The 288358-nt window shown below is 42.0% G+C and overlaps 14 protein-coding genes and 5 long non-coding RNA genes across 53 annotated transcripts; 10 read left to right on the forward strand and 9 right to left on the reverse strand.

Moving 5' to 3' along the window:
• Positions 1–1470: 1470 nt before the first annotated feature.
• On the reverse strand, positions 1471–103023 carry LOC128455064 (uncharacterized). Its single transcript, XR_008341674.1, has 3 exons — positions 102868–103023; positions 1855–1914; positions 1471–1637 (listed from the first exon to the last, which is right to left on the reverse strand). It is a non-coding gene; the product is annotated as an uncharacterized LOC128455064 (long non-coding RNA).
• LOC128455065 (uncharacterized) lies at positions 60294–62370 on the forward strand. The gene is made up of 2 exons (XR_008341675.1): positions 60294–60482; positions 62026–62370. It is a non-coding gene; the product is annotated as an uncharacterized LOC128455065 (long non-coding RNA).
• Positions 83925–97703, forward strand: LOC128455062 (zonadhesin). Of its 2 annotated transcripts, XM_053438692.1 has the most exons (25): positions 83925–84215; positions 84376–84428; positions 84540–84614; positions 85296–85519; positions 85626–85698; positions 86100–86497; positions 87258–87822; positions 87957–88153; positions 88249–88638; positions 89055–89347; positions 90171–90436; positions 90830–90892; positions 91192–91329; positions 91425–91681; positions 91822–91906; positions 92060–92131; positions 92291–92425; positions 92544–92800; positions 92916–93000; positions 93083–94207; positions 94455–94663; positions 94782–94938; positions 95028–95428; positions 96157–96286; positions 97196–97703. In XM_053438692.1, the coding sequence occupies exons 1-25, from the start codon at positions 84139–84141 to the stop codon at positions 97336–97338; spliced, it is 5868 nt and encodes a 1955-aa protein (XP_053294667.1). In that variant the 5' UTR covers positions 83925–84138; the 3' UTR covers positions 97339–97703. The 2 variants fall into 2 exon arrangements, with proteins under 2 accessions (XP_053294667.1, XP_053294668.1); XM_053438693.1 differs by lacking the exon at positions 90830–90892.
• LOC128455063 (uncharacterized) lies at positions 97985–101190 on the forward strand. Its single transcript, XM_053438694.1, has 6 exons — positions 97985–98119; positions 98901–98936; positions 99097–99222; positions 99975–100583; positions 100723–100859; positions 101144–101190. The coding sequence occupies exons 1-6, from the start codon at positions 98062–98064 to the stop codon at positions 101144–101146; spliced, it is 969 nt and encodes a 322-aa protein (XP_053294669.1). The 5' UTR covers positions 97985–98061; the 3' UTR covers positions 101147–101190.
• Positions 103024–110509: 7486 nt separating the features above from the next.
• pax3a (paired box 3a) lies at positions 110510–127489 on the reverse strand. Of its 2 annotated transcripts, XM_053438085.1 has the most exons (9): positions 127405–127489; positions 126547–126782; positions 125968–126097; positions 125575–125715; positions 116091–116290; positions 115277–115442; positions 114944–115164; positions 111513–111776; positions 110510–110527 (listed from the first exon to the last, which is right to left on the reverse strand). In XM_053438085.1, exons 1-9 carry the CDS (start codon positions 127487–127489, stop codon positions 110510–110512), a joined length of 1461 nt encoding a protein of 486 aa, XP_053294060.1. The 2 variants fall into 2 exon arrangements, with proteins under 2 accessions (XP_053294060.1, XP_053294061.1); XM_053438086.1 differs by lacking the exon at positions 111513–111776.
• Positions 127490–134600: 7111 nt separating this feature from the next.
• Positions 134601–135239, forward strand: LOC128454554 (E3 ubiquitin-protein ligase RNF186-like). Its single transcript, XM_053437977.1, has one exon. The coding sequence runs from the start codon at positions 134601–134603 to the stop codon at positions 135237–135239; it is 639 nt and encodes a 212-aa protein (XP_053293952.1).
• A 5975-nt stretch (positions 135240–141214) lies between these two features.
• Positions 141215–152102, forward strand: acsl3b (acyl-CoA synthetase long chain family member 3b). The gene is made up of 15 exons (XM_053438394.1): positions 141215–141425; positions 143689–144183; positions 144786–144963; positions 145056–145165; positions 145333–145471; positions 145853–146003; positions 146220–146343; positions 146683–146754; positions 146875–147014; positions 147316–147488; positions 147584–147658; positions 147912–148103; positions 148194–148308; positions 148431–148588; positions 148714–152102. The coding sequence occupies exons 2-15, from the start codon at positions 143833–143835 to the stop codon at positions 148869–148871; spliced, it is 2136 nt and encodes a 711-aa protein (XP_053294369.1). The 5' UTR covers positions 141215–141425; positions 143689–143832; the 3' UTR covers positions 148872–152102.
• A 12094-nt stretch (positions 152103–164196) lies between these two features.
• Positions 164197–166014, forward strand: scg2b (secretogranin II b). The gene has a single exon (XM_053438702.1). The coding sequence runs from the start codon at positions 164197–164199 to the stop codon at positions 166012–166014; it is 1818 nt and encodes a 605-aa protein (XP_053294677.1).
• A 1137-nt stretch (positions 166015–167151) lies between these two features.
• ap1s3b (adaptor related protein complex 1 subunit sigma 3b) lies at positions 167152–172174 on the reverse strand. Of its 2 annotated transcripts, XM_053437315.1 has the most exons (6): positions 172009–172174; positions 170138–170316; positions 169916–170024; positions 168782–168919; positions 167933–167994; positions 167152–167777 (listed from the first exon to the last, which is right to left on the reverse strand). In XM_053437315.1, exons 1-5 carry the CDS (start codon positions 172009–172011, stop codon positions 167947–167949), a joined length of 477 nt encoding a protein of 158 aa, XP_053293290.1. In that variant the 5' UTR covers positions 172012–172174; the 3' UTR covers positions 167152–167777; positions 167933–167946. The 2 variants fall into 2 exon arrangements, with proteins under 2 accessions (XP_053293290.1, XP_053293291.1); XM_053437316.1 differs by lacking the exon at positions 167933–167994 and having other exon boundaries at positions 172009–172172.
• On the forward strand, positions 172108–176275 carry dhrs12lb (dehydrogenase/reductase (SDR family) member 12-like b). Its single transcript, XM_053437314.1, has 10 exons — positions 172108–172574; positions 172935–173068; positions 173237–173319; positions 173416–173511; positions 173612–173693; positions 173771–173832; positions 173974–174078; positions 174197–174287; positions 175157–175294; positions 175427–176275. Exons 1-10 carry the CDS (start codon positions 172519–172521, stop codon positions 175609–175611), a joined length of 1032 nt encoding a protein of 343 aa, XP_053293289.1. The 5' UTR covers positions 172108–172518; the 3' UTR covers positions 175612–176275.
• A 5-nt stretch (positions 176276–176280) lies between these two features.
• Positions 176281–184682, reverse strand: LOC128454097 (cullin-3). The gene is made up of 16 exons (XM_053437279.1): positions 184354–184682; positions 182176–182373; positions 181712–181825; positions 180156–180316; positions 179901–180015; positions 179585–179813; positions 179346–179491; positions 179078–179254; positions 178815–178985; positions 178559–178666; positions 178278–178402; positions 178098–178194; positions 177865–177999; positions 177563–177749; positions 176951–177096; positions 176281–176839 (listed from the first exon to the last, which is right to left on the reverse strand). The coding sequence occupies exons 1-16, from the start codon at positions 184411–184413 to the stop codon at positions 176708–176710; spliced, it is 2301 nt and encodes a 766-aa protein (XP_053293254.1). The 5' UTR covers positions 184414–184682; the 3' UTR covers positions 176281–176707.
• A 3574-nt stretch (positions 184683–188256) lies between these two features.
• LOC128454103 (uncharacterized) lies at positions 188257–193770 on the forward strand. The gene is made up of 7 exons (XR_008341597.1): positions 188257–188661; positions 188772–189064; positions 191130–191156; positions 191785–191910; positions 192014–192061; positions 192376–192487; positions 192832–193770. It is a non-coding gene; the product is annotated as an uncharacterized LOC128454103 (long non-coding RNA).
• Positions 193771–194401: 631 nt separating this feature from the next.
• On the forward strand, positions 194402–232540 carry mbnl1 (muscleblind-like splicing regulator 1). Of its 32 annotated transcripts, none has more exons than XM_053437282.1 (12): positions 194429–194642; positions 206083–207130; positions 221247–221459; positions 221626–221850; positions 223080–223382; positions 224344–224397; positions 225694–225847; positions 226750–226785; positions 227597–227688; positions 228155–228199; positions 228876–228947; positions 229092–232540. In XM_053437282.1, the coding sequence occupies exons 2-11, from the start codon at positions 206957–206959 to the stop codon at positions 228930–228932; spliced, it is 1353 nt and encodes a 450-aa protein (XP_053293257.1). In that variant the 5' UTR covers positions 194429–194642; positions 206083–206956; the 3' UTR covers positions 228933–228947; positions 229092–232540. The 32 variants fall into 32 exon arrangements, with proteins under 32 accessions (XP_053293269.1, XP_053293257.1, XP_053293287.1 ...); XM_053437283.1 differs by lacking the exon at positions 194429–194642 and adding an exon at positions 198623–198906; XM_053437280.1 differs by lacking the exon at positions 194429–194642 and adding an exon at positions 199573–199902.
• Positions 232541–234911: 2371 nt separating this feature from the next.
• Positions 234912–236797, forward strand: LOC128455129 (ras-related protein Rap-2b). Its single transcript, XM_053438803.1, has one exon. The coding sequence runs from the start codon at positions 235149–235151 to the stop codon at positions 235695–235697; it is 549 nt and encodes a 182-aa protein (XP_053294778.1). The 5' UTR covers positions 234912–235148; the 3' UTR covers positions 235698–236797.
• A 10616-nt stretch (positions 236798–247413) lies between these two features.
• Positions 247414–253847, reverse strand: LOC128454026 (complement C1q-like protein 2). The gene is made up of 3 exons (XM_053437170.1): positions 253466–253847; positions 253254–253376; positions 247414–247925 (listed from the first exon to the last, which is right to left on the reverse strand). Exons 1-3 carry the CDS (start codon positions 253701–253703, stop codon positions 247645–247647), a joined length of 642 nt encoding a protein of 213 aa, XP_053293145.1. The 5' UTR covers positions 253704–253847; the 3' UTR covers positions 247414–247644.
• A 1524-nt stretch (positions 253848–255371) lies between these two features.
• LOC128454027 (cerebellin-4) lies at positions 255372–256951 on the reverse strand. Its single transcript, XM_053437171.1, has 3 exons — positions 256669–256951; positions 256448–256588; positions 255372–255886 (listed from the first exon to the last, which is right to left on the reverse strand). Exons 1-3 carry the CDS (start codon positions 256931–256933, stop codon positions 255606–255608), a joined length of 687 nt encoding a protein of 228 aa, XP_053293146.1. The 5' UTR covers positions 256934–256951; the 3' UTR covers positions 255372–255605.
• A 12771-nt stretch (positions 256952–269722) lies between these two features.
• LOC128454028 (uncharacterized) lies at positions 269723–271665 on the reverse strand. The gene is made up of 3 exons (XR_008341585.1): positions 271007–271665; positions 270797–270928; positions 269723–270247 (listed from the first exon to the last, which is right to left on the reverse strand). It is a non-coding gene; the product is annotated as an uncharacterized LOC128454028 (long non-coding RNA).
• A 2223-nt stretch (positions 271666–273888) lies between these two features.
• LOC128454029 (complement C1q-like protein 2) lies at positions 273889–275490 on the reverse strand. Its single transcript, XM_053437172.1, has 3 exons — positions 275207–275490; positions 274995–275117; positions 273889–274421 (listed from the first exon to the last, which is right to left on the reverse strand). The coding sequence occupies exons 1-3, from the start codon at positions 275466–275468 to the stop codon at positions 274141–274143; spliced, it is 666 nt and encodes a 221-aa protein (XP_053293147.1). The 5' UTR covers positions 275469–275490; the 3' UTR covers positions 273889–274140.
• Positions 275491–282165: 6675 nt separating this feature from the next.
• Positions 282166–283373, reverse strand: LOC128454031 (uncharacterized). The gene is made up of 2 exons (XR_008341586.1): positions 283240–283373; positions 282166–282680 (listed from the first exon to the last, which is right to left on the reverse strand). It is a non-coding gene; the product is annotated as an uncharacterized LOC128454031 (long non-coding RNA).
• Between the last annotated feature and the right edge of the window lie 4985 nt (positions 283374–288358).

Genomic DNA, 288358 nt, shown 5'->3' on the forward strand with positions numbered 1-288358 from the left:
TTAAAAGACAAGCTATTATGTTTCTATTAACCTATGTCATTAGTAAAAAAAATGAATGCACAGTAGCAATAAATACCTACCAAGACAGAAAAAAAGATGGTATAGAAGGAAATATGAAATAACAAAAGCCTGAGCTGCAATGTGATGTGTGGTATGAAATCTTTTTTAATGTAACTCTGAATACAGACACACACACACACACACCAGATATCGCTCAATGCATGGTCATTCAGAGAACTTTGTGAATATCATTAATGTATAATCTGACTCCTATAGAAAAATGACTATAGCAGGTATTTTCCAACGATAACAATTAGACCTGCTGAATAGAAAGAATATGCAAAAAAAAAATGTAACAAAGGAAAAATAAAGCACAACTAGTTTACCACACCAGCAATCTCTATATTCAAACCTTCATTAAATGAGGCAATGTGCTCCAAACAAGAGAGGATGGAGCCTTGTTTGAAATGTCAGCCTTCTAAGATATTAATTGGAGCTGAGACCCTTGAATCAAGGGAACAAACAGGGTGCCCACAGAGGTGCGTGGTAATGAGCTGCGCTTTGTGTAAGGGGGAAGTTTGGCTGATTGAAATTACACAGCAGTGTCTGACCAGACCGTAAACATAATCGTTAACTACATAATAAGTGCAGCATCCTCCTGGTTTTCTAGACTGTGGGATTTCAGGAAAAGAGTTTAAATGTGTTGAATTTAACATTATCTCTCCTAGAACAGTATAAATATACTGTATGTGGTCATGTTTGGCTTTTCAGACACAATGCATTTGTATAACAAACGCCTTCGGTCAGGATCAAACAAGTCCAGTTACCAGAAAAGCAAAAATATTTCAAGGCTTGAGTGAGTGTAGGAGAATCTCCTAGAAATAATTGCCTTGTTAGTCCTAACTAAATAAATCCAATGTGTTCTCAATGGTAATTCAGGAAACATTCCACCATTATAACCCAGCTCCACAATCAGTGAGAAAGCCTTAATCCAATCCAGCCTGGAACAAATTCAGTGGTGGTCCTACACACAAAAAAGACGTATGTACACTTATTCCTTTATGGAGATGTAAAATTCCTTGTTTTGTAAAAGCTTGTATATTTGAAATTGTTGCTACAGAAAACGTATAAAAAAAACAATCCCTGAGCTATGCAGCTCTAGCATCCCAATAACTTCAGGACAATGTGCAAGGAAACAGAGGTGAAAAGATTTAAGTTTTGATCATTTATTGGCCAATAATAAATATAAATTTATTTTCTTTTGGGGCAGAATTCTCTCTCTTTCATTCACTACCCAAAACGCTCATGGCCGTAGCCGAGGGCTGGAACGTAGATAAACTGGAAAATGTAAAGCTCTGCCTTCAGGCTCGGCTCTCTCTTCACTTCAACAGTAATGCTGCACCAATCCAGCATTTCCTGCTCCACCCTCCACCCGTTTACCTATAAATAAGTAAATACATAACTCCTTCACTTGGGGCATCAACTAACACCCAACCTGGGAGCATCCACAGTTTTCAGCAGAAATCCATGGCCTCAGAATCTGTGCTGTTTCTCATCCTGACCACTTCTTACTCGGCCTCAAACCACCGAGCGCACACTGGAGGTCCCGGTCTGGTGAAGAAAGAGGGCCACGTCATCTGCAAAGAAGTGATATAAGATTCTGATGTTTACAAACCAATGTTTTCAATATTCCCCTAACGTGGCTGCATCTTAAAATCATGAAAGTCACCTATTGTCAACAAGAGAATCATATTTTTTAATAATTCAAATAGAGTGTAGTAGTTTCAAGTGAAAAGGCTACTTTCATAAGTAGCATACATTTGATGGGATATATACATTTGCTCACATTCCTACCTCCAGGGTGAGAATCATCAGCTGCCCATCATTAGCTTTCTCCACAGTCCTTCCTGTCTCCTGTAAACACACAGCCATGTGGGTAGTTTTTTTTATTTTTTTTATTTTGGCTCTGTGGCTTCCGACCAACGCAGACCTGTCACTGCCATCTGCTGCTGCCTGGTCCAAAGTGTCATAGTCAGCCAGCTTGGTGTCGACACTGCCTGACACCAAGGCAGAGCAGGAGCATCCTATCTGCTGCCTCTGCTCTTCCATTGGTCCAGTAAAATCAGTTGAGTATTTTCAAGAATGAATGACTGAATCTTTTAAATCATAGTTGAGACTTCTATACTATACTAGAGAATATAATATAATACATATGAAGGCCAGAGTTTTTATACCTTTTTTTTTATCTACCTGTGAAAACAAATGCATGTAGAAAACTGGACTTGCTTGACTTGAATTATTTTGTTGATCTATTTTTGTGGCTGCATATTAATAAGTATTCTAAAAACATACTGTTTCTAGACAGCCCTGCTCTGGTAGATGTGTTAAGCAGATATTATACATTAGATCCTACTGTTGAAGAATACCTGTTACAGTCTCTTGAATGGCACATTGCTGTGTTTGTACAGTTATGTGCTCAAGGTGCATATTAGGAGAAGCACCGGAGCTTTGGTAAAGGAGATCATGTGATGCTTATCTATTCGCCTTAAAGAGAAAGTTCACAGAAACACTTTAAGGCTTGAAAACATTTAAATCTGTAATGTGTAAATGATAAAGTTTCAAGTCGAATCTACATGTCAGGGCTCCTGGACACTTGGATGAAACCACAGGGGCAGGGAAGAAGCATTTCTGTAGTTGATTTTTACATTTGAAGAAGTGATCCCTCAGTGACTTCAATTGTATTGGATTTGGCTCCAACACTATTTGCCCCTAAAACACCAAAAGGGTTTTATGGACTCAAACACTTCACCCAACCCCCTAGCAGCATAGTGGTGAGTAGATAATGAGTGAATTTGAATTTTTCTGTCAAATGTCCCTCTAAGGTCTGGCTGGTCGGGAACATTGTGCATTGATGAAACGTCCATCACATGAGAAAGCAGCAGGATGGAATGAAAAAAAACACGAAATATCTCGCTTGACAATAAATGTGACTGTTCATTGCTACATTGTTTCTGCTCATTATTATACAGGAAGTTGCATGGTGTTTTACATTTGACATTCCAGGAAATGTACCATAAGCCTGAAGGGGACGCTTGTAAGAGCATTAACTCATCATGAATACAGTCCACATGCAGCTCTTCATGTCATTAACCTCTGGGAGTTAGAAACACAACCAATTCATATTCTGCAGGGATTTCAGATGCATTTTATTACTGCGCTGAGGGAAGTGGACAGAATAATTGGATTCAGAATTACTTGCTGAAATTAAGTCTGATTATTTTGATGTTCAACCTAATCTCTTCATTCATTTCCTTTTGTCCTTTTGGTTGGTACACTTTGATTGAAATTCCAATTTCTCCTGAAACAGAATTGTCCTCGAACCAGCATCCTCTTACTGCAAAACACAGTTTGTCATCTTCGTGCGCGACTCAATTACGAAGAAAGCCTGTCAAATTTACACAGCAGGGCATTAGCTTTGATGAGGGAGCCACATATTTAAACTATTTACCTCGGCTATGTTTACCCTCTCCGTTTATCCTTCAAAATACATTACCACGTCTTTTTTCCCCTTACCCTACCCATCTGTAATCATGCTTCACTAGAGCTTTACTAAGACATTTGCCACACTGGACATGTTTTCATTAGAATGATCCCTCTCTTTACAAAATACATGAATGTCTTTAATTTAAGTGAAGAGGCAGTGAAGCACTGCAAAGTTTTAATTTCTGTTTCTCATGACAACCCCCCTATTCTCTTCTCTATATCTGCACATAGTCTCTACCCCCTTGGGACAAATGGAGGGGGAGGGTGGGCATTTCAAGGCAGGACCCACGTGCACCTAGAAAAAGCTAACAAACTCCAGTTATACAGCATGAAGGAGAAAGAGAATGCTTACATTTGTATAAATTAGCATGCTGAATAAAAGGCAAGGTCAGAAAATGTTGGCATTCACATTTGGTGAGTGAAAATTCGAGGTGGGGTGATGCGAATTTTTATCAGATAGCTTCTTTTTTTTTTTCTTTCTATGACACATTGTATGACCTCTTTGGCTTCACTATCAAAATGTGTCCCATCCTATCCACTCCTGCTTTAAAAAAAATAAAACTCCACCTGCCATATATTTGTCAAATTATTTCCACTCTCTCTGTTCTGATGTCATGAATACACAGTAAAACACATGGCCTCAGGCAGAAATGCACAAAGTGCTTTCAGACAGCTTTTTATTTTAGGCATAATTTACACGGTGTCTGCTGGTTTGCATGAGACGGGTGGCCACACCAACCCATTAATCAAAGTCAGCCCTGGCGTTCTTATCTCCCTCTTTCCGATCAGCTCAGCCAAGAGGAACTAAGACCATCTCCACGGACCCTTCAATCAGGCACCTTTACATGGCTCTTTAAATTAAATCTTACAATAAATTCATGGGCATAAATTCAAAGCTGGTTCTGACCGTCTCATTTCACGAATACAGTAAACAGTAACGATTTCTTCGACATTAAAATATCCCTGGGGTGATAGAAAAAGAATGCCACAGCAGTTCAGGATCTCTCCGGAGCAGATGGTTTTCATGGCGTTTGGGAATAAGAAAATTGTCAGAAGAACATCCAGAGCGAAAATAAACAATGCCAATAAAAACAGCCTGTGGATTAGTTTGGCACCAGAGTAGAGACGTTACTGTATATCGCTGTTGAAGGGACATGTTTATGGCACTGGCAGTTGTTAGTAGGATACTGCCTTGAAGGAAAACTTAATTTGTTTGGTTCAATATTCTTTGAAGATTAAAAATATGATTTGCTGACATGGCCAAGATGAAACCATAGCTCTAGTTTTTTTAAGGTTTGTACAGATTAAACAAGGAAAATAAAATGTTTTAATTAGTGAGTTTCAGAAGTGCCGTTTGGTGGATGTTGTTATCTTTGGGCATCCATTATCGATACCGTAGCCAATCCCAGTTGACATTGAACCAGAGGTGGGTCATTCACCTAGGGTCAACGCAGAGTCTCCTGTTTACAAATCTCTGAGCCCATCAGCTATCGCCTGACAACGAATACATCTTCGGTTCAAATGCCAATATTTGGGGGCCTCTGGTGTAAAGCAGATAGCTGAGCCAAGACACGTTCGACGAGTTGATTTCATCACACAAATCAAAAGTGTCTCCCCACAAAGCTCAGGGATTCATATTTTTAGATTTTTGGGGTCTTGAAGATATTTTGGCTGATCTCTACTAAGAGCTATCATGTGCATTTGAATGAATTAACCAATAGCCGATTCATTTCTGTCAATGTGTTCCACCTCTTTTCCTTTTGCTCTCCACATCAACTGTTCACCTGCAGGCAACCAAAGCATTGTACCTTGCATTCAGATTCTGCATATCCACATGCAGAATCTGTTTAAAGAGACTGTGGACTCCGAGAGACCCAGAGAAGAACCTGGATTCGAACCAAGAACCTTCTTGCAATGAGGCCACAGTGCACCACAGTACCACCATGCTGCCCAGCCTTTGGATAGAACCATACTGTTCACCCCTTTAAGTCTTTTTCAGAAAGTAATCCTTACCAGATGCGATCTGAAGTCCCAGGGCAGATGTGAGACTGGGATCAATCATCTCATCTATCTGTTAGTATGAAAGAAAATAAGCACATTTCACAAATGTGAAAGCATTCCTTTAGGATGTGCGGCACTGTGGCAGGCAGGACTTTGAGGACTACGCCCTTGTGTTATAACTGCTTTACGTTTCTTTTCCTCTAACCTGATAAAAAAAAAAGAGGGAAAGCAGAGTGAGCATACGCTTTCTGTCACTTCAGCCTGCCAAGCACACTTAATATCAGATCATGTTTGATTCCTGTCAGCATGTGTGACCACAGCTCTGTGGCTCACTGGGAACTTGTTCCCTTTAGCACTCTTTACCAAGGATGTCCCTCACTTGACCTGTAACACTGTTTGGAAATGTGCAGTCATAACATGTTATGTCCCAATCATAACAACTGTGGACAGAAGCATATGGGAAAGCTTTTATTATGAACACTAATGACAGCTGAAGCCGGAGTGAGCTGGACGCGGGAGGACGAGCGCCTCAGAAGAGCAATAATATGCACATTGTGATTTTTATTTCTCCTCGCCGCCCGGGTCAGCTGTTGGAGTTTTAGAGCTTTGATTTGACCCACATAAATCCTTCGCCCTCAGTGGGCAGCTGTTCGGCGCGGCCGCCGTTTGCATCTGGGCAAGGTCGTGTGGGAAATAAATGGCAGGGGTGGGAGCCCAACTCTCACTTAAACGCTATGTTGGCTCCTAAAAGCCGGCATGTAGACACACAATGGAGAGGGGAGGAGAGTTTGTCCTCACAGAGTCAATGGATGAAGAAACTTTTATAGCCGCCCATTCAGCAGCTCTCCATTTCAATACAGCGCCGGGATTATGAAGCCAAGGTTCACCAGAGCTAGACTTCACACATCTTGATGGACTCTTTTGAAAATTGAAATTTCGTAAAGATTACAGATTTTGATTTTTTTGACAGCTCCTCGTGTCTCTCGTCAAAAGGAGCTGATAAAGCAGTGAATGTTGGATTCGCTTCTTTCAGTGTTGTTCAGTCTAATCAACACGTTTTGCTGCTGGATGGACACGTCCCACTGAAAATGGCCTGGGTGTATCCGGCTGGCGATGGTAGTGTTACATTTAAATACAGATTAATCATAGGAGCCCAATTCATCACCATGACAGCTGTGAAAACATCCTGCCAAGCCCCCATCCACTCCTTCCTCCTCCTCACCCTCTCCGGTCTTTTCAGATTCCCCCCTTAAAAAAAGACCACTTTTTGAAATCCATTTGCATGGCTGTAGAATATGTATGGCTATGAGGATATTCATATGCTAATAGCAGCCAAGCTGAGAGTGCAAAATTAACCAGGCTTGACAGAGGCCCATGTGACCCCCGAATAAGTCGGGAGGCCAGGGAAAACATCGATCATGTGACACCGGCACAGTTGAGGCCGGCCAGGGCTCGGTCAAGATGGATGCTCTTTCAGACAGCACATATACATCTCTGAGAGGCTCGGAAAAATATTGAAATTAGAGCTGAATTATAACAAATAACGTTGGCTGCCTCTTCTCGGGAAATGTGTAATCTATCCTCTTCCCTCTCACTATATGCTTGAGCTGTCAGAATTTGTGTGAGAGAGAGAGAGAGAGCGAGAGAGAGAGAGAGAGAGAGAGAGAAAGAGAGAGAGTAACTGAGAAACTACATCCTGTGCATGTGTCTGTTCAGTAATGCGAGTCCCAAAGGGGTCACAGTTTTCCAGTTCTCAGGATTCGATAAGTGTTTAGTGTGATGATGAAAACACGTCAGAGGAGCCTGCAACCATGAAGATACTGAGAAATCTGTGTTTGGGACAGGAACAGAGAGAGATGTGTGTCCCCACTGAAGCCAGACTGCACCTGACCTCATCCCCCCCTCTCTCTAAATGCTTCAGGTAATGGCATCTGTGTGGCGATGTGAGAGGTGAAACTACAGCCTCTCAGCCACGGAATCAGCATCAGACGAGTGCTGAACAAAAGCAGCAGCAGCAGCTACCCCCCCCCAGCCTCACTTTGGAGAGAAACGTTTCATTCCTATAAGCGCTCACATTCACACGAGGCAAATCGATTCATGAATCATTCAAATCTTTCAGCACCTCCCTGACAGCAAGGCCTGACAATAGCGTTCTTCAAGCTCGGCTCTGATGTAAAAAAAAGAAAAAGAAAAGAAAGAACGTTTCAAGGCGTTTGATGTAGAATAAAGTGAATTTCATCATCACACTCGAGCGCAGCAGCTGCAACGTTCCCGTTCTTAACTCCTTTTGGTACGAAACCAAAAGGAGACTATTTGAGAAACATTAGCACAGCATAATGGCTTTGTACTAGACCCAGGACCGCTGAGTGAAAATCATATCCTGTAGTAGCAGAGTGTAATGTCACAACAGGATATTAGTCTGTTAAGTGCTCACACAGCCTAATGACATCGCTTTCTTCTCTTAACTGATGGCAGCAGGGAGGAAGTCTAACTTTTATTCTGTGTTCCCCATTACAGCAATATTGATTTCACTTAGCCTTTACGCAGAGAGAGGGAACAACCAAAGCTGTTTTGTTTGTGTGTGGGATCTGTCGCATATTGAGAGTCTGGTTATCTCGCAGCCCATCGGCTTTCATCTGACCACAAGTTTGCCTTCGGGGACAACGGATGATATTTTGGTGCTTGCGGTGTAGACAGGGTATATCTAGGCCAAGACATCATCTTCCATCCGCCATCAAACTAGCTTCTTTTATAACACAAGTTGAACAATTCTCCCCAAAAAAACACAAATGGTGACACTCTTAAGGTATTTGAGGTCCAGGTGATATTTTGGCTAATCTCTAACATCTATCGTCTTATGAATGCAAATAATAAAAATAAAAAAAACGACAGACAATGCATTTCAATCAATGTGTTCTGCTTCATTTGCTCTCCACATGGACTCTTTAATCTAGAAACTAGAAACCAGAAAACTCCTGGCCCCATAATCTCGATCCCCGCCTTCAGATTCCACAGTCACCTGCAGAATCTGTTTATAGAGATAAAAAGTTTGAGTACCTGCACCGCTTTGAGTGTGTAGCACAAAGAGACGTGTGCATCTTTGGAAATAAGCAGCATCAGCAAAATACAGATCTCCTGCCCCCCCCCTGTGAATCCAGGTTTATCAGTGGCACAGATGCATGAGCTGCTTTCTTTACAATCAACCAGACATGCTGAGTCATAACTTTTTTAGCCATGGAGTGTGCAGGCAGTGTGTCCAAGGTCGACACGTATGTACGGTATGTACTTGCATTTAAGATTGAAGTTTCGTCCATATAAAAATGAATAAGCAATCACAACTTCCTCCAACAATCCAAAAATGAAGGTAAAATATCCAAGATGCGAACGCTGCCATCTTGTGCCAAAGACGTACTGTTATTCTGAACTATCTGCACAGTAGCAATTAGAGGATGGATGAGCCATGGTATCTAATAAGAGTGCTTGACCAAATCCACTTTTCACCCCATTTCCATAGCATTATACAGCTAATTAAACCAAGCTTTAACTACACAGTATTTGAAATAAATCTGTCTCCTTAGGAACTATGCAGGAGCCAGCCCACAGGGGGCGATTGAGATGCTTTGACTTAACTTTTGCGAAGCTGTCACGTCGTCAATCTTCATATTCGGTCTATACATTTGTCACTTCTCAAAACGAACTCTGTTTCATTCTTATGTTTGCAGCAGTCAGAGTATAATCCTGATACGGCCGCTCAGGTCCGGACTTCCTCGCTCTAATCACAGCGATGACAGCAGGGACTATTTATTTCCTGGATGTTTTTACTCAGTTGCCACCTCTAGTCTCCAGGTTCACTTACAGGAAAGGCGATCGAATGAGACCAAACCGAATATGGGGCGAGCATCTACTTCTGAATTGCGTTGACAGTGTAATGATGTTTGACCACTTGTATTACACTTGATGTTTCCGTTGGACCTCTATCAGCTCCAGCCTTGGGTGTAACCCCGGGCATCTGCAGCCTTCTCCCATAATTTAGTGATAACTTCCTCATATTCCAACACGGAATCTAATGACTGTGCAACTAACTTGGCATCTGAATAGCTCTCTCTGAAACATGTGGGGGTGGCTGTGTGGATGTGTGTGTGTGTGTTGTTGAGTGGGTGTAAGGGGGGTTGCCAAAGAGGGAAATATGCCCCATATTCGGTTGTGAGTCTGAGAGAAAGAGATGGGAGATGTTTCTGCATCTCAGCATGTTTCAAGACACCACTAGATGCAGCCTTTTTAAAAATCAATACCTTCACCTTAGGCAGGTTTTAAGCTTTTACAAGATAGCCACTTTCCCACTGGCTGCATCTTCTGCTTACTTCAAATAAGCCGTTGCACAAAGGTTTTACATTAAAGGTTATAATGTGGTGTTATGATGTCTACGGAATAGCTCAGCGATCACCCTCACCTCTCCAGATGAGCAGGTGAATGCGAAGTGGCAGATTTACGGAGTTTGCTGGCTGGCTCTAAACGGAACTAACAACAGGTCAGAGTAATCCTGACGCCAAAACCTTTCCTGTGGGCTCTTCGGACTCCGGTGTGCATGGCAGCCTCATTCCATTAGTTTGACAATCCTGTCCATACAGGGGAAGATTTGGTCCCACACTTGATTAATCTCAAAGAACAAATCATAATCGTAAACAAAGAATCAGCGGGTTGACACATTTCGCTGTTGTTTTGGTTGTGTATCCTCCACAGTGGGTTTGGAATAAAAGAAAAAAGAAAACTCTAATGTTAAAGTGCTGACCTTTAGCTGTAATTTGACAGTGTTTCCATTGATATTCGATGAACTGTGAAGAAGATTGGAGACTGTTTTTTTTTTTTCACATAGCTCCCCGACTGTGAAAATAATATGGACGTGAACCTCCTCGACCTGAGTCAAAGCTGTAAGTCAGCACTTTAACCTCCCAGTTATTGTTTCATTTGAATTTCAATGTGCTGGAGAAAAACATTGGAAAGCAAATAAATGCTCCGCTACTTTGACTTTGCTCCATGTTTGGTTGTGAAGAGAAAACAACAAAAAAAAGATCTCTCAATACACAACGCTGGCGTATTTGTATGCACTACGTCTTCTGCCATTGGCTTTGTGCTGAGGGCCAAACACAGACCTAGTTTGAGGAGAACAGTGATGAAGAGAGGTCATGGAGAGTCACCACAGTGCCAACTGGTAACTGATGTAAAAAGGGGCATTAAGTCCTGCTTTAGAGAAAACCTCTCCCCACCTTCCCACTGCACTGCCTGCCACGCAGCCTGCTCAGTATTTATTGAGACACCCCCAAAGCAATCTGGGATGGCAGGCACAGATGGCTCCTCTAATCCAGGTAAATTATCTTTGAACCTTTCAGAGTAAACAGACGTGCTATTCTCCAGAAGTCTGGACTCTGGCAGGCATGAAAAGGTTGGTGATTGCAGGTGTGCATGTGTATGTGTTTGCGCACGTGCGTCACATAAGAAACTGTGGACAATGTGTGTATGTGGGATTGTTATCGACGGGTAATTCTTGGCCAGTGACTCTGAGAAAAAACAGACGCGTCTTCGGCAAATATACAACGACGCAGACTGAAGTTTTAAAGGTTTGTTTGTGAGTAATTTCAGATGATTTGATACGGCAAATATTGTCTGTAACAGTCTAAACCACACTTGAATTAACTGGCATCTGCTGCTTCATTCATGCTTCACAATCAGTGGCTCATCCATCGGCTGTTTTGACAACCAGCTGGACGGTGACATCCAGACACAACAATGCTGTGGCACCATGCAGCCATTTTGCCCAGTCACGGTTTCTTCTCTACCACTTGACGCCCTCATTTTAAACTTGATATTGTTGTTGGAGCTGAGATTTAATGTATTTATAAAGGTTGGGGCTTCACCCCGCGGAATCTCCAGAGCTCCCTAAAAGAGCAGAGGTTTTTTTCTCCATATCGACTTCTTGACTTAAGTGCCACCGACTTAAATAAATGTTAATTTATATCTGTATTTAAGTCCAATATGTTAAGTGGGCAAACATTAAGAAAACTCAACAAAACACGACGAAAGTCTTGATGTTCTAGTTTTAAATATTTACTATGATCACTCACCCTACAAGGATTTTTTCCGATGGCATGTATTATGTTGATAATTTAGTACCTCATTAAAGGGGGATGTACAGTTGTACTATATGTAGGTGCGACAGCATTAGTAGTAGTATTACTAGCGGTTGCATAACGCAAACACAATCATGAATAAATTACGCTATGTAAATGCACATTAAGCTCAATTTAAGCCCAGGCAAAGCTTGTGCATATGCATTGACCAAATAAATTAAGATAAGAGACAATTAAAAAATATATATAGACTTTTAGGTTAAAATTTGATATTCATTACATTGTTTTCATGGGATGTTCTGAGATACATCCAGCCTAGCAAATATCTCAGCCTGTATAGAACACTGTAGAGATCACAGAGCAGGACTTAGAGACGTATTGCTGGATCTCGCCTAACTCACTGTGGCAAGATCCATTTGAACAGCAAGAAGTTTGATATTGGCTGTAGCCGAAAAAGTTTTGTGCTTGCGTTGCACCCAGAGACGAGGCAGACCATGCTTGGCAGCAGTTGTCCGTGCATGAGAGAAGCAGCAGGACGAGAGGGTGTTGTCTATGATGGAGTTAAGTTTAGTGTTGCTCAGGCCTCCAGAGTCTTCAGACTCGCCCCCGCAACAAAGACAGACGTTATCACCAGCGTGTTGGTGTTGTTTATGTCCCCAGCACACTGACGTTTTCTCTCCAGTACACAACAGCAAGCTTTACCAGGGGCCGGAAACATCCCAACCTCTTTGAGAGGCATCAATGTTATCTATCCAGTCCAGGAAGATACTGAAATGAACAGAGCAAAGTTCAAAGACATCCAGCACGTTGTATTATAGTCGTGTAAAAATATGGATCATAGAGATTTAACAGGAGTTTGAGTTAAGTTCTATCCGTCTGTCCTTTATCTGCATCTAGTGTGCGCTCAGAATCACTAATCAATCAATCAAAAATGATCATTGAAGGCTTTTTATTACCATTTTGGGGCCTTGTGAAATGTGTTATTTTGTTTCTCTATTGGCGGTAAATGAGTTTGTAATTGTCATAATTGGCTTCATTCATCTATAATGGTTGTTCATGAATGCCCATCATAAATTAGTCTGTTTCATGGATTGTACAATGGATATTAAAATACATAGTGTTTTTTGGCTTCCCTGTTTTTTGTGGCCATGGTACACAGGGGACTTTGTAAACTGCAGAAGTGGCCGAAGTCGTTCATCTTCCAATATACGTTGGAGCGACTTGCATTTGTAATGTGCAAAAGATGAGGGCAGAGTTCACGGTACAAGAAGGCTGTCCTGGTGTGTGCTGTGTAACTAACGGCTGCAGAGATGAGTGGTCCTGTGATGAATGGCGCCGTCATGTGCAGCTATAATCACGCCTACGCATGGCTTCCTGCATAATTGATTTTTAATCCCCTAATAGAAAGTAAATCAAACGAGCAAAGCCTGCCGTAGCGCTGCCCTGGAAAAGAGCGAATAATAGCAAACGCGGGGTGTGGGGCAGGAGGGATTGTTGGGGTAAAGGATGAGATGAAAATGAAGAGTAAATTCATAAGAGTGGGAAATCGACTTAAATATATATAAGTTTTTGAATTCGAGGCAAAAAAAAAAAAGGTTTGCTATTTTTGCTGCTATATCGTAGTCAAGCTCTATTACCTCACATGATATCACTCGGACAGAATTCATCACCCTAGCGCGTGAATCTCAGCCAAGAGGGTATTGTTGGGAAAGACTAATGAGATATAGATTGACCCGTCAGCTGATACTGCGGTAGATTGCATCTGTCACCCAAAATAAACATGGCTGACAGACACAGAGGCCGGACAGTGGGCTGCCAAGGAACTGTCATTCGGACGGAGAAAACAGGCACGGAAACAAATCCTGCTCAGTACACAGAGGTGAAGCTGAAAGTGGATTGTAGCTCGATTTGTTGGTATTTGAGGATCTGCGGTTCTGGGCCACACCTGCATTCGCAGCAAGTGCATGGCTTCCTAATGTTTGCATCTCCTCTGGTGATATTAATAGGTTTAATTGTTTAGTCCAGTGGGGAACAGAGAGAGGACAAACGCTGTACAGCAGCAGCCAGAGCTTTCAATATGGAGATGAGCCAGTATTGATTTTATGTGGATTTACATCGAACTCACTTGTTTTTGCCGCTTGTCGTGTTGCAGTCACGGAGCTGATGACTTAAATTGACCGACTGCTGGTGTTTGTGCGAAGTGGAGAGCAAAGACAGAAGGACGGACTAATGTCAAAACAAGAAGTGTGCTATGAGAGGGAGAGCCAGGGTGGGACGGAGCCAGGAGCTCGCTGTCTCTACACGCGCCAGCCGGCCAACCTGAGGAAGATGGAGGAGAGGGGACGAGAGAGAGAGAGATAGAGAGAGAGAGAGAGAGCGGAAAAGGGAGCGAGCACACGAGATAAGAATTAAACACTCCAGCAGATGTCTTTCTGACCGTCTCCCTGACTGATGAGATTAGAGCAGCCGTGTAATTGCCTCCAAAAGGTTTGAGTTATAGACAGTTATTCCATGGACGATGTAAGGGCAGCTCCAAAGTGCACCAAAAACTCATATCTATATTTTAATGGATAATAGTCCATTCATCAGTTCTGTTAACTGGGAAATCAGTATCTATATTATCGTAAAGCTGTATTATTAAAAAATGCACCATTTCACTTTGGCTTTTATACGAGATGTCACCTCCATCTGATTTAACAGCGTGTATAAAAATATTAACGGCGTTAGAAAAGCCAGATCAGAAATGTGATTATTTGATCAGTAAATGAATCAATCACAATGGTTTGAATTAGTCATCTAATCATTTAGTGAAGATACAAAGCCAGCGATCACAGCATTATAAAAAAAAATTTTCTTCAATATGTTTTTGGGTATTTTTTATGAGGAGAGAGAGGAAAACATGACAAAATCTTGTGAAAACTAATCTCAAAAACTATAGGAGCGACAAACAGAAGCTTCCCATACATCACATACCCATATGGCAGTGACAGCGCTACCATGTGGTGAGAAAAAGAGCGCACACTTATTTCAAAATATTTGGGTAAATATACAGAGAACGTGAGGAGGGGATGAACGATTCAGGTGTTTACTGAAAGCTAAAGAGACTCTGATACAAAAGGTACAAAAAACGAATTCATGTAGCACGTTTCTAGACAAGGTCAGGGAGTGCTTTACAAAATACATTGGAATAAAACAACATGGAACAAAACAAAAAATAAGAAAGATAACATTAAATATTAAATTATAGGTAAGAAATCTATCACATCTATTTGAATATTAAAAAAGTTCACAATAATAAACCAAAAATACCTTTGACTATTTCACCTACAAGCTTTACTGCAACTTGGTGCATACATGATGTCCATTGTAAGTAGGCTTTTCCCAGATCTCACTGTTTCGAATGCCTCTAAACTACAGTCACCAGCTTCACATATGATGCTTCGTCCTTTGCAAAGAATCTCAAAGGTTTTTTCTTTATCTTCCACATTTTCTTTATGTCCCTATCCCCCCTCCACACAACACTCATTTAATGTATACGCAGCCACTTTGTGCTTTGCCGCACTTTCTGAATATTAAGTATTTCTGACCTTGGTGATGGAAAGACAACCACACTTAGCTGCTTTGAACTGTTTTTGATGTCCTGCATAATGCTTAGTGACTGCCCACCCCGCCGTGTACACCGCTCTGTCACTGCGCACAAAGATACTGCATCTATTCACTTCCAAGCACCAGAGAAAAGTGCCACGCACACACCCCCCGCCAGCTATTCATGCACATTCATGCATCCCATTGTTCCAGATAGGAGACAACGATGGGAAGACATGAAGGTCAGAAACGTCCTGTCTGTCGTGGAGGTAACATTAAATTGTCAATGGAAAGTGTATCATTAGATGTCTCTGGTGTTTACAAGGAAAAGGTCCCTGAGAGACTCCGCCAAGCAAATTAACAGCACCATTTCACATTCAGCATCAGAGACACTATATATAAGGTAGATGCCTTACAGTGACAGTGCTTAGACTGGGCGCTTTGCATTTCAGGAGAGCTAAGGAGATTTCCATCCGTCTTGTTTGGGATTAATCCTGATGTTGACACTGCGCATTCACCACTCAGATTAGAATAAATAGCCCTCCGAACCAATTTGCCTCAAATATAGCAGTTGAACTCGGTCGGCTGGATCAATTTTGATGTTATATTAATAATTCCCCTTGTGTACAGGGTTTTTGCAAGTCCACCAATGGAGCCAGCGCTCTCCATTCAAAGTGAGTCTGTAAATAAAATTGTTTTTTACTTTCCAGTTTATTTCACATTTACCACACAGCCTGTCATATTCACTTATTGACTTGTACTTTTATGAACTTTCACATTTTCCAAACTGTCCTGTAAAATAATTGGGTACTCATGAGGGAGAGAGAGTTTCAGCCAATAACCTGAATGCATATACATGTTATTGAGAAACCTGCACTCAGTCAGGGTTAGGGGCATTGAAGCCCAGAACAAGCTTTATGTCTAAAATGACTTCTTGGGTGTGACATGTTCTTAACCTTGTTTTTCAGTTTTCTGACAAGTGGACAACTACAGTATATGAATCAGTTTCTATGAAAAAGAAACTTACAGTATATTGAAATTTGATTAAAAGTAAAATTAAAAAGTGTAACTGAAACTAAAATAAGTCTTACAGATTATGTTATGGGTGTTATTTATACAGTTCAAACACATTTGAAGTTCTTGTGTTTCTACCAGCTGTGCTGAACTGGATGCTGCAGCTGATCATGTTGGCAGTTATAATGAGTAAAGAATTTGATTCATATTTCTGTTTATATAATACGTTCTGTTCCCCTGATTTTTTATATTATCACAGCAACTGCTCCCAGTTCTCTTCCTCACACACTCAAACATTTTACTTACTCAAAGGCTTCTTCCACGATGGACTTATATTGTGTAAACAATATAGAATTTTTATTGTTGAGAAGATGCAATCATGTTATAATGAAGAGTAAATAAAGAGGATATAATATACTATATGGATGGCACAATTTTCATAGGTGCCTGGTTCCCATTCTGGTTTGCATGGGTTCTCTCTGTGTATCCGGCTTCCTCCCACAGTACAAAGACATGCAGATTGTTAAGTTAATTGAAAAACTCTGAATTGACCTTAAGAGTGAATGGTTGTGAATGTCAGCTTATATTGCTGCAACATAAACACGTAGAAGGGTCTGCAGCGGGGCATGACTCGTTAAAAAGGACTCAAAGTAAGGCTACAAGTCCCTGGGAAAAAAAGTGAACATCCTCATCAGCTGGTGATCAATAGAGTACATGGAAACTGGGAACAACAACACACAACACACAATCGTTATTTTAAGTTGTCAAGTTATAAATGTTGGTTTTAAAATCTGGGTTAATTGCCCAGCCCTAGCAACGTATAAGGCTGGTTAGCTCTAGCACTGCTGTTTAAAACAAAGATCACAGAACAATCAGTGTTACTATGCATTAGAAGCAATGTACATTAATAAGTTCAACTAAAATATTGCAGAATGTTATGTTCAGATACCGACTATAAGCATTCGAATGCATCGAATTGTTTTGTTTAGTTTCTCAAACTAACCCGGTTCCTCTCTGTGCATGTTAACACGAATCCCTTCATTAATGGCCTCAGTTCATAGGACAGTGGTGAGAGGTAGAGCCATCCTAACATGAGAGCTTTGTATTGAAAGTGACATAAACTCAATGGAAGGGTGCTGGAGTGGGTTCCTCCCACCAACTGCTGAGCCTGGTTAGTCATGCATGCTATGGGAAGGGAACAGAATGTAATCACCTTCTCTTTTTTAATGGAGCTGTCAAGGCAATCACAAGCCCGGGCCGGCCGCAGCAGCCGAGGGTGTATGAAGAGGCACTAAGCCATCTGATGAGCCCTGGAGGCCTGATCACTTCGCTTAAAAGATTCGGCACACGTGAAAGTCCACGTGTGGGGAGAGACGATTCTGAGAGCGTGTACATACATGTGTGTGTGTGTGTGTGTGTGTGTGTACATGCAGGGAAGTGGTCACTTGAATGCAGAAATGTACGCAGTCAAGTGAATTCCCCGTTTGATTTTACGAGCATGTGTTCTGTCCTGTGCACATGCATGCCCTGAAGTGCACATTTCAGATGTGTGTATATGAAAGGACCTGTCAGTCAAATCCTCAGTCTTTGCTTCTGACGCAGATGACACGGACTCGTCACTGATGGCGGCCGAGGGATCGCGTGGCCTAAGGGGATTCTAATGAGATTCTAAGAAGAGGCGAGAACATCTCCACGATCAGCCTATCAAGTGGAGGGCAGTTGGGTCGGACTATGGAAATTAGAGAGGCAACATGAGGTTGGGCCTGGTGTGACTGATATGCGCTGATATGAGCTGACATTTCTGGACTGGACAGAGCCATCACTGAGGCAGGACACCTCTCAGCTTAATATAACACAGATCAGATTATGTAGCTGTGTCGGACACAATGCTTCATGTCCAGAACTTGTATTTGATTATTAGATTAAGTGCTGGGGGTCACATGGTTTACTGCTGTAGGATGTAAAAAACCGTATTTAATACTAGAGGATAAGCGAAGGCAACAAATATAATAAAATGAAGAGATATGTTAATGATAAAGATGAAGGAAAAGACAGAGGAATGATTGCATGAATCATATTTCATAAGGTTAATTATTAATAATTAAAACCGCTAGAGTTTTATCCGGTAATGAGACAGAGGGCTGAACCCATATAACCTTAGGTAACAATGTTCTTGCTTCTTTAGAGAAATTAATTTTGTACAATGATTAAATCTTGAGATGGGACAGGAAGTGATATAATTAAAGGTTGAATCCAGAGTGTTTTATCTTGTTTAATCAATTGATTGCTAAGTAAGGTTCCTCATTCAAGGCACTGAAAGGATATCATTATGTGTTTTTCTCCGTGATCCAAGCTCATTAATCCCTTTATTGTGGAAATGTTGCCAAAAAGGTGCCACAGTCACATAAAAAGACATGTTTGAAACTTGCCTTGTTTCACTTTTATTTCACAAACGTCTTTCTTCATACATGTCATTGGAAAGACATGTTACTCCACCATCATTATGTGACATCGGAGCAGCTGCTATATGCAGCTCTGATGTCAACATGCATTTTTATAGTTGGTCTCCCTTGGATGATAACACAAAGCCTCTTCCTAACAGAGCACTGGCTGATCTGAATATCAAAGCACAGTGTTTTTCAAATGTATTCCGCATGTGTCGTTTTCCCTGCGTAGCTCTGACCCTGCAGTAGGAGCCTTCTGTTCGGATTCTAACAACCCCATTGCAGAATTCAAGCTGATGCCGCCCATGGGGATCGATATCAAAGACTTCATTTTCTATTACCAGATTGCATTTCTACGCTGTGCCTCCATACCCTCTGAGCTGAGGATTAGCATTTGACTGAGGAAAGCACCGTTCTGTCGCAACTTGCTCGAGTGTAGGAACCTAAAACAATCACAAGTGTCGCCTAATTGCAAAGGTTATAAACATGGAGTCTTTCATGTGCTGCCTGATGTCGATATCCCCCTTGATGGTGAATTGAGAAAACCAGCTGTGGATCTGACACAATTATAGTGTAGATCTTCAGGTGTAAATGCTTGCTGCAGTTTTTTCTATTGAAACTAAATGTGCTTTATGTAGATATTTTTGTAATATGTGCTTGTAAACACATGTTTGTGTTCAATATTTTAAAGCTCTTTCATTTGACAAAGATTGTGTGACCTTTGTAGAAGGGCTTTGCAGCTTTTGCAATTTCATTTGAATGCTTTGTATTTTCTAAAAACAACCATGATTATTATTATTCTATTAGCATTAGCTCAACACGAAAAACCCAAATAGGTCCTTAAATAAGAAATTGTAATCCAACATTATGCATCAACATTGATCATTATTAGGTATTCTCAGATAAGGACATTACACAGGATAGTATTGTGCATCATGTTACTTTAGAAGCACTGACTCTGACATGTTCACATGACGGGCTAACACGTTAAAATTACATTGACAACGTGTGGTAAACGTCTGGCCTCTCGAACACATCGAGTGCCAAATGGACCAAACTGCCACAGTGTTAGGCTTTCTCAGGTTAAGGACTCAATTGCAGATCAATGATGCAAAAACTTATTTATTTCCAAAAACAGGGAAAAAACAAGGATCCAAAAGGGCAAAAACATAAGAGCAAAAAACAGAAAGTCCAATTCAAAAAACAGAATTCCAAAAGGCAAAAATCACAGAGGATCAAAAAATCAGAGTTTACTACCTTACTAGGTAAAACAGGGCTCAAAATACTGCAGAACCTTCTCACATGCAAACGATGACAATCCGACAGGGGACAACAGAATGACTGGGCTTAAATAGCAGGGTGAACAAAGACAAGACACAGGTGAACAATCAGGCAAACACTCAGGGTGACGATAGGGAACAGGTGAGGGAGAAAAAGAGCGGGAAGCAGCAGTGGGCGGAGTCTCCGGACAATAACAGGACACACATGGTCTGACAACATAAATACAAGCACATGACAACATAAATAAACAGGGGGAAACACATGACATAACAAAACACAAGCAGGAGGCACAAGGGAAAATGTCTTAGATTGCCCGGGATCTTAACACACAGGTATGGCAATAACCTGAAAACTGCCACCCACCGCTGAATGGTGTTGAGACTGCATGTTTTTAATATTCTCACTATGCCTGTGTGATTTGCATGCTAACAAAGTATAATGCTAATGGCCGAACCCCCCCCCCCCGATCCCCAAAAGCAGTATAATATTTTGCAAGTACCACCAGAAAGTTGAGTGTCCTTCACTCAAACTTAATGCTTGTATCATTTAATATAATGCACTGCACTTCAGAGGAGGCTAGACCACAAGTTGAAGCTATGATTAGTCTTCCTCCCCACAGAATTCACATTATGATGCACGTCGGCTCATCTCTTGCTCATCCCAAAACTTTTCGGTCTTAGTCAGCATAAAGTGATTGTTACCTTTAGCAGATATCACTCCCATGTCTACCCTTCCTGTCGGACTTTCCCCTCTGATTCATCTGATCACTGTTTTCAGAAATTACAGTTTTACAATCAGACCTGAACCACAGCTCTCATCTGTTTTTTTCCTTTAAACAATTTTTATAGATATACACAGTGATTAGATTAAATAACAGCTAGCAGAAGACTGTTCTTAATTATGGTGCTGTAGGGCACGATGATAAATTCTCAACGTTATTATAACAACCTGATTGTATTATTAAGTGGGTGGGTTCTGTTATTCACCGATCTAGTGGTAGTAATATCCACTGAATATCAGTTTTGTCCACCTCGAGTCCGGGGGCTCTCTCCACAGGCGATTGCAGGGACAAATCCCAGAACAAATATCCAACAGGTTGTGCATCTCTATCCATCAAGTAAAAGCTTACCCGAGGTTCACAGTTACAATCTACCGATAGCTACGTGGGCCAGAAAGAGTGTTATCCTCCTTCATATTGGCAGATGCACATCTTTTGTCCGCTAAATAGGCCCTTAATTTCTCTGTGAGATATTGTCACAGGTGGTGGACAGAATTGCATAGTGAAAATGAGGCTGCCAGGCAACCACTCTTAGTGTCGATGTCGCCATTATTCTAAAAACCATTACAGTGTGCAGTCAACATTTACTTCATAATGACAAGTTAAGGGAAAAACTTTTCTAATTCCACTTTAAGTATCCTTTAATTGAGCCTAGAAGAAATGCCTGACTTCCACTAATTGACTCCACCTGTCTTTCATCACGGCCTCCATTGTTTTCCCATTTTATCTACATTTGTAATAAGTGATGATTTAGCAGCTTCTCCTGCGGCATCTGCCTGGTGGAGCCCCCTCCTCTGAGACATAGGTACCACAGAGACATTTGGCACATTATTTTGCAGTCTTGAACCAGTGATTCCCCCCCATTTTATTCCAGTATTTGTATTCACTTTGATCTAGCCCGGGAGTAGAACACATTCTATGCATCATGTCGGTGAATCACAGCTATATTTAAGCAGGAGCCATTGCCCAGAAGTATTTAAAACTCATGCTCCAAACATGGTAGTGGCTGTTTGACTTTGTTTGCATTCAACATTATCTCGGCACCTGCTTAGATCAATGTATGAGCTGACGACGCACAAGAGCAAACAAGGCTATTTTAATTCTAGGGCCAACACTGATGCATGTAACGGTGGTTTCCTTTCTTTAAAGCCACACTAATATCTTAGATGTGAGGAGGTTTCTGATCCAATCTCACTGAATGATAACTAAAACCCTGGCTGAGCTAATACTCTGGTGTCACAGGAAGGCGCTCACTTTCAGACATCGACTGCAGTCATAGATCTGACCCTCAGCTTGTTTAGCCTCCGTCCATGAGATTGAAATATCAAGGTATAATTATTGTTCTGATGGCGACAGGGGCTGAGCTTAACAATGCCGTTTAAAAGTCTAGTCAGAATATTTCACAGAGCGAAGCAAAAGATCAAAATTTGACAGTCTCATTTTCTTCATTAGCCCCCCTCCCCTCCTCTAGCAAGCCAAGACATGTCAGCATTGTGCTAATTTTGCCAGGCAGCTCACACACAGTGATTCATCCTTCATATTTTCCTCTGAAGTACCTTGCTGATTGGGCTAGTGAAATGTGGACTAATGCAGGGGCAAATGAGACACAGTCCTCAGAATAAAAACGGAGACCTTCTTCGTTTGAAGATGTCGCTAACAGAGACCTCTGCCCACTTTGAGGCGACTGGTCGGGTGAGGGCAGATGTGAGATGTGTGTGTGTGCGACTGGAGTTAGCTACAGTCGTCGGATATTTGAAATGTATATGTCATACTGATGATGCCTTTCTGTCTGAGTGTGAAGAATCGGTGTTGATGAAATCCAGTGTGCTGGATCATGTACAGTGAGAAAGCTGTGATGAGGAAATCAAACACGAGCCATACTCCAATACCAGCTGGCTGACCTGTTTTATTTTTGTGAGATGATGGGAAATTGAAACGCTTCACCCCAGTGTTTCACTAAAGTGAATGGCGAACAAATTTAAAATGTCTCTGGGATTTGTTGTGTTGCAACCGTGCCCCATTCCTCCCCCACATCTCCCAGAAACTCATAAAAGCTTTTCTCTCCGTGCCTGTTTCTTTTCTCTACTTTCTCCAGAACGCGCGCACACACACACATAAATAAACATTTCCAATATACCCACCATCCCGCTGTTCTTTAATTTTGTTGTGAACAATCCGTCCACCCGTCTCAAGTCTACGCCAAGCTGCACTTCCCTCTCCTGACAGCTGTGAGCTTGATTCGTACCAGCAGCCGTGTCATTGATTCCTTTGCAGAGACAGAACTACGACATCAATCTAGACTGCAATATCATCACCTGCAGCCAGATACCTCTGCTTTTACTATTTCCATTCTTCTATACACACACCACACACACACAGTTACAATTCTGAGGATAGCTGCCTGCATGCTTGAATTATTGATTAGCATTTCAGTTGAATATTGTGGTTGTATGTTGTGTTATCCATATCAAAGGCCCTACTGGTCAAAAGGTAGAGTACTAGCTGTAGCAAGGGCCTTTCATCACCTTACTTAGCAAAAATACCTATTCTTATTACTTTTAATCTATTGAATTTGTATCATGTGCTTGAGCAGAGGAAATCTGCATAATTTGTAATTTTAAACTTTAGAAAGTATTGTAGAAACTTACATGTCTGTCTTATCCTTTTTGATCTTCCTAAATTCAAACACAGATTGTCAATTCTAATTTAGGAGTTTGTTTTTCGATATAAAATTGTTGGCTGTGTGATAGACTGGTGAACTGGACTTGCAGCCAGTGCATGCTGGGTTTAGGTCCATGACCCTGAAGTAGCCAGTAGGCCTATACGCCATCCAAAAATACTTGTGGGATGATCTGATAGCTTCAGACACCAAACTCCGGGACTGCGTCCAGCAATTTCTCTCGCTTTTCGAAACTACCAATCTGACATTCACAGCAATTTCGCTCAGACGTGTTGGGATGGCAAAAGAGCCAGGGTTTTGATACACAACTATTTTTGTCGATTTTCTTGCTAAGGCCTGATTGTAACACTCTTAATACCTTTTAGGAGAGATTGTTAAAAAATGTGCTTGAATTGATATAACGTCTCCTCCTTCTCTCTAACATCCGTCTTTTTGCTCCACCCTCGGCCATTCGCAACACAGCAGTCATGACCAGCGCTAAATTAGCCCAACGCTGAGCAGTTGGGCAGAGATGAGCTGTTCACACCTCAGTCGCTCTTGAGATTCAAGATGGGAGAGAGTTCGTGATTGTCCCCGACATATAAAGCTGAAATCCAATAAGATGCCAAGTTGGTCAGAAATATAAAAGAAAAAGAAAGAGGTACCAAAATATGAAATGCAATGAAAGAAATCCAGAGTTAATACAATTTACAAAAACAAATTTACAGAGAGAAAGCTACTGAATAAATTGAAGGAAATACCATTATGTGAAAGTGTTGTTTTAAACCAGTCAGACACTAATATATTTAAAAGTATGCAGTAAACTTTGGACAAATTACAACAACCACCTGAGAACAAATGAGGGGCCTCAGGTCTTCACTGGAATGGACAGATGGTTCAAACCCTTAAACTACATCAAATCTTGAAAGCTCATAATATACATGTAATTGATATCAAAGCAGCCCTGTAAAAATAATATTGTCTTTTTGGAAGGTTCAGCAGTAAAAGCAGTAGCTGCAAGTAAAGCAACGTTTCTGAAAAAAATCTACTTTCTCACTTTAGTATTCTCGTTTTAATATAACATGTGTTCCGCACTACACTATGTCATTTGAAAAACAGAGTGATAAAGACTGTAATTAGAGCTGTGCTGTGACTCACTGGGTGGATTTATTAACATGCACCCTACAAGCGATAGTATGGGGAGCCATACTGGCTCTTAGTGCTACTCGACATGTGGGGAGTAGGCAACATTGACTCCCTCACACTAAAGTCTATACTCATGAATAAAGCTGTACATGTGAAATTAAATGTCATCTCTAGAACGAGAAAATTGGATGGATTTGTCCAAGTGGCGTTCACTCGTTGGAACATGCTAATCCCAGCAGGGAGAGGTGTCTCTTTCCATGGAAATAGAAGCGATCAAGTGTTTTTGGAGTACTTTTGAAAGAGAAGCAACACTGGGCAAGAGGGAAAAAAACACAACAAGATGAAATGAGCGGCTGGATTGTGTGACCACGCCATCTCCCTTTGAAATGATTCATTCCATTTCGGTTAATTAGCAGCTGCACTTGAAAAATGACCTCTGAATCCTGCCTGTGTCTGTAGCTCCCACTGCCGAGTGACAGGGGTCTGTGTAGAGAGGGTGGATCAGAGTGAGAAAGAGAGAGGGAGGGATTAGATAAAGGGGGACGCACAATGAGATAGGACAGGGTACATTGCTTTAAAAAAAAAAGTGATAACAAAGACAAAACAAAATTCTAAGTGAGAAAGACAAACAGGCAAAGAACACAGTAAACCACATAAGATCATCTCAGGCGATCAGTCTAACACTCCAATTACGTGTGGCGCTTGGTGACGGGATGCATGAGTGTGCTGCTGCTTTGTCCAAGTGGGAAGAACAGAGATAAGGTCAAGTGGGTGATGCAGAACAAGTGAACTTTCCAAAGACAATGAGGGAAAGTTAAAGAATCCATTTCTTTAATATCGTTGCCACTAAAATATAATATCAGTGTTACTACAAGCAAAATGAGCGTCCTCGTCGTTCGTACATAAGGGTGAAGTCTACAAGCAATCCTGCAAGACACACAATATAAATCATGATTTTAATTGGACCTCATTAATTGGTCCCGAACCGTGGTCCGAGGCACCTTTCACCTCTTCACACCTGTTGTTTTAATCCAGACTGAATCTACTAGTCTCAAGGTCTGAACCAAATAAGTTGAAAGCTCCCTGAATCCACAGAAATAACCACCTTACTGTTCATCAGCAGCTAGACAGTTAGCATAGCCTTGATGCCAGACGAACTTAGCCCCGCCCACAACATTTGAGGTCGGGAAGTTCAGTCTGGAGTCGCTCCGTTGGGGAGAAATTATGCCCGAACAGAAACTGTTCGGAACAATCAGATTGTCAGGGCTGGCTTTATACAATGATGGACAGATGGTCCACAGTAACGTAATCAACCACGTCATCAAAGTGCCCTTGGGTTGAATTCGTTTTCAACAAACATGCCTGCCGCTGGAGAGCTGAGATGTGTAGATGCTGCCATTGAGTCTGTTTTAGAAGACATCGACAGCTAATTCATTTTCAAAGAGGAACAGAGAACGCGGAGGCGACGCCAAAGCACCGTGCTAATCCCTATCGCCCCGGCGCTTGGCTGTTCACAACGGACGCTGAAGCGACGCTGAACCGCCGGGCAGCGCTAATAATATCACCCGTTGATCCAGTCGTATTCAAGCATATACTTACTTGTTGCTCCAACATTAAGCAACAGCATCCCAACATTTGTCTTTCTTGGTGTTGTCTTTATACAACATGTTCCGAGGATCATACAACTCACTGTACTTCTCCAATTCAATTATTAATTTAAAGTCATCCATGTTGAAGAACTTCTCCGCTGTTTGCGCCGTTAAATGTCGGGTGTCGAAGGTAAATTACGTATTCTACACTCAAGCCTATGTGGAGAATACGTAGCCCCCCCCTCTCTCTCTTTTTATGTTTATCACTGCTTGTGGGGCTGTAGTGGATGGGCAGAGGGGGACATTTAATAATGTCATTGGTCAAATTAAAACTCCAGGACAACAGAAGGGGAATTTAAAGTATGGGATGCAAATTTGATCATTTATATCATATAAGATATGTCATCAATATCGTTTAAAATCATTTTTCAGTGTGTTTCCTGTCGCGATACACTCGCGTCAAGCGCAAAAAATAGACTTGACGCCGAAACGATCGCTGCACGGCACTAGGCAGCCTTGGTGCAGCGCGGCGCTACAGCCTCCGGTGTGACCCGCACAAAGGTTTAACATGGGAGTGGATGGGAGCCAGCTGTTATTTAAGGCTTGGCGCTGGGCTTAAGCGTCGCTTTGGCGTCCGGTGTGAACCCGGCGTTAGTAAATAACTCACAATGTGTCGCTTAACATACGTCACATACTACGTTGCTCTGATTGGTTTTAGGTTATCAAATTGAGACAAGAGGCTTTTTTTTTTCTGGTTCGATGGAGACACGCCCCATAATCACAGCCCAATGGAGCCGTATCAGACTCACATTCTGACTAGAATTGTGAGTATGACAACGTCAGGCTACAGTTAGCAGCCATTAGCCAGTAAACATACAAAAGGAGTTTTAGTCCTCACTTTTTTCAGGACCCCTGTGGTTGGAGTGACGAAAAATTGATCCGGGCGATGTCTATCTGCAATTTTTTTAATGATTACATTTCCACACACTTAATATAGGTTAAATAGCGCATACATGATTACATTTCTTTATGCTGGATATATGAAAGCGTACATTTGCATCCAGAAATCTGTTTTGCATGGGCTTGACCTGTGCTGTGGGTCTTTGTCATTCCCTTAGTATAAGACATAATCAATTGAAACATTATTAACCTGCCTAGCAACTAATTACATTTTCCTTCCGATGGAGAGTCTCCCTGTTTTTGTTGTTAATTAGACATTCTTCCCGGGCTGCATTAAGTCCCTGATACTCTTTATACACAGACGCACAGTTTAAGCATATAAGGACACAAAGGCTAGTTTTTCCACAACAGCATTCATTATTATGGTTTAACTGCGTACAGTGATAGAGGTGTGGGTATACATGCAGACATGAAACATTAGCGCATGCAATAAAAGTTGAATTCAAATTTTTAAAGTTCTGTCTTTTTTTTCTTGTCGGGACCTTTTTCCTCCTTGGCGAAAACTTTCCCATCAGCCTGTTCTTTCCACTTCAAGGTGACGCCACTCAGTCCGTTCTCCTTCAATCTTTCCTGGAGCTGAAAAAGACAAAGAGTTATGTGTTTTTAGTCAATTCAATTCTATTTATATAGTTTATATTTCATAATATACATCATTCTAAGGAGATTTACATAGAAAGTCAAGACTTAAAAATGTATAGAGACACCCAACAGTTCCCATAACGAGCAGCACTTTGGAGACTGTGGAGAGAAAAAATTAAGAGAATAGGGAGAGACAAACAAGAGTGATACTTATTCATGGAAAGATGTTATTAGTGACAGCCATAATAAGTCATATAATAATAATATTAATAATAATAATAATAATAAAAAGGAGAGTATTAAGAATTAGAATTGTTGTTTGTTTGAGTCCTGCAGCTCTGGACACAAACAGCATCAGGTCCCAAAGTAACATTTTCTTTTGAGGCATTTTTGGTCTTTATTTGAAAGATGATATTAACATTGACATCTGTCAAAATAATTAAAGGAGTCAACATGAGTATAACTCTTCTTTCCATTGGTGTGGCTGCTTTGCATTGTAGAACATCTGTGACTGGAGTTTTTTTTACATTCACTTGTCTCCTTCATGGTTATTTGATGAGGTCAAACTCTAATACATCTGTCCTGGGTCTATGAATGAGTTAACGTTTCAGGTTGGATTTTGGAAACTTGCCTTTTTCAGAATCTGTTCTTTCACAGCAGCATTATTCAGGTCCATAGAGGAGTCCTCTAGCTTCACCCTCACCTTCACCAACGTCTTTACTGATGCTTAGACAAAGAACGATGAGAGAAACAAAACACAAGTGGTTTAAGTTTAATGGGGTGTATAGTTTTGTGAAACCTACAGTTATTCCTGTGGAGATATAACAACTCAGATCTTTAGTTTAAAACACAGAGTGAGGAACCTCTGGACTCTGGGCTGCATGTTGCCTACAAGACAGTTTGATTGGGCCAGTCAGAAAACTCACAAATAAATAATAAGCAACCCTAAAATACAAAAAAGATTCTCACTTGGGACGCTGTAGCAGACAAATGGTTTTCTTTCTTCACAGGAACATAACCTCCAGTTTCCTCCCTTCTCCAAATCTGCAACCCCACATACGACTTTCATCGAGCCAAGTAGGTTTACACCATTAAACCAGGAGCTGAATGAATAGGCACTCCCGTCGGACCAGTAAATCTGAGGATCTCTGTACAAGCCGATCGATGCCCAATCGAGAGGTGTTATCAAGTTCGTTATCATATTGTTGACAGCGTCGTTCCTCACAGTGGCCAGATCTGTGTAGTGTTCTCTGTAGTACCTCTGTGCCTCAGACCAATTCTTTGCTGTAGTCACTAGCACAAAGTTAGAATCCGCTAATGTTCCTGCAGTTAATTTTGAGAACAAAAGAGGGACTGTTGAGATCACACAAAGGTTTTCAAAATCATATCTTAATCACTATGTTGTATAGTAAAGATCAATATAAAGCACATTAACTCTGTAGCAGACAAGTGGACTCTTCTTATGGCAGTCAACATCATACCATGCTCCATACTTTGAATGGACCGTCCAGAACTCTTTGGCTTCTACATTGTCAGAGTGCAATCTCGTATATTCAGCTCCACTCCCTGTGAAACCATCTGACCACTTCCAGTCAATATGACTGTACAGGCCAATCCAAACCTCAGAGCTGTAACCAGCGGCGGAAACTGAGTCGTTAAGTTTCTTCATTTCTTCAGTGTTTTCAATAGTGGCCAGGTCTGTGTACCTCGCTCTGCAGTAGCTCTGAGCTTCACTCCAAGTCTTTGCATCAGACACAAAGTGGTACTGATGGCGGAGGCATGTGGAGAGGGTGAGGCACCCTGAGGATGGAACCAGTTATTTTTGTTATGTATGAGGACTCAAATGAATCTCTTTAATCAGATTTCCTGTTAGACATCATACAAAGAGTGAAATTCACTTACCTGAGAGACACAAGACACCAATGAAGATCCCTTCCATCCTGATGCTGCTCTGTGGACTGTCTGAGCCAATGTTCACCAATAACACCTAACTGAACCAGTTCTAGTGCAGCTTTAAGGAAAAATAACTGCAGCTCTTCCTCTTCTACTGAAAATAGTCGGTGTTCTGTGGAACTCTTTATGCAAAAAGGCAAATATGTAAAAAAGAAAAAAATGTCTCATTCATCTGTGGAGGCATCTCAATATGCAGATAATTTTGATCGTATCTGACAAAGACTGGTCTCTGCCTCCATCCCTGTGCAGGTGGTGAGTGAATGCTTGTTTGTCTTGCTCACACCGTGGATCCAATGATACCTCTGTGACAGGGATGTTTGAAATGTTTATCTATTAATGTTGTGATCTACGTCTAATTCCATCCAATATGTTGATCAGATAAGGATGCAAAGAGAAGAAAAATAAATGATGATGATGAGTATTATTATTAACAATATTATTGTTATTATTATACTGGTATCATCTATGCATTATTTTCTTTAAAACAACCAGTCTGATAATAGTTCCTGGTCTCTCTCTCTCCTCTTTCTCTTTGGCCGCTCACATTGAATCTGGTTCTCGAGGTTTCTTAGCTCTAGTAAAAGAGTTTTTTTTTCTCTTCACAGTCGTTGGTGCCGCTCGTTGTGGGAACTGTTTGGTTTCTCTATAATTTTACAAGGTCTCAACTTTACCATGTAAAGTGCCTTGTGAAAATCTATTTTAAGATTTGGTGCTAAACAAATAAAATGTAATTAACTCACTATATCCAATTGCATATCCTCAGGCTGTAACCCCACTTGATATTGAAATATTCTATAATATTGAAAGCTTTTCATCTGATCCCCCGTTTAGACGCATGAGACAAACCTCCTTAGAGTTTATTTTATTTTAAAAAAGCTCAGAAACTGGCATAGTAAAAACCAACCAACATTGATTTAAAGAAACAAACTGATCAGTAAATAAAAGCAACAGAATCCTGAATTTAACATCAATACAAATACATATATTTTTATACTTATAATATATTAACTTTTACTTGAATAAGCATGTATTCTTTTACTTGAATACACTTCTGTTTATTGCTAAACCTTTTGAAGTGCACTGGAAACAAATGGTAATCTTAACAGCTCTGTGGCAGAGTAACTTGCAGCATTAAGAGGCCAAGAAAACTGCAGTGATTTCTTAATATTCAACAAGCCAATTTACAAAGAAATGTCTCCCCTTGGGTCCATGCATCTAGCAATATTGATCACAACTGTTCAGAAATAGCCATTCACCAGTTTGACTCTCAAACCCAGCTCTGTAGCTAGTGAAAAACAAATCCCTAGCAATCCCCCAGTCCCAAAACCAACAAGGCAATACACTTGTTGATCAGAATCCAGTTTTAACTCATTATAACACATGAAAGCAGTAATTTGAATGTAGCTTCTAATCTGTAACAGAGTGACTGGCAGCATTAAGTGGTCATTCACAACCAAAGAAAACTACAGTAAAATCGTGTTTATGTCCATTTGGCCTGAGTTGAGAGTCATGAAGGTGACAAGGCATCAGTACACAAGTGGTGTAGAGCAGACTCAAAGTCACATAGATGGAAAGGGGAAGTTATGTGGTCAGAATTTCCATGTGTGAACATACTTCTCCCAGCTCATGGAAATCCAGTCATCAAAAATGTCGGACCGTGGGAAACATCACTGAGGTCGCAGAACTTTGTCGGCTGTGTTTCCCGCTCATGCAAACAACTTGATTTTCAGATGCTGTGACTTTGCATTAAACTTGGGCCGATGCAAACTCATTTCTGAATTGACGACACAGAGGCTGAGAGGTTTGATGGTGTAACTTGATTGACCGTAAATTTTCAGCTGACTTTTTAGCTGTAAGTAAAGTGCAAATTCTAACAGTATCAGTAGCAGCCATCATCCCATTACAGCTACCACTCCTCTGAGCCGCTGCGCTGCCGTCACACTAGGGCTGCTCGTTCATGGAGTTTGAAAACAAGACGCATTTATTCAGAATTTCCCTTAAAAAAAAAAACACTTTGTAACGTCGAATCACACGAGGAAACACTCTGAAAAATGACTTTAAACGATAATAATGACATATTTTATACTATAAAAATGACCAAATATGCAATATCATATACTTTGGATTTCCCTTCTGTTGGAGTTTTAATTTCCCTGATTTTCGTGTGAACAAACTTTTACGCCACGCCACGGACACACCCTGTGACGAAAAATCAATCTTTGGGTTAGTTTGTATCTCCAGCATGTAAGCCCTGGTACAACTACCTCAAAGTAAAAATGTGGAATATAGCCAAAATTGCCACTAAACGCAAAATAGCAGGCTTCCTGTTGCGTTTTTCAAATTGCACCCATAGACTTTTTTGTTTGTCTGGTCATGATACACCTGTGTATCGATTTTTGTGAAGCGATCTTCATAAAATCTTCACAAAAATCGATACACAGGTGTATCATGACCAGACAAACAAAAAAGTCAGTGTGAACACGTTCCGGGGGTCTCGGGGGCACAGTTGAGCCATTTGGCCACGCCCATTGAAAATGTATTGATTGGATATCAAAAGAGCAGGGTGAGGCAAGTAGGTGTCTTAAAACTGACCTGGATATGGACATGGCATTAAATGCTCCCCACAGAAGTTAATTGTCAGACCCTGTGTTTGTCTTAAACTAATAAATGCACCTCTCATCTCTCATGCAATCGTTGGCCACCAAATCAAACTGTTCACACTTTTATGACCCAGAGCTGATTGGTATTTTCCTGGTAGATGGACAGACATTCGTCATTAGAGGCTACTTCTCCTGAGTGAACTGTGATATGTGAATGTGTAAGCAGCCACGTCTTGCACTACATTAAGCTTTGATTGAGTTTGAACGTGGTGCCACAGTCCAGCGAGCGAAAATATTCAACAATTTACACCTCAGTGTTTAAATCCTTTCGGGATTTACCGCATGACTAACTATGTAAGGCACAGCAGCGGCTACGGAAATTAGCATGAGATGGTGGTCAAGTGCTGAAGCCCTATCAATTACTCCTGCTAATAAATTGATTTGTGTGTTTAAACTCTGATAGTTATTCTCAATCCGTCCTTGTTTTATCTCCTTGGAGTACACAACAGATAATAACCTTTCGGATTAGGACACCTCCCTCCTCTGCATCCATAATGATTGACTTCTTTCCATCAAACACACATTTGAAACCTGTCTCTGCAGTTCACGGAGCGCAGAATAACATGATGTAGAGAGTATGTGTTCTGCCATCAAATTACTTGTCCTCAGCATTAATGAACATTTGCATCAACCCCTGCTGTGAACATAGAGTTTCAACACCATCTGCTATTTGTTATATTCCCTGTTACCATGCCCATGCTCCTTTGAAGAGGCCCTTTAAAAAGCTTTCAACTATAATGCTAAATAGCTGTCACTGCCGGCATTTGGACACAACCAGAATACAAATGTACAGCTCAGAGGGAGAGAGGGAAAAAGGGAAAAAATAAATAAAACCACAGATGAGAAGTTGCAGCAGGGCCAAGTCCTTATGGGTTATTCCCCAGAGGGGTCAGGGGCCAACAGGTTGAGAGTACAACCCGCTGCCCTGTGGCGCCACAACACCTGATTCTCATCTGCTTCAAAACAGTGCACGCATTATGAAAGAAAGCATCTGCGTGTTTAAGTCTGGCTTAACCGAATAAATCTCTTCAACAATATTCTGATTAATATGTTAAAGTTGATTTAAATGACCCAGAGCGGCCTGCTCTGCATGTTTTGATAGAAAATGCTAAAAAGGTGGTAAGTGTTGTTTTCACTGAGTCCCAGCAGGAATAAAAAACAAAAAAGCTACAGAAACCCTTTGTGCCTCAAATTATAATTTTATCATTCATTCACCTGCATGTTTGTAATTAAGATTATTTTGGTTAAGTTTTACTTATTGTTACTATACTGTTTATAAATGCTAAATAATAACTCCCAAACGTCAGCACTTTAATCCTCTCTTTATTGAAAAGTTGAAATCAAGAATAAACTGCAGTCATACAATAAAGCCAAAACAAAACCTTGTCTGCCATTATTTCTTTTGGTAGACTTGGGGAAGTCAGTGATGTATAAATGTTGTACCAATATACAGCAGCGTTTCCAGTATCTCATTTCAGTGACAGAATACATAGTTCAGACAACAGCCTTCATGCTGTCTAATTGTGAGTGGTTCTTGTTTTTCTTTGGTGTTTAATTCAGCTTCCGCACCCGTAATTACAACAGATTTTTTTATAATTAAGCTTGAACTATATATCTATATTACTTTCATCCTACCTCTAAAACTGTGCGCTGGGATATAAATCCTTTTTGTGACCTTTTGCTACGGAATTTAAGTAAACAAGGTGATTTCTATACGACGAGAGACAATCAAGCTTGATAGAGGGCCAGGCCAAGCGTGACATTTGTAATTGGGACTAGCTGTCATTGTCACGGTGATTTATGATATAATTAATGAACAATTAGGTGACATATTAGCTTGGTTCTTCTTTGTTTTCGCCCATATTTTGTTTTAAAGTTTTTCTAGCTGATTAGAATTTTCCACAACCTCATAGGTTTCAGACAAAACTCTGCAAACATATCTTGCAAAAGCTAAATGCATATGGAAGTTTAAAAAATCCGAAAAGAAATTTTATATACTTTGTCATTCTTGGATAATATTTTAATTATTTATTAAATTAGATTATTTTAATTGATAGAAGCAAATAGTATAGAGAACTGCACAGTTATACCTCCATACAATGAATCACAGCTTTGGTTGAAACTGCTGAAATCCAATTCCCCTCACTAGAAGGGCCTTACAAATATATACACATGGTGTGTACAAGTATTCAAACATAAGGACAAAACTGCATCAAATATGTATTAAAGCAACCGTTGAGATTACATTTACATTAGCTTAAAAAACCTTTTTATTCGTAAATGTTTGAGTGTAGATTTTCATCCTATCAATATTCTGTTCCTGTGTCGATGTGTTATTTCAAGGTAATCAAAATACAAATTGCCCTTGGAATGAGTCGGTCTCTTCAAAGCACAGCACAGTTCCTTTGTTTCTTTGAACGTGTGTTGAGGAGGACTGGAGCTGCACTCTTCCTCCTCGGCTGGGCTTCCTCAGACCTGACAGACCCAGCAGGAGATAATCGATAAACTCTCCCACCACCTACAAGAAGATGAACTGGGAGCATACCTCAGAGGCGGCAGCCGTAATTTCTCTCATGAGGTTTAGCAGGAGGCCTCATTAGACTAATACACCTTTGTTATACACTCCCACTACAACCACCAGCACGGGGGGGGGGGAAATGCTGTGTTCTTTACAATGGGCCGGATCAGTTCAGGTTTGTTAACCGATTCATCACTGAATGACCAGATGCAATTGACTCCCAAGTTAAATGCCTCAGGTTTCCAAGCAAAATTGGTGTTTATTGGACTTCTTTCAAACTTTGTTTACGTTTATATTTTGTTATTTTCAAATTTAGGACAGAGACTAAACTAATTATTCCGTCTGTTAAAGCAGTATTTTATACTTCCTTCTTGTTTCCGGTCACAATAGTAGATAATGTATCCGTATGAACCGAAGAGAGAATGAGAAGATGGTCAAAATAGTGAAGCAAAAGTGCACTGATCACCCCCTGGTGGCTGGCTGGAATATTGCAGCCCTATGCCTCTGTCAGTGCAGTGTACATTTTTTGCCTTTTTTTTATCACTGCGACATTTGACCATTGAAAAGTAACCACTTTATATTTGAGTCCAAGTGACAACTGATCAAAAGTTGAAGAAATTAGCTCAGGCAGTCTTGAGAAGCCACCTTGACCTTGACCTTTGACCACGGAAATCTAATCAGTTAATCAGTGAGTCCAAGTCAATAGTAACAGATGTAATGAAATTCCCTTTGGGCAGTCCTAATATATCATATTCAGGGCTGGACTCGCCATCTGCCATACCTGGCACTCTCCCGGTGGGCCGACGCAGTAAAGGTAAATCAGTCCATTGGTTTCTTTTCTTAATTGACACGGGGCTGACCCAATCACATCTTTAAACACCTCCCCCTTTGGGCTCTGTGCCAGCGTCATTAAATAATGAATCTGAAAAAAAAGTTGAAGAAGCACAAGGTAATCGCTGGGAAATTGATAAGAAAATGGAGGACATACAGACAACCGGAAAACATAATGCCTCAGACCACTGGCTGTCAATAGAGGCTGACTGACGATTAGTAGAGTGTATGTATTGACTGGACCATTTTTAAATAGACTCTATGGTCTGACCCTTGACAGTCCAGCTGTTATGCACAAGGCTGAGCAACAGTGAACACATGCAGGTTATCACGGAGGGAAGAGGATTTTTGGCTTTTACGTGCGACACAGTGGTTCACTTCAGAAGAACCCTGGATGGACACCATGTTGATGTTCACTGCCTTTCTCTTTTCCAGTTCTCACTCCAGCACAGTGATATCCATCTGAGGATTCCCTCTGCCACACTGTTGGCTGAATATCAGTGTGGTGGAAAGATTAATCGGTGGTCACCTGCTGGGGGTTGCCAATTGAACGCCTCAGGAAGGAGATATATCAGCATAACATGAGCCCATTTTCAAACATATGTCACATTCTATGATCACTACCCTTGTTTTCTCGTTTGAAAGGGGATCTTTGTTCGTCACGTGTAAAGATTAGAGTGAGTGTCGGGGCGACTCTGAAGCACGGAGGCAACCTGGCGCTGGCGGCTTGCAGGGGCGGATGAGGTGAGTTTGAAAGGGAAACTATTCGTACAAAACAAGACACAGCAGGGGACAACAGCTTCCCTCCGGCTATCGTCTCATTACAAGAGGAATAAAAGAATTCTTCAGAATGCATTTGAGTTGCTCTCATCTCGAGGGACCACAAAGACAGGCGCACCTGGAAACAAACAATGCAATATGGCTCCGCACCAGTAAAAAATGACTAAACACTGTTAAGGATTAACGGCTGGTCTGGTGCTTTTACAATGAATGCAGTCACATATAAATTGTACTGGAGTTGTAGTGTTTTTCTAAGAACTACTCAAAGCTTCAAAACATTGTACAAGGCTAGGATTTGCTCAGGGAAAAGCCTGAGGAAGTGCCTGCGGCACTTCATCCATGCTTATTAGATATGTTTAATAAGGGTAAAAAAACAAATAACAAAGCTAGCAGATTTCCTAATGAGGGCTGATATGTATACATGTCACCCTCAGTGTGTATTACTCAATGAAGTCCAGCTGTTTTCATAGAGACCTGTGGCTGAACAAGGGTCCCTAAGGATATAATGAGATGTGAAATATATAGCAAGTATAATCTTAAAGAACACACAGGATATAAGGGACATTTCAGTTTCTATTAACATTTTTTTTTGTGTTTTATTATCAAAGGAGCTGTCTGCATGGTGCTTCTAACCTTTTTCTATTACATATTCATGTATCTGCCAGAAGACATATGCTACATTTATGTGAACAACTTCTACTTAATGCTTATTAAATCGTATTATCATATTAAGCGTTAAATCTGTGGTATTTAAGTGAGAGGTCCAGTTAAACTGAGGTAATTCACCCTTCACATGATGCAAAGCTACTTTGATGATGCAACCTGTAACATGGGTTTCATGTGCATTTATTTCAGTCTGTGATTCTGATGTGGTTATTCAAAGAAATGTCAGATTGACACATGCTATTGTTCTGTGACCCCCTCCCCCACACACACACACACAAAACAGATTTAATAGCTGGATGAAAGAGGACAGATACAATTGTCCATGCTGATGTAATAGTTAATGCCTGCTTGACTCTTCTTCAACATTCCTGGAGAACTTTTTCCCCTCGTTTTGTGAGCCACACTCATCAGGCCTCAGGCGCTTTTATGACGATATCTGAAATCACAGATGTTTTTTAAGTCTACACACTATAAAAGCTCAAACTCTAGTCAATATATCTTTAATTTATAACCATGAATGCCGGCGTATCCAGAAGCTGAAGAGTGTGTGTGTGTATGTGTGTGTGTTTTTTTGTATGTGTGTTTTGTGTGTGTGTGTGTGTCAGAAAATAAATCACATTTTTCGAGGTATCTCAGCTTTCTATATGACTATGGACACGACCTTAAACGTATATATTTAAAAACAGTTCATGATGACATGGTAAGAATGATGTCATCATAATGTGACTGTGAAGACAGACGATGACTTTGTGTATAATGTACTAGTTCTTTAACATTTGCAGCAACAACAATTAGATACAAAATCCAAAGCTTTTTAGATGAGTGAATAATACATCATGAATTGTTATTATTACAAACACAAAGGATTTAGCAAAGACAGATTTGGGAATATATACAACACATACAAAGGTTACGTTTCACTCCTCTGATGCTTTTCTTTTTGGACTGTGACAGGACTAAACGACTAAAATTAAAATTAAACTTAATTCTTGTCTGTACCTGTTAAATATGTCGCTATAGCCAGTAGCATGTTACCTTTAGGTTAACACAGACTGGAGACAGGTCTTAACCAACATATACAAAGCTACTCTAAGAGAGGACATTGTCTAAACTAGATGTAACGTGTTGATCAGTGAGCGTTAGAGGTACTGGGATGAGAATTTAGTCACATGTGGAAAGGTTCAGGCCAACCGTTTCTCCCTTATTCACATGTTAATGCTGAGCTAAGCAAACAGATTGCTGGTTTATTTCCTGTATAGACAAGAGAGTGGTATTGGTCTTCTCATCTTACTCTCAGCAGGAAAACAAAAAAACAATTTTACCATCATGTCCAATTATTGCTTAAATTATCAACTTTTAGTAAATCATCCAAACTGAATGAAATCCTGTTAAACAAGGGTTAGGGTTAGGGTTGAAGGAGAAATGCTTCTTCCAACTTGAATCTGTTGAACACAATCTCAAAACAAGGTGAACACATTAGGTTAAACATGATGGTGAATTTCATATGGGATTTGTGTGTTGATTTTTTATAAATCTAGTCAACAAAGAGTGAAAGGAAACCAATTAATGATATGTAGTGATGATATTTAAACACAATCAAATACATGTGTTAAATAGTATTTAATTCTTGCTCATAATAAACTGGTTACAAAACGGATTCCTAATAGTGTCATGTTTTCTCAACCGCTGCCTTGAGTCCTACAGAACATTTAGGTATCTAATTACAAAAAAAATTGTTTTACTTTTATGGAGGGGGGGGGGGGGGAATTGTTAAAATTGCTGGTTTGTTATTTGTGGAGAGTTCATGTCCCAGTTGTGTCTCTCTCTCTCACTCACACACACACACACTTTGGATTAAACATGGGGCTGTCTTGCATATGAGAAACAGCACAAGATGCTGCAGTGCTGAGGTGATGGAGCACCACAGAGAGATAAAAGTGAGGTATCACATAAAGGGAGATACATATTTAATCCAAAGCAATAATGTATTATTAGCCTTCTAATGTATTATTTCCATTTACTCCCCCCCGGAGCTTATTTTTAACTCACTCAGTAATACAGGGGGAACTTTGATATCAGATTTTTGTCTGGCTGCATAGGAAAGTTCAAGAAGTACGTGATTACTTTGAAGAAGTGTATTTAGAAAATGCTGATTTGATATCTTTTATTGGAGTTTGTCGGAGGAGTTCCACCCTGCCTCCATTCCTTTTTTTTTTTTCTATTTACAGCGGTGGGGAAATTACATCGAGGCTGCCTCTCGCTCTCTAACACAACATGTTAGTGTGGCTGTTGAGTATTTCCTGGATTAGGTGATGAACGCCGACGTTGGGATGAACAGGGAGCTGGTGGAGAGTTGTCGTGGAGAGGACACAGCCGTGGGCAGCAGAAAACGCAAACGAGAGAGAGAGGAAAAACAAAGCTGAGCATTGTAGACGGGCCCAAGAGGGCAAAATGGACAAAAGACGGGTTTACAAAAATGAAAAAGAAAGAAGGTCGTATGGTGAGTTGAATCGAGGACAAGGATGAAATGTGCCATCTAATGGTTGAACCATCATGTAGTCTTTGAATGACAATCTGCTACAATGTAATTACAGTCGGAAAACGAGTGAAAAACTGACGCATTAACAATAACTGCGAGACGGAGGTCGGCTCAGGCTCTGTGATCTGCTGTGTCTGCAGTAATCTTATAAAACCTTTTAATAAACCAACTGTCGGGAACAATGTGTGCACTCCACAATGAATTAAAACGATGTTTGTTGGCATGTGTGTGTGTGAAGGAAAAGGGTTTTGACTGAGTAAATGGCTAAATGGCCATGTTCGAGGATTTGCTCCAGAGTAACCTTGTGGAATTGCTTGGGTTGGAAAAAATGAATTTACCAAGACTGACTCTGCACTTGGAGAGATTGGAAAAAAAAGGGGGAAAAAATTGCTTTATTATTGTGACTGTGTATATGAGGGGACAATAACAGGAGGAAATGGAAAATGTAGGAAGGGTAACATTTTAAGCCCACCTTGTTTCTTTCGCTGTCCGCCACACACAAACCTAGCAAGTTACCTTTCATTTTCTTTCCCTCTGCTTTTTTCCCCCCGTGACTTAGACCAAAGGCTATGTCTTTATCTGTCCCTTCTGTGCACCGCATCATTACACTGAACCCCATATTTGATCAGAGTCTCTGCAGGAGGCTACTATTCCCTCTCCCCATGCAGCTCCATCTCTGGCCCCGCTGGCTGAGCACAGGAGCCCTCATCATAACCGCCATTGTTTTCACTCACTCACACAGGCTCTGACTTCCAAGGACTTGCCCCCACCTCAATCACTACCTTTCCCCACGCACAATAAGCCCTAACTGTCGTAATCACGGGGTATCTATCACCTTCTGCCTGTTCTGCCTTTTCCTCTCCACTGTTCTTGGTTTTTTTGTCCTAGTCCCATGTTCGGGCTGCAGGTGAAACCAGAGAGTAATAAGTAAGACCGTTGCTTCCACGCTGAGCTAATGACGAGGACATGCTGTCCCCGATGGTCTTTGTACTCGCTGAGGAACAATTGTCCAATGTACAGGAGGTAACGGGGTCTAATCAGCTGGAAATGAAACAATGCCAATCCTTTTTCGTGGCTTTGAAATACACCAAAGAGCAGTAATCCACTGACCCACTTGATGCCATCAATGTGTCTGCGAAGCGATGACTGTGTTTGGACATAAACACAACAAATTCAGATTCTTCTAGCGAAAACAACAAAACGTTGATTTATTTGTTTGCGTTTGATATATATCGTTTGTAGATATATCGTCACCTTGATAAAAGGTGGGCAGAGGGAAGGAGCAAAGTGGCGCGGCATAATCAGAATGAAACATTTAGGGGTTTGTGGTCCCTTTTAAGGCAATAAATAATGAAAAAGCGCACGTATAGATGAGATGGAGGTAAATGCAATAAATATTTCAAAGGCATTCCTGTTCAGAGAAGCACAAATATGTCAAAAGGGAAAATGGAAATTTATAGAAATATCTGCTGCACTTGATTCATCACAGGTGAGGGCAGAGGTAGGAATGAATTCAAGCTGCAGGCAGGAGGTGAAATTAACATGAGAATCGAGGGACAGAAATAAAACATAACTGAAGAGGCACAATTGTTTTAAAAATAATTCAGGCCATCTAGTTTACAGCGCTGCCAGGATTTCTTTCTCAACCGTAAATGCCACAACACAAACTCTGACACCCTGATTCACCAGGGGTTCAGTCGGCTGATTGACAGGGCGTCAACAGATGATTAACACATAATCAGATGTCTTTGTGTCACTTTGCATCAACAAGTGGAAGCTGACAGAGTGAAAGACGAGTATATCAAGTAACATGGCAGCGACTATCTGACCAGCATAATGAAAGCCCTGCACAAGTGACTGCGGTGGAAATCTGGGTGAACCATTTACCAAGTCCTGAGCAATTGGACCCCACATTTAAGAAACACAGCTAGGGTATAGTCTTTTGTCTCACATACAGACCTGGAGAAATCAATCACGCCCTTATTACGTCTCGTTTTATAGTGGTCTTACTCAGAAATCGATCCACTGTTTAGTCAGTCCAGAATGCAGCCGCACCACCTCTCCCCCAATCCACAAAATGTTACCATATGAGACCTGTTTTAGCATCCTGACACTGGCATGTTTACTTTAGGATCTTTCAATTTCTTTCAAAACCAGGCTATGATGGCCCCTCCCTTTTTTTCATTTCCTTTTATCTCCCTACGAGCCAGGACGCAGTCTGAGAACCTCTGTTGAAGCGTTGCTAGACATTTCAAAGTCTGAAAACCAGGAGACAGAGTCTAAAACGTGAGGGTCCCTACACTTTGGAACAATCCACCAGAAGGGATTAGACTCAGTCTAGCAGAATCACTGACATGTGATGCCGATGGCTTTTTCATCTGTATAGTTTTTATAACTATTACTTTCACTCTGTTTGTGAATTCATATTGTATGTTGCAATTTGTTACTTGTATTGAAAAGTGCTATACAAATAAAGTTTATTATTATTATTACAACGTATGTATTTAATTTGAATCCAAATAAGTCACATGATTTGTACTAACAGGGGTTTTGCAGAGGAAGGTTTGGCAGAGCGGACCGTCCATGGCTCACATCCAATTCAATGTGCCTGAAATAGGCTGATATTTGGTTTTCCTCATCCGTTTACAGAAATCCTTTCATCAAGAGTCAATTTTTTTTTCCAAAAGTAATAATCAGCTTTTTTCATCTCTCACTCAGTGACTCATCACTTTGTTGAGCTGACAACAAACTGTCACATTTCCTCAGATAAAGCTTTCCTCTTGAAGATGAACTTGCTGTTCCCAAAAACACCACTAAGCCTCAGAAGTTGGAGACAGTGACTTTTGTTGTTAATTTTAATTGAACAGAATAATTTGGTCTGATATATTATCTCTGTAACATTTAATTTCATACAAGGTCAGCTACATGTCTTCATCAGCCTGTATGTAGATTCACATGCATGTCAGAGACAGTTATCAATGAAGTCTACTGAGACGCAGCCAATCACACTCTGTGCTTTCACATATTTACATCTAATACAACTTGATGACTCAGACTCAGGTACGACAACAAATATTCTTCGATGTGAAAACTGTGACGTGTAACTCCACTCGAGCTCCGACCACATCCCTGGTGTTGGAACCAAAGCCCCTCACACATATGCAGCCCTCCCTTTATCAGATAACCCTTCCAACATGCATTAAATTGTCAATCAATGAAAATACCATCTGTGTTTAATCTGCAATTTTCTATTGGATCTTTGTACCATTAAGTCATTAAACCCACTAAGTAAATGTGTGTGCCTTTGTCCCCATCAATACTCTGCTGACACTTTGTATTTTTATGGTCCCCACTACATCTGCAATCCGTCAAACTGCGCTTTTCAGTCGAGAGGAAAATCATCACAGTGAAAACACAAATTGGGTGCGCTAACCTGGAGGTATTGTAACTGCTCTCATCCCTTTTATATATATAAACAAATGATTTACTTAATTGCTGCTGAATCCCCCTGGCTAGGTCATATTGTATTAAAACAGCATGCAGTTGCGTTGGGGTCCGCCGGTGCCCATGTCATGTCTGGTACTGCCCGGGACCACAATCCAATCAGACAGATGGAGGGCAGTTTGAGGAGCAGAGAGACGCTGCCTCCCCTCGCCAGTAAATACTGGCAGCTCTTGGATTTAATTACATTCACAGTATGGTAAAAGGAACGGTGCTGCAGGCCCCACAATGCACCACTGCTTTGTGCTGCAGACATCAAGCAAGGTTTTGTTTCAGGGCACTATGAAAAAGTAATGAAGGGTTATGCATGAGTGGAAAAACAAGGCTACTCTTAACTTCTGCACAGCTATAAATTGTCAATTTAGTGATTTTTAATATGCTAAAGTAATGGATTGATCAGCTAATGTTGACCGACACATGTGATGCTTTTTAATAAGAGTCAGTGAGCGACTCAGTGTGAAGAAAAAAACAAGTAGAAAGTTTGTGTTTCAGCTAAATGAGCCAGAAGAGGTTTTTCAGCATGGGTTATTTCCACGCTGGCCTGTGACTTAACGCTCCAGTAGCAGTGCATGCTCATCATGTGCTGTTAGTAAACACTCTGCCCTTAACCCTGCGCGACCCCGACTCAGACCCAGACAAATTGCAGTGTCTCCGCGCTGCTCCCTCCTCCGCTCCAAGCATTTCATCTCATTTCTATCCCATTCCCTGAAGAGCTGTCCGTCTGTCGGTGTGCTGATACGAGCGCGGCAGGTTCCTTTCCACCTGCGCCGCAACTGGACAGGTTCCCATGAAGGTCACAGCTGTCAGACCATTACATGAGAGGATTGGGGTCCAGGTTTACATCGCTGCCAAAACAACCCCTTCATCACCACCGGGGAAGACGGGGAGGTGGCACTTCAGCATCTCCAACATTAGATCTTTGCACGCAGGATGTTGGAGAGCTGGAAATGTTGGAAAAACAAAAGCTGACCTCTCCACTGGCTTTATGGTGGTCCGACATGGCTGCAGCTCACTCTTCATTAGGGTGGTCTCCCGGTGTGTGTGGGGGGTTATTTTTTTTGGCAGTGAATTAGAGCTGTATCTGATTAGGAAGGGGGGGAACCAGAGCAGGGACCTTGAAGGCCTAATTGATTAGACTGTCTTTATCCCTCTGCTCCCCTCTCTGCACACCTCCTCTTAAATAAAGTGAGATGAATACAAATACAGGCAATGCAGGACCACACACCTGTCACCTCCGAGAGGCCAATTTAAACCTCACGCTCTGCCGCTAACAAGCTCGATTGTTGGCGAAGCACTGAACACTGGATTCCTAAACTTTTGCCTTTCTGTCAAAAAGTTAAAGCACATGAAAGCATTCGCTGCAGAGAGATGATGCTGAAATTACTGAAAAGTAATGGTTTTGAGGCATTCAAATTCAAAATGAAAGGCTTTTTTATTTTTAATGGAATAGCTGCAGGTTGACGGGCGATGCCAAGGCCAACCACAGTTAAGATTCCCAGTTTTCTGTTGTGATTTTCACGGAGGACAACATTGAATCTCGGCAGACAGGAATGTCGAGAGCAGCGTCAACAGAGCGCTTTGCTAAATTCAGCGACGCTCGTGGATGCAAAGAACTGAAAGAGCCAACAGCTTATTGGAACCAACAGACAGGATCTTTTTTAATGAATAATAAGAGCCCTTGAAACACTGGCACGTATCTTCAGCAATTCTGCCCAATGTTATAGTCACTCTAAGGGGAAGTTGAATAAAAAATAAGCCAACTGTTTCCGTTTACTGCCGTCGATGGTGGCATATGAGAAATCTTGTTTATTCAGTCAATTAAGACGAGTCAGTTATTTGTCAATCTGAATGTCAACATTAAATGTTTTGTGCTGCTCAAACTGTCTTTTATCAAATACACCATGTTGTAGGTCTGAAGATGTAAACGATGCTAGTGCTGCATCAACAACAAACTGACCCTGTCACAGAGACCACATGAGGTTCTTTAGTTTCATCTGCAGGAAAAAGATAATATATTACATGTATTATAGCGTGAACGGTATCGATAAAAAAAAATACAGACATATTTGAAAATAAATAATAAAAAATGTGTTTCCTGAGATGCCATTTTCAAAATGCTTATGACACAAACATGAGATTGAGGTTTGATATTTTACAGTTAAACTAAATATGTAGAACTTGAGTTAGGAAATAAATATATTTTCTTTTATATGAAATCTTTGTTGGGCTTAATGATCAAGATCTTCTCTGTATTCATAAGAGCAGTGTGTAAAATATGTTAACTACTGACAAAGAGAAGACTTTGTGTTACAGATCAGTTTACTGTGCTGTAAGTGAACATCCCAAATATTGTATGTATTGTAAAATGTGTTGTTTAAAATGGGGTTCCACATTTTTGGTGAATATACAGTCAAAGTGTTTGGTGTGTTTTTTTTGGGGTTAATTTTTCAGTGTTTTCAAAGACTACAAGGTCAGTGTGGTGGAGTCCACCTTTAACGCCTGAGCAGCAGACTGTGGTGAACTGAATAATCCCATTCAGCCGGGAAATGTCAGCTGAGTCGCTGGGTCACAAACAAAAAACGGGAAAACTCATCTGGAAGTCAGCGCATGCTTCAGTAATATAATCTGCAAACAGATTATTGAATAGCTTTGCATCTACGGATGAAGGCACATAATCAGAAAATTATGTTTTTCTAGTTTAGAACTCTATTATCTTTGGAAAATAAAGTTTTTTAAATAGTTTCAATGTAATGTAGTTTGGAATATAGTTATTTAAAATGATAAACAACAATTGACACAAGAGTGGAACTAATGAAATATGCTTCCTCTGTTGCATTATTGTTTTGTTATTCCATGAAAAGGTTACACAAGGCACAATTCCTTTTTGGATAGTTACAGAAAAACAATCATTATACCTGAATAGAAAATAATATGATGCACCCTACAAAGAGTTTTATTCTTTGGACATTAATTCTTAGTAAAAAAATACTTTCCATCGCATAAAAAAATAAAAATAGCTTCAAGCAGCTGGGAATAGTTGTTGAGATTTGAACTATTGAACTATTTCTGCATCTATGTATTATATTATGGGTTTGTATTATGCTAATACAAGGAAGCTGATATTACGGTGTTTGCTCTCTGCTAACAGCGCCTGCAATTGCAATCATATGTTCTGCTTTGGTGCCGCAGCATTTTCTCATATAATGTTTGTCAAATTTGTTTGTTAATTTGAAATGAATGCCCAAAAGGGTTCATGAAAGCTCATTCAAAGCATCAACTATTAACACATACAATATTTCACTGCTCTTGTTTGCACTTTAACAATTCATTTCATTTCTGTGTCTCTGGCTGCTCTTGTGTGTCCTCTCCCTGACCTTTGGCTTCTTCTCTGCTCTATGAATGCCAATATCGCAGCATTGTTTTTCCAGCGCGGGAAGGTGACCATCCCTTATGTGTGCGCATGTGTGTGTGTGTGCACAAACACCCTGTGAGTGTTAGGTGTGAAGGATTGTGGGGTTTGCTGCTGTGTACATTTACATTTCAGTTCGTGAAATGACTAGGACACACAGCGGTTGCGAAACGTGATAAAAATCTGCATAGTATTGTGTGAAGGCTTAGAGTAGATTAACTCAACAACCGGTGCTTTGCGGATGCATTTTAGAGGGTGTGCTATTTATTGTTATTTGATATTAAATCACTCTTGCGTAAAATATCCTCAGAGAACTGTGTGAAGATGATTACAAGTCCCGAGGGAATACATCCAAACTTTTGATAAAACTGTTGTACTGCTTGTACGTGTGAGGACTCCTGTTCTGACTGCAAAAACCCCTCTTTGCCTCCACTTTCAGTCGGAGGGAGCGGTTATGGCAGACCTCAGCCATATTGTTAAAACACTGATCCCCTTCCTCCTCGTTTCTAATTCTATTGCGGAATTCTCCAAAGAGCCCGTGTCAAACCTGCTTGAAGGATAATCAATAACAGGTAAGGACCGTGTGTTACCATGCACAGGCTTTTGAATTTAAAAGATCAATTTTCTGCGGCCCTGTGACAATAACAAAGAAGACAAATCGAGATGAGCTGTTCCATTTACCAAAGCAGAATGGTAATGAAAAATGGATTAATAAAAGATTACATTTAAAGTTTGATTCAGACTGACCATGTGTGAGTGGGACTTATTTAATTCAAAAGATTAAAACTTACCACAAAATGGAAAATAAACGCTGAAACGCTTCAAATATTCACTTTGTGCTTTAAGTGTAATTGCATTTTAAAAAGAATCCGAGGCATAACAACAATTTATGTGTTCCGCTTAGAAACTTTTCTTGTATTCATATGGAATCCTCTGCATAGCATTTCACCAAAATAAATCTCACAGCATTACCACCAAAACCTTTAACCCTCATGGCATAATAATGATGTTTAGTCTCAGTGTCACTGAGAGATCATAATCCACTGGAAGGTCGACTTTTGATGTTGTCTCCTCTTTAATTTGTAATATATATACAAAGCCCCCTGCAGCAAATGTATCTGTGCTTGTGCCGCTGATAGTGGGACTTCATTACTCTGTAGAGATGCTCGCCTTTCCTTGTCTTTAGCCAGTCAGCAAACACGGGGCTACAAGCTAATCTTATCATCATTACATTATGTATTTGTCCTGTTGAGATTACCGAGCTTCTGTAGGATATCGCTGGCTGAAGTAAACATTTCTTGGACGTATAAACACGTATTTAGAGCATCAAGAAAGCAGACGCACAGAGCCCCAACGCACACACACATCGACACAGGTATTCATGCAGCTTTGGCTGTGATGTTGTTATGGTGAATAGTGAGAGCTCAGACAGTTGAATACTCTGATATCACTAATATTCAGGCCGTTAGCGTCGGGGCCATATGCTGTGATCACATCAAAGACCCTCAAAAACTGCACATATTGCATAACAGGCTTACAATATTTCTCTTTGGTATGATGACATCAGAGTAAAAACTACAAAAAATACAATACAGTCAGTTAAAAAACAAAGCGCATCAAATAAAGGCCCCGAGCGTATCACGCTGTGTCAAAATATGGTGTTGGATTTGGTTGATGTGTGATTCATTGCCAGTGTCTTGTTGTAGCACTAACATCAAACTCAACAAGTCCTCCCAAAAACAACTCTATCCCTTAATTTCCAGAACAATAAAGTTTGCCAGTACTCGACAAAGTCGATGCGTTGTAATGGCTGAGGGTTTCTTTAGGTTAAGGCAGAAAAAAAATTGTTTATAAAGGTGAGGAGAAGATCTTGATTTGAGTGACCACAGCTAGACAGGCGACTCTGAGCCTTGAGGTAAACACAAAGTTTGTATTTGGTCAGAAAGTAAAGCCATAGTTTCAGAAATCGAGTGATAGTTTGACCCGTTGATAACGCTCGCTAAAAAGTTAAGGCACTTCCAAAAGTTATTACAGTTTGTCCACAGGCAGACATGAATGTGTGGAGAATTGGTACACAATTTAATCAGGGTACTGCAAAAGTCAATAGCACAAAAAACTATACTGGCAATCCATCTTATTATATGGTTGGGTTAGTTTCTGGTTTTGCAGATCAGTTCATGCGTAACAACTTCAACTGGTTTGATTCTATGTGAGACGGCAGAACAAATAATAGTAATTTTGACCAGTTCTGCTAAAATAAAACATCAGGCCGTGCCAACACTGTCACGATGCTAAATCCAACTTGCTTTGCATTAGTAAAGAGGAATATGATTGCATGATAAGGGACATTTTACGGTCTTGTCTAAATGGACAACAAAACAAAACCTCTATTGTCTGACGAGCTGTGCAAAATCGTATGTTGAGCTGAGGCTAGCAACATTTTTGTAGAGGGAGAGAGAAAGTATGATATCGTGTCTGTTTATCAGTTGGTCTGTTTTTGGAGGCGACAACAAAAGGAGACGCAGCAGACTTGGCTTTAACCCTCTTGGGCAGCCGCTAACTGGCCGCAGGAGACCGTTGTTCACATGATCCCAAACATTCATTATTTTTGTACTGGAGGGCGGCCTCTGTCATCCGCCTCATCACATTGCACGATGCAGTAGTCGCACACGGATACTAAACACATTTCAGGCCTGAAAAGAAAAAAGAATGCCACCATCTCCAGTTGGACAAAATCTCACTTTAACGCTGTTTGATAATTGGGTCGATCTGCATTTACAGTCATCTTTTTATTTGCACAAACACGTTCATGGAGAAACAATTTGAATATTAAGGTTTTAGTGACCCAGAGAACATTGCTTTTGTAATCTAAGTCTCTCTGCACAATATATCTGCAAACATGGCTCCTGCTAACATGCTTTTTATAGCGAAGGGCAGATTTTCTCTGGCTCCAGGTGTTTATGTGATAATGTGTCCGTCAGTCATTTCTCTTGGCATGCTCTTTGCAAGGCTGTATTGTCCTCGTCATAATGCTTTTTTCACAAGGGACTCACGCTGCCATGCTATAGCATTGCGGGGGGGGGGGGGGGGGGAATCGCAGGCTGCACTCCAGTCATATGTAACAACTTTATTCAGCTGTCCATGGAGCGCCCCCTACCTGGTTTTCAAACAATGGTTACAGCAGATGGATTCAATTGAGCCAATTCAACATTATGACACAAGGTACTGCAGGAAGGCTGCTGCATAAATGATAGGAGCAATCTGTGTGGCACAGACAGTGCTTGATCAATGTCTTGCTGCCCATGATGACAGGCACCGATAAAACCAATGTGTGGATGTACATACTGTTAAGTGGGAAAGTGGCCACAGAGATTGAGAAAATATTTTCTGGGATATCATCTTTCCTTATGCCAATGATCATCTTCAAAATGTTCAGTAAAAAGAAAGTCAACATCTGGAAATTGAAACTGGATGATAAAAAAAGGTTGAAATCAATCAACAGCCGGTCGGACAGTCCCTGACGTTTCAGTAAAGGGCAAACGAGATGTTATTGAAAGTCAGACATGTCTTCCTCCAGGAAGAATCTATGGCAACATTTAGTTTAAGAGATAAAAATGTCCTCATCATTCAAAATAACTTAAATATCAGACAGCAGACGAAAGGGAGCAGGTGATTTTTTTTTCCCTCCACTGCTGAAAGATGATTGGCATTGATAGCCTTTTAATTTGCAACTTCAGTGACTCAGGTTTTTATTTTCCTCCAGTTATTTACAGAGTCTGTGGATTTCAGTGCACAAGCCAAAGCATAAAGCAGACAGTAAAATAACCTTTTGTGATGTACAAAGAGGCTTTGGCTGGTTTGAAGACACATAGGGTTTAAAGCTGAGCTATTCTGAATTACACAAATTCACAGTGCATTCAGAGCCCTGACTCCACTTCAATTACTGGTCTGTGAGACACAAAAAAGGGACCGTGGCAGTTATTATGACTGCAAATTAGTCTCATCCACACAGAATGTGGCTTCAGCAGAACACTAAGCCCCTGGGAATCAGCTCTGTGAGATATGCAGAGCAGGTGATTATGGCAGTGCATGGTGGACTCATCTTATCAGCCCCAATCCTCCAGCTGTCCTCCTCCTATCAGTAAACCTCCGAGCCTGTAGAGCCCGAGTGTAGAGGAGGTTTGTCGAATATGACTGGGCCGTGTTTGGGTGTTACCACCATTTGTCCTTCTGTAAATTCTGTGCCTTTGGGGTTAGTGACGAACATCCTTTTGGTCAGACAGAGAGAGACGTGACCAAGTATAACTTTACCAGCCTTCAGGGTTGGGTGTCAGGTGGCAAACCAGGATGCTGTGTTGACACAGATGAGGTTGTACATGTATTTCTTCTGTAGACGAGCACATTGGGGATTTCATTCATGTAGTTCAGAAATACCTAGTTCAATTGTTTCAATTTGTTTAGATAAACTGCTGTAAAATTTGTAATGTAGTTTTAAAATTTGCTGTGATCACAAGTCAACAAACTTAACCAAAAAAGCAGTGTATGATAAACGTCATATTGTACAAGAGGAGGATACAGTCAACTTGGGTAGTGCACAATATGGCGGGGTAATAAAAAAAATACATAATTATAGAAATCTACTTATCATAGCAATAAATCTAAAGTTAAATTATTGGTTCTAGTGTTCTATGTCAGATTTGTAATGTTTTGGCCTTTATTGCGTTGAGTTTCAAACCACAACCTTCCCGTAGGAGCAAAATCAGATTACAAACTTGAAAGACAATGTGACAGTTATTCTGATAATTATCCATATCGACTGTTATTCAAAATCTCTCTTGATAAAACTTTTGGCCATATCATCCAGCCCAGGAGCAAAATAATTTAAGTTTCCATTTGACAACAGGCATTTGTATTGTGAAAGTGCTTTTTAAAGATTAGTACATAGACAGATACAATGTTATTCCTGTCTATAATCACCCACTAGAAGTGTGTGGCTGTGTATTTTAGGCCACTATTCAATTATTTTCTCCTCACTTTGTTGTGTTTAGGATGTTTTGGCAGAAACAAGTACTTAGCTTGGTCCATGTCCCACCTGCTAACATGGAGGATGCAGGGTTTGAGACCTGAAGTGCCGTCAACTTCACTTGCACGCACGCACAGAGAGCGAGAGAGAGAGAGAGAGAGAGAGCTGAGAGGCCACAGCGGGCACTTCAGTTGCATTTACATAAAATTCGGCAATATTCCACCTTCCCACAGGCTTGTGCAGAAGTGTGGGTGTGTTTAGAACATCACCACCAGGAAACAATCAGACAACATTTTATTTCTCTGGTTCACTGATTTGTTCACTAATGTTGTTTCCCCCTTCTTCATTCATTCTCTCTCCGTTTACTTGTTGAGCAGCGGAGGAGATGCAACCTTAGAATGGTGTGATTAGAAATCGCTTCAACAAATCCCTCATAGTCCACCTGTAAGAGTTGCTGTTAAAATGTGGAGAAATGCCAACATCTGAAGCTATTATGGCATCGCGATATAATGTCAGGACGGGAAATGATGAATAACTTCCAGTCAGGTGCTTTTACTGCTTGTCAATCCAGTAGCAAAAAGAATAAAGTTCAAAACTACATGGCGAACAACTATACTTCTGGTTTCTTCTGGTTTCTTCTGGTTTCTCTTGTTTTTATGTTTGAATCATCATGGTGAATCTTCTTCCTCTCTCTAACTCAAAATGCTACTTTTGTTTTGAAAAGAATAGGATAGAGATCAACTGATATTGATGTAGCTTAGTGAATCTAGTATTTCCATTTGTGCTCTAAACTGTCCATTCATCCATATGCTTTATGCAAATCCTGATGTGCTGCATGTTACTGCTCATGCTGTGGCTATTTGTCAGTGCAACTTGTTTGAAAAATGGCTTTTTCAGCTCACATTTCTCCACATTTAACATTTCTTGCAGAAGCGTGTTACCAACTCATAAAACATTTATACAGATTGCTGTGCTGCCACTTTTGTAATAATAAATTACACTGCATATTTAAAGTCTTACAGATATCAAATGGTGGTGTTTTTTCTTCTACTTTGGTTTCCCCTGTGAATTAATATACATTTTCATTCACTCTTCTATCATTGGCTGGCAGGGACAGTAGCTGTCAGGGTGCAGACAGCAACATGACAGAGAAACAGCTCCAGACTTTGAAGCGTGAACACACGTTAGCTTTCTAGCTTCCCTCTAATCTACGAGCACAGACGTCTTATGTTGCAAAGTTTGCTTGCTGTACACGCTATCAAACAAACATCCACCTTAGGGGAAAAGTGCATTGCAAACATAATTTCGCACGGCTACAGCAATTAGCCAGTTTGCTGTGTGGCACACTGAGCGATCGTAAAACCTGTAAATCTGAAAGGTTTATATACGAAAAATGATACATGGTCACTTTGTCTTCGGTGACACTGCTGACAAAGTGTCAGTCTATTCTTCACTTCTAAGCTAGAGTTAAACTACAGATCAATTGTGTGCTGTTAAACTTCAGTCAACTCGTTTAAAAGCTTGGAGGAAAAAAGTGCATTTTACTAATAGTTTTTTTTTTCTTTTTAATCCTGTAATTAAAAAGATATCAGGAATAATTCTCAAAATAACTAGCGTGGTCAAACAGGCATGTCATTTCTGTAAAATGTTTTAATCCACTAATGAAGATTTAACTTAATCATATTTAATGAATTCCAACCACCTGACCAGTGAAAGCTAAATATTTTTCTCAAGGTTACTATTTGTGTATTATATAAAAAAAACATGTGAACGGCTACAGGGCACAAACTGTGAATAAAAACCACAATGTCCCGGTCCACGGTGAACCCAATGCCATGTGTCACGAAAGCTGCCGAATCTGAACCTGAATGTAAGTGAATTGAAAAACGACCTCCTCTGGCACAACATTCACCTGGGGCTCTTCTATTTCTGTGTGCCGCTACAATACAAGCCTCTCCCCTGACTGTCTGAAAGTGACTTTCAGTGTCTAACCATGTAGGCCATGATAATGTTGGCCGTTTTCATTGGTTGGGGGGGCGAGGGGGTACTTGGCTTTTTCAATAAACCTCTGGTGATGTGTTTTGTAATGCATTGGTTATACTTCACAGTAAAAACCCATTCTGTTCCTTCGCCAGCCACTGCACTTTTCCCTAAATTGCCTTTCCTCCAACTGCCATTCGTTATGCTTTCCACTCGGCTGCGCAGATATCATTTATTTATTTCATGAAACAACAACCCCGTCAAAACAAAACGAGACCACCCCCCTACCCACTGACAGGCTGCCGGATGGATGGATGGATGGATGGATGGATAGACGGACGGACGGACAAAATCATTATTGGACTTGATAACAAGGTTGGATGCATAGATGGCTCGATCGAAAGTTATAGGGACTTAACATCTAGTGGCTTCGTGTATTAGCCAAATACTCAAAAGAGAGATGCTGGAAGAGGGGGGGAAATGGAGTGGGAAAAGAAGTGGTCCCCAGTTAGTGATTCCCCATTATGTGAAACTCAATTTTCCCTCCTGCTTCTCTTTTATCTGGTGCCATTATGGGGACTGTGTTTGTCTGGTGGCAGGGAAATAGGCCTGCTTTGTTTAGACTAGTGTCAGCTATAATGAAAAGGCACCATCAACCCAGAGTGGGGGCTCCGTGTAGTGTCTATCGCGACACTCGGCGGATAATAACTATTGATTGCCTTCCCGAGACAAGAAAAAAAGAGAGAGTGGAAGTAAGAGCCAAGGAAGAGAGACAGGCAGAGTGAGGTAGGGGGACGAGACTTTAGATGTTCACAAATAACATCTTAGCGCTGAAATAAAACAGCTTACAAAGAAACCGTGAATTAGTGAGGAAGCATCATTCACACTACCGAACAGATAATCAAACGCATCACGCCACATTTTTTTTATGCAATACAAAATCATCAGCAGGAGGCACACTTCAATTTCTCCAGGTAAAAATGGACGCCCACAACTTCAATACAGCGTCCTCGTATTCCTCCAGCCCTCCATTTGTCTCTGTTCCAACCTCTGCCCTGTATTTCAAGAGCTGTCAGATTCCTGCTGAGGTGCACGCAGCTTTCGTTAAAACTGAGTCTAAAACATAGCTGGTTGTTTGCCTCTCCTACTGGCTCTCACACGACGAATCCTCTAGCAACACTGACACCTGCAGAAAAGGCTCATTGCAGTAGATAAAAGTGACACTCCAATACCTCATTCCCGCGTGTCAGAGGTGGATTCTGGATCGACAACTCAGTGACCTGACACGAGGCAGTAAAAGCACAACCCATTGCTCCTGTTTTTCCAATAATGAGTGATTGGGGCCAGCAATTTTCTCACTAATAACCCTTTGCTCCTCCGTATCGATCCCAGCGGTTTTCACATGTACAAGGTGAAAGTGTAAAGTGTTCACTGGGCGGATGTGTATCTGACGGTCACAGGATTTTCAAGCAGTTCACGTCCCTCAGTTTGCACCTTTGCAAGTTTTTCTTTTTTAGCAATGGTTCAGCTAAATTAATGCAGTAGGCTCTTTGTGATTGATTAACCAGGTTTATAGGAATGACTCTCAGAGTTTTCATTTTTCATTAGTGTCTTTTATTAGAGTTTAGGTGCTTAACAACGCATTACCTCAAAGAGTCTCAAAAAAACATTTATTCGTTTCAATAAGGCTGTTTTGCTTGAGATGGTTTTGTATTCAGGAAATATGTGAGCTCAGCCGCACGCCGGAGCTTTAGGTGATTTTGAACATGCAGCTGCATTTGTTTAAAGCCATTTCACCCAGACACCAAATCCCTGTAGATTATATTGAAGGAGTGTGTGTGCTTCCTGACATGTCCACTAAGAAATGCACTGTGCGCCCTTGCCTTTGATTAAAAGAAAATAAAAGCCAAAAGGATTGAGAGATGCAGGAAGAGGAGCTAATTTACATAATTACGGTATCAAATTAACATATAAGGTCAGGGACACAAAAACATCTGTGGTGCTTATATGAAAAAGGTAAGCATCCTGATCCTCACTTAAGGTTTTGGGGTTGACTTTTTTAAATGTATATATATATATATATATATATAAAACTGTATTTTGTCTTTGTTAGTATTCTGTGACACATAAAAAGTAACTGGAGCTGGACTGAAAAACAGAAATTAAATTACACGGAGGCTCCAGCCCCCGATAGTCTCAGTGGGTTGCCTACTCACTCCTACAGATCAGGGCATTGAAATTTTGCATTTGCTTACGACAAATAAAACTGGCCTGCAAGCATCTCTCTCTCTCTTTCTGAGTGACTCTCTCTCTCTCTCTCACTCTTTCTGCAGAGAAAATCTCATATGTGTGGTCAGCTGCATTTCCTGTCCTGCTGCATCACCACCGCCACAGGCCACGTCTCAGCTTTGATCTCTATCTGCAACAGAGCAGTTTGGGTAAATATCACCAGCCTGGAGAAGGCAGATATGAGCTCCTCTTCTTCTTGGCCCATCTCTCTTTAGACCATCTCTGTGATCTGTGCTGAGGATGCAACTTACTGACTCCATCGCATTGAGGAGCACCACAAGTCCAGTTTCACTTCCACGTCCCAAGAGCACGCACATCTAGCGGATTAATCTCCACCGTCTCAGCCAATGATGGTGTCAGCATTCAGTGGCAGATAGATGAGATATGAGCCCTCACTCCACCAGTAATGTAGATTTCTGCTTACTCCTTTGACTCACTTCAGTGACTTTACTACTCTATTCCAATGGGTGTTTTTTCGCTACTTATAGACCTTATGTCAACCCTGAAAGCACTGAACTCTCCACAATCTCTCTGATCACAAGACTGGATATGTGGTGGAAAAAAGCTCCCGATTGGTGTGTTGTCATCTAGTCAACTAATTGTAGTCAAATGAGCCAAAGATGCCAATGCCAAGGGCATACAATCTGTATTCTTTCAAATGTCGAGCAGAGGGTGACTCGACTGGTTTCAAAAAGAGGCCAATTTCTACTGAAATCGATGAGAAAGTGACCCGACCTCTAAGTGGATTTATAACTAGAGCAAAGGAGTTCATGATCTCAATTGCTGGTTTCAACTCTTTTTTCAGTTCATTATATAAATCATGGTCCCATTCGAGTAAAATACACAAAAAAAGCCCAAGTGCAGTTAGGTAGGTGGCAGAGTCCCATCGTTGAGATTTCAGTCAGGCTCACCCTGTGCAAAAATATATCTTCTGGCTTAAACATAAATAAAACAAGGTGGAACTGGTCAAAATGTCAAACTCAAGACTTCAAAACAGCAGTTCCAGCCCAAAGCGTCATGGTGGATTGCCAGTTGTTCCTTCCTTGGGTGTTTCCATTAAATATAAATGGAATATATGAAACAAATCGTATAATATCCTTGGCAGGTTATATATGTAAGGTAGAGAAAGGTTGTGTACAAAATGTGGCACATTATAGCTGTTTTCAGATATGACCTCAGGGTAAGAAACGGAATTGGCTACGGAGTTCAACCGAGAGTTTTCTTTTTCACACATGCACAACACAGCGGGAGGTTCTCTTTGCAGACGCGTTCACCACAGCAGCAAATCTGGTGGAGGTGGTGGAGGTGGAGCAGCCGGGTGCAGCCGGGTTCAGCAAACAGAGGCAGGAAGTGACGTATTAACTCAGGTGCAGAGATCACGTGATTTGCGTTCACACAAGCATCGCCACCGGGGGGAAATACAGAGGAACTGCGGACTCCAGTGCATGTCTGAAAGCATCTTATGTCCCAGATAGAAACCCTTAACAGGCATCTCTAAACTGCATGATGATTACCTAATGTAAAGTATTTATTCCACAGCACTGTCGTGGCAGCAGCATCTGGTCCGAGCAGCTTACTCCTCAGCTCCCTCCTGCCCAGGTGTCTGGCCCCAGGACAAGGTCAAACCAACAGGTCTCCTGCCCTTCAGCTGGGCAGCTACGACTCGTCATGTGGTTCAGTGGGGGCAGAGCACTTGTTAAGGCACCTTCTGTCAGAACCTGAAAAATCGCTCAACTGGCACAGTTAGCGGAAATGTGTTTCCCTTCTCTACCTTTGAAGACTGTGCTCTAACATGAAGGGACAGGCTGGGGGAGAGAAGCAGGTGGACATCTGACCAAATCCTTCAATTTTTATTTTTTCCTGAGATGGACAGAGAATGTCCTAACAGCTTATAGACACAGTGCTAGTGAATAGCAGGTGGTACACTGGAGCCTGGCCTTTGTTTCGGTCTAGAACTGTGTGCATGGAAATTAGACCACAGGATGGATCCAGACACAGAATGGGGAGCCGGCAGGAGCAGAGCTTCTTGGCAAGAAATAAAAGTGAGAGCAGAGAAGCTGCAGCAGAGTCACAGCGTCCTGCAGCTAACACAGTTTTCCTGTTCTTTGTACAGTATGCTCAGAACAAATGAGACCTACAGTCACTCCATTCATTCATTCATACACAACAAATGTGGTGTGGTTAGAGCCAATCCATCACCATCAGTGTGGCAGGGACCAACAACAATCAGTGCTAATCAAATAACCATCCCTGATTTGAAAGCAGTGCACTCTGGCATGTATCGGAACGTTATGTTCAAGCAGCTCCCAAAGCTTGTGAGGAAGGCACACGATCTATTTGGCTGAATATGAAACACTAGAATGTACAGTGTTTTGGCCCCGGACAGGAAACACATTGAGTCATCATGTTGTTTTTTTCCTTAGAGATCTATGGCCATGTGTCACTGAGATTTTTTTTTACTGACATTAGTTGAGAAGCTGCACAGAACCAGTGGCAGTCCACAGAGGCAGGAGTGCATCCGCTAGATGAGGCCGCCTTCACAATTCTCACTCTGCGTGTCTAGGTGCCCACTGAAAGCTCTATGTTGGTCGACAGCACACCACATGTTTTCTCCAAATCTGATATCATGCTGATTTAATCAGGGATGCTTGAAGACATTTTCCACACACACACACTCACGCCTGTGTCTGTTTTCTCTTTTCGATGCTGATATATTTATTTTCTCTCTCATTCTTTTTGATTTTGAGTGATCTGTACAAAGATGGAAAGGAAAATGCATTTTAAATAATAACACTTCAAGATATGGTATAATTTGATAAAGAGACTTTTCATATCTTCAACTAAAGTAATCGTATTTGTTTCTCTCGTGCTCACTATAGCTATCAAAAGTTAATGTCTGACTGATGGGCAATTTAAAGCAGGTAAAGAGATTGTTTGTAGATGAGCCTTATTGAATCAGTAAAGCTGTGTATGCTGATGTAATTAAAAAAAACAACCACAGCAAGAGTCACACTTGAGCAAAATCTCAATGAGATAATTTGTATCGTTCTTTTCAAGCAAATTTATTACAGAAAATCAGTTAAGATTCTAATTCCTGTATGTCTCAGGTAAAATGACACAAAGGAACAGAAAAGTGCAAAGACAACGAAACGTATCTAGCAAGATAATGTCCATTTTACTATCCTCACATACAATTTGACTTGTGAGCCTTAATGAGAATGAATATTTGAATGAAAAAAATTTAAGATTAAATTAAATTGCCTTTTTCATTTATATTCCAAATAAAAGGCTCCAGTCAGGAAACCATTTAATTGGGCAAAGAATGTAGCTTTGAAACAATTGAAACTACCACACCTATACGTTTTTAATCATTTCTAAGCTACATTAATAAACTACTAAAATCAGTGCGAGGTAGAATTTAGTTTTAAGAATAAATAGATTATTTAATGTAGCTATTTATCTAATTGAGTATGTCAGTCCTTTGATGGATGGCCGACCTGTCCGGGGGGAACATATAATGTCACGTGGCTCCATATTTGACCTTCAAAGTATAAACTGTAAAGCGATCAGAGGGATTTATATAAATGAATGTTGACTTTTCTCCTTGAATATACTGTACGTCTCATATTATGTGTATGTACACCATCGTCAATAATTCCACACACATTTTATCTGGGACTGATTACTTTTCCATTACTGGATGTAATTTTTATTTACAACATTGCTCCTTTGGCAGAGAATATTTCTTTACGTGCCAAAACAGGCACATTATCAACACAGTCCCCCCAGCCCACCTTTCCTTCCTCCCTAAGCGCCTTTTTCCTTACAGGTGCATAGAAAGAGAAAGAGCGATTGGGTGATGCATGCAATTTTGATGAAAATCGGTGGGGTGCAGGCAACAGTGTTTAGCTGTCACAAAGCATATCAGCAGGAGAGAGGGGAGGAAAGATAGAAAAGACATGGAGGCAGAGAAGGTAATGTTCTATTCTGAATAGTGTGGCAGCAAAACAAGATCCGGACAGCAGAGAATACATTTTATAGAGATAACCCATGAATATTGTGGACATGAGGTACTGCCATTTACACTCACTACAAATGAAACTTGCAATAATAATGACAGTAAGTAGAAGAAAGAAATGCAAGGAATATCAACTGACTTGGAAAATAGGTCAATTTGGACAGATGGTGTCGTGCTCTTTAGTTATTAGAAAACATGATACACAATTTTTAAAGTGTATAAGACTAAAGGAAATGAATAACATGACTCAAGCCTCCGAGTATATATATATATATATATATATATGTAACCCACATGGATACCAGACCCATGTATGTCATTTAGAGGGAGTTTACCGAGCCCCACCACAAGGTGGCGCGTTAGCCCTGCATTCATGGTCATGACCACAGAGCGCGTGCTCGTCCTGAGCCACACCCGAGACGTTGACCGTGAGTGCCACTCGTTGAGTGAGCTGACGAACCTGGGTATGAAACGTGATGTAAACCTCATAAAGTAATGATTAATCCCCACGTAGTATATTGATAAATCTCTTGTTTATTAGGAGAGAGCTTTGTGTGTATAGAGAGAGAGAGCGGAGCTGCTTCAGCCGTGTAAGCCTCTGTTGGACTCCGGTAAGAGCATTGCTACATGCTAAGAGGCTAAGCCTCGTTATTAGCTTGTTGATGTTAGCTCAGATGAACATGCTGCTTACTGAGATACTTTCATAAAACCAATCGGAGTTAAGGGAATGTTTCCTAATGTTTTAACCCACCGTGGTACTACTGTATCATTGTGATATGTGGAAAATTACTTACTATTACTACTAAAAGATCGCTAGCTACCGCGCTAACGCTAATCGCGGATAGCATTGTTAAGGTAGCTCAGATATACTGTGGTGTTCAATATAGCTAATGTGTAGCTGGCTAAACCACCATGCCACCACAATATTTAATGATAGAGACAGAGATGGACGATGATGTCAGGTTGTAATTATATTGATCAGATATAATTTACTGTAGGGTGACCATATTTTCATTTGGGAAAACCAGGACACCTTGTGGGGTGGGGGGGGGCGGTCATGTGGAGGATGCTGCTGCTTTAATAGTATTTTATTATTATTCAATTATACCGGTATATTATATTATATAGATAGAACAAGATATTTACAGTTGGTTTATTAAAAATGCTTTTCAGTAAAAGTCAATAACAATAACTCCAATATTGACTGAATCGCAGAGGGTCTTTTTGAGCAATGCACTAGTGCAGTCCATGGATCTGTAACTGTTGTGGTGTTTCACTGTGTGAAATGACCATGCAGCCTCCGCTGCATTCACTGCATCCTCGTTCCCTGGTCTGAGAAAGTACTGTGTGATCGAGCTAGCACTACCCTCGCCTCGGACAGCTGTTTTGTGCTTCTCGGTGTCCAGGTGGATTTTCAGATCTCTTGCACCTCCATTGGACACCGAGACATATGTGCCTGCTTTGCACACTGTGCACAAGGCTTCCCATTTGTCTCGACCCGGTCTGAAAGCCGGGAAACTCTTTAGTAATTCGTCGGTAAACAAGCACTTGCGCTTCGGCATGTTGCTTGCGTATGACTGACAGTCACGTTGTCTACGTTCTGATTAATAGGGCTGACAGCATAGGGGCGGGGATTAGGCTACGTCGCACGCAGCGCCGTGGGCAGTGCCCTAGTGCATGTAAATGTAATGGTCCAAAGAAGGTAATTTTAAAAACCAGGACATTTCCTCACTTTCTAAAAATAACCCGGGACACCCGGGACAGGTCGTGAAATACGGACATGTCCCGGGAAATACGGACGTATGGTCACCCTAATTTACTGTGTACATAATGTGATAAATTCATGGAGGTCATTTGAATGTGGAGTAAAAAGGAGTGAATTGATACAGTTCATTTACAGTTAAAAAGATAAATATTGCTTAAGAATATAAACACTGCTTATAGAGATAAATAAGTATATTTATGTTAAGTACAAGTACATGATGAATAATTGATAAAAAATATTTGTACAGTAAATGTGTACATTGCCATTTACAATGATTGGAACAATGTACTGCATTTGGATATGTATATGCAGAGAATCAGATTAAGAGTAGTAGAAGTCATGTGATGAATATGGATAATTGAAATCTATTTTCTGCACCATGCGTGTAGATTGTTTTTTTGCTAGATCAGATATTGATCAGTATTCTGAACCTTTGGTGGTTCAGTGGCGAGCCAGGCGATTGACAGCAGACAGAGATCGGGATCCACTCCGAAGACATCTACTCACTTTCCTTTGATACAGATAAGAACGTTCACCATAAAACCTACCCGGGTAGTAGAACGAACACAGGGTTAAAACCCTATCTTCTGATATAGAAGAAAGGACACTTTTCTTTGAACTTTATTTTATTTTTTATTTTATTGAAAGAGCTCTATTTTTGTTTGTTCCTAATTCACTGCACTGCAAAATAAGAATTGTTGGCAAGGCAATAAATGATCACTGTTCAACTTCCAGTAAGAGTCCAGCTTTCTGAACCTAGGGGAATGTGGGTTGCTTTCTTTCATCAGGGTTAAAGGCGCTACATATATATATGATGTGTTTTGAAATGATGACATAACTGGAGTCATCAGGGGCAGGGACGAATAATCTTGGCCTTGGGCTATGGACACAAACCCAAATAAGCCCTGGAGCAACATACAACCACACAGCATACATGACTTTGATAAAGAAGTCATTATTTAACATGAAAGGAAGCATCAGATATCGTCTTAATGCAATGTGTACATTATAACATCATGCATTTTATCTGATTTACAAAATATTCAAACTATATTGTAAACTTGCAACAATTTAAAATCACATTATTCCAATATTCAAAGAAGTAAAAAATAATTATCAAAATAAAAAAATTGAAAAATAACATTAGGTCAAAGGACCCCATTGGCTCCAGAGCCAGGCGCACGAGGCCACATTGCCCATTTAATGAAGGGGATGACATGTCTCCTCTGAACCCATAGAACTTGAAAGAGCAGATCGTTAGTTGAAAGTTATGTGAAGTGATAATGTTTCTTGCATGGAACTAAAACTGAGGAATCAAAAGGCACATCTTGACTACCTGATAAACATTATTGTGAAAAGTTTCACGAAAAAACTCCAAATGGTTTCCGAGTTCTGCTCCGAAAATGAAATGACAAACAGACATATGCACGAACAGACGGATGCATAGTTGAACATACTGATCATCATATCTCCCCAACATCATATGCCGGGGGAATAATAATAAAAACCGACACAATCTCACTGTGGGTCTGAGTCTCAGGAAAAGAGAGAGGGAGCAACCAGACAGCACAAATCTATGCTACAGAGTTTCCTGGCTGAATGTAGTTATATTTGTAGTTCATTTTGTGAAACTTAAGAGAAAATGAGGGGTGAGACATTTTAATTGGAAAGAGGTGTGGAAAGAAAGTACAAGAAGAGACGAAGCATTTTAATAAAAAAAAGAATATCAGGCTGTGACGGCCTCGGCCACAGTCCAGGACTAATTTGAGGCAGTATTGCTGAATCTCCGCAGCACTTGTTCACCCCAGAGACTGCTGAGTGTTTCCAGCACTATCTTATTATCAAACAATGCCACGCCACAATGTGACGCCATGTTGCTGCTCCCTGACCGGGCACATCAGTGACAGCGCAGTAAAGTAGCATTCCAGCAGATGATGCATGAAGTCCCAAACATATAGAGCCACAGGCAGACACGCAATAAACAATAATAATAATCTATACAGTGGTTCCCATTAACCACCTAGACTGTGGCGGTCTGCCAGTGTGTAATTTGTCCCACCACGATTTCATAATGATTAAAAATGTCCAATTCTCATGATATCATATAAGATCTATGTAGTGTTTTGCAGTTTTCATTGTAGCGCATGTGCAGTGCACTTTGGCCATCTCTTACCAAATAATTGACAGCACTTGTGCCATGTTTAAAGCTTACACACTCTTCTACTTGTAAAGTCTCTGAACATTAACTTGTTGGACCCGTTTGGATTTTGTAAGAAAGGTCAAAAATTGCCATTCGGAGTTGTGCTGATGACTTGAAATAAATCGCTGAACATCACTGGGAGTAAATCTGCTGTGTAAGACAAACTAAAGATGCAACAATAAAATCATGAAACAAAAAGGTTGTGTTCTTCGGTCTGTTAGTTGCAGAGGATACCTTCTTCTTTTTGCTTCAGAAATGAACAAATATGAGATTTACCTACAGAAACTGAAACTACAATAAATATAGAAGGGGATATTGAGGGTCATTGAGAAAGGGAAACTAGCTTGGAGCTCAGATCCGGAACTTAAGTGTTAATTGGTAATTATTCTAATTAAAATACATACTCAGCATTTTACAAATTCTGTGGGATAATTTGTTCATCCACATAATAAACCATCATAGCAAACAATAAATAATATGTCCTTGCATCATAGTTATTAAAATTTCCTGCACAATATATCCATACACATAAAATATCATATAATTGGGTCTCTGGGGGATCTCGGCGGGAAAAATAAAATCTTCTAGATCAGTGTAAGAAAGTCAGTGCCTTGGTAATTGAGCACCACTTCTTACATTATCTCCTCATTTCCTGCTAGATTTACACACCTGTGAACACACTTTGATAAGTCATGATAAAGGTTCATGTTCATGTAAAAGTGAAGCTGCATAACCTCTTTCTCGTGATTTTCTGTCTTGCTTACGTTTTAATAGACTTGACATGACGTTATTATGGAGACACCATGAGTGGACGGAATCAGAAACAGACATTGACAGGGTTTATTATTAGTCTTTTAACACAACACTAACACAAGAGGCTCTTACACTGAATAAAGCATGACCTCAGAGTTCCATTTTTATTATTTCATAGACAGCCCAGCAAGTATGGCGGTGCACAGTGTCAGTATGCATTTGGCTTTTCCTGGTGCCTCGCCTTCTCTCATTGTCTCAGTTTCAGCCTCGGAGAGTTATTTTGAGAAATAGCTACGCAGAGAACGAATTCTCTCTCGTTTTTTGCTGTTGACTTATTCAGTTATTCAACCATGAGGCAAATGAACACGATCTCCACAAATGGAACCTTCAGCTCTGAATGATTAATTGTCAAAAAACTGGTGGAGATTTCTAGCTGCAAGGCCTCTTGGCTTTCTGTCACCCACACAGGAATATGGCCACCATATAAATAAAAAAAGGACGATTTCACTTCATACAAAGTATTTTTAAATGGCCATAAATTTACTGTCGATAAAACCAAACTGCTATAGGAAACAGTGACTTGCAGGAGTCGGCTCATGTAACAAGACACTTATCTAACTCTCTGAGTGACTGTTGAATGCCCATATTTAAGGAGAGCGGGGAAAAAATCCCAACAGGGACTGGTAATCCATAGAGCTTTCCACTCACACACTGTAGAAGCTCCCGAATGCATCTTTAATAATTCAATGTATTATAAATGCCTACGTTAATTAGATTATTTTAGCTGCGTTTCACTAAGTGTGCTGAGTGTGCACGAGTTTACCACGTCTTTAACAGCCCTGCAACACATATACCATGTTTATTGACAGTAATAATGAAGATATACACACAATTTTTTTTTAATGTGTAACATTTCCTGGGGTAAGATATGTAAAACTGTTCAACAACTGTGTAGGTGCACATGTATGTATAAAATGGCATATGGCACTTTACAAATAAACTGTATGTAAGCATATTGTTCTTAATCGCACAAACCTGATTTCCACACCAACATTTTATCGTAAAATGGTCAAAGACATGCAAATAAGACTTTATTGTTTCATCGCAGACTAAAGTCATCGTCTCCACCAGACTCATTACACTATAACATCACTGACGAGCTCCTCCCACAGTTCAACAGCAGTAAATCCTGAGCGTTTTTAGAAACAAATTTATTCCCTTCACCATTTTTGGCTATAAATTAGCTAGATTACGCTAAAACCTATAAAATTGATTCCCACCAAACCTGGTGGCGGGTTGGGGCCTGAGTCTCTGATGAACACATTATAATTTGGTATGGGTGCCGTTGAAGGAGTTGTCCCTTTTCTTTGACGATTCAACATAGGGCGTTTTATTTGAGTGCAATGGGTGTGGATATAATACAATATAATAATGTGTTAAGTTTATTACTCTTGATAATATACTCCACATTGCTATTTGTGTCCACAGTTTTATGACAAAATAAAATAAGAATTATCATATAATGACTATAGGAACTAGACTATCATGTGTAGTGTTGTGTTCCGACCTGGCAGAGATGTGCTCTCTGCAGTGTAATTGTGTGTAATTATTTTGGAAATGTAATAATAATACAAAATTGCAATCAAGTAAAAACCAAGCTTGAAAACTGCTTAAAATTTAAACAAATTGAAAAACACACAAAAAAAATCACAATAACTAAAAATGTTTATACAACTGGCCTGAAACTGAGGTTCATGATGCACATAATTTAAAAAGCTAAAATCTATGGAGTCTGCAAAAATATCTACCAATCCAATGAAACTGACTAACAGCCGAAGAGAATAATATTTTATATTTGATTTGTTTGTCACATTTAATTTTCCATTTCTCCATTACCCACTTCAATCTCTGCTTAGCCAAGAAAACAGGTCTATGGGCTGAACTATACATAAGGTGCATGCATGCTAATTGCACATTATCTGTTTAAGTGAGGAAAATGGTATATGCATGGTGTGTGCACAAAGAGTTTGCACAGGTTAGCATGCACTGGCACGTCTAAATGTACACTCACTGCATATTTACTTTATGCAAGAGTGTTTAATCTGTGCGGTGACAAATTTGCCAAGATTTTCTGCACTCCTGCCGTGATGTTGTGTGGGGAAAAAACACTGGCATTAGCACCGGAGGCGATAGTCACGATACAGGGGCATAGACCTGCTCCATTGCCACCTACAGTGCTGGGCTGCAGTATTTCCAATGCACCAGCCCAAGCAGAGAGTGGAACCAATGCTAGTGTGATTAGTCTGGCTAGGGGGTAAATGAAAACCATTATCGAGGTTTCTCTCTCTGGCGCATCCTAAAGCAGAGGACAGGAGAGAGGTGATTTGAATTGCAAAGGCTGCACTGGCTATGCTCATTTGGCACCGGACAATCTTGATCGGAGGCTGGCTCTCTACATGCTGATCTTGTTTTGTTTTGTCATGTGTCTTGAAATGAGCATCATTATCAACTGTGACACTCAGTGGCCTGATGTTGTACTGGTTGGGTCCTGCAGCGAGGCCGCCTTGTAATTTTGGTAAAAATGTGACCGAGATAAGCTATTCCCTTCCTTTTCAAAGACGACTGGGAAATAAATAGACTGGAACATGAACACGTCTGCCATATTTGTGTCACTTGTAAATACTCAATGCCAAGATAATACTGTAGATGTATTATTGCAGATTTTAAACTGAATCAGTCCTGCAGTAGCTTGTTCTGGGACAAATGTGCATACATATTTAATGATCTACTAACTGAGGCAGAGGTTGTTAATACTTTCCACACACTGATTGTACTACTGTTACTAAAAATGAGCTCTGTAGCTGAATATATATTTTACCTGATATACCAGGTTTAATTATAGCTGTAGACTCAAAATATGTAAATATAGGGATGATTGGTTTTTCGACCAGTTTGACATTTTTGCTTTAAACCATGCAGTTTGTCAATTGCGTAAAAAAAGGCATTTGATAGAATAAATTATATTTACATATACACAGACCTACATAAGAAATGAATCCTTATTTTGTCCAGAGACAAAGAACACAAGTTAACTTCTATAACTGTGACGTTAGCCTGAATCTGCAGAAACAGATAACATGTTTTCCCCTCCAACACAGTCTATGTCTGTGTTACTGCTGCAGAGGTGTGCTGGAAAACCCATTTGAAGAAAACGGTTCTGGAAAAGTTTTACAAAAAGTGAACATCCAGAGTCTATTTGCCAAATTATATCTTGACTGATGCAGTGCATACGAGTATGTTATTCTCTTTTAATGAGCAGTGAAGCACACTGTGCTGAGAAAAGCTTAATAGTCCAAAAGGGACCTATTTAAAATGATGAAAGAGACTAATCCTAAAGATGACACACATCCAAGAGAGAACAAAAGCTTGTGCATGAACATGCTTTTCTTTGGCAAAAATGATAAGCAACGATTTGGACTATATGCAAAACAAGCTCATTGTTAGCACCAAGGTAAGCATAGAAAACAGCAACAATGTGTGGTGAACAATGCGAAGAGACAGAGGGACACAAGCTCCCCGCTTTCTGCAAATTACGCCTGGCTTCCTGGTGGTGGGCTACACCTGTTTTCTGTTTAATTGTCATAAAGCGATGTCTTATCCCTCTTTCTTTTTCCCAGTCCTGTTGTATCGCCTCCTATTCCCTTGTTTTCTTCACTCTCCCAATTCCATGGCTGGGCATTCATCCCTGTAAAATGTACGAGTGACACGCTCGTTTTACACACCACGTACCGACAGCCATGTTGTGGTGCCCTAAGGGGGTCTCTGCCAGCCTTACGCACAGAGCAACCAGCTCACAGCTCTCCTCACCAATTACACTCAACTCCAGGAATGGCCCTCCTCTCTGACACGAGATTGGATGTGATCATCATGTCCTTCAAAGAGGTGATGGGGGGGGGGTAGTAGCAGCACGGCATACATGTTTATGTCTGAAAGGGAGATAATTGGTTGAGTTCTCAATGTTGGAGCTCCGCACCAGGTAGATAAAAGCATCTCTCTGGATTTGACAGTGTAGTTCTACTCAATATGAGGTTAGAGGGGCCGAGATAAGAACAACACTGTCTGACCGCTGAGCTCATTGACGAAGTTACTGCCTGAAAGCTATGCAGCCAGCAGCAACTCACCTAAGAGCGCACTCAATTCATTTTGGACAAACAGAATCGTCATAAGCCACACATTCCAAGACACACACACTGGCCCACAGGCGCACACACACCCTAGACATTGCAGGTAAATGGGTGTGTGTAGTGGGTAATGAGTGCTGATTGTTTGTGACGGGGCTGTAGTAAGGCTGATTTCCCAGCTGAGGAATAGAGGCTTTGTACACATCACAGGGCTGTCAGGCAAAGACAGAAAATGGGCCCATAGCTTCAATTCTCTTCAGAAACAGACAGCCCGAACCACTTCACTGTTAAGCTTTCGACAGCAGTCACAGGCACTGAGTGATGATGCCAGTATTTAAAATATTTTGTGATGCAATTCTAGCCAATTTGCATGTAATGTGCACTTGGGTGTTATACATTTGAGATTTGGAAAAAACATGGCTGTTATTAAAGGGCAAAGTCAATTACTGACTGGTGGGCAGTATTTATGCTGAAAATTTCAAGACACTTCGGTAGAAATATATAAGGGAAAACGTTTTTTTACTCTTAGGGTATTTTAATGGTACTACCACCCCTGTGATTTAGTATAGATTTTTTAAACTATCCAAAAATACTTTAGAGCAGCACACAGAGCAGCTTCAGAGCAACTTAGCCAGCTCCCAGTGTAAAAGGCTTCTGTAAAACCTGGTGTTGAGGAATTACTGCATTGTAAAGATGATTTCTTTGTTTTCAATTTTATTGTGCAGAAGTTTTGTTTATGTTTTGTCGGGGTAATAAGTCTTTTGATTAGTGGCTATATAAAGTTAATGGATTTTGTTTGCATACATTGCAATACAGCCTGGATTGATCTCACTTTTTCATTAGGGGTTTCCTTACTCGATGACACATCGTCAATAAATTATTGATCTCAGTGTCTTTTATTCATAAGTCTTACAGTGTGGAAGGGATCATTAGGTGGACTTTTTGCAAGCTTTGACTACCACTCAATGGAAGCAAATGATTCCTTCTGAATATTTTATGAGAGCAGCGGCCTGTTGTAGTTAAGCTATCCATATCGGCACTGATGACCTGCAGGAAGCTTTGAGTTCAACAGAGTTGCAGGCTAATCCACTCAGTAAGTCAACAACAGCAAAACCATAATTCTCGGTTTATGTTTTGAGTTGATCAAATACCTCCTGAGAAGAATAGAGTCTGTGTTGAAACTTAGAACCTAGATTGAATGGCATCCAACAGCTAATTGATGACTGACTAGTACAGCAGAAGAGGATTTCCTAAAATAGGCCCAATCGACAATTAACTGGAAACTGGTCTCAAAAGCAAGCTAAATACAGGTCCAATGAGTGTTGAAGCCAATACACGATTGTAATTTTGTCATCTAAATCACAACCATCCAATTAAAAAAAAAAAAAAGGAATGAATAAATGTGAACTTGTTCATTTTTAGAACTGTGAACTTAGTTCAACATTTTTTTTAATGAACCATGAACGTCAACTAGTTAATTTTCACAGAAATGGTTAGCAATGGCTGGAGGTATGTAGGCTATATAACTATTGAGGCTCACAGACAACTACACACACATTTATAGATTGTAACAAACATTTGCAGATCCCTGCCACTGCACAGGTATCATGTTTGTGGAGTGATTAGCTTGGATCTCAGGGAGTATAAGCATTTGCTTCTGGCTATGTTGAAATACTTGTCCTGTTCCTTCATTAGTTTTTGTTGCCAAAGCCATCAATAGAAAAACTTGATTTGCATATGTAATAATTCAAAAGAACAAGATGAGAGAAAACAACTTTACTTTCTAATATGACAAATAAATGCTGCTGTGTAAATGCTATGCAATGCTGACTCAGAAGCTCCCTAATCCCACAATAAATGATTTGTTATCACAAATGAAATGTACAATTAATAATTCACAGAAAGATAACTGGACACCTGCCCATGTTGCTCCTTTCACATTTCCATCTATGAGCCCTTTGATTTGTTATTTGTATTAATTATCTAGCATCTTATATGCATCTAAATGTATTTATGCTCAACAACAAGAGGGGAAAATGAAGAGACTTCATGCAGGCATCAGTAAAGTTGCTGTTTCATGCAGGCAGCAGTAAAAGTCTGTCGATGTTAACAAAAGCATTGCCATTTTTCAGGCAACTGTGAAAAAGCTGCTGATTCCCGTTTACTTTTGTGAATCAAAGAAAAGCTTAGGCCCAGTCTGAAGGAAGATTAGGTCTCCTCTCCGAAGGACTCACCTGTTTAGTTGTGTCAATGTATTTGCGACATGAAAAGGCTGTTCATAACATTTCCCTATGAGGGACAATAAGGATAAAGATAGACTTGACATTCAGCAGATTCCTATGCCTGAGTAAGTTGGATTATCACGTGTCTGGACTCCGACAGCCGAACAGGAAAACAGGCAGAGTTGTTCGACACTCAGGGACGCTGCAACGCCTGCTGGCTGGGTTGTAGCTATCTGTAATTTACAAACCCAACCTGTTCAGTTGAATTATCAACAGGGCTGAGGGGAAAATGACCCACTTTCGAGAGCAAGTCATAATGAGACCATTTTTCATCAGTTAATTTAACTAAGGAAAACTGTCGACCAATGGCACTCAAGTTCAATATTCACTAATTTTGAGAAAGCGTGCGCCGAAAGGGAACCACTAGTAATTTTGAGCTGCACCTCTGAAAAATCAAAGTGGAGGGAATCTGTTAGCTACCGGGACACATGGTAAGCACCTTACATATAATTCACCTGAACAGGAAGTTAATGACTCAGTCTGGTTGGTTTTACTCCCTCAAGTAGCTTTTTTTATTCTCCTTTGGTGTGAACTCCCCCTCTAACCATTTAGTCCACCCCAATTAGTCACTGGCAGGGTGGATAAAGAATGACTGCTGCTGGGGCTTTTAATGCTGTTGCCCTACTCTTGTGTCGTTGCACATGGTTTAACAATAAATACCCATACAAAGGCTGCAGTATTCCTCTCTCGTCTTGACACAGCCACAATGGAAAGAGATCGTAACCACAAATTGGAAAATGTTTCCATGCCCCAACTGTACAGGAAGTTCCTTTTAATTCATCACTCTACCTTTGGTCTGTTACTTTCCTCTATCTCATACATACATTTTATTGAGGGAGTCTTTTTCTGACATTCACTCTACAATGCAGTCAGTGTTTTCTCCCATTGTGATCTCTATCCTTCACAGCCTACACCAGGAGTCAAACTATCCTTGGGGAGGTGACCGGGAAAGAAAAGAGTGGCCCTGACCTTTGTCACCATATGCCGCTGTAAAAACATCAGTGCTGTCTATTCATTAAGTGTAATTTTCCATGGAATCAGCAGCAGGCATATATTTATCTTGCTCCCTGGCTTAGTACCTTGTTCTGACCTAGAATTGGCTGGTCGGTGTCTGACCTTGGCCCCGTGCCTGTCCACAGTGTTGGATCATCCCTTAGCCATGGATTAGCTACGGTCTCCCTCCATCTCGCTTTCTCACAATTGATTCTGGTCATTTTATCCCTGAACACAGTCATTAATCTGATTATGACTGTGTCTAGGTCCAGTTCATTAGTCTGGCCCAGCTGTAATACAGGCAGATGCCTGCTGGGTCATAAGGATTCATCACAGAGCCATTGAGGCCTGAAGAACACACCACGGAGGACAGAACAACACGTGGACACGGAGACAGACACATGCAGGCATACGTTTGCAGCCTTTTACCCAGATTTTGGCAATGCAAGAAAGTTACATGTTAAAAAATAATAGATTAAGGCTGAATGTTTCTACTGTATGTATATATATATCAAATTATGATACATTTACTTTGGGGGGATGATTTCTATGGCTCTTACTGATAAATAATAGACTTCAGAATGGACCGCATGAGTGAAAACACTTCTTTTTTATAGATGGATAATCTTTCCATTCCATCCCCTGGGAGTTCGGAATATCGTCATACTTTAGACACTGAAATAAACTATTTATTCCTCGTTCTTACAGACTCAGTAGTGTAAGGATGACAAACAAAAATATCTTGAGTCTTAAATATTTCTGTACCTCTGGGAGGGAAATGGACTCACTACTAGAATATTCCATCACTGCCTCCTTATCAGACAGGAGGCTCATCGAGGTTAAAAGCTCCTCAGATTGTTTCTTCCTTCTTCCAACAACAGCCTCTCCAAATGGGATTAGTATTGCAGGACAATGGTGGTAATGTAATTTTGTACATCTGCACGTTGGTGATTTTATTAAATGATATGGACAGTGGTAGTGCTTTACTACTCTAATAAATTACTGAGAGGTTATATTCCTGCCAGATTGTATAATGTCTGCAATACAAAGTATTTGCCACTGGAAATTATTTTACCATTGATCTGGATGACACGCACGCACAAGTATCTTGTCTTCCTGTCCGCTTTCTTTCTGGAAAGGCTGGGAGGGAGAAGGGACCAGATGTTTTCAAAGCAGCTAGGCGATGGGCTAGTTTTATGATTAAGTTATTAGAAAACTACTATCCTTACACATAAAAAAACCAGGATCATACAAATTATTTTATTCTGTGTAATTGTCTTTTACACACCATGGCCAAGTTCAATGAAAACGATGTCAATAGTGTGATAGTTGCAAGGCAAGGAAGACAAAAAGAAAGTAGAGACCATGACCTTGATTTTTTCTGTATCGACTGTTCTCGATAGAAAGTGACATACAAGGGTCCGGTGTATGTGAGGCGTATGTACTCAGCACCTATCGGCCTAACTGCTAACATTTCCAATGGAATAGGTCGCATAGAAATACTTGTTTCTCTCAGAGAACCCTGTGTATGTATGATGATATTAACATTTCCTTGACCTAGTACTTTTAACAGTCATCACCTACAATGGCATTGCAATGATCAATTTTTCTAAGTTAAACAAATATCATTGCACGGAATCTCGTGTGTTACAGATAAACATTTTCCTTCTTGATGGGTAAACACAGAACTGAAGAAATATGGGGCTCAAAAACAGTTGCGAGGGAACAAAGATCTGTTGGCCTCAGGGGGTAAACCACATACTGGAAGGATGGATGAAGTGGGTCAGGGTGAATGGGTGACAGATGTAGAGAAGGAGAGATGATGAGAGGAATGGTGCTTGGGCTGGTTGAGGCTACCCGAAGGCTAAAATGTCCTGACTTGAACATACAGCGAGGTTTCAGTGGACCAAGCTCTGCAGAGACATAATTATAAATCTGATATATACATACAACCAACTATACATATGAAACAACACTGGTGCCATGTTCTCTCTCTGCATTTCTTTGTTTGTTTTACCAGTCCCGTCTGTTCTACTTATTTCCACTGATATTTCTTACTACTCGTGTTGATTGTTGATGAACACTGGATTTTGAGGTAAATAAAGCATGTCTTTTAAGCCTCCATAGCTCTCCGCAGTTTTCTTCACCTTACACATTTCAAACGGTTATCTTGGTTTCCTTAACTTCTTGTAATAGACTTCAATAATGACTTTCAATTTTTTCATGTTGTTTTCCTGCAACTTCTTAGGTTTTACTTCAGCAGGTTGTAGTCAAAGATGGAGGGAGTCCATGAATTTGGCATAGTGGTCAAATGATGAGCCCATTTTGAATCAATAGACCACTGCACCCTTGCAACAGCTTTTTCGTTTGACATTTTAAAAGGACGTGTTTGCTGGGTGGACAATACAACAGTGTCTATTGTTCCTTTGTGGTGCTCAGATTGTTTATCGACTAAGGTGAGCATGCACCCAGTGTTCGAGTCCTCTGGAGAAAACTGCAAACTCCTGTTCATCAGTGCATCAACATAAGAGTTGCATCAGAAAAAACAAGGGTCAGGGAGCGAACACATGGTGCACAATCAGCCACTGGCGCACGAGCACACCCACACACATAACACAAAAAAGATCGGACCTCCAAGGAAAAAACAATGTTTCTCAGCCCATGTGGTCAACCTGATGCAAGCAACGAGCAAACTCTTGTAACAACCCTGAATGGCGTTTATGAAAAGAGCATTTCTCATCTTTTGGTCAACTTATAAAAAAATAAAAAAAAGCAGTATTCATTGCAATTGCTCATTCAGTTGTTTTCAGTGACACTCTGGCTTCACATCAGTGTTGATTGAGCCTATCGATGCTGTGCTACAGGCCACTGACTGTGTAAAGACCTTTGCTAGACGTTTAGTTTTGTAGCATATGTACAATCCAAATTTCCTCATTACCATTGGAAGCTATAGATGGGTGCTGTTAGTTAGACGCTGAGGGGAGGATTTAAAAAGATTCCAAACATGCACACACTCAGATAATCACAAATTACCAAGTATTTGCATAAATACCGCAGTGCATCGATTATTAAAAAATACCTCCTACCATGCCCGTCTCTTATGAATTGCTTTCACTTTGCATTCAAGGCTGCATTAGGCAACTTCAAATTAATGCCATTCAGTTCCCAAGTCTAATCCCCAATATCGTGATTAAAATTCCCTTGGCTTTGATTCGCCTTATCACAGTTGCTCCATGTTGAGATAATGTGTGTCGTTACGACTCTGACTAAGTTGCTGTGCCATTCGTAGCTTCTGCTCTAATATTTGACGGTTGACATTCAAATACAGTCCTTTCTACCTTGTTGCGGCTGCTCGTCGTTATCTTTTCCGGCTAGGTTGAGCGAAAAGGTGCAGAGGTTGGGTGCTTCAGGCAAAGACGGATCTTCAAAACATAATGAGGGTTTGCCAGGGTGTCTCTGTGCCTGGTCCCTTTGCATAAAAGGAGAAAAATACTTTTATTCTTCCTGTCAGGGCATACATTGGGGTTTGATCATATGCAGATCACCCAGTAATTAGAATACCAAAGGTTTTGTCTTCTCATTCTTTTACCTACTGTTGAATAAAATGAAGGTGCTGTTCCTCTAAATCCTGCTGGCTGACTTATAGACCACATCAGCAGGTTGGAGTAGAGGGAAAAAAGGTAAGAAAGAGAAGAACTAAGATACAACAAAAAGAGTCTGTACAAAGAATGTGTGTGTGTTTCAAAGGTTTGATTTTTCTCATATGCTGGACTGCACTGGATTTTGGGCAGGCAAACTTTTCGCCTGAAACTCGAAGACTTCTTTTCTCTTATCTGCCCCTCTCTCTCAGTCTCTGTCTTTTTTACTCCTTTTCTCTCTCTGTAGTGATCGTTTGCCTCAGCTAAGGTGAAACAGTGTGGATGTGACTTCTGTAGCTCTGTTGGAGACCAGCACCTCATCACAAACTGGTCTCGGCTGGATGGGCGAGTGAATCAAATCCCGGATAGCAAGACCAAAACGATTTCAGTTTGAGACTGGCGACCCTGCCTCACACCTCCCTCATTGGGGCACATTCAATTGGATGTATTTGATTAATTCAGCTCATATATGGTCAGGGACGGAGAGGGCCATGCTGAAGGGCGGCTGAGGCTGTGAAATAAAAACTTGCAACATGGTCTCACACGTTCAAACCCATCAAGACCCTACATATTTTTTAATCCAATTAGTTCCTCTGTTTAGAAGGAGAAGCTAAAGCTAAATGACCAAGCAAATTTAATAACAAAACAAAGAAAAAGCAACAGAGAAATGGAAATACAAACGGTCTTATAAATGCCTAAGTAAAATCTTTTCTTAATTCGAGTTGTCATACAGTTGCTTTTTAATGGCATTTTCAAGTAGATTTAAAATTTTATATCTCATATCTTTTCTCTAATGTATTTTTAAATTGTTTAATCATTATTGGATTTGTCGTTTTGCATTTTCTACGTGTATTACCATAATAATATCTAATGAATAATTACTTTGTCATTTGAGTCTGTTTTTATAGCAGTAGCCAACTCAGACTTTTAAAAAAAATGTTTTTGCAGTTTATGTAAAGTAATTAATGCCCATTCCTATTGTGGAATTAATTATTGATCAATGAAAAGCTACATTACTTTTTGCACAGTGCTTTCGGCTCTCCATACAGAGGAGGCAGGATGAGTATTGTGTCTTTCTGATGCAGGGAGCCCACTGTGTGTGACATCAACAAATGCTACTCACATGCACAGCTTTGTACATTATTAATTACGAGACGTCTTTCCTCTTAGTAGCTAAGTGGCGGTTAAGTCATCGTGGCTCCCCCACCCCGTTTCACTCAGACCAGTCATTTCTCTTACGTTACCAGTCTATCACATTCAAAGGTCCTCTTAGGACACTGGATTAGATAAAGCATAACAAAACATTATCAAATGAACAGATGTGTGATTGATAAAATGACAACTGTACATGTCCATAACGACATGTCCCCCCCCCCCCCCCCCCCCCATGCAACGCATCTCAGTACTTCAGCATCTTTAACTTTTATGGTCCCAAACATTCGTTTCAGTCATAAGCCAACTAGCTTGACATTTTAGATGAGGGAGGGAAATAGCTGAAAGCGGAGTTGATATAGATTTTATTTAATCACAAGGTAGTGCTAATCCTGTTTGTTTGCTAGATGGGAAAATAAGGTTTGCTAAGAAAGGAAGAGTAAATTGCATTTACAGCTTGTTCCACTGTCATCATTCATATCAATAATTTTAGATTTTGCTCATAGAGAAGCTTAAAGGTTTCTGTATACTATTAGAGGAAGTTGTTAAATGGACAATAGCTGTATGACAACTTCAAGCATGCAGCTCCAGTTGAAAATGGGTGGTGGTTAATATAGCCTATGTTGCTATCATGGTCTTGCTAAAGTAGATCAGTGATTGGCAGTGACAAAATGGTACGGATGTTTTCATGTTCTCTTCAGACTTGAGACTGATAATTCATATATATATCATGATAAATTGCATCAAATACTCACATTTTCTAATCATTTCCAGGTCTGGGGATGTTCTGGTCTCAGACATTTTTTGGCCAATACATCAATATAGGATTTTTTTTTAATTTTGGAGTGTAATAGTACTACTTCTAATTTAATAACTTGTGCTTTATTGTGTTTGGAGGACAGGACAACTCACACTGACACTGGCCAGTAAGCTTCGGAAACTACAGCTTCTCTCTGTATCAGTGTTGACCTTTTTGCTGATTGTGAATTAAGTGTGTGCGAGTGTATCCGGTTCCTGCTGGTCTTTGAAGGTTATATGAAGGACCTTCTGAGCCCTGTTTACTATTGGACCAATATACAGCAAGAACAAGTGGAATCCCTTTATCCCTTTCTGTTTCCGTCTCGTGCCCACCCTCTCGTATCATCCTTCCGAAAATGAGATATCGTCACTCCCACTCCCTGAGAGATGGAGGGATGCTAAAAATGAGAAGAAAAACAATTAGGAATGCTGATGGGCCTGAATGAGGTAATGAAATTGCGTGTCTCATTGTAGCGTGTAATGGAGAGCAGTTTGAAGTTAATTGAGGGGACATAGGACACTGGGCCACTGTCTGACGGAGTATTGTAGTTGAGCGCAGGGGTTTATCTGTGAGTGGATCACTGAACCTAGGGAAAAAAAACATTCTTTATCAGACCTAAAAAAATGACTATTATCTTGCAGCAACGGGTCAGATAGCGAGATCGATTGTTAATGTAATTAAATTCATATTATTTTTTATCCATTTCTGGGTCAGATTCGTGGACATGAAATAAAAGGCAGGGCCCAATTCTGACTTGATGTTTCAGCCAATCCATGTCAAAATACTATTTTATGGTTTCTAATACACATGAGTTATGTGGGCACCTTAACTTAAATGTAAAATTAATATTGAAGCTAACTCTGAGGTGTGGTTTTCATAATATAGGCAGCCTGGTTAACGTTAAGAAACTTTACAGTCTCTGACACTCTGATAGTTTTAAGAAGGAGATAGAGTGCCACCTGCTGGTGAAATTACTGACGGACCTTAATGTTCTAATGTTTTGTGTTACATGAATTTGGATTATAGACACAGAGTACTGCAATGTATAAAAAATGGCTCAGGATGGATGGAATAGCTCAAATATAACGCAGACATTTGTAACTCTCTAAATGAGTAACATAAATATCAGTATTGGTAAGTAAAGTGGTTAGTCATTATTATTTTAAAACAGCTTCATCTAAAATAATCACTAAAGGCTACAATCCTCATGAATCCACACAATTATTAAATGCCTTATGATGCGAACAGGTTTTTTCTCAGCTCTCACAGAAACAAAACGAAATTGATTGACACTAACCGTTGTGTTTTCGATTCTGAAGTCCTTCCTTAAACTTTCTATAATAATAACTTTATTTATATAATACCTGTCTAACCAGCCATTGCAAAGTGCATCACAAATAAAGAAAACTAAATTAAAACCAAGGACAAACAAAGTGAAACAGCTCATAAAACAGTTACAGGTTATGGTAAAAAAAGCAAAGGACAATAGAAACAGAAAAGTCCATGTTCCTCAGTTGAGCTATTCCTGGGGGTTGGGGCCCTGAAGGCAAAGGCTGCGTCACCCTTGGTTTTCACCTTGAGTGAAGAATAGCTCTCAGGGTTTATCAGACGATCGGAAGCTAATGGCTGATTACTAATGATTTAGAAACTCAGCAATGTACCTTGGTGCCAAACTACGCAGGGCCTTAAATGTCTGTTGTAATAAGAGCCCGGGTGATATATCTGTTGGCCAATAACCGCCATTAAGAACAATGGGTATCAGCGTTTTTTGGTCTGCCAATATGCACAGATATAAAAACTCTTATCTTACAGAGTCAACAATGCCGAAAAGATGTGCATTAAAGTTTACCTAAAACAAAAGGTTTGACATCCAGTAAGCATTCACAACAAAAAATGTACTTTGAAAAACATCTTTCATTTTCAATTGAGAGGAATCGCAATTGTTGGAATGAAATAAAAAGGCAGATGTGTGGGGGGGGGGGCCTCTCCTCCTCACACAGTGTTGACAAAGACAATTAAACGCAGCTTGCCTACAGTATTGATCATGTCTCCCTGATAGGCAGAGCAGAACCACAGCACCTGTATTCATTAAACAACCTGTTTAGCAACCATGTGGCGGAAGGAGAAGTCAGGCTCTGTTTGCGAAACTAGGCGCCACGGGCCAGGAAACACTGGCGAGATTGAACAGAAACTTCTCAATGGAGCATGACGGAAGGAAGGAAGGAAGGAAGGACGGAAGGAGTGGAAGGAATGGAAAAGGGCGGAGGGGACAGCTCATGACCTTGTCATGAGAAAAAAGTAAAGAAGGAGGAAAAGACAGAAACCGTGAAGGAAAAACAACAAACAAATGATCAATAGTGTGTGTTAATGCATTAACAATTTAAATGAGGTTATTTACTGCTTTATTGCTTTATAAACACTTGTTCACTTTTGAGGCTTGAGGGTGAAATGTTAACAAGTTTGACTTGGCCCTGTAACGTCTCTGTGAAATTAAGAAATGCTTTGGCAGCTTAAATGATTCAATGAATATTAAGCAGATGCCACACTGAGGAGGTTTGCTTTTGATAAATCTGTTTTATTTTGGGAGAATTAAGATAGTGCTCTAAACTATACCTCTGCTAATTTACATTCAACGGAGGGTCCCGCTGCCGCTTTCCTTCACCCTTCGCTGGCAACTCTTAATTCTAAAACCTCAGTGAAAATGGGTCATTTTCCAGCAGACAGACTATAAATGGCAGCTCCTGTAAAAATGTACCCATAAATAGTCAGGGGATTTATAATGCAATGTTATAGACCCACTTAAGTAGTTACATATGTCCTCAACTTTCATGTACCGATGTTATTTACTGCTATAATTATCAACAAGATGCACAAGCACTCAGTCCTCTGCAGTATTTTGAAGGCCGCACATGATGATCTACAAACTTTCAAGGAGCAGAAAAGAAATCACAGGCAGGGTTTAAAAATGGCAAAACGTCCACACACACACTTCAAAGCTGTGAAAAGTCCCATCAATATTCCTAAGACTGGAGAAATGGGGCATCAACAGAAAAGCTCAAAGACTTGAGGTTCAAACCTGAGACATAAATGAGAGCCTGTTATCTGGCCTGCATTCCCACTGGTCTCCATCTGAGATGACCTTGACCCTACACTGAATCACCTGGCAGCAAAAAAGAAGAAGCGGTGTAATCCCAGGTGTCTTCATTTAATTCCCACATCTAAGGGAAGGGAACAAGTATACCAATGAGAGCTCAATAAAAGAATAAGTCCTCAAGCTCTGACATGAGGGAGAACTCAGTGTCTGCCCTGTCTTGCCCAGTATTATCCATCAACCATGACCTTGACCTGCTGCTACAGCTGAGGGAATCTCCAGGGAGCACACACTAAGAAGACGCAAGTAAACTGGAAGGAAGGCGGAGATGATTTTCATATGCCATTGGGTGACCTATTCATAGATGAAAGACTGCACTGCGGATTGATTTTCCTTTTTTTAGCAGAGGTGAACTGCGGGCGCAAGCTTAGTATAAACTGAAGTCTTGACAAAAGGGTCTGCTCAAAGTCGACTTTGTGAGAAGATTAAGGGACAAATGTTTTCCAAGGCGCAAACTGATTTAGGCACATGGTGGTTTTCCTTAGGGCCAAAGTCAAGGGTCTAGAGCCCATGAATGGGGTCATGGAATACCCCATGTTAAAAAGAAAAAAAAAATATGTGGAACCTTCATTTTGAATTTGAATGGTTTGGATGTCAGATCTACATTTTATAATTTGAATAGCATGTTCCGAGCTGTATGATGCTCACGACATTGTTGCTTTTTGCCATTCAAAAAATGCATAGTGGGCTGGATTTCCTTACTCTTGCTGAGGGTTAAGGACAGAGGATGTCACACCAATGTTAAAGCCCTATGAGACGATTTGTGATTTGTGAATATGGGCTATACAAATACAATTTGATTGATTGATTGATTGATTGAAGTGTCCGTGGGGAATAAATAATTGGAAAAATTGTTTAATCATGGTAAATTAATAGTCTTGCATTCATTTGTGCACATGACTGCCACCCCCCTCCCAGGTGGAACACCACCAGTACAATATTACAGGATGTTCAGGCATGTTCATGTGCTCCTCAAAACCTGTTTCTGGAAACTTGCATGGATAACATCTGAACTAGGCAATGTTTAATGGTAGATTTGCCCACCTTGACAGAACACACTGTGTCACAGCCTTTGCTTGAAACTACTTTTTTCTTTTTTTGAAAATTGACATTCCTTTGCCTTACTGTGGTGTTCTATTTTTAACTGACAGCACTGCAGAGCTAGCTAAGAGTTGATCAAAATAGCAAACACTGGCTTATTAATGGTTAGTCATGGATCATGGCATGTGCAGCCCACAGTGATCCTTGGGAAAGCCGACAGTATATTGCTTTGCACTTGGTCCTGGCCCCTTGTTGCTCCTTCTCCTGCTGCCTTTGGGCGAGGTTGATTATTAATAGCCCTTTTATTTGTTGGCTGAAGACATACAGGAGCTATGATATATGGGTTTATGGATCTATAGGTATGTAATAGAGCAGCGTTTTCTCAATGATTATGTCATAATTCTATATTGATCCCAATTCTAATGTATATTGATGTGGTTCCTATGAACGATATCACTACATCACGCCCCTCTGGGTGGGGCAGAAAGGTTGCCACATTGTTGACAGTCTTTGTTACCAAGATGCTTAGTGATGGTGTATTCAGAAATGGGTATATACCTTGATAAAATGATAAGAGGGCCAGGAAAGGTCTTATCAACAGACCAACGACTCCTTCCCAGTAATTGTCATGGCCATAACTGCTAAATATAGAAGCATTTGATAGCCATTACTATCCATCTGCCTTATTGGGTAACTGGAAATTCAAACTTAACTGTAGTGATGCTGTTAATAGGAAAAGGCAATAAGTAACCAAGTATGACAAAACATTAACTCAATGAAAAACAGCAATTCTACTTGCATAGTATTGTGTGGTTAAATGTAAATACAGATTTTTGGCAGACATTGAGGAGCCATGCATCCGCTTTACTTCACGTTACAGCCTCTAAAATATCCGTCTGAGCACAGATCTCTACTTCTCAATTTATGATTAACTTGCGTCCAGAGACATTCATCACACACCCTAGACAACTCACAACCAGATAAAGCCTTGATCTAACCGATTGTCTGTTGTGAAATTAGGCTGGTGTCTTTTAAACAGCTCATTGATTATGTATGTAGTTCGGATGGTGACCTTCATGCAAACAGGCACAAAAAAAGAAAATTCATGTCTGCAAACTGGCGACAGTTATGACTTTTTAAATTCCTGTCGTACACAAGCATCAGGTATTTTACCCTCCCTAACAAAGAACCCTCTGTCCGTGTGGACAGCTTTAAAAGAGCTCCAATATTTGTTTTGGGCCACCGTCTCTGTTGACACGAACCAACAGGAATGTTACTTCAGTTGTGTGCTTTTATCTAGTTGACGGACAATTTATAATAAAACAGACACTACTTCAAGTCTGTTATTATACAACAACCTTATCAGGTCACGATGTACACATGTCTTGCTGTGGGTGTTTCAGGGAAGATAGATTGCACAAGCTGGCTCTTTTTAATGGCCCATCTTTTTGTTCACCTGTGATAAGTAGAAAGGATTAAATCCGTCCTTGCAAAGTAAATCATTCTTGTTACAGCAAGCAGAATCCATGCTTTAATATTCAGAACAGAAGACACTATATCTTATACCTTTGTATTACGAGTAATGTCATTAAATAAACATGAAAGAAGCTACATTGTTGATAATAATTTGGTTTCTCTGGGGCTATAATGTTAACATTTACTTCTGTTACAGTAATTTCACCATCTCTTCATCAAAGTGCGCTTTTTGGATTAAAGGCTTTTAATAAATGGCCTGACCGTGTATGGAAATTAAAACCACAACAGACTGCTGCCTTTTTATCATGAAAAATGCTTACCGATGTGTGTGTGAGTGTAATGGAAATGATAATTAGCAGCAAAATAAAATGCTATGTCTGTCTTTTCTCGTTCTATATTGACTTATCAGAATATTTGTTTATGCATCACTTCATTTACTCTTATTCAGTGTCTTCTGACTTAGCAACACTATAACTATTTGCTGTAAATGTGTGAGCAGCTGCCCGTCACTAATATTAGCTCTATACCACAGTTCAGTTTCAGTCCATTTCGTGTCTTCCCTTCCCTCAGTTTTCGTTCTCCACCCACACACAGGTTACCTGGTTAGGTGGGGTGAGAGGAGGGGTTATAAATGCCTGAAACCCTCCACTCGGTCCAGAGAGGGACACAAGAGGGCCAACGCCTCTGTGCTGCCAGATAAAGGGTCATATACTGTGCGCTGCCTTTCCACAGAAAACATCTACGACTGTTACTGCTCATCAGTCATCACTCCTCAGCAAGGCAGAGAGTATTAGCAACGGGCGATCAGCAGAGAGGCTGCCATCAAGGGATCAGCCATGCTCGGAGGAGTCCACACAAATTTGTTGGTCACGTTGACTTTACTCTTCCTCTCTCAGACGGGGACTCTGTGCAGGTGGGTCTTACATTTTGGCTGACATTTTATCTTGTAATATTCTGTTGCTCTTGTGGAGAATTAATGAGATGTTTTTGAACCATTCACAAATTTTTTAAAGATTTATGCCGTGAATGTTTTAGAAGCAAATAAAATGTTGGTAATCTTGTTTCTTTGTCAGAGCTGAAAACAACTTTACATCGGTTCCTTTACCCGAGTGGAGGACAAATGCAGGTATAACGATTTACAGAGTCACTCATATCCTTACATTTTTCCAAAAATTTAAATTTAAATAAACTGACCAAATTCGTAGATACAATCTTAACCCCCTGTTTTCTTGCATAGAGTATGTTACACAATGTTCCTACGACAGAGAGAACAACCAGATCTGTGACTGGACGAGAAACCAACAAATAGGAGGTAAAGAACATTTAATGAACTGAATGTCTTTGATTATTTAAATATCAAAATAATTTAATAAAATGTTGATTCAAAGTCGTCAGATTACAGTTCAGTGTAGATATGAGATCAGTGTGACAGAGAGAGATTACCTGACCGTTGTGACCTTTCCGTCTGTCCCTCCCTTTGAAAAAGGATTTGTAACATCAGTCCACAGTTCCTTTTTTTATCTGCAGACAGACTGTGGCTGTGCTTCGCTGCATATCGCTAATTGATCTGAAGCAGACTAATAATCTTTTATAGCCTGGTGTTCTCCCAGGGGCTATCAACGTAAAGGGCCTGCACTTGTGCCTCAAATTTAGCACAAATAACTAGTTTGCATTTAATGATAACTGCACCCCAACAGATGTACTTGTTTATTTTATTACAATCTAACAAATGAAAAGGCTTAGTTTCCCATTTGGGGCTTGAAATTATGACATAACATAGAAGCCCATTCCAAGTGTGTAGTTAAAAATATATTCTGCTATTTATATTATGTGCTTTTGACAAGAATGGAGCATCAATGACTAGAAGGTCATTGTATTTGTACTTCAGAAACTAGTGGCAAGGACAAAAACTACATTGAGCGTGCTAAATATCTATAGATATTCCAAGAGCATCTAGTGTATGATAGTTTCTTATTGAGCTCCTTACTTCCAGTGGATGTTGCAGTGAGTTTTTTCGAGAGTGGTCCGCTGAGGCTGGAGGGCGAGGCCTGTCTGGAGTTTTGGTACCAGAACCAAGTCACAAATAATGGGTCTGAACTAAGAGCTTTCCTGAAAAGCAGCGACGGACTGGAAGAACTCTGGACCTCTCCTGTCCTCCACAGAAATTCGTGGATACAAGTATTTGTCCCCCTGAAAACCGTGAAACAGGAGTCTCGGGTAAAAAAAATACATAGTTATTTGCATAGCATCTATAATTGAACTGGAATGGTGAATCAATTATTTCAAATCCTTTATATTTAAAGAGATGATCTGTTTACATTAGGTTGTACTTGAAGCAGTGGCCAAGGAAGGACGGATCACAATTAACAGGATAGGTGTAAGAAGAGGCTCATGTGGTATGTATTCATTTACTCCTCTATAGCCATCTTAGCGTCTGCTTTTGATACCGATGCTAGAAAGAATCACACTATATTAAAGTATACATGGTTACAATGTGTATTCAACACACACAATAGAAGTCATAATGTCAGATGAACGTAACTGCAAATCCCCATATGCCACATAACCCTTCTAATGTTTAAAGATGTAAAATATTGTATTATAGTGATTTTTATGCTTTTGATTAAATCAACAAAACATGAATCAACGGATCACTAACAGAAATATTAGACTGGATAACTTAAGATAATCAAGGAAATATGTTAAATTCCAATAATATTAATAAAGATTCATTAATGTTGCTAATCAATTACTGTGAACCAGATGGTCTGATGTTTACTCAGTCATTGCCCCACAGGACCCCAGTGTGAATCTAACACAGAGTTATGGACGGATGAGTCCACCCGCTGCCTCTGCTCTGAGGGCCAGCTCTCCTGCTCTCCCTCTCCGTGCCCACAAGGCCAAATCTGTGGTCCTCATAGAGAAGGATCCAGAGGGATTTCCACCACTGGGACGTGCACAATACACAGTCACACAGACTGCAGCACTTTTGATGGAGTGCTGTTCCGCTTCATGGCCCCATGCACCTACATACTGGCTAAGACCTGCTCGCCCACTGGGGCCATGCCCATGTTCAGTGTGGAAGTGGTCAATGAGCAGAACGGGAACTCATCTCTGCCAGCCATTCAGCAGGTCAATGTGGACACAGGGAACATCAGAGTGTCTCTATTGAAAAGACAGACGCACCGGGTCGTGGTGAGTTACTTTAAAAGGGAAGCAGGAATTTAGCACTTTCACTGTGATCCATTGTATCTTTCCCACAGATTAAAATGTCATGCTGTCTCAGAGACACACCAGTTATGTCTGACTTTTGTTAAAAACAAAAGAAAAAACATTCAAACAACCTCATTAAATGTTTTTTCCTTCCGCTTTAGAAACTACACAGTTGTGCCCATAAACTCTTTTTGGCACACCAATTCTTTATTGCCGGTTTACTCAGCTAAGCTATTCATCTCTGTCATATCACACATATGAGGACAATAACTAAAAGAGGCATTAATTTGAAGAGCAAACCATGCTAAAACACTGAATTAACATGTCTGGATAAAAGAAGCCACTTCCCCCCCCCCCCCCCCGACAAAACAAATAGTATTCCAATCCTTCATAAAACTGTACTTCATAAGTACTGTTTATACAACTTCAGTTTAGAGGCCCTTTGTCATTACGCTGAAATGAGTGTTGAGCTTAGTATTGTACTAGATAATGAAGTTCCCATAACTGATAATGCATTTCCCATAACTGATAATGCAGTTCCCATATCTGCAGTCGATTCTACTGATAAACTGACAATCATAAAGTGCAGAGGTTAAAAGACACAGTGTCCTGACCTCCCGAGCACACTCGTGAGCTGTCTCAATTCTCAAAGATTTGAGTTTCCTGCATTTCATACAAACTGTCGGATACAATATGCTAATGAAAGTGGGTAAGGAAGACTCAAACTTCTCCTCTTCTTCAGGTGAATGGGGTCTGGAGGAAGCTTCCGCTGAGCCTCGGCAGTGGCACTGTCAACATCAAGAGTAACCCTGCTTCCGTTGTCCTGGGAACCAGTTTCGGTCTGATCGTTTCATTTGACAGCACTGGGGCTATTAATGTTATTCTGCCATCCACATATTCAGATGAGGCCTGTGGCTTGTGTGGCAACTTTAACGACATCAGGGAAGATGACCTCCGCAAGCCTGATGGTACAAACGCCCAAGATGCTACGGCTTTGGCTCAGAGCTGGCAGACTGGGCAGAGCACCTCCTCCTGTAAAACTATTCTAGTCCCTCATCAGTGTGACCCACAGGAGGAGGCCAAGTACACTAGTGAGTTGTACTGCGGCGGCCTCCTCTCCAGCACTGGGCCCTTTGCTGACTGCCAATCCGTTCTGGAGGCAGAGAGTTACTTCAGGGGCTGCATGGTCGGCATGTGCTCTGCTCATGGGGACCCAGCAGTGCTATGTGAGACATTACAGGTCTACAGCGATATCTGCAAGGAGGCTGGAGTCGCTGTACCAATGTGGAGGAACTCCACATTCTGCCGTATGTTACTTATTGGCTTCCTGGTTTCATTTCTCTTGCAACTGTTGAGAAACAGAGGCAAATAATGACTAATAATAGAGTGAGATTAAAGTCATACTCAGTCCTGTTCCCTCTCTTTTCTTGTGTCCCTTCAGCCCTTCAGTGTGCTGAGAACAGCCATTATAACTCATGTGCTGATGGCTGTCCAGAGGTGTGCTCCAGTCTGGATTCAACTGGCTCTTGTGGAAGCTGTGAGGAGCGATGCGAGTGCGACTCTGGCTTCAAACTCAGTGGGGGGAAGTGTGTCCCAGCAGAGGACTGTGGGTGCTGGAACAGTGGGAAACACTATAAGGTAACTAAGCTAGATAAAATAAAAACAACTAAATATTGTTTAGGAAATATTCACCTATTCCCATCCGTTATATAACGTATAACTTTTCTTTGCAGAAAGGAGCAACATTTGTGGAAGGAGAGTGCGAGCAGCAGTGTGAATGTATGGGTAATAATTATCTGTGGTGCACCTCAATGCAATGTGCAGACACAGAGGTTTGTAAGGTCGAGGACGGGGTCAAAGACTGCTTCCCGTTCAAACCTGCCACCTGTAGGGTGTATGGCGATCCCCATTACATCACTTTTGACAGGTTGGCTTATGACTTTCAAGGAGGCTGCAGTTATACTCTGACTACAACATGCGGAGATGAAAGCTCGGTCCAGTTCACTGTTATTGGACACAACATGCATCCTCCCCTTCAGAACTTGACCCGGTCCAAGCTGGAGGCTGTTACTCTACAGGTGGAAGATTTTTCCCTCACCCTTAATCAAAGTGGAGAGGTCCTTGTAAGTATGACAACACTTTACATATAACAAATACATAAATGAATAGTGTGATACTGAACAGCTTCCAGTCAATGAATCTCATGTCCTGCATGTGGCCGACTTACTGGGTCACTGTGTTATCTGAGGTGATTAATAATTGCTAGTGACAAATTACCTTAGTATCAACACACCCATGTTTATAGAGTCAGTTATTACTCTGTGTCAATGAATGAAGTATTTTGTTTATCATCTGGGGTTTACAAGAATACACAAACTAATAACTCGCCCACTTTACTTTACCCTGAACAGCTCTTTGGAAGCTAACTGATTGCACTTACCATCCCAGTAGGAAAACAATATTAATGTGTTTGCCATTTAAAACCAAACAGTTCTCACTAGAATAAATCAGTCTAATTAATGGATTTTCCTCTCTCTAGGTAAATAACAGCCGTGTCCAACTCCCCTATGTAACCGATGGAACCTACGGCTCAATGCGGGTCTACATGAAGAATAATTATATTGCTCTGGAGGCGGACTTTGGCCTCCGTCTACTGGTAGATGGGCAAAGCAGACTGTTTGTGCAGGTGGATGAGCGCTTCAAGTACGAGCTGTGTGGACTGTGTGGCACCTTCTCCGAATATCAGGACGATGACTTCATAACCCCAGGAGGCCAAAACGTTACAGAGCCATTTGAGTTTGGTGACAGCTGGAGGGTGCCAAACCAGAATGAGTGAGTTATTTTAGACTGCAGGGTATCTGCACACTGAATCAATGACATAACTCCAAAAGGGAAAAAAAGACTAAGATACACAGATTTAAAGCCACACCAGCAGTCGCTGCTGAATGTTTTCCCATTTACCTTCGCTCTACTTTGTATTTAGCGCTAACAGCAAGATAGTCTACCTGAAAATTATGATATCTGCTAAACATCAGCATGTAAGCATTGTAATTGTGAACATTTTAGCACACTAATATCTGCTAAAAGCTCCACCGGAGCCTAACAGAGCCACTTGCATGGCTGTTGAAAAATAATTGCAAGATGCATCTATTTGCATCAGTATATCCAGCATTAACGTTAATCGTGCAATTGCCCCATTTAAAAAGGTGTGAACCAAAAACATGAGATGGGATGAGTTTAGGATGCATCCTTACTTTAAACAGCATAAACAAAATGCTTAGCGAGGTGTAGTATCAGAGAAATATATATATTTTAGTTCATTTAAGATTGCCCATCTGAACCAAAGACATACAATCATATATCTGTAGTGTATGAAATTGAATACCATCCTATTCTTTTGTATTGTATCATATTGTGTTGAATTGCATTGTGCTGAAATAGAAAATGCTGAAACACACCGCATCTTCATAGGAGTGAGTCTATAGCTGTAAGTTATTTTATTGGGTTTAGACTTGACACAAACTGGCCGAACAAGATATTAAAAAACTAACAACACAAACATTATTACCAATACACCACACCTTACATTTTAGTATTCACCATAAATCCAAATGTTCCAAAACCTCTTTTCCATTGTTCAAACTTTCCCCTCCAGGTGTACTGTCCATCCAAATGACCCGAGAATCTGTGATTATGATGAAGAGAATGATGCCTACAATGAGTGTAACACACTACTGAGGGATACCTTCAATCCCTGCCATGAAATTGTTCACCCAAACATCTACCTGAATAGTTGTGTGTACGACTATTGTGCCACAAATGGGGACCAATACACCTTATGTGAATCTCTCAAGTCCTATGCAACAGCATGCCAGGTTGCTGGAGTGGAGCTGCCCTTCTGGCAGACAGACACAGCTTGTGGTCAGTAACATATGTTAATAACAAAAGCATTAATGTGAGAGTGTGCACTTACAATGGGTCTGATTCGTTAATTTCTTAATTTATGACAAATATTTAACTGTTCTTAATCTTAAAGTAATTCATTCTGTTAAATGTTGTGCATTGCTGCTGCTTTTCACTTTTTTGATCACAATGCCAAACTTATCCATTGCATCTGCTACCTTTGCATCTGCTTTCTTTTTTTTTGTCTTGTTTGTGATACAAACAAGTTTGGAAAAAATATTAAATAGGCCAAACATATATTACCTAGGGCAAGAACAATACAAGGATGGTAGACTCAATTCAACACAATTCATTTTTCTTTGCCTGCTGGCTTGCTTGTTTGCTTGCTTGCTTTTTTTGTTTCTATTTCAGCAGAGCCTCCAACCACTTCAACCACTCCAACAACCACAACCTCTCCAACACCAGATCAGACTTGTAAGAGCATATAGGACTGGGAAGGCTTATCTGTTACTAATTCAGGAAGAAAATCAATATCATAATCCAATTTAGAATTAGAAACAAATATAAGTTTGAAAACAAGTATTACTTTTGAATATGCTTTCCTACTTGACTATGCTTGCATGCACAATTCATTTCATAATAACATTAATGGGTGAAATAATGGTTTTGAAGACAATTCATTTGTAACAAGATTTTAGTTTTCAAACTGTAATTTATCGTAGATACGGTCATAATACTTACAATATCCATTGTGTTTTGATGCTTTTTTATAGTCTGTCCTATGAATTGTGACTTTGAAAAAAATCTGTGTGGATGGGAGCAGCTCATACAGGACAGTTTTGATTGGACAAGACATTCAGGACCCACCCCCTCAAAACTAACTGGGCCACTCAAGGACCACACCACTGGAGGTAAATCAGTGTCTGGACAAACTATTACATCTGTAGGGTTGCGACATTAGTTGCCCATGCATCATGCTCATTGTTCGTTTGTCTTGTTTCTCCAGCTGGCTTCTACATATACATTGAGGGAGACAGTGTCTTCCATGGAGACTCAGCCCGTCTGATGAGTCCAAAGTGTCATTACAATGGCCCACTCTGTCTGCACTTCTGGTATCATATGTTTGGTTCAGCCAGAGCAATGGCCATCAATATCTACCTGCTCAAAGACAACAAAGCTACCAAGCTGTGGTCCATGATGAACAACCAGGGACCAACATGGCATCCAGGAAATGTTGACATCCGTGTTTCTGGTCCTTTCCAAGTAAGTCTGACAATATATGTGTGACTATATGAGAGACTGGTTATAACTGTTTGCCAACAGTTCCTACCCCATTTTACCAAAACCAGTATTTGTATTGTGTACTATGGAAAATAGTATTTTATGGTCACACCCCATTTCAGATAATCGTAGAGGGAATCCGAGGCTCTGATGCACGGTCGGATGTGGCCATAGATGATGTTTCCATCCACTTTGGCTCATGCTCAGGTGACATTAACCTCTTACGAAAAGGATTAATATATTGCACCATTACTTAATTATTTTTTCATTTGGTGCTAAAACATCAAGGTCTCAATTTATAATAACTGATATCTCAGGTTTTGAGATATCAAAAAAAAAAGTCAATCATTTTTACTTTAGGCAGATTCCCTGGCCTGGTTGCTGGAACTGAGCTTCCTTCATCAAATGTGGGAGTCCTCCCATCCCACCCAGGTAAGCATGCGCAAGATATACTTCATGGGCCAGTGGTTTCAGGAAAGCAGAATTTTGGTTACCAATTGACATTAATGTCTAGTCCAATAAATTAAAAAAAGTTGTGTAAGAGACTCAATGCTTACTTCAGGCAAATGTTTTGCTTATGTTTCCCTGCAGTCTGTAACCTCGGCTGTAGCTTTGACAACAATCTTTGTAGCTGGAATCAGCTGCTTACTGATGTTTTTGACTGGACTTGGCAGAATGGTACCACACCCACCCTGATGACAGGGCCCTCTACTGACCACACTGGTGGTAAAACAATTTATTTTTGTTACAATCTAAATGGTGACAATAATAAACTGTGGTTAAGATTATTCTGACCATGGCAAGTTTCACTGAGAAATTTGGTTTCTTCTTAACTCTATTCTAGATGGTCACTACCTGTACATTGAGGCCAACAGTGCAACTTGGGGAGATACAGCTCGCCTCCTCAGCTCTGAGTGTTCTGACAGTGGTCCTCAGTGTCTGCAGTTCTGGTACCATATGTATGGCTCAGCACATACAATGGGCCTCCATGTTTACCTGCTCCAAGACCGACTGGCTGAGGGTGTCTGGTGGAAGAGGAATGACCAAGGAAATATGTGGCACCTCGCTCAGGTGGACTTAACTACAACTGAAACTTTCCAGGCAAGTTACTTATTAAAAACATGTTTAACTCCCTCAACTGCCTAATGTTAGAAAATTGCTAACGCATGGGTATGCTGTAAAATACATAAGTATTAACCTGTGCATCAACTGTTAGATCATTTTTGAAGGGCGAAGAGGTTCCACTGATCAGTCTGATGTGGCCATAGATGATATATCAATTCATCGTGGACGCTGTGCAGGTGATTCTGTCCTGACATTCAAAGTAGTCCTTAAACAGTAAAACTTACTGAAAGTGTTTGACTCGATTCTGAATTGATACAGATTTGACTAAACCCACAACCCCTGCTCCTGAGGTCCCTTCCACACAACAACCCACAAAAACGTCATCAAAACCACAACCACCATCAACAACTACAGTTACAACAACAACCACAACAACTTCAAATCCTGATGTCCCAATGACCACAAGACCTGATGTTCCAACAACAACAAGACCACGGCTACCAATAACATCAAGGCCAACAACAACAGCTGCAACTGGACCAAAAACCACAGCTAGAACACACCCACAAACCTCAGAAGACCCAGAAGTTGGAACTCCAGAACAGCCAGTATCTGAAACCACAGCAAGACCACAGCCTTCAACCACGACTACAACCACAGCTAGACCACAACCACAAACCACAGAGTCACAAATAACAAATAGACCACAAACTCCAACCGCTACATCACAACCACAAACAGTTATACCTCAACTAACAACCACAGTTCCACCACAGCCTCCAACCACAATGCAGCCAAAACCACCAACAACAGCTCCGTCTGAGTCACAAACAAAAAGCACTTTACATCCTTCAACCACTACAGCTAAACCACAACCTCCAACAACAACTTCACCAAAACCTCAGAACACAACTCTACTTGAGTCACAAACAACACGCACACATCAAACTCAAACCACTACACTGAAACCACAAACTCTAACCACTACAGCGAAACCACAAACTCAAACCACTACAGCGAAACCAGAAACTCAAACCACTACAGTGAAACCACAAACTCAAACCACCACAGCGAAACCACAAACTCAAACCACTTCAGCTAGGCCACTACCTCCAACCACAATGCAGCCACAAACTTCAACCACTACTCTACCACAGCCATTAACAACAACTAAACTGCAACCTCCAACCACAGCTAGACCCCAACCACCAACTGAAACACACACATCAAGTACAGCACAACAATCAACCACAGGTAAACCCCAACCCACAACAGCTATACCACAATCCACAACAACACTGAGACCAAAACCCACAACAACAGCTGGAATCCAACCCACCACAACCCTTAAACCACATCCACCAACTGAAAGACCTCAGACTACAGTTACACCACAATCTACAACCACTGCTCGACCAAAACCACCAACTACAGCTGTACCAAGTAAGTAAGACATCTGCATTCCCTTATTTAATGAATAAGATTAAACCATGGACAGAATTTCCCATAGTGTGTAGGCTACTTTACATGTCACATGTCAGGTAACAATGCCAACAGTCACGTGTGACCCTATAATGAAGATGAAGTGGTAAATAACTTAACAGTAAAGTATACATTGCTTATGTAGATCTATAGTGTTCTTGTGATTCTGTTGTGTCTAAGGATATTCTCCTTCTCTGTCTCTACCTAGCACCATCTTGCCCACAGAACAGTCATTACACCACTTGCATCCCTGCCTGCAGTCCAACCTGCAGACACCTGAATGGCCCACCACGCTGCAGTGACAGTGACAGCTGTGTGCCAGGATGTGTATGTGATGACGGCTTTGTGCCGAAAGAGCAGCGTTGTGTCCCAATCCAAGAGTGTGGCTGCGTGGACAGTAGTGGCAACAAACATCATGTGAGGGAGAAAGTTTTCACCAATAGCACATGACTCACCCATGTTTCATATACATGAGACTATGAGAGCAATGCATGTGGACACTGAGGTCCAACCTGTACATTCTCTTTCTTGACAGTTCGATGACAGGTGGTACACCGATCACTGCAGTCAGAAATGTGAATGTGAGAAAGACGATGGCATAGGGAAGATTGACTGTGATGACGAAGACGAATGTGATGGAAACGCAATCTGCCTTCAAAACGACGAGGGCGAATACTACTGCAGATCTACAGGTGTTTTATATGCAAACATTTAACTGCATAACTTAAATACGTTACATCTTCTTTACCGACTTATTATTTGCTCTTTACTCATTCCACAGGCTTCAGTGAATGCACTATAAATGGAGACCCCGAGTACAGAACCTTTGATAAACTGAAGTATGACTTTGAGGGCGAGCACTCGTATGTGCTGGTCCGGACCAAGAACTTGCCAAAGGACATTCCAGGCGTCTACATCATTGGCATCAATAAACGCATAGTAGATGATGGCGATGATAGTGAGCATCACGATGACAGTAGCAGTGAAGAAAACCACAGTCGCAGAGTCAGGGATGAACAGGATGAAGATGATGGCAGCGATGAAGACGATGCTGACAATGACAGCAGTGAAAGCAAAGATCATGATGATAGCGAGGAAGATAAGGAACATCACAGATTACAAGAGCTTAAGATCGTAGTGTACAATCACACCGTGGAGTTAAGGAAGAATCAAGAGCTGGTTGTAAGTACCAAGTGATATTTGTTTACAACACATCAACATACTGCTGCCAAATCATTTTCTCAGTTACAGTATCTGGTATGTGGGATAATATCCTGTTTCTGCCTGCCCACACACAATTGTGAAAATACTGAGGGAAATAAGCAGCACTTAGGCCTATTTAACTTCAAGGTGATACTATAGTGTTGAAACTGATGCCGTGCTATGTGCAGAATTATGCTGCTATGTTATTTTCCTATTGGTAGTTTCAACACGTTTCTGTGTGTATTATATGAACATACATATGCATTGTGTATATGATCGCCCGTATTTCAAAAGGAATCCATTTTGTGATAATTTATATATGTTTGCGGGTATTTGATCATAAATGAAACGGCAGACTCAAGAAGAGATATTCAATGAAGACCATGAACATCCATATTGAAATTCATAGCATTAATTCTAATATCAATCTGGAAAGTGTTGAACCGACTATCATGCTGTTCCTTACAATACTAGAGCCACACTGGTAACATGGCTAAATATTAGAGCTGTCCCGGAGTAATCCATTGTCTAGTCCACTTATATCCCCTGCCTCTACTTCCATCACTGTTAGACAAGGAATAAGGAATACATGTGATTTTCTGAACGCTTGCACACAATATAGATAATCATACAAGTGCTAGTTATATTCAGATGGCTCTATTTGAACATCTCCCGCTGACCCATCCCCCCTCATGATCTCCCTGCAGGTGGATGGAAAGAAAACCAAAATGCCTGTCTCCCCGACCGCTGGTTTAAAAATCCGGCAGCATTCATCTCGCATCTACCTGAAGACAGACTTTGGCCTCTCAGTGGAGTTTAATGGACGCAGCTCAGCAGGTAACTAATCTTCACCAACAGAATGAGCAGTTCTGAAAATTTTAGAATTCATCGCAAACCCTTAAATCACATGTTATTATCCAATTCCATGTCAAGTTTTCAGTTGTTTTCTGGGAGAGAGGACTTGAATAATATTGGCTTTGTGTTGTTTTTGCGAAAAATTTTAAATACCAAAAAGAGAATGTAGAATACATGAAGGCAAATGGGGAAAATCTAGACTAGAAATCCTTTGCAATATACTTACTGAAAAACTACAACAAGGCAATTTGAACATCACAGCATCAATACTTGTCAAACCTGATAAAGCAATAATCTCCGGGCAACCCCAGAGAGACTAATGCACACTTTCATAAGGAGCAGGCTAGACTATTCCAATGCTCTCCTTTCTGGTCTACCAAAATCACAAGTCGGCTAAAGAGTGATTTTAAAATCCTCCTATTACTTTATAAAGCACAACATGGCCTTGCACCGGACTGCCTGTCAGAGTTTATGAACCAGGGTGGCCCCTCAGATTCTCTGGTTCTTCTCTTTTAGCCGTTCCCCGAAGCAGAACAAAAACATTTGGTGACGCTCCGATGGAACAACCTTCCAGGGGATCGGAAATTTTAGATATTTAACGTAAATTTAAACTGTAATCTATTCGGCCTGACTTTCATGTAGTTTCATTTTATGGCTTTTTAGAATCAACACTGGTTTGATTTATTATGACATATTATTTCTAGAATATTTATTTTAAAGTATCTTTCTTATCATTATTTTATATTATATGAGTGCGTTGGTCTCTGAACTCATAATCCCTTTTTAATATTTTGTCAATCGCTTATAAAGCACATTGAACAGCAACAGCAATTGATTAATTTGAAAGGTGCATATAAATAAGTTTGATCGGTTGATGTGTTTTCCCTGCAGAGATCATTCTCCCACACATATACAAACGGAAAGTAGGAGGTCTGTGTGGGAACTTTGACAGTCATAGGAGGAATGACTGGATGAAGCCGGACGGCACCGTGGCCAGGAGTGTTCGAGAGTTCGGAGAGAGCTGGAGAGTGTAAACATTCTCTCCAGGTTGATAATATCTGTAACCTTAGAAGATAAGAATAAACACTTTCCTACAGCGTCTGCTTTTATTAACATTTGCATTGTTCCAAGAATCTGATGTCAAGCCTATGTTCTTTTACTACTATTTTTAAAATGTTTTTCATCACACTTTCAAGAAATCAGTGACAACATATCATACGTTGCTGTTTCTGTCACGGTAGAGTATAACAGGTATTCAAAGGTGAGGCTCTTACAGCTGTGTAGATCTTTCAGTAATGGCCCCTGAACAAAGAACAAATGGTACAATGCAGTGTTTGAATGATGAGAATGTATGCCTACACATGGAAGCATTGTATGTGCAATAAATGATTATAGAGAATTGTGTTTGCACTTAGTCATAATTTCAATAACGGCACAATGGTAGGTTTTCTCTTCCCTGCTCCAATTAAAATGCCCTGTGGTTATATGTGTCACCTTGTGTCTCGCCATTTCGGCTGGGGCCACCAGAGCATTCCTGACATATCTGAAGTCAGACAGTGTGAACCAGTGGAACTAGAGAAACAAATCATTACTCAAATAATAGACAACTTCTGTAACATGATGTCATGATATAAAGAGCAGGTATTTTTTCCTCTTCCTTCTGTGAGACAACGGGATCATTGTGGGTGAGCGAGTGTGCTTGTGGTGTCAGATGTATTTAAGCGTTGCCTGCTCTCAGAGGTAACACACTCACAGTCATGGGTTGCTTTGCACTGTGCTTCTTCCTCCTGATGGTGGAGTTACCTCTCACTGATGGTGAGTAAAACATTTATTTCACTCAAAAGTTCAATAAATTCAGGTGACGGCATCTTCAAATTTCAAATTTTAAACGCCAAAGAACGTGACTAAACCTATTATGTATATTAAGGATGCACCCCAAGTATAGTTAAGATGCAACAAACCAAAGTTTTATCATCGATGATCTGACTATTGTTATTTGACCCCTTTTGTAAAAATGATTAAATAATTCAAATACCAAATGACTCAGAAACAGATTGGATTGCATAATGAGAAATAATTCAATGCTCACAAGTGTGGTGCCGCTTTCATTAAAAAAATTAGGCCTCTACTGAACCCGGTCATTGTCCTTGGGTTCTTAGTTTTATATTTAGCTGAATCACTAACTCAGTTTATGAGCGATAGCAACTAAACAGCCTCCACCTTTTTTTATATTATGTGTTGTGTGTGTCACTTATCGCTGCTAATTGTACCGACCTCAGTTGGAAAACTCCACCCATTAACACTAATAATTATAACAATAATAATATGAATAATAAAGTAATACTAAGAATAACAACACTAACCTGCTTCATGAGACGTCATTGCATACAGGATTTATGTTATTGTTCATACAGAAACTGGTGACAGATTGTGTCTCTAAACAAGTACTTGCCTTTTATGAATGTTTTATCAAATCAAGAACCTGAATTCATTGTTATCCAACTACAGTGTTGATGTAACTGTCTGGAAGTTCACAATGAATGGTTTTCCTGAATTCAAATGAAATGACACGTCACTGTCCCTTTTAATGTTCTAGCACAATCCGGGGCAACCACTCCAGGTACAATAACGGGTAATAGCCTCAACACAACCTGTCCTGTTCCTACACTTCTCCAGTGCAACACATTCTGCCTCCATGTTAAGTTGATTACTGATCTTAAAAGAACCCACCACTACATGCAGTACTGAGTCTGTGGTTTCTCTGCTGTGTTGTGTGTGTGTGTGCGCTCCAGGCTGTGCAGGTCCACCAGTGCTGTGCTGCTCTGGTCGAAACAACGCCTGTGTCAGGGGGTGTTACTGTGACGATTTCTGCTCAGTACTCAATGATTGCTGTTCAGACTACAACACCACCTGCACACGTAAGTGACGGTAAAGACAAACATTTAAAAAGGAAAAATTAAAACTAATGAAACTTTATGGCAGAAGGAGCTCACAATTAATTTTGAAGATGTGTGTTGAGACTGTGGGGGAAACAGGAGTAATATAAATTACTGGACTTCATAAATATTTGTCTTACTGATAATAACCGATGTTTAAAGGTTGAAAATGAACTGGACACATGATTTGGAGTTTTCCTTGGTTAAAACATTTTGGGGAATTGGCAAAGTTCAGCTCCACCATTACACCCATGATTTGTTTTCCTTGACGACACTTTAATAAGATGTTTCAATACTTTGAAAGATCTTATTATGGCTACAAGAGTCATTGTAAAATTGATAAATCCTGGATGTCCAGGAGCAAAATAAAGATCAATAAAATGACAGAGACAATGACAATACAGAAACGACACCAGAAATGTGATGAACATGGCTGTAGTTCTATGCTTGATGAGGTTATTGAAGTCTGCTACATGTCGGTGGTGATGGAACTTCACAAAGCATTGAACTACAGTCAGGTTTATCACTTCCTTCGGTGCCCTTGAAACAATTTGTTGTGCGAAATTTGCAGCGCATTTCTGTATTTGCATGTGTTGTGACTTTTTGCAGAGCATGTGTCGTCAAATGGATGAAGTTGTTATTTTTAATTTGCGCGTGTTTTTTCTAGTTGCATGCGTTTCCTTAATTTGCAGTGCATTGAGCTTGAAAGGGTCGATCTTTCCTCTCGATTACAGCTTCGGCCACTATACCCCCGAGCAGATTCCGCACATCAACAAGCACCACTATGACGGCCAATAGCATCACACCCTTCAGAACCCTTGTCTCTTCAACAGCAGCTGCTCCTACGACAACAAGCAGAAGGAGAACATCTGCACTTCTGAATGTGAGCAGCACCTCAGCTTCCGTAGAGTCTGCTGCCACAGCAACCAGCCAAACCAGCAACACCACCACACCCACACCAGCAGATAACAGCACCACTTTATCAGCCCCTGTGACGACTTCTTCCGCCTCCTCACCCGATACAACATCTACACCCGCACGTGTGAGCACAACCTCAGCATCTAGTGCACACAACACAACCAACAGCAGCACCACCCTGACGCCTGCTCCCACTCTCTCCAATACAACAAACAGTAGCTTATCTGCACCAGTAGATGGCAGCACGTCCTCATCTACAACCTCTGCTTCTACATCAGACTATACAACAAACAGCAGCACGTCTACACCATACATATACAGTCTATGGCCTACACAGACAAACGTCACCACAGCGGCATCGAGCAGTAACCCTACACCTGCATATGGACTCACACCTTCAGGATCCACCGCCTCTACAGCAACAGGTTGGTCATTATGATGGATCCATAAACTGTTATACCAACAGATTGTTTTTCTTCTTATTGTTTGCATCAATCAATGATCCTCAGGGACTAATTTCCTCTAACATGGAAGCGAACCTTTTGTGTGTCTATGTTCTCACAGCAGGAACAACACTGTCAGAGACCAGTGCTACTCTGGGAACTAGTAGTGTCACATCTTCACCAGTAGAGGGAAGCACATCTGACATTTCCACCATTGACACAGATTCCCAGAAGACCAGCAGCTCACATAAAGGTGCAGTAAGTGAAACGCAGGGTGTATTTATTCTCCAAAGTGGCTAATTTTTGTTGTCATAATTGCAATCACATTGACAATTATAGAAATGTGCAGTGCACTGTCGGAGTCTGCATAGCAGATTCCTGGTGGGCAAAAAGTAGAAGAACCAAAAAATTACTTCTCGCCCTCAACAGAAGCCAGCTTGGCTACGTGGCAGAAAAAAAGGGACCACCAGCAAATACTCAATCTGTAAAAATGACGACAAGGGAAGGATGATAATAATAACACTTCATTTGTACTTTTTTAGTGACGGTTCGCCTAAGAGCTTCTGTTTTATCACATAGTGAAGAAAACGAAGATGTGATCTCAGAGGCTTTATCGAATGCAAGTACAAACTACCTTTTAATATGATTCATTATATTTTATTAACACTGATAAAACAAAACGCATTTTAAAGACTGTTGTTTCTTCAATCACAGCTTCTGACCCAGATCTTTCTGCAGATGAAATGTGAGGACTGCACCGTGGGCATCAAAACCATCAAACTCACCTAACACATCATATGCCTGTATATACTTTCCACATATTTATTCAGCACTATCTGCACTACATGACGTCAGGAAAGGCTGAGCACCCGAAATCAAAGTAACGTGGTGCTGTTCAACTGAAGAGGGGCTTTTACGTGGTATTTAAAGGACGGGAGTAAGTAAAAGGATAATTATACTGCCAGTGGTGGTTATGGCCCATTTAAACCACAGAGGTCAGTGAAAATAAGTGAAACAATTTGGGGCTGGTTCAAGTCAAAGGTCCTCTCCTGAGAAGGTGCAGAGTAAAACAACCTCAGGGACAAGTTAACAAAATCACATCAGAAGAACTGTTTCACTGTGGTGGAAGAAAAAAAACAAATCAATCAATCAATCTATTGATTATATTCTTGACCGATTATTTTGTTTAATAAAATGTCAGAAAATGTTGAATATGTGTGGTCATTTTTTTACGACCAACCCCTAAAACCCAAAGATGTCTAATATATATATATATATATAGATTGAGAGAAATTTCCCTTTGATCATCACTCAGGGAAGTTAATTGATCAAATAAAATTACTGCAGATCATTTTTTGTATTGTACAACAACACAAAAAGTGGTTTTCAGCTTAACAACTAAGCAAAATATCAACTTTACCGTGACGTTAAAACAACTGATGTTTCATTCACATCAATATGAACCATTGCACATCTGACATACACGACTTATGCATTTCAGTCTTCAAACCTATGCAGATTCATGTCCGTATTAAAAAGTTTCCAAGACTTACAGACTAACATACTTATTTATGTGCTTGAGATAGAAAAAGTCAACAGAGTCGGGAAGATTACTTCTTAAGGTTGATGACGTTGTGTGTGTGTCAGTGTGCCTGTGGTGGCATGTGTAGGTGTGTGACTGCCTGTCTGTAGGTGTGAGTGTACGTGTCTGTTTGTCAGTGTGAGAGTTTCTGCGATGGGTGCGTGTATGTTGTGTCCGTCTTAACTTGTGTGTGCCTGTATGTGTCTGTAAGTCTGTGTATGGTTGATTGTCTGTCTGTCTGTTCTTGTGTGAGTCTGTGTGTGCTCGTGTGAGACTGTTTGTGCTTGTGTGAGTCTATGTGTGTGTGTGTGTGTGTGTGCTTGGGTGAGTCTGTGTGTGTGCTTATGGGAGTCTGTATTTATCTGTGTGTGCTAGTGTGAGTCTGTGTGTGTGTGTGTGTGTGTGTGTGTGTGTGCTTGGGTGAGTCTGTGTGTGTGCTTATGGGAGTATGTATTTATCTGTGTGCGCTTGTGTCAGTCTGTGTGTGCTAGTGTGATTCTCTTTGTGTGTCTGTATGTGTGGAGAGCAACAACAGCTTAAGCCTGCTCAACACAGACATACCTCCACACTGTGAACGAGCAGCTGAGCCTCGGCAGTGATATAAAAGTGGAACGTCATGTAAACAGAGACACGACGCAGCAGAGAGACATTCACCAAACGCAGCTAGAGGATGTTGTCACTCACGTGGTTCCACTGGTTCCACTGGGCCCAGTCCCTCCTCCACCGTGTGTCCATCATGGAGCTCAACACTTTAACATTCTTCAACAGGAGGTTTATCCTGACTGTGTCCACTGTGTCGCAGCAGCAGAATCATACAAGAGTAAACACGTGTTTCTTCTTAATTACAAACAAACTCCACCTGTTGGCCTCCGGTGGCGCCACTGTCGTGAGGGTGCAATATCCTTCCTCACCACTCCCGCTCTATAACATTATCCAGCCGTTGAAACGTAGGGAGGCGCTGTTTCACACATTTTTTTAATGTGATTTTAATTTTTTTTCATGAAGTAAACTTTATGAAACTTACAAGTTTTACCATTTCAACAACAGTCCTGAAGGTTCAGGGTGTAGAATTTAGTGGCATCTAGTGGTGAAGTTGCAGGTTGCAGCTGAGCACCCGTCACCTCACCCTCCACTTCCTCATATAGAAGAAAGAGAAACAGTCGCAGCCGTCAGTTTCATAAAAACTGAAAAGGTGTTAGTTTGTCCAGTTAACAGGCCTGTAAAAACATGGTGGCCTCCGTAGAGAGAACCAGCTCTTGATGTACATTAAAAATAATAAAAAATAAAGGGGTCTTTCTAAAAAAAAAAACATCAATGAAAACATCACCTGTGTTTTTCTGCCAAAAACTCCCTTTCATCTAAATCTTACTCACTGGATCAGGCTAGAACACTGGCTTACCTTTAGCTCCTGCACCTTATTAAAACTTTTTTGTACAAGGTCTACTTAATTGCAATTAAATCTGATATTTTAAGACTAAAGTCATAATTGTATGCCCTTTTTTTTCTTGAAAAATTGCTGACATTAAAAGGTGAATAGATGGTCAGAACTGTTGCAGATTTATTGTTTGTCGCTGTCCCATTCAGCCTAACAATAAAGCACAAAATGTTGAACTGAGTAAACTTGAGCATTACATCTAAACAACAGATATTCGATTCACATCATAAAGGGCCCATGTATATCTGACATTCACAGTAAGAGCTGAGCTATATGGTCAAGAATCACATACACATTTTCATATAAGTAAACATTTATAATTGTCACGATAAAGTGATCAAATAATAGGAGATCATGAGGGTAAAGTAATAATATTGTGAAAATAAAGTCATAATAGTGTGAGAATAAAGTCGTCATATTTCAAAAAGGAAGTTTTAATTTAAGTTCAAATTAAATTAAATTTTTGAAAGATAATATCTTAAGATAAAACTGCTAAAACGAGGAATGTGGAGCATCAATAAATAGTCAAACAAAACACATCTGGTTTGTAGTAGTGTCACATATTCACCAGCAGGTGGCACCTCATCCACAGTTCCCAACCAAAGGCCTGATTCCAGCTCCATAGGCTCATCAACAGATTCAGGGACAGGTTACAGTCAGTGACACATTGGTTTAATTCAGTGACGTATAGTAAACACTCTGCACCTTTACATTGCCCCACTGCTCTCTTCACATATTTTAACAACTTAACACGATTTATGCGGAAAATGAAGAGGTGATTTTAAAGTTGTTATCCACTATAAGTTCAAAAAATCTGCAAGTAAACTTTATCAAGTTTCACACAAAAGCAATCCATTATTAAGGTGTTGTTCTCTTATGTAGATAATTGTTTATGCACAGTCTAGCAAAAGATGCACCAACAGACATAGACTATTCGAGAACGTCTCTGCAGCACTGGGGGAAAACAACTTGGAAAGTCTTTCTGGAACTTCATGTTCATTCGAGGTCCTGCATCACAAACAAAATTACTGAAGAATAAACTACAACCCGGTCGGGCTGTCTGTTTGATGCCCTTGTGGTGTTACATCTAGACAGACTTTGAAATGTAATATTGTACTAAGCAACTCATATGATTATAATTGAAAAGGATAATCATTTGAATATGAGATATGTTATGATATCTAATGCATTATTATAAACTTTCTTTAAGAGGATGTTTTATATTCATATAGAAACATTTCTTAATTCAACTGTATGTAAGGCTGTTTCCAAATGAAACAGAATATTACTTTGAGTCTTTCAAACTTGTAACAACTTAGAATTGCTTCCCAGTGTTCTGTAGATAGATAGATAGATAGATAGATAGATAGATAGATAGATAGATAGGTAGATAGGTAGATAGAGAGATAGATTTCAAATTGGGAATTTTAAGTAGCAGCAGTGGAATTACAACAGCTCAAAATAGAATGCAATGAACCTAAAATGTACTGAAGACTGCACATACTACCTCAGTAAATGCCAAACCATAAAGTAGAATAAGAAGTAAAGTTAAAAATATAATAGAACAAAGAATAAGCCTATATATAAGAGACTAAATACAAGAGATGACAAGAGAAAAACGTGAAAAGTTGCAGTTTGAATTTAAAGACAATGTAATGAAGTGGGTAGGAATATAACAATCAACATAAAATATGAATATAAGATGTGCAAAGATGAACAAGCCTGTCACAGAATGTGTCTATGTACTTATTATTATTTTATTTCACTCTTATTTTGATGCTGCTCCCTCATTTGCTGATGAAGCTGCTTGATGTTGTCTGGTGTGAAAAAAAACGGAATAGATCGGCTCTGACTTCAGGCCTTGGCTACAAATCCGAAGTATGTGCATAAGTGTTTCGAGGGCAGACTGATCCGAATGGATGAATGCAATGTTGTTAGGTGGAGGATCTACACGTGGTGACCCCAGCACTTCAAGGGAGGAGGATGAGACAGAAATTTAATTAAGAGGGAAGAAGAGGAAACAGGTCCACACGGCCTGAGGGACCGGCATAACCTCCAGGAGCGGATAGTTCAAATTAGAGTCCACACCTTTGACCCCGCGGATTTTCATTGCGCAAAAAAACAACCGCTTTTTAATGCCAAAAAACTAAACTCTTTCTCTCTTGCATGATGATCCGAGGGGTGGGTCCCACCGTATACCTGCTAATCTGAGAGGTCCTCCCTTTCCACCGCAGAGGTCACTGCAGCGACGCCAGGTGCAAATCAGAAGCGTGTGTTCCCCGCAAGCTCCTCAGCACGATCCCGCTGCGCAATTGAAGTTGATTCTGCAGAGAGAGAGAGAGAGAGAGAGCGAGAGTCCCGGGTTCACGTTTCGCCGCAGCTTTGTAAACTTAGATCGTGCAGGGGGTCACCGGGAGGTGGAAGCGTCCCTGCTGCAGCCGATCGTCTCCAAAGATCAGTTTCAATGTAATGGCACAGGAATGTCGCTGTATCGCACGGAGCTTTGGATCCAATTAGAGCCAATTTGAGAGTGAGGACGTCGTTTTTGTTTTATTCGGGATCATTTGTTGTGTGCATGCAAGTTGTCTTCTCCAGGCTTGTTCTTCAGCTTCTGTTCAAAGTGCCGCTCGGTGCCTCAGAGGGAAAGCGCTAGACATGAAATCACGACTGGGACATCCGGTTTCAAACACAGTTTATTAAATATACATTATTATAAATGTATAAGTCTAATATAAATTATTAAAAATTGGCAGAATATAATCCTAATTTAATTTGTTCAGTGGGTTAACTGAATTGATGGGCAATCCAATGTCAATATTCTCTCTCTCTCTCACACACGCACACAAACTGACTGCTAGCTTCTCTCTCTCTCTCTCTCTCTCTCTCTCTCTCTCTCTCTCACACACACACACACACAACACACACATATACACACACACATACACTGACTGTGAGCTTCTCTCTATCTGTCTCTCTCTCTCTCTCTCTATCTCTCACACACACACACACTGACTCTGCTAGCCTCCCTCTCTCTGTCTCTATCTCTCTCTTTCTCTCACACACACACACACACACACACACACACACACACACACACACACACACACACACTAACAACCTACTTCTATCCTAATCAGGAAACTCACTGGTAACACATTACCTAGCTTTAACCCTAACCTAAATCAAATTCTAACCCTAAAATCAAGTATCGACACTCGACAATGAAAGTGGGTCAGAAAGTGTCATCACTTTCCTAAGATGACCTCACGCTGTAAGGTCACAGCTCAAGATGGTCTTCACAAAGATATCTATCCAAGTACACACACACACACACACTCACACACACACATGGTGTCCATGTTGTCCGCACCATCATGTCTGTTGAGGTATCCCTGGCTCCCTGTGGTGTGTGCATGTCGAAGGCCCCAGTGTTATTGATCCTGATTGGGCCTCACAGGAGGAGATTCCGGCCTGCCATTGACCCACAGTTCTCCGTGTTTCCACCCGACTCTCAGATCATCAGAGGCAGCTGCCTCCTCCTCCTCCTCCTGCCGGCCGGCCCTGCTTGCGTGAGGTTTCTGATTGTCAGATAGAAAAGGTGGAGGGGGGGAAAGGGAAAAATGAACTTACTACAGGTTTTTGGCGAAATCACTAACAGGTCTAGTTTGACTAGGCGCACTGACATTTTTCTGGCTTGGTGACTGTCAAAACATACCCCCCCCCCCCCCCCCCCCCCCCCCCTCCATGCGTTCATGCGCTCCCTCCTTCTCCTCAGAAAGCCCGTGGCTCACAGGCCGCTCTCCTCTTCAAAGTCAAAGTTCTCTGCCATAGGGCCTGTGTTGAATTCTTGCGATGACGACTGCCCAGTAGTTATGAACTCCTCGTAGGGGTCCTTTTTCTCCTCTTCGCTGCCCAAGCATTTTAAAAGGGTTGTAGCAAGAACTGAGTAGAAGATCATGACAAACAGGATGTAGAAGTAAGCATTGTCATATGAATCCCTGGAGCTGGAGACAGAGGAGACCAGACCGGTGCTGTTGGAAACAGTCGTGTTGGTTTGGTGCCCGTTGTTGACGACGCCGGTGTCCTCCGCGATCTGCTGACATCTGGAAAGAAGAGAAAGCAGGAGGGTCCGGTTCATGGGTTTCATATCAAAATGGAAAGAAGCAGAAAATCTTCACAGAATCAAAGAAGAAATTAGATAGAACAGGGACCAACAGAGAACGGACTGCAGCTGGAAAGTCTGTTGGAGGCAGGCGCTCACCGCTTTAGGAAAGGAACGCTGTGACTCACCCACTCACTCTTGAAGTGACTTGATAACGCGGTAACACCGAGATAAAGCCCATTCCTTTTCAGCCCTATTGGATGCAGCCAGAAAATCATAAGCTCCTTTAGAGAAACATTTGTACAGACTTGTTTGTCATTTTGATCTGCCGGGACGTTCTGGCTCAAAGTATTTTCCAAACCTCCTTTTAACTCTTTTCCCCCCCATCTGATTCTTTTTTCTTTTTTCCTGTCTTGTCCTCTTTGTACTTTTTTCCTTCACTTTCAATTCGGGGGTTTGGAAGCGGCAGAGACGCTTGGATTGTTGTCAGCTCCGGTCAAGTAGTCTACTCATTTCAAAGGGTGCTGGGGTCAGAGGTTAAGTTGTCTCCAGTGTGTTGCTGCTTGACTGACACTCCGCTCTAAAGCAGCCCCTTTGGCTTTTTCACTGATTGTGTCTTACAAGTTGAGCACTTGTTAAAAAAAAAGAAAAGTTTGTTGAGAGTAAAGAAAATAGTGAAATGTGATCTTACTTTGAATGTATCACGTCGGACAAACACAAACTGAGCCTAGACTGGCAAAGAAATGTGATAACACACAGATACAATCACACAAACACTATTGGAAACACAAAATTACACAAAAAATACACATATTTAGTGTACTCGCACTATTTTCGACCGATGCTGTGAATGACGTGAACAGCTGCATACCTGATCCCTAAACCTCCAGAGGAGCGATAAAAAAAAAAATCCACTGCTGATATATGTAACCTTTTGAGGAGTCTGCCAACTGGGTGGACAGTGTTTTCGTTTCTGTTCGGCAGCGAGAGCCAAAACCCCTTTGAACCCTGTTCGGTCATGTCAGTGACCGATGTCCCTGTGTGTCTGTGGGCCGCTGTGCTTATATAATTTACAACAGCTCTGCTTTAGTCATTAAGGGGTGTGAAGGAGCCCCCAGGGAGCAGGAATTTGTCCAAAAGGAGTGTTTATAAAAGGGGATATATTTATGATTTAGTGCCGCAGGAGTGTGCATGAGGTGCACGGCTCAGAAAAAGAGTAAGTACTGTCGAGATATGGTATGATGTGAACGAGAGAAAGAAAGATAGAAGGTGCACAGCTTGCTGAAAGCAGGTATTGTATTGCTATGCTGTTATGATGTTTAAGACAGGAGCGAAGTACAGAAAGAAAGAAAGAAAGAAAGAAAGAAAGAAAGAAAGAAAGAAAGAAAGAAAGAAATACTTTCTGTACATTTCGACAATTCTAAATGTCCTCTCTGATATCAATACAAATCAATACAATTCTGGGAGAAAAAAATGGTTTAAATGTGTCAAATGTAAATGTTTTAGGTTTGTGATATACTCTCCATGTGTATAGCTTTTTAATCCTAGAGTGTAAACTGAGGACGTGACCTCAGCCTTTGCATTCCATAAACGACACAAACGCCCAAGGCACAAATCATTTTTAGATACTTTATTATAAATAGTAAATAGTGCTGTACTGTACACAGAACGTCTCACAACAAAATCATTTTTACGCGGTTGTAAATGGAAATTATACAAAAGAAAGAACATGAATAATGGACACTGTATAAGACTCACTTAAGCACTTATAACAAGACACAACATTTGAACACTAAATAAATAAGAAATGGAACTAGTTCCTGGTGAAAACTAACACATGCAAAAAAGAGAAAACAAAAAACAAAAACGTCAAACTGAATATTGTATTCACTGGCGCTGGAGATTTTTTTTTTTTTGGCTTGATAACACCACAACTACCATTTTGCACCGCTTGACGATTTCCCCTGATTGGTCGATGCACGCAACCCAAAATGAATGACATTGAACAGAGAGAGCATGTTTTATTGTTTGATGATATAATCAGGGTCATTTGATCTGCGTTCATTTACATCACATGAGGTATGAATGTATTGCACTTTCTTTGGGTTGCAGTGGTTTCGCTAGGACTCCGTCCGCACCTTCCTGTGGTCACATTTTCATCTCCTACGACTTTTACAAGCATCGGTGTACGTTTAATATCATTACCCTAAGACATTGTGGTGGAGAGGTCCTCAGGAGACCGTCGCGGCTGAACGCAACACGTTATCGCCATCAGAATCCACCGCTCCACTCCCTATCCAGTTGGCCCCAGAAGCGAAGAGGGGCTCACGGAGTCTGCCTCAGCTTCCATCTCTGCCACTTTTTACAACAACCAAAACACAGAATCTTGAATGTATTTACTTCCCTCTCCCCACCCCTCCTCTTTTCCTCCTTCAGCGTGGACCACGAACCGCGCCAGGTCCTCGGAGCGTGACGTTGACGCATAAGTCAAAGCGAGTGCCAGGTAACAGGAGATGCTGCGCCTTTGGTCCTAATTATTCCAGTCCTACCCCCCGTCCCTCGCCGTCACTTAACCTCCATCTCAATTGGTTTCCTTCCTCGCTGTAGGAGAAACACTTCAGTCCCTTTTTTTTAACCCACCCAGCGTCTCTCCTGCTTGCTGTCCTCGGGGCTGGGAAGGTTTGGCGAAGGCAGTGAGCATGGGAGAGGGGGGGGGGGGGGGCAGTCTCTGGAGATGTATCTCAGACCTGCTCGGGAGAAGCCTCCTGCTCGGGCCGTGTTGGGGGGCTTCATATAATGAAAGGCACCTGAGGAGGAGAAGGAAACACAGATTGAGAGGGTTAGAGAGATTCAGTTTGCTTTTTATTTAGGGGCTTATATCCCCTGATGGAAAAGGGAAAATGTTGGACAGAAATATGTGTGAGAGCAGGTCAGAGTCGGTTTGGATGGATAAGTTTGATGTGAAATAAGAAAACTGCTCGTAGAGGACCTGGGCTCTGCTCCACTGATCAGTAACAACTCTGAATCTGACCTCCAGTGGGACACATGGTTCTAATCCTGGCCTGCCAAGGGCCATAATCGCCCCCTGTTAAAGAGCCCCCTAACCCTTCCCTTGTACACACACACACCTACATGTCTACACTCACATACACACACACACACACACATTTCATCAAACCCACACAGCCTATATGTGGGTCCCTCCCAGGCCCGGCTAAATTAATGACATCAAGATGTTGCCACTGATGTCCACATGCGGTGGTGTACCTCAGATCAGCCCCCGACAACAGTAACATGCACCCCCCCCCCTCCTGTCAAACATGCTCTGGGAAGTGGCTCCTTTCATTTGGCCGGCGATCTATGTTACGCAGGGGTCATTACATGGCTAGCTGAGGTAGACCGAGGGTTTGATGGGGCGAGCTCATCATACGGGGTCACGAAAGGACAGAGGGAAAGTGCGTGCGCTGGGCTGTACGACCTGGACGTGCCTCTGCATCGAGCCACGTGGACAGCCCAGTGATGGTAATGTAAACTGAGGTAACCCGCCAGCTAGCGCTCTTTAACATACATGTAATTTCAGCACAGCCCCTGGGTGATTTGAGACGCTCGCTCATCAGAGACGTCCACGCAATTAACCCGGGTTGTGAGTCAGAGAACTGAGCCTAAGTAGCTAAACCAGCGGAGGGGTCACAAGAGGACATGGCCGCCAATCAATTATACACAATTTGAATTCAATTCTAGGAAATGAGAATCCTTAAAGCAAGCGGTATAAACAGGGTATTTAAAACGCACCTTGCTCTGACTGTACTGTCCGTACTGGTAGGATGGATGGTGGTCCACGGCGTAGGCGGGGGAGCCGTAGGACGGTGTGCAGTAAGACTGGGTGCTGGGAAGGCTGGGCATGCTGGTCAGGCCCGGTAGAGTGTCCAGGCGCTGGGAGCCGTGACAGCTGGCGGCCATGCCTCCGTTGGGCTCCAGGCCTCCGGTCAGCGGGGACAGGGCAAAGTCGCTCTGGGACTGGTGTGGCACTCCACCTGGATTCAACAGGCCCATCACCTGAGGGGGGGAAATACAGAGAAATGGATGATTAATATTTAATTGAATTTTAATAAATGAAAATTCTAAAAAATTATAACTGGGAGTAAATTTGTTAATGAAAAAAAAACAAATCTAAGGCTGCACGACTCGCTCAGAAATACATCTGCCCTGGCTTCTCTCACACGTGTTTTCTCTTCTCTCCGCTCCACTGATACGTTCTGTTTTATTTTACCTTGCTGTGACACCTGTATCATGTTTTACAACTGGAATAGACGGAAAATATCTTTTGTGTAAATGCAATGTGTTGGAAGTAGAATATAAAAAGATTTGTATGTAGAGAAAGATTCTTTTCATAATGTCTCTCCCTTCTAATTTCTGTTATTGCCCCAAATTCACCGTGTCCTTGAGGCCAGGGTAAAGAGGCCAAAGGGCCAAAGGGTACGTGGGAATGAGAGGCAAGGTGTGTTTGTGTATGTGACAGAGCGCTACTGCTCCAATGTGTGGAATCGTGTGTGTAACAGTTTGTGTGTGTGTGTGTGTGTGTGTGTAGTAGGCACTTTTTGCTCTGAAGTCAGGGGTGTAGGGGTATCAGTGATACATCGTGAACAGCTGCACGTAGGTTTGCGTGAGAAGCAAAGTCATGAAAGTGTCTCAAACGTGAAGGTAGAGAGAGAATTACAGTCCATGTGAGAGAAAATAGAGATAAAGCCGAGCAAATACGCTCGAAATAACAAAATAACCCGGAGAGAAAAGTTAAAAAAAGAAGAAACGGCCGAAGAATAAATAACACTGAGTAATGTAAAAACAAGGATTTCACACACACACACACACACACACACACACACTTACGCACACACAAACACATTCACAGCCATGTAACCTCAGGTGCCTTTTCAGGTTGTAATTTATAGTTTGTATGATCTGACCTCACATATTTGACAAACAGCAAAGTGCCTCGACAATAAATCACTTCTGTTACTTCAGGGAATGTGCACACGGCCTCGTGCACTGTCTGTTATAACTATTCGAATATTTCTTCTATCAAATATATATTATCTTAATTTGTATACATGCAGGTGCATAGATTCCCTAGAATACACATTGAATCTGCGCCAGGTTTAAGAAAAAGAGATTACAAACTAAATTAATAAATTATTACATTTATTGATGTTTATCCTCACTAAATGAAACATGCAGGAGTCTGTTGCTGTGTGTTTGTATGAGAGCAAACATAAGTTTGAGTGGCATGTGCGCATGTGCACGTTTGTGCCTTCGTGTCTGCGTCTGATCAACAAGCTCCTGCGTTCATGTCCACAACTGAAACAGCAGCAGTTTCCCCCAACGCTGTGTCTGTTTTGAGGTTGTTCCGCGGATTAGGTCTCAGGGGGGTGCAAATCCCGACCGCTCGCTTCCTTGGTGAGAAAGGATTGTCTTGGTATGCACCAGATCAGCAGTGAGACGCCCGAGACACTCAGCACCACGGGGGAAACCACCGGCCCGACCGCTGTTTTCAAAAGTGGAGCTAACTGCTCAGACAAGAATATCGCCTATCTAAAGTAAACCTTATCCATATCAAAACTCCACCACGCTCTAATGTGACCATATCAGGAGGGAAATGAGCCCCTGCATCTCCAGAAGAGTAGATAGGGTAGAGGAGCTTTTATAGACAAATTTGGAGTTCAGATAACAAGACAAGTCCAGTGAGGGTTTAAAAGAAAATACACAAACCTATGTTAGGGAAACTGTAAAGTTCTTCAAGAGCACAGAGGTCTTCACGTATAAACCATCAATATCATAGAATTTAATCAATTCTCGTTTTAATATCAGGATATTAATTCCACCCTCATCTGTAATAGAGAGAGCCGCATTGCAATATACATTCAAACAGCTGCAATGAATATGTGAATTAAAACAAATTAGCCAACAAAGTGAGTCATTTGCATAAATTACACACTTTGTTACGAGAGGAAAGATTACTTCGTACCAATCAATTAAGACACTGGAACGTTCTGTGATTGCAAATCCAGACGGGGGAAACATTCCGGGCGCGCCGTCCCCTGAGCGGGATGAGCTGTCCGTGGTGTGAGGAGCTGCCCGTTAAGGTTAATGCTGAAACCATCCATGAGGCCGCGGCACCTTTGGCCTCTTTATTGGAGTTAAAGCCACTCGGTGACCCTGTAGGTATGTGAGCCGCAGCCGTACACTCAGTTACAGGACGGCAGCTACGAGCAGGAATGTGAATGCTTAAACAAACTGAAGTACAACTGATGAGTGAGCGCAGTTGAAGCCACCGTGCCGGTAGCTCGCTGCGTGGCATCTCCACTCTCCCGTCTCCCTATATTTGTAGATATCCAATACAAATCCCCAAACAAGGATGTATTTAAAAGTAAACATGATGAGTTTTCTAGAAGCAAAACACATATTTTAGTCACTTACTCCAGCTCATATATCAAAGCAGTCAATTATACCTTCAGCCACAATGGTGCCACCCTCTCCTCTCTGACCGTGCATCCACAGCCACAACAAAGCCCCGCTCTCTTTTTTTCCAACGTATATACATCCTCAGGCATTCAAACAGTTACAAATCGGCCCGAGGCAGTTTTTTTATCGGTGACTAACAGCAGTCTGAGATTCTCTCTCATGGGAATTAGTACCCAGCATGCATTGCATGTGGGCTGGCCACCCTTTGTGGCGGTTAAAAGCTCGTTTTACGCCTGTTAGTCCATCTTCTGGGCCGGCAGGGAGCCACTGATGGACACTGATGACTGTGTAATCGAGCATAATTGTCTTTTCAGTTTTGATTTGTGTCATCATTGGACATCCATACATCTCTCCTCATGTCTGGTCCCCACTGCCTCGCCGGAGACTGACGTGAGCCACATTTCGAATTCATCAAACGAGCCGTCAGAATAAACAAAAATGAAAAGCAACCGTGTTTTTCAGCTTAACAAGATTTCATCAATGTCACCCCAATGACACCTCCGAGGTCACACTGAGGAGTGTGTTAGCCGCACATATGGTGAATTTCCAAACCAGCACGGATCACTAAATGCCTCCTGCTTCCTGGTATAAGGTGTGCGTGTGTGTGTGTGTTTATTTGTGCATAGGCCTATGTCCATGTAGGCAAATAGATATTATAAGATATGTTTCTGTCGTGTGTATCTTTAGCAGATGTAAAGACGAACCTGTGGCGAGAGGCTGTTGCCGATGTTGGAGTTCACGCCGTTGCTGTGGCCCGACGAAGTCACAAAGCTGTCCGAGTATCCTGAGAAGCCGTGACGTCCGGATGACAGGCAGTACGCCGAGCTGGGATCCTGAGAGCCCGCTGACGAGCTGAGGCCGCTCTGGTGCACGGACGTGGGCGGCAGCGGCTGCGGTCTGTGGACTGTGCCGGGCTGCTCGGAGACTGTGGAGAATCAGAACATTCTAGTTAAAAACCTGTGTTGCTAAAATGGGGAAACAAGGCGGCTACTGTTGCTTAAATTCACAGGTTTGTGTGTGTGTTCAGTTGGACGCACTTTGAGCTATGGAAGCAGGAGGGTAAGGGCTGTCGGACAGCTGATAGGACTGCAGGCCTGACATGGCCGACGGAGGGAACCCACTGGGGATGAGGTGGTTGAACGCCATCAGCTGACTGGCTCCAGCTTGCTTCCTCCACCGGGCTCTCCTGTTGCTGAACCACACCTGAGGGGTGACAAGAGTGTTTTCATTTTAACAAACAGATTAACAACATACATCTTCTTCTTTACAGACACGTGTGCTTGGTCCGTGTACATGTATGCTCACATGTGTGCGTGAGGCTTCTCCGACTACAGGGAGCTGAACTGATAGAGATCTTAGCATCTGGAGCGTGCAGTGAAACCACAGACATTATATCTTTGTGGGCTACTGCCAGTCACTGGGTTCAGATAATGCCACAGGGCCAGTTACAGCTGTTAAAGCCTATATTAGCGTACTATCTAAATGAGCCATCTATTTTGAGATCTCTGCGCAGCCCCCTTTTTTTTTTTTTGCAGAGTCCGACCAAAATAAGACGCTGCCCTCGCACACAGTGGGCACAGTGTATCTGTGTTTGTCTGTCTCTGTATGTGCAGCGTTGGGGGAGGCGGGTGCCGGGTCAAGGGTTGTTTGAAAGCGAGGGGGCCATGTCTTATGGTTGTAAGGAATGTGTGGCAACATCCCCGGGCAATTTAACAGCCACATGACACATATCTGTGACAGATCGACACACTGCACTGCCCTGCTGGGGTGTGTGTGTGTGTGTGTGTGTGTGTGTGGGGGGGGGGGGGGGGGGGTTGAGGTCTGAAGAGTGCGTCTGTAAGTGTGTCTAACCTGCACTCGAGCCTCTGTCAGCTTGGCCCGCTGAGCCAGCTCCTCCCGCGTGTAGATGTCGGGGTAGTGTGTGCGCTCGAAGGCCCTCTCCAGCTCCTCCAGCTGCTCCGCCGTGAAGGTGGTCCGACTGCGGCGCTGCTTCCTCTTCAGGGGCAGCCCAGGCTCTGAGTCCACGTCGGAGCCCTCGTCTGAGTGACTGGCTGAAATTGCACAAAACAAACAGACAGACTGTTACTTTAAACATTCAGGGGAGTCCAACTGAGAGAGACTGAGTTGAGCTACAATAGCCAGAAACCAGACAATAGATTATGCTGAGTTGGACACATGGTACAGAGCCACCTCAGATTGTGTCCCTCTGCTCCCTTAAACTCCTCAGTAGTTCCCGAGGGGATCAAAAGCCAGAAGCTGCTTGAACATGGATTAAAGAGGACCCGATCCCTCCGGGGCGTCGATTTCCCTGGGACTCTGAGTCTCTCCCGGTCTTAGCCACGCTGTGCACTGTGCCTGTAGGGTCCCACAGTGGAGAGTGGGCAGCCTCTTTGCAGGTGCATCTTAATCTGTTTGTTCAGTTGAGGGTAGCGGAGAGCGACTGGGTAACTGGGAGACAGCTATTGGGGCCTAATTCAGCAGAAGAGGGAAGTCAATGAAGGCTTGGGACTAGAAACAGAGGACTATTGCTGCGTTTCAGGGGGAGGTTACCCATCTATTAAATAATGATTAGGCTCCACGGCGTAGCGTGACAGCCTGCTATTGTCCGCCATTAAATGTCTGCGATCCCCCCATCTCTTTCTCCGTCATATACTCACAAACATGCATCTGCTGCTGCTGCTGCGTCTGAGCTGTGGGCTTTCACTCAATAAAAGCAGTCTATGACAATGTGTCAAACACAGATGGACACAGAGGCCGAAAGAGCTGGAATCCACTCCCAAATCCACCCCAGAGAGACCTCTTAGACCCTAACGGAGAGGGGTCACTGCACCTTCTCCTCACTTCTGTCTCCACAGCAAACACCTAGACGCTGGGGGAGACTGAACGAGGGAGCCCGAGGCGGCGAGACAGGTGTAAGCAGCAAAAAGGCTTCAGCGGAACACAGAGGCTCGCCTGTTTCCCCCAGACTGCTCATTCTCCCTCTGTAGATTTAAAGATTTAATTAAAAAGTGCCAAGTCAGACATGGGAGGGGGGTAAGCAGGGATCTCCCCCCGCTTGCCTCTGGAGCCTCTGGAGCCGAGGCAGGAAATGTTTGTGCTGGTTGCCGGTGTGTGTTTGACCAGGCATTACACACGGATTTGGTCCCAGGGAATGTTACTGTGGTCCGGATTGCCGGCACACGAGATTATGATGCTGGGGAGACGTCTTTATTAGGTCGGACTCAGGGTGCCACACTGGCATAAAGGCCCATGGTGGGGGAAATGGCTGAAGGCTCAGAAATCCCTCTGGAACATGCGCAGTGAGATTAGGATGTGTTTATATAAGTTTGGATGTGGCCTCAGACCAGTTGGAGTAGAGTTTAGGTTACATCCACACTACCTATGTATTTGTTTGAAAACGCATCAAATCTTGGACAGGGCTGCGTTCACACTTCTCCAGAGTTTTGGAGCATCTAAAATAGAGATTTTTGAAAATGCTTTTTGCCCTGTTTCAGTTTGAAAACAATTATTTTTAGTGGAGAAGGTCCACTTTTGGAAACTATGACGTTAGCACTCTCAACCGCTTACTGATTGGATCTTTTTCACCGATTTATCAGGCTCCTATCACATGACGTTGTGCTGCTGACCCTGTTAATCGGTTAAATTCTGAGACATGCTATCATTTGAGCAGTTCCTGTTTACAAAGGCACGTGCATGCCCAGTGCACGCAAGCAGTCATGTGATATATGGATTCAGATCAAGTTTGAAAACACTGCTTTCAAAAGAAAATGTAGCAGTATGGATGTAGTCTCAAAATACAAGAGGCATGAAAATAAATCTGTTTTGTCTGGATAAGTGTAACTTCCATTAATCAGCAAATAACCAAACACTGTAGGATTAAACTGGGAAGCTAAGTAACAAGTGGTGTCATTGCTATTTTAATGATGGCAGAGACAAGAAAGAAAAAAGACAGAGGACCAATGATGGCGTTGAAACGAAAAAGATTCCTGAGGGAGGGAAGGAGAGCTCATAAAACTCCTCCGAGGAGAAAGCTCCCCATTGGCACTGTAACTCATGTTAACTGCAGGGTGGGGGTGGATCTCTCTTCCTTTGCCCCCTTTATTTCTGTCTTTCCCTCTCTTTTTTTTCTTTCTCTCCTTGTGTTTATTATTAGTAACTAGAGAGAAAACACTCCGTCACAGACTCTCCCTTAATGGCAAATGACAGTGTTGCTTTTGTCATCCTCTGGCTCGCGTTTTCTCTTTTGCGCTCTTCCTCCTCTCACTCTTTGTTGTTCTTTTTTTTCTCTTTTTTTAGAAATGATATGGCCGGGCCTTTGTATCTGCAGCAGGGAAAAGCCTGTGGCAGGGCCAGGACTCTATTGGGCGAATTACCACGCTCCATCTGTAGGAGCCATCAGGGACGCCCGGGCCCGCATTCAGGGGCCTGTCACCTGCCCAGCAGGGGAGTGGGAGGGGGGCTGTAGGGGGAGATGGGGGCTGCAAGGCCAGGGGATGAGTGGGGGAATGAAGGATGGGAGGGAGAAAGGGGGGGCACAAAGGGGTCCGGAGAAGGGCTACTGGGGGATGTGGAGGGGCACAGCAGGGGAGCACCCCTCCGTCCCCTCCCTCCACGGCCTGAGGGGCACAAAGTTGGGGGATGGTGGGGTTGAGGGGGTTGACATGAGTAGGAGATCGGAGGCTGAAGGCACCTGAAGAAGATGATGGGGAAGGGGTGCGGGGTGCCATGCTATGGAAAACGAGGGGGTGCTGGTCATTCTTAAAAGCGGGAGCTGTCCCCTCCATCTCATGCATTCACTTCTCTCCCCTCTTTCTCTTTGCTCACCCGCCACTGCTGCGTCCTCATCTTTGACGTTTTCAAATTGGGGCTCCTACACGCCGCCGTGGATCAGTTTTGAGGCACGCTGACGCAGAGGCGAGCTTGTTCCCACACATTCCCCGCAACAAACGGCAGAAGAGGATAGCAAACACACAAAGGGAGGCCTCGACCTCCTTACTTAAACACCCAAATCAAATTTTACGCTGCAGCTAAAGCACTGGGGAGCTGAAAGTGCTCCATAGCTGCTCACAGTTTGGCTGCGGCTCTGACAAGGATCTTAACAGAAAGATAGATTATTATCCCTCCAGCGGAAATTGGACCTGTTGCAGAATTATACATAAAACAAAAGTATAAAAACGAAGTAAGCTGCAGGTTATCAAACTAATAACAAGCTACTTTAGATATTGGAATGGATAGTGGGCCATTTATTCACAAGGAGGTTGTATGTATCAGAGTTTGGTCGATAGTGCAGAACTCAACAAGTGAATTCAACAGGTTCCTTTTCACTGATAAAATTCAACAAGTGTATTTGCAGGTGTTTTCGTGTCTTCACACAAACAACACAGACGCTCAGGGAGGAACAGATATACGGCCACAGACGAGTGAGGGAAACAGAACCGTTTATCGATCAAGAGGGGAGACTGACAGGCAGCGAAGATAAACTCCAGAGGGTCACAGATGTGAACCGAGGGAACGTCCACTTCCATTAGCTTCACCTGCAGCTAACGGGCCTCGAACAGCCCCCCCCAAAAAAAGAGAAAGAACACAAGTGAGGATTCCAACCGCGAGAATAAAGACTGCTCTTGTTTACGGCAGAGTCTTCAGTGGCCAGCACTTGCCTTGCCAAGCATTCATCCCCCTCCCACCCGCTCAAGAGATGTTAATACGAAGAGACATGCACATGCGCACGGATCTATATATGTGCACACATGTGCATATACATTCAAACACGCAGCCTGAAATGGCAAAAAAATAAAAAAACGAGGTGGAAAAAGTGACAAAGTGTTGTTTTGTCCTCGAATCGAAATGCTGTCCATTGATTTTAAAGCAAGGAATTAGACGGAGAGAAAAAATAAAGAACTGAAGGGATGGGGGATGAAGAGCGGCATTGAGAAAGAGACAGAGAAGCCGAGCATATGGGGCAGTTTATAGTCTTGTCTTGGTAGGGGCTGGCTGGCCCTTCCTCCAGAGGCTGTTAATAGAGAAGGTAATTGAGCTGGTGACATGTGTTCCCAACACAAAACAAAGGGCAGAAGAGACAAATGAACTAGTTATTTGCCCAGGGAAGTAGATCTGGCCCTTTCAGGCCACGGAGCACGGTGCGAGTGGGCCACTGAATAAAATAGTGGCACGCCACATAGAGCCAGAGCGAGCAGATGCACTGGAGGAAAAGAATGGTTAACTGACAGCTTATGGGCTCAGCTGGGGTTAACAGTTGAAGGGGGAAAAAATGGGGAGTGAGTGGGCTGCTCACTTGACTTGCTAAAAAGCCCCCAGGAACCCGCAGCTGCCTGGGAAAGGATGGGGAGGGGGTCAGATACAGAGAATGAGAGAGGGAGATGATGATGTGATGGGCAACGAAAAAATGGAGTGAATGAGCGCAGGAGGTTGGCACTTAACGGACAAAGAGCTATAGCTGGCGATATGACGCGGAGAGATGTATCTCTGTCTAATATCGGTGAAGTGACAAAAAGCCACAAAATGGCCCTGCGCAGCTTTTATGTGTGCCCAGTGTGTGGTGGTTATTATTTAGTTCCACCGTGGTGCGGTTAGGTGACAGTTTCACGGTGGCATTTCCACCCTCGGTGCCGGGACAAAGCTGCAGCACAGGGCCCACGCAGGGCTGCAGCAACAGGCCAGTCTGCCGCACGTTCCACTCGAACGGAGACTAACCAGCTCAGTCCAGCCTCGTTACGGCCACGCAGACAACCCCACCACGCTCCTCATTCAGGATTCTACACTGTAAGACAAAGGTTCATGTGTCGTCCACATCGTTTCCTTCGTGTGACGTCAAGTCTGTCAGTCTTGTCTTTTCTCAAACATTATCATAACCTCCTGTTCCTGGGGCCTGATAGTTTTAACAGTGAAGTGACCCCAGGTTAGCCCCCTGACCTTTTCACAGCTACCGCACGGCGCTGCAGTGAAAAACGGCCTCACCGCTGACCCCCCCCCCCCCCCAAAACAAAACTTCACAGACGCTCAACAGAGAGAGAAGCCGTCATTACATTCCATGCCTCTTTTTTTGTTACCCTACCTACTACACTCGTAAGTTGGGTCTTGCTTTCGGTTTTATGAGCTTTGCACATTTGTGGACATTTTCAACGTCCACTGCAGCACTAAAGCTGCTGTTTGGACTAAAGTTTATAAATGATGTAACTCTGAACACTTATATATTTTTTTAATCCTTATGTTTTGAAGATCTGCTCTTTTTTTAAGTGGATTTCTTTGTTCTGATAGGGGAAAAAAGACATTAATCAAAACAGCAACAGAGTTGTGCTGGCATGTCCATAATGTGCAATGTGCTGGATGAAACAGCTCCACAAAAACTGAGGCTAAACAAAGTTAAGTGATTGACAACGCTGTCTGGCTTTACTCAATTAACTATCCCATTGTGCCTCTCTTTGCAGAGTCCCCTCGCCCCCGACCCTTTTCTCTTCCCACTCCTTTATCCTCCCCATCACAGAGTTTTGCTTGGCTAATACTTCCAAGGAAATAGAGAGCTCTTTTTCTGCTGGGGCTCCTCTCCTTGACCTTCCATTGCTCGGCACTTCTCTTTCAGTCACTTCACGGTGTCTCTGGGGTTAGTGGGGAGAATGTGGAGAGTACATCAGCACCAAGGGGCCGGCTCGGGGCAGGACCCCGGCCCATTACTTCAAAGTTGGCCTGCATTCATTAATTGTCCTTTGAATTAATATTGGAGGATCACAATGTGGGTGCCAACAGAGAAAGAGGCTTTAATGAAGCATAGAGTCGGCATTCACTTGCAGATCAGCTAGTGTGTTTGTTTTTTTTCTTTTCTTGAGAAAGACAGAGCCTTGAGAATCATGTCGACACTGAGTATTTATACTTTAGAAGCAACTATCTGTCTATCTATCCATCTATCAATCTAGCTATCTATCTATCTATCTATCTATCCATCTATATAACATCACAACCTAACAAATTCACTTTGAATTCGATTTTTTTTTTTCTCGAGTAGTCCACTGAGCTAAACCCGCATTATAAACATTATTAACAGGAAAATCCCGAATATAAATTTCTCCTGGGAGGAAAATGGAAGTGTGTCTGCAGCAGACATTCCTCCGATTGGATGGAGGCCTTCTGTCTCCTGTAACCAGCCTCGTCTAACCCTCCAATCTTTCACTTATTCACCGTGGAAATGCAGGGACCCCTAACAAGCCAGAATCAGCGTCTACCTCTGTTTACAGCTGCGGGTTATTGCAATGCTGCTCTGTTGCTTCCCCCCCCCTCCCCCCTCCCCCCCTGGGTGTGTGTGTGTGTGTGTGTGTGAGAGAGAGAGAGAAAAGTGTCTGTTTATATTCATATTTGTCTCATGAGAGCAGAAGTTAGGAAAACATCAAATCAGATTAGATGGCTCAGATGTGGTGCAAATTTGCTAACAAAGTTCACAATCTGAGCGTGGATTAAATAAAACATTCTGACTTGCCTCAGAACATCGTACAGTCCAAACGGCGCAAATATGATCTTTCCGCTCCGAATATTCCTCTCGCTAAATCCACGCAAAAAAGTCACGGGGAGCCACTCACCCAGTTTATTTACACAAACAAAGTCCCACTCAGCTCCGTCGACAAAAGCTGCTAAATCTTTCATGTTTTGTCAGCACTTGATTCCTCCTGTCCCTCTGGCTATTTGCCTGCCTCCGGACAATGGGGGCAGGAGAATGGCAGCAGATTGTTGGAATGCACCTCAATGAAACCAATTATTACATGTTGACTGCGTTCACCATGGCAGATTTGAAAGAACTGGGCTCATTCAATTTGGCACCGCAGGATTCCCTTTAAAGAAAAGTTATCCCTTTGACTGTTTGTATTTCTGAGCTTTCCCCCCCCCCCCCTCTCCCTTTCACCCCCACTGCCATAAATTGATCCTGTGAGAGTGGCTACTCCTCTTTTATGACTTTGGTTACTTTAATTAGTTAAATGAGGCCAAAGTGCTAACAGTAATAAATAGATTTAAGGATGCTATCAATTAATTCAACCGCTCGCGGAAAAAGAAAAAAAAAATACTTGACACCACTGGATTAAAATCATACACCAAAGTTACACTGAGCTGGATACACTCCTGCTCTATGACCAAATGGGACAAAAATTAAATGACACAGAGTATTCTCTCGCACATAGCTCAGCCGTGCATGCTTTTTAGGTTCTGTACACAGGAATGAGTTCACTCCACACAGCTCAACAGTTGAGGAGATGCAGGAACTCTGCATCAGCCTCATCCCAAGCAGCAAGTACCCTTTTCCCACAATATTCCAGCCCACTTGCCATGCAGACCTGGGGCTGCCCAGTATACTTTATCCCACAAACCTCAGCAAGTCCCTTTTCCCAGACAAATAAATCTAAATGAGTCAGCTTTGATCTTAGCACTTAAGGGAAGCCAACAATAGTGGTAGAGGAGAAAGGGGCAGAGAGCAACAGGCCCTCTCCCCGCCGCAACAATAGCCTCTGCAAACACCTACTTAATCAATATTTGGCCAGAAGACACTCTCCCAGTCCCCAAAAACCACGCTTTTCACATTCTAATGAAGTGCCATAAAAGAGGAAAAACAACAACAACTTCCACAAAGAGACACAAGAATGAAATAGTGCTGTTGCGTATATCAGTGAGGGGAAAGACTCTCGGAGCTGATTGTATGCAAGAGGTCATGTTTTTGATGCAAGATTAACTAATGTCATATGTTCTCTTCGAAATAATCAATGTGCCAAAAAAGTATGAATTAAAGAAGAACACATTACCATCCTCGCATAATTTCTGTGAGTTCTGCTAAACACCTATTCTTTAAGCTTGAAAAAAAAAATTAACTGGCAACAATGCTAATTAAATTCATTTAACAGCAGGGATCCAAATGAATTGATCCTGTTTATTGATCAGACAGGTTATTTACAATCCTAAGCGTCTAAAATGATTTATTTGTTTTGTGCATGTATAGATGAGCTGCAGCAGTGTTTAGGGATGTGTCTCGCCGCGGGGAGAGGGAGAGGGAAGTGGCCACAGATACTGGATGAATGTGTGCGCCCTGGGCGGAAAGGAAAGGGGCGGACTCTGCCCGAGATGAAAGTGGAGAGAAATAAAAGGTTTGGGATTTAATCTAGTGGAGAGAGGGGTTTCCCCTGCGCCCACTGACTGAAGGCGTCGTGCTCACTGCTCAAAGACTGTGTCAAAAAAAAACAAAAAAAGGCTCCGTGCGCAAAAGCAACGGTACCGTTCAATTTGATTACGCAAAGAGGCCTGATGTGAGTTTAACACATTTTGCACAAACATCGTGCACTTGAAGCTGTTGCCAGATGTATTAACTTAATGTTTATATAGTTTTTTCTGCAGAACTAAAGTTATCATCTTTAACAGACTAAAACCAAAACCCAAATAAAGCCGCAGCAGGGAAAAAACACTGAATAAATCAGTGGGTAAAGACGCGATATTGCAAAAACATTACGACCATTTCTTGAGTGTTCATCAATAATTAACTATAGATTTCATTGTGGCCCCAACAGCAACCCTCGTCAGTTTCCACATCGTAAATCAACAGGTGTTCAGCAGTTTCCCCCGTTTTCCTTCTCAATACAAACTGTAAACATGTGCAGAAAGCGCACAGATTGGCACTTTTTTTGGGGAGCATTCTATAAACCAAGTGGCACTGGGGCCTTTTGGTTGTCCCTGAATAATTCATCGCTCATTGCGGGTTCATAATGTCTTCTCCGGGCCCTTTGTCTGCGCACTTTTTTCTCCCTTTCTTTTCCTATTTTGAAAGGGCCTGGCGTCTTTTTCTTCACCACTGAGCCGCTCACTGGAGTTTGGCTTTTGTGTGCGTCAAACTGAGGTGTGAGCCTCAATGGACTCTCCCTGCTTTGTCCCCTGAAGTTCATCCCCACGAGTCCGATGGAGTGTGATTAAATAAATAAATAAAAAGTTTCTCAAGCTTGAAAGTTTGACAAATGTTTGATTATCGACTTAAAATAAATCTCTTGACATTCGTTTAATCTATAGGAAACTTAAATTATAGGCAATTAAACCAAAAACGGTGCGCAATTTTACATGCGTAGAAGTTCTATTATCATTATGATTGCTATTATTATTATTATTATTATTATTATTATGAAGTTTACTATTTACACCTAACATGTTAATTGCAACTGATGACCTAACCCAGGAATAAAAACATCTAGAACCTTTCACAACCTGAATATTCCTGTTCAGCGCGTTCACAGATGTATTCTGGAGACTGTAAGAGACACACTGCAGCTAGGTAAAAGAAAAACACCATGACTGATGAACTCACATCTGTCTCCCAGAATCCCGTCAATGCTGTGTTTTGTGCGCGGTTCGTTTTCCTCCATCTCCCTCTTCACCACCTCCTCATCATCCTCATCCTCAGCGACCCCGCCGAACTTGGAGCGCATGATGCGGCTGATGGCGCTCACTGATAGAACAAGGCAGAAGTTTGGACATGGAGAAGTTAGTGGATACAGTTGATACAAATCAAGCAAAACAAATTTAATTCTCCATCCAAAGCGTAACGTGTCCAAATAAAAAATTATGTTCAAAAGATAAGAGGGAGCATTTTCATTTTGTCCCTTTTTTCATTTAAAATATTTCGAAAATAAGTCAGTTTTTTAAGTATAATGTTTAAACTGTTCTTCTTGGTGATCACACGTTTGAAACATTCTCCAACCTGAGGGGACGTTGTTCCTGTCGCAGATTCCATCTTTCAGTAACTTGTCCCTGATTTCCCAGCTGAACATACCCGGGTTCTCTGACTTGTACTCCTCGATTTTCTTGTCCACCTCTGGAGCAGCGGTTTGCTTTGGTGAGAGGAAGAAGAGAGGAAAAGTTGTTTGAGTTCACTTGTCGTATCTTTTTTTTTAATTATTATTATTCCAGGCCTCAATTATCGGCGAGAAAGACACGTTTAATTATTTACTGGCCTTAAGATTTAGTGTGACAATGCAAACGCAACCCAATAATTCACAGTCATTGTGCCACAGAGGCTATAAAGTCAAACTCCATCAACTTTTACGCACTTGCACATATTGTAAAGCATTTTGCCTCAGAGGTCCACTTGAACTACACGACTTTTAACCAGCTCTGTTACTTATTTATAAGCACATAGAATATTCCATTTAATTAAGTTGAAACCTTTTAAATAAAGTCTCCATCTTAATATGGCAACTGCTGCTGTATAAACGACATTTTAAGGCATATATTAACTAGGTCATTTTACGGTTTTCAGTCCACCGGTCGTGTCTCTCACCTTTGGCTTGCTGCCTCCGATGGCCCCCGGCCGGATGGAGCCGGTCTCCTGGTACCGGCAGAGGATCTTGGAGACGCAGCCGTGGGACACCCGCAGCTGCCGGGAGATTACGCACGGCCGGACACCGTGATGGGCCATCTCCACGATCTTATGGCGGATATGGTTGGGGAGAGGTCGGCCGTTTATGAAGACGCCGCCGAGCTGGTTGACCCGACCCTGTCCTAACGGAGTGGAGACTGGAGACATGTGTAGGACGGTTTAGTCGGATGAAAACTCGTAACTTGGATTTAAAATATGGCTCTTGCATTTGTTTTTTAAATAACCCTAAAATAACTCTGCTGACTGTATTTTTTTTTTCTAATGGTTAGAAGCAACTCACACATTTAATTATTTTTGAAGTATAATCTAACATGCAAAATAAAGTTAGATATGGCATCAAATATTTCTAAATAATCACGTCATCATTCTTACATGCAATACGCTATGTTGACTTTTTAAACATCTGAAATTGTTCTTAAATACAGGGTCAAAGAAATAAGAAAAAAAAACGAGAAACCAACTCGGAAAAGACTAAAATAGTATAGAATTATGTACAAATATTCAAATGTGAGATTAGGATGAGGCGTGATACAATATATACATTCATATATAGGCCTATACTGGCTATTTGGAAATGGTGCTCATTTCTTTATCAAATTAACATGCATTCAAATTTGAAAGATGAAATGAGATAGTCGATAATAATATTTTTTGTGTGTTTACATCATGTCTGAGGTCGATCTCGACAACTTTGCTTAAGTTTTCTAACAGTTAAATTAGCGCTGAAACTTTGAGCAGCAACTGGTGGTGGGGTCTTACCTTCCAGAGAGTATCCTCCCCGCGGGAAGTTCTGGTGAGGACTCGGTCTCATCATCCTCGGTAAACCTCCTGCCAGCGCTGTCATGGCTCCTGACTCTCTGTCAGGTTTCACACTGGAAACAGAACTACCTCTGCTTTTCTTTTTTTTTAATCCGACAAAATAACCTTCTGTAAATTGCAAAATCTCAAAACTTCGCTGCAGACGCGACGCAGCCTCCCTTTTGCTGCGAGTAACAGGTTGTGCCAGACCCGGAGACAGAAAGGGGGAATCCCTCAGAGACGAGTGTATCCGGAGGTGGATGCGCGCTCAGGTGAGAGGTAAGAAGTCAAACGGCAAGTCGCTGACAGTCCTCGAGGCTTGAGTGGGCGCTTTGAGAGGATGGATAGCAGGCAAATATTTTATCTGTGCTCGCTGTCCCCTCTGACTCCGCGCTGCGCCCCCTGATTGGCCAAACACCCGGACGTTTGGAGACCACAGGAGCTCTGTGATTGGACAGCAGGGGCTCTCTTCTGTCTGGATTGACCTCACGAGGTCAGTTTGTCGTGTCACAAGCTTCAAACTTTGTGTGCACAACTTTTTATCAAAAGCCACAATCACCTGAGGGAAGAAACATCTGATTTGATATACTTTCTTGTGTCACCTGAGAAATATGGACTGATATTTTGATGGTCTGGATGAGAAGGAAGTTTGATGACGTGAAACTTGATCAAGGAGGAATAAAGGGACACGTGGATTTGGAGAGTTTACAATTAAATAAAGTCAGATAAAGTTATAAAGTTGAAAAGAATAATTTTTTCCAAGCAAAAATATTATTTTGAGAATTGAGAAATTAATGACTAATAATTCCCTGGTACACACACACAAACTCTCTCTCACACACACACACTCTCAAACACACACACACACACACGAACACACACACTAACTTAATGTTAGTGAAAGAATAATTTAGGCTCATTAATAATTCTAATATCAGCGCAATAAAGTGGCCAAGTTGCTGTTGTTAGTACGTTGACGTAGGTCTGTTTTTATTTTTACTTGACATCAAGCATCATCATTATCATAACTATTATAATAAAAATTATTATTAGTAATTTAATAGATTTAAAACAACAAATGAAATGAGTTAAGTGAAACTTATTGATAGAAGGTATGTGCATGCAATCAAATAACTTGTGGCCGTGTAATGTTTTTAGCTTATTATTATTATGATTATTGTTATTATCATTATTGTTTCAATCATTGGAGCCCTAGGGGGTTCACTTCCTGTGTTGTCCTTCAGTCTATTATCCACACTGTAAAAAGTTATTAATATTATTATATATTACAATCAAATTGATACGAATTATAGTATATAGTATGTATATGTATATACTATACATATATAATGCTAAAAGTGATGCTAAAAGTGATGCCAGAAGTTAATTTTCCATGCGAGGATTTTTTCCCGAATTAGAATTGATTCAGGAAGAAAAGTCAATTCGGGAAGCGTCACCTAACTTTCCTCAAACACTGAAACCTTTAAGGCAGATTATTTTGCCCAGACAATAGAGGAATTCTGGACGTGGAGATGCATAAGGATCTAATTTTTTCTTCCACGAGTTCCGCCGCCTCCTACGCAGAGAGGCAGCGCTGCACGGTCATCCAGCAGTTGCACTAATTCAACAATAGGTGCTGTGCGGACGCGTGGTTGAGCCACACGGCGGTGTAACACATCCGTGCAAATGCTCGATTATGGACATAGAAGCACATGAGCGATCATTTGACTTCTCTGCAGCTTGTAAAGTTTTGATAATCATGATAATTAGGCGTGTTTAATTGACCGATGCTTTTTTCCCCTCAACTCCCTCCCTCAGGAGGAAGAGTGACTCCGATGTGAGGCCTCCTCCTCCTCATCCCTTCATTCTGGTTGGTCATGACCTCCGTATCAGACGAACTGATGCATCACCAGGAGCTGACCCTCTGGCTGATAATAACTTGATCACCATGTTTGTCAAAACTTGCTGCATTATTGTGTATAGTAAATAAAAGTGTATTGTCACAGCCTCATGCAGATGTCAGCTCAGGCTTCTTTGTGAAAAATGTGAATAAGCAAATCCAGCTGTTTGTTGAGGTGCTACTGGGGAGACCGATTTAAAAAAAAAGCAGAACCCTCCCCCCCCCCCCCCCCCCCGGACACGATGCAAAATCACAATTTTCCATCTTTGTTTTGCTGAAATACTTCTCAACTTTATCACAGCAGAGGGTCGTTTTTCTTTTTCTTTCATGACTCTATCCCTCAGCGTGTGGGTGTATGTTTTTATTCTTTCTATATGAGACAGAAAAAAATGAAGTAATGGACACAGAACATGTGGAAACATTATATGTCCATAAAAGAAGGAGTTGGGGGGTTATCACACTAAAGTTTGCCTATCATGAAAAGGATATTGGATCTACCATGGCAAATCAATTAGCCCAGAGAGGTAAGCTGAGTCAGAAATGTGCTGTGGTGGAAAAGACCAAACGCACTCGAAATAAGGAACAAAACGGCCCCAAAAAGAAAGAGTGTGTTGCAAGGACCCGACACACACACAGAATAAGCCGGCGGCTTTGGAGGCTATATTTCTAAACATTGGAAAAAACACAATAATTTGCTCTGCCTCCACTAAAGATAAAGCTATAGTCTAATAGCCTATAGGCAGTTCTGATCTAGGCTGTTACCCGGGAGAGATAAGGTCCTATACACTGCATCTGACCAAAGCTTATTTAGACTGGAAACAATCTCCATTCTCTCCAGAGCCACTTGCAACATGACTCAGTATTAACGATAAGCACGGCAACAAGATCAAATGTAGATAGACATTTCGAGGCAATCAAATCATCAGTGTGATTTTCTGAGTATAAACTGCTATATAAACACACTTCTACTCATTTAGAAAGAATCTGTCATGCACTCCTCATGATAGATACTATAACTGCAGCAGGTCTAACTGACTGTGACACACACAGTGATAGATACCTTGTGTTTATCACACTCATTTGCATTATTCATAGGGTTCAGCTCAAATAATTGTTTGGCTGTTAAACAGCATGTGTTTATCCTTTATTAGTCTTCTGAGAATAACAGCACTGCTGTGAGGTAATTTTGAACAATGTGCCATATTATGAGATTCTACACTGCGGAAACCCTCACACGGCCAATCACAGCCGAGGCTGCGGCACAGTGTGATAAATAAAAACTATATCTCTGCATTACTGCAAAAATTCATTTGGAAACAATGAGCAATGCTGTTTCTCTGCTGCACTGCCTCTAAATAAAAAGCTGGGGTGTAAAGTGTCCTCCTCTGAAATACTGTCTTCATTCAACAAGTTTCCCTTTATTATTCTTGTGTTACTCTTGTGCAGTATAAAGCTAAATGAGAACACAGGTTTCTATGTTAGGGCTGGAAGGAGAATTTGAATGACTCTTTTAACGCAATTCAACAATCTGATTCATTTCATTTCACATCCGTTTAGTTTGACGTTCTACCTGCAGCAGTTCAGCGCCCACAATGCAAAAAGAGCTTTGCATCACAAAGACTACAGAGCGAACGCTGTTTGAAACAGGAGAAACAGATTAGAAGAGAGGCCGTGTGTGGCGAGATAGGCATCTGTGAAACGTTGTATCTTCAGAATAAGGAAATCCTGTGACTTGTAGCCTTGGGGAGTTACTTTTACAAGGTGCCTCCAAAAGGTGCACTGTCTTTCCAATGTATCTGATCTTATCAAATATATGTGACCCACAACTTTTCAGGTAGGGAGATTCAAAGGGACTGCAGTTATCATAACAAAGGCCCACTGGGTGCATCCAGGTGTGAGGGAGAAGATAAGAAAAACTGAAGCGTTAGCCATGCGGCCTGTCGGCATGCAGGGTGATTTCAATCATTCAGTGAATGAGGACCAAAAACACTGTGCTAATAGTTTATGGTCCCATGATGAACACGGAGCGTTACCTCCACTTAGATTATTATCTGTCTGAAACACTGAGGCCTAACCTGTGACTGACAGAGGAAGATTTCCTACCCCCCCACCACCACCACTGCATCCATTTTAATAGAAAGCTGGGATAGCTCAAGAGATATTTGAGACTTAGCATATACCATTATCATTATATGCTTATCTACAATAAAAATGTAGCTTGCAGAATTTTTACTTTTTGTTATGGGCACAACACAATCTATATGTAAAATATCAATATGTCGTATATATGAATCTCAGAGTGTGAGCGTTGTACTTGATCTCACATTTTCAATCCTATATGATATCCTGGATCCTTATTCTCGATTGCATTTAATAGCAGTTGGAAGTGTTACTGTAAAATCTTTAAAACCAAGATTAAAACATATGCCTCTCTACCCTGACTTTTGATGAAGTATAATTTATAGACATCATTTTATTGCATCTTAATTTTATTCAAACTACTGCCCATTAATATCTTAGTATATGTTTTTATTACTTTCATTTTGTCTATGTATGTTTTAAACTTGTTTTTGTTCTTCTGAAGATCTTGTAAAATCTATTTTACGCTATCCCCTTGTCGGCATTTAGTTAGTTTTGTCTATTCTTGGCTCATCAGTCAATTGTGAAGCACTTTGAACTAACATGTATAAAAGCTGCTATACAAATAAAGGTGGATTTATTCATGTCAGAAACTGACAACTCAACTTCCCAGCATGATTTATCAGTGAGCCTATTCCAACAAGTAGTAAAAACAGTTATTTACCCTGTTTTGATAAAATTATTATATATTATATATATATTAATTACTTTTTCAGCTATCACACTGTAGTAAAATCATTAATTGCACGTGACTGAAATCCAGTTGGACACTAGATGTTACTGCCCAACTCTAAATACCATCACTATGCAAACGTGCATGCATTGGCCACAAGAGGGCACTTTTTGGCTTAGTGTATGGGGACTCATTGTACAATTCATACTGTATGTTATCTGATACATTGAAGGCCACCATAATACTTCTTACATGAATATTTCTCTAATCAGACTCCTCTTCACAGTAAATGAAGAGGTGAACTAACATAGAAATCAGGGTGTGTGGTATATTACTTCTGTAAAGCTGAGAGGGTTGTATTTCTGAACAGTCAGTCGGGAGGAGGGAATATTTGACTGCTGAAAGGTGTCAGAATCAGAATTGAGTTTATTGCCAAGCGGATTTACAAATACATTGAACTTTCTGTGGTGTGTTTGTACAACATAAATATAGAATTATTTTTGAAAAAAGGGTAAACATAGGAAAAATAGGAAACAAAAAATGAAATAGAATATAAAATACTATAGGCTAAACGACTAAACAACTATGTGATTACCCCTCGATTGATTCTACGGCACTGGAATAATTTATTTCCTGCTTAAATGGTATTATATTGCACTACATGTTATAAAGCCTAACACTCAACTCTTTGGTGCAACATGAGTGGGGTGGATGCTGCACCAAAGAGCCTTGAGCCATGGCTTGGCAAACACAGGCCTATACATTGAAGGTTCATAGAAATTTGCCATGGATCCAAGATTTCTCTAGTAAATCTTAATGAAAGCAAAATACAGCAGAATCAACATTCCGTGGGTGCTGGAAAAAATCTATGTTATAACATTTGCAGATTCCCAAGAATTTATTTCAAATGGTTGAAGCATGACTCAAACAAACCAATTAAGGTTCTTCCTTGAGGAATTTTATTTTCCCCCCAACTTTCCTTAAAAATTGCAAAATAGGGTGTTTTTCAACGTTCTCAGAGAATTATTCATGGATCTTGATGAAAATAAAAATCAGCCATGTTTAGGGGACTGATATCAATCAGTGTGTGCAATTTGGTGCAGCTCCAGGTAAAAACCTAAAGAATTTAAATGTGGTTTCCTTAGGGGACTGTTGGGCCTTGATGGACATATGCACTCTACTGGGGGGCATTGAATTTAATGGGATTTATTGTGATATGTGTGTTTAACCAACTTATAAAGTCAGAAGCAAATGACCACATCTGGGAGCAATAAAGTTAATAACAATACAAATAATAATACTTATATGAGCAGTAGAGACAGTTGTAGAAGAAGTAGTAGTAAAATTTGGAGTGGTTGTAGAGCTATGTCAAAGGAAGTCGTTTTTTAACTATGTTACAGCAGTTAAAACACATCCTACACATAAAGCACGTGCACTGACATCTGTCTGAAGAGTCCTGTAGGTTTATTGGGTGTTTCCATGGTTACGTCCCATCCAGCTGAAAGTGTCACCGCCGCTCGTGCCGCTGGGAGCTGTCCACAGGCCGCGGTGCTGAAACTCAGAGGAGACACACACACACGGTGCTGCTCTCAGGCCCTGAACACACCTGGTCCTCACATGTGGTTCATGCGATCATATCACAAGTGGACAGCTCTAACTACAGGTGTGAACGCACTAGTGGATAGAGATCCAAATCACGCCAGACCTCACTCGGAGTTGTCTGTGTGAACGGATGTGTCTGTGTGAACGCACATTTGTCCTGGGCCACATATAAAGGACGTCCTGGGACCTACTGCAGTTTCACTACGAATCGGGGATCTCTCTCTCTCTCTCTCTCTCTCTCTCTCTCTCTCTCTCTCTCTCTCTCTCTCTCTCTCTCTCTCTCTCTCTCTTGCTCGTTCGCTTGTGCGGGACGTGAGATCCTATCTGAGATCAGATCACAAGACCCATGTGTGGCCTCTTATCAGTACAGGTATGAATGCAGGCCCATACACATGTTAATACCAGGCAGGTGGGTAAACGGGGCCTGATCTGCTTCTTTGTAGGCGCTAAATTCTAATGCTACGGTCAAATAGACCTATTAAATCCACCGCTCACACATGACCCGCACTGTGACGAATCAACCAGGTGACAAACTGAGGGGAGATCGATTTGTAAAAGTCTATCGACTCGATCTTTTTTTTTACGCGGGATACGGGGGTTTTAGTTCTGGTAATATGATCGTGGTGTCCACGGGTTTCGCACCCGGGTCGGTCACACATCAAGCGGATGGACGTGAGACAGACACCGGGGCTCAAACAGCTTTACCAGGGCTGACACATGCGCGTACCGGAGGATGCAGAGTTTTTCTCATTCTAAACTTTTTTATTGTCACCCAGAAATAATGCTGTGGATTGCTGATCATGCGTTTCAGTGTGTTGTATCATAAAGCGGTTTTTGAACAACATGGCGGAGGAGGTGAGCACTGAGGGCGACTGCGGCTCTGCGGGGACAGACTCGTTTCCCGTGGAGGATCACGAATGTAAAATATGCTACAACTACTTTGACCTAGACGTCCACATGCCCAAACTGCTGGTCTGCTCCCACACCTTCTGCCTGGAGTGCCTGGACACGCTGCACTCTCGGGATGGTCGGAGATGGAGGATCGGTTGTCCAGTGTGTCGCCACCGGACTCCGGTACCGGAGTACCGGGTTCACAACCTCCCCGACAACACCGCGGTGACCGAGGCTCTCCCGCGGAAGGAGCGTGTGACCCTAGTCTTCCATACCGCAGGTGCATCGGTCTTCTCTGCAGCAGCCTCCACTGAGGGCGAGGACAGTCAAGCGTGCAAGCAACTAGCGTTCACGGCGGGCTGCGTGTGCGCCATCTTCTCCGTCCTGTCCACGGTGGTGCTGCTGTTTCTGGGCCTCGTCTTTGCGCACAACTTCAACAGCAGCATCTCACCCCTCGGCCCAGTGTGTCTGTTCGTCTCCAGCCTCCTCGCCCTGCTCTCGCTCGTCCTCACGTGGCTGACGTGCCTGCTGAGGTACCGACCTGAAACTGGAGCGAGCAACTTCAGTGTCCACAGCTCCTATGTAACATGATCGTCCGGCTGCAGAGCTGACGCATGAACTCATCTCAGCTGGTTTGAGAGTGTGACTTTATATATTTATATTTATTGTGCTAAGACATCCTTTTAGATGCCTCTGTCAGTATAAACGACTCAATGACAACACACGGACCTTTGTGGACAAGTTTTTAATGAAAAATAAAATGGAAACTAAATTTACGTGACAATTTATTGCATAACATATTTTCGCCTATACACAGGATTTCTTAAAAAATCTCGAATCCAATCATCAGAATTTTAGGCCATAAAATGTTTTTAAAAAGTTTTAGACCGAGCCTAAGGATATGTTTTGTCGTGAAGGTAACACTACATGTATAGAGTGGCATTAATTTTAGTCTAACTATTAAATGTGAAATTGCATTGATCGCATTGGACCAAAACAGTAACTATAACACAATAAATCAAACCATGGAACCAATTTTGGTGCTAGACTGGACTTAAGTATGTGTCCATACTCAGCTTTTCCTCTGTATGATGCATATTTGGAAGTTGTCGCAGAAGGCATTCTGACGTGTGACAGTAGGAAAAAGCACACATGTAAATATTAGAACAAATGATTTCAGTTGCTGGTTCAGTCTCAGGAGCCTGTGTTGTGCACACTGGCTCACTGTGACACTGTAATGACTCCCTGGGACTGGAATAGAACAGTCATCTTGTGACAAGTCAAAATGTCTCCTAAAAAGTTCTACTTTGATCTAAACTGATGAGCGTGGAAGGGTCATGGCTCGAGATAAAGCCCGTAAAACACGTCAGATATATCTACAGCACATACAGTCGAGCAAATCCCCTTGAAATTAAAACAAACCTTAAAGCTTAGGCCCTCTTACGTTTCGCAACTACACAATGGTGGTAGAAACAAGTTTCTAGTTTTATTTGTTACCCCAATATGAACCACATTTAAATCCACTAGATACTTATTTTTATGTAGATTAGCGTGTTATTGCACGCACCTATCGATACCAAGCTCTTAAAAAACATTCAGTCCTGAGAAATCTACAAAAATGTTGAAAACAACATTTATCACCATGTTAAACGCAGTGAAAAACACTTCTGGGATCTGAAGCCGGACCGCGATCCGCACCAAACTGCAACTGCTTCTTCCCTGACCCAAACAACATCCCTCCTCCATCTCTTGTGGTAATCCTTCAAGTAGGTAAATCTTGCTTACAGACAAACAATACAAACAACAGATGAGTGAAAAGATTGGTGGAGGTTATGAGGGGTAGGATGCAGCATGTATACCGTTTACATAATTACCATTAATTAAATGATGTACATTTCAAACATAAAACAGTGCGATGAGATGAAAACATGTCCTCCTTGACGGCAGTAATACAATTTAACTATAGGGAAGAAGTTGCAGCACTGATGACGTCACATCAATGTATGAGTTTCTTACAGACTACACATTTTAGATGTAACTTTGTTATTCTTTATTTACAAGCCCTTTGAAGGGAATGCACATTTGTAAAAGGGATGCTAACGCTGACTCAGACGGCCCCAAGATCATCAATCAAGACGCTTGCTAATGTTCCCATTAGCAGTCGCAGGTTGGAAGCACAGAAAGACAGCTCCTCTCCTCCCACATTTATTTGTTGCACTGAGACAAGAGACGAATTTCAGAAGGTGCTTGGAGGCACGAGCAGGTTCAGGCATTTTCGTGTATGTGCCAACCTGTTGGTATGTATTAGGAATTATTATAATTTTACTGTGCTGCCTCCATCTCTACAAACATTGCCTCTTGTGCCAATGACAAGACCTTCATCCTTTTTTTTTTTTTTTACCTCATAACCACCTTTGTGTTATTACACTGACTCCCCGCGGTGGTGCAGGTCAGCAGGGGATCCTGGGCCAATGACCCTGAGGGGACATGAGCCTTCACAAGATGAGAGAAATAACTTTGGGGTAGGGGGCCAAAATAAGTAGTGTTTTATAGGAGTGAGACAATGGAAGTGCAGATGACCTCCTAGGGGTCTTAAACCATCTTATGGGCTTAAGTTTGCTTTTCCCAAGTCGTATAAAGTGCAAGAAGAAATAAACTCCACTAACGACTTGGGCCATGCCTCTCAACGGTGTAAGGTTACAGTGAAGCGTGGAATAAAAGAATGCTTGATTGTATTTTTTCTGATTTGTTTGATTTTAGTTAAGCTGCAAATACACATCCCTCCTCACCCGTCATGTTACAGGTTATAGAAACAAACACTCTACAGCATTTGGGTTATTAGATCGATTATAATTCATAAAGATGTCTTTATTCATTAAAAGTATTTGCAAAGTCCTGACAACACAGCAGGCATTTATCTCGGCTTGGTGTTGTTTTAAGAGGCGACACTGGTCTCAGGAGTTAAAATCCATCTCTTTCAGCTCAATCAAAGGGACTCCTTCATTTGGTCATCCAGTCAGTGAGTAATGCCACTTAAATGCCACCGTGACAAAAGCTTGGGAAGAAGAAAAAAAAGGAGGGGTGGCAGGCTTCCACTGGGAGCTGTAGGCAACACTGTGTCTGGGGCAGAGGGCTTCATTTCACAGTGACTGCAGGGCTTAAAGTTAAAGACTACTTTGAAATCTGCATCCCCTTACCATCCATCTCTCCCGCTACATCCCACCTTCCCTCCTCCCTGCAGCCGTCACTCCCAGAAAAAATAAAAAGCTGTCGCCACAGAGCAGGAGATGAGTTGGGGAGCAGATCCTCTTTGATGACAGAGAAGGATCCTTTTGTTCCCTAATCCCCTCACAACCCCTTACCCCCTCCTACCCTGTAAGTCCCACTGGACATCGAGAGGCTACATAATCAGTCAGAGGCTCAAGATGTAATAGTTTACTTGGTTTACTTACTTGAAAGATTTTGAATGTAAAAGTGACGTCTTATAATAACAGCTCAGATATTTTATTTACTTTTACTTAATCTGGTCTTGTGAGTCTTTGAACAGCAAGAACTTCAGATAAACGTAGCATTGGTACAAGAAGTCACATGACACTGGTCAGTGGTTGTCATAGGTTGAGCCTAAGTGGAACAACCATTAGCCATGGTGAACGCTGTGGAAAAAAAACGGGGTCATGCAGAAGCAGCCAGTTCCAGGATACATTTCATCCCCTTCCTGTGTCTGGCCTTTAAGTGTTTGCAAAGTGTGTCTCTGGGTCATTATCACATTGGACGCACGTATTTCACTGAGCAGATGAAAGTGTTCCTTTTGCTCTTAACATCTGCCCTCTGATGGTCCGAGTTCCATCAAGATGACCCCAAAGACACGGCCTGAGGCCAGCGATTATCGCCAAGCTGTATATGCACTTCTGGACTCTATCATGTGATGACATGCTCGTATGATGTGCTCACCGAGGCGTGGGGGAGAAGAGGGCACCAATTTGTGTGTATGTGTCGAGTATTTGTCCGTTAACGTCTGTACTAGACATATGGCCTAACACGCATGCAAACACCCCCAGAGAGCAGCAAGAGGGGATCAGTGTCCCGGGTCAAAGTGACAAACACGGCTTACCTAGCCATTTCCCTTTCATCATATCCAAGCCCAGAGAACACAACCCTCTGTCCTGACCACTCACATACACACACACACACTGAAGAAGTGCAGTTCAGGGACTTCATGAAAGAATGCACACTGACTCCCTCTGGTGTATAAACTTGAGATTGCAGCAAGGGAAAAGATGTTCAACACAGAAGTCCTACTTTAATTTGACATCAAAATCAAATCATGCACTTTATTTGTCCACAGTTGTCAGGTATAAGCTAAGCCAAAAGAGCAGAAAATGAATTATCAAATGGTAGAGGAAGGGCAAACATAATAAAACACAATAAAATAAACAAACAACCAAGCAACCCCTCTCTTGTTTTTCTCCTTTCTACTTTCTATTTCTGTTTATTTTATCAGAGGAGTCGAGACATCTTGGAGTGTCCCAGTTTAGCTGATTTTCTTTGTGTCTACAGTTATATCCTGGTTTTTGTTTATTTTGCGTGTTTATTTTTTATTTTTTTAATATTATGTTAATCAAGATTTATAGTTTCAACTCTAAAGTAGCTTCATTGGCACTATAAAGGAATATATCTAAATAATATTTATTTTGTCAATCATTATACTACACAGCGCCAAGTCACTGGTGCATTCTGCTGAATGAGGTCTGTTTTTCAAATGGCCACCAGTTACTGTCATGGGACCAGAATATATTGATTTTCAAGACCAGAGCTGTGACTAATCGACACATTGTGGGAAGAGGTTCGATGAGGGATGGTGTGTGTCAGATGATTGCAGTCTATGGAACTGTTTTCTGTCAATGTATGTATTTATTTATTGAATTTTTGTTTATGTTTGTTTAAATGAAGTCATCGTCCTATATGGACACACGCCAATGAGATGGCCCAACTGTAGTGCAAGAGACACAAAGCCAGAAGGGACAAACTGAGGGAGCACATGGTACAAAGGAGCTATGGGCCAAATCCAAAAATAGTGATGAGACAGAGAGTTGGGAAGAAAAAATTCCAGACTTCACCAAAAGATTATCTAGAAACAAACCATCAGCAGTGAGGTTACTTCTAATCTCAATATCAAAATGCATATTAGTGTAAAAAAAAAATCATTTCATCTGAAAATAGGGAAGAATGTAAAATGAAATACATTTTTGTGGAGATTTATTTAGTAGATTAGCTTATTTTTCTCAAGTTCATTATAGCTAATTAAATAGTGCACTGTATAAATACTATTTTCTGCTTCTGCCTCCATCAAGGAAGTTAGGTTTTGCTTGGTTTGTTTGTTTGTAAACAATATCATGCAGATTATTGTAAAGCTTGGTTGAAGGATGTGATATGGGTCAGGAATGAACCCATCAAACTTAAGGGGGTATCTGGATCATAGGCCGGATCATATCATTTTTCCAACTTCTTTAACATTGTGAGATTGTGTTTTTCAGCATCTTCATTAAAGAGATAGTTCACCCAAAAATGACAATTCACTCATTATCTGCTCACCACTATGCCGATGGAGGGATGGGTGAAGTGTTTGAGTACACAAAACACTTTTGTAGCCAAATGTAATACAATTGAGGTAACTGGTGATATGAAATGCCTCCATACTGCTCCTGTGGTGTCATCCAAGTGTCCGTGAGCCCAAACATTCAAATAAAACGTGAAAAGGTGTCATTTACCCCAGTTTTTAGGCTTAATATCGTTTAATATCCTCCCGCGTTCACAATCGAGTGCACACATCAGACAAGCTCTCGTCTAACGGTGTGCAAAACGAGATCAGCGAGAACTCCACGCTGAGGATAACAGAGGACATTAGGCTACATGGTGTAAATTATGACATTTCGAGTCGAATTTGAGTGCCGGGGCTTACGGACATCTGAATGACAGCACAGGAGCATTATGGAGGCATTTCATTCTGGGATTCTTTACATTTGAAGAATGTGTCCCCTGTTATTTAGTTGTATTGGATTGAGCTGCAACGCTGTTAACCCGAAACACTTCATCATCCACTCCTGATAATGAGTGAATTTTCTTTTTTTGGTGAACTATCCCTTTCAATGAAGCAGCTGCAACAAGTTTTGTGGGGCGGCTTTTCCCTCTTTTCTTTTCATAAAGGACGGTCTGATGTTTCCTAGGCTGAAGGAGATGAGTTGGGAAGCATTGAAGCTCCTTCCCTTACCCTTTAAAGAACAGCTCTGATTATTATGGCAGACGCTGAAACACTTCCGGGTCATTGCGCTCAGCCAAGAAGGTTCCCTGAGCAAAATGGACTTTCTGAACACGGACACGGTCTCGTCGGTGGCTGATGACCAAAGACTGAGAATGACCACAGACTGTTTATGACAGAGCAACTGACCGAGCGCTCCTCCGTCTGTGACCGCGAGTAACCCCGCTGACGTCCCCCCTGCCCAAAGCACGCGCCACCTCCTGCGCTCCAATCGCAGACGGAGCGCGGGCGTGACGTCACTCGACAGCTTCCGGGCTGGCAGCAGTGTTCCCGGCGACGCTCAGATTTTGCGGTTTCGCCACAATTTTAGATCCGTTTTGTCCTTAAATGGAACAACGACTTTTATCTCCACCCAAACACGCCGCGGTTAAATGGTGATGTCGGTGTTAAAATAAAGAAGGTTTAGACTCCGGGATAAAGTGACGCGCTCCTCGGCTAGGACGTAGCCGCTGAGAAAAGAGGTGAGAGAATGTGATGCTCTGCAGATGTTGATGCGAGGGGCTGATTGTTAGCCACCGGCTAGCTCTGCGGCTAGCCACGTCTGCTTTACTGCGCCACACCACCCCCAGCCGGATCACGTACCTTCAGCACGGTTACACCCAAATGTGTATTAGTGAATGAATGGATATTGAGACCCGATTAGTGGCTCACACGGTGGCAGCATCGGTTAGCCTCGGAGCTAAGGGTTAGCTTCCCCTGCTGTGCGAGCCGCTAGCTTGTCTGTGAAATGTCTGCTAGCTTGCTAATCTTCCTGCTACCTCTCTGGCCTCGTTTCAAGCTTCATGTACCGTCTTTGTTATCAGCTGTTTACGATCATTCACCTTATCACAATTGATAATCACCGCTCATGGCGTTAACACATGATCTGCAGGCTATCACAACGGTATCTGGTGAGCTGATCAGACGCCGGTAGCTGATGTATCAGATATGAACCCAAATCAAAACATTGTCGATGCGACACTGATGTTGGCATCAGAAGAAGAACAGAGGAAGCGTGGAGCATGTGGACATGTATCTGATTTAACTGTGTGGACGTTGGGCTGGAGAAAAGCGGAAGGGACATTAACTCATTTAACAGGTGCTTTGATCCCAATGCACTCGATCTCCATTGCAGTAGAGGACAAAGCATTTACAGCTCAAGCATCATCCTGCTCTCCTTTGATTATCAATCAATGCTCTACTATATCACACAGTCATTACTATTGTATAGATGGATAACTCATATGATGGGATGGTACCTTTTTTAAATTATCTTAGTCTGTGGTTTTTCTGGCATCTCTAGTGCAGTATATATATATAGTGCAGTATATATATATATATACTGCACTATATATATATACTGCACTATTTGCCAAAATTAATTTAACTCTGTCGGAATGCGGCCGTGTGAAAAAACTAGTAGGGCGACATCAGCTTTATAGTATGATAAATATATAACTGGGGGTCTAATTAAAACTACAGTAAAATGTTCATGATGATGAACTGTAAAGCGGCGTATTGCTTTTAAATGAGTCATTCTCCTTTTTATTGCCTCACTCGAATTTAACAGCAACAAGAAAGAGAAACAGAATACCAACTGCTTGAATAAGACAGAGAAAAATATATAGTCAAATGTTAATGCTACACGGAACGTTATTGTTGAAGTAAGAGCTTAGCAAGGAGCGGGCGCAAAGAACAGACTGAACTTGTATAACAGGTGTCAAACCAAGACTGCCTGGGGGACATCTGTGTGTGAACGCTCTGCCCAACTGCTACCAAATCGTGTCAATTGGTTGTGGCAGGCGATTTGCTGCAGAACAGGTTCATACCTCACTCATTAAGTTAAACCAGTGATGCATCTTGTCTTTACAATATTTCAGGAATTCAGATCCAGGCGTGGTTTTTGTTTGAGGAGAGGTAGTAGACAATATGCATTCTAACTCAACTAAATCAACACAGAAAAATAGACAGCTTCTCTTACCTCGCAACACTGTATAAACTTACAATTTAATCTAATTTACTTTCAGCCATCATCTCTCGAAGTGTAGGAACAAACTGACCCCAACAATGCATGATTGGACTGTCCAAGCACAGGGGCGCAGTGCGGGTGACACACTAACTGAAGTTAGTGTTTGTACAAACACACACACCCCTCTGTTTACCAAGGGATTGGAGCATGTTAGACAAATCAAATTTGTTTAAATAAACAAGAACTTCCATAAACGTGGAACGTGTTGCTATATCTGTAGAACTACTGAGTAATAGTTGGGTTGTGTCTTGCAGCTTGTGTTTGCATGTGGCCATGAGCGGCCCACCTCTATGGTCAGTGTCAGATTCTTCTCACTGCTTCTACTTCAGCTGGCCAGGATTTCTGCTTACCGTTCCACATGACCTCAGGTCATCTCCTTCTTAGCAGCAGAATGAGTCTCTGCTGATACTTTGAATGCTTTTGCATTCCATGGCTGCAGGGCTGCAATGTGCCGTTAACACCTAAGGATACACTGGAAATAGTTGCACACAACAGCAGCGTAACTGGTGCGGCGTGGCTCTGTTCTCATTATCAATAGCTGTTCATGTTGTCTGTCAAAACCCGGATTGAATTAGTTCGACCATGTCATATATTTCTATCGAGGAAAATTTATTTTCTATTTCTTTGTTCATTTTTTTGTCTTGCAGGTCAGATCAAATTGTCTCACACATCCATACCCATTTTCTAAACTCCCAAGCTTTCATGTTGTGTTGTAGATCTGGTTGTCCTGCTGCACAGAAGACTTTCCGCCTGCAACTCTCACCTTCAGCAGCAAGTCAATATCTCACTGAGCAGTGACAAGTGCGTCATCATTGCGCTCCTGGTTTGATTCCCCTCCAGCAAGGACTTCATCTGTGAAGATGAAGTTAAAGGAGGACATGAACCCCCTGCTACTGCAGGTGTTCCGCTCTGTCGTCTGGGTCTACTCTGTCATCACCTTCATACCCTGGTACTTCTTCTCCGGAGCTGGCAATAATTTGGAACAGGCACGGCGCATGAAGGCGCGCTCAGTGAGCAGACACCCAGCGGGTCCCTACAGGGCCATCAACAGCCAAGAGAAGCTGGTAGCATGGCTGCACCCTGGGGTGGACACCCTGGACAAAATGTTTGAACACGCTGCGAAGAAGTTTCCACAGAGAGACTGTCTGGGCACCAGGGAGACGCTCAGTGAGGAGGACGAGATCCAGCGTAACGGGAAGATCTTCAAGAAGGTGAGAGACATCACCGGGTCCCTTTTACTTCGAACACAGTAGCATATTCATTATGCTTTTAATTGTGTCAGGAACAATAAAGCCGTGAAGCCTCATCATTCATTTTATTTCTGTAAAACTGTTCAGGTGGATCTGTGTTACTGCAGAAAGGATGTTTGTGTCTGTGAGGCTGAGAGCAGGGCCTGGTGATGTGAAAAGTTTGAGGAATGAGGATGGGAGAGCGGCAGGGTTATTGCTCCTTTGTTTCACACCTGACAGCGTCCTCATTAACAACTGCAACGCTGCCAAAGCCCTGCAGATGGTGCTGAGAGACTGCACATCAGTGAAGATGAGATGACTCATGACTAAACCAGAACTATTTCAGATTCAACAAATTGGGCTGTTAGATTATTGCCAGTTATCTCTTACCTGCCACTCTGCGTTACTCTTTACATAATGTAATGAAGAGTAGCGCCATCTGAATTCCGTCGACATTGTTCATATATTTCTATTTATAAACGTGTTTCTGAGAAGATGCTCTGAAGATTTGCAGACATTTGTACTTTGTATATTCTAGAATGTGGATATATTCCTGTGTTAATTGCACATACCTCTGCATGTAGGTAATCCTGGGCAACTATAACTGGCTATCATACGAAGAAGCCTACCAGGCCTCAAAGTGTTTTGGCAGCGGCCTTGCGTCTCTCGGCCAGAGGCCTCTGTGTAAGATCGCCATCTTCTGTGAGACCAGAGCCGAGTGGGTGGTCGCAGCACAAGCCTGCTTCATGTACAATTTCCCACGTGAGTCCCAGAAAGTCAAACTTGTGTATTCTGACAATCTCCGATCGTCACTGAAGCACTTGAGCTGACTAAACTGGATTCTAATTTGACAGTTGTGACGCTGTACTCCACCCTTGGACCCACGGCTATCGCCCACGGCCTGAATGAGACCGAGGTGACGCATATCATCACAAGCAAAGACCTGCTTCATAGCCGACTTAAGGTAACTGCTCTACTATCTCCCATCATGTCAGCCGCGTTAAACAAGCACTTTAAATATATGCCCCTGAGTGATATGTCCTCTGTTAATTATGTGAATACGTAATTAACAAAAAGCTCAGTTCTGGTTGCATAACTACTTTTCCTTCTAACTTCCTCTTTACACCCCAGGCCATAATGTGTGATGTGCCGAGGCTGAAGTACGTCATTGTAGTGGACAGTAAACCCACAAGCTGGCCCGACATCCCCAGAGGCATCATGGTCTACAACATGGATGCTGTGAAGGAGATGGGATCCAAGCCGGACAATAGTGAGTGTTTGTGCTGCATGATTAAAAAGGTTTCTAATTTTGTCGGGGGGAAATTGAAGTACTCGGATGGAGGCTTTGGAGGCTTAATACCAAGGCAACACCCCGATGTGTGATTGGAGTGATTTCCTGTGTTAGTAAGCGGTCAAGCACCCTCTGCCACCGTGATCATTTAGGAAAATGAGGACAAACTGAAATTTTGTGTATTACTTAAGCCTCCAATATACTTTTCCTCTTATTTGTAAATAATTTCTATATTTATTGATAAAAGTATTTACAACTAATCGTTTATTATAATGTATAATAAACAGCCAAAATGTGTTTATATGGTGCCTGATGCATTTCCTCGCTGACCCTCACCCCTCTTGTCTTCTGTCTCTGAAGTGGCTGTCGGGCGCAGACAGCCACAGTCCTCAGACATCGCTGTCATCATGTACACCAGCGGCTCCACAGGCATCCCCAAGGGTGTCATGGTCTCCCACGGCAACATCATTGCTGGTATCACTGGGATGGCTGAGAGAATTCCTAACCTCAAGTATGCTAATCTGTTTATTTCTCCTGTTTTCTGCAACTCTCTGAATTTACAAAATACCAGCCTCATTCTCTTTCTCCTCAGTCTTCAGCCACTGAAACACACACTCTCTGCATCATTCCTCACTGGCTTCTCTGACTATTCATTCTCTGCGTCACATGTATGATTTGCATTTGTCTATAGTGTTAATTAAACTGCTTCTTGTTTCTGTGCTGGCAGTGAGACAGACACCTACATTGGCTACCTGCCATTGGCCCATGTTTTAGAGCTCAGCGCTGAACTGGTGTGCATCTCTCATGGCTGTCGCATCGGTTTCTCCTCCCCTCAGACTCTGGCCGACCAGGTCAGTATTTAAACACTCACACACCCACACACACCTTGCGTCGCTGCAGTCAGTCTCCTATGTATTTATTTTAGTTGGACTCAGCTCTAATGTATCTGAGGCTGAGATTGGTAGTTTCTCCCTTCCTAAAACAGATTATCACAGAATGTTGCAGTCCTTTTAAAAGGTCTCTCTTGATTTCCTCTCCCGTCCTTTAACATGTGCATCCTATTGAAGTCGTAATCCATTCCAGATGCCTATGGTTACTTTGAGAGCTGTGTGTGGTCAGACAGCGACCCTCATCGGCCACTACAGCTCAGAACAGCAAGAACTGACATTTGTCTTCCTTGTTTTCCACAGTCCACCAAGATAAAGAAGGGCAGTAAAGGAGATACCAGTGTGCTGAAACCCACTCTCATGGCTGCTGTACCAGTGAGTCTCCTTATCACAGCACAAACCCAATCAGACTGACATTACCTGTCATTATTAGAAAAACATCAACAAATGACAGCCCGGGCTTTGACTGTGAGTTGTGCCACCTTGTGTGTGCAGGAGATCATGGATCGGATCTACAAGAATGTGATGACCAAAGTGGAGGAGATGAGCAAGTTCCAGAGGACGCTGTTCGTGCTTGCTTACAACTACAAGATGGAGCAGATCTCCAAAGGCTACACCACGCCTCTCTGTGACAGGTAACACACAAACTCTGTCTTCATTTTCCATTTATGTCCCTTGTGATACAGCGGCAAACATAAACTTCTGTTTCTACAAAATAATCATAACCTAGTGCAAATTCATCATATAACCCTTGAAGTCAATGAGCCTCTATAAATGTGTGTAATGATATTGATTCTGATATTGTGTGTGAGAGTCAATATCTGGATGCTTTGAAGAATGTCCTTTTAAGTCTTTGTGTTGCTGCTCATGTCTCTTCCACATCTCACTCGTCTTCATGCTGTGTATTTGTGTCTTCATCCCTCTCTGCCCCCGCAGTCTAGTGTTCAAACGGGTGCGTTCGCTGTTGGGAGGCAACACGCGGGTGCTGCTGTCTGGAGGAGCTCCGCTCTCTGCTGCCACACAGCGCTTCATGAACATCTGCCTGTGCTGCCCTGTGGGGCAGGGCTACGGCCTGACGGAGACCTGTGGAGCCGGCACTATCAGCGAGGGTAAGATGGAGTGAAGGGAGAGAAAGGAAAAGCAAATTTAAAATGTTATCTGTGTCTATCGTGCTAAAGCAGGAATCTCTGCTGGTGTTTTTCAGTTTGGGACTACAGCACAGGACGGGTTGGTGCTCCACTCATTTGTTCAGAGTTCAAACTTAAGGACTGGCAGGAGGGTGAGTCCAATCGCAACAATCAAACTAAGCTTAAAAGCAACTAGCAGTGCCCCAGCAGTCTCCTTACGAAAGAACCAAATCGCACACACTCATACAAAATTATCCCAAAAAAACGCCCTCCAAAAAATGTCATGGAAGTCATAGAAGTTTTTGCATAATTTGACTAACAAACAGACGTAGCCTCCCTGGCTGAGGTTACAAAAGCACCAATAGTTTCTATCTCATCAAGTTGTTTTCTCTCTCTCTCCTCTAGGTGGTTACTTCAGCACAGATAAGCCCAACCCGCGGGGAGAGATCGTGATCGGCGGGCCCAATGTAACGATGGGTTACTACAAAAACGAAGCCAAGAACCGTGATGACTTTTTCGTGGATGAGAAGGGCCAGAGGTGGTTCTGCACTGGAGACATTGGGGAGTTCCACTCGGACGGATGCCTCAAGATCATCGGTAAGAAATCCACAAACCAGTGTAGAATGCATGCGTGTTGTGGATGGTGATTATGTTGGATTGTGACGTGTTTACGGCCTCCTCCCGTAGATCGTAAAAAGGACCTGGTGAAGTTGCAGGCAGGCGAGTACGTGTCTCTTGGGAAAGTGGAGGCTGTTTTGAAGAACTGCTCTCTCATTGACAACATCTGCGCCTATGCCAACAGGTGACATTCTGCCATTTTGTCTAAACAGACACACTAAGAACATACATTTAAGCTATTCTTCGCCTCTTCTTGGTCTCGAGTCATGACTTGATTTCTTTCTTTTCTTACCTTCTTGTTTTTAGTGACTACTCGTATGTGATCAGCTTTGTGGTGCCGAACCACAAGCAGATGATGGCGCTGGCGGAGCAGATGCAGTTGCGGGGCACATTGGAGGAGCTCTGCAACAACTCACGGATGGAGGAAAAGGTCCTTGGCATAATTACTGAAGCTGCTATCTCAGGTAGGAAAAAACAAGATATGGGGGCGATACCGTCTCTTGCCTTGTGCCGGACTTTCGCACCAGTGTCAGGCTGTAACTCTCACTCTCATATTCTGATGCTACTTTCCTTCCTCTCCCCTTACCAGCAAAACTGGAGCGTTTTGAGATCCCCAAGAAGATCCGGCTGAGTTCTGAGCCCTGGACTCCAGAGACTGGCTTGGTGACCGACGCGTTCAAACTGAAACGCAAGGAGATCAAAACGCATTACCTGGAAGACATTGAGAGAATGTACGGGGGAAAATAACACACAGACCCTCTCCGGACCACACACACAAACACATATACACATGTACTTGCACACATAACCCAAGGAACTCAGAGGCCACTACCAGGACAAACGTGGAGAGGAGCTATACGTTAGAACAGGTAACCCACACACACACATCATAACAGAGAAAACAGGGGAATTAACTCTTGAATCCGACTTAATGCTTTCTGCGACGACCAAAAGGCAAGAAGGTCCCTCGCAAGGCAACGGAACCAGCCAGATGCACACGGTGCAACACACTCACCACTCCTCTTTGATGGATTTCTTTTTATCCCCTCCGAGTTGCCATGACAACCGAGGCGGCACACAAAGTCTGATGTCTGCATGACTCGGAGCGAAGCAAATGTCAGACTAGACGAATCTGGATCAGTGTCAGCTCGTTCCCATCCCTCGCCGCCTCCTCTCCGATCTCTGCTGCTTCTCTTTTCTTCCTCCCCCTTCTCTCTGGAGCCTTCCCCCACTTCAGCATGGTCGTGGACTTGCAGTGCAGACACCTGGCAGAAGAAATGAATAGAAGGATCCCTCCTGGGCTATGATTAATATTCAGGTTGGAATCTATGCAGGGATCTCGATCATCTTATTTTTTAAATACGTGTTGCAAAGTTTCCCTCATGTTTGGTTTTCAGCTTTGAACCATGTTCCATTGGTTGTTTTTGTATGTGAGGAGTATGTGTTGTGAAGCCATGAGAGATTGAGCAATGAAGATGTTTTAAAATAGTTTTTCCATGCTGTTATTTTATTGTTTTATTACGAGTGTTATTTTATTTTCTTTATGCTCATTTTATTTTAAAGAGCTTTGTTTGTAAGCTTTCTTTCTCCCTTTATTTGCTCATATCCCAAAGGTTGTACATTCGAGTGTGTGTTTACTGACTTGACTCCAGTCCAAATCCTACTATTTTGGGCCCAAATCAAATTTTCTCGATATCGGAGCAGCGCCCCCTACTGGATGCCTCACAACCTAAGTCTTTTGGGCTATTATTTTGGCATCATTGATCCCCTGAAGACCTTCAGGTATTAACATCCGTCCTGAGTGACCTAATCAAACATGGACAGTGTTGAGCACAGGTGGGAATGTGCCCAAAATGCATCCTTAACAAATCCTCAGATCCAATCACTCACGTTTGCATGGGTTGGCGGAAGCTTATGACCTCATTATTTTCGCTGTGTGAATGCAATTGCATCCTGGGCCAGATATGAAGGGCCCCCCCGGCTCCTACTCAGCTGACGCCCTCTGACGAGCTACAGTCTCACAATCTATCAAACATGTTTTTATGCTCCTCGGTGCCATCAACACAAATCAACACATATAATTATTGATACTTTTCTTGAATGTTAAAATTGCTGCAAACCTTCATTTAATCAGCCCCTTGTGACTTCACTCGCTCTCTTTCTCTAACTCACGCTAACACAAACATTTTCAGCGGACACATCCGCAAACATAAACTGGGAGAAAACGACATCACTCAGTCTTTTGTAGCAAAGATAACAACCGTGTTTATTTGCACATAGAGAAGTGAGAATTGATCACTGGAGTCACGTTCAGGACTCATTTTAAAGTCGGGTGTTTACAGGCGTGTGATCGAATCTCTCAGGACGGATGTGAATACCGGGTGTGAACAGGGTGTTTGAGGTGCAGGAGTCCTGCCCCATCTGACCATTGACCCTTGCATCGTATGGATGTCTCTAATAAGGAAACTCAGCCCACTACAGAAGCATTTCATTCCCTTGATCCTTAATTTTGTGCGACCCTACATGTTGCCCCTCTTGCCATAGGTTTATTAACTTTTGTTACTTTTATCCCTTTTTTTTTTTACTTCTGAATATGATATACAAAATGAATGTGCAATATTTATACACAAAATGTAAAGTGTGTTGGAAGGATAGTAATTCACAGACAGCAGCCCCTCCATAGTGTATGAATGTCTAGGCCTGTTACTGTCCACCTCAGTGCATCATGGGAAGTCTGTAGGATACAAATAAGCCCAGAAATATTAAAAGTGACAAAGGTAGAGACACTGATAAGGAAGTCGAGATGTAACCCGTTTGAACGCACCATGCTGAAAGATGTGATGTTCTTTCTTCTTTCTTTTTTTTTTACATGAAACTTGTAAAGTGAAAAACTTTTTGGCATTGTAGAAATTGCATGATGAAATGTGTGCATCCGTACCAAAGCACCTAAATATATACATTTGTGAGAGACAGAAGCCGGAGAACGGCGCTCCGATGGAATCCCTCACTCCTTCAATTAATGGCGGGCAGACGCCGACTTGACCTCATCGAGTGCAGACAAGGTTTCTCTATCTCCAAATTAGTTTATGTGTATGATACCGTACGTGCAATGACTAGAATAAGCTCTTGGATTCTGTTAATCGCCATTTATTTGAACCCTTATATAACGGACACATTGATTACTGTAAGTATTTCAGATTGATAGTGATACAGCGGCATCGATACAAACTTGCTTCCGCATCTCTTTGTCTTGAGGTTTATGAACACTAGATTAAACTGTTCGGTCGCTGGTCAACATCTTTGTTTAAGCGGCTTCTCTCGAGGCGAACTCTGATTTGCTTGTACTGAGGACAGATAGCAGGACACTGTAGGTACTCAGAATAGAACACTCACTAAAATATCTACTAGCTTAAGAAACAAGTTAATTTTAGCATGTAGAAGTTTGACGATTATTTTAATGTAAATAACATCTCTCTCCTGGCGTTTCAGTGAAAAGTCAGATAACTGTGCTGTTTGCTGCTTTTTCCTCTGCCCGGCCAGAGGGGGCTAGTTGCCTTCAGACACACGCGAGCTATCTCCAGGTATTTTTTGAGAATGTGAAGCACTCCCTGCGTTCCGTGGATAGCACACACGCCGCGTCCCACTATCTTCACATCCATTTGAACTAGCGGCAAAGCAAAGACAGCGAGGTGGGGTGTGAAGATGAATTTCACCTCTCCGGTTGTTTTCATTTGCGATGTAAATATGTCTCGAGGGGTCGGGGAGTTGATGATCAAACTACCAATAACTGTACAGGTGTAGAGCCTCCTGTTGACATATGTAATCTTTGTTACTGACCACAGCTTGGAGTCTCCTCCTCATTCTGTGTGGTGAAGCAGCCCAGCGAGTCGGGCTATTGCAAGTGTCTCCTTCCTTATTTATTTGTGATTTGGCCTTGGAAATTATGTAATGAAATAAACTAAAAGGTTTGTGTTGTAATCTCTCTCTGTGGATATGTTGAGCACCTGAACGCAGCTTGTGAAGCATAACGTGTGACGATCAGCGGCTTGATTAGAATCATCCTGAAACCAGAGTTTCTATGGCAACGAAGGCCAACGTGTGTGTGTGTGTGTGTGTGTGTGTGTGTGTGTGTGTGTGTGTGTGTGTGTGTGTGTGTGTGTGTGTGTGTGTGTGTGTGTGTGTGTGTGTGTGTGTGTGTGTGTGTGTGTGTGTGTGTGTGTGTGTGTGTGTGTGTGTGTGTGAGGGAGGGAGGGAGGGAGGGAGGGAGGGAGGGAAGGAGGGAGGTTTGTTTTGTTTCGTTAAAGACTGTCGCCAAACAGAACATGCAGTTCTGGGAACAAAGGGCTTTTTAGGGCCCGAGCACTGACAAACAGTGAGGCCCTATTGAAATTGTAAGGATTATTATTAATTTACTTTTCATTTATTTTCTGTAATTTATAATTTTTGTTTTTTATATAATTTAATATAAGCCCCTGCGCAGAAGTGAACTGTGCACATTCTGCACAGAAGTGGACTGCGCAGGATTCATTTAATTAAATTGATTTAATTTTAGTTATATTTTTAATTAATTAATTAATTTTTAATTTACATATTGTAAGGTAATGTGCAATTAATAGGGGTTGAGGTCCTGCCAATTTCAGAGGTTCACTGACTTGCCAAGGACACATCGGCATGCAGATGGGGAAGAGTGGGACTTGAACCGCCAACTTTCGTGTTGGAGAACAACCACTCTACCATTAAGGCCAAACTGCCGAGTTTGAGTGTGATTATATTTTAAATCTCTGGTGATGGAGTTTGTGGGTCAATGTTATAAATATTGTCTTTGATGGATGTGTGTTGACGTTTTTAGCACTGATGATAATTATTATAAAACCTCTTCTTAGTTAAATCATATGCTGATAATACTTGAACCTGAGAGTGAAATGCTCCTTCCTAATACCCACATGAAAGAGAGATTCAGAGCTGGATGGCTGCTTTTACCTTTCATTTTATTTCCTTTCAGGCAGAGTCAGAGTTAGAAGATATTAAATCACATATTTGTGTAGTCTGTTTATTAAAGCTGGTCCTCCTGCTCTGTGTCTGTACACCTGCTGCTTTATGGATATAAGTCTGTGCAGCAGGTTGGCACAAAGGATCAAAACCTAAGCTTACATCGATATCTGGCTTCAGGTAAAGGTTCTTTTTCAGCATCAGCTAATGTCTGGGTTTATCAAAGACATCACTTTGACATATTTTAATTTGTTATTTAAGCAACAATCCAAACTGCAAATATATTCATTATACTATCACAGAAGATCGAAGAAACCCATAAATATTCACATCAACTGGAACCAGATGATTTCTTTAAATTTTTCTGCCTCTAATGATCCGATCAGAATTTAGTGGTTACAGCTCTGGGCCACTCTGACCTCACGAAATAGTTTTTTTGACATAACTCAAGAAGTTCTGCAGTTATTATGAAGACATTAATCACAAATGTCAAACAGGATAACATGGTGGAGTTGATGAGGGTCAAAAGTCAACGTCATTGCGACATCATACTGTTCTGCCAAAACTTTTTCTGGTCAAAGTTTAATATAAAACAGGAATAGAAAAATCATATTTCTGCTTCTAGCTAAGGGCATGAAACCATGAGGTGGTAACAGTTTTTCAGATAATCAGATAATTAGATCATTGTTTCAGCTCTAATCTGCAGGCAAATAAAGGAGGCAGCTATTTCATATTTCATGTAGAAACAATGTAAACCTGCGACTGTGTTTGTTTACAGTTTGATTTATTGTGTCTTAATCTGCCTCCAAGTTCTGAGGTTTGATCAAGCAATGAATCCAAATCAGTAGAATTCAATTTATCTGAATGAGACTATATGTAAAGTTCACAAAGCCAAATAAATCCTGTAATATAATCAGAAGAAAATCTGAAATCCTGTTGATGGAGGAGGAAAAGCAGTTCTCTCGTTCTGCTTCATTTAAATAGACATATCCCGGGTGGAAACATCCGTCTGTCGCAACATGAATGGTTCAAAATCTGCTTCTGTGCTTCTTTTGAAAATAAAACAGTCGCTGCAAGACCACGGAGAGACGAGCGATTCTCTCCTTACCCCTCCTCTAGTCCCTCCTTCTAACCCTATGGGACTAGTGGGTGAGTCAGAGGCATAATGCTCCCTTCATTAGCCCACTGATTCTGACATGCACACACACACACACACACATACACACACACATACATGTACACGCCGTACAGTCTATGGTACACACACAAGCACAGAACAGAGTGGCTTTACCACAGCAACAGAAGCATCACACAGCAGGAAACACTGAAGGACATCTTCAATATGGTATGAATGTGATTTGTGCATGTGTGTGTGAGTATGTGTGTGTATGTGTGTGTGTGTCCTTGTCTTCGCTTTACTCTCTTAACACTTTCATCCAACTATTCTCTCTCTCTCTCTCTCTCTCTCTCTCTCTCTCTCTCTCTCTCTCTCTCTCTCTCTCTCTCTCTCTCTTGGTTTCTCTCTCTCCCTTGGCTGACTCTTCCGGTCGAGTTATGACTCAGAAGTGCGCAAAAAAACTTTTATCCGGTGTTTGTGATTCATGCGAACACTTCAGCGCGAGCCAATAAGCCATATTGGAGTTTGCCCAAGGATGAGCTGAGCCGAGTTGTACTGGAGCTGCATCATAACTCTGGAGAGGTTGGTGCCGACTGGCAAATACTGTGAGTAATTACATACGAGGCTGAAAGATGGCGGTACCTAGAGGACTGGGACTGAGATATGCACCTTTTGATTTCCTGTTGTATTATTTTTGAATTACCCAGGTCAGCCTATCGAACCCTTTGGGACGTCCAGCCATCCTTCACCTGTACTGCGAAAAAGGTCGAGGGGGTGGGGGAGCTGAAGCCAATCGTAAAGGGGCAGGAAGAACATGCAAACTCCACACAGGGATTTTAACCAATCCCCTTCTTGATTTGGGGCAAACCACCACTGCCCGTCATCACAGCTGTGTTGAAATACACAATTCAAATACACCAAAAACTCTTTGAATTCACCTGCAAGAAAAACCATGTCCCAATTTGAGGGTGAAAAAATGGAGGTTGTGGGATGTGTGTCACTGGCTGGTGATGGGGTGCATTCTGAGGGTGGGGTTTCCGTCTCAGGCATCATTCCAGCCGAGATTATTGCGCCCCCCCTCCCCCCTCCCCCCGACAGTACCTAGAATGAGACACTGGTACATGCAAGAGGTATATACACGAGTCTGGAAAGGAAGGAATGAGTGCGAAGGGAAGCGAGGATTAAAGGATCTGGGTAGGGATGAGTGAAGGAGTATAGAGGGATGAGGGAAGGACAATGAAGGGATAAAAGAAGAAGGATGATGGGATGAGGGAATGAGGATGAAAGGATGAGGTAGGGAGGATGAAGTGATGAGGGAAGGAGGATGAGGGAAGGAGGATGAGGGGAGGAGGATGAAGGGATGAGGGGAAGGATGATGAAGGGAGGACGGAAGGAGGATGTAGGGAGAGAAGGGATGAGGGAGGGAGGAATAGTTACCCATTTTAAAAGCTCTAATGACACAATATATGTTGTGTTTAAACTCAGTATGAGCCTAATTTATTCCTTTAATTTAATCGTATAATTAAACAGTGGAACAAGCAGATACAAGGTCCATTTATTTTCATGTGATGTAGTTAAAGAGCAAATTTACTTTGAATCCTCTGCAGGGGCGTTCAGGGAGAACGTGTCATGTAAACAGAAAGTTAGTGAATGGGATTCACTGCCCCCCCCCCCCCCCTCCTGCTGCTTTTGTTTTTCTTTTGGGTTGGAAGGTGTCAGGCTGACCTCTGGCCCCACGCCTGGTAACTGATGGCTGCACCACACCGGGCACTGGCCGCCGGGCTTAAGCCCAAGCTGGGCCGCCATGATGCGAAGGCCAAAGTGGAGCTGCGTGCCAAAAAAACGTGTGAGGTCTGCTAATGAGCTCCGAGCTGAGAAGCCTATAGGGAGGGAGGGTATGAGAGGCTACTGATACGTCTCGGCGATGACTCACCGATGCTGGGTATTTATAGCATCAGCAGGGAGGGAGGGAGGGAGGGGGGTGCGGGGGTGGAGGAGCGAAGGGGGCAAGTGGTTGTGGGAGTCGCCCAGGACAGCATCATCACGCTGCCGACTGGGAGTGGTGGAGGGAGAGACGGGGGGACAAAGCAGAGGAGGAGGGTGGAGAACAAGCAGGAGAGGAGGCAAACAGGATGGATGAATGAGACTGAGCACCACGGAAAGATGAGAGGATGAACTGTGGAGACGAGAATAGATCAGCAGTGGATAAGAATATGTCAGAAAAACAAACAAATGAATCCCACTGCAGAGACGACTGTTCACACTCGTGGCTCGTGAAGACTCCATTCACTCACACCAGGAGTTAACAAACATCCGAATGTATGTTGGAGCTGCTGCGTCACCGAATATCATCAAACATTTGTAACAAAAAAAATAAGACATACAGTCCACTTCCCTGCAGCCTCCCAGTCTCACCATCCACCGGAGCCAGATGGAGTCATGCTGAGAGAAGAGGAGGAGGTGGCAGACTGCGATGAATGTAAAAATCTCTCTGGTTGATGGGAAACATCTCAAATAATAAAAAAAAAAATACATGTTACATGCACAAACAAATGAGGGAGGCACACTGCCCCCATGTGATAATGATCATATGAGCATTGAAACCATAACTGACTAATTTATTGTGTTGATTAATTGGATTCCCCTGTTTTGATAAAATGTCATATTCCCACATGGGTTGTGTTTTTTCCCTCCTCTCCTCATTGACAGAAATTCTTCATCCAAAAAAACATCCTGCCTCCGCCTCTGGTGACGACAGCCAGTGCGTCACGCCGCCCTCCCTTACTCCATAGACACTACGGTGATCTGTGCATGTGTGTGTGCATATCCACATACACACTGTGAGGGAGGGGAGATGAGCACACACACACACACACACACACAGCACCGGCGGTTTGAAAAGGAATGAGTCAGAAGCTGAAGGTGAACACTTGCCAGCCAGCCATTAATAAGTACTGGGTAAAAAAGAAGTGAGGGGATGGGAGGATGGTGATGAGGAGAATAATAATAATAAATGAAGGGAGGAAAATGGAGGTTAGGCAGGGCTGGGATGGAGGAGAAGTTCAGGAGAGACAAAATGCGTGCAGCGATTTTTTGAGGATCAGGTTTGTGATAGTGGAGGCGAACAGGTAGATGGGATGGAATTGGAGACTTCATTGTAGAGAGAGCTGGTTTAGAATTTAAAAAACAGAGCTCAGGAGCAGAACTTCAGGACCGATTGAAAAGCGTGTGGTGTGCTGCATGCTCATCAAAAGGTGTTTAGACAATGAACTGCAAAATCCCCCAGTCTGTATTCATGTCCTGGTGTTCCTCTTGCTTATATTTTTGAAGTTTTACGATAACCTTTAGTATGCTACTGGGATATTATAGCCATTGATATATACACATATTCATAAAACACGTATGGTTATTTAAATCATTCTTATACACAAAGCACAAGTACAGTGTACATATACTCGTGCAATCATCCTGTGACATCCTCTACGTATTGAGTCTGCAGTGAAAAGTGTACATTATGTACATATTCTCTGCATTTTTATTTAATACAGTCTTTTATTTTATATCATTGCCTATTTTATTCTATATTCTGACGTTCTCATGTCTACTCCTTTATGACTAACTCTATCGACTGCTGTCTTATCACATCTTATTTCATCTCATCTTATTTCATCTCATCTTATCTTATCTTATCTTATCTTATCTTATTTCATCTTATCTTATCTTATCTTATCTTATTTCATCTTATCTTATCTTATCTTATCTTATCTCATCTTATTTCATCTTATCTTGTCTTATCGCATCTCATTGATTTGATTTGATTTCATCTTATCTCTCTACTGTCTCAAATAACAATACTTCTAAATATACCTGACTTACCTGAAAAACGAAATAAAGAAGCCTGCAGTTAATGATATGACGCACGTGTATATCATTTCTACACTTGAGTTTGTTTGGATTGAACGATTTCCAGCTTCTCTGAAGATGACCATTAGCAGAGGTGGAATGGAGGCTCAGCTCATTAGTACAGAGGTATTAAGTCCACTCTCGCTGCTCGGCTGCGTTGCTGAGGCGTTACGTGGACATCTGCCCTTTTCAAAAAGCCTGTGCCTGTGCATAGAATGTCCACCTTCATTCCTCTCATACTCTCCTTCAGTTTTCCTCCCTCAGATAGCTCGTTTCCTCCCCTTATACGTCTGCTCCTCTGTCCTAATGGCTCAGACAACACATCTGGGCTCTCAGCCCCCCCCATCTCTGTCCTTTGCTGAAACCATCTGCCTCTTGAAGACAAGGGACCACACTTTGGCCACAGTAATTGGAGCAAAGGGAGGGATGAGCCGGACGGCTACAACAGAGGAGAAGGAGTAATGAATAGAAGCCAGTGAGAAAATAAACTGGCTAAAGAAATGAAAAGCTTAAACGAGGAGAGGAGGAGGATGACAACCAAGTGGGAAGAGAGGGAGGGGGGAGAGGAGAGACAATGAGGCGGCGTCACCACGGAGACGGTTGAGGAGAAGGTGAGCCATGACAACGCCCCCCCCCCCCCCCCCCCCCCCCCGCATGACGGGCTGATGGGGGTGAAGAGCTGAAGACTATAGTAGGAGGATAGAAACAGTGGAAGAGAAGAATAACCAGGTGTCCCTGCCACCGTTCTCTCTCTGTCACAGTGTTCATCCACCTCCAATGATGCTGCACCATCTTTTGAATGCTGTTTTTCTCTCGAAGAAATCCAAGGCTGAGGTGATTTAGTGTTTGCGATTCTACAACCCTGGCACCTGGTTCAATCGCAGGTCCTTGAGATGAGATGAAAGCATAAGAGCAAGAATCCTGAACAAACACAAAAGATATGAACTCCTTGAGATGCAGCTTTGTGACGCTCTCCGTGTGTGTGTGTTTGTGTGTGAACAAAAGGGTGTGTGCGTTTTTTTGCCGTATAGTGACGCATACTAGCCCCGGCTGAGCCAATATCATCCTCTCCCCACAGCTTTGATCGACATGTGGGTAAACAGCAGCAGTGTTCCAATTGACTGCTGTAGGTTTACAGACAGACAGAGGAGGTGGGAGACAGTATTTAGATACAATGCAGCGATCTGAGAGATGGTGGAGAGACAGAGAGGAAAATTTAATCACAATTTGGACAATAGCTGAAACCTTTCGAGTCACTCAATTTTAAAACTATTTCAACCATAGAGGTGAGATGTGGGGAAAGAGCAATTTATCATAGAATTCAATAAAAAATTATATTCAGTGCTTTAAGTCGACTGGAGAGAGTAAGATAATGGAGGATGGATGAATATCTCTGTGGATCAGGAGTCTCTTGATCATATACACAGTACACTGTTTTGTTTTTGCCATGTAGTGTAAAGTTCATTGCAAAGAACCACACCTACACTTTGGACTGTTTTATCCTGAAAACTTGACAGTGTTTGGAAATATATAAGTAGATATATTCTTAATGATTTTCCTTGCACTATTAATCCCTTACTCAATTTTTCTATCTCATCTCTTTATGGTTTTTCACACAAATCTGAAAAGTGCTAGGACCCTTCCTGCAGATGTACATGTGTTTGCTACCTGAGGTTTGTCACCACATTTTGAGAAGTAGAGCTCCCCTATCCGGCTCCTTTTCCGGGATAACCACTGCAAGATGTCATGAAGACAACAACAAATCGTTTCCTGAATGTGCAACAGATTATTAATTGGGGAGGATGAGGAGCAGATCAGTATATAACACTGTGCATCCATCAGTAACATCACTATCGTTGCCAACAATTACTTTTGTATTTTTCAAGACTGAAGCAAATTTGCATATAGACAGATGGAGATTGAGAAAGTCTCAAAGTAATGAAAACCAGTCGACAAAGCCAATGAGAGTGGCACTAAGGACTCTTGATCTAATTACATAGGATTTTCCTCCGTCCATGCTGCAAATCTGATCAATAGAGGAAAAGAGAGTGGGGAAGAGAGAGAGGATGCAGCAGTGCTGTTTAGTGGAGAGTTTTCGTAACGTCCACAGTAACAATGTGGGTCCATATGGAACGATGCCCACAGACAGCCAATCACAAGCCCTGGAGGCAGGAATCATGGAATCATTCAGTGGATCTTCTGCCACCAGGAACCTGCTGGGAGTTGTTTTTTTAAAACCTCTGATCCATCATTCAGAGCCATCATCTTGCTATCAAGGGACTGGTATGACTAACAAAACAACAGTTACACAGACAAATAGACAGTTAATATATATCAATAAAACATATACACTATATATACTTTTATCCACTGAGACTTCTCCAAATTGATTAATAGGTTAGATACTGATAGATAGATGGACAGATGGATACTTTATTAATCCCGTGGGAAATTCAGAAAGAAAATGATGGTTGGGTTTGAATAAAGCCTGTGTCCCTCGACAAAGTATATTTTTGTCTTTGTTGTGTTGCATCGTGACTTACTCAGAAACATCATAGCAACCATATGAGAAGTTATTTTTAGCTCCTGCACAATGTGGTAAGACAAAAGGCACATTTCAGCCTGACTGACTGAAAGAAACAAAACGTATACCTGTGTCCTGTAAATAGACACAACCTCCGACAATCTAATTTGAATCTTGACAGATATTACCTTCTCAAATATTGTGTCTCAGCTTTCATTCACTGTATCAAATATTTATCACAGCCACTCTTGAGTCCACACAAATGTGACACTACATCTGTCCTTGCTCGGCCAATTAAATGAGCTGAACGTTTTCTTTCGTCGTCATGCAGCCTCTGAGAGCTTGTTCATTTTGGATAAAATTGGAAGCGGATAATGAGCATATTCTATTATCGGTATCTTAATGGGAATGTAACCTTTAAGTGATTGATGCTACAGGGTGCGGGCAGTCATGACCTCTGGAGCTGCTGCTGCTCAGGCTGGAGGAGGCTGTTTTCTGAATGGATGGATGTGATGTCAGAGGAGTGACGCTGTGTGATTATACAACACATCGTACAAACCACATCCCCCTCCTCTCTATTGGTCCTTCCATTCAGTTTTATCCCCCATTTTCATTCTCTTTTTGGTGCAGACACACACACACACGCACATTGATGGGAGCGTAAACAAGCCAGAGCACAGCAGCACCCAGGCAGATGGATGTGTTGCTTTTTACCGTCAGGAGGCTCTCTGCGGAGAGCAGGCATCTGGCGGTATATACGTTCAAGTAAAAAGCACCTCCAACGTTGCTAAAGTCTTTTAGCGATGATGACGCACCAGGTGCAGAAGGTTTTTCTTTTACCAGTTTAATGGAAGTGAAAGGATCATAACACGGTCTAAATAAGGATCATATTGGATGCAATTAGAAAGTGAGGGGGCCGGCCAGAGCAGGTCTAAAATGGAAGAGCACTTATAAGGGATGTCAGAGGGCATTGAGTGGAATAGTTAAATCACTTTAGATGGTATGGAGGAGACTTGAAGCTGCTGGAGCATCCGTGAGGGTAAAACCATTCTAATGCAGCTGAATAGGCACAAAGGTTGTAGACAGAATCAAAGACTGGAGCAGGGAAGGCATTGAACAGGAGAACTGGAATGTACGTTATTCAAATTCATTTAAATATGTCTATTACTTTTAAAGCATTGGGATAAAAATTAGTTGATGTACTAAGGATCTATTATGTGTGTACAAATTACTGCTTTGATTTATATGTGCTCTGAAGGAAGAGTGGGTCAGCGGTTTGATCTCCAGCTCCTCCAATTCTGTGTGCCGAAGTTTCCTTGGACAAGACACTGAACGCCAGATTGTTCGTGAGGCTGTGCCGGCGATGTGCGAATGGTTTGTGAAAGCGCTGCACACACAACGTATGATGAATAAATGCGTGGAGCAGTGTCTTGCACTGTAAATTGCTTTCAGTATAAAAAAATGCTTTTTAAATAGAGTCCATTTACCATTTGTTTCCCCAAGAGGGATAGTTTAGAAAGCATATTGCGATAGAGCATTTTTATATCATTTTTTTCTTCCTAAAGAGAAACTAAGATTCAGATATAAAGCGGAAGTTATAATGGTTTCTTAATCAGGGGTGGACCGAGGGGCATGGTCACTGGCACACTGATACAGAATATAAAATGATGTGTTGCTTTGCTCAAAGCTGTAGAGCTAACAGTCAACATGGAATGACTCAGGAGTTGTGCATGGATGTTAATTGGCCCCTCTGTTTTCAATCGTGACTCCTTCATGGCCATATTAACCATTCTCAACATGGGCCGCTTTAGGTTCACATCCAGATTACACACCACATGACTACCATAAAAACGGCCCACATTTGTTTTGGGATATTTGGGTCACATTTACTATTTTGCAAGTGAACCACTTTAGGTTTATATCCATTTTCTTTAGGCCACAAGAAGGCCAGAAGTGCCGCATCATTGCCTGAGGTGGCCCCCATCCGTACGCTACGTGGTGAGATGGTTCAATGAAAAAGTACGAACTCAAAATCAGGCCTATATGAGGCTTACATTTATTAACATAACCCCTGTGGTTTCCTGGATGATTAAAAAATAAGTACTTAATTAGTAGTATAGGCTTTTGATCTCTAACTTTGCCACCGCCCTTTTTTGTCAAGATGCAGAATGCCGGAGCTGTGGCCCCCAGCCGACAGGAGGGTGTCCATCACTGTCAGCGGGGTGGGGTGGGGGGGAGAAGAGAGAATGAATGAATGAGAGAGAGAGAGAGAGAGAGAGAGAGAGAGAGAGAGAGAGAGAGAGAGAGAGAGAGAGAGAGAGAGAAGTGAACTGCGACAGCAACTCCGGGGTGGTTTGAGCCTGTGAGTCATCGCTACAGGGTTTAACTCTTTACGTGCCATGGCGACGACAAGTGACGGTGGAAGTGATGGTGAAAGCTTCCCACTGTTTAACACTCAGATGGATGGAGATGCTCATTCACAACCCTCAAGTGAGAAAAGCGAATACTTACTTTGGCACATTATTATGGGACTTTTCTAAAATCAAGTTGCATCTCAATAAACAAGAACCTCACTGATGCTCAGAAAGAATATGTATTCTTTTTAATTCTGCTGAAGCAAGTTTAGGAGTTGAAATGCACCCGAAGATCATTCACATAAACATATCAACTGTGTCCTGCGAATATTAAACGTCTCTCCGGTCAGAACACTTTCTACTGAGCGGCGCTGATGTGCAACAGACTGTGTGCAGGGGCTATTTTTAAATACAGCCATATAGCATATCATAAACCTGAATCATTTATATGGATCTTTTTTTTCAGGAGCGGGCTATTGCGTGTGTTGTGCGATGACGCGGTGGTCAGGTGTCTCCTCATAAAACGAGAGGAGCTGTCCAAGTGCTGAAAACAGAAGAGACCTGCACCGCTCCGGAGGAGATGCTACAAACCCTCACCACTGTCTGAGCTTTATTTCCAAAGGTAGGACGCACATTTCATTTGAAAGCTTCTAGTTATTTTTTTTTTAGTTCAAATAAACTGCCTCTCCCACTGTGTTCGATAGGAAGGTGGCGTTGTTGTTTTTTTTCACCATCTTCGCAGGTCTCGACTCTTGACACGGGGCTGTTCATTGTGTGGAAATACATCAACAATTGGCGTTTACATAGAGTCGTGTTGTTGCTGTGGTGAAATAAAGGGAAAGGGAGAGAGAATATGTTTTAATGATGGCTTATGTTGTTAAGAGGAAATCGGATTCTGAGGTTGCCCATAACAACGCAGGGAGTGACTCATCCAGTGATGTGAATGTGTCTCCACGCGCATCAGCATCATATCATTCAATTTGCACACAGCGTAAGTCCCCGACAGGCACACAGCGCTCGGATCAAAACAGACTACTTCACGCTTATGCTTTTCGAACAAGATTTTGGTAAAAAGGAAAAATTTATAGAAATATGCACATCCTGTTGATTTTGCTTTGTTTTGTTTCCCCGCTGCTTCGCTTATAATTCGTGCTCTCTTGATTTCCAGGTAACAAATCGCCTATAATGCTGCATTTCCACCACAAGTTGCCCGCGGGGGGAGCCGTGGTCCTGCTCGCCTTCCTCCTCCACGGATGCGCCGTGCAGGCTGCGTCTCTCCCCCGCCACTTCAGGCTCCGAGGCGGGGAGAGTGAGGGGCAGCCGGCTGCCTACCCACCAAGCCCCGACATGATGAAAGCCCTGGAGTACATTGAGAACCTGAAGCAGAGGAACGGGGGCCGACCCGAGCCCGCGGATTACGACGAGGTGGACAAGTTCAAGATCCTGCTTCAGCTCGCCGCGCAGCAGGACGAGAGTCCCGGGGATCGCCAGCCTGCTCCCGGCGCGCAGAGGCAGGACATTACCGCCGAGCAGCTCATGAAAGCCCTGCTCAAGTCTCTGCAGGATCAGGCCGGGAGGGAGGCGAAGATCAGCCCCGTGTCTGCGCCCAGGAACGACCGCCGAACGCACAGGCACCGCACCAAAGAAACCGAAGTCCCCCAGAGCCCACCGTCTGAATTCAGCAATTTCCCCAGACCCCACAAGAAGTACCCGCTGATGTTTGAGGATGAGGAGAACACAGACGCGTCAAAACGAGCCACGGAGGACCTGGACGAGCAGTACACTCCCCAGAGTCTCGCCAATTTGCGCTCCATCTTCGAAGAGCTTGGGAGAATGCCCACGTTCGGCGGTCAGAAGAGAGACTTGTTCGGGGACGACGATGACGAGGAGGAGGACGGGTTCAGCCTGAGGAGCCAGGCCTACGAGGACGTGGCCGGAGGAGAGGAGTGGGTCCCCGTGGAGGAGAGGGAGGAGACGGAGGAGATGGTCAACGGCAGCCACGAAGAAATGGCACGGGCGCTCGGTGAGCAGGAGGAAGCCCAGAGAGAGGAGATGCAACGCCGGGCCAACCAGAACCCAGAGGGGGCGGAGGATGACACCAAGCTGGTAGACTATTACCTGTTGAAGGTCCTGGAGATGAGCGACCAGTCGCAGAAGAGGGACAATACCGGGGAGCAGAGAAAGAGACTGATCCGCCCCTCCATCGTGGATCCCCGGACAGTGAAGGAGCTGCTGGAGCTCTCCCTGAAGCTCCACGTCCCCCCACAGGACCTCATCGACATGCTGCTCACACAGGAGCTCAGGAAGCTGCACCGCGACCGCCCAGCCCCGGTGCGCTACACCACCAGCCAGACCCCAAAGATCAGGTACTACAGCCGCAGACTGCCCGTCAAGAGCAAGCCCCCCGTTGAGGACATGGACAGGGAGGACTTTTTAGACATCATCGGAGTGGAGACCATCAGCAACGAGTATCCCGTTCTGCAGAGACCCATGAAGACCTCTCCCTCCGCGGACAGAATCCCACTGGTGTCCAAACCCCCTGCAAATTCAGGGCCGGTCAAAATCCCTTCTGCCGCCGGACGCAGGGAAAACATGTTTTTATCCGAGCTCAACAAGATGCCCCTGAAGCGACAGTCCGACGGGGCCAATGATGAAGATGAGGACGATGATGAGGGCGGTGACGTGGAAGACGAGGTGACGACCTACCTGGCTGCCAAAATCCTCACGGAGTACCCCAGCAACATCGCCAAGCGGGACACCCAGGCGCAGCTGAAGGGCCAGTTCCCCTACGAGCTGTACGAGCGCGCCATGAAGGACTACCTGGGCCAAGCGGACACTGCGCTGAGGCCGGTGGCCAAGAGGGAGAGCGAGGTGGCCACGGAGGAGAGGGTAATGCCCACGGAGGTGCAGGGGAAAGAGGAGATATCGGCCAAGACCTCGGCTCCGCAGACCGTGAGCGAAGAGGAAGAAGGGCACCGTGACATGACAGTGGCAGGGATGTAGCCCGACACCCCCCCCCCCCCCCACCCACACTCCCCCACCCTGCAAGACGCACGAAATTATGAATATAGTATTTATACTGTCTCAAAAATAAAGTTTGGTGGACGTGATCTAGTTTACAACCATTTCTATTATATGAACTATAGCTGGTATGACTAATGTCACCCCTAAAGAAAATCAACTATAGCAATCGTACAGGTCCAACACAGTTTTTTGAAAAGAAAAAAAATATACTAGTCCCTACTTGCTGCAAGAATATTTTAGAAATATTATCATTATAGAGAGAGGATATTAAAGGTGCAATCCGTGCCGTGAGGAGGAGAAGGGGTATCCTCTCAACACCTTGATTGGATGTAAACCTGTTGTTACTCAGAATTTGCCAATGAATACACTTATATTAAAACAAGAACTATAGAGGTTTTGTGATGTTGTTCAAAGTTTGTTAACATTAATGGTGTTTGTAAGCAGGCCTATATTTTCAACTATAATCAGCTGAGTGATGGTAAAAAAAAAGAAGCTTATTTTTCATGTCAAACTATACGATTACATATGTGAATATAAATGTAAATTATAAAGTATATTGCTGACTGGGCCTTTAAGAACACAAAGTGTATACAGTATAATGGCAGGGGTACAATAGGAATATGTTTTTCTTATAGGACAGCGTGCCGGGCTGAAATCGAGCAGGGTCGTGACTCGTTCTATATTCAGGGTTAGTGGATGTAATGTTACTACTATTATGGATAATTATTTCCAAGTCTAAATATGAGACCGTCGCCTGCCTTCCAACCCTTTCATACTGCGAAGCTCTGTATCGTTGGCCTACCAGTGGTTGTGCTCTGTATGCTCATTTTTAAACCATTTTGTACATGTTCAATAATGTGTGATGAATAACAGATGAATAAAGCATCAGCGGTATTATTTTTCTCCTTGCCGAGTTGTGTTGCCTTATTAAAACAATTTCTTTTTTAATCACACCACAGACAGGTTTATCAGAGGAAGCTGGGAAAATATAGTTTTGGGGATAAACACTTTTAATCAAGTTGATCTTTGGCTTGGTTTCTTCAACACTCATTTATTAAGGTGGATTCCTTTGATATGAAATACATCAAATAGAAAATGATTAATCAAAGCAGACTGTTTTATCAAAATACATATTTTAATCATAAGATCCAATATTATACATTTCACATCATGAAAAACAGTGATGTTCACACCCACACGAGCATCTGCTCTTTTTCAACACCAATGATCCCACATATTAATATTTATACAGAGTAAAAACAATCTCAAACATATAACTACTTTCATTCATAATTTGTTATTTGCTAAAGTACATTTTTTTATTTTTAACTTCACAGAAATTCTGCATAATTTTCAGGCAAACAGTCCACATAGAGTTTTGGGAACAAAGATATCCAATATCCCTGGACCTGTATTACTACTTCATTCACTTTTTAAAGCTTGCAATCAATAACAAAAGCTTTACTCCCCGACCCCTTCCTTCACTTGAATGAATTACTATGAACAAACACACTTACTCTCAAATCAGGTTATATTGCCACGGTGCTTAGAGCAGGAGCAGACATTCGAGACGGCAACTTTTCCCTTTGAAAATCCGCAGTAGAATCAAAGCTGATCCTGTTTTCCATATTCAGAAACTTCTTTGACTCGTGTACAGTACACTTGGTTCCCGTATTCCTCCCGCATTTATGTCCCTTTTCCACGATTTAAAATGCAGGTTTGCTCATATACTCCTCCATGGTCTAGAAAAAAGGCAGAAACAAGAATAATTAGTCATTAGCCTCTTTGAAATGCATCATGATACGATTAATATTCACTGGCACACGTATATAATCACCTGTCATAAAGTGCTGAGCACACCAACAAACGATAGATGACTAACACAAGCACATCTAACCTTTCTGTCCATATTCAAGGGGATCCAAACAGCTCCACCTCAAACCACTCACTGCTGTCATCCTGAAGCGATAATGGGCACAATGAATGGGAGGCTATACTGCACATAGTCCAACTCTAGGTTACAGGTGTTAGTCAGCGCTACTTAGAACAACAGAACGACACACCCAGTGAAACTACAGTAGCACACAAAGCCAGGGACTCTACAGGGAGAACGGGTAGAATTAGTCAAAAACTTGTTTTTAAACCTACGCCACGTTCCAGGGAGATCTGTCTCTCACTCGCCATAACACAGGCAGAGAGAGAGAGAGAGAGAGAGAGAGAGAGAGAGAGAGAGCGATAGATACACACACACACACACACACACACACACACACACACACACACAAGCACAGACAGACGGGAGGGAAACCAGCAGCACAAACACAAATCTATTCAAAAAAGGATCAACAGCTAATATTCAGAAGCCTGTTAGCTATTGGAAGGACAGAGACACACCAGGGACTCGGCAGCACCACTGTTAATTGATCTCCTTTTGACACAGACTACTTGCTGGTAAGCTCACACACAAATAGAGACAAGTTCTCATGATGGAGCTTGATGCAGCATTAGTGGTAAATGTTGATGTTCGGTAAATTACAAGGAAAATCAATTTCAACTACAGCTTTCTAATTACCCACCAGCCGAGATTTAAGAAAATAGGTTATCACCTCTAAACTAAATTCCAAATCATGTCACTATTACTCTAATGATTCTGATCCATGCAACACACGCTGCACGGTCACACCACAGATGCAAGCAACGCCCTGTGTTGTTTCTGAGTGTTTGCATGTGTGTCACAGCAACTCACCTCCTGCAGCATGTCCGAGGCTTCGATACAGCGATTCACAATCTGTTTGGAGGTTTCTTGTATCTCACCGCCAATTAGGAACTCATCCAGGATAAAATAGGCCTTCTCAAAGTTAAAGATTAAGTCCAGCTCACACACCTGAGAGGAGGTACGAGGGCGGATATGCCGGTTAGTTTTACGATACAACATACATATGGGAATTGTCAGATTTAAAATGCTTGATATATTTCCAGTATAATGCCTTTGATTTAAGGCACCGTTAAAGCAACACTATGCAACTTCACCTCACCCTGAACACCTGTTTTAGTCTGATAGTCGCATCTTAAATCATCAATAATCATCAGAATCGGGCACTGCATGTTCAAGAGTTATGCCAAACTGTAGATCAGTCCCATAGACTAACACTGATATTAAATACTACAATTATTAACACACAAATGATTGAAGTTCTTTCAAATTATAGTTTAAAATTGTGTTAATGTAACTTGTTAACTTCAAGTGGATTTTTATTTTTGATCTGCACCGAATTGCACACACACATAAATATCAGTCGCCGCCACTTTTCCCTTATTATCAAGATCCATGAATTCTTCTCTAAGGAATCTACGAAAAGGTTGAAAACACTGTATATCGCAATTTTAAAGTAAGTATAAAGATTCCTGGATCTGCAACAAAACAGGTTTGTCCTTGGGTAACGCCCTGACCCTTCCACCAGAGGTCATGGAAATCATTGGAATAGTTTAGCATAATCCTGCAGATAAGCACAGGCACAAAGAAAACCCTCCTTTGCGAAGAAGTCAAACCTAAGTAATTTGTGTGTTAACAACTGAAATAATCTTTTAAGGTGGAACAACAATTTTCAGATTTTCAGTGTAGAAGTCAGATAGAAGAGTATATCTCCAATATTTAGTGAGGATACTTAAAATATCATCAAATCTGAGCAGAGTTTGGTGAATTTGTTACAGCTGGAGCTCTCCTGGTTCAGGAAGCTGGGGATCGTGAGGATACGGAGGCCAAAATAGCTGATCACCATGTGTGGCTGCAGAGGGCGCTGTTGCTCGGTCAAGTTGCATGGCATTGCTACCAGAGACTACAGTTGCATATTGAGTAAAATATTGTGAAACCATGAAATACATTGCCAAAGTACTTGTCCAGCAGCTCCACATAACGATGAATAACCTCCAGGGCTAGCAGCTCATTCTCATCATTGTCTATGGCCAAGCAGAAATACAAGCTGGCATACCTGAGGGAAAAAGTGACATTATTATAAACCTGACAGCAGGTGAGACAAAGACACCTGCTGGCTAAGACATTGATTGACAGTCATCTAAACAAACATGCGGAGGCGGCATCCACCTCTTGTAAATGATTTTGAGGTCTTTCCAGTGTATGAAGTTACAGGAGCGGGGTTGCCGTGCCAACACCATGGTGGTCATGTCCCTGATGATCTTCCTCTTCTCTCGCTCTGAAACCGTTGTGAACCACTTCTGCAGACGCAGCTTCCCCTGGCGACTGAAGAGCAGCAGGAAGCGCATCTAACGACACAGACACACAGACACACACAGGGATCAGAGGGGCAGTCATTATACATGCACGGACTGTGGGGGGTGACTTGTATGAGTAAATACACAGTCTACACACGCAGTCATTCGGTAGGACATTAACTACCCTCTAAACACACACACACACACATGCATCCAAGGGTCAAACCTGTGACTTGCTGTTGTCATGGCTCATTAAATAGTAACTACACTGACACACAAAGGGGAAAAAGAGACGAGGGTCAACAACTGGTAGAGGAAGAGGTGGACGGATGTTTCCATTTTCACGATCTTCAAGCGAGTTGAGGAGTTGGGTTACGGATGTTTGGAGAATATGCTTCCGAGCATTGGAAATTCATTTGGCTACACATCAAGATGAACATTAACTCTCCATCATCTCCAAACCACACTGTCACACTGTTTCGTTTCACCTTCCTCTCATTGTTCACGTAAGAGAGGCTGGTAAGAGGCAGTGAGTTGGGGTTTTCACTCAGTGACATTTGTCCTTATCTAGATTGGTTGATGATATTTGTTATGCATCTTCAGAAATGTGTTATTTTGTGGTGTATAAATAAAAATGGCACACCTTGAATATCTGTGCATGATCTTTTAAATAAATAAAGTTATTTAAAAATATTTACAGTTTCTGTAAATCACTTCATGTGCTCAAATAGCCTTTTGAGTGCATGATTCATTTTCAAAACTATTTTTAGATCATAATAAACAGGATGGAGCTCATTTATTGTGTTGCTGGGGCCATGATAATGTTATTCTTTAACTTTGTAACCACTTACAGCCCTTGCTCTTAACAAAATGAGGACATACATGTTTTTTTTTAATATGTTCACATTTGCTTATGTATCCTAAAAAACTGATGCAAGGTCAAAATGGATAAACAAGCATTCGTAAACCCAGACCAATATTTGAATACGCTGAAAATTATGATGATCCCACATTATGAGAATTTCGTTATTAGAGATCAAACACTGTGCAAAGGGTGTGACTATTGTACAAATATAATAATAATTATCATACATTTAGCAAATCCAAAGCACATTAACCTTTTTCAATAGATGCACATTTAAAAGTATATTAAACTCAGTTTTAGCCACCGATTCCTTTACGTTTTCTAAATAAGTTCAGTGTAATTCAATCGCCGATTGTGTTTCAGTCTGATTGTGTGGTCCTGCAGAGGAGATATCATGTGTCGAAGAGAGAACTTCCTGGTTAAATGAAAGGTCAAATAACAACAGAAGACACAACAGGAGGAATGTTGGAAGGGAACACATCTCACTGAAGAAAAGCAGCAGGCCCACACCCAGTGATTTAACACGCATCTCCCTGTTTGCATCCCCTGTGTCACAGGCAGCAGGCAAATTATGGACAGTGCTGAGCTGCTCCTCTCGACGGAGACTGACTGAACCTGTTCTACCGAGGGGGGGGGGGGAGATCGAACACCTCACTTCCGACTGGGGGGGGGGTGCAAGTGGATGATAAGAAAATAACAGAAACTCAGTAGAAACCAAACACAGCTGCTGTGGATCTGCCTGGCGAGGTGAACAGGCCCGAGGTGAACAGGAAGCGGAGCGGGGGAGCAGCGTGTAGCGCTAGCCACCTGAGAGCGAGCTGCACCAGGTGTGAACAGGTGAACACGAAACACCAACAAACACGTAAACAACTACTCACCATTGTTGACGTCGCAGTTCAAACCCGCACGCGACAGTAAAAGAATTATAAAAACTAATTAAAATCCACTCTTGAACCCTCAGGAAAGGGTCGAATGGTCCGGACTCAACAACATGTCTACGCGTCGTCCACTCCAGGCACCAGCAGAGGTTGGGTTAACTCCGCCCTCCCGGGGAGCGGTGCCTGCAGGACCCGTCACCCAAATCAAACAACCACCTGGATTGGTCACAACCAGTCGGTCCTGTAACACACACCAGCCCATCCCAGCTCGTACAGATCAACCACGTGAGGGCTTGGGGCATTTTTAATGAATGAAAACTAACACCCCAGAACTTCTGAAAAGCCCAGACACTGGAGTGTTGTAGGTGTTGTAGCCACTCGAGGCCGATAGGGGGCAGCAGATGGCCCCTCTCCCCTGCCTCCCTGCTTCATGTGACACTGATCTGTCACAGTGCCTCACCAGCACCGACAAGTCTGAGAACTTCCCCCCCCCTGGTTCACTCTGATAACATGTCTGTGTACAGGAATGCCATCTGGTTTCTGAACGGAGTCCACCACTACACAAGGTCAGTGCTGAGAACAGTCTCATAGAGAGAGATGCAATCAGGGAGATGCTTTGTGTGTTCCACTGTTTAGTCTCTATAGAGCCAGTCCAGCCTTTGGATTGTCTAAATGTAGAGTTCACTGTGTGCAAACTTGTATTTGATGTCACGTCTGTGACTTTAAAGGCTGCTTAACAGATGAATTATCAAATGTCTGGTCGCTGTATGGCACACATCAGCACACAAACCGGCCTTTATGTACAGTAACACAACCGTTTCATTGAGTCTTGAGGATGACACTCGCATCGCCCAGCTAAAAATGTGTCAAAGTTGTGATTTCACTATTCCTCTCTTGGATTTGTGTGTTTTCCTGTGTGTCTTCAGGAAGGGGTATGAGGCAGCTTCCAAGGACTTCCATCCCCAGCAGCTAGACGTGTCTGTCGTGGGACGGTCCTTCATGGTCACCGGAGCCAACAGTGGGATCGGCAGAGCGACAGCCATGGCAATAGCCAAGAGAGGTATAGGCCCACACATGCTGCTGGAGAGCTAAAGGGATAGATCACAGAGAAATGAAAATTCAGTCTCACCACTATGCTGGTGGAGGGGTGGGAGAAGTGTTTGAGTCCACAAACCACTTTTCTTCATTTTTCAGTGAACAGTATTGAAGCCATGGGTTCTCTTTCCAGGTGGGACCGTGCACATGGTGTGCAGGAACAAACAGAAAGCAGAGGAGGCCAGGTTGGACATCGTCAATGAGTCTGGGAATACGGTGAGGGTTGTTTGAACATGGCTTAAAATATACAGGGAATATTTTAATATATTTATGCCATGCTTTATGAGAAAGACTTTTAATTGGGTATCCTAGGAGGTACACATCCATGTTGTGGACATGTCAGAGACACACAAAGTGTGGGCGTTTGCAGAGGCCTTCAAGAAGCAGTATTCATCGTTGAACGTGTTGGTGCGTGTCCCCATCCTCATCACAAATCTTTTTACCAAACTAATCCAGATTGAGACTGATATGTTTGCTCTTAGTTACTTTTCACTCTCTGTCGTGGCAGATCAATAACGCAGGCTGCATGTTGCACAAGAGAGAGGTAAACGCTGAGGGACTGGAGAAGAACTTTGCCACCAACACTATGGGTGAGACATCATGGCTCGGTGTGGGGAATCAGTTTCCGGTATAAAATCAGGGCTTAAGCTTTTCTCCATCTCTCCAGGGGTTTACATCCTCACCCAGAGCCTCATACCACTTCTACAGAAGAGCCGGGACCCAAGAGTGGTGTGAACACATTTACACACAGCTACAGTATACACAGGCCGAGTGTTGAAGTGCATCATGTGGACAGCACAAGGAAACTGTTGTCTGCTGTAAAGGGGCTGTTGTCTCAGCACACTGTGGCCTCTCCTCTCTGCCTGTTAGATCACTGTGTCCTCGGGAGGTATGTTGGTCCAGAAGCTCCGAGCGGATGACTTGCAGTCAGAGAGGGGATCCTTTGATGGCGTCATGGTCTACTCCCAGAACAAGGTCAGAGCGGGAAATGTGATCAAGATAAGGAGGCTTTAAAAAAAATATATTATGTGACTCCGGATGTCACCTGATCTACAAATAATATCAGCGATGGGAATGTGGTGTTTCTTTTCAGAGACAGCAGGTGGTGCTGACACAACAGTGGGCCAAAGCCAACCCCACCATTCACTTCTCTGTGATGCACCCAGGCTGGGTGGATACACCAGGTACTAACTTAACACACAGGTGGAAGCAGGGTGTTGTTTTTGCCTCCGTCGGTGTGTACAAACTATTTAAATATAGGTACACATGTGAACGAGGTATTTCTGCTTCTTACAGGTCTAGAGACACAAGCAAACACTTCAAACTTCAAATGAAATATGATCAAGTGGTACAAATGTTTCCGGATCAAATTCCTGGTGTCTTGCTGAATGGAGTTTGCATGTTCTCCAGCTTCCTCCCACAGTCTGAAGACATGCAGATTGGGGTTAGGTTTATCGAGGACTCTAAACTGACTCTAGGTTGTGTGTTTACCCCTATGTCAGCTGTGATTGGCTCCAGCTGCCCCCGAGACTCTCAAGAGAATAAGCGTTGCAGATTTGTCTTTTTTTGCAACCGATGACATTAGAGATACAATATACAGCTCATCATTCATCACGATGTGGTACAAATTACATCATTATGGAATTGCATTATTACAGTATCCAAATGTCATATTTCCTGACTGGTGTGTATATACACTGTGTGCATGTCATGCATTGCTCCTCCAATGCTTTTCATTCATGCTGGTTCTGCTGCTTCTGCACTCATTCACTTGCTGCAATTGTTTTCTCTTCTCTTTCTCTGTTTACTTCTATTGTTCTTTAAAAAGTGATGTTCTGTAAACAAAAACAATCACAAGCTTTGCACTGGGATGTATTAGATTATAACAACAGTTAAGTTAGCACCAGAATAAAAAAGAAAAAAAAATATATATAACTTTACATATTATAGTACTGTCTGGTATTGACACTTTTAGTTTTGCTGTGACCAGCTATTCTATCTAGTGGAAACAGATATCTGCTTCACTGCTGATTTTTTGACAAAATGTCTCCAGCTGTTTCCACGTCAATGCCTCAGTTCCACCAGATGATGGGGCAGAGGCTGCGCAACGTGGAGCAAGGAGCTGACACTGTTGTATGGTTGGCCTTGTCTCGAGCTGCAGCCAGAACATGCAGCGGGCTGCTCTTTCAAGGTGAGCTGCAGGGAAATGTGTAACTCTTAATATCCAAGGTGTATTGGTATATATGTATATGTACAGAGGGTATATACATACATATATACCCTCTGTAAATTCGGTCATCATCTGAGATAGTTTGTGTTTCAGATCGTAAACCTATCGCTGCCCACCTGCCTCTGGCCTGGACTCACAGTTCTCCTGACGACGTTCAGAGTTTCATGACTCAGCTGGAGACTCTGGCCAGAGCTGCTCAGTCCCAACCAGATCCAGAGCCTCAGCTCCCTGACGGTTCTCTGAACCCCTCGACAATTACCACTCCTCAAGTCATCTGAATTCAACTGCATCTATTGCACTATATGATATAAAATGATTACTAACAATAAGATCAGATACTGGAAAATGTGACATATATCATGTTTAGCTCAATGTACTTTCTAATGATGCTTTTCACACTACAGACAGGTGGCTCAGTGTCCCCTGATTTTAGCCGTGTTAACTGCTCTATATTAGCACTGGAAGTCAAATATTGATTTAATCAGTAATTGCTTGAAAATAACAAGTTAGATGCGTGTATTAAGTGAGCCTGTAGATGATACAATGGCATTTGCATGATTCTGATTTCTGACCCACCGTTCTCGGTGCATTCACTGCAGGTGTCACTGGTGTTTGTTGAAATTGTGTGTGGAAGCCAAGCTGCACAATTTCCTTTATAGCACTGACGAAGTTGTTACAAATTGGCATGAAATAATTACAATGAAACATTAAAAGCAGAGTCTAATAGATGCAATGTGAAAAATCACTGTCATCGACACCATGTAAAATATCTGAATCCTGACAAAGAGCCATTTCGGGCTTGTAACACATTTCATGATGTAATAAATCCTTTTGAGAAGAGCAAATTTCAGTGTTGAGTTATTTGGGAGACAAATTTACAAACCCTGTTTTGGACTCAAATGTGACAAATGCAGAAGGTGAGCAAAGCCTTTCCGAGGGAGACTACAGAGCATCAATACTCATTATTTTTATTTTAACAATCCAAATTTGCTGTTTTTCATATTTGATTTATTTATACAGTATTGAAACAAAAAAATAATGTGGTGCATTCACATTTTCCCAAGGGATTCTTTGCAAGTTTATCTCTACAAGGGTAAAACAGTGAAAAGCTTGAAGCTGGATCCATCCTTGATAAAACTCACAGGGATTGAGAAGACTGGGCCCGATTTAAAAATCATCTAGGGTGAGCTGACGTTTTTTTCCTGTGCCAAGATTTTGTGTTTGTTTACTGGGTTTTTGAACAGAACGAAGAATCGGGTTCCCAGACTTAACTTGAAAAAAAACTTCCAGTCCATGCGTAACAACAGTCCAAAGAAAAACAAATCCCATTCCCCCCCTTCCAGTCTCTTTCTCCTCAAATCCACAGTTTCTCTTCTATGCAACATAGGTGTACACTTTACGATCCTCTGGCGTCCTCGCCAAGTATTCTCTTTCTATGAGTCCTTCTATACGCTTCTTGATAACCACAGGACTGGGGAGAAAACGTGATCGGAGCTGTTGAGTCACCTAAACACACAAAGTTGAAACATGTAAAAAAAAAGGCAGCGTTTGAACAGGAGAAGATGGAAAATCAAAGCTTATCAGACCCAAATTCATACGATCATGTGCATAGCTTACCTCCGCCACCAGGACATTGTGCTGCATCTTCTTCCTGGACTTCATGATTCGGACAATGGCTGCCTCTATCTCATGCTTCCTGTCATCGTCCACTTTCTGCCGTGTCTCTTTCCTTTCAGGGTCTGATTCTCCTTGTTTAGCAGCAACTAAGAAAGTAGAAAACAGAGATGAGATGAGGTTCGAGGAAGAAAGGGGACAAACCTTCAATGTGCTGTTTTATATTAGCAGTCGTAGCAGTTCCGTCTTACTCCCAAGTCCCTGTTACATTTATGAACATCTCTGCGTCTTAATCACTGATATATTACACTTAAGTGTTCTATGATCTTAAGCTATGCTATGAACTAAATTTGCATTTAATACTGTACACAACCTATTGAAACTTTAGTTATCGAATGCTTATATAATTATCACGTGCTCATATTTGTTTAAATGGCAGGATGACCAAATCTTACGACAAAGTAGTAATGAAAGAAAGAAATCCACAGTATCAGGTTTCAGATGTCCCGAAATGAAACCCTCAAACCAGAGACACGTTGTGCCACAGACAGTTGTGGACAGTAGCTGAGACTTCAGCTCTCTATAGTTTATGTTGTCCACAATCCTTTTGCCCACCTGTCTGTATTTTGACTCTGTGCAGTTTGGAAGTAAACTGATCATTGACTGTAAACACGTGTCCGTTTTCAATCTCCTTAGACTTTGGCTCCTTGGTGAGAACCCTCTGTGTGGGTTTCCCACAGGCCAGAGACTGCAACGCCCGCACTAGCTCCCGCTCGGGGATATCAGTCTCCTGCTGGATCTCCTACAGACAAGGACAGAAGCAGGGAAAAGGTTGTAAAGAAGGAATGTTTTAAACTCTGTCCTGTAGAACGACAGAGATTAAAGCCAGATAAAGGTGCTTCACTGTGCCCCCCCACCTCGAAAGTGCACTTTTCTCTGTTGTTGAAGAGCATGAGGATAGTCATCTGGAAGGTGGAAACCTGCAGTATGTGCTTGCGGGTGTTTGAGCCCGTCACCTGGGCACCTCCCACACCCACTTCGGAACCATCCTCCTGCAATTTATGAGGAAAGGAAAGTGCATTTTGATGATAACCAATACATTTTGATAATAATAATAATACCAAGCATTACTGCAGTATTTTGCTTCTACCTTTTTAACAGCCCCGTAAAAAGTTGCGTTGAGGTCTGCCCCGCCCATGTGGTGCTGCAGTGTAAGCTGCCTGCCACTGTGCTTAGCGAGGTAAAACCTGGGAAACAAAGACAGGATCAAATAATATTGAGCCCCCAGTGTGTTTAGTATTAAACATGAGTGTACTTAAAGGAGTATTACCTTCTAAAGACTTCAAATGCGTGTCTAGGAGCAGGGGAGATGGTGCATTTTGGGGTTGCAGACTGTGTGGGCCAGTAGCCGGTAGTGAGGACTCTAACTATGAGGTCCACACCACTTAAAGACGCCTGAGAGAGAGAAGCAGGGAGGTTACACACAAAACAACTAGTGTTTGCTTTCTTTAACATTCTGTTCTAATGAGTTAAGACTAAATTACTTAGTTGTGTTTTTTTTTGGACCTGTGCCCTGTTTAGAAAGATTGTCACTGTGCCCGACTGCCTTACCGATGTTGTTTGTATGTGTTGCCTGAACTCATCCATGGTGGTGTTGGAGATGCTCATGTCTCTGAACATTCCTTCAAGTTTTGAGGTGAACTGACAGCCACATTCTGTCTGCGAGAGGAAAAGACAGAGACTAGTCATTTGAAACTGCCGACAGGTATTTCGACAGGGCGATAGGAGCAGAGACAGGGCAATACAATGAGGAGCAGTACAAGTGATGTGCATATAAAGTGCATCAAAAAGCTTCTCTTCCTTTTACCTTTAGTTTAGAGATCATGTTCTTCTCTGAGTCGTCTGAGACACTCTTGTTGCTGAGGAGCCTGCGACCCAGGTGCTGCTTATAGTACCTTTCAAACACATCCTTCTCCTGCATGAACCTAAACAACACCATGGCCTTGTCAAGGATGGACTCCACCTCCTGTTCTGTTAACTGGTCAAAGAAGACAGGAAGGGGTAAAGTGAGCAACGTAAAAGACAACCCTAACCCATGGAGTAAAAGGAAAATCGTTGTAAGTCAAATACCCCTTTGACTCCTTTCTTGAGCTTATCGTCGATGAAGAGTGATAGATACTCTGGAGAGCGAGAATTGAGATTGAGGAAATACTCAAAGTCGCCAGCTATGGTTTGTTTGAAGAGTCTGTCATTGTTGAAGGACTCGAGGAGGAAACGGTCAAATCGTGTCTTCAGGTCTAGCAGGCCCTGATGAGGAGAAAATGACAGAAAACTGATATGATCTTTGTCATCTGACAATAAAAATGTATTATTTTGGACATATGTCTAATCAACATACCTGTATATAGTCGACAGGGTTCTTGCCCTCTCCCTCTTCTGACACCAGAGCTTTGCCTTGCTCCCTCAAGTAAGAGCTCATACACTCACACATTGTTTTCAGGCCGTTTGGCACGCGAGTAAACAGCTTGTACATGCATGCCAGGTCTGAGAGGGATACAGTGGGAAAAGCAATGAGAAACCAGATGAAAATGCAGGAGAAAGGCAAAAACAACAAACACAACAAAACAAAGCTGTTACCGTCTGTTTTTCCATTCTTGAGCATATGGACGAGGCCCGAGTTTTCCATCTCTACAATTGTCTTCATGTGTTTAGAAATTAGCTCCCGTTCCACCACCTTGACAATGGGCTCTTCTGTAGACTTGTCCAAGCAGTGCATGACTCGCTCAATTTCTTCATTGATTCTGGCCTCTACCTTCTTTATGTAGACACTGGCACTGTTTTCAGCAAGGAACTTTTGGCTCTCCATCTGAAAAAACAGATATGGTATGTTGTTTAATTAGAAAGACTCTTAATAGAAACAAAGAGGAGTCAGAAAAAACTACCACAGACTCACCTGGAAGAATTCAGCTGACATATCTAGGAAAGGGCCCTCAAAGTCCTCCTCATATACAGACCTGCCATCCAAGCCCAGAATCATTAGCATCTGGCAGGCGTTTCTGATGGCTCCCCTGAAATGAATGAATGTACGACCTCCATATTAGCAATCATTAAAATAACAATTAAATATATTCAAAAACATCTGAGGTATCCTGGAGAGTTTTTGCTTTCTCCTTCTTTTTAAATACAAAAACTCTTTTGAAGTACGTACCTATCGACAACCTCTCCCTTCCTCTCACGTGCGATCATGTCCAGTAACGTCTGTCGCAGGTGGTCTCGAATGCAGCCGTAGCGAACCACCTGGTCCCTGAATATGATGAGGCCAAGGTTGTACACGTTCTCCACATTGTTCTGTTGAACATAGACTCGGTCCTGGGAGATGAGAATGGTGCGAATAAACATCAGACACTGTATGTATAGAGAGACGTACCATGGCCTAAATCGGACTCACTTACATTCATATAAATGTGTGTAGGTAGAGAGATTTATTATGTAGAGTATGAAAACCACAAGTAAGACTATCTAAGTTATTTGTATTCTTTTCACTGTAAATAGTATTATATGTATGCAATGCAAACTATCAGAAAAGCGTTTATTATACACTATAATATCCTGCTGACAGGCTGCAAGGCTTTAATAAGATCATTATAGAATGTTGGAATTATTCCCAGAAAACATAAGGTTATGACATGCACTCCTTTAAGATGGCATAAATATTGATTTGAGCATGGGTTATAAAATATTTACCAAACCACCCTGTGACCAGAATTGATATTACAAACATTAGTCCAGAATGAGAAATATTTCCCTATGCCAAGTTACAGCTGGTTATTACTAAAACAACAAACTTTCACATCTTTGTGAAAAAGAGTGCTGATTTGTATTCCTGCTCATTTTAAAGAAAAGCCTATTTTTAAAGCTCATGGGGTTTGGCGTTCTGATTCCTCTCAGTTTTTCCTAAGTACAGTAATAACCAAGTTAAATGCATGTATAAGAAATGCATCAGGTACACAGGAGCCCCTGCCCTATTAAATTCACACATCAAAATCTATGAATGACCACACCTCTACTAGACAAATAAATAAATTCCTCCTGAGTCTGAAGAGAGGCAACTTTGAGAACAACAAAGTCCCACTTGCTGCATCTGTCTCGCTGCTCCCTAGTGGTCAGCAGCCTGGTAACAACAGCTGCAGGTTGTGGGTCTGCACTAGTTTTACAACAGACAGCCGAACTGTCCGGGGTTAATGCAGGACAGGAAAAAGGAGACCGTTTAACAAAACAACCCCAGGGGAGCTGTGTCCTCTCTGCAATTACTGGGCCATTGTTTAACCTACACTAGTTTCTATCTCAAAGGCTCACTCACTTGCACACGACCTCATAAGCCCTTTGGACTGGTTGTGGGCTAAAGTAAATCAACTAGTCCTGCCAGTTTTTCCAACTAAACAAATACCTTCAACAACAGAGGCTCATTGTTGGGCCCACAAATGAAACAGCACCTTATAATCAAAGGCCAGAAAATGATGTAGTTGAAGGCTGGTCAACATGATGACTATGCTTCTACAGCACAGAAGTATGATTTAACAGAGATGAGCCCCATACTACATTACAATGCCTCGCAACCCATGAAGGAAAGCTATAACTCCTAATCTGTTCTTTTTGACAGTAAATGAAAAAAGACCTTTCACTGCATAGTGGTGGAGAAGACTGTTACTAATCTATAACTACTATAGTATTTGCTCAGTAAGACATAAGATGAGGCATACCCACCATGTACATGAGGATGTCTCTGATCATAACCATGGCCGTCTGATGGTCATTCCAGGCCTGATTCAGTGTTTGCAGAAAGTTATTATTTAAAGAGTTAAGGACATCTTCCCGGACCTGAAAATACAAACACATCAGATCAGGTCAATGGAGGACAATGACGAGGAGATGATTGTGAGGAACATTATTGTAAATAAATGCGATAACCATAGGTCACTCACAGTCAACTTGTGAACTTAATGCTTGTTAAAAAAAAGTATAAAGTTGTTACCAATATAAAACATCCTCCTGTTAATATTAATATTTCAAAATGTATGTTTGCCTTCAATGGACAGCGTTATTTGTTTTAAACAATAATGAATGTAATGGTAACGATTGTCTTGTTTTTTTTCTTACAAAACATTTATTTAAAGTTCATTAAATTATCCATAAAAAGAGCAGCATTAGAGAAGAATATATCTATTTACTTTGTTGATGAGGTGCTCAGTGACGACCTCCCTCAGGCCTGTGTAGAGCTTCTCTCCATGCTTGTGGAGCACCATGGTGTAGGCATTCCGGTACAGCTCTTCGAAGCTTAGCCCACTGTTGTTCTTTCTCTGGATCTCCTGGATGGCATTCTTTAGGAGGTCCCAGATGTTGTTCACATACTTCTCATCCATCGTCATCTAAGAAGGAGCAGGCAAATGAAAGTGTGTTTATTATTCATTACTTCCACATGCTATAAGTCAACTAGTACAGTGATGTCCAGGCTGCCATTAACACAAATACAGATATCTTGTGACACCTGGATTACTCTGACTGCTGTCAAGATAATTTTTCAAGCATGTAATTGAAATTGATCAAGAATCTCCGTGCAGAAGCAAAGGCTCTGCACGCTCGGTTAGCAGAAAGCTATTATCAAATCACTATTTTATATTTTCAGGTATATGAACTACAACAAGATATCTCTTATTTGAAATACTTTTTTTTCAATTATCTGGTAAAAATTGAGCAATAACAAACCAATCTCATAGCAATGAAGAAGTCAAATACAGTCACAACTGGTTTTGTTTAAGTTATAATACAACACATTTAGCTTTTGGCTTGGAATTAAGGCAAAGCCACAATGTGCGGTCAGCATCAAGCATGAAACAGCCAATTTGGCAGTGTAATAGTTGGCAATACAGTGATAGTTTGGCTATAAATATACTACAGATATCAATGTGACCTGAGCCTCTGAGAGATGACGTTATATTTAGCACACAAAACTTTACAAAGACAAGGAGGTAATGCCAACAAACAGGTAAGTAAACATGCCAGCCACAAATAACTTAGCTGAGACTCTATGATGATGGATTAAATGCAGTTAAAGTCATTGATATGAGACATTTGGCCCCTGGGTATTAAGAACTCTCAAATTCTACTTGTTAAGACGGACAGAGCACAGAAAGAAAGAAAGTAGTCGTGAAGTGTATCCAACTCATTTACTAGCTTTGATGTGCTCAAATATCTGAGTGAATATGAAACACTTCTAATCACAGGTAACCTTCCACTACCATCAATATTATTTTGAGGTTTAAAAGCAAGAGTGAAAATGAATATTTTTGAAACCTTGTGGGTGTATTTCTGTGAAAATGTCAGTGTGATCCCAAGCATTGTGGAATTTACAGATTAAATTCTGGGATACAAAAGTTCCGCTATCACGTCAATAATCAGTATAAGTAAATACTTGTATAGAGAGTTATCTGGGTGCATTCCTTGTGAAAAGTAAGTTTTGAATTGTTATTGTCTCAGTAGGTATGAACAGATAAAACAGGTGTGATAGGCTTATATCATATTCGTCCTAGAATAAGATTTTCTTATTGCAGTGACACAGACTTTGATTTTTGTTTAGATGGCTGGTATTGCACTTGCATGTAAACACAACTTCTGAGAGAGGATTAACACTTAACTGTTGAACTGACACCCAGCATGGCAAAACACATTTGTCTATGTAGGGTGTTGCAAGGGTTTGGAGATTAAGATTGCCCAATATCCAAACACTCCTGACCTGGCATGAGCAATTGTAAATCAGCCCAATAATCTGCAGATGGAGGTGGCACTGTGATATCTTGGTCCTGGGAATGGCATGTACATTAACTTCTCGAGTTACCCTAGGCATGTTTACTATGGTCTCGAGTTGGGCTGAAGGTGCGTTAGCTCTGCAGCTAACAAGCCGTTGTGTCATTTGCCATCTGTAACAGCTATAGTCAAAGCCCTGCTGTAATACAACACAGATCACCAACACAGATCACGGCTATCATCGCTGTAATGATATTTGCACATCGACTGAACCTTGGCTAACGTCAAGTACGCTAACACCCAGGCCTGCTACCCAGCTAGCTACTGTCTGCTCGTCTCTTACTGGAGAAGTTTTCCTACAAATGCTAACATTAGCTCACGTCGGACGACGACTAAACGATAACCTCACACATGTCAAATGAACCATATAAATAACATAGCTCATGTGCTTCCGGTTATCTGTTAAACTAGTAGCAGATTTCATTCGACAGTGACATGTTTTTATCTCGATTCGCCAGCTAACTAGCGCGCAGATGCTACTGCTAGCATGAGACCCTGACAGCCCTCGGTGCTCCAGTCTCACATTTGACCGGTGAAATACTCACAGGGAAGGCTCGTATCCTCATCTTGGTGTCCTTCTTGGTGCCTCCTATGAGGTTGGACATGGTTACTTCGGACGACTTTTCGTTTGTGGCGATTTGAAGACTACATGAAAGGCAGCTGCTGGTGATCGCTTCCTGTGCCAGGGAAGCGGCAGGGGAACCCGGTGACCTCCCCTCTGGACAGCGGGTCGTGTCAGAGAGTCCGCGGCTGTGTTGTTGTTGTTGTCACTCGCTCGTTTCGCCCTCTTCCCGGTGGGTGTTTTGGCTAACGTTAGCCTGCGAGCAGTAATGATGGCGGACGGCTGGTCTCCACTGCGCAACGCCGAAATCTCGCGAGAGTTGCGTCTGCTTCGCGGACAGGTGCACAAACACACTCCACAAGTTGATGGAGATAACGGATGATGTTGTTCACATATCCACCAAAACTTTGTAAGTACTAAGCAACTCAATAACATAGTAATGAAGAAATACCGGGTTGAACGTTATACTGACAAAGTGAGCAAAATACTTTATTCAATGATTAAACTTTACATTAGCTTATCCCGTCTTTAGCTCTCTTTAGCTTATAACCCCAGACTCCACTAATTCAAGCTAGCTAGCCTCTTCCAGGAAGTATACACGGCCCCTCATTCAGTTAGTTGATGATTCTAAAGATATTCACTGTTAAATGTGTTCAGTTCATGCTAATGGTCTTCGTTGCCGTTTTCCAGTTCACTTCTGGTTCTTCAGCTTCCCCAGCTGCAAAGTGCAGTTACTGACCCGAGGCTGGAAGACCGGGTATCTCCTCACTGTCATGACCACGCTCTCTGGATGACAGGGAGACAAAATGAGAATAAAGACACCTGAAACATCAAATAGGTGAGTTTTAATTTAATATTTTATGTTTGAAGTGGTCGCCCATTTGCTTCACTTGACTCACCCCTTCATCAGCACATTGGGGAGTAGATAATGAGTGAATTTTCATTTTTGGGTGAACTATCCTATGCTGGTTTTAAATGTATTACCAAATTTGTTTATTTTTAAAACAAACACATACACACACACACAAAACTACATCTGTGGGTTAAACATGGCTGAAAACGCCAGCCAGTGTCTCAAACCGTCTTGGACCTTCCAGGGCCAATGCTTACAAAGAGTCAACCATTTGGGATTTCTCTAAATCATGACAGCCCCACCACTGTGAAGGCGGAATGCCCCACTGTAACCAGCGATTGATTATGATTTGGGATCTGAAAAACTGCACTAATTTTCAAATCCAGGCTTAAACTGACCCCCTAAACTACCACATCATCTCTCTTCCGTTCAAAGATGTCCCCCATCCTCCCCTGCCCTTCAGCGGTCTCAGACACGTGTACACACACACACACACACACACACACAAACACACACACACACACACACACACACACACACACACACACACACACACACACACACACACACAGTTTAAACCGCTGGCTAAGACATCCACCTCTGTCTGCAAATCAAACTGCTTGGGACAACCCTGGTCACCTCATATGACCTTTTTGTCGCACAAGTTTGTTTACTGCTCCTGGAGTTGTCGCTTGTAGAAAGACAAGCAATGCTACGGTCAAGCTAGTTGATATATCGTGTGTGTATTTGGGGGTCAAGGTAGGTGTGTCTTAGTCATGCCTCCAAGCACTTAGTCTAATGGACATTTTTTTTTTGAGAGAGAGAGGCACCTCAGCCAAAATTTAGGGGTCAATCTACACTTCAAAGTTATAACTCAAGTAACACTTCAGAATTAATTATTACAGGGCTATTATTCATTACCAGGCTCAACCCAAGCTGCATAGTACACAATAGTAATAATAGATAAGTTTACCTCTGCACTCGGTTAAAATTATGGGAACTGTGGCATTCTTTCGGAGATTAGCTCCCGCTCTCCTCCTCAGCCCCATGTTCTCCATCTCCAGCTTTCTGATTTCCATCTGCATCAGCCAGATCACCTTGATGAGCCTCTGTTCTCTGTCCATGGGGCTGCGGACCCCATGCCTTTCCAACCCATCCCCATCTTCCTCACAGACACCTAACTTGCCAGTTGGCCCCATCAGACCTGCAAACACGGTGTATGTCACTGCGCACAGGTCCTCTCTTCTTCAAAGCTGATTTCAGAGCCCAACATTAGAAATGAGAAAAAGAAAAAGAAGCAATCCTGTTTGCCTTCAGACTGTGGATAGTCGGGTCACATGAATAGTCAGGTCACATGATGGGGAGAGTTTTATTTTCTCAGCGATCTGATGCCTACCACTTTCCCTCCTCCTGTTAAATATTCATCTGGTCTTTCAACATAAAGCAACAATAGGTTCTTGGGAGAGGCCTATTGATGTGGTCTAACAGTGTGTGTCCAGCTGATACACGTTGAAATGCTTCTTGTTTAACACAACCTCTCAATGTGGCTAAAATACACATAAATGGGCAACTAGTTACTCACGTTTGTCCAACTTGTGTTATAAAACTAAACCTTATTTCTGAACCAAATTCTTGTACTGTGTGATGATCATACATCCCCATGATGAAAAAAGACTGTTTATTTACACACAAACAAATTAAGTTTGTTCAAATGAAAGTTAACAAGCTTTATTAACACAATTAATAACTTAAATTATCTGTCATGTTTCTGGATTAATATCCTCCCGGTTAGGGTACACAGAGAGGGCCTTGTTGTATTCACTGTAATGTAAAAACTACAAATGTGCTGCACATTAAACACAGTCATAACGCAGGAAAATAAAAAAAATTTGAGATGTTGTAGCTATAAGTTCTGGTTTGTTTATGTATTATTATGCAATATATTAGAATGTAAAACAAGAACATATGTATCACTGGTGCAGTATTAAGATGAGATAATGAGTCATTGAGTGTCTGTCTGGTGCTGTTCTGTTGCTGTCTAGAATTTAATAATCCCATTACTGTGCTCAGTGAGTAGAAAGCAGAAAATGATTGTTTCACTGACCTCTGCTGGTCAAATTTGTAGCATCTCTGCCTGCTGATAACAGTGATATCAAGTTGCCTAAGATTGTCTTAATAATGTGTTATGGACACTGATAGATATACATTGACAAAATATTGCACGAAAAACAAGTACAACATTATTTAATTTACTGAATTAATGTGTAGTAAAGTGATAAGTGATTAGTAGAATGAACAACAACTAAAAATCTTGATATTTTAAGGAGGTCGGAGTGTAACTTAAGGGCAGATAGCTAGCCCCTATTTGTAGATTATTTTGAATATCAGTGTTTCACTAAGCACCTTGAAGGCCTCTACAACTAATGTCTATTTTCTCTAGGATGCCATTGATATCTTTGTTAAAGTAGGCCTCGTAGAAGGCCATTAAACCCTCTGCGCCACAGTCTTCACGTTGCTCTCTTATTCATGAAGCCTCAGCCGAGTCATGGTTCATGTAGTAATGATACATTATAGAAAATGACTTGTAGGATTGTGTGCATATCAGATGAGATCAGATCAACACTTTCTGAACATTTCGTTTCTCAGGTAACATCCTCCCTGATCTTGATATTGATAATATCAATACCAACCTCGATATCAATTTGATATCGAGGTTGGTTTCATGTGAACCGTGGTTTTTACACAAGAGGTGCTACAGTTACAATCTGTGTGTGCTTAGAAATAATTTGCTCAGAAATAATTGTAGTGTTTCTATGGAGGGTGTATGGACCAGCCACTTTGTACATTAAGCAAGTGTTGTGCATCTAACAGAGCAAATTATATCTCATGGGAAAATTTCAATTTTTCTTTATCCTACAGCATTAACATACAAAATATATTGTATTTGATGATGTGGTGTGTGTCACTATAATCCTTGTTGACTTGGTCTCTAACTTTGTGAGTCAACAGACCTCTGTGGCACACGAACGATAAGTGAAGCATGATATCAAGTCGCTTGTTTGCTTGTGCCGAATTTCGACCCCACATTAAATGCTCAAAGTTCCTCCCATTCCACAGTGTGGTGTGTAAGCTGTTTGTCTGCTGATAACAACCCCCTCAGCAACAGGGAGATAAACCCCACATGCTGCTGTAGAGACAACTAACATGTTGTCTGTCAACAGGGCAAAACAGTATCAGAACGGTGATATCACTGTGGTTGGCTTCACTAAAAGTAAATTTTTCAGTAACAACATTAAAAAAAAGTTTAGATTTTTTGCCATGTGATATCAAGGATGCACAGCAGGTGGCGTGGTCTGTTGTCTGAGTTTAACTAAATTAGGCCCAGTGCACTCAGGCTTCACTCCATGTGCAAGCACATGACATCCTCCCAGCAGCAAGGTAAGCCAAAAGGACAACAGAATAAAGTGGTGCATTCGAAAGCAGAGGTAATTGATTTTTTTTGCAAGTGATTACAGAGGCAGAATTTAATACACTGCTTTTGATTTCAGCTCTTTTCATTGCGGCTACTTGCTTTTGCAAACATGACACCAGAGGGCCAGGACAAATGCAGCTCGCTTCAGAATCCCGCACTCATCATTTTAGCCAAGTCGCTGTTGACCCGGCGCCAACACCACAAAACAGGACAAGTAATTTAATTTGCCACTGCTGTCGACCTTGAAGCAGGGAATGTAGGCTACCAGAATCCCAATAGGGAGGCTTGAAGAAAACATCCTGGGAGCCGAGAGAGGGGTCATAATTTTGTCCTTCAGGATTTTTCTATTCCTGTTTTGATGATAGTAAGGTACTATCTCTGAGATCTAAGTTGATTTTCTTTCTCTTCATTTAATATAAGGTTTATATATTTTTAGCTTTAGCAGTTATTGGAGCCAGAACATCCTGTGTTTAATCACAACCATATGACTACACAAGAAAATAAAACAAAATAACTGTAGTCTGTTATTAACACTTTCAAGGCAAGTACTTTGCTTGATACAATGTCTAACCCTTTTCATGGCATCATCTAAATAGTGACATGTAGTCACTGCTTTCCAAAAACTTCCTCTACCTTCATGTTAGAACAGATAACCTAACTATAGCATACAGACCTTATCCTAGTTAACATGTGTACGTATGTAAGCTTTATACGTCACCGACAAGGATAAGATCATGACTCACTGGATACATCAGTCTGATGTCTGGAAAATGTCAACTCTCTGTATGAGATTTGCTAAACAAACCAGAAGTCTCATAGGAGAGAAGTAGAAATGTGGGGCACATCTGCTTTCAATATGTGATACATGCCAAAGATGTCTCAAGGTAGTTCTGTAAATCATCTTTACATATCTCAGAAAATATGTAGAAAAAACGATTTGTTGATGCAGCTGACAATCATGTTGATAAAATCGAATTATTAGGTTATTTTACAATGGGATATTTTGAAAATCTTTGCAGCGTGTAAAAAGAACAAAAACACCCTCTGTCCGAATTGGTCATGATATGACATTAAGAGGTTAGATACACTCAAATCCCCTTAGTAAAACAAGTGTCCTATTACTTTGTATTACGTTAGCAATGTTTATGTGCAGACACATCCCCCGTCCCATCTCTCATCACTCAGAGGGAACAAATGTACCAGTGTCCTCTCCCAGCCATGTGATGTGATGTGATCTGATTGTAATTGCAGCCGCTTGTTGCCCTATCATGGTGGCATCTTGAATCACCCTGGTGAAAATATCTTGGGTTAGAATTCAATATTGGTCGTAAAATCTAAATATAAGGCCCCAGAGACTGAGCTGTTTCACAGAATGCCGTGGTAGCTGCCTGGAAAAAAGATGCAGTGGTTAATAAGGTTGGAAAGTGAAGTCCAAGGCGTCTATAACCGTGGCTCTGAGCATAATATTTATGAAATGTTGTAATGACTTTGAAGAAGCTATTTGAAAGGACATTGTGAATCCAGCGCTATGTGTCCTTGTCTTCCAGCATGCCAGTGTTTCAAATAGAAACCTGTAGGTTTTCCAGCTGCTCTGCACTGTCTTTAATGACATAGCTCATAGCCGCAGTCCCATTCAACAGCCTTCATTATGACTCAGTAATCACAGGCTACGTTTGTTTTTCTTTTTCCCTCAACTCGCTCTATCTGTCTTGCTCTTGCTCTCTGGAAACCTATAGGCCTATGCCTCTCTCCCCCTCTGTTTGTCTTCCTCTAAGCAAGACAAATCCAGTAGTGAGCAAGAGCCGCTACTGGAGAAAGCGTTTGTTTACTTTTCGGCACAGTCTGGTGCTCTGTAGGGGAGCAGTCTGTTATTTATGGCTCAGGGCCTTATGTGATTGGCTGAGGAGAGATATAATTATGTCTGGCGCTCAGCTTAGCTAGTTTTAGAGTTACAATTGGTGCCATATTGAGTTCACCGGTTGCTAGGACACTAAGTGGAGGGTCTTGCACTGTATAGGAACTGTTTTTGATATAAACTGAACCCTTTTTTTGTACTTACCCTCAGTCTAGTGAGACATGTTACCTAATATTGGGCAGTGTCATTATACATTACTTATAGTGTGATATGAGACTGTCTGGAATTTTGTTTGTGTTTAAGGATACGCTTGTAGCTTTGCACTGAATCCATGAATTTTGTCCTCCATCACTTGAAATGCTTCAGGGAGGTATGGCTTTGCCAGCATTAACAGGAGAGATAATTACAGTAAGCAAAAACTGTGAACCTTTAATTGCTTGATTGTGTAATTGTTATTTCCTTAACCCTATACTAAGCAATTCATGCTGGAATTACTTATGCTTACTACATGGCCTGTAGTTTATACCTGCTATTTACCATTCCTCAATAATTGTCTATACATATCTTTTGTGCCAACAGATACGTGACTGGAATGTGATCAATACTGTAGGTATTTGAACACATTAACCATTAAAATGATTGATATTTAGCAGTGCAGATTGAAACTGGGCTACACATGTTGGGAACAACCTCCTCTAGTTCCTGATTTGATATTTATTATTTATTAACTTTTTTACCCATGGTTGATTGGCTGTTATCCAACGAACTGGCAAGACAGGTACTGCTCGAACAGCATCAGAGGGCTGTAAAACATTTTTTATTGATGCTACCTGTCGCTTATAGCCTCTAGGCTAGACATGTTTATTTTTATAGAACCTAATCATATTTTTTACATATGTAAAATAAGATAAAAAGTTCCTGCCTGAATTCCTGATGACAGTTAGATGGTATATAACGATTTCCAAGGAGCTGCAAGGAAATTGCACTATATGTAATGAGTATGGAAGAGGCAGGATGAATAAGTCCCAACAAACTTCTTGATAATTGATCATTTACAGCCTAAAATGACCTAATAAAACACAAAGAATCCTTTAAAATTTTAATATTCAATTCCTGTGAGTGTAGGTCATTGAATTAATACTTGTACGTGACACAAAGGGAATGAATAATGCTCTTTGTGAAACCCAGTTACTTATGGATTTGCCCTAATAGCTTTTATCTCCTCATTATGCAGGGTGGTCGGAAAGGGACCCTGAACAGACTAATGGGATTATGTCAGTTTGAATCCGCCTTTGCCGCTTTCACTGCACACACTTGCAGCAAAACTGCAGCCATGTTATATGTCTGCTCCCTATTGGAGGTGGGAGGCGAAGATGAGACTTAATCACTTCAGCATAGATAATCCTGTTGTGTATTCCAAACCATGGCTTATGTGATCACAGAATTCTTTTATACATGTATAGTTCTAGCCCAAGCGGAAAAACATAGGGATGCGAATGAGTCGACACTCAGTGAGTAATCCTCATCTAATCCATTTATTTTAAACACATGGGCTGCCAGTGGTAATAACTGTGATGTGTAGATCTTTTTCATGAATTCACACAGTTGCAGCACTGTCTCTTTTTGACCTTTAGTTTTCATAGTTTTTAAAAAGTGGCACATTTCAACTTTTTATACTTTAATTAGCTGTTTTGATCTGTCTGTCTTCAAACAAAAGCACTGCCTGTTTATATTTAGAAAATCCCTTAAAAATGTATATACTGTGTATCTCTAAAATGTAAAATAAGTGTCTGCTCTCCCTCGTTCTCTGTCAAATGAGAAACAGCCAGATCAATGGAGAGAAGAAGCACTTCTCGACCGGCAGCATCTGGTTACAGTGCAGCCGAGGATATTGAAGATTACATGACATCGCGTCAGGGCCTAGATTATTTGATCGTGTAAGTATAGACTCTCTGATTAGTCCTCTCTTCACACCTAATTGCTGGTGTGATTTTGTGGCTAGCTGGTTTTATGGCTAGCTGTTGTAACAGTGGACAATGGATAGTCGCATCTAAAACCGTTACAAGACTAAGCTGTCCACATATCTACTGAAAGTGCTGTAAAAAAGTGCGTTTCCAAAGATGCAAACTAGATAAACTCCCAGTGGGGGTAATTTCAATTGTTAGGTGCTTCGATCAAATATTTAAAGAGTTAATATAGAGCATGGTAATGACATTTATACCAAGATGATGATTAAAATGACGCCTTCTAATAACGATTCTTAACTGTCACCTCTCTCCAGCTCCTTAGCATAGCTAGGAATGCATTGGTGCCACTTGCCGACCGCAGCGTCCAGGGAGACCTAAAAAGGGAAGGAGTCTCGCTCTGATTCCTGGCAGCTCATGGAGCAGTGGAGGCTAAATTAGTCCTGGTTTCATTGACTTCCAATCCTCCAAGTCCCAGCAGCCCTGCAGCAAGAGGAGGGGAGGCCGGCTGGTCCTCAGGGGCCCTGATGCTTCCTCAGAAGTTCCAGACACTGCCTGCGTAAGTTAAAGTGTCAGATGGTGAGATGATATTTCAGGGAAGCTTGAGCTGGGAGATGCATCTCTTTTATTCTGCGTAAAGGTAAAAGTGACAAGAATAACATTAAGGATTCTGATAGGTTTACCATTTTAACATCACAACAAATTAAAAGGTAAACTTTAGTGATAGTTTAAGTACTGTAACCAAACTATGTTCTCTGGTTCTTGCTCAGGGATTTTGAGAGGCCAAAGGGGTTTATATATCCATTATTTCTTTAGATATTTTTAAACCTCTTGCAACGGCTCAGATTTATATTAGGACTGCGTAGAGGGAAAATATGCTTCATTATACAAAAAGAGATCACTTTATGGTACAAGCCACAATGATGTCTACCAAATGTATAATGTAATGGAAAGATCACCAAATAGTCTGGAAAAAAACATTTAGCCTCTTTTACTTTCGGTTGCAGCGAAATATTGATTTATGAAATTGTCAAATTATCAACTACATCTTTGCACTGAAAACCTCCTGTCTAGATTTCTGTATTAGTATTGTGTGATAGGACACTGGCATGATAAAGAGGCTGTAACTTGTCTAGAACTTATTCATTTATGGGAAATATGCCAAAATGCCATAATAATTTATTAACGATATATTACATTAGGAAATTATGTGATGTGTTGCAGATAATGTGCAACCTGCTCTGTATGTTTTTTTTGCTGACAGAACACTTGTTGTCTGCCTCCAGCTCTTCGCTGCTCTTTCCCCTTTGCTGTGCTGTCCAGTGTGATTGACCGTGTCTCTTTCTCTGTGCTGGCAGCTGCGGACAGGTGCTGAGTGCTGCTGAGTGTTGCTGTGTGTATGTGTGTGTGTGTGTGTGTGTGTGGCCTCCAGGGGCCTGGTTCAACATTCCAGTGATAGTTTGATAGACACAGACCTTGGGGGAGGAAGAGGTGGGGGCCAGATTCCTGTACAAACCTCAATGAAGAAGAGCTGAGGGGGTAAGTGAAAAACCTCTGTCGATGTAGCCACTGTGGGGATTGTGATAACACACTGCAAGTTCCCTTTTCTTTCAAAGTCTCAACTGCAGCCTTTACGACACCCCACTTCCTGATTTACAGAGCTGTTTGTCTGCTTATCTCTCAGGCTCAAAACTGCTCTAATGTCACAGGGACTTCCTCTTTCACACACCAAGGCTGCACACACACATACATTTTACACAATGTGAATACACACCTTTTTGAAAATGGAGTGAAAGAGGAAGTTATAAAAAGGGGAGTCAGAGAGAGGCGGGGTAATAACAAGGTGACCATATTTGGTATCAGTAGATAATGCAAGCAGAAGATGCAAATGAGATAAGGAGTGGTTGTCATGGAGACTTGATGTTGCGCAGTGATCGTTCACTGCAAACCTGACCACATTTGTGGTATGGCCGTTGCCAAGCAGAAGCTGCTATTATGAGAGAGTGAGAGAAGAAGAGGAAGGGAGAAATGAAAATGTTAGTTTCCCACAATGCATTGCTTCAGCATGACCTGTGTCGGATTGGCTTTGTCCCTCCCAGTGTCACATCAGCCAGAGACAGACACGCAGGTAAGCTCTCTCTGTGAAATCATTCTCTATAGCAATAATGCCTGTAGATAACTTAAAATGACGCAATAGTCTGATGTTATTCAGTGTTTCCAATTAGGCTTGTACTTTTTAATGGGGGAAGTCTACTGTAAAAACAAAGAACACATGTTGCTCTGTAACATGACTTTTGAGATCTAAAGAGAGTTTCGTCTTTACAGCATTATAACTGCAGGTTATTGTGGCTGAAAGCTCAAGTGAAAGAGCTTTTTGCAAAGGGTGCTTCCATTCATTTTCAATTTATCTCCAAGATAAGCTTCAAGCTTGAATGGTGCTCACACACACGCACGCACGCACACACACACACACGCACACGCACGCTCACACTCACATGCACAGTGGTGTCAGATGGGGACAAGACAGTGTGCTATTTCCTCCTCTGTATTTCAAAACTGACAGCTTGAATTGCACCTGCTTCCCCTCACTGCGTCAAAGTGGAAAGAAGTTAAGACAAAACCACAAAGTTATCGACAGGGACACATGACTGCAAATTCATTCTAGAATAGGGGCTTTTGTCAGCATGCAAACATTTACAACATGTCCCACTTTCATGTATATTTTTAGTCATGTGTAGGATATTTATAGGATCAATGTTTATACGGAAGGAACATACAAAACTTGAGCAGAAGTCGTTTGCATCCTCCAAAGCAAACTGTATAGCTCAATGGCTGACATTGAATGCAGCTCCCTGTTGTGGGCCTTTCTGCAACTGTGTACTGTTACCGTTATTGCAGTGACGGTCTGTAATGGGAGTGTAATGTGTATTTGCGGCCTGCGTGATAGATGAGCTGTCAGGCTTTGGCACACAAAAGCTCTGGGACATTTCCTCAGTGGAGTGAGAGTTCACATCAGCCAGCCAGTGTCATTTACAGAAGGCTGGGAAATAGCAGAGTGTTGAGATGATGGGGAAGCTTAAGGTGGAAAGTTGCGCTCATCAGGGAGGAGCGAGAGAAAATAAGGGTGGACGAAGGTGAAAGATTTGATGGTTCGACTAAGGGAAAAGGGGGATTGTATCGGTCAAGGTTTAATGTGATAGATTAAGATTAGAGAAAGAGTTTGCAGGGGTTTCTAGAATAGTCGAATAGAGATTCCTGCCTTTTCATTCATCCTACAATTACCACAATGCTATTGATATTATGACAGATACTAGCCACAGATTGTGCAACTGATTTCTGTTTTAACAGGCTCAGTAGTACTCCTACTAACTAGTGCACTGATCTCAATGTGCAAATTGGTGGAGTTTCCCTTTACCTGAAACCACACACACACACACACACACACACACACACACACACACACACACACACACACACATATACCCAAGCACACACGCACCATTTCCTGTTGTCGGTTGGTTAAGAGTATGTGTGTGTAGAGTTTGCTCAACCTCAGTGTGTTGATTCCTGTTGCTCTTTGCACAAACTTGAGCAGCTCTAGCTCTGAAGAAAAAACAGCAGTCACACCAGTGCCCTTATCTTCGAGATACAAGATATGAGATTGATGTTGAAATATATGGCTGATGTCACTGAGCAGAATAGGAGAAATATCTCTCCCTACTTGTGACAAGATTAAACGCAGAATGAAACCTGATAGTATTACTTGATGAGCCAAATGAGCAAACCATCTGGTTGCTGCGAAGCTTGGCTCAGCACCCGCACCTCTAATTGGACGAGGGGAATACGGTCCTTTGGGTTCTGACGAATAGAGAAGTGGTTGTGGTTCTCTCCAATTGGGAAGTTTAGGGGAATTAAGCTGTAGTCATAAATGAGATAAAGTGATGTAAAGACCCAGAGATAGCGTATTGAGAATCATAATGAATAGGAAAATCTGGACTGTAGCGGCGCAGTGGCGAAAAGGAAAGACGCAGAGAGGAGCAGAGGCACTGGCGGACACTCAGCTGCTCTAGAAGAAGGGAAGAGGGGAAATTCCACGTCAATGTCAAGAGTTTCACAGAGAGCCCAGATCTTTGGAGGGTTCACTAATGTGTCTCCTGTTGAGTCACAACAGTATCAGTCTTCTTGTGGGTCAAAGAAAATTCCAATTGGAGGTTAGAATGACCTGCTGCTTCCATTGATCAGCAGTCAATCGGATTAGTCAATCCAAAAGACATACGTGTTCTTGCAGGGCTTTTTTCCATGAATTAAAATAGATCTCTTTCCATTAGTAATGCTATGACTAACATGACTAAATGGACACAAGTAATAATGTCACTATCTGACTAAATATGGTTAACTCATCAAATTACCACCATGACCTTTTCCTTTTGTCAGACGTCTACAGAAAGTTTTTTTGATCTCACTGAGTGTGCTGGCACATTTCACCAGAACATTGGCTAGGTAAAGGGTTAGCACTGCAGCTGGGGCTCTACCACAGATTGTCACCCAGGGATTAAAGGCCTGCTGTGAAAATTAGAGATGACTTATCACCGGATTTGTATTAAACAGTCGTCCAGCAGTAGAAACTGGTCCAAAGAGAGAGAGAGGGAAAGGGTGGAACAGAAAGACAGCTGAGTTGTGACAGTTTTACATAGGAAATACATTGTGATACTTTCTCTTCGTATTGTATGTGTTTATCCAAATAAACCAAAGAAAGGTTCTTTAATTGCCCTATGATCAGGCTGATATATTATATATTATAACATTATAGGTGAAGGTGTGTTTACAGACAAAGTGGCTGCAGTATGTGTATCTCTTTATAATTTGAAATACATTGCAATGTGATTAAGTGAGTTATAGACAATATACAGGATCAGTCAGGCAACTCCGCGTCAGCCGCAGCTCCAAAATCTGTTAAGATTCCTGGAGATGCCGAGGCCACTATATCTCCATGGCTACCGGAGCATCAGGTCGAAATCAAATTCTTGGAGTCTCTCTTTAGCCTCTCTGGCTTTCCTCTGGATGCTGGGGTTGTGGTGGCAGAAGCCTCGAGTCAATAACAAAACAAGAGAGTTGGCAGTAGCAGCTACTTCAGTGTTGTCTTGGGTTAGCCTTTTTCATAATGGGCTGCTGACCTGCAACCAAACTACACACGTCTGCATCTTTGTGAAAAGTCGTTTCCTGAGTATCTAGACACTCTGTGTTACTCTAAATTAATTACTGTGTATAAACAGAGTCCAGTTTGGTTCAGTGCAGTTAACTGACTCCAGTTTTTATATTGTGGGCTGTGAGTGTGAGGCTGATCGGAGGTGTCTCATGGTTGTATCTGAATAGAAGATGAACTAATGTGTTAACTTAAACCCGCTCTAATTCTTTAACTTCTTCTTCTTTATCCTCATACTTCATTTAGTCCCCTGTTTATCTTGATTCTGCCTCACTCTTTCTTGTATCACGACGTTTACTTCTGAGGACTTTTTTCTACTGCGCATGGCTTTCCTTTGCTCTTATGTTTATCCTGTAACAAATTTCCCTTCATTTCTCCTTCTTCATATTCTAACTGTGTTTACCTTAATCTTCCCTTCCTCCCTTGTCCCTCCCTCCTTCCCTGGCCTCACTGGAAAGGCAAGGGCAGTGTTGATGTAACTGAGCCAGCACTTCCTGGTGTTGTTTTTTTATTGTGGGGGGGGGGGCGTGGCTTGCCTTCAGTGAGGAAGAGAGGGAGGGAGAGTGGACTGCAGGATCTGTATGCCCAGTGCAGTCGGGGCTCTCTCCTCCTCGTCTTCCTTCTCCTCCTCCACAGCTGTTGCTACTGCCGCCCAGTGAGCAGCACTTTCATCGGGCAGCAGACAGACGATCCAGAGGCTGGCGAGTCAGTAGAGACACAGACCAGCCCGTCTCAGTACAGCTCAGCCCAGCTCAGCCACTTCAAGAGGCAGGGGAGGGGAGACACTAGCGCACACTGCCAGTGCTGCAACACACACACACACACACACACACACACACACACACACACACACACACACACACACACACATACAATTACACAGACAACCACTCCTCCTCTCCCTCTCTCTCTCCCTCTCTCTCTCCCTCTCTCTCTCTCTCTCTCCCTCTCTCTCACTCTGGTGCTCGGCTCTGCACAGCTCCTCCACTCATTCGCTGCTGATTCACTCGCTCACTCGCTTGCCTCTCTTCTGCCAGTCGCTCTGCCTTGCTGCACTCTGCCTGCCTGAGAATGGTCCAGCCGGTGCCTGGGGGTCTGCTGTCGCGGCCTGTCTGAACACACGCATAAACACACAGAGCCAATCGACACGCGGAAGCACACACACACAAACTGGAGAGCTATGTGAGAGGTAAGATCTCGGTTCATAACCCTCCTCCTTGTCTCATTGGTTTATCTCGATCTTTCCTGCTGTGTGTGCTGCAGTCCTCACTTTCCAAAGTAGGCGCAGTGGAGCATAGGTGGAGATATGGGGATTGTTTGCCTTACTGTCTGATGTGTATGCACATTCAGTATGTGAGCCACAGGGTTAATATCTATCTGCTGTGGCTTTTTTAAATAGATATAGGCAGGCACACACACATGCACGTATACACAGAGACACACACACAGTTAGACACATTCCTGGCTCAAAGCAGACAGTCACACAATAGCTACTTCCTCAGGGTAGCGCTAGTTAGCAGAAAAATCTGCTCTGAGTGTGTGTGTATGTGTGTGTATGTTTTGAGGGCCGTGGTTGTTCCAGGAAGCAGTGGAGAAGATCAATAGATCGCCCACTCAGCTTTCATTCCCTCCATCTGACTCAACATTGGACATGTCGGGAGTTATCCTGCAGGGCTTGGTTAACAAGGAGAATGGTAAAATGTGTTTCTCTCTTACCTCTTCCCTCCCTTGCTGCGTCAGCCCAAAGGGGAAGGCATGGTTTTGCATGTGTGCCTGTGTGTTGCTGCGTGTGTTTGCTGTGTAAGGCAAACTCCCGCCCCGCTGCATGTAAATTATGTGTGACATGTGAAGCTGCTGCTACCTTATATGGTGAGCACAGTATTTCAGTACAGTAGAATCTTGCCAAGTATTCCGGGTCGCGGGAGGAGAGAGTGTGTGAGAGGGTGACTCTGTCTGTGGGAGTGTGTGTGTGTGTGTGTGTGTGTCTCTCTGTGTGTGTGTGTGTGACTAAGTGAGTGTTTGCATGCGTCTGTCAGAGGGGGGAGTTAACTGAGAGAGAGGAAGAAGGAAGAAAGTTGAAGAAGAAGGAAAGAGGGGCAAGAACGAGTTAGAGAGAGAGAGACAAGGAAAAGTAGACCAAGTAAATGGAGGGATTTTACTTGTCGATGTCTAAACTGGAGTAAAAGTAAGTAGCTTCTTAATTTATAAAGGTTTGGGAGATTATGTGAGATTACCCAGTAACGTTTTCTCTTCTTTTCAGAAGTGGAATTTGTCTGTGCGGATCGTACTAAGATAAATAGACCTTAAGCGTTTTCATATGTGCGATTATATCTGGCTATTCGTCAGACTCAAAAAAAATTTTTTTTTGCAAGAACTGTAGTCTTTATTAGAGCCCAAAAATGAATTATAGCCGGACCTGTGTCTGGTGAAATACAGATGGTATAAAGGTGGTATAAGAGCTAGGGAACCTTCAGAGCTATACAGTAAACTCCAGCCTGGACTCCCTCTTCTCCTCTCTTTGTCCCTCTCCTCTCCACCTCTGCCCTCCTCCCCTCGCCTCGCTGTGTGTTTCCTTTTGGTGGTTTGTCCGTGGTTGGGGCAATGATGAGGAATGTTGTTGTTGTGACTTACTGAGATTCAGGGTGGCTCAGACGGTAGCTCACACACAAGTATGTGCAGACGTGCAAGCATGCGCAGCACAGACAGATGTGTGACAGATTGCATTGTCGAGACCCACAAATCCCCGTGGCAGCACCGCTGCAGGTAGACTGCTGATTTCTGTCTTGCAGAAGCCTGAGAAACATGATGTTGATGTCAATGTATATGTAGTAGGTAGAAATGTCAAATATCACATTACTCTTTATGTCTTTGATTGCATATGCGTTTAAATTGAGGTGCAAATTGCTCTCCTTAAATGTGTGCTGACTATTATTTAGGATCTGCCCTACAGACAGGATTATATGCATGATTGAATCTTCGCTGACAGTTTAAGCCTTTATTACACAGGGGCATCTCTGTATGTTCATACTGTGTTATGACCACATTTCAACCCTTGTGAGCAACAGTTTGACACAGCTTTGGCTGAGTGAGACACCTTCCACTTCCACTAAGCTAAAATGAATTAGCTTCAACAACTGTGGGAGAGACAGTTATTTATTACACCAGTGATTTAATTTAATTGAGCCCTAAACCTGCCATCCTACATTTCAGTTAATATTATTTATTATACAGCAATAAGTCGTTATCAGGTTTCTGTTTTCAGACATTGAAGTACAGAGAATACACAGTCAGTGTTGGTCTGTGTCTGAACTACACAGTCATGGTCAAAAGCAGGACAAGCAGCATCTGAAGCTGCTGCTTGTGCGGGCAGTAATAAGTGTGGAGTTTATATCTCGGTTCTGTCCAAAGGTACACGGGTCAACACAGGCCTTGACCTTGTTTTTCTACCCCCCTATAGCTGCATCGGCTGTTGCTCACAGCCGCAGCATCTCCATCCCTGAAGGAGAGGCCAACAACATTTAATAACACCTTCTGGGCCCAATATTATCTGACTCGCATTCTCTTTTAAAAGTCCCTCCCTATCAAGCCGTTGTTTTCTATTGGTGTTAATGCAGTGGATCTATGTGGGCCTAAGTCAGTGAATGAGGGTATGCTACGTGCATTAGCAGCATCTGCCCTCTATGAAAACGATTGTCTCAGTGATAATAAAAGAAGACGACAAAATATACTGATAAACTAAATGTAGATGCTATGTTCACCCTGCGATAATGGTGTTGAGACACAGTGGTGCAGGCTCATAAATTTAAGAAATTCAGTTTTTTGTTCTTAATCACTCAAAATTGCTCTGATCATGTGTTTTTTTTGTCATATTTAACACATAACAACTAGATTAAGCCATACCTGTGTATATATTCGGATAGATGCAAATACATGGACAAAAAACTGCCTCTCAGTAGGGTGGTAATCCATCAGTATCTTCTCAAATGGCTTAATTTCAGAATGGCATAGATTTCACAATCATTATACCCAATGGAGGGATGAACATCATTCCTTTGTAAGATATCACCTCATCGAATATCTCCCATCCCAAAAAGTCTCCCACGGGGGTTCAATTAGTTTGAGATCAGCTGCCTGGTGAGGTTATACAATTCACATTGTATGAGCATGCATCCGTTGTTCATTTGTTATGCTTTCTCAGCTCTTGGATTTTTCTGAAATTTGTCACCTGTTTATATATGTAGAAAACATGGATCAGCACATCAATTTGAGCCAATGAGCCACTCATTAAACCGTAGTCCAGCCATTATCCCCCACTGTCTGTTGACTGCATCACATCCCCACACACATGTACACACACACACAAAGATGCAGTGTTGCACACAGGCAGATATTCACCACGGCTTAAGAATACTCAGTGTCAGGACACATAGAGGTTTTGTATAGGTTTGCATTTGTGTGTCTTGCCAGTGTGTTTGTGTGTCTGTGTGTGTGTGCGCGTGCATAGCTCTGTCCATGTATGCTAAACAAGAGATCACATTGTCTCCAGTGGTTCGCTCTCAGAGGAATCAATAGCCATTGTTGGTTGTGTGTTCCTTGGCTAAGACTCACTTTCAGAAATGCGTTGCTTAATCTGATGACAAACAAGTAAGTCAAACTCCTAGTTGAGATATGTTAACACCAGGCCGGATGATAACCATGGTGGAGGTTATGCTGTTTATGTGAGCTAGGTTTCATAAACAACCTTTAATCATAACAAAACAAAACTCAAATATCAATTGTTACATTCATCATTTCTATTCAATGCAATGTACTGTTGCCCTAACTCTAAAACTTGCCTACAGACCTCACTGGGCTCAACCATATGAAAGGTGTTGAAGAGCTATGGTGGATAGAGTAGCAGGCTTTGGTTTCTGCATGTGTGTGTGTCAGTATAAGGGAGATCAAGAGACAGCGAGGAGAACAAGCTCACGTGTCCATATATGCACCCGTGTATGTGTGTGCATAAAGGTCAGTGAGGGCAATATCGACCTGCTGTATCCGGAGCGCATGGAACAGCAGCAGGAGCAGCAGCAGCAGTGAGACCTTGGGTGTTGCATTTCCTCGAGCGTCCTCCGCTGTTTTGACCTGTCTCAGCACACTGTCACCCTGACTACACTTCTGTCAATATGCTGAAACCACTCCTTTTACTGAACGGCAGCAAACCAAAAGAGAAGAACGCCTCCTTCTCTGCAGTCAAAGCCGAAAATAGAAGCTCAGGCTGGAAGCTATGGGTTTGTTGGTTAGGTTGCCATAGCAGTTTGAACATATAGTTTGGTAATATATACAGAGAATAATATCTGTATCTGTGCTTCGGCTTTGTCTCCTCTCAAACTGCGTCAGTTAGTGTAGTCAGTATGTTATTTCTTGCAGCATAGCGCCTCTGGTAACCCATGACCTGTGGTGTCAAGCATTGCCAAACTCGTCAAATAATGTGGCATTCAGTTGTTTCTCAGGAAGTCTTATCATAACTGTGGACCACACCCTCTTTCTTGTTGTCTCTAGCAGTTAGTCACAATGACAACTTCAAGACCAGCCCAGATTAGCATGTCCCTTAGATTGCTCTATGCCTTCATATCAAAACACCTCACTGTGTTCCAGAAAAGCTCACAATGTCACAGCACCATCCATCACAGCCCACCATGCAAATCACTTGCAGGTTTTATGCATAGTTTGGGCTTTTGGTGGAGGTGACGGGTGGATTTCGACAGCGTCTTCACTTCGTTGAGAACTGAATTGTTTTGTGACTCATTACCAAGAGAAAAGAAAAGAAGGGGAAGGCGTGCTTTTGCTTGTCTGTGCCACTGAAGCATATGCTGGTGTCACATGACTGTGAGCCGATGGTGTTGTGCTGATACTGAAGATATATATCCCTTCCTGCAGCAACATTATGTTTCTACCACGTGTCCGATAGAGTGATAGAAACCTCGCAGGCTCGAGCGCTCGCCATATTCCCATCCTCCATTGTGTTTGACCTTGCACCAGCTTGCAAGACCTTGAAGTCCGAGGGAGTGCTGCTGAACGCAAGCCAGACAGTCACATTGAGGGCATAAAAGACAGAAGCACGGAGGGAGTGAAGGGGGGGTGGGGACGGGGGAGACAGAAGAAGTCCAGTTTCTACTGGTTAAAACAGTGGTTAGAAGAGTGAAGAAGATCATATTTAACAATCATCTATTTGAAATGGATGCCTTGGAGACAAAGAGATCTGACAGTTAAAGTAGGATTAGATAGAGGGAGTGGTACACTGACAAGAAAGACCATAGACATGAAGAAATCAATAGGGGAAGGATGTCCATGTCCAGACATGATGGATCATGATGAGTCCTCATTATCACTCTGGCACTGCCTAGCTACGTTAACCTCTCACAGATATCTGCTCCTCTGACTCGAATAGAAAACAGAAACATATTAAGCAGCCAGGCTGAACGCAGCGGTCGTCAGCTTTACCCATGTCAAGACATAACATTCTCTCATTTAACTTAGGAGTTCAGAAACAGTTGTCGCTTACCTGAATTTACCTTATTGCAAGTCATATTTTTCACCCTGTCAGACTTAGCTGCAGTAATAAATTCAAGCAGAGTCAACATTATATGATGTTTAGAACAGGTCTGAGGGCTTACAGGGTTACGCAGTAAGATAAGACTTGGCTGACTTGGCATTTCCACAGCAATAAACATCATGATGAATGACTGAGTTCATGGGAATAGATCCCCCTTAAGCAATGTAAACATAAAACTGGCTTGGTACACATTAGACTGGGGGTTTGTGTTCCAGCTTGGTACACAAGTCGCTGTTAGTAAGAAATGTTTGTTAGCATTAAACTGTCTAAGAATTCAGTTATACATTTTTATAAAATGTTCTAATCTGTCATTTGAAAATATTGAATATTTGCTGTTTGTATTTCCTTGAAAAGTTCATTTGTTTTAGAGGCTTGTTTGAAGTACATGATATGGAAGATAATTTGCCGTGTTTGTGTTTTTCATGTGTGCGCCTGGGTGTGTGTATGCTGTGGGGAGGGCAGTTGTAGAAATTCGGTAAAGTTTATGCAGGCAATTCAAAGGTCACAGCAGCGCTATATTTGCTATCGAAGGGGCCATCCAGGGTGAAGCCAAGCATTTTCCTTCTACGCTCTGTTTGTCTCTCAAACATGTATCCAGGTTGTTAGGTCATCATGACCAGGGCTGAGCTGCTGCATGGCTCTGATATAGCGTGTTGCAGTGCTGTAAAGTTAGCAACGGTTCATAGCATTGCTGAAGGTGCACATGCTGTTCTGGGAAAGGCGATTTCTCTACACAGGGTGTGGTGAGTTACCCTGCCTGTGCGATAAGAGCAGAATGGGCCCCCGGGACCCTAATAATTCAGATTCCCCCAGCAAACCCTGTACAATGGATTCACCAAAAATAGTAGCCGCTGGCAGCCATACAAAGTTTGGAATAAAATAGAAAAAACCACCCGTAATCTCTTCTGCATGTAATAGATGGGAAAAAGTGAAATTATATTATATTATGTTATTATCACAGCACGCAAGTTCACATCTGTGTGAGATCATCACTGGATAGCCGCCATGATGGCTCATGAAATAAAGAATAATGTGATCGAGGATCTTTCACGAAAGGTTGTTTGTTTGAAAGAAACCCATCATATGTTCATATCATAGAAATGCTGAACAGTTATTAGTTGAGTCTGTCTCTTTCTCCAGTAGCAGTCAGGTCAGCCTCCTCCCCCTGCTCTCACCTGGCGTTCAGCCCAGAATGTTGCAGCAACTCTGCTAGCTCTCATTGGTCCTCACACCACTGTGCGAGAAGGGAAATGACTAACCTCTTCTCCCTCATGCCCTGCCTCGACTTCCCCATTGCTTTCACTCTTCCTTTCTTTCACCTTCTAAGCACACTTGCGATGGCCTGCTTTGCTGTATTCGAATGTAAGTGATACAGGCTTTGATCGGATTTTCCCCTGCATCGAGCAGAAGAGGTGGGAAGTTGTGAATGGCTGCTTTGTGCATTTTCTATGTGTGTATGAGGGAGAGTGTGTGGTGTGTATGAGTGTGGCGTGATGAGTGTGTATGCACACCATGTGTGTTTAGAGCGCAGGGAGGGTGAAAGTATTATTTGTCTTTGCTGACACCCCTGCATATCTGACATTTTTACATATTCTTCATTCCCGCAGCTGCATAACTTAGCGGTGGAATGACTTTAAAAATGCTTCAGGTCAGAACCTCTTACGAAAGATAAACGAGAGAGGAAACAAACCTGGAAGTTTTCTTTGTCCATGTATTATCAGACTAATCTCTCTTTCTGCTTGTCCCTCCTTTCTATCTCTCTCTCCCCAGAGGAAGTGCCTTCCCTGATGTCTGCTGCAGCTTTGACCTGCTTCTACAGCTGAAGCACCACCCAGCTCCCTCCCCCCCGCCTTGCACGCTTGCTGCCACAGAAACACGAGTGCAAGACGACAGCCACACCCTCCTCGCAGCCTACGCTCCGACCCGCTCGTCCTCTCCCCATCATCACCATCCACTCCTCGCAGCAGGGCCCCATCCTCAACTCTCCTTAAACAACGGCCCAGCTCCCCAACCGCTCTCCACCAGCTGACCAGCCTTACCACAGCAGCTCGACACACCACCAGGCCCACGCAGCATCTCACACACCTTGCCTTTAACCTTCGCCTTTGACCCTGTAAGCCTCCACTTGGTCCTCAGTGTCCTTAACCTTCCTGTATCAGGCTACACCCAGAATATCACCTTTGTTGCCTGCATCACTGCGCCAAACCAGAGGGCTCTCGCTTTGGCCTGTCAGTCTGCTTGCCGCCTCGGCTTGTGAACGGTGTACATGAGACTGCTCAGCCAGCAATAAACATCGAGAGAGGAAAGTCAAGCTGAGACTGGCAACTTACTTGTTAGACCAAGTCGTCTCCTGGATATATCACTTTGTCAGTGGTTGTCTAATAAGGAAAATAATCCATTAACCTCCCCAGCAAAACATTGTGCTGTAACATTTCACTTTGGACAAGGAGCTGTCTCAATCAATAGGAACTTTTTCTTTTTTGAATGTTTCATTTCAACTTGACACACGAGTATCACAGACTTTAACTGCACCCACAAGGCGACAAAAAAAAAGACCTTAAAGGTTGTGGATTAAAACACTAGAGGTACTTTGTTCACGCTTTAACCGATCTCCTCTCAGAAAACATTTTGCCAGCGTGTTGCCATGGCAATGAACATGGCACATATCCGTGACACAAAGTGGCTGACACTGGAAGTATGTAGGGAGTTCCAGAGGGGCACGTGCTCCCGCTCTGACCAGGAGTGCAAGTTCGCTCATCCCGCCAAGAGCTGTCAGGTGGACAACGGACGGGTCATTGCTTGCTTCGACTCACTCAAGGTAAGGAAGTGGATTGTGGTGAACGGTCAGAGTTCAAACAGGCCACGGATAAGAGTCTGTGGGTGTGAGCACATTTGAACTGACAGGCAGTTTAAGGATGTATAGGGTTGCAAACTAGAAATAGCAGTTTATAGTCTACATGATAAGCTAGTGCACCATCTGGCCTCAGCATGTGCTCTGCTTGGTCCTGCCCATTTCTGGTCAGGTGACTAGAGCATGTGATCAAGGGTGGGGGTGAAGGGGTGCTCAGCGTTTTCGAGTCAGGAAGCAGAAGTCAGGCATTTCTAACACAGCACTGAGGAATTTAAACAGACAGACGGAAGTATTTTGGCTGGTGTTACTGCACTTATTTCAAACAGCAGTCATTCGTGTTTCCGACTGATTACACTGCACATAAACACAGTGGCACGAATTTACAACTTCAGCCCAGCCCCTCTGCCATGTGCCAGCTTTTGAATAGGAAAACACAAGTAATTAGATTGTAATGTGTACAAACTTATGCGAGTGCCCTGAGCACACCGTGTCTCGGAAAGGAGCGTGGAACAAGGCGATAGCGTCATCATGCAGCTTTCACTCAGTCAAACCACTTCCTGTACAGAGGCCTAGGGGCAGTTGGGGTGGGTGGGGGGATATCTCTATATGCATGTGTGCGTTTTCGAGCAAAGATGGGGACAGATTTGGGGCAACGTATGCAGTACTTTTCCATTTGGTGGTAGGAAAGCAAACACCTCTTTTTCTCTCTCTCTCTCTCTCTCTCTCTCTCTCTCTCTCTCTCTCTCTCTCTCTCTCTCTCTCTCTCTCTCTCTCTCTCTCTCTCATTCTTCTTCTTTCACAATCTGTCTTTTTTATCAGAACACTCATCTCCAGAGATGGGCGGACCTCAGCCCAAAGTTTCCAGCCTTGACACACACACACTTTTTTTTTTCTTACCTCTGTTTGTATTCTGCCCCTCCAGACATTGATGACTCGTGGTTATTGGCAGTGTGTGAACAGTGCAGGGTTATGATGAGGACAGCGTGTGTGAGTCGACTCAGAGAACAGCGTTTGTAGCCAGATGTGGACAGAGGAACATTGTCAGGCCCAAGCTGAGCTCCTCCCAAGTTTCCTCACAATGTGGCAACAACTCTGCGTTTGTGTGTCAAAATTTGCAAAAGCTGAATTAAATAATATTTACTCCTATCGCTAGGAACTGCAACCACCATTCTGTCTAATCTCCATAGATAAATTAAATTAATTGCCAAACTGAGAATGTTGCAACTTTGCTAAACAGAAGCAAGACAGGGCAAGAAACACAAGCAGTCACATGATCATATTGGCTTAAAAAAAACAATACTTACTATGGTAAGTGAGACATATCATACTTCAGTACAATGAATGACATTGAGATGTGTGAACACAATTTTCTTATTGTAAGAGTGATTATGCAAAACATTTCCTTGGCTGTAGTCGTAAAAAATTTGATCATCTTGCTAAACTGTTAACACAGCAATTTATTTGGTTTGTTAAATGTTTAAAAACTACAAAAGTTAGACCCAATATATAAGAAGCTGAAATCCTCATGTACATACCACACAAATAAATACCACACCTCCTGACTATCTGGACCTGACAGGTCGCTGATAAAGCTGTTTAGTTTTATCTACAGGCGGAAGGATCTGGATATGTGAACATGTGTATAAATTGTCATTCACGGCGAGGTCAAGGTCAGCCAGTGGAAAGGAGTACTTGGCAGATACATGAAACTATTTGAGGGAACCAAGGGGCCTATTTTAGCAGTTTGAACTCATTTTCCACAAGGACGTAAGTATTAATGGAGATGGGTGATACTTTTTTTAACCAACTGCCCCATTTTTTCCACTGGTAATGAAAAACAGAGCGGGTCTCTAAAACCCACAGTGGAAAAAACTGCTAGCGAGAGAGAGCAATAGAGAAAGAAAGAGAGAATGGAGGAAATCAGAAACAAAGGCTGTTGATTCATTTTTAGCACACACCAGCAGATGAGATCAAAAAAAGTAAATGCACATACACCCTAACGATTTCCTCTTACATAAACCCACAAACACGTTCACTGGAAAAATTGTCATTTGTTCTACTTGACTCTCGCACAGGTTGAGTGGTTTAAATGGGACACAATCTCCATTTAGTTGTGTGACATGAATCCAAATCGCTCCCTGGGATACGTCCTGCACCCCCTGCACCCACACACACTAATGTACCCCCCTCAGATAAATGTGCACACACTCCATGCCCATGAGAGTGGATCGACCTTCTTCTTGAGAAGTGTATAATTAGAACAGGTCTCACATGATCACCAGTGCATAGCTGAGCAGGTCACACCCAAACCCAGTCATTTCCCCAACAGTCACTTTCTCACTATCTGGCCTGCTTTTCACATGGCACACACACACACACACACACACACGCACACACACACACACACACAAAACATGTCCTGGACTAAACCACACTTGTGGAGTCCATGCTGAGGGAATTAGAGCAGGGAATATGCACCAGAAACAGCAGTAACAGTTGAATTGCAATTTTTCATGGGAAGATGTTCTTGGCAGTGATCAGATGTGGATGATATAAGCCTCATGCAGGACAATCAGTCAAAGCTAAATTTTCATCTAGGCCACAGAAGTTAATACTAACTTGTGATGTGTGTGTGTGTGTGTGTGTTTATTTTGGCAAAAACTTGGAGAAGAATAATGTCTGGCTGGGCTCCCTGATTTAATGTCAGCTTTAAAACTGTATATATTAATAGTTTACTGCTAAGTGGACACATAAAGAACAACATGCCGATTAGAGATGTGTATCTTTAAAGCATAATATTCAGATTGGATGTAGTTTAAGGCGGAAGTAATCATTCATGAGACTGGTGGAAAAGTTTGATGCAACATGTACTCCTTTTAGACCATTCAGAGTTTAAAATGTTCATGATGTGTTCTGGAAGTAACATATTTAAATTCAGGTCTGTATGTCCTTTACTAAAACACAGATACGAGCATGATTGTCAGCTCAGGTTGCTTTACAAGTGAGCCAATGCATGCCTTATTAGTTTATATTAGAATAAGTCCGACATAATATAGGTTACTCTACAGTAAATGAACTGTAAGCTCCGCCACTCCCAAACAGGATAACCGCCAAATTATTTCAAGTACTGTGCCATCCAACTTATCATCTCATGCAAGCCTATTCTAGTCCACTTCTCCTCCACTCCTTCTCCGTTCCTCCGTCACTTGTTTTCATTCTCCTCCCATTTTGGTAGCTCCCTCTACTTGATTTCCCGCTCGGTCTGTTTTTTTTTGCCTCATTTACTTCAGGCCACACCTATCCCTGGACAGGATGGTTCACATTACACTCTTATAGACCCGTACACATGCACACACATGCAAATAACCCACACTGCATGAGCTTTAACCATGGCCTTGTGTGAACCCAGCAGCAGCAGCAGCAGCGTGTCCTTATTTACCCCCGACACCGCCGTCCATGTCATAAACGAAAGGCCTAATAATTGTCTAGCATGGGCGAGTAAAAGTGTGAAAACACACATAGTTATAGTCACGGCATAGTCTTTGTACTTTGTCCACCTGCCAGCACGACACACCCACTGTCATCGTGTCTGAGTTCTGGGAGGAAATAAGAGACCAAGTGTGAACGCGTACTCATGTTATTGTGTGTGTCTGTGTGTCTGTGTGTGTGTGTGTCTGTATGTGTGTGTGTGTGTTATATCTGTGTTCGTGGGGCTGTTTCAGCGAGTTACTTTGTGTTATTACACTGTTCAGAGCCAAGATTACATTCCTGCAGAGCAGAGGGCGGGTGAATACCTCTTATTTATCTCCCTCTGTCTCGAACTCTCTCCGTCCCTCTCTGTCTTTCTCTATCTGTCTTTCCTCGTATTTCGCTGTCTATATTTTGACAGTCTGTATATATTCTGTGCTTCGATGGAACAGTCACATTAAACACACACACACACATAGATAAAGACTAACAGACACACACGGTCAATGGTGGCCGGCCAGACAGACATGTGGGGTAAATATTAGCCGTGTTGCTAGTCTACAGTGTTTTTTATGATTTCAAACAAATTGTCCGGCCAATCTCTGGGCAGTAAAATCAACATGTCACGCTCTCTGTGTGTAAACATATGGTTAGGAGTTCAGAAGGCTAATGTGTATTCTACACTGCTGTCACACACTGCAGACACACTGCACATTGCCACGTGCAGGGAACAGTTGTCATTTGATTGGCCAGTGACAAAGTGCTAAAGGCAAGAGAAAGATAAATAGCAGAATTTTGTTTCTCATTTTGTTTCTTCATTTTTTTAATCTGTTATGTTGTAATTAATTAAACATGCTGGTGAATAAACCCAAGAAGAAATTAGCTGATTTCCTAAAATGTCCAGGATATTTGACAGAAACAGATCGAACCCTCTGTCTAAATAATAGTGCACCACATGCAGACACAAAAATGCAGTGTTTATCCGCAGAGCAGCCACAGATGGACGCGTGGAATCCAAAGCCTCTCGTAGACGTGTGATCCTCACACTGTTTGCTTCGCTGGCTTCTCACCAACAATTTCTAGCCCAAAGAAAAACAGGAAAAAAGGAAATAGGACAGTGTGTTAGGATGTCAAAATAAGACTCAGAAGCATCTTTGATCGAAAAAGGTTTGGTTTCAGTAGCACTGTGCTAATCTCCACTCAGGGCACCGCAGCAAGGCCATAGCTCAGACACTGTTTACTGGATCCACATGGGCCTCTGCCCTTTCTTCTGTTTGGCTCTGCTCCGTCTTTACTGTTGCTGATTAAAATGAGCAGGTTTCAATTGATAAGAGCTGAGTCACATTATGGAGGCTTTCATGTTAGTAACCAGGCTCTTTCACATCTCTGTCTCCTGGTGTTCATGTGTCCACTCTTTCTGCTTTCTCACTTAAATGCTAGAGGGATTTGTGTTTGGACCAGACTAATCCTAGCCTACACACAAAGAATCGCACACACACTTACAGACACACAGAGTAAGTCTGTGGCCTGCTCATTTCGTGCTGTGTGCATCCTTGTCAGATCAGGGCGGCTGTGCATTTTAGTCTTTGAGCTTATGTGACGGAAGATCAGCGACAACAGCCTGTCTCTTCTTCTCAGTGTCAGCCGCCCCTGTCCCTCCATCACACTGGGCCCCTTTTATAACACCACTGATACAATGATTACTTCTCTCGCCTCTCTGTCTCACTGTCTGTCTCTTTGACGTACAGCCATACCATAAAGCCTCACATAGCCTGAGGGGTTTTATTGCTTCAATGTTAAATAAATAAAAAGTATTGACAAAGCAAATCCAAGATCGTAAAATGCAAAGTCGCAGTTATGAAGGTTTCAAACTCAGAAAACATGCATCTGTGTGCTGTCGCATAAATGTCTACTGGTGTGTTGGTATGACACTTATTAGAAGATTTACAACCATGCAGGAGTTTATTGGATACATGTGTTATTTAATAAGATGTGTAGACTCCCAAACAACTATTGAATATACTAATCACACCAAATTATGTTTGTAATCTTTCAGTCCTGCATATGACAATGTATTTCTATCTTCAGGACTTTTAATCCATATCCACACACACAACTTTATTATATATTCAGGTGGAGACCTAAAAGGTTTCAGTAGGTGAGTGCTGTGACACGACGGATTACGTGCATGCATCATTTTCTTGCGAATCCCTTGTGAATTGGTCGGCATGAGAATGATGGATTTATCACTACTGACAAAAACAACATTAAAAAATTATACGTTGTCAGTGTGAATACATTAAATGCAAACTGTAATTAGTATCAAAACTGTGAATTGAATTCATGAAAATGTCTAGGATATAAAAAATGCAGAAAGCTAGACGTTCAGGGGGGGAAATAGATTTGTTCTACTCGAAATGTAGCATCAGCCTCATGACTAAACTGGCTTCTCCTGATAAGCTCTATCTATCTTTTTCTGTAACTTGCTATTTCGTTCTTATCGGCTTTCTCATTACCCCTCACATGCAAAGTCACATATCCAGTCGTCAGTCAGCTCAGCCATTATCCTCCATTAGACAAGTGAGAGAGGAGCTTGAGGGCACAGCCACTCACTTAGACTCAACTCTCTCCACACCTTTTCACACCGCCCCTCCCTCTCGCCAGCTGTTAGATCCATCCGTTTACCCTGCCCCTCATCTCTCTGTTGATGCCAAAATGTGGAAGAGTTCGTGCCAGAGGAGCAGGAGAATAAGACGCCTCTGGTTGCGGTAGTGAAAGGCACAGGAATTTGAGGCAAAATTGCTCTTTCTGTCCATCTTTTTTTTTTTTTCTAAAGTACATTCCTTCTCAAAATCACCACCCCTGGGCCTGTCGAAGCCATGGCATGGATCTTAATTATTTTTTCCTTTTCTATTTGATTCAGCATTCCTATAAATGCTCTTTGTTTAGCCAGGGGGGAACTTTTATCACGAATCTCCACGAACATCAACCTTATCGTTGCATAATGTCTTGTCACATGACATTGAGCTGTAAGTCTGAGAAGTGAATGTAAACACATCAAACCTGTTAGGTCAGGATCCATCATGTTTCCTTGAATTTGACCTGAAACAGTGGCACCAACAGAGCTCCACTCAGCCCTGATACGTTTGATTTGAGATGCACATTCCACTGCTCTGTTGATGCTGCTCAACACTGCACTGCAACCTCTACATGTCTTAAACTGGCACATGGTACATTCTCACCAGATTATATATCATCAGAATTGGTAGCATTAGGCTGGCTTTTATTGCTTTCCTCAACGCAATTATAATTTATTTCAATGACACATTTTTGAAAAACCTCAGTACACGAATATTCCTCCTCTTGGACCCATGAAATTCTGGATTAATTACAGATTAAAAATTATGAATTCATGAATTGGATTTAGGGTTTATAGGTATGATGTTGATTTTTCTCAATAAATGTTTATATGTCTAATTTAAATTGATTCAAACTATTTATTGATGGAAAACAACAATGGGAGTAAATTAAGCTCAGTAAGAAACTTACAATGTCTAGAATTCAGTACATTTTGTTTACTTTGAGTAGGATAGAAGACAGTAATTCCTCTAATTCCTGGTTTATTGCGCAATATAAACACACCAGTTCCTTTCTTAATTTGTCTCCCTGCATCTGCAAGGAATACGAGGCTTTAAGCTGCAGTAACAGTGAGAGAGGAAGAGAGTGGCAGCATCCTGCTTGTGGTAGTTCCAAGGCCAGAGGAGATAATCACATGCAGAAAAGGATTAGGCCAGTTGACAGTGGGATTAAAGCTGTGGATAGGATTACAGTCTGTTATATCAGATTAGCATTTTACACGCCCGATTAAATCTGATCAGGCTGCAAACCAAATTAATCAGCTTCCGGGGTGGTTATTTCTTGGACGCTGATTGAAGAGACTTTTTCTCTGCATATCTACAATACAGGTGTCACAGAGCTGAGGTGGAGGTGAACCCTTGTGCAGATGGGGGCTGGTAGTGGTGAGGGATTAGAAACGGAGAACAGAAACCTGGGATCAAACAAAGGTATATAAAAGAGGAAAGAAGTACTGACATACCTCCAAACTTTTTCATCTTTCGATGTGTGAAGTTGCATCGTGAGCTGCCACTGTGAAGCAGTAGAGATAAAGGCTACATCCATACTCCATACTACTATCTTCCCTTTGTCAAATAAATGTTTTGCCTTCGTTACCTTCCCTGTAGTATATAAAACTTCCCCTTCTTCTATTTAAGACTGTTAGAGTTGTCTAATAGTCAAGACACTTTTTGAATATCTGGTGGGGAATTTTGAAAGTACATTTTCTGTTCATGTGGCTGCTCTTTAACAAGAACTGACCCTTTAAAAAAAAGAGCTAGCATTGATGGGAAGTAGAACCGTTGGTATCACATGTCATTACTCATGTTGCAAGTTTTGAAATGGCTTGATGAAGCATTTGATCCTTCTTAAACCTGTGAAGCCTCCAGACGGCGACAGGAGCACACCTCAGTCATTTCAGAAACAAAAGTGATGCTACTTAGATGCCGTCTGGACCTCGTGGTTTCTGCGTACTGACTCCTCTCTCGCTTTCTCTATCTCTCTGGGAAGCTTCACTCGCAGATGATTAAATGAAAGTTCCCAGGCCGCTCTCATGTACACTCACACTGTGAGCACTGGATGGCTTTCATAAAGTGCTGCTGCCCTGATCGATACCTGCGTGATTGCTCTGTTATTACTAATAATGAAAAGTGTGGAAATAACCTTGTTAGCCTTCACAGGAGAAGAGGCTCCACTTCACTGTGAACACAGACTGTGGAGGAAAAAAACTGGCGTAAATAAAGTCACATGAAAGTGTTATCGTGTGAGAAGAGATAGAGGGTTGATAGCGAGGGAGACGAGGGGGTCAGAAACAGAGAGGTCTAAGTTTGGATCCAGGGCTCCTGTGTACGTGACATCTGACCTGAGGCATTTCTGAGAACCATCACCCTCTGAAGTGTGAATAACTCGTCTGTGTGTGTGTGTGTGTGTGTGTGTGTGTGTGTGTGTGTGTGTGTGTGTGTGTGTGTGTGTGTGTGTGTGTGTGTGTGTGTGTGTGTGTGTGTGTGTGTGTGTGTGTGTGTGTGTGTGTGTGTGTGTGTGTGTGTGTGTGTGTGTGTGTGTGTGTGTGCATGCACACGCACACTCATTTCTTTAAATTATTATTCCTAAAACTTTGGAGTGTCATAAAAATATCCATCCACACGAACACGTCGTGTGTCTCTGGCTGACCCATCTACTGCGTGGTCCATGTCATATTTCATCCGTGGTTCATGATCCTTTTCTCTCCCTGCTGTTTCAGGTAGGGTGGTAAAGCGTCACGGGGAGGCATATTGCAACTATTATCATGGAGTAACTCTCCCTCCCTCGTCCATATCTCCATAAGCCCCACTGGTCACATCAACTCCCCGATCACCAAGCTGCACAGCACTGTGTACATTGAGTCCCATCAGGGAGAAACAGACACACTCAGAGTTTGACTGTTGATGGTCTGATAATTCATGCCCCTGCAAAGACACAACCCTGCGTCACATAAGATTGTGTAGATCTGGAGGGTCTTCTTCACACTCTTCAAAATAAACTTTACAACTAATTTAATACAGAATTAAGTGGCTAAAAACAAAAAAGGAAATCAATTGTACTCTGCACGGTAAAAGGATAATATTGATTATTGAATTGCTGACTACTCTTTTGGTTGCTTAATGCATGCAGATGCACTGAACACCCAATTACACTACCACGTCTCAATATGCTCAGTTTCTGGTTTGCTAAGGTTCCAGTAATTTGCAAGCTGCCTCACTGACTGTCCGGATGCCATGTAAGATGATCCCCACATGGTCACGTGATATGTTTTATATTTAATTCGCAGTATAGATGAAGAGTCCGACCACTGGGCTCGGTCCTTTGAGTCTCTGCTTTGCTCTCCAGCAGAACAAAGCTTCTCTCACAGTATGTGTGAGGAGACGGGGCTTTCATCTCTGTGTATGTTTAGACAGAAGTGACTGACACACGGGGCAGAGAGCAGCGTAGCTCCAAACCAGAACCCCACACGGCTGAGTCCCGCACCAGAACACTGGATGCTGGTACGATGTACTAAAGAGGACCTGTGGCTGTTGTGCGTTTTGAAAGATGATATGCAGTTGATTATTGTGTTGAATTAACATACAATCATTGGTCCTGGCTTCATATCAGGAATGCAAAACAGATAAACATCCAGAAGTAACTGGAATGAATTCATAAACCTTGAAGAAGGTTTTGGCCACAATCTGACGCCCGCAGGAAACTTTATTTATAGTTGTTCCAAATCTGGGGGTTGGGGCCCTCCGAGGTCACATGAGAGATCTGATGGTTCATGAGAGGATTATCTTTCCTTTTTTTTTCGGGGGGGGGGGTTTTGTGAATTATACAGTTTCATCTCCTGAGGCCACTATAATGTCATAAAATTAAAACAAGAATCAATCTTTGGTGGAACTTACTTACTTATGCAGTCTGTTAGAAGGTATTATGTAGCTTTGTTTTAAACAGAGCTTATTTAAACATTTATTTATTAGCTCAGCAACAAGGCAATTTTTGACTTTAAGACCAGATCGGAAAATATGAGGCAATGTATATTGACACCTTGCAATAGGACTGTGTTAATAATGCAGTGCATGATGTGGTTGAATAATCCAAAGGCTGTCAAAAAGTTAAAGTTTTTGGCCTCGTTTTTCAAAGAACTTAAAGTTTCAGGATGTAGGATAAAACAACTTTGGACAGACTTACTTTTAAAGGTAGATTGTCCCAGATATGAAGTGCATAAACTAAATGCTGCTGTTTTGCTTTCGCCCTGACAGCAAACAGACATTTCCCAGCAACAGTTCATAGCAGACGGTGATGTATTCTGGCTCTAAACTGCTTGGGGCTTTACAAACCAACCGCAGCAACAATCATGAGTCAAAAATGTTGTGAGTTGCTGTTTTATTAGATTCACTTTACTGTTACCCTTAAGTAGAACTAGTTATTCTTCACTATTCCACTGTTTTCCTTTTCCTCTCAGTCGCTCATACACACACACAGACATGCGCATTGCTGCGTCTTGCTGCATGCTCCATCTCATCTCCTCAAAAGGTTGTGATGCAGACCCACCCAGCATTCTTTATACATTGGTTCATTGTTTGTTTAAATCCCACACAGTCACAAAAGCAGGGTGTGTGAGTCAGGCTGAGAGACAGAGATTTGAGCGAGAGAGAGAGAGAGAGCGCCAGCGATCAGGGTGGGACATGTTATTACAACTTATCATCAATCGGAGTGCACGGTAGCCAGTGGGATTATTGTTCCCAGTTTGGCGGGGAGTTTGGCAAGTTAGATCTCTGCGGGGGGGAAACAGACGACCCCCCCCCGGTGATAAAACAAAATAAGCCTAAGCTGAAGGGAGGTCAGTAGAGCAGCAGAAACAAGTTGGTTTCAAGTTTGGCCTTGTTTGCCTTCTTATACGTTCAGATTAACTTGCCAATAGAACAATATAATAGGATATTGTATTTAAAATAAGACTTGGCTTGGCTATAATTATTGTTTTGTTCTTTTATGAAAGTAGTTTTGACGCTGAGATATAAAACTATTTTATATTTACTATTTCATCCACTAAAAAGGCAACTATCAGTTACAATCATTTTGCCATTTGTTCCCATTACAAAATATTTTATTGTAACCAGAAACAATTTCTTAAAGGTTAATAGCATACCTCTCAGTGTTGTTATCTGGGATTATGTGGCCCTTGATAAATTAATGTGGTCAGGAACTCTTGCCATAAGGCTCAGGGTATAGCTGCAGTGATACTGATATCTGCCTTGTCCCCTATAATGTAAAAACAAAAATAAAAACATTCCTGGAAAACACGGCGATTGACGCAAATCTGTATCTGCTCTCTGCTCATCAGCCTGCACTGACTCTGGGGACTAAAAAAATGACGTGGATGAATCATTCAAAAGCTGCATTCCTTTTTGTTTTCAACGTTTCTGGCATAAGTACAGAGCAATGACGAATCAGTTAATTCACTAATCACATTCTCATCGGGTATCTGTATTATTCATCTGATAGTTGGATCTTGTGGATGCCCTCTCCTTTTGTCGCCTGTGTTTGAGGTGTTATCATTTCGGAGTTCCCGTATCTACCAGTGATCGAAAGATTCCAGGAATCACATCATTGTTAGAGCGGGAGTGACTAGCTGCTCTGTTGCCGTGGACACCGTCTCTATCTGCTCCTCAAGGCCGCTGATGTCACAAAAACAGTCACAAACATGATGCGAGGGGCAACGTCCTCCTCCTCTTTCTCCTCCTCCTCCTCCCGTCTCTCTGTCTGCCTCTCCATTCCTCTCTCTCTCCTCCCTGCATGTGATGACCTAGACTGATCACGTCTTCTGCAACTTCTAAAATTTCCCTGACACAGCCTATGCCCCTCTAACAATACAGAGTTACTATGTCTCTCTCTCTCTCTCTCTCTCTGTCTCGCTCTGTCTCTCTCTCTCTCTCTCTCTCTCTCTCTCTCTATCGCTATCTCTATCTCTCTCTGTCTCTATCTCTCTCCCTCTCTCTCTCTCTCTCTCTCTCTATCTCTGTGTAACACTCACGCAGCCTGACGTTTCCTCTCCTGGGACCTGATTTTTAATTCAAAATGGCAGCCAGTGTTGGTTGATTGCTTTAGCTCTGGATGATTCAGCAGTAGGGTAAATGTCGTTAGATAAAGTCAAGACCACGTATTTCTTTCTTGAATATATCCCTATCCTTTAAACACACACACACACACTCACACACACACACACACACACAAACATCAGCGTTTACAGCTGCAGTTGTTAAGCCAAAGGTCACCAGACGGGGTTAGGTGGGGTGAAAGCAATGTGATCCTCCATGCTTTCGCAACCAGCCCCCCTTCCACACACACACATACGCACTCTCCACACACTCACTTTCCCCTCGTCGCATGCCATTGTCACTCTATTAGAACCTGCTTTCAGCTGCTCGTCTCACACACATGACATGACACACTCGCCCACGAACACATCTCTCAGCGCTGTCAGTGTCAGACGCTGTTGCGAATGCAAGCTCAGCGTATGTAGAGTGATTGACGTACGACCTGGTTAGTCTGGTTAATGGAAAGGTTAAACCTCGGTTGAATTTTTCTTTACTCAGTTAATACAAAATCTTTACTTAGCTCGCCACCGGAGATTTTAAATGGGAACAGACAACTGACAAACTCTCCATCCATGTGCTGAGGCATTAGGAAATAAATCAGGGCCTGTAATCCCGCTCCATGCGTGCTGTATAACTGTCACCTGCTATGTGCAACACAGTCTGAAATAATTTTAAAGTGGAGATAAAGAGAGCCTGAGATTTTAACTTCAGCCGAGTGGATTAAACAAAATATCGGAAAGAGCCCCCCCCCCGTTTAAGTGTCTCCCTGCTCCTAATCTCCCCCCTCGTTTCCCCTCACACCTGTCCGCTGATCCAGTGTCAGTGAAAGTGTGCGAGAGATGGGAGAGGGGAATGAAGTCATGTCAGAGTTTAGAGCTGGGTCCCACTGGGGACAGCTCTGTCAGCAGTGGAAAGCACAGGCTGCCACAGTCAGCTCAGCTGCGCCACAGGGCTGAAAGTAAATACACGTCTTTCCTGGACCGTGGACGTGTTTGTGTCGGCATTTCTCCGATGTGTGCGTGATCGGCCACCTGTTACACCGAACACGACCTTGATCTGCACGTATTACTGAGTATGCATTCTTGCTTGTGCGTCTATGTATGTCAGACTTCTTTGTAGACTCCTCCTTCTCCAGACTGAAGGTATAATTGGAGACTGACAGCAGGCAGCAAAAAGGGATCCCTGTCTGAGATAATTATTCAAAGGCTTTGAAGTGTGACCCCCAGATGACTGCTGATATAATATACATATGGATCAAATGAGTGGGCAGTATTTAAAGTGTCAGTCAAACATGTAGATTAGATGGACGTCTGGAAAGCAGCACCCCAGTGTCAGTCATGACCACCTGGGGCTGGTGCAGACTCACACACACACACACACACACACACACACACACAAACACACACAACACACGTTCACATGTCCCTGCTGGGACCGACAGAAATAGCAAGCTCGTAACAATTAGTGGGAGACCCGCCCTCGACCTAATGTGAATCTTGAATGTCTGACATTGAGCTAGCGACTGTATAAACACGGTACTGAGCTTTCAATTCACATAAAATCCCTTACACATTCTCCCATTCCAGTATTTCCAAACGTATTGTAACACAGAACATGATCATGGTTGAAATAGATACCAAAACGAATTATGTATTTTTAAATAAGTCAGCATGGCAGGATCACAGCCCAGTTAATAAGACAGTAAAGAAAACAGTTAAATACTTTGTGACCAACTCATAGTCCGCATTAGCCATTTAAAGTTGTGCCATAAATACTCTACCCTTGGTTTTTCAACATATATTTGTCCATTTGTACATTTTACAGACATTTTCACTATGAACGCAGCCTAACTTACAGTTCATGTGCATTTTGTCACTTCTGCATTCCCCCTTTAGGGCCGTTGTTCCAGGGAGAACTGCAAGTATCTGCACCCTCCTCCCCACCTAAAGACCCAGCTGGAGATCAATGGCAGGAACAACCTGATCCAGCAGAAGAACATGGCCATGCTGGCACAGCAGATGCAGCTCAATGCCATGATGCCCGGCACACAGCTACCACCTATGGTGAGAGGACACACAAGTATGAACACAGCACAGCTACTGCACACGGTGAGACCACATGCGATGTAAAAGCTCACACATATACTGTTCCTTCACTGTTTGTGGCTCTTTATGTCTTTTTCCGCCAGCCCCACTCTTTTCCAATGTTTGTGGGTTTTCACCGGCTTTATCCACAGTGGTTTCATTTCTCTGCCTTTACTTTGCTCTCATCCAGCCCATGTTCTCGATGGCGCCAGGCCTGGCCAGCAATGCCAGTGCAGCAGCAGCAGTCGCAGCCGCGGCCTTTAATCCCTACCTGAGCCCTGTGTCACCAAGCCTGATGCAGCAAGAGATCCTACCCAGCGCCCCTGTCCTCATGGCCTCAAACCCCAACGTCGGCCAAGTTCCCAACGCTGCCGCCGCTGCTGCCCAGAAACTGCTGAGAACAGACAGACTTGAGGTAACAGACAGACTAATGAATACGATCTGCTAAGCTTTGTTTTGGAGCAAGGATGTAACATGTGGCAAAGAACTCCCTGCTACGAGAGCATTATAGTTAAAGCTTTATTGAACTGTACATCATGTTTGTGTGTCTCTCTCAGCGGGAGCAGCGTCACCCAGGATTTAATGAGCCTATAAACAAGACAAGTGGAGTTAACAAGTGGTTAAACAAGCATAAGACAAACACCATCCTTATTGGACTTGCATGAACTGTTTCTGAAACTGATTTGTAATATTAATAACAAGTAGTATGATGCAAAGTGCAAGCTAATTAAAATAAAATTAGAAATCAGTCCGTCAGAGTCACATACACTAATTTATTTCATCGGCGGGAGATGTTTCCTGATTAGTAGCTGGTTGCTGTTTTGATGACCTTAGTCTCACTTAATCAGACTCGTCTAGTTCCATTTCATTGTGCTTTGGTTGGCTTGACAACAACATTAGACAAGGACCAGAAATGAGCCTGAACTTGTTGAGTATTTATTCGAGTGGAGGGTGCAGTAATGGTTTCAAAATTGCTGGTACAGTAATAGACAAAAAAATGGCAAAGAGGCACGTTGTCTTTCATAAAAATCTGAACTGTAACCCCTGCTCAGAGCAATAATATTTTTTGGGGCAAAGCCGTCGAGACCAACGTCAGCAGAGAAATTAGGGAAACAGCAGCCACGTAATACCCATGCGTTCATGTCAACTCTGATTCATAAGAAGGTGCTGCCCTCTGGTGTCACACATGTGAACTTTTAAATGTGTTTGAGGGTTTCGAGTTACTCAGACTCCAGAAAACAGGCCACAGTTCCTCATGCAGAAGATCATAATCAGTGCAGAAGTTTCAGTGTTGCCTTCAACTTCCTCATTGTAATGTCCATGCAGGACCAAATACAGGAACTACATATCTAACAGTTGTTGGAAAACAAGAAGTACATTGTAAACAGTACGTCTGTGTAAATCCGAGGCTTCGCATTTGCTTTCTCACAGCAAGAAGATTAGGATCTCGTAATGCATTTTGAACTGTTTATTGGACTGCAGGTCTCATGCATTTTTAAGTTAAATGGATTTGGTGCATATTCTCCCTCTGTAATTAGAAACTAAAAGCTTGATGACTCCCACAACAAATACACAACAATTCTCCTGCTGTATCCACGTACTGTGCCGTGCCCCTCTTCTCATGGTTCCTCTCCTCGTCTCCAGGTGTGTCGGGAGTACCAGAGGGGCAACTGCTCCCGGGGCGAGGACGACTGTCGCTTCGCCCACCCCGCCGACAGCACCATGATCGACACCAACGACAACACCGTCACCGTGTGCATGGACTACATCAAGGGCCGCTGCTCCCGGGAAAAGTGCAAGTACTTCCACCCGCCAGCCCACCTGCAGGCCAAAATCAAGGCGACGCAGCACCAGGTGAACCAGGCCACAGCCGCCGCAGCCATGGTGAGCAGTCTGTACGAGCGCGGGCACGCACTCTTTCACACCCCCACAACAGCCATGTACTCAGTAAGTTTTAAATGTACTTTGATTGTAAATGAAATGACCTACAAAGGAATATGTTCTGTGGCATCACACTCACGTTCATGTTTGAATGTGTCTCACCGACCCGGTTTGTATCGTGTAGCTTTTCAGTTCTGCTCTTGCCAGGTCAAATTTGAAAGGTCTGCATGTTGGTTTGGGTAAAATCTCCTTGGTGCTGGATGATATGAAGAAGGGAGGGACCACGGCACATTGTTAATTGTCAATATGCTCGTCACTGCTCGTCCCTGATGTGACAAAACAATTGTCTTGTTCCTTGTTCATCTCATCCCAGGCCACAAGCAGAGAGTCACTTCCTCTGTCCACCTCTCTCTGGTGCCTTATTTGTGACTCCATTGTTTCTGTGCTTCCTATCTATTACTGTACTTCTCTTCCTCTTGACATTATTCTAAAAAGAAAAGGGATTCATTGTGCTGCCGGTCCTGTGTCACAGTAAAAGCACCTTTGAATAATAGTGCAGCCACACTTGTCTGTTGATCACTCTCCGGGCTCTTAATGACTCAGCGTGAATCATTGTAATGTGACCCTGACTACAATGTGCATCGTGAAACAGAAACTTCTATATATTCTGTCCAACACCATTACTGAGACCCACTTAAAGTAATGATTGAATAATTTTCTCATTGCTGTATGCATCCATCTTTGTGTGCCAATAACTAATGTAGATTAGTAGTTATCATTGATTATTATTGATGATCATGTAACTGTTGAGCAGCAGAGCTAGTGTCCACACTGTGCATGCCTTAGTCCTGTTCTCCCCTTGTATATTGCATTCCAATGATTTGTTTTTTATTTGTTTTTGTTTTTTCTCACCTATACCCAAACTGCACTGCTGCCCCCATGATGCACCTCTGCTTGCTGGTTTATGTTAATGCGCTTGAACCCCATTGGCCCATTGCCATCATGTGCTCGCTGCCTGCTAATTAAGACTCAGTCGGCTGTCAAATCACTGAAGCGACCCCTCGACGCAACCTTTGACCTGGTACTATGACCTTTCACCTTTTAGCTTGGCATGTGGCTTTGTTGTAGAGCAGTGTTTTAACCAAAGATACCTAGCTATTTTTGTTGTCGTTGTCTCCGTGCAATGTCTGTCTTTTCCTCCTGTTGAAACTGTCATTATTGCCTGTGATAAAATGATTGTGGCTTTCAGTGGTTTAGATATTAACAAAACAACCCCCCCCCCAAAAAAAAACATAGAACGACCTCAGACACAAATTCGAATGTGGCGTTTGGGGAAGAGGAGCCACAATCACTTCCTCACCTGTCGCTTGTTTAACAAAAGTCAGTGAGGGCTAGGGAAGTAGAGCTTCTTTTAACGGTGGCATGGCTTCAGTCTTAACGTCCAAGTCAGTGGTCAGTGTTGTGGAGCAGCTCAATCCAATGTGTGCATGTCTGTGTCGCTAGTGCATGTCAGATGGATAAGGGTGGGGCTAAGAGGAACAGTCGTTAAAACCATACGGGAGAGATCCCACCATAACAGTTGGGTACAGTTCAAATGATAGTTCACTCCATCATCAAAACTTTTTCTCACAGATATTCAGACTTCAAGAATGGCCTCATGCCAAGATCAAATCCACATGCAGAGAATTTCACGGTGTAGCGTCTGACACTGGAAATGTCTTTTTTCATCCACAGTCTTTCTGACTCATGTCGCTTGGCCTGAGACCATTATTGAAACGTGCCTGAGAGTGAACCATCACTTAAACATGGCTTCCACAGTTTATCATGGAGCTAGCAGTGCAGCTTCCCTCTCTCTGTGCTTCCTACCTGTTCCACCTCTTGTTAGCAGCCTTATTGTTTTAAACGTTAATGCTTGCTTATGTTGCACATAGTCCGTTTTAGGACAACAGAGGTTATAAATCTAAGTAAGCTTTCACATAATGTAATTACAATTAATGCTTGTTAGCCAGTAGCTCCAGTAGGCACCATGCTCCTGCTTGTGTAGTACTTGTGTCAGACTGCTGCTTGCTTGCTACTGATGATATGATGATATTGTTGTTGTTGTACACACAAGGATGATATGATACTGTTCCTATGATGTTCTCTAACCTATGTACCTTTTCTTTTTCTTTTTTTTTGCCTCTCTCCAACACTCCAACTCTCTTTCTCTTTTCCACGCACCTCTCTCTGTGTCTCTCTCTCTCTCTCTCTCTCTCTCTCTCTCTCTCTCTCTCTCTCTCTCTCTCTCTCTCTCTCTCTCTCTCTCTCTCTCTCTCTCTCTGCTGTTTTCTTATTTATCTATCCTTTCTCACTGACCTCCCTCCATCTGGCTGAGCAGGGCATCGCCCCTAATGTCATGGCTCCCATGCCTAAGCGGGCAGCTATGGAGAAGGCCAACGGGGCCTCTGCCATGTTTAACACTGGCATGCTCCAGTACCAACAGGCGCTGGCCAACATGCAGTTTCAGCAGCAGGCTGCTTTCCTCCCATCAGGTACGGCTCCGAAAGCAACCACCGCTAGTGCTCTGGCCGCCCGGAGGATGCCTGGATCAGTGTGACCTGGCTCCTGTTTAACTGGAGTTGTTCAAAGTGGTAGACTGAAGTGAAGAACAGATCCGCTGTGGACTATTTTCTACCTTTCTATCTTTAGATAAAGGGAAGTTACAGATTTTATAAATGGTGAACCTGAACTTTAAGAGCTAGAAAGGCTTTAACACATGTATGCATTATGCTTTGTATGGCACTGCATGATCACTAGAGTTGTTGAGAACAGATTAGATTATCTCTCTGCCTACTAATTGCCTTAATATAACTTTACATAGCTGCCTCCTGCTTCTCCTAGTACATGCAGGCTGATCGAGGAAGGCATGGACGTTTGAAAGAGAAAAGGATCAGAGTTTTTACTACTTGATCAAAGTGTCCACGGTGTGATTGCTCATGTTTTGTTGATATAAGATGGCTGGGGCTTTGGCTTGGGCTAAGATGAAAGGGGCTGGATGGGTTGATTGATGGTATCATGACAAAAGAAAAAAAACACATCAGGCTTCAGAGTCTGGCTTCATATACTGTTCCTCTCACTTCTGTCTAGAGTGTGTATATAATGTTTAATACTTAATAGTCACAGCCGTAATCGCACTGGCACTCTTGGTGTATTACACATTCATATGCATTACACTTCAGACAAAAGTTTGTACTCATTCTTTCATTTGATTAACAGATTATGATGAGTTCAACCCTTCGCCTTTTCCAATCACTGATGACTGTGTCGAAGAGATATTAACCCTTTTTTTCCCCACCTTATCTCTCCCCCCCTCACTCTAACGAACCTTGTGACGGGCTGTTTTGATTTCTCTCCCCTATCCAATCCACTTCCTGTTGCACTGCATGATGGGCAGGCTCAATATTGTGCATGACACCTTCAGGCGGCGTTGGTAGGTTCCAGCTTTCCTTCTTCAGTTTATCTGTTACCTCATGTCTGCGACTCACACGCCATCAAAATCCAGCATTCACGTTCTACCGTGTCGTGTTCACAGACGCTTTGTCGTGTTCACAGACGCTTTGTCGTGTTCACAGACGCTTTGTCGTGTTAATCTGAGATTTTGCTGACGTGAAAGTCAATGTTAGCATCGCTTGAAGAAACATTTTGTGATGTGACGCATTAGCAAGAGGGAAGACACATTATGTGAAATGTAAATGTTGTATATTACCTGTATGACCGCTTTTCAAAATATCCGGTTAACTGAAATTTATTGTGGTAACTTCTCTGCGTACACCTACTGTATAGTGCTTGACCACTCTCGTTCTCATGCCCTTCTAAACTTGGCTTCTGGCTGGTCTAACCTGACATCAATTAAGACCCCTTTAAAAATCGTTTAAAAAAGTGAGGGAGTTCAATTATAACCTTCCCCTTACCTCCTCTGTCATGAAGACTCTAAGACTCGTTGTTGTTACATCACCTTTATTTATATGTGTTTTTTTTGTAAAACTTTTGAGAAGGTAGTTCTCATGTAGAAGTAAAGTATCTCAAGTAAAGTATCTTTACATACACATTGGTCGGTCATTTGCCACCATGGCACATCGAGTTCTCCAATCAAGAGATGGCGGCAGAGGGAGGAAAGGGAACCAGTTCAATCGAATCCCTCTCTGTCTCCCTCTTCGCTCCTTCCCTCATTTGCCTGGTGTGTATGTTGTTAGACTGCTCCTCTTTGTATTTTTGCTTACATGATTTTCCCTCCAAAAAAGTTCCCATGATGCACGGTGGTAATCCAGCCACTGTGTCTGCCGGCAACACATCTGCCACAAGCGGTCCCTTCGCCACTGCCTCCGCCAATCAGGTTTGCACCGCTCCCTATCTATCTATCTATCTATCTATCTATCTATCTATCTATCTATCTATCTATCTATCTATCTATCGTTCTATCGTTCTATCGTTCTATCTATCGTTCTATCGTTCTATCTATCTATCTATCTATCTATCTATCGTTCTATCGTTCTATCTATCGTTCTATCTATCTATCTTTCTTTCTTTCTTTCTTTCTTTCTTTGCACATTGACGATCTGGGGATGCTTGTGTCTCACAGCGAGGGGAGGGTTGGGTATATGGTGGTACTCCCTCTTGTTGTCCTACACCAACATGTGTACATAGAGTCATACTGTAGCAATATTTGAAGGCATTTTGTGACTTTTACCAGAATATTCTAGTTTCATTTCCTAGATGATCTGTCTTGCTGGAGAAACATACTGTATTGCATTTGATGTGTCCTTGTTGTAACCTCGATTTTTGTCCTTTCCCATTTTGAGGACTCTTCCTTATCAAAGTTGACTACCAACGAATACATGCAATTGGTATGTATGAGGTAGTTAAATTTTTTTTAGAGCCATTTGCACAGCTTGTGCAACAATCGCTATCTGTCCCTTTGGTGCTTTTTTTTTTGTCGCTACTGCTTCCAGTATGTAAAGCAAAGCTTTACCATATTCCTTGTGTTTAAAAGTTGGACATACTCATTATTAAAGTCAGCAAAGTTCTAAATTCAGTCTGTAGGAAGATTTGTGACACTTTGATTTCATTCCTGTTGAAAGGATTTTGTGAACATTCTGTTAGATTTGTGAAACGTTTCAGCTGAAGTATCATGCAAATGTTCCAGTTTTCTGCATTGTATTGAGGTGTGCAGGTCAACAACATGGAGCACTTAGATTTGCATGGGGGAGTCACCTCACTGACTGACAGTTTCCCTTCCTCCCCCTCATCTGTCCCTCCCCTGACATCCCCCTCTTCCCCTCCCTGCTGCCCAGAGGTGTCTGTTTATTCTTGTTGACATGTCACTCCACGTATGAATTGTGCCAAACAGTAGCCAGATTGCTTCCTCTATCTCGACATCTTCGTGCTTTTCTAGCAATGAACTCATCTCAGTGTGAGAGGATGTGTTTGAATTGTGTTGACCTGCGTTTGTCTTGTCGGCCGACGTCCACTCTGAGGGTTTTTTGGTGCTTCATTTGATCCCTGTCTTTTTTCTACCCCCAGATTCCAATAATATCTGCAGATCATCTGAGTAGTCACAAGTACTTGACTCAAATGTAGTTCCTCTCCAGAACAGTGAGTTCCCATTTCAGTCCTCACACTCTTAAGAATTTAAGAATACATTTTAACATTGTCATTCTGTCTTACTCTGTGGCAGAACTTTTAAACATTTAATGCAATTTAAACATTTTTATAAGGGAAATTCATTATGTCTTTCAGATCAAATGAATGTGTGCTGGCACCGTCCAAGCCAAAAGAGTTCAGCCTTTATGTACATAACCTTCAGAATGTCAAAGCAATGGGATGAGGAGGGTCTGCCATCTCTTAGCCGGTCCACAAAGCTGGTCTCGTCACACACGTAAACATCAAGGGTGCAACACACGATCTGTGCCATGTTCCCACATATCAATGTCAAGAAGAATTTGTTGTCAAATTCAACGTCCAGCCGCGAGAAGAGGATGTTCTTGGTGCCGGGGTCAGTGCGACTCCCCTCAGCGGGAAGCGTTCACATTACACCTTTGTGACTGACTCAATCATAGCACTCAATTTGATCTTATCGTTAACATTACTGCACGCACAGAAGGTCAAGAGCGTGGTTGCATGAAGCAACATCCAGTGCTGGTACGTTAGTAGACCAAGATTTATCTTTCCTTTTTTATTTGTTCTGCTTTATTTTTATTTCTTTGTTTAATCGATAGCCATATTTCATAGTTTACAAGTGAAACGCAAACATGCACCTTGAATTTCAATTGAAATCTGAATGGCACAATGATTTTAACAGGAATTGTTTTTCTCGCCAAAAGAATTAGGCATGTACAGTATTGTGTTTTTATGGCTACTAGTGAAACTAGATGTTGAAATGAGGGTCTTGGACATATGAATGTTCTGGGTAAACCAACATACCTGTGTACCTTGAAAGCACAGCCAGGCTAGCTTTGTTCTCACCTTGTCATGTGCCATCATGGCCATACAGCTAAAACCAGAGTGTTATCTCAGCAGTGTTATATGTTTACCGAAGGTAAAAGTTTTATATGGCTCTTTTTTTGTATTGTTTTCATTTTTTAACTTTAATCTAATTAATCAGTTTTAGAAGTGGGGTTTGCCATTTTCTTGTTTTTGAAATTAAAAATTGAGGGCGTTTCTAAAGTTTATCATACCTCTTTTCTAGTACTAGTGTTATTTTATTTTTTTCAATTTTATTGGGATTAAGCTGTTGCTCAAGTCCATTGACTCTAAAGCCTGGTGAAGTGGAGGGTGTAGCTTCAGTTGACATCGTGTTACCTTGTTCCTGCTCTTTAAAAGAGAGGCGACTCTGAAACTGTGTCTCCCAAGAAGCACTGTTGAGCCATGTGTAGATAGGAATTTAAAACAACAGACCCAAAGGTCTATCAGTCATTTTAACCACATGTGCACTTGAACAACTGTTTGTCGGATCACCCTGTTTTCATTTCTCACCCCATTTTAAGCCCACTTTCATTTTTTGAAGAAATACAAAACATCATATGACTCTGAATTGTATTTCAGGCAAAACATGAAGGTCGTCATTCACTTATAGATCTGACTATGGATACCAAAGCACAGTTTTTCTTCATGATCGTATACACAAAGGTTTATAGAAGCATCTCTCATGAGGCTCAAACAATTAAGGAAACATGTTTATCATCTGACAGTTTTTTTATGATCACTTCCTGTTCTGTTTTCACAGAGGTGTGTAGTGTGTCTTTACCGATTGTAATGTACCTAACAAAGCCTTAGATTACAATTAATGGGTCCCGACCCAATCAAATGTACTTTCAATCACCATGCAGGTAAAGAACACCAATGACGTTTTAAGGTTCTCTCACGTGCCGCTTATGATCTTTTTCTTTTTTTTTTTGTTCCTTCTCTCTATGTCAAAGTAACAATTACTCTCTTAAATTTCATTGAACTTATGTGTTATGTACTACTTAAGGATTTGAATCTATTTGAGGTATGTAGTTGTAGATTTTTTCGTGTTTTTTTTTGCCTTACTATATATTACTTGACAACATAGATATAGCCGTTGTAGATTTTGAGGTAGTATGACATTCATCACTTTTTCAAACCATATAAATGATAATGTGTTGAGTCAGTTTTAAATATTCACTTCATTCATATAGCTGGACGTCTTTTTCAGTTGATGTTACATTATCACTTAATTTTGTTGATGAAAGACTTTTTTTGATACAAGGAATGAGATCAGTTAATTTGCTGCCACTGCAGCATCAGAAAAACTAATGTTTGAACCTTAAATTTTCCTTGTAAAATGTCAAGATCACATTTGAAAATATATTGTATTGAGATATAGATTGTCCATGTTTAAGAGTACAAATTATTTTCTACTGTATCCATTTCAAAAAGATATGTACTTTTGTTGGAATATTTCTTAAGTTTGCCCTGAATGTCAGGCCAAAACGAGCAGTGAAATTGACGGGTGTCTGGATGTTGGGTTGATAGTGAGATTGGGAGCGAGAGAGAAACAGACTTTTCCGGACTGGAGGAGTCACGAAATGCTGCAGACGATGAGTTCTAACCTAAGGGACGAAGGTTGACTTTTTGCACTTCTGTATATAGTCAAATGAACAGAGAAAAAAATGTGTATCATATTGAGATATTATTTTGAATAAAAAAAATATCTATAATTATAAGGAATTTTGTTAGATTAATTTAAATTCTTAAATTAGAAGACCAGCTTAAAAAAAAAAATGCTTGCAAAGAAGGGCACTAGTTTCTTGGCCAAATGCATTCAGAGAAAGCTATGCGCTTTTTGTCTTATTTTATCGGTGGCTAGAATTGCCAGGGAATGTTGTCGGGGAGTAGACATCCCCATGTCATGCAGACTCCACCCCCCTCATCGGATAACGCATCCAACGATGTCCATGTATCATTTGTTGGACTTGGTCATGCAGTATTGCTGCTCCCATGGTATAGTTGACACATACAACTATCAGAGATTTGTATTCTATTATAGTTTGATTTGAATGCATGTAAAAGTACAAACATTTAAACAACAGCAACTGCGTAGTTACAGTATGTAAGGAAAAATAACCCATTCAGGATACACAGTAATATGTTTATTTACAGTAGATAACATCCACAGTGAGGAGAAATAATACTACAAAAACAAGTCATCTTACTCTTGTGTGATGAAATATTTTTCCAAGTAAACATGTTATTTAAAGAATGATAAAATATTAGCACTCATCCACCCCAGATACTTTCTCACAGCCATATAATTACACCGACTCTGTGCACTCAGCAGGTGAAGGCTCACCACACCAAATGTATATTTGGCCAATTAGTTTTTCAGATGAATGTAAGAGTCACCAGTCAGCACAGAGCATGTTTCTAATGTTGGCTGCTGCGTCGGCACCAAAGAACCAAAGCACCGTTTTCTCCAAATCCGATGTTCGGCCTCCTGGCTCGCACAGAGGTTTCTCTTCCCTGCTGGGGGCACATGTACGCTTTGACTGCTTTTTACTTGTAAGTGCAACCATCAATTATGTATTTGCTAACAACTGCAACACAATAATGTAATATTCTGTCTTCAGATTTGTTTATGCACATTTTATTGTTGCCATAATTGACTCTTGCTGTATGGATGAAAAAAAAAAAATCTGAATAAAACAATATTTGATTTGCTCATGCAACTGTTGTGTGGTGACTGCTTTTCTGTGTTCTTGATGTGTGGTTCAATCAAACACTCAGTATTATTCAGTTGATGCCTACAAGTTAAGATATCCCTGAATTCAACTTAATATTTATTAATTGGAAAACCTATAATGCAAAGGATATTTAATATGTTTTTCTGTATATCAACAAAACTAAATCAGATTTTTAGTTTCTTGGAGAGAGTGTATAAAGTTCAGTTGGTAGGAGGATATTATACCAAGTAGTTTATTCCAATCTGTGATCCAAATGCAAACCAACATTAAAGTTGCAGTGTGTAGAGTTTAGTGACATCTAGTGGTGAAATTGCATGTGGCAGCTGAATACCCCTCATCCTCCCCTCCCAAGCATGGAAGAGAATCTGTTGTAACCTTCAGTTTTCATAAAAACTCAAAGGGTGTTTAGTTTTTCCAGTCTGGGATAGTACAAGAAAAAAGGGGGCCTCCATAGACAGGACCCTCCCAATGTAAATATAAAGTATTTAAATAATAAGGGCCCATTCTAGGGTAAATAAAACAACAATTTGTATAATTTAGATAGAACACACTCGTGAAAGCATCACTAGGATAGTTTTATATTAAATCTCTGTCAATAGATCCCTTTCACCTAAATCCTACACACTGGACCTTTAAATCGCATCTCACGTTAAAACTGAAAATGTATCAGTAATAATAATCCAACAATGTAAGATATCATAGGCTCAGGATGTAGAACGGGTCGTCCACAAACCATAAATTCAGTGGTATGGTCCCCAGCTCCTCGAGTCCTAGGGCAAGTATTGAACCCGGGATTTTAAACTTTTACTTCCATACATTTTCATGCTATTATTGCTTATTTAACTGAAGTAATATAACTATTTGCCCAATGTCAGCTGGGGTTGGCTCTAGCTCTCTTAATTGTTTGCTTTGTTTCACTTACATTGTTCCTTTTGAACATGTAAAGCAACATGTGACTGTGTTTTGAAAGGCGCTATATAGATACAGTTTATTATTATTATGAACATTATTATTATCATTATGTGCATGAATGTATAAAAGCTGACATTTGTAAATTGGTTAATGACTTAATGAATGACCTCTTTAACATGCAAATGTCAAGGCCACTCATAATTACAGTGGGCAGCTCAAGAGCCTCCATCTGCTTGAGTGCAGTGACCCTGAGCGTGTGAGGTCAGAGGTCACGTGGCCTGGAGTGCACACAGCACGGACACGCCCATTCCTGCAGTGATTGGTTCATCCGAGTCGTGAAAGGGAAGGAAGGGTGGCAACTGAATCCATTTAGGTTGGCGTGGTAAAGGGAGGAGAACTATCTGGAGTGATAAACCTGTTAGCTAACTCCAACGGTGGGTAGGCAGTGTGGTGGACGGAGGCTCCCGGGGCCGTTAGCTTGCTAAGCTAACGTGCTCGGTAGTTTAGAAGCAAAATATTGTGCCGTTTGGAACAGGCCACCTTTGGTGAAGGCAGTTGGACCCAGTGAGAGGCTCCACATGATCGGCGGACTTTCTTCACCTGGCCTAGAAGTATAAAGTTCCTAGAAATTCAGGAGAAACTGATGCAAGAACACAGAAGGAGTTTCCACGCCGGTTGATGGCGTTTCTATTGGTGACAGATGCAAAGATGAAAAAACTAACCAAAATACAGTCACTTCCTGCCTCTGTCTGCTCCACCGCTCTCCTTTTTTTTTTTTTATTAGATTCAACTCTATTGTCATTGCACAGTACAAGTACATATACAACGAAATGCAGTTTAGCATCTAACCAGAAGTGCAAAAAAAAGGCAGTAAAAGTGCAGAGTATTGTGCATAGTGGCATATGTAAATAAATAGGAAGTACAGTTCGATTTAGGAATATGAACAGTATTAAGAGGTAAGGTATGATATAAAAATGATGAATACACTATGAGCAAGATAAATATATAAATATGAATACACTATAGGTGGGATAATACAGTAGTAGAAAAAAATAATAATAATGCAGAGCATTTGTTGATGTCTACAAAACTCTGAGTAGACTCTGGACCCAATCCTCCAGACTTCCCCCGCAGATCATGTCTAAAAAAAAACAGCGTCAGTGAGGCTTCCCACTCCTGCTACTCAGAGAACCCGGGCTCCACCAATAACCTCTCTCTGGTGCTGCTCCTTTAAGGAAGCGGAACTGAGCCTCGGCAGTTTGTGTGACGCGCACACGGAGGATGTGGGCAGGAAGCACAGGAGCGATCACGCTTCCCAGTCGCACCAACGCACGACACGACAGCGCGACCCAGACGCGCCCCGGTTCGCCACGCTGATGTCCAGGAGCGGCCGCTCTCCTCGGATCAGCGCCCCGCGGCCGACGCAGCGCAGGCCCGCCCGGAGGAGGATTCTCCGGCGTGGGATTTGACGCTCTCCCGAGCGAGAGCGCAGCCTCCCCCGGCCTCCGCGCTTTGAAAACATCGGGGCTGGTCAGCGGGTGGGAGAGAGAGAGAGAGAGAGAGAGAGAGAGAGCGACAGAGGGAGAGAGAGAGAGACGGAGAGAGGAGGCGATCGTCGCGGAAAAAAAGAGGTGTCTGGCTTTTCTTCCTCCCCCTCCTCCTCCTCCTCTCCTCCCCGGCCATGAGGGAGTACAAAGTGGTCGTGCTGGGGTCGGGCGGAGTCGGCAAATCCGCGATCACAGTCCAGTTCGTGACGGGCTCCTTCATCGAGAAGTACGACCCCACGATAGAGGATTTCTACCGGAAGGAGATCGAGGTGGACTCGTCGCCGTCGGTGCTGGAGATCCTGGACACGGCGGGCACCGAGCAGTTCGCCTCCATGCGGGACCTGTACATCAAGAACGGCCAGGGCTTCATCCTGGTCTACAGCCTGGTGAACCAGCAGAGCTTCCAGGACATCAAGCCGATGAGGGACCAGATCATCCGGGTGAAGCGGTACGAGCGGGTGCCGATGATCCTGGTGGGCAACAAGGTGGACCTGGAGGGGGAGCGGGAGGTGAGCTCCGGGGAGGGCAAGGCGCTGGCCCAGGACTGGAGCTGCCCCTTCATGGAAACCTCCGCCAAGAATAAAGCCTCGGTGGACGAACTGTTTGCAGAGATCGTCCGACAGATGAACTACTCCACTGTCCCCAGCGGTGGAGACAAGTGCTGCTCGTGTGTCCTGTTCTGAAAACAGATCAACAAACAGGAACCCGAGCTCCGGACCTTGTCCTGCCAGAAGTATTCCCTCTCCTCACACTGTTGTCTTACTGTTGCACACACACAAACCGAAAAGAAATCTAACGACGACGACGACAACAATCGACGATGTATCATAGTCTGGAAAAGTGTTTACATGACAAAGTACTTGAATGTTTTGGGGATGTTTTTTTTTCTTTTTATAGCTTTGTATATGACACTTCTCTGGAAATGTGCCTCAATGGGAATGTCTTATTGTGAAACCTAAGAGACACGCGTTTTCCGTTTCTCTCCTTTCTTCTGTTCGTGGTTTTATCTGTTTAGTTGTACTGTGTCATCTTCATCTTGGAGGTGGGGGGGGTGTTGATGATGATGATGATGGTGGGGGATTCCTAAACCCTGTTATAAGGCCTCGTCATATTTTAAATCTCTCAAATCCAATCTACAGGTGCATACCCTCCCACTAAGATGCTGTATTTTGAAGCTGTGGATTGTGGTGGAGTTGTGTAACGCCTACATATCTTTTATCCCCCCCCCCCCCCCCCCCCCCTCCCTCCCTCCCTCTGCTCTGGTGGATTTATCATGGAACTTGCACTTAGCTGCACAAACGAGGACCTTAGTGCATCGCTGTTGCTGCATGGGGGGAAACGCCAAGACCCCCATGTCAAGTGCCTTCCCCAAGAAATCTCCCGTGACGGTGCCAACAGATGAGCCCTAACCTTCCTCTGCAGTGCGTCTCGATGGCAATCAGAACTTTTCTTTTTTTTTTGCAGTTTTCGGTATAATCTCTAGTTTCATTTGGTGTTAAAAGTAGGACACTACTGTTTCACTGGCGGGAAGCTACAACGCTTGGAACAGAGCCGCCTGCTCCAGGGTCAGATTCAGGCCGTTTCTTCGAGGTACTGGTCCAACAAGAACATTTAGTTTCTCTGAAGCCATGTTTGTCGGTATTACCTAGACTTTGATTTTTTTCTTTTTAAAAAATGTGACATTTTTTGACATAACCGTAATTGTAATTCTCCCTTTGGACAAATCTTCTGCAATCGACCTGTCGGTTTGAAAGACTTGTAATACAAAAATAATTTTATGTAACACTGTGTGCTGTGATTGACTCTGACTTGTACATATGACTCCAGACAGGTAATGACGTCTCGGCAACAACTCAAAGACCAAACCCCCCTGGTGGTGTTGATGATGTTATAACCTAACTTTGGCTTTTACACTTCAACTTTAACCTTTGTAATCATCCATGATGCTTTTATATAGAGGATAGCATACAGTTAAGATACATTTGGAGCTGGATGAGCTTTAAAACAAAAAGAGAATAATCCCTCTGTGACCTAGGGGGAGATATAGCATGTTAAAGAAGTTAAAAGCTGTTTTCAGACATGATCATCTGCGTTCCCACATACAGCTCCTCTGTAAAATTTCAGTTCAGTGCCTGTCTGAGAGCAGCTGAAATGTCACAGTTCATCGACAAAGAACAAACTGTATCAGCCTAATCTCCCTGACACGTGAAATTTAAGTTTTCTATGGATTCCTTATTCGACCAAACTAGCATGTCAAATTTCCCTAATAACTATGACGAAGGAAAGTGTGAAATGAAGCAAAAACTCCCAATATCTTTAAGCTCAAGCTTCACTAAATTGGGGATTTCCTTTTCATCCACACAATTTGAATATAAATATAAGTTTTTAAAGTTTTATAGAGTAGGTCGCGTAAACCGACTAAATTAGAGACGTCACCCAAGAATCTGGGAACTTGAACTTTTCAGTCATTTAGCAAAATCAATGAATCAGATGTCCAATACAAATAATAACTGGCAGTTAAGTTGGTCTTTAGATGTCATTTTAGCAGATGTGGCAGTAGAGGCCCACAATTGACAAGTGTTTACAAAAATGAATGTTTGCTACTTGTATGACATGTGAATGGTCTTCTATAAAGTCAGTGATCAGAGCCATTTGAAAACAAAACGCCTCAGTCCAGTTGTTTAGTCAGTGAGTCGGGTTTCCAGTAAGTGTTTAGCTACTTCTTGCCACATGTTTTGTGGCCTGCAGAGCGGAGGACAGAGGGGGGTTCTGTGTCTGTGGCCAAGTTCACTCAGCCATACGTACTGTCGGCTGCCATTTGGTGAGCTGGTCCCCCAACCGGCCAATGAGCATTGAGATTCAAGATCTGGGCAGCGCATTCAATCCAACGCCCGCTTTCACTATTCAAGTCCCATGTGAGGACAGTGGAGTCTTATCAATGCTCGCTGTGTTGTCGTCACAAGTAGCTGCAACTGTCGGTGCAAAGTTGTCTCATCTACAACTCAACACTGTGCAGTAAGTCATAGCTCGGAGTTCTTTTTTTATCTGATGAGAAAAAAAGTTTTTCCTTTTTAGATGCATGGGAAACCTGTCACACTCAAACTGATGTTTGAACCACATCCAAAAAAGTATTTTCTTTAAACAGGTTGTAAAGCACAGTAACTGATCCAAGCAAGTATAAAACTTAAATTTATTATGTAAAACACTGTGTTTCTACCCAGTTGTATATAAATTGGTGGTCTGTATTTATATAGAGTTTTTCTTGTTTGATGACCACTCAAAGTGCTTTACAGAACCGTTTTTGACCTTCACCCATTTACTCACAATCATACTATGTGCCACACATAGCATTCAATGTTTGGCCCTTCAGCAGGAAGCCAAGAGTCGAACCACCAACCCTCTGGTTAGTGGACAACCCACCTGAGCCAATGAGACTCACGAACCCAGCTTCTCCTACAACAGTGAAAAGATGCCTACCCTCTGTTGCATCAGTATTAACAATACGTTTTCCGTAAAAATACCAACGATGATCCCGATGATGTCAGGTTGTCTGGCTGTGGGACTGAGTTTACAAGATGGATGCATGTTTGTGGCGGTAATACATCATCTCCATGTTATTCTCTATTATCACAAACATCTGCACGGTTTCATTCATGTGACGTGGGAGGTGTGGGCCGACATCACCAATCTGGAGTTTCCCAATTGAATCTATTAAATCTCACATTCCACGTGAGACATTTTAGCTGGAGGGTCAAAACAAGATGGTTTGCCGGCAGACTCAGAAGACATCTGATTGGTTCTCCAAGTAACAAGAAAAAATATTAAAAAAAAAGAAAAAATGACAAAATATACAACTCGAGGCCTGTGTTGGTGCTAACTCCATGTTCTTGTCAAATTTCCCCAGTCCCTACTCAATTCAGCTGCTCATATAGAGGGTTCAATTTCCAACTTCCGCCTGAACCACAATGAGCAGTGAACCAGGCAGAGTTCTTTTCCTGCACACACAATCTTCTAACCTTATTTTACCCTTAAGGAAGCTTATTCACATTAATAGATGTCTCTTTAAAAAGGAAATCAATTATAATTTAACCGACGCTGCCTGACAATCACAAAAATAAACTTTTCCGTAAAAAATAAAACCCTCTCACTTGTTTTTTCCCAGTGATGTCATCCGTGACATCCCCAAGAGGATAGAAAGTAGAAAATGACTGGTGGTGCCATCTCATGAAACACATGGTGGCGATGAACCCCGGAACAATAAAGCAAAGTTCTAATCTGCAACATGATGAAAGGTAACTAAACTAAGTGATAGGTGTGTTTGCTTTAATATGCTCCTGTACTTCCATGTGAACCGTAACATCGACCAACACAGACAAACTCGGGGCGGTCGGTGCTGCAATGTTACAAAAGTAATGGTAAATAACAGTTAAATGAACATTTTCTTTTTCGAACAGAAGGTCATGATGTGGTGATGTGAAATCAACATGTGAGATGTTTTATAAAGTCAGCTTTTATAACATTATGGAAATTGAATATTTCTCAGTCATAGTTTTGCAATAGTAAAGAGCTGCTTTCCTTACATTCGCTCCCAAGTAAGACTGGACCGTTTGATGTTGAGGACTCCATGTTAGTTGTGTGGCTGTGCATGCAAAGGCTCTATGTGATCTGGTTTGAGTGAAGAGCCGGGATCATATGATGAACAGTAGATGTTATTGTTTGTCTATGAGCTGCTTGGGCAGTCGGGCTGAGACAAAAGTTGTCGTACTGTATCTGATAGACAGTCTAATTTCTATAAAATATATAAATGTAACAGTTATTTATTACAATGTCTAATTAATAATTAATAATAATCTAATTTGATGTCTATGATTACAATTCTTAACTTATGTACTTAAATTATCCAACAACGTTATCTTCAGACAAAAAATTTGAACAGGGTTTTTGAATTGGAAGTGATGTAAAAAAAGAAATTAGATATACATTTTTTAATAATGACACCATTTTTGAGCTGGAGTCGTAGTGTGTTTATTGATTAAAAAGAAACACAACACAAAGACAAACATAATATCAATGAATATAAAACTTTCAATTTATAAAGTTTGATCAGGATCCCATTTAACTTGATTTATTATCACACAGTGTTTTCATTCACACTTTAATTCATTAAACAACACCCCAATTGAAGTAACAATGTACTGCACCTCACTGACTCTCTCTTCTCTCTCTCTGGAGTTTATTTTTCTCAGAAAGGGAATAACAGAAATCCATTGAAGGTGCTGTGGTAATTAAGATTATCAAAAATCCACGTATTCACACGGAGCGTCATGTACACCTGGTCTCCCACATTAAGAGGTATAGTCATGCCGTTAGTTGCCGTCTCATAGCGATTTCCAGATGGATGATTGAACACGGTAACGATCTGCACTCCATTCTTCATGAGTCGCAGCCCCATTGGCTTACTTGATAAATTATGACCAGAGAAGCTGAAGTAATACATTCCTTTGACTGGAGCAGTGAAAATACCTGAGGATGATAAACAGAGAGACAGATACATGTTATTAAACTGTAAGCACAGAAGCTGTTCTACACAATCAAAGACAACTGGAATGATGTTAGGAGAGCACATTCCTCCGCGAGGGCCCGAAAGTCGAGGAATGAAATATCCCAAGAAGATTTTGGTGGTCAAAGAGCGAGGTCATGGTGGCCTCACCAAACCTGTTGTTGGCCTCTTGAGTCTGATATCTCACACCAGCTTTAGGGAATTTATTTCACTTTTAAACAGTTGTCATTTGGACTCAAAGATAAACTGATTGTATATTCAAAGGTCAAAGTGACCTTGAGTCTGGAAATCCATGATCTGCCCCCAACAATCAAACGGATAGTTGATTATTAACAAAGTGATCACAAATAACTCTGGTAAATTTACCTGTAGCAGGATTGTATGCGCCTGTGTTTGAGAGGACAGTCTTGTAGGTCAGTGTGATCTCATGGTTGTAAGGTCCAATATTTCCAACATTGCCCATGGCTGCTCCAAATGCCACCTGGTTACCTTGAGAGGCAAAATGAAAACAGAGCTATATAACAACATTTTATGACACATAGTTTCATTCTGAAGAAAAACCTACTGAACGCTCTTACCTCGGATCTGCCTCCTCAGATCCTCTATCTCTATCTCAGTGAATCTCTGCTTGGCCTCCAGTTCTTTCAAGGCACTAAGAATATAGTCATTCAAATTCTGGCTCTCGCAGTGACAAGCAGAGTGGGTGTCTTCTTCCTGTTGATCCAGATGCAGGACCTCAGCCACACACAAGGTGAAGAGGGATAAACCCAACACAACCATCAAGGTCTTCATCTTTGGATTATTTCTGTTTGTCTGCATCAGCTCTTGCCACGATGCCTTATATACCACGCAAAGAAGGAAGTACCAGTGGGTTTTTCCAGAAAATGATAAGAGTCTTGCCAAATGAATATTTGATGACTCACAACTCAAATAAAACTATAAAACTACATAAAAAACTTAAGGAGAGAAAAAACAAACATATTTGTAATGATGCAAGGGGAGTGGGGGGGGCGGCAGCAGGGAGAGACAGATGTGCTCAGTTTATGATGGGAATTCAACCAGCAGTCTAGGCCAAGAGCAGCATAATTAAGGGATTGTTCAGGCCTCACAGTCACACTGCTGGTTTTATTTTTTTATATGAAAGTATATATTAGTATGATCCTGTTTTAAAGATGAATATGTTGAATAGATACAGAGGAGCTGGGGTCTGAGTCCCACGGGCGGTGGCTGGAGACGAACTAATACAATATTTGTTTGGACAATTTGTAAACAGCAAGAATTTAAAAAAGATTGCTAACCTTGTCTTTCAACATTATTCAAATATAACTACAATATGTTAAGATGTTTTCTTTTGGACATTGATCTTTAAGCTTTGAGAATTTATTGTTTTAACACTTTATGGTAGCTCTCAGATAAGGCAGATCATTCAAAACAAACAAAGCTAACTCTGAACGTAAATAATGCCAGCCAATGAGAGTGAGTGACGGGAAATGCACGTGATTGACCTCTGTGTATTTCTACCATGATGGTCGGATTCTTCTATCATTGCTTCATGCCGCAGTCAGATTGTCTACAAGAGTGGATAAGTCACTTTGGTCTCAAGGGACGACTGATGTAAAGACCTCACATATCTAGGAAACTGAAATAGACTGAATGCTCTGCGTCTACCTCTCACACTGCTCACTGAGTGGGAGGACGGAGCAGACACACTGAAGTGCTCACAGCCCCCCCCCCCCCCCCAGGTATCCAGCATCCTTTCTGCATTTTCAGCCTCAGCAGTCATACGCTCAGTTCGGCCTGTGTGTGTGCACCCGGACACTTCTGTGGTAATGGCTGTTTGTGAAATATATTGTTCAGTTGTAGCTTTAGATTCTTGCATTAGAAAAGGATAATTTGTCATAGGCTGCTTTATCATCTACGTCCATAAGAGGGAATACTGGGACAACTGGGTAATGGAGAAGAGGGTACGGAGTCTTATTAATACCAATACGATTACATTTGAGGAAATGGATAGATAGATAGATACATGGATAGATACCTTATTGATCCAAAATTGGGAAATAATTATGTTACAGGATGTTGCAGAGAGAGCAAAATAGCAATAGATCCTTTATGAAAAATTAAAATAACTCAAAATAGAATGACATTCAAAATAAAATATGAAAAAAGATGTGCACATTTACAGTTATTGCAGGAGTAAGCAGAAAGAGTTTTGGTGTGGACAGAATCTACGGCTCAGGGTTGTGAGAGGTGAGGAGTTGTACAGTGTTATTGCTGTGGCCAGGAACGATTTCCTGTTTCTGACCTTGCGGCAGTGGAGTTGAACTAGTCTGTTGGAGAAAGTGCTTCGCTGCCTGTCCACTAGGTGGTGGAGAGGGTGCTCGTGATTGTCCATAATGGAAAACAGTTTGTTCAGTGGTGAAAGCACAGGACATAACATTATAGTGTGTGACTCAAAGATTCACTTAAAAAAGATGAGTTTTATATTCCAGTTTGAACATTTGTTTGTATAGATATTGACATTAAACCCTTTAGTTTGATAAACCATCCTCCCTCCTTTAAAACTGATCTGCTGTGTTTGCTCCAGTGGACGTCCAATGAGATGTGCTGCAGCATTACCTCTCAGCAGGGGAGCAAAGGGAGATGGAGCTCTTCCCTTATTTCCTTGTGCCCACGTGGCCGCTCTCACTAACTAAAATCTGCTCTGAGCTGTCAGTCGTCTCCCTGGTTCTCCTCCCACTGTGATGACCTGGCCAGGAAGGTTTCACAGTGTATATTATGGTAAAGATATTAAGATGTGTCAAAGGTCTAAACTTGAAAGTGAGAACTTTCTCACAAAGATGGTATGTAGTGTAATGGCGGAAGCCCATGACAAAACACACACACACACACACATACAACACATAAACACACAAACACACACACACTGTTCCCCACTGTGGCCTCAGATGCTCTTGCAGTTTCACTAGTTCTATGAAATGTTAAAATAGTCACACAGCTCCTCTCTACCATGTCCAAATATATATTTTGCATCTTCACAGCCATGATTGAACATGACCTCTGTCCTGATGTGCTCCGTGAGCTTTTCTTCTTTTCCACCTCATTAAATTACCTTTTGTCTGAATTGTTCTGTACACATAAACCTGCTTTGCATTTATTGTCAAAACGAGTCGACAACACCTTCAGTCACAAATGACTGTCAGTGAGAATGGGTTTGCCCTCTAGATTGTGAAGAAATGACAGCAAGAAATGCTTTGGGATGACTGCCACCATCACCTTCTATTACTGCATTATAATTTACATTATTATTTAAAAAATCAATATCAATCTTTTCCCTCCCAAACATCTGACATTCACAAAGGCAATGACCTCAGCCACACACTAATTCCCCTCTGTAATTAGACTTGACTTTCGAGGCACATGAGGCCACCGGCAGACATACAGCCATGTCTTCAGTGGCAGGTATTAGTATCTGAAAGACTGAGGATTGGAGAAAGTAATGAAAGTTAGGTCCTAATGTCAAATTATCTTTTTCTCTTTAACACTGTAAATGACACCGAACCCACATACCACCTCATATATGTGTGTGTGGGAAGCAGTTACAACTTCCTACCTTGAATCTGTCCCTCGATAGCAGGAAACCAATTTTAACCTAGTCTTACCATGAGTGCTGTGCTTGTTCTTAACAAGTGGCTGTTTGCTTGGCCTGTGGTGATGCTGCAGAAGAGCTGTCACCTGTTTGTTCAAAGTTCAGTGAAGCTTGAATCAGTTTCTTTAACGCTAACCAGTTCCTGTTCCTTGTCATTGCAGTAAAATGTAATTCTAGAGCAGACAACATCTTTAACAAGTATGAACAAAAATAAACACTCTTAAACTGTGGCCTCAGATGCTCTTACAGTTTCACTTGACCTCAGTTCTATGAAATGTAGAAAGAGACTCACAGCTTCTCCAACAAGAGCATTTAGTTTCTCTGAAGCCATGTTTGTCGGTTTTACCTAGACTTTGATTTTTTTCTTTTTTCTTTTAAAAAAATGTGACATTTTGGACATAACCGTAATTGTAATTCTCTCTTTGGACAAATCTTCTGCCATCGACCTGTCGGTTTGAAAGACTTGTAATACAAAAAGCATTTATGTAACTCCGTGTGCTGTGATTGACTCTGACTTGTACATATGACTCCAGACAGGTAATGACGTCTCTGTAACAACTCAAAGACCAAACCCCCTGGTGGTGTTGATGACGTTATAACCTAACTTTGGCTTTTACAATTCAACTTTAACCTGTGTAATCAATCACCCATGATGCTTTTATATAGAGGATAGCATTAAGTTAAGATAAATGTGGAGCTGGATGAGCTTTAAAACAATAAGTAAATAATCCCTCAGTGACCTAGAGGGAGATATAGCACGTTAAAGAAGTTAAAAGCGGTTTTCAGACATGATCTCCAGAAATTAAATGTAAAATTGGGTCTGGAAATGTTGTCTTTGACATATGAAGAATGCAGCACGTCTTATTCAGAACAAAACAGGTCAATCTGAGGAGGGTTGTTTTAGACAGGGTAAAAAGGGTGCTGTTTTAAATGATCCATGTGGTATTTTGACCAAAATATGTTACAGACATTTCATTAAGACCTCAACGAATCATATCAACTTGTGGTAAAATGGGCATAATATGTCTCCTTTAAATAAAGTTTAGTTAAACTAAAGATTGTTTCATTAATCTGATTGAACTTGGGCACATTAAAAGATAAGAGTGATAAAAATAATAACTGGCAGTTCAGTTGGTCTTTAGATGTCATTTTAGCAGATGTGTGCAGTAGAGGCCTCAATTGACACGTGTTTACAAAAATGAATGTTTGCTACTTGTATGACATGTGAATGGTCTTTCCTAAAGTCAGTGATCACAGCCATTTGAAAACAAAACGCCTCAGTCCAGTTGTTTAGTCAGTGAATCGGGTTTCCAGTAAGTGTGTTTAGCTACTTCTAGAAAAAGCCATCAGTAAACATATTGTAAAACACAGCAACTGACCCAAGCAAGAGTAATACTTATATACAAGACTCAGACATAGATTTATTATGTGAAACACTGTGTTTCTACCCAGTTGTATATAAATTGGTGGTTTGTATTTGTATAGAGTTTTTCTAGTTTGATGACCACTCAGAGTGCTTTACAGAACAGTTTGACATCCACCAATTTACTCACATTCATACTATGTGCCGCACTTTTTTTTGGCCCAGCTGTCTGGGGCACCTAGGGGTTCTATGTTTGGCCCTTCAGCAGGAAGCCAAGAGTCGAACCACTAACCCTCTGGTTAGTGGACAACCAAGCTGAGCCAATGACACTCACAAACCCAGCTTCTCCTACAACAGTGAAAAGATGCTTACCCACTGTTACATCAGTATTAACAAAACGATTTCTGTAAGTGCACATGTCCCAGTGCGTCCTGTGGTGCTGTAAACTGACCTGCTGTAGCCGAAGCTGTCACATGGAGACCAAGAAAGCAGTATGTATCTAGCTGTTGTAATTTTTATGGTAAAATTTGCTATTCTGGATTGTATTTGCTTTCTGAAATCTTCTTGCGACACTCCTCCTGTGGCTCTGGACCCGACCCCCTAGTTTGGAAGCTATTGATCTACAGTATGATCGCTGCCTGTAAAACTTCTGTATTTCTCCTCCACATCTTCATAGATCAAAGCTGTGGTGTTCAGAAGGTCATGATGTGGTGATGTGAAATCAACATGTGAGATGTTTTATAAAGTCAGCTTTCATAACATTATGGAAATTGAATATATCTCAGTCATAGTTTTGCAATAGTAAAGAGCTGCCTTCCTTACATTCGCTCCCAGGGTTTTTGTTATTATCCTTTTACCTACGTACAAATTATATAGTTACAATATTACAAATTCAGTTTTCCTCACATCTCACAGTTGGAGGTTTGCCTGAAATCCAACATCTTCTGCCTGCAAAGTATTACACAAACTCTACCGTTCATCCTGAGGGTCCCAAGCGTTCCCGGCACAGAACTGGCCCTGAATAGCAATACAAGTAAGTTAAGAACAGTTTTTCCTGTTCAGTTTATCCGCTGCAGCATTTAACCTAAATCCACAACACGCTGCATCAGCACTTCACTGCACGAGAGTCTGTCAACCACGGTTCACTGCTACGCTGGGTTTGTATGGGGAAAAGGGAAGGTGGATGTCAGGGCACTTCCTGTGTGGTGGTAACTTCACCACACATCTATGAGATGTTGAAATAGCTGCAGTTCCTCTCAACCACGCTGTAAGATACACTGTAGTTTACATTGTCACAGCCTGTGTTTCCTCATTTGTCCATAAACCAAGACATGACCTGAGTCCTGTCATGCTCCGAGATCTTTTCTTTGTTTCGACCCGAGCAAAGCCTCGTGCTCTTCAGTAAATATAATCAAAGTAAGACTGGAGCATTTGATGTTGAGGACTCCATGTCAGTTGTGTGGCTGTGCATGCAAAGGCTCTATGTGAATGGTTTGAGTGAAGAGCCGGGATCATATGATTCACATGAACAGTAGTTGTTATGTTTGTCTATGAGCTGCTTGGGCAGACGGGTTGAGACAGAAGTTGTCATACTGTATGTGATAGACAGTCTAATTTCTATGACATATATAAATGTAACAGTTCTTTATTACAATGTCTAAAATGAAAATTTGATGTCTATGATTACAATTTTCTTAACTTGTGTACTTACGTTATCCAACAACGTTTACAAGAGACAAAAAATGTGAACAGGGTTTTTGAATTTGACTTGCTGTGATGTAAAAAAGGAAATTAGGTAATTTGATAATAATGGCACCATTTAAGAGCTGGAGTCACAGAGTGTTTATTGGTTAAAAAGAAACACAACACAAAGACAAATATAATATCAATGAATATAAACTTTCAGGTTGCAAAGTTTTGATCAGGATCCCGTTTAATTTGATTTATTATCATACAGTGTTTTCATTAACACTTTAATTCATTAAGCAACACCCCAATTGAAGTAACAATGTACTGCACCTCACTGACTCTCTCTTCTCTCTCTGGAGTTTATTTTTCTCAGAAAGGGAATAACAGATGTCCAATGAAGGTGCTGTGGTTATTAAGATTATCAAAAAGCCACGTGTCCTTCCGGAGCCTCATGTACACCTGGTCTCCCACATTAAGAGGTATAGTCATGCCGTTAGTTCCCGTGTCAAAGCGTTTTGCAGATGGATGATTGAACACGGTAACGATCTGCACTCCATTCTTCATGAGTCGCAGCCCCATTGGCTTAGGTGATGAATTATGACCAGAGAAGCTGAAGTAATACATTCCTTTGACTGGAGCAGTGAAAATACCTGAGGATGATAAACAGAGAGACAGTTACATGTTATTAAACTGTAAGCACAGAAGCTGTTCTACACAATCAAAGACAACTGGAACGCTGTTAGGAGAGCACATTCCTCCGCGAGTCTAGGTCCCAAAAGTCTAGGAATGAAATATCCCAATAATCAATCAAATTTTATTTGTATAGCCCATATTCACAAATTACAATTCATCTCATAGGGCTTTAACAGGGTGTGGCATCCTCTGTCCTTAACCCTCAGCAAGAGTAAGGAAAAACTACTAAAAACCCTTTTAACAGGGTAAAAATATGTAGAAACCTCAGAGAGAGCCACATGTGAGGGATCCCTCTCCCAGGACGGACAGAAGTGCAATAGATGCCACGTGCAGGAAAACATCATCAATAATCAAAGTCTCTAGCAGCATTTGATGAGGGTAGACATCCCGAAGGACAACCCCAACATGACATGCCAAGCAGTCCCGCTGCAAGCACAGTCCATGGTCAGCAACCATCCAGACCACGATCCACCATCCAGACCAGACGCCACTCCAGTCCTCAGTCACCGTCCACCGCCGCCCACCAGGACCCATCACAAGCCACCACCGCGGTCCTGGTCCACCGCCCGTGCCCAATGCCAACGCGACACAGGGTCCGCCACCAGCACCACGATCAGCCCAGAATCCGCCACAATGGATCCACCACCGCGACCCCCGGTGTACTATCCACAAACCGCAATCCATGGTGCGGCCACAGAGGCCCTGGATCTGCGGGTGATAAAGCAAAGGGATTCCGGGGAAGGGGGATAGGGATGGAGAAGAGGAAGGAGAAGCTGGAAAGAGAAGCTCCGTGTGTCATGTGTCATAAAATAGAACAAGTAACGTTCTGGCGCACTAATTAGCTCTAACTATAAGCTTTATCAAAAAGGAAGGTTTTGAGTCTACTCTTAAATGAAAAGATGGTATCTGCCTCCCGAACTGAAAATGGTAGATTATTCCACAGCCGAGGGGCTTGATGGCTAAAAGCTCTGGCTCCTACTCTTTTTTTAGAGAATTTAGGGACGACAAGTAGGCTTGAATTCTGGGAGCGGAGTGCTCTAGCGGGTTTATAAGGTACTAACAGCTCTTTAAGGTAAAAAGGCGCCATATTATTAAGGGCCTTGAAGGTGAGGAGGAGAATTTTAAATTCTATTCTAGATTTAACTGGAAGCCAGTGTAGCGACGCTAATACTGGAGAAATGTGCTCTCTTCTCTTTGTTCTCGTCAGGACACGTGCTGCGGCATTTTGGACAAGCTGTAGAGTCTTTAACGACTTACTGCTGGAGCCAGATAATAATGAATTACAGTAGTCCAGTCTCGATGTAACAAAGGCGTGGACTAGTTTTTCTGCATCTTTTTGGGAAAGGACATGTCTAATTTTGGAAATATTACGTAAGTGGAAAAAAGCGGTCCTAGAAATTTGTTTTAAGTGAGAATTAAAGGATAAATCAGGATCAAAGATCACTCCCAAGTTCCTGACGGTTTCATTGGAAGCAAGGGCAATGTCGTCTAGCGCAGCTATATCATTAGATAATGCATCTCTAAGGTGTTTGGGGCCAAGTATTATAACCTCTGTTTTGTCTGAGTTTAATAAGAGAAAATTGCGGGTCATCCAGGTTTTTATGTCCTTGAGACATGTTCGAAGTTTAGTTAATTGATTACTTTGTTCAGGTTTTATTGACAAATATAACTGGGTGTCATCCGCATAGCAGTGGAAATTTACCGAGTGTGTCCTGATAATGTTTCCTAGTGGAAGCATATATAATGAGAATAAAATTGGGCCGAGCACAGAGCCCTGTGGAACACCATGGTTAACTTTGGTGCGCACAGATGACTCATCATTAATTTGCACAAATTGGGAGCGATCAGAAAAATACGATTTAAACCAGTTAAGGGCGGTTCCATTAATGTTAATTAACTGTTTGAGTCTTTGTAATAAAATTTGATGGTCAATTGTGTCGAATGCTGCACTGAGATCTAACAGAACGAGGACAGACACAAGTCCCTGATCTGAGGCTATTAAAAGGTCATTAGTGACTTTTGCCAAGGCTGTCTCTGTACTGTGATTGGCTCTAAACCCCGATTGAAAGTCTTCATATATATTATTTTCCCGGAGAAACTCACACAGCTGATTGGCAACAACTTTTTCTAAGATTTTAGAGACGAAGGGGAGATTAGATATTGGTCTGTAATTGGCTAAAACCTCTGGGTCTAGGGTGGGTTTTTTGAGTAGGGGTTTGATGACAGCTATTTTAAAAGACTGTGGTACATAACCTGATGATAATGACAGATTGATGATGTTAAGTAACGAACTATCAATTAGGGGCAGAATTTCTTTAAGTAATTTGGTAGGAATGGGATCTAAGATACAGGTTGTTGGTTTAGAACCTGAGATTAATTTGGTAAACTGATCACGGGTGATCAGAGAGAAGCTGTCTAAGTAATGGGTAGGATTCTCAGCCGTTTCTGAGATCTCTGTTGTTGGGAGGGTATTAGTGCCAATTGAGGGCAGGAGATGGTTGATTTTATTTCTAATAGTTTGAATTTTATCATTAAAAAAGGTCATAAAGATATTGCTATTTAGGGATCGAGGAATACTGGGTTCGGTGGAGGTGTGACTCTCTGTCAGCCTGGCTACAGTGCTGAAGAGAAACCTGGGGTTGTTTTTATTCTCTTCTATTAGTTTTGAATAGTAGGCGGCTCTTGCTTTGTGGAGAGCCTTTTTATATTCTTTAACACTATTCTTCCAGTCTATTAGATTTTCAACATGGTTGCTGGAGCGCCACTTCCTTTCTAGTTTTCTTGATAATTGTTTTAACTCATTTGTCTGGGAATTATACCACGGAGCTAATTTACTATGTTTGACATTTTTCTTTTTTAGAGGCGCTATTGAGTCTAATGTTAATCGTAATGAGTCTGCAGAGCTATCGACGAGGTGGTCGATCTCAATGGAGCTCAGGGTTTTAAAGAATTTGTTGTTTATATCTACTGCTAATACGGGTTTAAATGTAATTGGGATTATTTCCTTAAATTTAGCTACAGCACTATCAGGTAGACATCTAGAAAATGAATTTTTTATTAGTGGCATATATTCAGTTATTGAAAAATCAAAGGTTATTAAATTATGGTCTGATAGAACTGGATTGCGCGGAAGTACTGTTAAATTTTCAATTCCGACACCGTACGATAATACAAGGTCAAGTGTGTGGTTACCACAATGAGTAGGTTTGTGCACACACTGACTGAAACCAATAGAGTCTAGTATTGAAATAAATGCTACGCTAAGGCAATCTTTATTATTATCAACATGAATATTAAAGTCACCAACAATAATAATTTTATCGGTCTTTAGGACTAAGTTTGATAAAAACTCAGGGAATTCCTTTAAAAATTCAGTATAAGCCCTGGGAGCACGGTAAACTACGGCAAATATGATTGGCTGTTGGTGGTTCCTGGATTGGCGTGGAAGACTAAGAACCAGACATTCAAATGATTTGTAGCTGAGTTTAGGTTTAGGATTAATTGATAGACTGGAGTTAAAAATAGCAGCAACTCCACCTCCTCGCCCAATTTCTCTAGGAACCTGTGAATTGATATGACTGGGGGGAGTAGATTCATTTAGACTGACATATTCATCAGGATGTAGCCACGTCTCAGTGAGGGACAATAAATCTATGTTGTAATCGGAGACTATTTCATTAACTAAAAGAGCTTTTTTTTCCAGTGATCTAATGTTTAAAAGACCACATTTAAAAGTCTGGGTTTCCTGTATTGTTTCAGAGGTTGTTTTTATTTGTATTAAATTTTTGTGTGGAGTTCTCGCTCTGTTATTGTTTAATTTCAATAATTTAATCGGACGGTGAACAGACACAATCTCTATGGGGTTTTGTGATTGATCCAGAGGGAGCGCAGAGAAGTGTTTAGCACTGCAGCTCTGCTTCCTGGTCCCAACTATGGGTTGTCATGTAATAGACTGAGTAATATTCCTAGATAAGAGAGCTGCTCCATTCCAAGTGGGATGAACGCTGTCTCTCCTAACAAGACCAGGTTTTGTCGAAAAAGTTAGCCAATTATCTATAAAGCCCACGCCGTTTACAGGACACCACTTCGACAGCCAGCGGTTAAAAGACAACATGCGGCTAAACATGTCATCACCTGTTGTATTAGGGAGCGGGCCAGAGAAAACTACTTTGTCCGACATCGTTTTAGCAAAAGCACACACGGACTCAACATTAACTTTAGTGATCTCCGACATGCGAAGCCGGGAGTCGTTGCTGCCGACGTGAATTACGATTTTATTGTATTTACCTTTTTTAGTTTTAGCCATTAACTTAAGTTTAGATTCGATGTCGCCGGCTCTGGCCCCTGGGATACAATTAACTATAGTCGCTGGTGTCGCTAACCTGACGTTTCTCAGAACCGAGTCGCCAATAATCAGAGTCTGTTTATCAGCGGGTGCCTCGCTGAGTGGAGCGAATCTATTTGAGACGTGAGCTGGTGGCTCTTTAATCGTGGGCTTTTTAAGTCTAGCACTATGCCCCCTCCGGGTTGTCACCCAGCTGCCCTGCGCTCCCGGCTGCACGGGACTAGTCTGGGGACTGCTAGTTAAGGCTAAGCCACGTGATAAGCTAGGTGGCTCCGCGGCTAGCGGGAGCCGGCTAACTACAGCTAACGGAGTTTCTAAGCTGCTGAGCCGAGCTTCTAAGTCGCTAAGCCGAGCCTCCATCGCTATCAACACACTACATTTATTACATGTACCACTACTGTTAAGGGAGGCAGAGGAGTAAGTAAACATAAGACACTCGGAGCAAGAGAGAGCAGTGGAGCAACAGGGAGAGAGAGAAGACATCGCTGCTATAGAGCTGCGAGGGTGAGCTCAAACAGAACACAGAATCACTAAGCACGATAGAGTAAGGGTTGGTATGTGCGAGTGTTTAACTACAGACCGGTGATTTTAGAGCTAGCTGTAGTGCTACAGAGAAACAGTTCTCTGTAGCACTCTCTGTAAAATCTTATTTGATTGAATAAGATTTTGGTGGTCAAGGAGCAAGGTCATGGTGGCCTCACCAAACTTGTTCTTGGCCTCTTGAGTCTGATATCTCACACCAGCTTTTGGGAATTTATTTCACTTTAAAACAGTTGTCACTTTGACTCAAAGATAAACTGATTGTATATTCAAAGTTCAAAGGTCAAAGTGACCTCATACGAGTCTGGAAATCCATGATCTGCCCCCAACAATCAAACGGACAGTTGATTATTAACAAAGTGAACACAACAAAGTGAACACAACAAATAACAAAGGTTACCTGTAGCAGGATTGTATGAGCCTGTGTTTGAGAGGACGGTCTTGTAGGTCAGTGTGATCTCATGGTTGTAAGGTCCAATATTTCCAACATTGCCCATGGCTACTCCAAATGCCACCTGGTTACCTTGAGAGGCAAAATGAAAACAGAGCTATATAACAACATTTTATGATACATAGTTTCATTCAGAAGAAAAACCTGCTGATTGCTCTTACCTCGGATCTGCCTCCTCAGATCCTCTATCTCTATCTCAGTGAATCTCTGCTTGTCCTCCAGTTCTTTCAAGGCACTAAGAATATAGTCATTCAAATTCTGGCTCTCGCAGTGACAAGCAGAGTCGATCCTGGGACTCTGGAGGCTGTTGGTGTCTTCTTCCTGTTGATCCAGATGCAGGACCTCAGCAACACACAAGGTGAAGAGGGATAAACCCAACGCAACCATCAAGGTCTTCATCTTTGGATTATTTCTGTTTGTTTCCGTCAGCTCTTGCCACGATGCCTTAAATACCACGCAAAGAAGGAAGTACCAGTGTGCTTTTCCAGAAAGATGGTTTTGTTTGTTGGAAAAATGATAAGAAGGAATATGATAAGAATCTTGCCAAATGTTCATTTGATGACTCACAACTCAAATAACACTATGAAACTACATAAAAACTTAAGGAGAGAAAAAGCAAACCTACTTGTAATGATGGAAGCGGGGGGGGATGCAGGGTGAAAGAGATGCATGATGGGAGTTCAACCAGCAGTCTAGGCCAAGAGCAGCATTACTAAGGGATTGTTCAGGCCTCACAGTCACACTGCTGGTTTGATTTTAATATATGAAAGTATATATTTGCAGTATGATCCTGTTTTAAAGATGAATATAATGAATAGGTACAGAGGAGCTGGGGTCTGAGTCCCACGGGCGGTGGCTGGAGACGAAATAATGTAATATTTGTTTGGACAATTTGTAAACAGCAAGAATTTTAAAAAGATTGCTAACCTTGTCTTTCAACATTATTAAAATATAACTACTAAATGTTAAGAGGTTTTCTTTTGGACATTGATCTTTAAGCTTTGAGAATTTATTGTTTTAACACTTTATGGTAGCTCTCAGATAAGGCAGATCATTCAAAACAAACAAAGCTAACTCTGAACGTGACTAATGCCAGTCATTGAGAGTGGATGACGGTAAATGCACTTGATTTACCTCTTTGTTTTTCTACCATGAGTGTCGGATTCTTCTATCATTGCTTCATGCCGCAGTCAGATTGTCTAAAACAGTGGATACGTCACTTTGGTCTCAAGGGACGACTGATGTAAAGACCTCACATATCTAGGAAACTGAAATAGACTGAATGCTCTGCGTCTACCTCTCACACTGCTCACTGAGTGGGAGGACGGAGCAGACACACTGAAGTGCTCACAGCCCCCCCCCCACAGGTATCCAGCATCCTATCTGCATTTTCAGCCTCAGCAGTCATACGCTCAGTTCGGCCTATGTGTGTGCACCCGGACACTTCTGTGGTAATGGCTGTTTGTGAAATATATTGTTCAGTTGTAGCTTCAGATTCTTGCAGTAGAAAATCATTTCATAGGCTGCTTTATCATCTAAGTCCATAAAAGGGCAGACTGGGACAACTGGGTAGGAGAGAAGAGGGTACAGAGTCTTATTGATAACAATATGTTTACATTTAAGGAAATGGATAGATAGATAGATACATTGACAGATACCTTATTGATCCAAAATTGGGAAATAATTATGTTAAATGATACTGCAGAGAGCAAAATAGCAAAATAGCAATAGATGATGATGACAAATATATGAAGAATTAAAATAACTCGTCCCTGCATCTAGGATATGTTGAAATAGCTGCAGTTCCTCTCATCTACGCTGTAAGATACTCTGTAGTTTACATTGTCACAGCCTGTGTTTCCTCATTTGTCCACAAACCAGGACATGACCTGAGTCCTGTCATGCTCCGAGACCTTTTCTTTGTTTCGACCCGAGCAAAGTCTCATGCTCTTCAGTAAATGCAATCAAAGTAAGACTGGAGCATTTGATGTTGAGGACTCCATGTCAGTTGTGTGGCTGTGTATGCAAAGGCTCTATGTTAATGGTTTGAGTGAAGAGCCGGGATCATTTGATGCTGGAGTGTGTTTATTGATTAAAAAGAAACACAACACAAAAAGAAACATAATATCAATCAATATAAAACTTTCAATTAACAAAGTTTTGATCAGGATCCCGTTTAACTTGATTTATTATTACACAGTGTTTTCATTAACACTTTAATTCATTAAACAACACCCCAATTGAAGTAACAATGTACTGCACCTCACTGACTCTCTCTTCTCTCTCTGGAGTTTATTTTTCTCAGAAAGGGAATAACAGAAATCCATTGAAGGTGCTGTGGTAATTAAGATTATCAAAAATCCACGTATTCACACGGAGCGTCATGTACACCTTGTCTCCCACATTAAGAGGTATAGTCATGCCGTTAGTTGCCGTTTCAGGGCGATTTCCAAATTGATGATTGAACACGGTAACGATCTGCACTCCATTCTTCATGAGTCGCAGCCCCATTGGCTTACTTGATAAATTATGACCAGAGAAGCTGAAGTAATACATCCCTTTGACCGGAGCAGTGAAAATACCTGAGGATGATAAACAGAGAGACAGATACATGTTATTAAACTGTAAGCACAGAAGCTGTTCTACACAATCAAAGACAACTGGAATGATGTTAGGAGAGCACATTCCTCTGCAAGGGCCCGAAAGTCGAGGAATGAAATATCCAAAGAATTCCTTTGGTGGAAATTTCTTCCATTTCTTGAAAAACTGATGAGATTTTGTTGGTCAAAGAGCGAGGTCATGGTGGCTCACCAAACCTGTTGTTGGCCTCTTGAGTCTGATATCTCACACCAGCTTTAGTGAATTTATTTCACTTTTAGACAGATGTCACTTGGATTCAAAGATAAACTGATTGTATATTCAATGGTCAAAGGTCACAGTGACATTATATGAGTCTGGAAATCCGGTATCGGCCCCTCATCCAGATCCATCCCAAAATTGAAAACTTTCTACCTTGTCTAATTTCATGGAAATCGGTTTTGTTGGTTTTGTGTTATCGTGCTTGTTAACAAACATACCAGCAAACAATCAAATGGACAGTTCATTATTAACAAAGTGAACACAAATAACTCTGGTAAGTTTACCTGTAGCAGGGTTGTATGAGCCTGTGTTTGAGAGGACGGTCTTGTAGGTCAGTGTGATCTCTCTGCTCTGAGCTAATATATTTCCAACATTGCCCAGGGCTGCTCCAAATGCCACCTTCAAGACCTTGTTACCTTGAGAGGCTAAATGAAAACAGATTTATATAACAACATTTTATGACAGATAGTTTCATTCAGAAGAAAAACGTACTGAACGCTCTTACCTTTGAGCTCCCTCCTCAGATCCTTTATCTCTTTCTCAGTGATTCTCTGCTTGTCCTCCAATTCTTTCAAGGCTTTAAGAGAACTGCCATCCGAATCTGGGATCTCGCAGTGACAAGCACATGCGACGCTGGGACTCTGGATGCTGCTGGTGTCTTTTGCCTGTTGATCCAGATGCAGGACCTCAGCCACACACAAGGTGAAGAGGGATAAACCCAACACAACCATCAAGGTCTTCATCTTTGGATTATTTCTGTTTGTCTGCATCAGCTCTTGCAACGATGCCTTATATACCACGCAAAGAAGGAAGTACCAGTGGGTTTTGTTTGTAAGATCTGATATGATATGATAACAAGGTAAAGGAAAGAGATGTGCTCAGTGCATGATGGGAGTTCCCGCAGCAATCTAGGCCAAGAGCAGCACAACTAAGGGATTGTTCGAAGGGAGTGCTCAGTTTTTTTAAAGATTTTATTTTCTGTGTACCACCGGCGGTGCCTGGAGAAGAACTAATACAATATTTGTTTGGACGGCACTTCTTTTTTTTTTTTTTCCTTTTGCATTTATGACATCTTATGTATGTTACTTAATTTTTTGCTATATATTTATCTTCAGTTATATATTTTTTTTATTTTTATGTTTTCATTTTATTATTATCTGGTATGTGTGTATCTGTTTGTGTGAGTACTTGGGTATGCTTATGTTTGTATACGATAATTACTTTTTTATGTGCTGTTGAATAATGATGATTGTTGTCCTTCAAATCCCAATAAAAATTTGATCACAAAAAAACTAAAACATTTGTTTGGACAATTTGTAAACAGCAAGAATTTAAAAAAGATTGCTGACCTTAAAAATAACTATTATTTGTAAAGATGTTTTCTTTTGGAAATTGATCTTTAAGCTTCAAAATGTATTGTTTTAACACTTTATGGTAGTTCTCACATAAGGCAGATCATTCAAAACAAACAAAGCCAACTCTGAACGTGACTAATGCCAGTCATTGAGAGTGAGTGATGGTAAATGCATGTGATTGACCTCTGTGTATTTCTACCATGATGGTTGCATTCTTCTATCATTGTTTATGCCGCAGTCAGATTGTCTAAAACAGTGGATACGTCACTTTGGTCTCAAGGGACGACTGATGTAAAGACCTCACATATCTAGGAAATTGAAATAGACTGAATGCTCTGCATCTACCTCTCACACTGCTCACTGAGTGGGAGGACGGAGCAGACACACTGAAGTGCTCACAGCCCCCCCACAGGTATCCAGCATCCTATCTGCATTTTCAGCCTCAGCAGTCATGCGCTCAGCTCGGCCTATGTGTGTGCACCCAGCCACTTCTGTGGTAATGGCTGTTTGTGAAATATATTGTTCAGTTGTAGCTTCAGATTCTTGCAGTAGAAAATCATTTCATAGGCTGCTTTATCATCTAAGTCCATAAAAGGGCAAACTGGGACAACTGGGTAGGAGAGAAGAGGGTACGGAGTCTTATTGATAACAATATGTTTACATTTAAGGAAATGGATAGATAGATAGATACATTGATAGATACCTTATTGATCCTAAATTGGGAAATAATTGTGTTACAGAATACTGCACATAGAGCAAAATAGCAAAACAGAAATAGATGATGATGACAAATATATGAAGAATTAAAATAACTCAAAATAGAATGACATTCAAAATAAAATATGAAAATAAGATGTGCACATTCACAGTTATTGCAGGAGTAAGCAGAGAGAGTTTTGGTGTGGACAGAATCTACGGCTCAGGGTTGTGAGAGGTGAGGAGTTGTACCGTGTTATTGCTGTGGGCAGGAAAGATTTCCTGTTTCTGACCTTGCAGCAGCGGAGCTGAACTAGTCTGTTGGAGAAAGTGCTTTGCTGTCTGTCCACTAGGTGGTGGAGAGGGTGCTCGTGATTTTCCATGATGGAAAACAGTTTGTTCAGTGGTGATAGCACAGGACATAACATTATAGTGTATAACTCAAAGATTCCCTTTAAATAGATGCTTCACAGAAGAGTTTTATTATCCAGTTTGAACATTTGTTTGTATAGATATTGACATTAAACCCTTTAGTTTGATAAACCATCCTCCCTCCTTTAAAACTGATCTGCTGTGTTTGCTCCAGTGGACGTCCAATGAGATGTGCTGCAGCATTACCTCTCAGCAGGGGAGCAAAGGGAGATGGAGTTCTTCCCTTATTTCCTTGTGCCCACGTGGCCGCTCTCACTAACTAAAATCTGCTCTGAGCTGTCAGTCGTCTCCCCTGGTTCTCCTCCCACTGTGATGACCTGGCCAGGAAGGTTTCACAGTATATATTATGGTAAAGGTATTAAGATGTGTCAAAGGTCTAAACTTGAAAATGAGTAAAATGCTTATAAAGATGGTATGTAGTCTAACGGAACACACACACACACACACACACACACACACACACACACACACACACACTCTGTTCCCCGCTGTGGCCTCAAATACTCTTACAGTTTCACTTGACCTCAGTTCTATGAAATGTTGAAAGAGACACACAGCTCCTCTCTACCATGTCAAAATATATATTTTGCATCTTCACAGCCATGACACAGAACATGACCTCTGTCCTGACGTGCTCGCTGAGCTTTTCTTCTTTTCCACCTCATTAAATTACCTTTTGTCTGAAATGTGCTGTACACATAAAACTGCTTTGCATTTATTGTCAATGAGCCAGCAACACTTTCAGTCACAAATGACTATCAGTGAGAATGGGTTTACTCTTTAGATTGGGACAAAATGACAGCAAGAAATGCTTCGGGATGACGGCCACCATCACTTTCTTTTACTGCATTATAATTTACATTATTATTAATAAAACCAATATCAACCATTTCCCTCCCAAACACATTCCTCCGCGAGGGCCCAAAAGTCGAGGAATGAAATATCCCAAGAAGATTTTGGTGGTCAAAGAGCGAGGTCATGGTGACCTCACCAAACCTGTTGTTGGCCTCATGAGTCTAATATCTCACACCAGCTTTAGGGAATTTATTTCACTTTTAGACAGATGTCACTTGGATTCAAAGATAAACTGATTGTATTTTCAATGGTCAAAGGTCACAGTGACATTATATGAGTCTGGAAAACCAGTATCTGCCCCTCATCCAGGTCCGTAGCAAAATTGAAAAGTTTCTACCTGGACTAATTCCGCGTTTTTTCAAGTTTCATGGAAATCGGTTTTGTTGGTTTTGTGTTATCGTGCTTGATAACAAACAAACCAACAAACAATCATACGGAAAATTCATTATTAACAGTGAACACAAATAAATCTGGGAAGTTTACCTGTAGCAGGGTTGTATGAGCCTGTGTTTGAGAGGACAGTCTTGTAGGTCAGTGTGATCTCATGGTTGTAAGGTCCAATATTTCCAACATTGCCCATGGCTGCTCCAAATGCCACCTGGTTACCTTGAGAGGCAAAATGAAAACTTTATGACACATAGTTTCATTCAGAGGAAGAACCCACTGAACGCTCTTACCTTGGATATGCCTCCTCAGATCCTTATCAGTGATTCTCTGCTTGTCCTCCAATTCTTTCAAGGCTTAAGACAATTGCCATCCAAATTCGGGATCTCGCAGTGACAAGCACATTCGACGCTGGGACGCTGGAAGCTGTTGGTGTCCTTTGCCTGTTGATCCAGATGCAGGACCTCAGCCACACACAAGGTGATGAGGGATAAGCCCAAGACAACCATCAAGGTCTTCATCTTTGGATTATTTCTGTTTGTCTGCATCAGCTCTTGCCACGATGCCTTAAATACCACACAAAGACGGAAGTACTTGTGGGTTTTGTTTGTATGATGTGATAAGATCTGATAACAAGGTAAAGGAAAGAGATGTGCTCAGTGCATGATGGGAGTTCCCACAGCAATCTAAGCCAAGATCAGCATAACTAAGGGATTGCTCAGTTATTTAAAGATTTTCTGGAGACGAACTAATACAATATTTGTTTGGACAATTTGTAAACAGCAAGAATTTAAAAAAGATTGCTAACCTTGTCTTTCAACATTATTCAAATATAACTACTATATGTTAAGATGTTTTCTTTTGGACATTGATCTTTAAGCTTTAGAATTTATTGTTTTAACACTTTATGGTAGTTCTCACATAAGCCAGATCATTCAAAACAAACAAAGCTAACTCTGAACGTGACTAAGGCCAGTTATTGAGAGTGACTGACGGTAAATGCACGTAATTGACCTCTGTGTATTTCTACCATGATGGTTGGATTCTTCTATCATTGCTTCATGCCTTTCTTAAAACTGATCTGCTGTGTTTGCTCCAGTGGACGTCCAATGAGATGTGCTGCAGCATTACCTCTCAGCAGGGGACCAAAGGGAGATGGAGCTCTTCCCTTATTTCCTTGTGCCCACGTGGCCGCTCTCACTAACTAAAATCTGCTCTGAGCTGTCAGTCGTCTCCCCTGGTTCTCCTCCCACTGTGATGGCCTGGCCGGGAAGGTTTCACAGTATATATTATGGTAAAGATATTAAGATGTGTCAAAGGTCTAAACTTGAAAATGAGTAAAATGCTTATAAAGATGGTATGTAGTGTAACGGAACACACACACACACACACACACACACACACACACACACACACACTGTTCCCCGCTGTGGCCTCAAATGCTCTTACAGTTTCACTTGACCTCAGTTCTATGAAATGTTGAAAGAGACACACAGCTCCTCTCTACCATGTCAAAATATATATTTTGCATCTTCACAGCCATGACACAGAACATGACCTCTGTCCTGACGTGCTCGCTGAGCTTTTCTTCTTTTCCACCTGCTTTTCCACCTCATTAAATTACCTTTTGTCTGAATTGTGCTGTACACATAAACCTGCTTTGCATTTATTGTCAAAATGAGCCAACAACATCTTCAGTCACAAATGACTATCAGTGAGAATTGGTTTACTCTTTAGATTGTGACGAAATGACAGCAAGAAATGCTTCAAGATGACTGCTACCATCACCTCCTATTACTGCATTATTACATAACATTACATTTCATTTAGCTGAAGCTTTTATCCAAAGCGACTTACAATAAGTGCATTCAACCCCGAAGGTACAGACCCAGGAGGACAAGAATCAAGAAAGTGCAATTTCTTCAAAATAAAGCAAAACTACAAAGTGCCATGAGTAAGTGCCATTTAAGTGCTCTTAAATTTTTAGTTTAAAATTTTTTTAGTGTTAGTTACCAGTTAGTTACTGGTAACCAGTGAAGGGAGCGGAGGAGCGGAGTAGTGTGAGTGAATTTAGGTTGGTTAAAAACCAGGCGAGCTGCTGCCTTCTGGATGAGCTGCAAAGGTCGGATGACAGTAGCAGGTAGACCTGCCAGGAGGGAGTTACAGTAGTCTATGCGTGAGATGACCAGAGCCTGGACCAGAACCTGCACCACCTTCTGAGTGAGAAGGGGGCGTATTCTCCTGATGTTGTACAGCATGAATCTACAGGACCGTGTTGTTGCAGTAATGTTGGCAGTAAGGGAGAGTTGGTTATCGAGTGTCACACCCAGGTTCCTAGCAGTCGGAGTGGGGTTAACACGGAGTTTTCAAAGTTAATAATCAGGTCGTGAGTGGGAGAGTCTTTCCCTGGAAGGAAAAGTAGTTCAGTCTTGTCAAGGTTAATTTTCAGGTGGTTTGCAGACATCATCTGAGAGATGTCAGTCAGACAGGCAGAGATTCGTGCTGCCACCTGTGTTTCAGATCGGGGAAAAGACAGGATTAGTTGGGTGTCATCAGCATAGCTATGGTAGGAAAAGCCATGTGAGTGAATGACAGAGCCGAGAGAGTTGGTGTACAGAGAGAAGAGGAGAGGACCCAGGCAGAACCTTGAGGGACCCCGGTAGTGAGAGGACAAGGTTCAGACACAGATCCTCTCCAAGTTACCCGATAAGTGCGGCTGTTGAGGTAGGATGAGAGCAGGGAGAGAGCAGAGCCTGAGACAACCAGGTCCTGAAGGGAGGAAATCAGGATCTGGTGATTCACTGTGTCAAATTCAGCAGAGAGGTCTAAAAGGATGAGGACAGAGGAGACAGAGGCTGCTCTAGCAGTGTGAAGCTGCTCAGTGACAGCAAGGAGGGCAGTCTCAGTTGAGTGACCTGCCTTGAAACCAGACTGGTGAGGGTCAAGGAGGTTATTGTGGTTAAGATAGGAGGAGAGTTGATTAAAGATAGCGCGCTCGAGACTTTTGGAAACAAAGGGAAGAAGAGAGACAGGTCTGTAGTTATTTACTTCAGACGGGTCGAGGGTGGGTTTCTTCAGGAGAGGATTTACTCTTGCCTCCTTCAGAGAATTAGGGAAACAGCCAGTTGACAGGGAAGTGTTGATAAGATGGGTGAGAAAAGGAAGAAGGTCAGGAGCGAAAGACTGGAGAATGTGAGAGGGGATGGGGTCAAGGGGGCAGGTGGTCGGGCGGGCGGAGGATTATAACTTAGCATTATAATTTACATTATTTTAATAAAACCAATATCAACCATTTCCCTACCAAACATCTGACATTTACAAAGGCAATGATCTCAGCGACACACTGATTCCCCTCTGTAATTAGACTTGACGTTCGAGGCACATGAGGCCACCGGCAGACATACAGCCATGTCTTCAGTTGCAGGTATTAGTATCTGAAAGACTGAGGATTGGAGTAAGTAATGAAAGTTAGGTCCTGATGTCAAATTATCTTTTTCTCTTTCACACTGTAAATGACACCGAACCCACATAACACCTCATATATGTGTGTGTGGGAAGCTTCCTACCTTGAATCTGTCCCTCAAGACCAGGAAACCAATTTTAACTTAGTCTTACCATGAGTGCTGTGCTTGTTCTTAACAAGTGGCTGTTTGCTTGGCCTGTGGTGATGCTGCAGAAGAGCTGTCACCTGTTTGCTCGATGTTCAGTGAAGCTTGACTCAGTTTCTTTAACGCTAACCAGTTCCTGTTCCTTGTCATTGCAGTAAAATGTAATTCTAGAGCAGACAACACCTTTAACAAATATTAACTAAATAAACACTGTTCCCCACTTTGGCCTCAGGTGCTCTTACAGTTTCACTTGACCTCAGTTCTATGAACTGTGAACATGACCTCTGTCCTGACGTGCTCCGTGAGCTTTTCTTCTTTTCTACCTGAGACACTCGTCATGCATTTTAGAAAATAATATCAAAGAATGAATTATTTGACAACAATAACAACAGCAACAATAATGATAATAATGAAAGTGCAAGTACAAATTTAGACAAGTTAATGCAGGACAATGGGGAATAATTAAGCAACAAAGCAAACAAAAGTTCCAAGTTAAAAGAGGTTTTTATAAAAATGCTTGCCCTGGACACTGAGACTAGCAGCATAGTTGTTGCGGCTGGTTATGTATGAGCTGTTTGGACAGACACACAGAAACAATCATATCTGAGGAGATCGTCTAAATTTCCTCCAAAGCTCTACATTTTCTTTAACACCTCCTTAAATTAAGTTTTGTCTGAATTGCGCTGTACACAAAAACCTGCTTTGAATTTATTGTCAAAACGAGTCGACAACACCTTCAGTCACAAATGACTATCAGCGAGAATGGGTTTACCCTTTAGATTGTGACAAAATGACAGCACATATTACATAATTATTATTAAAACCAATATCAACCATTTCCCTCCCAAACATCTGAAGTATACAAAAGGAAATGTTCAACAGCTTCTTCTTCATCTCAGTAATCAACGGGAACTCAAAACAATACGCAAAATGAGAGAGCACAAGGAAGCCCACACAGATCAATGTTCCCTGTCAACCAAATATGAATTGCAACGACACTAATCTGAGAGAGCAAGTGGAGGCGTTAGATCGACCACAGTGTCGTTCAAACGTGAAGGTCTGATTTTTTTTCTACGGCGTTTTGCCTGCAGGAGTCAGATTGTGTACAACGTGGATGAGTCACTGTGGTCTTGGAGGGATGAGTGAAGAAAAGGGCCTCACATATCCAGGGATTGAAATAGAATAAATGCTCTGCCTCTCACACTGCACGCCGAGTGGGAGGACACAACAGACACACCATATTCATCCTGTGGTTTACATTATCTCCATCTTCAGCCTCAGCACCCACACACAGTCAGGCCTGAGTGATGGATGTGTTGTGTTAGTTGGTGACCAGCGGACCTCATTGGGACCAAAGCCAGGTCCCAATGAGGCAAAACGTCATTTCTAAGGTCCTGGTTAAGTTTAAGGATCAGATATGAATTGTGGTTGGATTAAGCATAAGCAAGACAAGGGGTAAGGTTTTGGTTATAGGCTGTCCACAGTGAATTAAAGTCCTAAGAAGGATAGCTTTGCAAACCTGTGTGTATGTGGGTGAAACCTGCATGTTCCTGCATTTACAAATGTTACTTCACTTCTTACTGTAGCCTCTCCCTCCACAAGAGGGCAGCCCGCTACAACTAACCAAGAAAGAAGAGGCTTCACGTGACTTCATATGCAAGATGTAGGGTTGTGTGCATATTACTTTCACACATGTTCAGGTTTGGGATGAATGAAAAACAATTCTGAAACTTTTGCCCTTATTTATAAACTGTCCCTCTTGTATCATGCAAATAAAAGATATAACTTGTACTGCAGTCACACTGGAAAGATGATAGCAGACAACTTAATTAGCTTATAATGATTAAAGTATGTTTTTGTAATGTTTCAGAACAGGTTACAAATAGTGATTATGGCTATTGAGGATGATTATTGTTAATTGTCAAATACAGCATGATGCAGGGTTACATGATGAGCATGAAACAATTTAAAAGTTCAGTGTGTAGAATTTAGTGACATCTAGTGGTGAAGTTTCATGTTGCAGCTGGATACCCCTCACCTCACCGTCCCCTTCCAAACATGAAAGAGAACCCGTGGCAGCCTTCATGTGTCGTTAAACCCAATAGATCTGTGTTGATACTAGACAAAGGTCCAAGAGATGTATTCTCTCTGCCAATGTAATAGCTTTTGCAATAAGTGATGTCCCAACAAAACGAGTCAGTCTCAGCGGTCAATCATCATCAGAATCAGAATCAGAAGTATTTTATTGCCAAGTAGGTTTACACCTACAAGGAATTTGCTCTGGTAATTGGTGCACACAATGAACATAGGACATAAAAATGCAATAACATAAAAACGCAATAATACAACATACATAGGAAAGGCAATAAAAAATAGAAAACCAGTATATATTTACTCACTGTTTACTTCTTATTTACTCACTTTTTTCCAATATTTATACAAAGTAACATTTATTTTGACATAAACATTTCTGAATAAAAATATATAGAAGATAAAAGATATAAAAAGTGAAGTAAAAAGTGAAATGCATAACAGTAAACATTGTCCGATTGCAATATGCAATGTAATGCAGTATAATATAATATGATATGATATAATGTGTTATTTTAACACATCCTTGAGGTGAGGGGGTGGAATAAAAGTCAGAGTCAGGTGGGGGTCCCGGGCCTTGTTGATGAGGCCAACTGCAGACGGAAAAAAAGCTGATCTTGTGGCGGGAGGTTTTGGTCCTGATGGCCCGCAGCCTCCTGCCCGAGGGAAGAACCTCAAAGAGTTTGTTACCCGGGTGGGAAGGATCAGCCACAATCTTGCCTGCACGCCTCAGGGACCTCGAGGCAAACAGGTCCTGTAGAGATGGCAGATTGCAGCCGATCACCTTCTCAGCAGAACGGATGATACGCTGCAGCCTCCTTTTGTCGTTTGCGGTGGCAGCAGCGAACCAGATGGTGATGGAGGAGGTGAGGATGGACTCGATGATGCAGGTGTAGAAGTGCACCATCATTGTCTTTGGCAGGTTGAATTTCTTCAGCTGCCGCAGGAAGTACATCCTCTGTTGTCCTCTTTTGGTGATTTGAGGTCCTGGGAGATGATGGTGCCCAGGAAGCGGAAGGACTCCGCAGTGACGACTGGGGCGTCTCTCAGGGTGATGGGGGTGGGTGGGGCTGGGTTCCTTCTGAAGTCCACAACCATCTCCACTGTTTTTACGAGCGTTGAGCTCCAGATTGTTCTGCTCACACCAGGTCACCAGATGGTCAATCTCCCACCTGTAGGCGGACTCATCCCCACCAGAGATGAGCCCAATGAGGGTGGTGTCATCCGCGAACTTCAGGAGTTTGACGGACTGGTGACTGGAGGTGCAGCTGTTGGTATACAGGGAGAAGAGAAGAGGTGAAAGAACACAGCCTTGAGGGGAACCGGTGCTAATGAATCTGAATTCAGAGACATACTTACCCAGCCTCACGCGTTGCCTCCTGTCAGACAGGAAGTCTGTGATCCACCTGCAGGTGGAGTCAGGCAAACTCAGCTGGGAGAGCTTCTCCTGCAGCAGATTCGGGATGATAGTGTTGAAGGCAGAGCTGAAGTCCACAAACAGGATCCTGGCGTAGGTTCCTGAGGAGTCCAGGTGCTGGAGGATGAAGTGAGGGCCATGTTGACTGCATCGTCTACAGACCTGTTGGCTCTGTAGGCAAACTGCAGGGGTTCCAGGAGAGGGTCAGTGATGGCTTTGAGGTGGAACAGCACGAGGCGCTCAAATGCCTTCATCACCACAGAGGTCAGGGCGACGGGTCTGTAATCGTTGAGTTCAGCGATCTTGGTTTTTTTGAGGACAGGGATGATGGTGGGGTCTTGAAGCAGGCTGGTACGTGACATGTCTCCAGTGAGGTGTTAAACATGTCAGTAAACACCGGAGACAGCTGATCAGCACAGTGCTTCAGGATTGATGGAGAGACAGTCTGGCCCGGCTGCTTTGCGTGGGTTCTGTCTCTTGAATGGTCTGTTGACGTCCCTCTCCAGGATGGAGAGAGTCGTCACTGTGGTTGGAAGTTGTGTAGAGGTGCAGGCCCTTGCTTTGGTGGGGGAGCTGCGGCTGATGGGCTGGAGTGTGGTGTCATGGGGGATGATTTCAGGACTGTCTATCAAAGCGACAGTAAAACTCTCCAGACAGAGGCAGAGTCATTGGCTGAGAACTCGTTTAGCTTCTCTCACCTCTTTGCTAAACCTGTATTTCGACTCTATAAACCTGACTCTATCCCCGCTCCTGAACGCCTCTTCCTTCTCCAACCTTAACTTTTTGAGTTTAGCTGTGAACCAGGGTTTATCATTATTGTAAATCACCCTGGTGCGTGATGGAACACAGCTGTCCTCACAGAAACTGATATAAGAAGTCACAGCCTCTGTGTACTCATCCAGACTATTAGTAGCAGTCCTGAACACATCCCAATCTGTACAGTCAAAACACGCCTGAAGATCCTCCACAGCTTCACTGGTCCACAACTTTGAAGTCCTCACAACAGGTTTACAGAGTTTAAATTTCTGCCTGTATGCAGGAATCAAATGGACCATGACATGGTCCGAGAGTCCCAGTGCAGCCCGGGGGACGGCGTGATAAGCACTGCTTACTGTGGTGTAACAGTGATCAAGAATTTTCTCCTCTCTGGTCGGGCATTTAATAAATTGTTCATATTTGGGGAGTTCACGGGTGAGATTTCCTTTGTTAAAGTCCCCGAGGACAATAACTAAGGAGTCCGGGTTAGTCCGCTCCACACACAGTATCTGATCAGCGAGCATGCGTTGTGCCTCTTGCACGTTAGCCTGCGGTGGGATGTAAACACCGACCAGAATGAATGAAGCGAACTCACGAGGGGAGTAGAAGGGTTTGCAGTGAATGGAAAAATATTCCAGATCAGGAGAACAATGCTGTTGAATCACTGTCACATCGTTGCACCAGCCAGAGTTAGTGTAAAAGCAGATACCTCCACCTTTCGTTTTGCCGGAGAACTCCGTGTTGCGGTATTCAAATATAACTACTATATGTTAAAATGTTTTCTTTTGGACATTGATCTTTAAGCTTTGAGAATTTATTGTTTTAACACTTTATGGTAGCTCTCAGATAAGGCAGATCATTCAAAACAAACAAAGCTAACTCTGAATGTAACTAATGCCAGCCATTGAGAGTGAGTGACGGGGAAATGCACGTGATTGACCTCTGTGTTTTTCTACAATGAGTGTCGGATTCTTCTATCATTGCTTCATGCCGCAGTCAGATTGTCTACAAGAGTGGATAAGTCACTTTGGTGTCAGGGAGGACTGATGTAAAGACCTCACATATCTAGGAAACTGAAATAGACTGAATGCTCTGCGTCTACCTCTCACACTGCTCACTGAGTGGGAGGACGGAGCAGACACACTGAAGTGCTCACAGCCCCCCCCACAGGTATCCAGCATCCTTTCTGCATTTTCAGCCTCAGCAGTCATACGCTCAGTTCGGCCTATGTGTGTGCACCCAGCCACTTCTGTGGTAATTGCTGTTTGTGAAATATATTGTTCAGTTGTAGCTTCAGATTCTTGCAGTAGAAAATCATTTCATAGGCTGCTTTATCATCTAAGTCCATAAGAGGGCAGACTGGGACAACTGGGTAATAGAGAAGAGGGTAATGAGTCTTATTAATACCAATACGATTACATTTAAGGAAATGGATAGATACATTGATAGATAACTTATTGATCCAAAATTGGGAAATAATTATGTTACAGGATGTTGCAGAGAGAGCAAAAATAGCAATAGATCCTATATGAAGAATGTGTTCATTAATCTTTGCAGTAAAATGTAATTCTAAAGCAGACATCTTTAACAAATATGAATAAAAATAAACACTGCTTCCACTGTGGCCTCAGAGGCAAAAAAAAAAATATATATATAATTTTTCTTTTTGGCTGGGCGCAGTTTTAGCCCTGCATCTAGGAGATGTTGAAATAGCTGCAGCTCCTCTCATCCACGCTATAAGATACACTGTAGTTTACATTCTCAGCCTGATTTCCCTCATTTGTCCATAAACCAGGACATGACCTGAGTCCTGTCATGCTCCGAGACCTTTTCTTTGTTTCTACCCGAGCAAAGCCTCATGCTCTTCAGTTAAATATAATCAAAGTCATGATTGATTGTTGATGTTGAGGACTCCATGTTAGTTGTGTGGCTGTGCATGCAAAGCCTCTACGTTAATGGTTTGAGGGAAGAACCGGGATCATATGCTGGAGTGTTTATTGATTAAAAAGAATCAAAACACAAAAAGAACCATAATATCAATCAATATAAAACTTTCAATTAACAAGTTTTGATCAGGATCCCGTTTAACTTGATTAATTATTACACAGTGTTTTCATTAACACTTTAATTCCTTAGGCAACACCCCAATTGAAGTAACAATGTACTGCACCTCACTGACTCTCTCTTCTCTCTCTGGAGTTTATTTTTCTCAGAAAGGGAATAACAGAAATCCATTGAAGGTGCTGTGGTAATTAAGATTATCAAAAATCCACGTATTCACACGGAGTGTCATGTACACCTGGTCTCCCACATTAAGAGGTATAGTCATGCTGTTAGTTGCCGTTTCATGGCGATTTCCAGATGCATGATTGTACACGGTAGTGATCTGCACTCCATTCTTCATGAGGCGCAGCCCCATTGGCTTACTTGATATATTATGACCAGAGAAGCTGAAGTAATACATTCCTTTGACTGGAGCAGTGAAAATACCTGAGGATGATAAACAGAGAGACAGTTACATGTTATTAAACTTAAAGCACAGAAGCTGTTCTTCACAATCAAAGACAACTGGAACGCTGTTAGGAGAGCACATTCCTCCGTGTGGGCCCGAAAGTCGAGGAAAGAATTATCCCAAGAATTCCTTTGGTGGAAATTTCTTCCAATTCTTGAAAAACTGATGACATTTGGTGGTCAAAGAGAGAGGTCATGGTGGCTTAACAAAACCTGTTGTTGGCCTCTTGAGTATGATATCTCACACCAGCTTTAGGGAATTTATTTCTCTTTTAGACAGAGGTCACTTGGATTCAAAGATTAACTGGTTGTATATTCAATGGTCAAAGGTCACAGTGACCTTATATGAGTCCGGAAATCTGGTATCGGCCCCTCATCCAGATCCCTACATAAATTGAAAACTTTCTACCTGGACTAATTTCGTACCTTTCCACCAAGTTTCATGGAAATCGGTTTTGTGTTATTGTGCTTGTTAACAAACAAATGGACAGTTCATTATAGTGATCCAAATAACTCTGGGAAGTTTACCTGTAGCAGGATTGTATGAGCCCGTGTTTGAGAGGACGGTCTTGTAGGTCAGTGTGATCTCACTGTTGTAAGGTCCAATATTTCCAACATTGCCCATGGCTGCTCCAAATGCCACCTTGTTACCTTGAGAGGCTAAATGAAAACAGAGCTATATAACAACATTTTATGACATAGTTTCCTTCAGAAGAAGAACCTACTGAACGCTCTTACCTTGGAGCTCCCTCCTCAGAACCTCTCTCTTTCAAGGCTTTAAGAGAATTGTCATCCGAACTCAGGCTCTCGCAGTGACAAGAAGTGTTGGTGTCTTTCTCCTGTTGATCCAGATGCAGGACCTCAGCCACACACAAGGTGAAGAGGGATAAACCCAACACAACCATCGAGGTCTTCATCTTTGGATTATTTCTGTTTGTCTGCATCAGCTCTTGCCACGATGCCTTATATATGTCACAGTTCTCTGTGCCTCCAGTGCCCCTCCTCCTCTCTCCTCTCCTTTTCCCGCAGGTGCAGCTCGTCTCGCTAGATGACCTGGCTCACCAGGCGCACCTGCACTCATCAACTGCTCACTACATCTGCCCTGGCTGAGCGCGGAGTCATCGCCAGTTCGTCCTTGTCACTACAGTGGTAGTTTCTCGTTCTCGGCTCATAGTCAGATCCTCCTGTGGTTATTCTCCCCGTTAATCCTCGTGTCTGTTCTCCTGTCCTCCAACTACCCCGTCACCCTGCTCACCTGCTTCTCCTCTGCACTGAAGAACTCCCGGAGCCATCAGCACCCAGTCTATCCACCTTGTCCCACGTTAAATAAACGTCGATGAACGCACCACCTCAGTGCTCTGTGTTTTGCCTCCGCTCTGGGGTCCACCCGTCTCGTATCGTAACAATATACCACGCAAAGAAGGAAGTACCAGTGTGTTTTGTTTGTATGATCTGATATGATATGATAACGAGGTAAAGGAAAGAGATGTGCTCAGTGCATGATGGGAGTTCCCGCAGCAATCCAGGCCAAGAGCAGCACAACTAAGGGATTGTTCGGGAGTGCTCAGCCACATCTGTGGTAATGGCTGTTTGTGAAATATAATGTTCAGTTGTAGCTTTAGATTCTTGCAAAAGAAAAGGATAATTTTTCATAGGCTGCTTTATCATCTAAGTCCATAAGAGGGCAGACTGGGACAACTGGGTAGGAGAGAAGAGGGTACAGAGTCTTATTGATACCAAAATGTTTACATTTAAGGAAATGGATAGATAGATAGATACATTGATAAATACTTTATTGATCCCAAATTGGGAAATAATTGTTACAGGATACTGCACAAAGACCAATATAGCAATAAAACCTTATGAAGAATTAAAAAAACTCAAAATAGAATGACAGTCAAAATAAAATATGAAAATAAGATGTGCACATTCACAGTTATTGCAGGAGTAAGCAGAGAGAGTTTTGGTGTGGACAGAAACTAGGGCTCAAGGTTGTGAGAGGTGAGGAGTTGTACATTGTTATTGCTGTTGGCAGGAAAGATTTCCTGTTTCTGACCATGCGGCAGCGGAGCTGAACTAGTCTCTTGGAGAAAGTGCTTCGCTGCCTGTCCACTAGGTGGTGGAGAGGGTGCTCGTGATTGTCCATAATGTAAAACGGATTGTTCAGTGGTGATAGAACAGGAAATAACATTATAGTGTGTGACTCAAAGATTCATCCTCTCTACCATGTCAAAATATATTTTTTGCATCTTCACAGCCATGACACAGAACATGACGTCTGTCCTGACATGCTCCCTGAGCTTTTCTTCCTTTCCACCTCATTAAATTACCCTTTGTCTGAATTGTGCTGTACACATAAACCTGCTTTGCATTTATTGTCAATGAGCCAGCAACACCTTCAGTCACAAATGACTATCATTTACAAAGGCAATGACCTCAGCCACACACTAATTCCCCTCCGTAATTAGACTTGAGGATCGAGGCACATGAGGCCACCGGCAGACATACAGTCATGTCTTCAGTGGCAGGTATTAGTATCTGAAAGACTGAGGATCGGAGAAAGTAATGAAAGTTAGGTCCTAATGTCAAATTATCTTTTTCTCTTTAACACTGTAAATGACACCGAACCCACATACCACCTCATATATTTGTGTATTGGAAGCAGTTAAAACTTCCTACCTTGAATCTGTCCCTCAAGAGAAGGAAACCAATTTGAACTTAGTCTTACCATGAGTATGGTGCTCGTTCTAAACAAGTGGCTGTTTGCTTGGCCTGTGGTGAGGCTGCAAAAGAGCTGTCACCTGTTTGCTCGAGGTTCAGTGAAGCTCGACTCAGTTTCTTTAACGCTAACCAGTTACTGTTCCTTATCATTGCAGTAAAATAAAATTCTAAAGCAGACAAAAATAAACACTGCTCCCCACTTTGGCCTCAGATGCTTTTAATATTTTTGCCGGGCGCACTTTTTGGCGCCGCCCTCTGAGGGGCGCCCTAGGCCACCGCCTATGTCGCCTGTAGGAAAGACCGGCCCTGCATCTATGAGATGTTGAAATAGCTGCAGCTCCTCTCAACCACACTGTAATACACACTGTAGTTTACATTGTCACAGCCTGTGTTTCCTCAATTTTCCATAAACCAGGACATGATCTGAGTCCTGTCATGCTCCGAGACCTTTTCTTCGTTTCGACCCGAGCAAAGCCTCGTGCTCTTCAGTAAATGTAATCAAAGTAAGACTGGAGCATTTGATGTTGAGGACGCCATGTTAGTTGTGTGGCTGTGCATTCAAAGGCTCTACGTGATCTGGTTTGAGTGAAGAGCCGGGATCATATGATGAATAGTAAATGTTATTGTTTGTCTATGAGCTGCTTGGGCAGAAGATGTGATACTGTATCTGATAGACAGTCTAATTTCTATAAAATATATAAATGTAACAGTTATTTATTACAATGTCTAAAATGAAAATTTGATGTCTATGATTACAATTTTTTTAACTTGTGTACTTACATTATCCAACAACGTTTACAACAGACAAAAAATGTGAACGGGGTTTTTGAATTGGACTTGCAGTGATGTAAAAAAGGAAATTAGGTCATTTTTTAATAATGACACCATTTTTGAGCTGGAGTCATAGTGTGTTTATTGAACAAAAAGAAACACAACACAAAGACAAACAGAATATCAATGCATATAAAACTTTCAATTAACAAAGTTTTGATCAGGATCCCGTTTAACTTGATGAATTGTCATACAGTGTTTTCATTAATTCAAGTTTCCGGTCAGCTCTAAACACTTTAATTCATTAAGCAACACCCCAATTGAAGTAACAATGTACTGCACCTCACTGACTCTCTCTTCTCTCTCTGGAGTTTATTTTCTCAGAAAGGGAATAACAGATGTCCAATGAAGGTGCTGTGGTTATCATCATTATCAAAAATCCACGTGTCCTTCCCGAGCCTCATGTACACCTGGTCTCCCACATTAAGAGGTATAGTCATGCCGTTAGTTGCCGTCTCATAGCGTTTTCCAGATTGATGATTGTACACAGTACCGATCTGCACTCCATTCTTCATGAGTCGCAGCCCCATTGACTTTTGTGATAAATTATGACCAGAGAAGCTGAAGTAATACATTCCTTTGACTGGAGCACTGAAAATACCTGAGGATGATAAACAGAGACGGTAACATGTTATTAAACTGTAAGCACAGAAGCTGTTCTACACAATCAAAGACAACTGGAACGCTGTTAGGAGAGCACATTCTTACACGAGGGCCCAAAAGTCTAGGAATGAAATATTCCAAGAACGCCTCTGGAGGAAATTTCTTCCAATTCAAAACTGATGAGTTTTTGGTGGTCAAAGAGCAAGGTCATGGTGGCCTCACCAACCTGTTGTTGGCCTCATGAGTCTGATATCTCACACCAGCTTTAGGGCATTTATTTCACTTTTAGACAGATGTCACTTGGATTCAAAGATAAACTGATTGTATATTCAATGGTCAAAGGTCACAGTGACATTATATGAGTCTGGAAATCCAGTATCTGCCCCTCATCCAGATCCATCCCAAAATTGAAAAGTTTCTACCTGGACTAATTCCTCATCTTTCCACCAAGTTTCATGGAAATCGGTTTTGTTGGTTTTGTGTTATCGTGCTTGTTAACAAACAAACCAACAAACAATCAAACGCACAGTTCATTATTAACAATGAACACAAATAACTCTGGTAAGTTTACCTGTAGCAGGATTGTATGAGCCTGTGTTTGAGAGGACGGTCTTGTAGATCAGTGTGATCTCACTGTTGTAAGGTCCAATATTTCCAACACTGCCAATGGCTGCTCCAAATGCCACCTTGTTACCTTGAGAGGCAAAATGAAAACAGATTCATATAACAACATTTTATGACACATAGTGTCATTCAGAAGAAGAACCTACTGAGTGCTCTTACCTTTGAGCTCCTTCCTCAGATCCTCTATCTCTTTCTCAGTAAATCTCTGCTTGTCCTCCAATTCTTTCAAGGCACTAAGAATATAGTCATTCGATTTCTGGATCTCGCAATGACGAGCAGAGTCGATGCTGGGACTCTGAATGCTCTTGGTGTCTTCTGCCTGTTGATCCAGATGATCCTCAGCCACACACAAGGTGAAGAGGGATAAACCCAACACAACCATCAAGGTCTTCATCTTTGGATTATTTCTGTTTGTCTGCATCAGCTCTTGCCACGATGCCTTAAATACCACACAAAGAAGGAAGTACTAGTGTTTTTTTTCCAGAAAGGTGGTTTTATCTGTATGAGATAAGATACGAAGGAATGTGATAAGAATCTTGCCTAATGTGTATTTTTTTACTCACAACTCAAATAAACTACATAAAAACTTACTTATTTGTAATGATTCTAGGGGGGGGGGGGCAGGGTGAGAGAGATGGGCTCAGTGCATGATGGGAGTTCAACCAGCAGTCTAGGCTAGACTGCTGGTTGAACATTATGTGTACATTATGGTAATGGTATTAAGATGTGTAAAAGGTCTGAACTTTAAAAGCGAGTACTTATGCTCAGAAAGGTGGTTTGTAGTGTAACGGCAGAAGGCCATGACAAAACACAAACACAAACCCCCCCCCCACACACACACACACAGACACACACACACACACACACACACACAGTTCTCCACTGTGGACTCAGATGCTCTTACAGTTTCACTTGACCTCAGTTCTATGAAATGTTGAAAGAGTCACACAGCTCCTCTCTACCATGTCGAAATATATATTTAGCATCTTCACAGCCATGACACAGAACATGACCTCTGTCCTGATGTGCTCGCTGAGCTTTTCTTCTTTTACACCTCATCAAATTACCTTTTGTCTAAATTGTGCTGTATACATAAACCTGCTTTGCATTTATTGTCAAGACGAGCCGACAACACCTTCAGTCACAAATTACTATCAGTGATAATGGGTTTACTCTTTAGATTGCGACAAAATGACAGCAAGACATGCTTCGGGATGACTGCTACCATCATCTCCTATTACTGCATTTTAATCGACATTATTAATAAAACCAATATCAACCATTTCCCCTCCTAACATCTGACATGTTCAAAGGCAATGACCTTAGCCACACACAAGGTGAAGAGGGATAACCCCAACACAACCATCAAGATCTTCTTCATTGAATTATTTCTAATTTTCTGCATCAGCTCTCGTCACTCTGCCTTATAGACCATGCAAATAAGGAACTACCAGTGGGTTTTTCCAGGAAGGTTGCTTTGTCTGTATGAGATAGGATAAAAAGGAATGTGATACGGGTAAGAGATATTTGCTCAGTAGATGATGGATGTTCCCCCAGCTATCTAGGCCAAGAGCAGGATAAGTAAGGGATTGTTCTAAGGGAGTGCTTGCTAATGCAATATTTGTTTAAACAATTTGTAAAAAGCAGGAATTCAAACTAAACAAAAGGTAACGGCGGAAGGCCATGAAAAAGCACACACACACACACGCATGCACACACGCACGCGCAAGTGCACACACACACACACACACGCACTGCTCCCCACTGTGGCCTCAGATGCTCTTACGGTTTCACTTGACCTCAGTTCTATAAAATGTTGTAAGAGTCACACAGCTCCTCTCTACCATGTCCAAATATATTTTTAGCATCTTCACAGCCATGACACAGAACATGACCTTAGTCCTGACGTGCTCCGAGAGCTTTTCTTCTTTTCCACCTGAGACACGCACCAAGCATTTTAGGAAATAATATCAAAGATGAAGCATTTGACAACAACAACATTAATGATAATAAAAGTACAAATTTAGACAAGTTAATGCAAGACAATGGGGAAACATAAAGCAACAAAGCAAGAAAAAGTTCCAAGTTAAAAGAGGTTCTTGTATAAAAATGCATTTAAAAGAGGGTAGTGAGTTGGCTTTGTCTGATCCACAGTGAATAGCCCACCTCCCTCTGTCTCTAGACTTGCCCTGGACACTGAGAATAACAGCATAGTTGTTGTGTCTGGTTATCTATGAGCTGTACTTTGGACAGGCAGACAGAAACGGTCATATCTGAGGAGATCTTCTAATTTCCTCCAAAGCGCCCACTTTGCTTTTACACCTTCTTAAAACAAGCTCTACATTTTCTTTAACACCTCATTAAATTACATTTTGTCTGAATTGTGCTGTACACACTAACCTGCTTTGCATTTATTGTCAAAACGAGTCGACAACACCTTCAGTCACAAATGACTATCAGTGACAATGGGTTTACCCTTTAGATTGGGACAAGATGAAAGCACATATTACTCCATTCTAATTTACACTATTATTATTAAAACCAATATCAACCATTGCCCTCCCCAACATCTGAAGTATACAAAAGGAAATGCTCAACAGCTTCTTCTTCATCTCAGTAATCAATCGGGCACTCAAAACAATACGCAAAATGAGAGAGCGCAAGGAAGCCCACACAGATCAATGTTCCCTGTCAACCAAATATGAATTGCAACGACGCTAATCTGAGCGAGCAAGTGGAGGCGTTAGATCGACTTGTCCTGCAGTCACACTGGAAAGATGATAGCAGACAAATTAATTAGCTTATAATGATTAAAGTATGTTTTTGTAATGTTTCAGAACAGGTTACAAATAGTGATTATGGCTATTGAGGATGATTATTGTTAATTGTCAAATACAGCATGATGCAGGGTTACATGATGAGCATGAAACAATTTAAAAGTTCAGTGTGTAGAATTTAGTGACATCTAGTGGTGAAGTTTCATGTTGCAGCTGGATACCCCTCACCTCACCGTCCCCTTCCAAACATGAAAGAGAACCCGTGGCAGCCTTCATGTGTCGTTAAAGCCAGTAGATCTGTGTTGATACTAGACAAAGGTCCAAGAGATGTATTCTCTCTGCCAATGTAATAGCTTTTGCAATAAGTGATGTCCCAACAAAACGAGTCAGTCTCAGCGGTCAATCATCATCAGAATTAGAATCAGAAGTATTTTATTGCCAAGTAGGTTTACACCTACAAGGAATTTGCTCTGGTAATTGGTGCACACAATGAACATAGGACATAAAAATGCAATAACATAAAAACGCAATAATACAACATACATAGGAAAGGCAATAAAAAATAGAAAACCAGTATATATTTACTCACTGTTTACTTCTTATTTACTCACTTTTTTCCAATATTTATACAAAGTAACATTTATTTTGACATAAACATTTCTGAATAAAAATATATAGAAGATAAAAGATATAAAAAGTGAAGTAAAAAGTGAAATGCATAACAGTAAACATTGTCCGATTGCAATATGCAATGTAATGCAGTATAATATAATATGATATGATATAATGTGTTATTTTAACACATCCTTGAGGTGAGGGGGTGGAATAAAAGTCAGAGTCAGGTGGGGGTCCCGGGCCTTGTTGATGAGGCCAACTGCAGACGGAAAAAAAGCTGATCTTGTGGCGGGAGGTTTTGGTCCTGATGGCCCGCAGCCTCCTGCCCGAGGGAAGAACCTCAAAGAGTTTGTTACCCGGGTGGGAAGGATCAGCCACAATCTTGCCTGCACGCCTCAGGGACCTCGAGGCAAACAGGTCCTGTAGAGATGGCAGATTGCAGCCGATCACCTTCTCAGCAGAACGGATGATACGCTGCAGCCTCCTTTTGTCGTTTGCGGTGGCAGCAGCGAACCAGATGGTGATGGAGGAGGTGAGGATGGACTCGATGATGCAGGTGTAGAAGTGCACCATCATTGTCTTTGGCAGGTTGAATTTCTTCAGCTGCCGCAGGAAGTACATCCTCTGTTGTCCTCTTTTGGTGATTTGAGGTCCTGGGAGATGATGGTGCCCAGGAAGCGGAAGGACTCCGCAGTGACGACTGGGGCGTCTCTCAGGGTGATGGGGGTGGGTGGGGCTGGGTTCCTTCTGAAGTCCACAACCATCTCCACTGTTTTCCGAGCGTTGAGCTCCAGATTGTTCTGCTCACACCAGGTCACCAGATGGTCAATCTCCCACCTGTATGCGGAGTCATCCCCACCAGAGATGAGCCCAATGAGGGTGGTGTCATCCGCGAACTTCAGGAGTTTGACGGACTGGTGACTGGAGGTGCAGCTGTTGGTATACAGGGAGAAGAGAAGAGGTGAAAGAACACAGCCTTGAGGGGAACCGGTGCTAATGGATCTGAATTCAGAGACATACTTACCCAGCCTCACGTGCTGCCTCCTGTCAGACAGGAAGTCTGTGATCCACCTGCAGGTGGAGTCAGGCACACTCAGCTGGGAGAGCTTCTCCTGCAGCAGATTCGGGATGATCGTGTTGAAGGCAGAGCTGAAGTCCACAAACAGGATCCTGGCGTAGGTTCCTGAGGAGTCCAGGTGCTGGAGGATGAAGTGAGGGCCATGTTGACTGCATCGTCTACAGACCTGTTGGCTCTGTAGGCAAACTGCAGGGGTTCCAGGAGAGGGTCAGTGATGGCTTTGAGGTGGAACAGCACGAGGCGCTCAAATGCCTTCATCACCACAGAGGTCAGGGCGACGGGTCTGTAATCGTTGAGTTCAGCGATCTTGGTTTTTTTGAGGACAGGGATGATGGTGGGGTCTTGAAGCAGGCTGGTACGTGACATGTCTCCAGTGAGGTGTTAAACATGTCAGTAAACACCGGAGAAAGCTGATCAGCACAGTGCTTCAGGATTGATGGAGAGACAGAGAGACAGAGTCTGGCCCGGCTGCTTTGCGTGGGTTTTGTCTCTTGAATGGTCTGTTGACGTCCCTCTCCAGGATGGAGAGAGTCGTCACTGTGGTTGGAAGTTGTGTAGAGGTGCAGGCCCTTGCTTTGGTGGGGGAGCTACGGCTGATGGGCTGGAGTGTGGTGTCATGGGGGATGATTTCAGGACTGTCTATCAAAGCGACAGTAAAACTCTCCAGACAGAGGCAGAGTCATTGGCTGAGAACTCGTTTAGCTTCTCACCTCTTTGCTAAACCTGTATTTCGACTCTATAAACCTGACTCTATCCCCGCTCCTGAACGCCTCTTCCTTCTCCAACCTTAACTTTTTGAGTTTAGCTGTGAACCAGGGTTTATCATTATTGTAAATCACCCTGGTGCGTGATGGAACACAGCTGTCCTCACAGAAACTGATATAAGAAGTCACAGCCTCTGTGTACTCATCCAGACTATTAGTAGCAGTCCTGAACACATCCCAATCTGTACAGTCAAAACACGCCTGAAGATCCTCCACAGCTTCACTGGTCCACAACTTTGAAGTCCTCACAACAGGTTTACAGAGTTTAAATTTCTGCCTGTATGCAGGAATCAAATGGACCATGACATGGTCCGAGAGTCCCAGTGCAGCCCGGGGGACGGCGTGATAAGCACTGCTTACTGTGGTGTAACAGTGATCAAGAATTTTCTCCTCTCTGGTCGGGCATTTAATAAATTGTTCATATTTGGGGAGTTCACGGGTGAGATTTCCTTTGTTAAAGTCCCCGAGGACAATAACTAAGGAGTCCGGGTTAGTCCGCTCCACACACAGTATCTGATCAGCGAGCATGCGTTGTGCCTCTTGCACGTTAGCCTGCGGTGGGATGTAAACACCGACCAGAATGAATGAAGCGAACTCACGAGGGGAGTAGAAGGGTTTGCAGTGAATGGAAAAATATTCCAGATCAGGAGAACAATGCTGTTGAATCACTGTCACATCGTTGCACCAGCCAGAGTTAGTGTAAAAGCAGATACCTCCACCTTTCGTTTTGCCGGAGAACTCCGTGTTGCGGTATTCAAATATAACTACTATATGTTAAAATGTTTTCTTTTGGACATTGATCTTTAAGCTTTGAGAATTTATTGTTTTAACACTTTATGGTAGCTCTCAGATAAGGCAGATCATTCAAAACAAACAAAGCTAACTCTGAATGTAACTAATGCCAGCCATTGAGAGTGAGTGACGGGGAAATGCACGTGATTGACCTCTGTGTTTTTCTACAATGAGTGTCGGATTCTTCTATCATTGCTTCATGCCGCAGTCAGATTGTCTACAAGAGTGGATAAGTCACTTTGGTGATTTATCCACCAAAGTGAGGACTGATGTAAAGACCTCACATATCTAGGAAACTGAAATAGACTGAATGCTCTGCGTCTACCTCTCACACTGCTCACTGAGTGGGAGGACGGAGCAGACACACTGAAGTGCTCACAGCCCCCCCACAGGTATCCAGCATCCTTTCTGCATTTTCAGCCTCAGCAGTCATACGCTCAGTTCGTCCTGTGTGTTTGCACCCAGCCACTTCTGTGGTAATTGCTGTTTGTGAAATATATTGTTCAGTTGTAGCTTTAGATTCTTGCAGTAGAAAATCATTTCATAGGCTGCTTTATCATCTAAGTCCATAAGAGGGCAGACTGGGACAACTGGGTAGGAGAGAAGAGGGTACGGAGTCTTATTGATAACAATATGTTTACATTTAAGCAAATGGATAGATAGACAGATACATTGATAGATGCCTTATTGATCCAAAATTGGGAAATAATTATGTTAAAGGATACTGCAGAGAGCAAAATAGCAAAATAGCAATAGATGATGATGACAAATATATGAAGAATTAAAATAACTCGTCCCTGCATCTAGGAGATGTTGAAATAGCTGCAGTTCCTCTCAACCACGCTGTAAGATACACTGTAGTTTACATAGTCACAGCCTGTGTTTCCTCATTTGTCCATAAACCAGGACATGACCTGAGTCCTGTCATGCTCCGAGACCTTTTCTTTGTTTCGACCCGAGCAAAGTCTCATGCTCTTCAGTAAATGCAATCAAAGTAAGACTGGAGCATTTGATGTTGAGGACTCCATGTCAGTTGTGTGGCTGTGCATGCAAAGGCTCTACGTGAATGGTTTGAGTGAAGAGCCGGGATCATATGATGCTGGAGTGTGTTTATTGATTAAAAAGAAACACAACACAAAAAGAAACATAATATCAATCAATATAAAACTTTCAATTAACAAAGTTTTGATCAGGATCCTGTTTAACTTGATTTATTATCATACAGTGTTTTCATTAACACTTTAATTCATTAAACAACACCCCAATTGAAGTAACAATGTACTGCACCTCACTGACTCTCTCTTCTCTCTCTGGAATTTATTTTTCTCAGAAAGGGAATAACAGAAATCCATTGAAGGTGCTGTGGTAATTAAGATTATCAAAAATCCACGTATTCACACGGAGCGTCATGTACACCTTGTCTCCCACATTAAGAGGTATAGTCATGCCGTTAGTTGCCGTTTCAGGGCGATTTCCAGATGGATGATTGAACACGGTAACGATCTGCACTCCATTCTTCATGAGTCGTAGCCCCATTGGCTTACTTGATAAATTATGACCAGAGAAGCTGAAGTAATACATTCCTTTGACCGGAGCAGTGAAAATACCTGAGGATGATAAACAGAGAGACAGATACATGTTATTAAACTGTAAGCACAGAAGCTGTTCTACACAATCAAAGACAACTGGAATGATGTTAGGAGAGCACATTCCTCCGCGAGGGCCCGAAAGTCGAGGAATGAAATATCCAAAGAATTCCTTTGGTGGAAATTTCTTCCATTTCTTGAAAAACTGATGAGATTTTGTTGGTCAAAGAGCGAGGTCATGGTGGCTCACCAAACCTGTTGTTGGCCTCTTGAGTCTGATATCTCACACCAGCTTTAGTGAATTTATTTCACTTTTAGACAGATGTCACTTGGATTCAAAGATAAACTGATTGTATATTCAATGGTCAAAGGTCACAGTGACATTATATGAGTCTGGAAACCCGGTATCGGCCCCTCATCCAGATCCATCCCAAAATTGAAAACTTTCTACCTTGTCTAATTTCATGGAAATCGGTTTTGTTGGTTTTGTGTTATCGTGCTTGTTAACAAACATACCAGCAAACAATCAAATGGACAGTTCATTATTAACAGTGAACACAAATAAATCTGGGAAGTTTACCTGTAGCAGGGTTGTATGAGCCCGTGTTTGAGAGGACGGTCTTGTAGGTCAGTGTGATCTCATGGTTGTAAGGTCCAATATTTCCAACATTGCCCAGGGCTGCTCCAAATGCCACCTTCAAGACCTTGTTACTTGTCACATAAGCCAGATCATTCAAAACAAACAAAGCTAACTCTGAACGTGACTAAGGCCAGTTATTGAGAGTGACTGACGGTAAATGCACGTAATTGACCTCTGTGTATTTCTACCATGATGGTTGGATTCTTCTATCATTGCTTCATGCCTTTCTTAAAACTGATCTGCTGTGTTTGCTCCAGTGGACGTCCAATGAGATGTGCTGCAGCATTACCTCTCAGCAGGGGAGCAAAGGGAGATGGAGCTCTTCCCTTATTTTCTTGTGCCCACGTGGCCGCTCTCACTAACTAAAATCTGCTCTGAGCTGTCAGTCGTCTCCCCTGGTTCTCCTCCCACTGTGATGGCCTGGCCGGGAAGGTTTCACAGTATATATTATGGTAAAGATATTAAGATGTGTCAAAGGTCTAAACTTGAAAATGAGTAAAATGCTTATAAAGATGGTATGTAGTGTAACGGAACACACACACACACACACACACACACACACACACACACACACACACACACACACACACACACACACACACACACTGTTCCCCGCTGTGGCCTCAAATGCTCTTACAGTTTCACTTGACCTCAGTTCTATGAAATGTTGAAAGAGACACACAGCTCCTCTCTACCATGTCAAAATATATATTTTGCATCTTCACAGCCATGACACAGAACATGACCTCTGTCCTGACGTGCTCGCTGAGCTTTTCTTCTTTTCCACCTGCTTTTCCACCTCATTAAATTACCTTTTGTCCGAATTGTGCTGTACACATAAACCTGCTTTGCATTTATTGTCAAAATGAGCCAACAACATCTTCAGTCACAAATGACTATCAGTGAGAATTGGTTTACTCTTTAGATTGTGACGAAATGACAGCAAGAAATGCTTCAAGATGACTGCTACCATCACCTCCTATTACTGCATTATTACATAACATTACATTTCATTTAGCTGAAGCTTTTATCCAAAGCGACTTACAATAAGTGCATTCAACCCCGAAGGTACAGACCCAGGAGGACAAGAATCAAGAAAGTGCAATTTCTTCAAAATGAAGCAAAACTACAAAGTGCCATGAGTAAGTGCCATTTAAGTGCTCGTAAATTTTTAGTTTAAAATTTTTTTAGTGTTAGTTACCAGTTAGTTACTGGTAACCAGTGAAGGGAGCGGAGGAGCGGAGTAGTGTGAGTGAATTTAGGTTGGTTAAAAACCAGGCGAGCTGCTGCCTTCTGGATGAGCTGCAAAGGTCGGATGGCAGTAGCAGGTAGACCTGCCAGGAGGGAGTTACAGTAGTCTATGCGTGAGATGACCAGAGCCTGGACCAGAACCTGCACCACCTTCTGAGTGAGAAGGGGGCGTATTCTCCTGATGTTGTACAGCATGAATCTACAGGACCGTGTTGTTGCAGTAATGTTGGCAGTAAGGGAGAGTTGGTTATCGAGTGTCACACCCAGGTTCCTAGCAGTCTGTGTGGGGGTTAACACGGAGTTTTCAAAGTTAATAATCAGGTCGTGAGTGGGAGAGTCTTTCCCTGGAAGGAAAAGTAGTTCAGTCTTGTCAAGGTTAATTTTCAGGTGGTTTGCAGACATCATCTGAGAGATGTCAGTCAGACAGGCAGAGATTCGTGCTGCCACCTGTGTTTCAGATCGGGGAAAAGACAGGATTAGTTGGGTGTCATCAGCATAGCTATGGTAGGAAAAGCCATGTGAGTGAATGACAGAGCCGAGAGAGTTGGTGTACAGAGAGAAGAGGAGAGGACCCAGGACAGAACCTTGAGGGACCCCGGTAGTGAGAGGACAAGGTTCAGACACAGATCCTCTCCAAGTTACCCAATAAGTGCGGCTGTTGAGGTAGGATGAGAGCAGGGAGAGAGCAGAGCCTGAGACAACCAGGTCCTGAAGGGAGGAAATCAGGATCTGGTGATTCACTGTGTCAAATTCAGCAGAGAGGTCTAAAAGGATGAGGACAGAGGAGACAGAGGCTGCTCTAGCAGTGTGAAGCTGCTCAGTGACAGCAAGGAGGGCAGTCTCAGTTGAGTGACCTGCCTTGAAACCAGACTGGTGAGGGTCAAGGAGGTTATTGTGGTTAAGATAGGAGGAGAGTTGATTAAAGATAGCGCGCTCGAGACTTTTGGAAACAAAGGGAAGAAGAGAGACAGGTCTGTAGTTATTTACTTCAGACGGGTCGAGGGTGGGTTTCTTCAGGAGAGGATTTACTCTTGCCTCCTTCAGAGAATTAGGGAAACAGCCAGTTGACAGGGAAGTGTTGATTAGATGGGTGAGAAAAGGAAAAAGGTCAGGAGCGAAAGACTGGAGAATGTGAGAGGGGATGGGGTCAAGGGGGCAGGTGGTCGGGCGGGCGGAGGATTATAACTTAGCATTATAATTTACATTATTTTAATAAAACCAATATCAACCATTTCCCTACCAAACATCTGACATTTACAAAGGCAATGATCTCAGCGACACACTAATTCCCCTCTGTAATTAGACTTGACGTTCGAGGCACATAAGGCCACCGGCAGACATACAGCCATGTCTTCAGTGGCAGGTATTAGTATCTGAAAGACTGAGGATTGGAGTAAGTAATAAAATGTTAGGTCCTAATGTCAAATTATCTTTTTCTCTTTCACACTGTAAATGATACCGAACCCACATATATGTGTGTGTGGGAAGCAGTTACAACTTCCTACCTTGAATCTGTCCCTCAAGAGCAGGGAACCAATTTTAACTTAGTCTTACCATGAGTGCGGTGCTCGTTCTTAACAAGTGGCTGTTTGCTTGGCCTGTGGTGATGCTGCAGAAGAGCTGTCACCTGTTTGCTCGAGGTTCAGTGAAGCTTGACTCAGTTTCTTTAACGCTAACCAGTTCCTGTTCCTTGTCATTGCAGTAAAATGTAATTCTAGAGCAGACAACATCTTTAACAAATATTAACAAAATAAACACTGTTCCCCACTTTGGCCTCAGGTGCTCTTACAGTTTCACTTGACCTCAGTTGTATGAACTGTTAAAAGAGTCACACAGCTCCTTTCTACCATGTCAAAATATATCTTTTGCATATTCACAGCCATGACACAGAACATGACCTCTGTCCTGACGTGCTCCGTGAGCTTTTCTTCTTTTCTACCTGAGACACTCGTCATGCATTTTAGAAAATAATATCAAAGAATGAAGCATTTGACAACAATAACAACAGCAACAATAATGATAATAATGAAAGTGCAAGTACAAATTTAGACAAGTTAATGCAGGACAATGGGGAATAATTAAGCAACAAAGCAAACAAAAGTTCCAAGTTAAAAGAGGTTTTTATAAAAATGTTTGCCCTGGACACTGAGACTAGCAGCATAGTTGTTGTGGCTGGTTATGTATGAGCTGTTTGGACAGACACACAGAAACAGTCATATCTGAGGAGATCGTCTAAATTTCTTCCAAAGCTCTACATTTTCTTTAACACCTCCTTAAATTAAGTTTTGTCTGAATTGCGCTGTACACAAAAACCTGCTTTGAATTTATTGTCAAAACGAGTCGACAACACCTTCAGTCACAAATGACTATCAGCGAGAATGGGTTTACCCTTTAGATTGTGACAAAATGACAGCACATATTACATAATTATTATTAAAACCAATATCAACCATTTCCCTCCCAAACATCTGAAGTATACAAAAGGAAATGCTCAACAGCTTCTTCTTCATCTCAGTAATCAACGGGAACTCAAAACAATACGCAAAATGAGAGAGTGCAAGGAAGCCCACACAGATCAATGTTCCCTGTCAACCAAATATGAATTGCAACGACGCTAATCTGAGAGAGCAAGTGGAGGTGTTAGATCGACCACAGTGCCGTTCCACCGTGAAGGTCTGATTTTTTTTCTACGGCGTTTTGCCTGCAGGAGTCAGATTGTGTACAACGTGGATGAGTCACTGTGGTCTTGGAGGAATGAGTGAAGAACAGGGCCTCACATATCCTGGGACTGAAATAGAATAAATGCTCTGCCTCTCGCACTGCACACTGAGTGGGAGGACACAACAGACACACCATATTCATCCTGTGGTTTACATTATCTCCATCTTCAGCCTCAGCACCCACACACAGTCAGGCCTGAGTGATGGATGTGTTGTGTTAGTTGGTGACCAGCGGACCTCATGGGGACCAAAGCCAAGTCCCAATGAGGCAAAACGTCATTTCTGAGGTCCTGTTTAAGTTTAAGGATCAGATATGAATTGTGGTTGGATTAAGCATAAGCACGACAAGGGGTAAGGTTTTGGTTATAGGCTGTCCAAAGTGAATTAAAGTCCTAAGAAGGATAGCTTTGCAAACCTGTGTGTATGTGGGTGAAACCTGCATGTTCCTGCATTTACAAATGTTACTTCACTTCTTACTGTAGCCTCTCCCTCCACAAGAGGGCAGCCTGCTACAACTAACCAAGAAAGAAGAGGCTTCACGTGACTTCATATGCAAGATGTAGGGTTGTGTGCATATTACTTTCACACATGTACAGGTTTGGGATGAATGAAAAACAATTCTGAAACTTTTGCCCTTATTTATAAACTGTCCCTCTTGTATCATGCAAATAAAAGATATAACTTGTACTGCAGTCACACTGGAAAGATGATAGCAGACAACTTAATTAGCTTATAATGATTAAAGTATGTTTTTGTAATGTTTCAGAACAGGTTACAAATAGTGATTATGGCTATTGAGGATGATTATTGTTAATTGTCAAATACAGCATGATGCAGGGTTACATGACGAGCATGAAACAATTTAAAAGTTCAGTGTGTAGAATTTAGTGACATCTAGTGGTGAAGTTTCATGTTGCAGCTGGATACCCCTCACCTCACCCTCCCCTTCCAAACATGAAAGAGAACCCGTGGCAGCCTTCATGTGTCGTTAAACCCTGTAGATCTGTGTTGATACTAGACAAAGGTCCAAGAGATGTATTCTCTCTGCCAATGTAATAGCTTTTGCAATAAGTGATGTCCCAACAAAA

This window comes from Pleuronectes platessa, chromosome 13, assembly GCF_947347685.1.
Source record: "Pleuronectes platessa chromosome 13, fPlePla1.1, whole genome shotgun sequence".
Taxonomy (NCBI): Eukaryota; Metazoa; Chordata; class Actinopteri; order Pleuronectiformes; family Pleuronectidae; genus Pleuronectes; species Pleuronectes platessa.

What these genes read in the sequence shown, in the direction of transcription:
- LOC128455062 (XM_053438692.1), top strand. Translation starts at nt 84,139, where the DNA reads ATGCTCGGAGGAGTCCACACAAATTTGTTGGTCACGTTGACTTTACTC. An exon ending in CAAGGACCACACCACTGGAG is followed by an intron (nt 91,330 to 91,424) that starts GTAAATCAGTGT and finishes TTGTTTCTCCAG; the next exon opens with CTGGCTTCTACATATACATT. An exon ending in GTGTTTCTGGTCCTTTCCAA is followed by an intron (nt 91,682 to 91,821) that starts GTAAGTCTGACA and finishes ACCCCATTTCAG; the next exon opens with ATAATCGTAGAGGGAATCCG.
- LOC128455063 (XM_053438694.1), top strand. Translation starts at nt 98,062, where the DNA reads ATGGGTTGCTTTGCACTGTGCTTCTTCCTCCTGATGGTGGAGTTACCT. An exon ending in GGAGTTACCTCTCACTGATG is followed by an intron (nt 98,120 to 98,900) that starts GTGAGTAAAACA and finishes TTAATGTTCTAG; the next exon opens with CACAATCCGGGGCAACCACT. An exon ending in CACTCCAGGTACAATAACGG is followed by an intron (nt 98,937 to 99,096) that starts GTAATAGCCTCA and finishes TGTGCGCTCCAG; the next exon opens with GCTGTGCAGGTCCACCAGTG.
- pax3a (XM_053438085.1), bottom strand. Translation starts at nt 127,489, where the DNA reads ATGACAGCGCTGGCAGGAGGTTTACCGAGGATGATGAGACCGAGTCCT. An exon ending in TCGGAGGCAGCAAGCCAAAG is followed by an intron (nt 126,098 to 126,546) that starts GTGAGAGACACG and finishes CTCTCACCAAAG; the next exon opens with CAAACCGCTGCTCCAGAGGT. An exon ending in CAGGAACAACGTCCCCTCAG is followed by an intron (nt 125,716 to 125,967) that starts GTTGGAGAATGT and finishes TTGTTCTATCAG; the next exon opens with TGAGCGCCATCAGCCGCATC.
- LOC128454554 (XM_053437977.1), top strand. Translation starts at nt 134,601, where the DNA reads ATGGCGGAGGAGGTGAGCACTGAGGGCGACTGCGGCTCTGCGGGGACA.
- acsl3b (XM_053438394.1), top strand. Translation starts at nt 143,833, where the DNA reads ATGAAGTTAAAGGAGGACATGAACCCCCTGCTACTGCAGGTGTTCCGC. An exon ending in CTTCATGTACAATTTCCCAC is followed by an intron (nt 144,964 to 145,055) that starts GTGAGTCCCAGA and finishes CTAATTTGACAG; the next exon opens with TTGTGACGCTGTACTCCACC. An exon ending in ACCACGCCTCTCTGTGACAG is followed by an intron (nt 147,015 to 147,315) that starts GTAACACACAAA and finishes CTGCCCCCGCAG; the next exon opens with TCTAGTGTTCAAACGGGTGC.
- scg2b (XM_053438702.1), top strand. Translation starts at nt 164,197, where the DNA reads ATGCTGCATTTCCACCACAAGTTGCCCGCGGGGGGAGCCGTGGTCCTG.
- ap1s3b (XM_053437315.1), bottom strand. An exon ending in TGGACAAGTACTTTGGCAAT is followed by an intron (nt 168,920 to 169,915) that starts GTATTTCATGGT and finishes ACCTCCTCTCAG; the next exon opens with GTGTGTGAGCTGGACTTAAT. An exon ending in CCTCGGACATGCTGCAGGAG is followed by an intron (nt 167,995 to 168,781) that starts GTGAGTTGCTGT and finishes TTATCGCTTCAG; the next exon opens with GATGACAGCAGTGAGTGGTT.
- dhrs12lb (XM_053437314.1), top strand. Translation starts at nt 172,519, where the DNA reads ATGTCTGTGTACAGGAATGCCATCTGGTTTCTGAACGGAGTCCACCAC. An exon ending in GGAGTCCACCACTACACAAG is followed by an intron (nt 172,575 to 172,934) that starts GTCAGTGCTGAG and finishes GTGTGTCTTCAG; the next exon opens with GAAGGGGTATGAGGCAGCTT. An exon ending in AGGCTGGGTGGATACACCAG is followed by an intron (nt 174,288 to 175,156) that starts GTACTAACTTAA and finishes AAATGTCTCCAG; the next exon opens with CTGTTTCCACGTCAATGCCT.
- LOC128454097 (XM_053437279.1), bottom strand. Translation starts at nt 184,413, where the DNA reads ATGTCCAACCTCATAGGAGGCACCAAGAAGGACACCAAGATGAGGATA. An exon ending in GAGAAAAGTGCACTTTCGAG is followed by an intron (nt 177,750 to 177,864) that starts GTGGGGGGGCAC and finishes CCTTGTCTGTAG; the next exon opens with GAGATCCAGCAGGAGACTGA. An exon ending in CAGAGTCAAAATACAGACAG is followed by an intron (nt 177,097 to 177,562) that starts GTGGGCAAAAGG and finishes CTACTTTCTTAG; the next exon opens with TTGCTGCTAAACAAGGAGAA.
- mbnl1 (XM_053437282.1), top strand. Translation starts at nt 206,957, where the DNA reads ATGGCAATGAACATGGCACATATCCGTGACACAAAGTGGCTGACACTG. An exon ending in CAGCACAGCTACTGCACACG is followed by an intron (nt 221,460 to 221,625) that starts GTGAGACCACAT and finishes GCTCTCATCCAG; the next exon opens with CCCATGTTCTCGATGGCGCC. An exon ending in GGCTGCTTTCCTCCCATCAG is followed by an intron (nt 225,848 to 226,749) that starts GTACGGCTCCGA and finishes CATGATGGGCAG; the next exon opens with GCTCAATATTGTGCATGACA.
- LOC128455129 (XM_053438803.1), top strand. Translation starts at nt 235,149, where the DNA reads ATGAGGGAGTACAAAGTGGTCGTGCTGGGGTCGGGCGGAGTCGGCAAA.
- LOC128454026 (XM_053437170.1), bottom strand. Translation starts at nt 253,703, where the DNA reads ATGAAGACCTTGATGGTTGCGTTGGGTTTATCCCTCTTCACCTTGTGT. An exon ending in TCTGAGGAGGCAGATCCGAG is followed by an intron (nt 253,377 to 253,465) that starts GTAAGAGCAATC and finishes TTGCCTCTCAAG; the next exon opens with GTAACCAGGTGGCATTTGGA. An exon ending in CTCATACAATCCTGCTACAG is followed by an intron (nt 247,926 to 253,253) that starts GTAACCTTTGTT and finishes TATCATCCTCAG; the next exon opens with GTATTTTCACTGCTCCAGTC.
- LOC128454027 (XM_053437171.1), bottom strand. Translation starts at nt 256,933, where the DNA reads ATGCAGACAAACAGAAATAATCCAAAGATGAAGACCTTGATGGTTGTG. An exon ending in TCTGAGGAGGGAGCTCAAAG is followed by an intron (nt 256,589 to 256,668) that starts GTAAGAGCGTTC and finishes GTTTTCATTTAG; the next exon opens with CCTCTCAAGGTAACAAGGTC. An exon ending in CTCATACAACCCTGCTACAG is followed by an intron (nt 255,887 to 256,447) that starts GTAAACTTACCA and finishes TATCATCCTCAG; the next exon opens with GTATTTTCACTGCTCCGGTC.
- LOC128454029 (XM_053437172.1), bottom strand. Translation starts at nt 275,468, where the DNA reads ATGCAGACAAACAGAAATAATCCAAAGATGAAGACCTTGATGGTTGTG. An exon ending in TCTGAGGAAGGAGCTCAAAG is followed by an intron (nt 275,118 to 275,206) that starts GTAAGAGCACTC and finishes TTGCCTCTCAAG; the next exon opens with GTAACAAGGTGGCATTTGGA. An exon ending in CTCATACAATCCTGCTACAG is followed by an intron (nt 274,422 to 274,994) that starts GTAAACTTACCA and finishes TATCATCCTCAG; the next exon opens with GTATTTTCAGTGCTCCAGTC.